The 288,358-nt window shown below is 44.4% G+C and overlaps 1 protein-coding gene and 1 pseudogene across 10 annotated transcripts; both read right to left on the minus strand.

The window, feature by feature from the left end:
- Nucleotides 1–75,957: 75,957 nt before the first annotated feature.
- myocd (myocardin) lies at nt 75,958–220,454 on the minus strand. 10 transcript variants are annotated; one of them, XM_070857551.1, is made up of 15 exons: nt 207,941–207,992; nt 205,641–205,841; nt 199,880–199,939; nt 181,499–181,554; nt 155,359–155,434; nt 153,580–153,741; nt 125,338–125,513; nt 107,347–107,478; nt 97,939–98,195; nt 94,929–95,082; nt 87,234–88,274; nt 85,898–85,993; nt 84,549–84,677; nt 82,692–82,767; nt 75,958–81,505 (listed from the first exon to the last, which is right to left on the minus strand). In XM_070857551.1, exons 3-15 carry the CDS (start codon nt 199,908–199,910, stop codon nt 80,943–80,945), a joined length of 2,949 nt encoding a protein of 982 aa, XP_070713652.1. In that variant the 5' UTR covers nt 199,911–199,939; nt 205,641–205,841; nt 207,941–207,992; the 3' UTR covers nt 75,958–80,942. The 10 variants fall into 10 exon arrangements, with proteins under 10 accessions (XP_070713652.1, XP_070713654.1, XP_070713649.1 ...); XM_070857553.1 differs by lacking the exon at nt 207,941–207,992 and adding an exon at nt 198,919–198,995 and having other exon boundaries at nt 205,641–205,654; XM_070857548.1 differs by lacking the exons at nt 205,641–205,841; nt 207,941–207,992 and adding an exon at nt 220,153–220,454.
- Nucleotides 220,455–264,161: 43,707 nt separating this feature from the next.
- On the minus strand, nt 264,162–264,274 carry LOC139227097 (dolichyl-diphosphooligosaccharide--protein glycosyltransferase subunit 4-like; annotated as a pseudogene).
- Between the last annotated feature and the right edge of the window lie 24,084 nt (nt 264,275–288,358).

The following is a 288,358-nucleotide window of genomic DNA, read 5'->3' on the forward strand; positions in this document are numbered from 1 at the left end:
GAGTGGCCTGCAGCCCGGTTCACGTCCCCTGAAGCTGTCGCTGGCAACGCCCGGCACAGCTTCGGGCAGAGGGCGGGGGGGGGGGGCACTCCCCGATTTTTGTTCCGGTGCGATAATGGAGCGCTGCGCATGGTGATGACATCGACATCGCCGGCGCAGCGGAGTTGGGCGCTACGGTTTACCAATGCCGCTAAAGTCCCACGGAATTCAGTGGGAGTTGTTAGCGGCGCTGTGCCGGGGTGAAAAGTTGTTCACGTCCCGTTAGAGCTGTAATGGTCATCGCGCAGGTCCCCTTTCGATGCAGAATGGAGCAGAAGTTTGTTGTTCATCATCATTCCCCTTAAGTGAGGGAAGCAGCCTCTGATGTCGGTATCATTGCACTCCACGTTGATCAGCGCTCCTCCGCTTCTGCCCCGCTCTCGATCTTTAGCGCCCTAAGAGATGTGGTTGCCACTTGATTTAGCGCTCCTCTTCCTTCTTGGAGTGCTAAAGTTGAATTTCCCAGGAGCAGAAAATGATTATCCCCTGGAAATCTCAGCAGGTCAGGCAGCATCTGTGGAGAGGAAGCAGAGTTAACGTTTTGGGTTGATGACCCTTCATCAGATGCTGCCTGACCTGCTGAGATTGCCAGCATTTTTGGTTTTATTCCGTATCCAGCATCCACAGTGTTTTACTTTTGTATTATCCCCTGGCGATAACTTTTGAAATCTCAGAAAAGTAACGCCCCAAACGGTTCACTATGGACTTCCTAGCCCTAAATATTTAAATTTGTGCAGCCCCAAAGAAAAATAATTCTTTTGAACCATTATAAAAACATTGCTATAAACAATTCCTGCTTATTTTTCCCTCTGATTTACCCTTCCTCTCCTGAAGGCAGGAGGTCATGCTGACCTTTGTTTCCACAGACATTAACAGCTCTTTAACTTGTTGCCCGAAGAGCCATTCCCAAGTATTTGTCTCGGTTTAACGTCTCATACATCTTTCGGATGAGACGTTAAACCGAGGCCCCATCTGCCCTCTCAGGTGGACTTAAAATATCCCACAGCGCTATTTTGAAGAAGAGCAGGGGAGTTATCTCTGGTGTCCTGGCCAATATTTATCCCTCAATCAACATAACAAAAACAGATTATTGCTGTTTGTGGGAGCTTGGTGTGCGCAAAGTTGCTGCTATGTTTCTCACATTACAACAGTGACTACATTCCAAAAATACGTCATTGGCTGTAAAGCACTTTGAGATGTGTGGTTGTCATGAAAGGCGCTATATAAATGCAAGTCTTTCTTTCTTTATATAATAAATATTAACACCCCCCCACCCCCACATTCCACCATTGGTTGCAGATAGTGACACCACTATTCCCGGCTGGTCAGAAGATGATGATTGCATAATCCCCCTGTTAATCACATCTGGAGACTGCACTGCTATAAGTAACTGGGATTCACTTTATACACTTAATTCTCATAGACTTTTTTTAAATAGACTCTGTTTTCTGAGTAATTAGGTTTCATTTGCTTTAGCCTAAGAATTAGGAGCAGTAGTAGGCCATACGGCCGCTCGAGCCTGCTCTGCCTTTTAATAAGATTATGGCTGATCTTCTAACTCAACTCCACTTTCCTGCCCGATCCCCATATCCCTTCATACCCCTTGAGTCCAAAAATCTACCTATCTATCTCAGCCTTGAATATACTCAAAGATTCAGCATCCACAGTCCTTTGGGGCAGAAAATTCCAAAGATTCTCAACTCTGTGAAGAAATTCTTCCTCATCTCAGTCTTAAATGGCCCAACCTTTATCCTGAGACTGTGCCCACTAATTCTAGACTCTCCAGCTAGGGGAAACAGTCTCTCAGCCTCTACCTTGTCAATCCCCCTAAGAATCTTAAATGTTTCAATGAGATCTCCTCTCGTTCTTCTAAGCTCCAAAATGTATAGGCCCAATCTACTCAATCTCTCCTCATAGGCAACGCTCTCATCCCAGGACATAGCCTTGCTGTTTGCTGTCCCGCCCCATCTCCAACTCATTGGCTGACACAGTGGTGTCAATAGACACTCTGCCCACCATCAATCAACTTGCCACTACAGGCAAGCCTACACTGTCCTTGTTAAACATGCATTGGCTAACATAATAATAGACCAAGAATCAGAACTGATATTCTCCTTGTCTGTATGTAATTGTGTGTAATCAATGTCACATTACATGATGCATTTACACACAATTAATAAATATATTTAATTCAAAAAACATACTGTACCATTAAAATTGGGAAAGGAACGATGATCAGTGTCAGCTATGGCACAGTGGGTAGCACACTTGCCTCTGAGTCAGAAGGTCGTGGGTTCAAGTCCCACTCCAGGAACTTGAGCACATAAATCTAGGCTGACACTCCAGTGCAGTGCTGAGGGAATGCTACAATATTGGAAGTGCTGTCTTTCAGATAGGATGTTAAACCCAGGCCCTGTCTGCACTCTCAGGTGGACATAAAAGATCCCATGGCAATATTTCAAAGAAGAGCAGGGGAGTTATCCCTGGTGTCCTGACCAATATTGATCCCTCAATCAACATAACAAAACAGATTATCTGGTCATAATCACATTGCTTACTGTGACAAATTAGCTGCTGCATTTCCTACATTACAACTGTGAGTACACTCCAAAAGTATTTCATTGGCTGTAAAGCACTTTGAGACGCCCAGTGGTCGTGAAAGGCGCTATATAAATCCAAGTCTTTTAACAGTTCAAGAGTTGCAGAGGAATTTCCCAGAATTTGTCTTAAATTGGATGCTGATTTTTATCTCCATTATTTTGCCTCTTCCAGGAGATTGCATGGTTAGGACTGGGGTCAATGTTGTATGAGGTTGCATCATGTCTGGATGGGATCAGCTTGATGGGCATGATGGTCTTTTCTCATTCCTTTCACATGTTTATGTACATCATAACTGCCCGAATACCTCTTGTGTTGTATCTGAGGCTGCATGTTCTCACTCCTACTCTCATCCTTTTCACTGTGTTTTCCTTAACTAAAACTGACTATTGATTCAAGGGCAAGAAAACAGTATTAGAAAACATAATGCCACTAAAAACTGACAAATCCCCAGGGCCTGATCGTTTCCACCTCAGGATTTTAAAGGGAGTAGGTGAGGAAATTGCAGATGCTTTAGCCATAATCTTCCAAAGCTCCCTCAATTCAGGAATTGTCCCTTTAGATTAGAAAATTGCAAATATAACTCCATTAATTAAGAAAAGTTAGAGAGAAACCAGGAAATTATAGCAAAAGCAAATTACTTTGAATGCTGCAAATCCAAAATAAAAACATAACATTCTGGAAATACTCTGCAGGTCAGACAGTATCTATGGAGAGAGAAACAGAGTTACAGACTTGTTAGTCTAACATCTGTTGTGGGGAAGTTATTGGAATCTATAATTAAGGACAGAATGGCTGAGCACTTAGAGAAATTTTAACTGATTAGAGAGCCAACATGGGTTTGTAAAGGATACATCATACCTTATGAACCTATTTGTATTTTTTGAGGAAGTAACTAAAGTAGTAGACAGGGGAATGTCTATGGATGTAGTTTATATGGATTTTCAGAAGGCATTCGAGCTAAAATTAAAGTTAATTGAATTTAAGGCAAATTATTGACCTGGTTAGGAGATAGGTTAAGCAGCAGAAGACAGAGAGTAGAAATAATGGGTATGTACTCGAATTGGAAGAAAGGCTCAACCATCTTCAGCTCTTTCATCAATGACCTTCCCAAGGACAGAAGTGGGGAAGTTTGTTGATGACTGCACAGTTTTCAGTGCCATTCTCAACTCCCCAGATAATGGAGCAGTCCATGCCTGCATGCAGCAAGACCTAGATGACATTTCGACTTGGGCTGATATGTGGCAAGTAACGTTCGCGCCACAGAAGTGCCAGATAATGACTACCGCCAACAAGCGAGAGTGTCCTCCTCTGTTTCCGCTGCCCCCAAAAGTTTGTCACCATCTTGCGCCTGCTCCATGACGACATGCAAGCAGTGATCCTGATCAACGGATCCATCACAGAACCAATCTAAGTGAAGGAAGAGCATCTGGGAGGGCGCTGAGCACTTTGAGTCTTATCGCTGAGAGCATGCAGAAAGCAAGCGCAGGCAGCGGAAGGAGCGTGCGGCAAATCAGGCTCCCCACCCACCCTTTCCTTCAATGACTGTTTGTCCCACCTGTGACAGAGACTGTAATTCCCGTATTGGACTGTTCAGTCACTTTTACAATGGAAGCAAGTCTTCCTCAATTTCAAGAGACTGCCTATGATGAACCACCTCCCCATGACATTCAATGGCATTATCATTACTGAATCCCCCACCATCATCATCCTGGGGGTCAGCATTGATCAGAAACTTAACTGGACCAGCCACATAAATACTGTGGCAACAAGAGCAGGTCAGAGGCTGAGTATTCTGCAATGAGTGTCTCAGCTTCTGACTTCCAAAAGCCTTTCCACCATCTACAATGCACAAGTCAGGAGTGTGATGGAATACTCTCCACTTGCCTGGACAAAACAGACTGCTTGATTGGCACCCCATCTACCACCTTAAACATGCACTCTCTCCATCACTGTGTACCATGGCTGCAGTATGTACCATCTACAAAATGCACTGTGGTAACTCATCAAGGCTTCTTCGGCAGCAATCCCCAAACCCGTGACCTCTACCACTTAGAAGGATAAGGGCATGGGAACACCACCACCTCCAAGTTATTCTCCGTCCTGACTTGGAAGTATATCACCGTTGCTTCATTGTCGTTAGGTCAAAATCTTGGAACTCCCTCCCCATCAGACTGTGGGAGTACCTTCAACACACGGACTGCAGCGGTTCAAGAGGGCGACTCACCACCACTTTCTCAAGGTAATTAAGGATGGGCAATAAATGCTGGCCTTGTCAAAAACACCCACATCCCATGAACGAATAAAAACAGTGACTGGTAGTGTTCCACAAGATATGGGATGCAGCCTCACCTATTCACTATATTTATTAATGACTTCAGTAACACAATAGAGTGTCATATATCCAAGTTTGCCAATGACACAAAGTTTAGTGGCATAGTAAGTAGTGTAAATGAGAGCATAACATTTAAAAGAGACATTGATAGATTGAGAGAATGGGCAAAATTGTAGCAGCTGGATCTTAATACAGTTGAGTGTGAGGTCATCCATTTTTGACCAAAAAAGGATAGATCTGAGTATTTTTGTAAATGCTGAAAATCTAGGTTCAAAGAGATTTAGGGGTCCTTGTACACAGATCACTAAAAGGTAGTAGTCAGGTACAAAAATAATCAAAAATGCTCATAGAATGTTAGCCTTTATAACTAAAGGGCTAGAATATAGGGCCCAAGTTTCGGGCCACGCCTAAAACGGCAACTGTTTTTCGCGCCAGAAAGTGCGCCTAAAAAAAACTTACCTAGTCTCCGGCTCCCTGCAGGTCCTCTGGAGCTCGGCACGGCGCAGCACGAGCTGTAGGGGGCAGAACTAGGTCCCGCGCTGAAAACAGTGCCGGGACCTCTGCACATGCGCGCTACAGTGGGCGCGCATGTGCAGTAGCTCCAGGCGCTCAAAACTGTGGGAGGGGCCCGAAGCACGCAACCCCTAGCCCTGGCCCAATGGCCTCACTGGGACTGCATGGATAAGGCTCCTCCCACCCAACCAGACCCGACCCGACCCCCGCTCTCCCCGCCCCCCCGGTGACCCGACCTGATCCGACCTCCGCGCCCCCCCCCCCAGACCTCCGCGACTCTATTTCTCCCCCCCCCCTGACCTCCGCGACTCTCCCATCCCGACCTCCGCGACTCCCCCCCCGGACCTCCGCGACTCTTCCCCCCACCCCCCGACCTCCGCGACTCCGCCCCCACCCCCGCGACTTTCCCCCCCCCGACCTCCGCGACTCTTCCCCCCCGCCCCCCCGAACCTCCGCGACCCACCCAGAGGCCCGACGCCATCTACCTGTAAATCCAGCCCGAAGTCTTGGGCCCGGCCGTTCAGCCTCCTTCTCACCCTTCCCCCCCTTCTCTTCCTTCCCCCCTTCTCTCCCTTCCCCCCCTCTCTTCCCCCCCTCTCTCCCTTCCCCCCCTCTCTTTTCACCCCCTCTCTTCCCCCCCTCTCCCTTCCCTCCCCCCTCTCTCCTTCCCTCCCTCCTCTCTCCTTCCCTCCCTCCCTCCTCTCTCCTTCCCTCCCTCCCCCCTCTCTCCTTCCCTCCCTCCCTCCTTTCCTCCATCCTCTCCCCCTTCTCCCCCCCTCCCCTTCTCCTTGCCCCTCCTCTCCTCCTCCTCGTCCCTCCTCCTCTCCTCCTCCTCCCCCCACCCCCCCTTCTCGCCCTCCCCCTCCCACCCCCATTCTCCCCCTCCCACCCACTTCTCCCTCTTCCCCTCCCACCCCCCCTTCTCCCTCCCTCCCACCTCCCTTCTCCCCCTCCCACCCCCATTCTCCCCCTCCAACCCCCCTTCTCCCCCTTCTCCCCCTCCTCCTCCCACCCACTTCTCCCCCTCCTCCTCCCACCCACTTCTCCCTCTTCCCCTCCCACCCCCCTTCTCCCCCTCCCCCTCCCCTTCTCCCCCTCCCCTTCCCCCCTCCCCTTCTCCCCCTCCCCCCTTCTCCCCCTCCCCCCTCCCCTTCTCCCTCTCCCCCTCCCACCCCCCTTCTCCCCCTCCCACCCCCCTTCTCCCCCTCCCCCTCTCCCTCCCCTCGCTGTCAGAAACACAGACACTGACAGACAGAGAGTGAGAGACACACACACAGACAGACAGAGAGATAGAGACACACACACAGACAGACAGAGAGACAGAGATACACTCTGTGGGGAGGGGGGCCGTCCCAGCACACTGTTGGAGGACTCCCGGTGCTGCAGTTGGTAAGTAGAAAATGTTGTATTTATTGATTTTTTAAATTATTTTTATTTTTTATTAATTTTTTTGATTGATTTATTGGTTGATTTATTGATGTATTTATCATTTATTATAGATGATGGCTCTTTATTTGTAAAACTGTAGTGTTTAATGTTTGTAAACTTCCCTTTAAACCCCCCCACCCCCCGCCCCCCCATTCCCTACGCCTAATTTGTAACCTACGCCTGATTTTCTAAAGTGTAGACAAGGTTTTTTCGAACGTACAAAAATCTTCACTTACTCCATTCTAAGTTATTTTGGAGTAAGTTTTCACTGCCGAAACTTTGAAAACAGGCGTAAGTGGCCGGATACGCCCCCTTTTGAAAAAAAAATTCTGTTCCAAAGTGAAACTGTTCTAACTGACTCGAACTGGAGCAAACTAACTGCCGAGAATTCAAATTTCTAAGATACTCCATTCTAAACCAGTTGCTCCAAAAAAACAGGAGCAACTCAGACCGAAACTTTGCCCCATAGAGTGAGAAAATTTTGCTACTGCCATACAAAGCCCTGGTTAGACCACATCTGGAGTATTGTGTACATTTCTGGGCCCCACACCTTAGAAAGGATATATTGGCCTTGGAAGGATTGCAGCGCTGATTCACCAGAATGTAACCAGGGCTCCAAGAGTTAAATTATGAGGAGAAATTACATAAAGTAGTCTTGTATTGCCTGGAATATAGAAGGATAAGAGGTAATTTGATTGAAGTTTTTATGATTTTGAAAGAAACTGACAGGGTAGATAAAGAGAAATGTTTTCTTCTGGTGGGGCTGTCTAAAACAAGGGGACACAACTTTAAAATCAGAGCCAGGGCATTCAGGAGAGAAGTTAGGAAACACAAAGGGTAGTCGAAGTGTGGAACTCTCTCCCACAAAAAGGCAGTAGATGGAAGCCCAATTAATAATTTTAAATCTGAGATAGATTTTTGCTAGCCAAGGGTATTGAGTGATATGGAGCCAAGGCAGTGGATGGAATTAGAATACAGATCATCATCTCATTTAATGGCTCGAAACAGGCTCGAGGGACTGAATGGCCGACTCAGGTTCCTATGTTCCTAAGATTTCTATCTTTTGAATTGCTTTGAACAATGCACTTACCATTTCATTTTCTATAATGAACTCAAACATATTAAATATACGTCGCTCTGTCTCCTTAGTCTGGTTTTCCTGGACAATGTTTCTCGGCTGTTATTTTCATTGCCTATCCTAAAAACATCAGGAACAACAGTACATCCTCTCTATATATTTCTGCAGGTTTCTTGTTATGTATGCAATAAAGATACAAACTGAGTACTGTTTAACTGAACAAGGTACACCCTTGGCTCTGCTTTATTATGCCCCAAAGTGCCTGACTCACAAAATGGTTGGCCTTTTATATCAGCGCAGCACCATTTGTGTGCTGCTCAGTGGCCTCCAACAATGGCACCATCTGGTGGCTACAAACCGCATATACATACATGACAATACCCTCCTCTAAGATCTTATCACAGTTTTTCACAGGTTGAGACGGTCCGGTGCTTTACACTCCAGGGTTGACCGTCTCAGTTCGATTCCGGCCTTGGGTGAATGTTCGGAATCTGTTGTGGCTGGCGGCTGGAGCTGGATGGCTGACTTGTTGGGGGTGGCAGTGGCCATGTCAGGAATTGCAAGTCCATTTTTATTGAACAAGTCCATGATGGAAACTGATGACCCTCGAGTCCACTGAAGGCTGCTGGTAGGTTGTTTGGTCATCGACTGTTTCTTCGTCCGACTGTTCTGGTTCATCTGTGTGCCTCAGCTTTGTTTGATCCATGTGTTTCCTGCAAGTTTGCCCATTCTTGAGCTTAATAACAAATAGTCTGTTGCTCTCCTTGGCCATGACTGTACCAGCGATCCATTTGGGACCCTGACCATAATTCAACACATTATACAGGATCAGTAACAGAAATCTCGCGTAACACAGTTACACAATCGTGGTACCCTTGTTGAATCTGTCTTCTGTATTTAACATTATTATTTAAACCTGGGTGTACAAGAGATAACTTGGTCTTAAGACCTCTTTTCATCATGAGTTCAGCAGGTGAGACCCCTGTGAGTGTGTGGGGTCTTGTCCTGTAACTCAGCAGTATGCAAGACAAGCGGGTCTGCAGTCACCCTTGGGTTATTCTCATAGAAACATAGAAACATAGAAGTTAGGTGCAGGAGCAGGCCATTCGGCCCATCGATCCTGCACCAACATTCAATAAGATCATGGCTGATCATTCAACCTCAGGACCCCTTTCCTGCTTTCTCTCCATACCCCTTGATCCCTTTGGCCATAACGGCCATATCTAACTTCCTATTGAATATATCTAACGAACTGGCCTCAACAACTTTCTGCGGTAGAGAATTCCACAGGTTAACCACTCTCTGAGTGAAGAAGTTTCTCCTTTCTCGGTCCTAAATGGCTTACCTCTTTTTCTTAGACTGTGACCTCTGGTTCTGGAACCCCCTAGCAATGGGAACATTCTTTCTGCCTCTAACATGTCCAATCCCATCAGAATTTTATATGTTTCTATGAGAACCCCTCTCATTCTTCTAAACTCCAGTGGATACAAGCCCAGTTTATCCATTCTTTCCTCATATGTCAGTCCTGACATCCCAGGAATCAATCTGGTGAACCTTCGCTGTACTCCCTCAATAGCAAGAATGTCCTTCCTCAGATTAGGAGACCAAAGCTGAACACAATATTCCAGGTGTGGCCTCACCAAGGTTCTGTACAACTGCAGTAAGACCTCCCTGCTCCTATACTCAAATCCTCTAGCTATGAAGGCCAACATGTCATTTGCCTTCTTCACTGCCTGCTGTACCTGCATGCCAAACTTCAATGACTGATGTACCATGACACCCAGGTCTCGTTGCAACTCCCCTTTTCCTAATCTGTCACCATTCAAATAATATTCTGTCTTCCTGTTTTTGCAACCAAAGTGGATAACCTCACATTTATCCACATTATACTGCACCCGCCATGCTTTGCTTGATAATTTCTACTGCACGTTCTGCTTGCCCATTGGATGCAGGCTTGAATGGTGCCGACCTTACATGTTTTATGCTGTTAAGTTTTACAAACTCCTGAAACTCCTGACTGGTGAAGCATGACCCATTGTCGCTCACCACTATGTCAGGCAGACCATGTGTCGCAAACATGACATTGAGATTCTCTATGGTTGCCATGGACGTACTGGATGACATGATTATGCATTCTATCCACTTTGAATAAGCATCCACCACCACTAAAAACATCTTGCCCAGGAAGGGACCTGCAAAATCTACGTGGATCCTGGACCAAGGTTTGGATGGCCATGACCACAGACTCACCAGTGATTCCGCTGGTGCTGTGCTGAGCTGCATGCAGGTGTTGCACTGATGCACGCATGCTTCCAGCTCAGAATCAATTCCTGGCCACCATACATGGGACCTGGCGATGGCCTTCATTAACACTATACCAGGATGTGTGCTGTGTAACTCATGCACAAACTTCTCTCTCCCTTTCTTAGGCATTACAACATGATTATTCAAGCAGATTGCATATTGTGGGGCAGACAGTTCGCCCTTGCGACGAATGTACTGTTTAGCCTCCTCGCACATTTGCTTAGATATGGCAGACCAATCCCCTTTACCACCGATAATATTGGGTCCTGGCTGGTCCAGTCTTAACTTTTTGAGCTGTGATAGGGGGTACCTTCACTCTCAAAAGCATCCATGATTAACATTAAATCTGCCGGTTGTGGCGTTTCCACCTCTAGTGTGGGCAATGGCAACTGGCTCAAAGCATCGGCACAATTCTCTGAGCCAGGTCTGTGGCGAATGACAATCGTAGGCAGATAATGTCAGCGCCCACCTTTGGATGCGGGATGAAGCGTTGGTATTGATACCTTTGCTCTCGGAAAACAACAAAATGAGTGGCTTGTGATCGGTCTCTAATTCGAACCTCAGACTGAACAGGTATTGATGCATCTTTTTAACACCGTACACTCACGCTATAGCTTCTTTTTCTACCATACTGTAGGCTCTTTCTGCTTTAGACAAACTTTTGGATGCATACGCAACAGGTTGAAGTTTCCCTGACTCATTGGCTTGTTGTAACACACAATCAATTCCATATGACGATGCGTCACAGGCCAAAACTAAACATTTACATGGGTCATAATGTACCAGCAGCTTGTTCGAGCAAAGCAGATTGGTGGCTTTCTTGAAAGCTCGGTCTTGCAATACGCCCCACACCCAGTTGTTGCCTTTTCTCAATTGCATGTGCAGTGGTTCAAGTAAGGTGCTCAATTTAGGTAGGAAGTTACCAAAGTAGTTGAGTAGACCTAGGAACGAATGCAGCTCCGTCACATTCTGCGGCTTGGGTACATTCTTAATGACTTTGGTTTTCACGTCAGTAGGTCTGATGCCATCAGTGACGATTTTCCTCCCGAGGAATTCGACCTCCGGTGCCATGAAGATGGACTTCGAGCGTTTAAGTCTGAGTCCCACTCTGTCCAAACACAGTAGAACCTCTTCTAGGTTGTTCAGATGTTCCTTGGAGTTACGACCGGTGATCAGGATGTCATCTTGGAACACGACGGTTCTGGGAACGGACTTCAGTAGACTTTCCATATTCCTCCAGAATATTGCTGCAGCCGAGCGAATTCCAAATGGGCACCTGTGCGTGTTAATGCACGTAAGTCTCTTCGATATCTCGACCAACTCCTGCATCATATAGACCGACGTCAAGTCCAGTTTTGTGAATGACTTCTTTCCGGCTGGCGTCGCAAACAAGTCATCAGCCTTCAGTAACGGGTACTGATCTTGTATCGAAACTCTGTTGATCGTAGCCTTGTAGTCTCCACTGATTCTGACTGTGCCATCACTTTTCAGCACAGGAACAATGAGGCTGGCCCATTCATTAAATTCAACCGGTGATATGATCCCTTCACGCTGGAGTCTGTCCAGTTCAATTTTGACCTTCTCCCTCATCATATACGGCACTGCCCGAGCTTTATGATGGACAGGTCTTACATCTGAGTCCACGTGGATCTGCACCTTGGCTCCCATGAAGTTGCCGGTTCCCGTTCGAACAGCGTGGGGAACTTGCTCAATACTTGGGCACATGTATCTTCCTCCGACGACAACGCCTTTATGTTATTCCAGTCACATTGATTTTCTCCAACCAGCTCCTGCCGAGCAGTGTTGGGCATTGCCTGGAACAATCCGCAGCGGTAACTCGTGAACTGCACTGTTATACGACACATTAATTTGTGCACTGCCAATTACCTTTATCAGTTCTTTGGTGTACGTGCGCAGCTTGGCGTTAACAGGGCTCGGCTCAGCCTGGGCCTCACAGTTTTAGTATCCCACAGCTTATTAAATGCCCTCTCGTTCATGATCGATTGACTCTCCCCTGTGTCCAGTTTCATCGATACTGCTATCCTGTTAACCAAGAATAAACCAATCTTGATTAATGTGAAGTTTATGAAAGAGTACAGTCCATACACCTCCTCCTCCGGCATCTCGGATTGCGTATCCGGATCCGCGCTAGTCTGAATCTCATCCTCCACGTGGTGTATCACAGTTGGCTTGCTCATTTGCGGACTCTTGCACTGGAGATGTCCCACTCTCAGACCGCCTTTGCAACTATATTGCTTAGTGAGCACTGCTGGTGCCGATGATTTCCCCAACAATGCCAATACGGAAAAGTCGGATGCATTCTCACTGACGGACTTTGGGCAGCCACGGGTTTCGCGAATGTAGCCGGATAGGCCCTGCCATGTGCTGCTCTGCTGAACGCCGAATCAGTCGCATTTACAGTACTTGCCGAGGTTCGCTTCTTCACCGATATTTGTTTTAAATTCCTGTCCATCGTCATACATGATTGAGCGATCTTGATGGCCCTTTTTAAATTTAACTCCTCCACCGTCAGAAGTTTGTGCAGGATCACCTCATGGTTGTTATCGAGAGCGAAGAAGTCCCGCAGCATGTCTGCCAACACCGTCACAAACTTGCACGGTCCCGCTAGACGTCTCAGGTCGGCAACAAATTCCGCCATGCTCTGGCCCTTCGATGGAACATGTGTATAAAACCTGTATCTCAAGAGGATGATGCCGTCGACTGGCCTGAGGTTCTCCCGTGCCAATATACACAACTCCTCGTACGTTTTCTCGGTTGGCTCACTCGGCATGAGTAGATTCTTTATCAGACCGTAGATCTTTGAACCGCACACAGTCAGGAACATGGCCCGGCGCCGATCTGCATCGCTGACCTCCTTCATTTTGTTGGCCACGATCTTCTCCCTCCACGAATCGCTCTAAAAATCCAATCGTGCCCATTATACAAACAAAGGTTCTTGTATTCTCGTTGCCAAATGTTATGTATGCAATAAAGGTACAAGCTGAGTACTGTTTAACTGAACAAGGTACACCCTTGGCTCTGCTTTATTACGGCCTAAAGTGCCTGACTCACAAAATGGCTGGCCTTTTATACCAGAGCAGCACCATGTACGTGCTGCTCAGTGGCCTCCAACAATGACACCATCTGGTGGCTACAAACAGCATGTACATACATGACATTTCTGCAGTACTCTTGGCATTGTGCCAATTTATCTGCAATCTCAAATCCACTGAAGTGCTCTTGGAAAGCCCTCACTGACAATAGGACTGCCAGTATTTGTAGTTCAGTGCGAATTGTTGGTTTGCCATTGGCAGCTGCTCTGATTGGGGGGTTGGCAGCAAATACAGGGAGGTCAAAAATACATTTTCATGTATCAGAGTTATGGGTTAATAAACCAGAGTCCCAAATAACTGAATGTTATTGATCCTGAGCTGAGACATAATGGCTCAGAATTTGCTGGAGCAGGGTGCCATTAGTTAGACATGTTCCCTCACCCTTCAGCTCAAAACAAAATTGCACTGCAAGTTTCTGAAAGTGCGAGCTGATAATGGCAACAGGTTATTTGGGACTTTGGTGAATTACCCGACCAACAATCTGTCTCCTTAACTAATGTGATGGAAGGATTTAGAAAGAAACAGAGGAATGATGGAAAAGGAAATAGGGTGAATTAGAGTCAAATCAGGTACAGAAAGAGAAATAAAGAGAGGAAAAGAAAGATTGGAATAAAGGGAGAGAGAGAATAAAAAAATTAAAATGTTACTTTTTCAAAATCTCTATAACAACAATTTACTACCTGTAGGAATGCGACTCCACAGTTTAAATTGACCCTTTTCTGGGTTGGAGGGATTGAATAGAATTGCAGGAACGTAACTCTTACGATTAGCAAAGTACTTATGCTGTTTAGTTCCAACCATAACTTTCTGCGTGAGTTTAATTAGTAATTAATATATGAAAGTGCAGCAATTTCATGAATTTTGCAGGAGGTTGAGGCTAACGGCGGAGCGGCACAAATCGTTCAGTAATATTTTGAAGATTATCGATTTACAGGATATTTCTTCCTCGCCACAAGTTGCTGGATGATTTACACATCAATCACGGTGTGCATCTTAAACTTGCCAATATTTTGTCAGCAAAATCTGGGCCAATATCTCATTGACTGCCAGGATCAACTTGTGGTAATTTCCCTCAGCAAAATGTAACGTGATATTAATGTCTAAAGTCCATAAGAACAATATGTTTATTCAAAAATCAAGAAAATGACACTCAGATATCCAGCTTACTCCTTTTTTGAGGGTCTCAGTCAATCATCTGTATCCTTTCCCCCTCTGTTCTTCGATGAATTGGCAATTGATCTTAATCTCTTTTGCACATTCCAAACAGAGCCACTACATAAAGGTATCAATCTTTAAGGAAAAATCAGCTTTGAGTTCGCTGTTAGTCACCTTTTACTTCAGCTTACATTCTCTGATTCTCTGCAAAATATCTGTCCAAGTCCACATTATCATCATTCCCTTAATTTTAAAAATCTGCATTCTATTCCCGATTTGTTTTAATCCCATGAGAATAGCTCTAACTATAATCACCTTTGAATTCTGCCTACTGGCTCTACCTATTTTCTTTACTCTAATGTCAATTCAATGCCATTGTCTGGTTTCATTTCAGCCTATTTGCCTCGCAAATCCCTAGACTCGACCATTCCAATGCTCTCCACAGCCAGCCTCCCATCCTCCACCCTCTGTTAACTTTAGCTTATGTAAAACTGCACTGCCTGTGGCCTATCCCCACCAAGTCCCACCCACCCATCACCCCTGTGCTCGCTCACCTACATTGGCTCCCAGTGGCCCAAGTGCCTCAATTTTAAAATTCTCATCCTCCTTTTTAAATCCCTTCATGGCCTCATCTCTCCCTATCTCTGTAACCTTTTCTAGCCTGACAACTCTTCCGTGTACTCCTCTGATTTGGCATTTTGTGCCCCCCGCCACCCCCCAACTCTTCAAGCCTTCAGCCGCCTTGGCCTCATGCTCTGTAGCTCCATCCCTAATATCCGCTTCTTTGGAAAAGCGCCCATTTTTTGATTATAATTCCGTGTAGTGCCACAGGATGTTTTTCTACATTAAAGGGCGCTATATAAATCCAGTTGTTATTGACTTTAAAAAAATAGAATATCACTTATTATTTGATGATTCTATTTATTCCTGCAATCTTTATTTCATTCTTCTATTCCCTTTTTCTATCCATCTATCAGTTTTTCATTACACCTACCTCTGTCACGCATGTCCAACATTCATTTGATTTTTTTTTCATCATTTAATGACACTAGTTTTTGCCGATGCTCATTTGTCTATTGAAAACCAATCTCTGTGGGTAGTAATGTTGAATTGAATCAGAGAGACAAAATACTGAACTATCTAAGCTAGGTATGGTGTATGCCAGCCACTATAAAAATGCCCCTGAGGAAGTCAAAATTTGTACACGTTGAACCTCCATTATCCGGAACCCTCGGGACCTGGCCTCTTCTGGATAAGGGATTTTTCCAGATGAGGGGTGGTCACGTTAAATCCCCTTGCTCAGTACAGGTACTGAACAAGGGGATATCAGGGCTGGTGGGCTTAGGGCTGGGAGTGCAGCAGAGAAATCATGGGGGGGGTGGTGGGGTGGGGGGCAGTGGATTGTAGGGTCAGGCCAGTGATTGCGGGAATCGGCAGAGAGGAAAAACTTCAGTTTGTTGATGTCGGAGTTCTGCTCATGTGCCACCCAGTGGCTGGGAATGGTACTGGACGAGTGATGTTATGTATTTAACCCTTTGTAACTTGCATTACACCTGACCACTATAGGGCCCACTTGTTGGAGTCCCAAGGGATCCCAGCATCCCTTGAGAGCACAGTATATAAGCAGGCCACCCACAAGGCACATGCACACTGGAATATAGAAACATAGAAACATAGAAACATAGAAAATAGGTGCAGGAGTAGGCCATTCGGCCCTTCTAGCTTGCACCGCCATTCAATGAGTTCATGGCTGAACATGCAACTTCAGTACCCCATTCCTGCTTTCTCACCATACCCCTTGATTCCCCTAGTAGTAAGGACTTCATCTAACTCCTTTTTGAATATATTTAGTGAATTGGCCTCAACAACTTTCTGTGGTAGAGAATTCCACAGGTTCACCACTCTCTGGGTGAAGACATTCCTCCTCATCTCGGTCCTAAATGGCTTCCCCCTTATCCTTAGACTGTGTCCCCTGGTTCTGGACTTCCCCAACATTGGGAACATTCTTCCTGCATCTAACCTGTCTAACCCCGTCAGAATTTTAAACGTTTCTATGAGGTCCCCTCTCATTCTTCTGAACTCCAGTGAATACAAACCCAGTTGATCCAGTCTTTCTTGATAGGTCAGTCCCGCCATCCCGGGAATCAGTCTGGTGAACCTTCGCTGCACTCCCTCAATAGCAAGAATGTCCTTCCTCAGGTTAGGAGACCAAAAACTGTACACAATACTCCAGGTGTGGCCTCACCAAGGCCCTGTACAATTGTAGCAACACCTCCCTGCCCCTGTACTCAAATCCCCTCGCTATGAAGGCCAACATGCCATTTGCTTTCTTAACCGCCTGCTGTACCTGCATGCCAACCTTCAATGACTGATGTACCATGACACCCAGGTCTCTTTGCACCTCCCCTTTTCCTAATCTGTCACCATTCAGATAATAGTCTGTCTCTCTGTTTTTACCACCAAAGTGGATAACCTCACATTTATCCACATTATACTTCATCTGCCATGCATTTGCCCACTCACCTAACCTATCCAAGTCGCTCTGCAGCCTCATAGCATCCTCCTCGCAGCTCACACTGCCACCCAACTTAGTGTCATCCGCAAATTTGGAGATACTACATTTAATCCCCTCGTCTAAATCATTAATGTACAGTGTAAAGTGCTGGGGCCCCAGCACAGAACCTTGCGGTACCCCACTAGTCACTGCCTGCCATTCTGAAAAGTACCCATTTACTCCTACTCTTTGCTTCCTGTCTGACAACCAGTTCTCAATCCATGTCAGCACACTACCCCCAATCCCATGTGCTTTAACTTTGCACATTAATCTCTTGTGTGGGACCTTGTCGAAAGCCTTCTGAAAGTCCAAATATACCACATCAACTGGTTCTCCCTTGTCCACTCTACTGGAAACATCCTCAAAAAATTCCAGAAGATTTGTCAAGCATGATTTCCCTTTCACAAATCCATGCTGACTTGGACCTATCATATTACCTCTTTCCAAATGCACTGCTATGACATCCTTAATAATTGATTCCATCATTTTACCCACTACCGATGTCAGGCTGACTGGTCTATAATTCCCTGTTTTCTCTCTCCCTCCTTTTTTAAAAAGTGGGGTTACATTGGCTACCCTCCACTCCATAGGAACTGATCCAGAGTCAATGGAATGTTGGAAAATGACTGTCAATGCATCCGCTATTTCCAAGGCCACCTCCTTAAGTACTCTGGAATGCAGTCCATCAGGCCCTGGGGATTTATCGGCCTTCAATCCCATCAATTTCCCCAACACAATTTCCCGACTAATAAGGATTTCCCTCAGTTCCTCCTCCTTACTAGACCCTCCGACCCCTTTTATATCCGGAAGGTTGTTTGTGTCCTCCTTAGTGAATACTGAACCAAAGTACTTGTTCAATTGGTCTGCCATTTCTTTGTTCCCCGTTATGACTTCCCCTGATTCTGACTGCAGGTAACCTACATTTGTCTTTACTAACCTTTTTCTCTTTACATATCTATAGAAACTTTTGCAATCCGTCTTAATGTTCCCTGCAAGCTTCTTCTCGTACTCCATTTTCCCTGCCCTAATCAAACCCTTTGTCCTCCTCTGCTGAGTTCTAAATTTCTCCCAGTTCCCGGGTTCGCTGCTATTTCTGGCCAATTTGTATGCCACTTCCTTGGCTTTAATGCTATCCCTGATTTCCCTTGATCCACCTTCCCTTTTTTATTTTTACGCCAGACAGGAATGTACAATTGTTGTAGTTCATCCATGCGGTCTCTAAATGTCTGCCATTGCCCATCCACAGTCAACCCCTTCAGTATCATTCGCCAATCTATCCTAGCCAATTCGCGCCTCATACCTTCAAAGTTACCCTTCTTTAAGTTCTGGACCATGGTCTCTGAATTAACTGTTTTATTCTCCATCCTAATGCAGAATTCCACCATATTATGGTCACTCTTCCCCAAAGGGCCTCGCACAACGAGATTGCTAATTAATCCTCTCTCATTACACAACACCCAGTCTAAGATGGCCTCCCCCCAGTTGGTTCCTCGACATATTGGTCTAAAAAACCATCCCTTATGCACTCCAGGAAATCCTCCTCCACCGTATTGCTTCCAGTTTGGCTAGCCCAATCTATGTGCATATTAAAGTCACCCATTATAACTGCTGCACCTTTATTGCACGCACCCCTAATTTCATGTTTGATGCCCTCCCCAACATCACTACTACTGTTTGGAGGTCTGTACACAACTCCCACTAACGTTTTTTGCCCTTTGGTATTCTGCAGCTCTACCCATATAGATTCCACATCATCCAAGCTAATGTCCTTCCGAACTATTGCCTTAATTTGCTCCTTAACCAGCAATGCTACCCCACCTCCTTTGCCTTTTATTCTATCTTTCCTGAATGTTGAATACCCCTGGATGTTGAGTTCCCAGCCCTGATCATCCTGGAGCCACGTCTCCGTAATCCCAATCACATCATATTTGTTAACATCTATTTGCACAGTTAATTCATCCACCTTATTGCGGATACTCCTTGCATTAAGACACAAAGCCTTCAGGCTTGTTTTTTTAACACCCTTTGTCCTTTTAGAATTTTGCTGTACAGTGGCCCTTTTTGTTCTTTGCCTTGGGTTTCTCTGCCCTCCACTTTTCCTCATCTCCTTTCTGTCTTTTGCTTTTGCCTCCTTTTTGTTTCCCTCTGTCTCCCTGCATTGGTTCCCATCCCCCTGCCATATTAGTTTAAATCCTCCCCAACAGCACTAGCAAACACTCCCCCTAGGACATTGGTTCCGGTCCTGCCCAGGTGCAGACCGTCCGGTTTGTACTGGTCCCACCTCCCCCAGAACCGGTTCCAATGCCCCAGGAATTTGAATCCCTCCCTGCTGCACCACTGCTCAAGCCACGTATTCATCTGCGCTATCCTGCGATTCCTACTCTGACTATCACGTGGCACTGGTAGCAATCCCGAGATTACTACTTTTGAGGTCCTACTTTTTAATTTAGCTCCTAGCTCCTTAAATTCGTTTTGTAGGACTTCATCCCTTTTTTAACCTATGTCGTTGGTACCAATGTGCACCATGACAACTGGCTGTTCTCCCTCCCTTTTTAGAATCTCCTGCACACACTCCGAGACATCCTTGACCCTTGCACCAGGGAGGCAACATACCATCCTGGAGTCTCGGTTGCGGCCGCAGAAACGCCTATCTATTCCCCTCACTATTGAATCCCCAATCACTATTGCTCTCCCACTCTTTTTCCTGCCCTCCTGTGCAACAGAGCCAGCCATGGTGCTATGAACTTGGCTGCTGCTGCCCTCCCCTGATGAGTCATCCCCCTCAACAGCACCCAAAGCAGTGTATCTGTTTTGCAGGGGGATGACCACAGGGGACTCCTGCAGTACCTTCCTTGCACTGCTCTTCCTGTTGGTCTTAAGGAGCTAAGGTCACACTTGCTCATTACAGACTGTACTCAGTCTCACCATTTATTATGAGTGTAACAATTGGTGACGAGGTAACGAACAACCGCGCGAAAATGCAAAGAACAGTCGGCATCCTGGAGAAGTTCTCAGAAGGGGACGATTGGGAGGCCTTCGTGGAGAGACTCGACCAATACTTTGTGGCCAACGAACTGGAAGGGGACGAGAACGCCACCAAACGAAGGGCGATCCTCCTAACTGTCTGTGGGGCAACATAGAAACATGGAAACATAGAAAATAGGTGCAGGAGCAGGCCATTCGGCCCTTCAAGCCTGCACCACCATTCAATATGATCATGGCTGATGATGCAACTTCAGTACCCCATTCCTGCTTTCTCTCTATACCCTCTGATCCCTTTAGCCGTAAGGACTCCCCTTTGAATATATCCAACGACTCTCTGTGGTAAAGAATTCCACAGGTTCACAATTCTCTGAGTGAAGAAGTTTCTCCTCAACTCGGTCCTAAATGGCTTACCCCTTATCCCTATGGCCTCATGAAGAATCTCCTGGCCCCAGCAAAAAAAAAGAAAAAATCCTACGAAGAATTGTGTACACTGGTCCGGGAGCACCTAAATCCTAAGGAAAGCGTTTTGATGACGAGATATCAGTTCTACACGTCTCAACGATCGGAGCGCCAGGAAGTGGTGAGCTACGTCACCAAACTAAGGCGCCTCGCAGAACATTGTGAGTTTGAGGGATTCCTAGAACAAATGCTCAGAGACTTTTTTGTACTGGGCATCGGACATGAGACAATCCTTCGCAAACTGTTGACTGTAGAAACTCCGAATCTGAGTAAAGCCATAACGATAGCCCAGACATTTATGTTAACCAGCGACAACACCAAACAGATTTCGCAGAACAAAGAAGTTTTGGCCAGTACTGTGCATAAAGTAACGTTGGTTTTGAGCAGAAATATACAGGGCAGAACGTACACGCCGGCTGCTGTGGCCCGACCTCAACTGACCCAGACTCTGCCATCATCTGTTAATGCGAGGCAGTTAACACCCTGTTGGCGCTGTGGAGGTGATCATCGGCCCCATCAATGCCGCTTTAAGCACTCTGTGTGCAATGGTTGCAGAACAATGGGACACCTCCAACAAATGTGCAGGTGAGCTGCAAATCTGCAAATCCTGCAAACCACCATGTTGCAGAGGAAGATCGATCCACAGTGGATCAGACGGAGTTGTAAACTCGTACGGAGGAGGCAGAAGTGTATGGGCTACACATGTTCACGACAAAATGCCCACCAATATTGTTGAAAGTTGAACTCCAGTATCTAGGAGCTGGACACGAGGGCAAGTCAGTCCATAATGAGTAAAAAGGCCTTTGACAGGCTGTGGGGAAAGAAGGCACACAGGCCCAAGCTCAACCCCATTCACACTAAACTAAGGACTTACACCAAGGAACTAATCCCTGTAATTGGCAGTGCAGAAGTCAAAGTCTCCTATGATGGAGCAGTGTACGAATGCCCGCTGTGGATTGTACCAAGGGATGGCCCCAAGTTGTTTGGCAGAAGCTGGCTGGGGGAAATCCACTGGAACTGGGACGACATCCAAGCGCTTTCGTCTGTCGACGATGCCTCATGTACTCAAGTTCTAAGCAAGTTCCCATCGCTATTCAAGCCAGGCATTGGAAGCTTCTCGGGGGCGAAAGTGCAGATCCATTTGATTCCCGGCACGCGACCCATCCACCACAAGGCTCGGGCAGTACCATACATGATGCGTGAAAAAGTGGAAATTGAGCTGGACTGGCTGCAACATGAAGGCACCATCGCGCCGGTGGAATTCAACAACTGGGCCGGTCCTATTGTCCCGGTACTCAAGGAGGATGGTACGGTTAGAATTTGCAGGAACTATAAAGTAACGATTAACCATTTTTGGCTGCAGGACCAGTACCCGCTACCCAAGGCAGATGACCTATTTGCGACCCTGGCTGGAGGGAAGATGTTCACTAAGCTAGACCTGACCTCGGCCTACATGATGCAGGAGCAGGAGGAGTCTTCGAAAGGCCTCACCTGCATCAACATGCACAAAAGTCTGTTTATCTACAACCGGTGCCCGTTCGGGATTCGGTCGGCCGCGCCGATCTTCCAGCGGAACATGGAGAGTCTGCTAAAGTCAGTTCCTTGCACCATGGTTTTCCAGGACAGCATATTGGTTACAAGTCGGGACACCATGGAGCACTTGAATAATCTGGAGGAGATTCTTAGTCGGTTGGATTGCATGGAGCTCAGGTTGAAACGCTTGAAGTGTGTTTTCCTGGCACAGGACATTGAATTCTTAGGAAGGAGAATCGCAGCAGACGGCATCAGACCCACCGACGCCAAGACGGAGGCCATCAAGAACGCGCCGCGACCACAGAACGTGACGGAGCTGCGGTCGTTCCTGGGATTCCTTAACTATTTTGGTAATTTCCTACCTGGATTAAGCATCCTGCTAGAATCCTACATGCGCTACTGCGCAAGGGAGACGACTGGGTATGGGGGAATTCACAAGAGGCTGCCTTTAAGAAAGCCAGAAATTTATTGTGTTCTCACAAACTGCTTGTCCTGTATAATCCATGTAAACGATTAGTGTTAGCTTGTGATGCGTCGTCATACGGGGTCAGGTGTGTGTTACAACGGGCTAATGACTCGAGGATTTTGCAACCGGTTGCGTATGCATCCAGGAGTTTGTCCAAGACTGAAAGGGCCGGCAGCATGTTTGAAAAAGAGGTTCTGGCGTGCGTTTATGGGGTAAAAAAATGCACCAGTAATTAATTGGCCTCAAGTTTGAGCTTGAAACTGACCACAAGCCGCTCATATCGCTGTTCTCTGAGAGCAAAGAGATTAATACCAATGCCTCTGCCCGCATCCAAAGATGGGCGCTCACGCTGTCGGCATACAACTATGTAATCCGCCACAGATCGGGCACAGAGAACTGCGCAGATGCTCTCAGTCGGCTACTACTGCCCACCACCAGGGTGGAAATGGCACAGCCAGCGGACTTGCTCATGGTCATGGAGGCATTTGAGAACGAGAAGTCCCCCGTTACGGCCTGCCAGATCAGGACCTGGACCAGCCACGATCCTTTACTGTCCTTGGTAAAAAACTGTGTCCTCCATGGGAGCTGGTCCAGTGTCCCAGTGGAGATGCAGGAAGCGATTAAGCCATTCCACAGATGCAAAGACGAGTTGTCCCTGCAGGCGGACTGTCTTTTGTGCAGCAATCGTGTGGTCTTGCCCAAGAAAGGCAGAGACACATTTATTTGAGAACTGCACAACACCCACCCAGGCATCGTAATGATGAAAGCCATAGCCAGATCTCACGTGTGGTGGCCTGGCATCGAATCAGTTTTAGAATCATGCGTGCGCCAGTGCAACACTTGTACTCAGTTGAGCAACACACCCAGAGAGGCACCGCTAAGTTTGTGGTCGTGGCCATCCAAACCGTGGTCGAGGATCCATGTAGACTATGTGGGCCCATTCCTAGGCAAAATGTTTTTGGTTGTTGTGGACGCTTACTCAAAATGGATTGTGTTGTGTATCTGTAAAGCATGCACTCCCATGTTCTTCAGCATCTGCCTCCTCTCTCTGAGGCTCGAAATTATTTTGATCCACCATGGACCGATCTTCCTCTGCCATGTGGTGGTTAGCAGGTTTTGCAGAGCTTGCAGCTCGTTTGCAAGCTCGTTGGAGGTGCCCCATTGTTCCTCAGCTCTTGCAAACATACCCTTTGAAGCGGTATGAATAGGCTGAATGGAAGCCTTCACAACGCCAGCAAGATGTGAATTGTCTTGCATTCATCCTTTGTTGGGGACTCTGAGTCATCTGGGTCACCTGAGGCCTGCTGGCAGTTGCAGAGTCGTGGTTTCTGCCCTGTACATTTCTGCTCGCAAACACAGTTCCAGTTAATTTATGAACATTGCTCGCACTTGTGTGCTGAGAGATTTGTTTGGTGTTATCACTGGTGGACATAAACACCTGTGCTATCGCAATGGCCTTACTGAGGGTCGGTGTCTCAACAGTCAAAAGTTTTCGTAGGATGGTCTCATGCCCAATGCCCAGTATAAAAAAGTCTCTGAGCATTTGCTCCAGGTAGCCATCAAACTCACATTGTCCTGTAAGTCGCCTTAGCTCGACGACGTAGCTCGCCACTTCCTAACCTTCAGATCGCTGCCACGTGTAGAACTGATACCTCGCCATCAGCACGCTCTCCCTCGGGTTAAGATGCTCCCGAACCAGTGTACACAGCTTCTCATATGACTTATCTGTGGGTTTCACTGGAGCCAGAAGATTCTTCATGAGGCTGTAGGTCAGTGCCCCGCAGACTTTGAGGAGGACCGCTCTCCTTTTTGCAGCGCTTCCTTCTCTGTCCAGCTCGTTGGCTACAAAGTACTGGTCTAGTCGTTCAACATAGGCTTCCCAGTCCTCACCCTCGGAGAACTTCTCCAGGATGCCCACAGTTTGCTGTATCTTTGCGTTGGATTTTTATTCTCGTTGCCAGTAAAATTGAATGGCTTACCCTTGGCCATGGAACTGGACACTGGCGCTAGCCAATCCATCATGAGTAAAAAGATGTTTGAGAGACTGTGGTGCAACAAGGCACTTAGACCAGCCCTGAGCCCCATCCACACAAAACTGAGAACCTACACCAAAGAGCTTATCACTGTCCTGGGCAGCGCCATGGTCAAGGTAACCTACGAGGGCACGGTGCATGAACTACCACTCTGGATTGTCCCGGGCGATGGCCCCACACTGCTTGGAAGGAACTGGCTGGGCAAAATCCGCTGGAACTGGGATGACATCCAAGCGCTATCACATGTTGATGAGGCGTCATGTACCCATGTTCTTAACAAATTTCCTTCCCTTTTGAGCCAGGCATTGGATACTTTTCCAGGGCGAAGGTGCGGATCCACTTGGTGCCAGAGGCACGACCCATTCACCACAAGGCGTGAGCGGTACCTCACATGATGAGGGAGAGAGTGGAAATTGAGCTGGACAGGCTGCAACGCGAGGGCATCATCTCCCCAGTGGAATTCAGCGAGTGGGCCAGCCCGATTGTTCCAGTACTCAAAAGTGATGGCACGGTCAGGATTTTCAGCGATTATAAAGTAACTATTAATCGTTTCTAGCTACAGGACCAATACCCGCTACCTAAAGCAGATGACCTATTTGCGACGCTGACAGGAGGCAAGACGTTCACCAAGCTCGACCTGACTTCGGCCTACATGACGCAGGAGCTGGAGGAGTCTTCGAAGGGCCTCACCTGCATCAACACGCACAAGGGACTGTTCATTTACAACAGATGCCCGTTTCGAATTCGGTCGGCTGCAGCGATCTTCCAGAGAAACATGGAGAGCCTACTCAAGTTGGTACCACACACGATGGTCCTTCAGGACGACATTTTGGTCACGGGTCGGGACACCGCCGAGCACCTACAAAACCTGGAGGAGGTCCTCCAGCGACTGGATCGCGTAGGGCTGCGGCTGAAGAGGTTGAAATGCGTCTTCATGGCAACAAAACTGGAGTTTTTGGGGAGAAAGATCGCGGCGGACAGCATTCGGCCCACAGATGCCAAGACAGAGGCTATCAGGAACGCGCACAGGCCACAGAACGTCACGGAGCTGTGGTCGTTACTGGGACTCCTCAACTATTTTGGTAACTTCCTACCAGGGTTAAGCACCCTCTTAGAGCCCCTACATGAGTTATTGCGCAAAGTTGAGAAATGGGTATGGGGAAAAAAAACAAGTAATTGCTTTTGAGAAAGCCAGAAACATTTTATGCTCCAACAAGCTGCTTGTATTGTATAAGCCGTGTAAAAGACATGTGCTTGCATGTGACGCATCATCGTACGGAGTCGGGTGTGTATTACAACAAGCTAACGTTGCGGGGAAGTTGCAACCTGTCGCCTATGCTTCCAGGAGCATATCTAAGGCCGAGATGGCCTACAGCATGATTGAGAAAGAGGCATTAGCGTGTGTGTTCGGGGTAAAGAAAATGCATCAGTACCTGTTTGGCCTCAAATTTGAGCTGGAAACCGATCACAAGCCCCTCACATCCCTGTTCGCTGAGAACAAGGAGATAAATACTAATGCCCCAGCCCGCATACAAAGGTGGGCACTCGCGCTATCAGCGTATAACTATACCATCCGCCTCAGGCCAGGCACGGAGAACTGTGCGGATGCTCTCAGTCGGCTACCATTGCCCACCACGGGGATGGAAATGGCGCAGCCTGCAAACTTGTTGATGGTGGTGCAGCCCGCAGACTTGTTGATGGTTATGGAAGCATTTGAAAATGATTAATCACCTGTCACGGCCCGCCAGATTAGGACTTGGACCAGCGAAGATCCTCTGCTGTTCCTAGTAAAAAACTGTGTACTGCATGGGAGTTGGGCCAGCATCCCCGTTGAAATGCAAGAGCTAATCAAGCCATTTCAGCGGCGAAAGGATGATCTGTCCATTCAGGCAGACTGCCTGTTGTGGGGTAACTGCGTAGTACTACCAAAAAAGGGCAGGGAGACGTTCATCTCGGATCTCCACAGCACACACCCAGGTATAGTAATGATGAAAGCGATAGCCAGATCCCACGTGTGGTGGCCCAGTATCGACTCTGACTTAGAGTCCTGTGTACGGCAATGCAGCATATGTGCTCAGTTGAGCAGCGCGCCTAGAGAGGCACCACTAAGTTTGTGGTCCTGACCCTCCAGACCATGGTCGAGGATCCATGTCGACTATGCGGGCCCGTTTCTCTGTAAAATGTTCCTGGTGGTGGTGGATGCTTTTTCAAAATGGATTGAATGTGAAATAATGTCCGGAAGCACCGCCACCACCAGCATTGAAAGCCTGAGGGCCATGTTTGCCACCCACGGCCTGCCTGACATACTGGACAGTGACAACGGGCCATGTTTGACCAGTGCCGAATTTAATGAATTCATGACCCGCAATGGGATCAAACATGCCACCTCGGCCCCGTTTAAACCAGCCTCCAATGGGCAGGCAGAGCGGGCAGTACAAACCATCAAACAGAGCCTTAAACGAGTCACAGAAGGCTCACTCCAAACCCGCCTGTCCCGAGTACTGCTCAGCTACCGCACGAGACCCCACTCGCTCAAAGGGGTGCCCCCGGCTGAGCTACTCATGAAAAGGACACTTAAAACCAGACTCTCGCTTGTTCACCCCAACCTGCATGATCAGGTAGAGAGCAGGCGGCAGCAACAAAATGTAAACGATGGTCGCACCACTTTGTAACGGGAAATTGATCTGAATGACCCTGTGTATGTGCTAAACTATGGACATGGTCCCAAGTGGATCGCAGGCACGGTGATAGCTAAAGAAGGGAGTAGGGTGTTTGTAGTCAAACTAAACAATGGACAAATTTGCAGAAAGCACCTGGACCAAACGAGGCTGCGGTTCACAGACTGCCCTGAACAACCCACAGCAGACACCACCATTTTCAAGCCCACAACATACACCAAAAGGATTAACGACATCACGCCGGACCAGGAAATCGAACCCATCATGCCCAACAGCCCAGCAAGGCCAGGCTCACCCAGCAGCCCTGCAGGGCCAACAACATGCCAGTCCAGCGAGGGCACAGCCAACACATCAGAACAGACATTTGTACCGAGGCGGTCCACCAGGGAAAGAAAGGCTCCCGACCGCCTCACCTTGTAAATAGTTTTCACTTTGACTTTGCAGGGGGGAGTGATGTTGTGTATCTGTAAAGCATGCACTCCCATGTTCTGCCACCAGGGAGCTCATCCCCTGAAGTCCCAAGGGATGCTGGGATCCCTTGGGAGCACTGTATATAAGCCGACCCCTAGGGCCTGTTCCTCACTCTGGAGTGTCTTATTAAAGACTGAGGTCACTGTTACTTTAACCTTCCTGTGTGCCGCCTCATCTGTGTTAGGAACACAATAGATTGAATGTACAATAATGTCTGTAAGCACATCCATGGCCACCATTGAAAGCCTATGAGCCATGTTTGCCATGCACGGCTTGCCTGATGTCCTAGTCAGCGACAATGGGCCATGCTTCACCAGTGCTGAATTCAAGGAATTCATGACCCGCAACGGGATCAAACATGTCACATCTGCCCCGTTCAAGCCCGCATCCAATGGCCAGGCAGAACGGGCAGTTCAGACCATCAAGCAAAGCTTGAAACGTGTGTCGCAAGGCTCCGTGCAGACCCGGTTGTCCCGAGTGCTGCTCAGCTACCGCACCAGACCTCAGTCACTCACCGGGATTCCCCCAGCTGAGCTGCTCATGAAAAGGGCGCTTGAAACAAAGCTCTCTCTTGTCCACCCTGATCTCCATGATCACGTGGAGGGCGGCATCAACAAAGTATGTACCATGACTGCGCAAATTTGTCACACGTTATTGAGATCAATGATCCTGTGTTTTTGCTCAATTATGGACATGGTCCCAAATGGCTCGCTGGCGCGGTCACAGCCAAAGAGGGGAGTAGTGTGTTTCAGGTCAAACTGATCAATGGACAAACGCACAGAAAACATTTGGACCAAATCAAATTGCGGTTCACCAACAGTTACGACCAACCCGAAGAGGACACCACCAACTTTGACCTTCCAACACACACACAAGTGCCAACTGACATCATAGTTGACCACGAAAGCGAACCCATCAGCCCGGCAAGGCTGGCTGCCCAACAGCCCAGTGAAGAACTGACCAACCCACCCGCACCAGCATTTGTACCGAGACGATCGACAAAGGAGCGCAAAGCCCCAGATTGTCTCACCTTGTAAATAAGTGGACTGTTGACTTCACTGGGGAGTGATGTTATGTATTTAACCCTTTGTAATTTGCATTATACCTGACCACCAGAGGGCCCACCTGTTGGAGTCCCAAGGGATCCCAGCATCCCTTGAGAGCACAGTATATTCGCAGACCACCCACGAGGTACCTGCACTCTGGAACCTTAATAAAGGAGCTAAGATCACACTTGCTCATTACACACAGTACTCAGTCTCACCATTTATTATAAGTGTAACACCAGATAAGGGAGTTCTGGATAAGGGAGGTTCAACCTGTACTTTATTTAAGTGTAACTTGTTCTATTCCCCATCACTTGACCGGGGGAAAAAAAAATCATAGAACAGAATAGTTGAAAGTCAGACATAAAAATGAATGTGGCATTACCATCCATCTTCTGCGACAGTGGGAAACAAAGACATTCAAGTTTATGACCCAGCCTTCACAATTAGAACTGACTTATGAGACGTGCGGAATATATTCTGTATCTGAAAGCAACCTGAAAGTATATATTCCATGCATTGTATCAATAAAGGAGGTAATAAGGCATTGTAAAGTTGGTCATTGCTAGCGGGGAAGTGCTATTGGGGTCAAATTGGACACAAGCTTTTGTTTTGGAACCGAGGAACACATTTTTTAGTTTTCAAAGGTAAATGTAAATATTTAAAAATTGTTAAGCCATTGATATTGTTGGCGTACAGCCACTTATACCATTTGTATATGGAAATAAAGTCATGTTTTTATTATAACTCATAAACAGTAAAACATTAGTACCTGTCTATTATTACTAGATCTGTTTTCTTGTAATCGTTACTTGAAGCTATTAATTTGAACCACTTTGGCTTGGACAAGCACTTGGCAAAAATGTTGTATAAATCAGTCTGTAAAAATGCCAGGGAAGGATGGTAAGAGATAAGTGACATAATTCATGTTGTAATAGAAATGGAATTGAGATATTTTCCCAATATTTTATAGATGAAGGAAGCAAGGGCTTAGCCAAACCGAACTGATGTGTGCGGTATAAAATAGGCGAGTCCTTTCTCATGGAACCTTTGACTGCACTGCCATTTTGGTGGTTCCTGCCCACTACTGCTGTCAGACTGTCCAAACCAGTTGAGTCTCACTCCATGTGAAAGTGGACAGTCTCGATGATCAGCCCTCATTGTAGGTTTCTCTGAGAATCAATGACCCTCAAAGCCCAGCCCTTAAAAAGGTGTTATAAGCAAAAGGGTGCACATTGATTGAGCCGAATTTATTGCCTTTGTTGAACCAGATTGGTTGGTTGTTTCTGTCAGTCTCAACCTGAAAACAGTTGGAGGTTCTGGAAGCTTGGCCCTTGGAATAAAGAAGCCAGTGGGAAACAAGTTTCCACTGAACAGCGTATTAATGTAGCCTGGCCCAGAAGGTGCATAATCCCTTCAGTATGGCACAAAATAGAAGAACACACCAGTCTCACAGCTGGAAAAATGAACTGTAGATTCTGGGGCCAAAATCCAGTCTCCTGAAAAGGCCTCTTATCGCCGGAAAGCGGCAGCCAAAAAAAATGGTGGCCAAGCGGTGGAGTCGAGAGCCCGCCGATTTGGAGTCCAATGGTCGCCGCCAGCGAAATTCACCTCGATGCTTTTTCCAGCAGTCCCCACTTCTGCCTCGCTGATGCCGAACCCTCCTAAGTGCATCATCAAAGAGCGCACCACCAATCTCCCGCAACTCCACCAAAATTATTGGGCCGGCGAACGGTGCCCCCGACAGCTTTTTCTGTTGGTGCACTGTGTTTTCAGTGTTTGCGATAAGGCTGTGAGGTGGCCATTCAAGGGGAGGGTCCAATCATCTCAGCCCCAGGACAGCGCTGCAGGATTTCCTCAGGGCAACATCCTAGGCCTAACCATCTTCAGCTGCTTCATCAATGACCTTTTCTCCATCATAAGGTCAGCAATGGGGATGTTTGCTGATGATTGCACAGTGTTCAGTTGCATTTGTAGGTCCTCAGATAATGAAGTAGCCCATGCCCGCATGCAGCAAGACCTGGACAATATTCAGGCTTGGGCTGATAAGTGGCAAGAAACATTCACGCCACACAAGTGCCAGGCAATGTACATCTCCAACAAGAGAAAGTCTAACCACCTCTCCTTGACATTCAATGGCATTACCATCATTGAATCCCCTACCATCAACACCCTGGGAGTCACCATTGACCAGAAACTCAACTGGACCAGCCACATAATTACTGTGGCTAGAAGAACAGGTCAGAGGCTAGGTAGTCTGTGGTGAGTGACTTATCTCCTAACTCTCCAAAGCCTTTCCACCATCTACAAGACACGTCAGGAATGTGATGGAATACTCTCCACTTGCCTGGATGAGTTCAGCTCAAACAACACTCAAAAACTTACCACCATCCAGGATAAAGCAGCCCGCTTGATTGGCACCCCATCCACCACCTTAAACATTCACTGCTTCCACCACCAGTGCACCGTGACTGCAGTATGTACCAGCTACAAGATGCACTGCTGCAACTCGCTAAGGCTTCTTCGACAGCACCTCCCAAACCCGCGACCTCTAGCACCTAGAAGGACAAGGGCAGCAGGTGCAAGGGAACGCCGCCATCTCCATGTTCCCCTCCAAGTCATACACCATCCTTTCCACCATCTAGAAAGCTTGTTAGCCTATTATCCATGCTCAGTCACCCCAAGAAAACCTGTTCCTTTCATAAAATATAAATGCTGAGATTTTCCAGGAAGACATGGATGTAAAAATTCTCAGAACAATTGTGTTCTATGGCAGTGGAAACATCGGGGTACCAAGAGAAGGTTTTCTAAAACACAAATGGCTAAGACTGTGTTAAACCGAACAAAACTCCCTGAGTATTCAAAGATCTTGGACTGAAAGGAAACTCCTGGTATGAAGGAATGGGCGTGGGATTAAATAAACAAAAGTTTCAGCCTTCACTTATCAGTATTGTTTGATGGAAGTGACATTCTCTTCGGTAGGTATATCCTAACCCTTCATAGCTTCTCCTGCCTATTTTTCTTGTTGCTATATTCTTAGCCTGCACTCAATTACTGTCCAAAGTGTTAGAATACAGAGAATAGGAACAGCTTGTCTAGCTTAAATGTAAAGAAACTAAAGACTGTTTTGTTTTTGAATTTTTACACAAGATGAACAGCCAGTGGTCGTGGTCCATATCGGGATGAATGATATAGGTAGAAAGAGGGATGAGATCCTGCAGGCAGAGTTTAGGGAGCTAAGAGAGAGATTAAAAAGCAGGATTTCAAAAGGTAGTAATCTCCGGATTACTCCCGGTGCCATGAGCTAGTGAGTACAGAAATAGGAGGATAGAGCAGATGAATGTGTGGCTGGAGAGATGGTGCAAGAGAGAGGGCTTTAGATTCCTGAGGCATTGGGACTGCTTCAGGGGGAGGTGGAACCTGTACAAGCTGGATGGGTTGCACCTCAACAGAGCCGGGATGGGGGGACGGTTTGCTAGTGCTGTTGGGGAGGGTTTAAACTAGCTTGGCAGGGGGATGGGAACCTGAGATTAAATTCAGTAGGGAGGGGAGTAAAGCTGGAATTAGAAAGCAAAAATGTAGAAAGTGAGTTTGAAGAACAGAGGAAACAAGCAGGAAAAAAGGGTAAAAAGACAAATTTAAAAGCTCTTTGTCTAAATGCATGTAGCATTCGTAACAAAATAGATGAGTTGACGGCACAAATAGATAAAAATGGGTATGATCTGATAGCCATTACAGAGACGTGGTTGCAAGGTGATCAGGACTGGGAACTAAATATTCAAGGGTATTTGACAATTGGGAAGGACAGACAGAAAGGAAAAGGAGGTGGGGTAGCACTGTTAATAAAAAGTGAGAAAAGATTTTGGTTCAGAGGATCAAGATGTTGAATCAGTTTGGGTGGAGGTAAGGAATAATAAAGGGAAAAAGTCACTGGTGGGTGTAGTCTATAGGTCCCCTAACAGTAGCTACACTGTTGGACGGCATATAAATCAAGAAATAATGGAGGCTTGTAATAAAGGAACAGCAATAATCATGGGTGATTTTAACCTTCATATTGATTGGCAAGCAAATTGGCCAGGGTAGCCTTGAGGAGGAGTTCAGAGAGTGTATCCGGGAAACCGAGAAATGACCGTGAGAGATCCAAGCTATGAGCATAACTACATTAGACATGGCAGCAAGTTTGCCAGCCTGAAACTGTGAGTTCTCAAAAGCCTAAAAGATGTATTCCTTTTTTAAAAGGCTACTTATTAGCCAGAGAAGGCTGCAATGGGAAGATCAAAGATCCATTATTGACAGCGTCTTACACACATTCTAAAATGCACTATTGAGATCAGCTGAAAAACTAATTAAATTAAAAGGAACATAACAGAACAATATAACAACAATCTTCGAAAGGGCAGAATAAGATAAGCCATTCAGGAGCTGCAATAATATTTCTCCATTCTTGGAAGTATCCAAATTTGACAGCATAAAGGCTTGTTGTTACAAGGGTAGAAACTCTGATCACTGATTACATACAACCCTTTACATGCTTGCACTGCTTTCCTATGTGAACTATTAACCCATTTAAATAAGCATTCAAATAGCACACCCAAAAATATAGTATGAACGCAATTAGCTATCCATACATAAACTTTGGCGATCAGAATTACTACTCTAATAAGCTCTGTTATTCTGGACAGCCCTAACTAGTTACAACCTCAACAATACAATAGTTCCAACTATTATATCAAGATATTTTTGTTAAAGAGATTTGTGATCTAAACTTGTAATCGAGCATTTTCCGCCCTCCATTTTCTTGCCTGATGATCTTGCAGCAGTTGATTGAGGAGCTAATTAACGCACAGTGCCACTACTGTTCTGCTGAAACTTTCCTTTGATAATAAAGATAAGTCTTTCAAGCTGAAGTTTAATTTCATAGTGTTCTGAGGTGAACTGCAACACGGAGCAGAAGATGATGAATCTACATCCGGAATAAAAAGTGACCTCACGACGGTTCCATTGTTTTCAAGGCATCCTTCCGGCTGATTGATTAAGGAATTGGAGGAGACACAACAAGATACAAATGCTTACTATTTAACATGCCCATCCCACAGCCTGCTGGAAGAAATAGATCTACTTCAACAAGCCATTGAAAACATCTGTCCTCTGGGAAAGTGCCGTTTAGAGCTTCCTTTAATTTTACAAAGTTATTTCCATAGTGGCTCTTAGGCTTGCATGCCATTCTCTCATGGCTAAGATGGTCTCTAATTTAGAGTGCAAACACACAGAGGATCCCACAACGAATGGGTTCCACCAAAGTCCAGCAGTGAGTACTCTGTAGATCTATGACATGTGATGCAATACTGAGAGCATTTGTGGTATGTATTGCAGCACACTGTAATATTGGAGAGCACTGGACAACAATCTTCATGCATCAGTCTGCTATACATACTCCTTTTGTAATGTAAATACTGTCAGATTTACAAAAAAGATTACTTGAGCGGAATGCGTCACATAACTAATCAGAATTTGCAACCTAACCAAAGTTAATTGGATCCTCCTCCAATAATTGACTCAATTGGAGGCTTTTGTCCACCACTGTAAAATATTAGCCACAATGGCAAACCAACATTAGAATTTGGAAACCAACATTCAGGACAAAATAACCTGAACCCCTAGCCTTTCATATTCTTCAGGGCACCAAGTCCAGTAATGCATACTACACCAATCCAGTTCCTGCGGAGATTTACTGTAAGATTTTATATATATATATTATAGTGAGCCATCCACACGTAACATTTATCTTAATGACATAAAACATTGTTTCCACAGTCCTGCGCAAATGTTAAGTTTTATGGATGATTCTCTTTATTGATTTAAGCAGTTGCATTTCTGAATTATAGGTCAGATGAAAATTATGGTTTTGACTTCTTTTTGATTAATAAGTAGGGCTGCTAACTGTATGAAGGAAAACAGATTATAGTCTTATGCTGTATACGAGGCACGGGCTATGTCTCGTTGTGTTATGGTAATATAAACAATATTCTTTCGTAATGTGCTCATTGCAAAACATGACAAAGATTTACTAATCCTGTATAAAACATACCATTGTGGTACGCATATATAGCGATGCAAAATAATACTATCATTTCATAATATGCCCAAGATACACTGTCTTTCAGAGTGTTACAGATGCCGATTCATCCTTAGCTTATCCAGAGGCCCAAAAGGTTTGGGATTGTACTTTTGAACTGATGCATTTGAATCAAAAAAAAGGATGAAATTCAGTCTGATGCTTCTTTTAAGTGATTCTCAGAAAATAATATCAACTAGGAATTGTAGATGGACTTCACACTGTCAATGGATTAACCGAGAGCAACAACTTCAGACTCATCACTTGTCTTGTGTGATTGTCATCTCACATCATCACGCACCCCATGAGAGCTGGCATCTGTAGTGAGGGCTGCTGCTGGCACAAAGCTGAATAAATCCCCACATAATGACCCCAAGTTTCCACACACGGCAAAACAGGCGCCCCTCCGAGCTGGGCGCCTGTTTTTCGCACCGAAAACGGCGCCTGAAAAAAAACGCGCTATGTCTGCTTGGCGCGGCGCACAGTGGGTGGAGCCTACCACTCGCGCCGATTTTGTAAGTAGGAGGGGGCGGGTACAATTTAAATGAGTTTTTTTCTTGCCGGCAACCCTGCGCGTGCGCGTTGGAACGTTCGCGCACGCGCGGTCTGAAGTAAACATTGGCACTCGGCCATTTTAAAAAGTGCTCCGTTCTCCACCAGTTGCTCCTAAAAATCAGGAGCAAATCATGTGGAAACTTGGGGCCAATGTTTGAACATTGTATACCATAAGTGATAACAAACGTGAGGAAGTGATTATCAAGTCTGCAATCTAACTCTGGGGTTCAGATGACAGTTACAAACTGTGAGAGCTTTCCCCCTAAACTGATTTGCATCAGTTCAAAACAACATAAAAGCACAATTCCAGACTTTTTTGGCCTCTGTATAAGCTGAAGATAAACCGATGTCTCAAACATTCCAAAAGTTATTGCATTCTGGGCATATTACAAACTAACACTATGATTTTGCATTGTATATAGGCACCACAATGGTATGCTTTTTTCCGGATTGCTATATCTTGATCATATTTTGAACTAAACAATATGCAAAATTGTGTGTTATCACGTACCGTGGGCTTGTGCTGCAGCATATATTTGTAACAAAATAAATAACTAATAAATCACCCGTCTGCCTATCCATACCGAATACTTTAAAATAAATTAAGTTTGAAATTGTCAAAGTGCAGGGAAAAATAACCTGTTGCTATTAATTTTGGTGATAACCGAAATATTGATTACATACTTAAAGAGTACAACTTAAAATCAACGTAAAGTTTTTACAGTATGATTGTGAAACAGCACCTGTACTGGTAAACTTTCCCAGGGATTTTAGATAAGGCTACTACCTTCAAACACTCAACAGTAAAGATCGAGGGAAGATAGTCTCCTCTGTAGGTATTAAGGCTATTTGGCTGGTAATGTTAGGACTAATTATAACTTGTGCCACCTGACATAAACAGGGTGGTATTCAATGTCCTCAGTAAGCTGCGCCTTGCTCTGCGTGGCTTGTTTCTGTCAATGTACGGTCTCTTTAAATTTCTGCGCATGCACGGCATTTCCAATGTAAAAGCTTGTGAGCATCCAGCACGGGAGCTTGGAGATTACTGTGCGGCCACGCACGCGCGCAGCTCAGAGGGAACATTGGTGGTAGTGGTCCTAAAATGGCATCAGGTCATTCACCATCCCATTTACACTGGAGCTCTGGCTGTCACTATCATCATCATAGGCAGTCCCTCGAAATCGAGGAAGACTTGCTTCCCTCATTCCAAGCATTAGCATCTGCTTGACTGCGTCATTATCCAAGCGAGGGACCGCAAGGACGTGCGCATCACCCGCGCCATGACAGGAGCCGACGACTGCTGGACGGGCCACCGCCTAATCTGCTCCATCATTAACATCAATAAAGCCCCAAAACAGCGATGGCAACAGAAACAATGCTGCAAAAAAATCAACGTTGGGGCACTCAAAGACCCAGTTAAGAAAACCCTATACAGTCAGTGCCTCACTACCAAACTGGCGACCTTGATGACCCCGCGACGCAGCGTGACCACAGTGCCTGGTCTGCCCTCAAGGCCTCCATAACGCGTGCCTGTGAAGAGATGCTCGCTCACTCAACCAGGAAGCACCAAGACTGGTTTGACAAGAGTGACCAGGAGCTAATAAGCCACAAGCGCAAGGCATTTAATATGATATAGAAATAATGACTTACAGACTTCAATGGTGCAAAATCTGCATGACCTATATTCCATTGTCAGTGCACTTGATGTCGCGTACTCAAATATGAGAAAGCTAAAAGGCTTCAAAGATGATTTGCATGATATTTTGGGATACTTTTCAAGGCCTCAGTCTGTTGTGCATACTTGTGCAAATAAAAAGCATGCTGGACAGAACTGCATTTCACTTGTCTTCAAGTGCATGTTATTTATAGGGTTATCAGGCATCCAGATGTAGCTCACACTGTTCTGAATGCTGAGGAGCTATGTGGCAACTCCAAGCTAGATTGCAGGAAGCCTTAGAACCAATGAATGTGCATTCTATTTCAGTGCAAAATAGAATACACAATCTACAAGTTCAAAGAACAGTGCACTGTGTGATTCATATCGATAAATAGATTGTAAGTAACTAAACACATCTTTGTATCTCTGAAGATTACTACATAAGGAACCAAAAGAATCCCACTCTTTATATCATAGAAATTACAGCACAGAAGGAGGCCATTTTGGCCCATTGTGTCCGTGCCGGCCGACAAAGAACTAGCCAGCCTAATCCCACTTTCCAGCTTTTGGTCCGTAGTTTGGCAGGTTATGGCACTTTAAATGCACATCCAATTACTTTTTATATAATGTGGTGAGGGTTTCTGTCTCTACCACCCTTTCAGGCAGTGAATTCCAGACCCCCACAACCTTCTGGGTGAAGAAAGTTCCCCTCAAATCCCCTCTAAACCTTCTACCAATTACTTTAAATCTGTACCCCCTGGTTGTTGACCCCTCTGTTAATGGAAATAGATCCTTCCTATCCACTCTATCTGGGCCTATCATAATATAATACACCTCAATAAGATTTCCCCTCAGCCTCCTCTGTTCCAAAGAAAACAAACCCAACCTTTATTGATGCATCACCATGGCTTTAAAAAAATGAACAAATCTAGAAGCCCTTATTTGTTCTATATCTGCGACCTCTTGGACTATGAAGTGTGAGATGTCTCTATCGTTATCCTGGAGTACTGAAGCACCGGTGATTAAAATATTTGTTTTACTAGTAGCAACATAGAGATTAGAGAAAGGAGATTCTGGATTCCTTTCAGCAAATTCACATTAATCTCCCAAACTTAATTTTGAAGGATGGAATATGCCTGTGCGCGAGTTCTTTTAACGTAGGGTGGCCATTGTACACTGGCTACCACACGGGCTTAGTAGAGCGAGGTCTTGGCCCAGTGGCAAGTGGATCTGGGACAACTGGAGGCCTGGTTCTACTGTATGGGCCTAGTTGCCTACGGTGAGATGTGAACCATATGCTCGGCACTGAGCAGCGCCTTCAGGAGAGGTGGTGAGGGACCCGAGGTGTGGAGAGTGAGGGTGGGAGCCACTAGGGCCCTGTTCGCTTTTGTTGGCTGCACCCCGCTCCATCTTACTTCTTGGTGAGCCGCTGAAGAGGACAGGAAGGCCGCTGCATTTACCCGCATCACGTGCCACGAGTTCCAAATGGACCGAAGGGACGTCGAGCGGGCCGAAGGGAGGGTGGCCATCTTCACTCGTGGCTATCCGAAGCCCTCTCTCCCAGTGGTCTTTGTATGTACAAATATATGTGCACTGACATTCTCCATCAGTCACATGGAATTACTCCCCTTTGATCGCCACTCCATGACCTGCGCAGATCAGCAAAGTCCTGCGATTTCTGGTCTATGATGAATTAGCTATTCTCAATTGGGGTAATACAGTTGACCTCAAAATGTCTGCGAAGGAAGGAGAAAAATTACTGAGAGTTTCCAGTCCTGATCACGATCCAGTGATCATTTCTGGAAAATACAGACATCAGACAATGACAGGGTTGGTTCATGATGACTCTTGACAATATTGCCCAATACTGTAATGTATTTGCTTCATGGGTTCTTTAACAATTCATAGCAACACATTACTATTAAGAACTAGTTGGTTTATTAACAAAGATTTAACAATCACACTACACATTACCAGTTCAGTCACCGGGCTCACAACCACCTACCTCATCGTGGATCCCCTGAACCCAACTGGCTGGGGTTTTATTGAGTCTTGTGAATATCATGTGACTGGCTAAGCCACTCACAACTCAACAGCTCTACAACTATTTTTGTATATACTCACAGGTGCATACATTACAAATACCAATGCACAAAGATGAAGAATGGGTACCTTGACAATGTATTAGAGGCTTGCCAATGCCAGGACCTGTGCACGAGTCACAGTATTGATGGGAAAAGGGAAGCAAATTGGAAAACAAATAGACTGTTCCTTTAAAATTAAGAAACCATTACATTTCCTGAATCTTACTTTGTTTCTCACTCAGTTACTTGTAGTTTACAGAATTTTAATTGGCCCCTTCATTTTTAGAACAGATCTCTTTCATTATTTAATTCTTTTACAGAACCAGTTATAGGGGAAGCACTTTCAAATGAAATAATCTTGTGGCAAAAATTAATTTTCATTTTTTGCATCTGCAAGAAAGTTTTTTCTCCCATTGACTGAGAATGGGCAGAATATCTAGTTGGAGACCAACAATAATGGGTGTTTTAGCTGATATGATTGGTATATGCTGTAGGTCCCTGTGTAAAAGCAGCTTCCATTTTGTTGAGAGAGCGACTCCTGGTTCTATATGGTGATCTTGTTGCTTAATATATGCTAATAAATCTTCCTTCCAGTAACACTTCAGCCATCACACTTTAGCATATCTTCTGAGAGCAAGACCATGGGAGATAGGCTAGTAATATAAGTCTTGAGTATAATGTTCATCACACTTCAAATGTGTCCATAGCACAAAGGAAATCAGTCACCTGTCTCCGAATAGTTTACATTTTCCAGGAGTTAATCCCGCTGATCCAGGGTCCAGGGGCATGGCAACAGCTGAAGTCTGGCTGCCTGATACTGCTTGCTCTCAGGACAGCAGCAGATGCCAGGCCTCTGACCCTCCCCCTCGGAGCACCGTGACAGTGGAATGTGAGAGACAGACAACACCGAGCTGCCCAAAAACAAGCTGCAGAAGTGGAAACAGCAGCGGCCTCCTGCCAGGAGCAAGCGGTCACGAGATGAGGAGCACCTCAATCCCATGACCCTTTTTGTAGACCATGAGCAGCACCACCTCCTGTGAACCTGGTCCTCAGCTTGCACCTGGACTAGAACAGATGAATGAAAGGCGTGTAGATGCTTTGGGGAAGTACTGTGTTAAGAAAGAGTAAGTTGGCTTATATTCACTTTGGACTTTCATTTTGCAGGGCACAGCAGACTAGAAGTATGCCTGATGCACAATCTACAGAGCCCTTTCCAAACTCTGTAGGCAATGAAAATTTGCCTTTAAGATCCCAATGTTCCTCTCAATGGTTGCAGAGGCATGTACATTGTTGTCGCGCTCCTCTGCTGTTGTCCAGGGCACTCTTACTACAACAATAACAACTTTTATTTATAGAGCGCCTTTAATGTAATGAAACGTCCCAAGGTGCTTCACAGGATTATTATGAGATAAAAAATTTGACACTGAGCTGCATAAGGAGAAATTAGCACAGGTTACCAAAAATTTGGTCAAAGAGGTAGGTTTTAAGGAGCGTCTTGAAGGAGGAAAGAGAGGTAGAAAGGCGGAGAGGTTTAGGCAGGGAGTTCCAGAGCTTGGGCCCAGGCAACAGAAGGCACAGCCACCAATGGTTGAGCGATTATAATCAGGGATGCTCAAGAGGGCAGAATTAGAAGGGCACAGACATCTCAGGGGGTTGTGGGGCTGGAGAAGATTGCAGAGATAGGGAGAGGGACTACAGTGCGATGAGGGCAGAGTTGGCTAAAGTAGACTGGGAACACAGACTAAACGGTGGCATAATTGAGGAACAGTGGAGGACTTTTAAGGAGCTCTTTCATAGTGCTCAACAAAAATATATTCCAGTGAAAAAGAAGGGCGGTAAGAGAAGGGATAACCAGCCGTGGATAACCAATGAAATAAAGGAGAGTATCAAATTAAAAACCAATGCGTATAAGGTGGCCAAGGTTAGTGGGAAACTAGAAGATTGAGAACATTTTAAACGACAGCAAAGAATGACTAAGAAAGCAATAAAGAAAGGAAAGATAGATTATGAAAGTAAACTTGCGCAAAACATAAAAACAGATAGTAAAAGCTTTTACCGATATATAAAACGGAAAAGAGTGACTAAAGTAAATGTTGGTCCCTTAGAAGATGAGAAGGGGGATTTAATAATGGGAAATGTGGAAATGGCTGAGACCTTAAACAATTATTTTGCTTTGGTCTTCACAGTGGAAGACACAAAAACCATGCCAAAAATTGCTGGTCACGGGAATGTGGGAAGGGAGGACCTTGAGACAATCACTATCACAAGGGGGGTAGTGCTGGACAGGCTAATGGATCTCAAGGTAGACAAGTCCCTTGGTCCTGATGAAATGCATCCCAGGGTATTAAAAGAGAAGGCGGAAGTTATAGCAGATACATTTGGTTATAATCTACCAAAATTCTCTGGACTCTGGGGAGGTACCATCGGATTGGAAAGCAGCTAATGTAACGCCTCTGTTTAAAAAAGGGGGCAGACAAAAGGCAGGTAACTATAGGCCGGTTAGTTTAACATCTGTAGTGGGGAAAATGCTTGAAGCTATCATTAAGGAAGAAATAGTGGGACATCTAGATAGGAATAGTGCAATCAAGCAGACGCAACATGGATTCATGAAGGGGAAATCATGTTTAACTTATTTACAGGAATTCTATGAGGATATAACGAGCATGGCGGATAGAGGTGTACCGATGGATGTGATGTATTTAGATTTCCAAAAGGCATTCGATAAGGTGCCACACAAAAGGTTACTGCAGAAGATAAAGGTACGCGGAGTCAGAGGAAATGTATTAACATGGATCGAGAATTGGTTAGCTAACAGAAAGCAGAGAGTCGGGATAAATGGGTCCTTTTCAGGTTGGAAATCGGTGGTTAGTGGTGTGCCACAGGGATCGGTGCTGGGACCACAACTGTTTACAATATACATAGATGACCTGGAAGAGGGGACAGAGTGTAGTGTAACAAAATTTGCAGATGACACAAAGATTAGTGGGAAAGCGGGCTGTGTAGAGGACACAGAGAGGCTGCAAAGAGATTTAGATAGGTTAAGCGAATGGGCTAAGGTTTGGCAGATGGAATACAATGTCGGAAAATGTGAGGTCATCCACCTTGGAAAAAAAAAACAGTAAAAGGGAATATTATTTGAATGGGGAGAAATTACAACATGCTGCGGTGCAGAGGGACCTGGGGGTCCTTGTGCATGAATCCCAAAAAGTTAGTTTGCAGGTGCAGCAGGTAATCAGGAAGGCGAATGGAATGTTGGCCTTCATTGCGAGAGGGATGGAGTACAAAAGCAGGGAGGTCCTGCTTCAACTGCACAGGGTATTGGTGAGGCCACACCTGAGTACTGCGTGCAGATTTGGTCACCTTACTTAAGGAAGGATATACTAGCTTTGGAGGGGGTACAGAGACGATTCACTAGGCTGATTCCGGAGATGAGGGGGTTACCTTATGATGATAGATTGAGTAGACTGGGTCTTTACTCGTTGGAGTTCAGAAGGATGAGGGGTGATCTTATAGAAACATTTAAAATAATGAAATGGATAGACAAGATAGAGGCAGAGAGGTTGTTTCCACTGGTCGGGGAGACTAGAACTAGGGGGCACAGCCTCAAAATACGGGGGAGCCAATTTAAAACCGAGTTGAGAAGGAATTTCTTCTCCCAGAGGGTTGTGAATCTGTGGAATTCTCTGCCCAGGGAAGCAGCTGAGGCTGGCTCATTGAATGTATTCAATCACAGATAGATAGATTTTTAACCAATAAGGGAATGAAGGGTTATGGGGAGTGGGCGGGTAAGTGGAGCTGAGTACACGGCCAGATCAGCCATGATCTTGTTGAGTGGCGGAGCAGGCTCGAGGGGCTAGATGGTCTACTCCTGTTCCTAATTCTTATGTACTTATGTTATGTGGGTCATGAAGAGATTTGAAAACAAGGATGACAATTTTGAAATTGAGGCATTGCTTATCCAGGAGCCAATGTAGGTTAGCGAGCACAGGGGTGAAGGATGAGCGGGACTTGGTGTGAGTTAGGACAAGGGCAGCTGAGTTTTGGATCACCTCTAGTTTACGTAGGGTAGAATGTGGGAGGCCAGCCAGGAGTGCGTTGGAGTAGTCAAGTCTTGGTTATTATCCAAAGGAGCAGAGGGTAGGTTTGTCAATCAGAAGCCAGACCTTGAGGTCAGGGAGGACCGAAATTTCACAGTACGGAAGCATTGTGACAATGCCCAGCAAGTCAGCTGCTGACATGGAGGATCCACTGCTCCTTGTCAAAAAGAACCTGCACTTTCAGGGAGTGGAATGCCCTCCTGATGAGATAGTTGAAGAAGTGTTCTGTGGTAGCACACAAAACAACGTTTGTGCAATCAATTGCACACTGAACCTTGGGATGGGAGCAAACTTCTAAAATGATTGACCCTAGCACATTACTACCTCGCTGTGATGCCAAAGGGTGATGAATTTGCCTGCTCTCTCGTAAAGGACGTCAGTGACTTGATGAATGCATGCCCATACTGCTGCTTGGCTGATGTTGGGTGCCTGAAATAAGCCCGTGCCATAAAAGTTGAGGGCAGTGATCCCTTCATACCCACGGAGCTGAGCATGGCTGCAGGTTCTCATGCAGTAGGTGACAGAGTTTTTCTAGTTGATGATTGATTTAAATAAAGCTGGTGGGGGGACTCCTTTGTGCCATTTTACATCATGTTGAGCTGTGTGAGGTTAAGAGGGCGTAGGCCAAGCATGGAGCTCCAGAAATGGCAACGCTAGTCTCAAACCAGTATTGCACACTGATTGACGTCAGGATCTGCCTGCTCAGCATGCTGCTGACAAGCATTAGGTATGCGCGCACTAACCTTTTTACGAAGATGCTGTCCGCTGCACTTCCCATTGGAAGTGTGCAGACGCATTGTGGATGCCATTTTCGTAGTTTAAGAGGTCTCATGGCGCCCCCAAAAAACAGGCCTTATAAAGCCCAATTTCACCCCCAAAGTGTTTCCCAGCTGCAGAAATCTGAATTCAATATTTCCAGCTCTCGTGTGTCAGCAACTCCTCACTTCTGCCCTGATCAGTTGCTCCTGCCAGTTGCTGCACCTTATAGCTCTCAGTCTAACTTACTCAGAGTGTAATAGGAGTATAAAGCCAGGAAACCGGGACCAATTGAGTCACTGGCCCTTCCTTTGACGTATGCAAATGAGGTCCATCGGGACTCAGCGGGCGGATTGCGAGAAAAGAACGCAGGAGAAGCATGTAAATGGTGGAAATGGCTTCCACCCAATTGTCTTGCACCACTCACACATTGCTAATGTGCTGACAATAGTGAGGAAATTCAACACCTTGGTTTCGATGGGCTGGATTTAGGGCTTTTTGGATTTCGGGGCATGAACTGCGGCAGGACATTAAAGTTAGCGCCTGAAAATAATTTGCGCCTCCAACTGCAAGTTTCGGCAAAAGTGCCGAATTTTCCAGGTGTTACCTGGGGCGGGCGTTAAAGCTGAATGTTCCATCTGGGTCACTTGCGCAACGTCGCACGGCGATTTACATCATCACCATGCAAAAAACGGAAGACGGGCCGGTGCAAACCAATAGCTGAATATTCCACCCGGGCTGTAAGTCCACAATGCCCGGCATAACGCCCAAAAACAGCATTTAACACCCCACCGGGGCACTAACTGAGGTGCAAATGATTCAAAAATCCAGCCCTATGTATACTAATCTCACACATTACCCTGCGACTCACCCTCAGCAACTCCATTGGAGCTCCACTAGTATTATTGAATAATCAGCTTGATATGAATGCAGTGCTTGTCTGAGAGACCCAATATTACATATGTCTCCAGACTGCTGCTTTATGAAATTTAAGAGGGGCTGTTTGTACCGAAGTTTGTCCATCCTGCAGCACAATTCCCCTTTTAAGACCAAAACAATTCAATTTTGGAACATAAAATCATTTTTAACCATCACTATCAAAAAACATAAATCAAAAAGTAGGAATGTTAAGCGCAGATTGTGGGATAGAGCCTGGAAATAGAGAACAGAGCTGAGAGATGCAGAGATCAAAGCTGGGAGATAGTAGAGCAATGCTGGGAATAGAGAGATCAAAGCTGGGATAGTGAAGATTTATTTCCAACAAACGGAAACAAAAGAGCATAGGAAAAAGGAGAAACACTATGCAGAACTCATTGGAAAGATGCATGCAGAGCAGAATTTTATTTGTGTGCATTGGCACCAGTGATAACGACTACATACTTTCATGTCTTGTCAATGAGAAAAGTCCATCTCATTCGATGGCACCAAATGCTATTTTCTGCTGACTAAGTGTTCATTATGTAGCTTTAATGAATTTCCACTAAGTTGTTGCACTAGAGTGCGAAAATTATTTGTATCTGGGAGGTGCTAGCCACACACAGTGCCGTAACAAACAAACCCTTTGTTGGAGAAAGAATTTTTAAACCAAATATTAAAAATCGCACCAAATCCAATTGAGAACCTCCAACACATCAGGGTCAAGAGCATGTGAGTAAATTATTAAGATCGGCTAAAAGAAAAGAAAATCATGAATTTGTTGGCCGTTCCTTATTGGTGCAATCAACGTGACCCCAAATTTACATGGCCAGTTTGCACTAATTCAAAGAATATTTGGCTTTGCACCAACAGGAAACTGCTGACCATTGACGTGGCTATTGATGGAGATGAAAATATTTAGCTTGTAGCTCAATGTTGGCGAATGAGTTCCTTACAAGGAAAGGACATCTGGGCAGAGCTCCTTTTTGCCTGGCCAGAGAGTAATTCAAGGGCAGCAGTATAACTCAGATCTGCTGGCTCTCCATTGCTGTAAGCAGATATTGGTGTACTTAGTTTAACAGTGCCACAGATGTAATACGCACTGCTTTAAGTTTACCATCTGAGCTTTATATACCATGGTAAACTGGGCTGGATTGAAACTCAGATCCCACAGATGAAATGCCAGTGTGGTATCTCACTGCAAAACCCTGCTTCTTAGTAATAACATCCTTGTCTCTTTTATGTACAAAGGAAGTGTTTTCAAGGGAAAACAGTTGAATGCCAATGATTAATTCATATATCAATAATATTTAAACTAATTGTGCATCATTCATTGAGTTTCACTTGGAGACTACACAACATTAATGCAAAATGGAACTTGCATGCTTTCTGGCATAAGTTCAAAATCTCCGAGGCCATGCTAATCACCTCAAGCACCATCTTTATAATATATCTTCCAATGCAACATCACGAGTGTTATCCATCATTTCACTCTTCATAGATTCCAGATAGAGAAAAAAACCTGATACTGTTTATGAAAAAACTAGGCATACAGATCCTTGCAGGAGCATTTTTCATAATGTGTTGAGAAAAGTTTTGTGCATTTGAAATATTTAAATGAAATGACCTTTACCATTAAAGTGGAGAACAGTATGTTTGAAGCAACAATGTACCCACACTCACTCATAGACATACCCACACGCACTCAGAAATACCCCTACACTCACTCTCAAACATACCCACACTCACTCTCAAACATACCCACACTCACTCAAGCATACACAGGTGGGCTTCAATGTTATATTCTACTATTTGTTGCTTTTCATTACATTGCACACTTTTAAAGCAATATGAAATATATATGCAATGTTTTGCATTGGATTACACCTAAAAGTAATTGTAAACAATGCTGTTGATAGGGGCATTCTGATGGCTCATTGCTTCAGCACAACACTTCACTCTGACATGCTGTGCAAAGATGAAGTGTAGCACCTCCAATTTCTTCATTGATTTTTGGTCAGTGCTGTGTCGAGAGGACGAGGTATCAGCAGAATTAGAGCGAAAGTGGTGAGTGAGTCATCCCGGGTAACAGTTCCTATTGGCAGTTTAAAAGAAAAATTGGTAAGAGGATCGGCAGCAGCTCATCGATCTATCCTTCCCACTAGAGAATTGAGCGGGATCAAAAATTTCATGATGGGAATGCTAGAAGAAACTGTACTTTGAAGAGAAAGTAGGCCACCGAGTCAAATAAAACTTAATGGGAACACCAACAAATTCATGCTCTGTTTTTATTTATATAATGAAATTCTGATTTCTTTGGTTTACTTGTGTGCCTTGCAGGGGTTAGCATTTAAGTCCCCTATCATTCATCGCAAAAAGGAGGCTCACTTCGCTTTGGAGATAGAAATCAATACAAGTTGCCTGGTAAGTTTTTTTCTACACGGCTGTGTTGTCTGATCATTTGCCAATGGCTTGATTAGCTGAGCCAGATTTGTAGTTTTTCTATTCGGGGGTCAATCAGAAAAGCAAACCAAATCTTTAATTATTTCATATTATTTTCTTTTATCCCGCCATAATTTATGATGCAATGAAAAATTAAGTAAGTCAATGGCAATATAGGTCACACATTTAAACGATAACTGTACTTTAAGTTACAATAAGCTCTTTATCTTGGGCCAAACTGCTATTGAAATTAACAAACTAAAAGTCTGTTGTGCCCAATTTCAATGGCTGGTGGGAAGGGAGGGGAGGGCGAGGGGGGGGATGGGGGAGGGGGGGAGGATAACTCTTGTTTATTATGTCACTGCGCACCATGACAAGTTCTTTTTGAATGCACTTACTAAGCTTTTGCACATAATGGCCGGAGCAATTCTTTCCCTGATGTCAGCAGTATTTTCAATTCATAGTTATTTACCCACTTTTGCTATAATTCTATTTATTGATGATTTGCTTTTTCAAATTAATCCAAGCACGTAAGCCTGGAGCTGACAGCAGATGGAAGCTTAATGCGTTTATAGGAGATTCCTTTGTCAGTTATTTTAACCAGGTGATAGCCAATGTATTTTAAATGGGTTAACTCCTCCACTGAAATAAAAGGCAGAGGAAATGCATTCAGATGCATTAAATGTTGGAAAACTCTAAACAAGATTAAAAGAACAAAAATGATAGATACAATGAACTTCTCAACACTTGGTCTTTGTGCTTGCAGATATGGGCTGACAAGCCACATGTGATATTTGATGTTGAGCAGACACAGCATTCCTTGCTGCTTCCTGACTCACTAAAGAATACACCACGAAGAGTGAATTGCCTAACACCAGTAGCTGAACACAAAACCATGTGGGGCGATTCTCGACTTCCAGCTGCCTCGCCTGGAAATCAGGCCGCCGCCATTTGAGAATCGGAGGGGCCAACCACAGCTGTCTCAAAAACCGGCCTGATGAAATTTTCAGGCGTGTCTGTAAATGGCCGAGCAGCACGCCTGTCAAACTCGGGTGCAAGGCTGCTTAAACGTGCAGATCGGGAACCTACGCCAGTTATCGGACCACGTTTGAAATTTTCAGGTTAAAAATAGGTGGAACATTCGTGCCAGGTGGCGAATGGGCCTGACCAACGGTCCTTCAAGGGGCCACTGGTGGCCGTTACAGAAAAGGTCCAGATATTTTAGAGGGGCTAATTCTTGTGGGGCCAGGACAAGCAGCAGTATTTCTCCTGGCTCCAGAACAATACTGCAGCCCACTGCTGGCCCTTGCTCTACTCCCTCTAGGATTGGCTTCCTCCGCGCCCCCGCCCAGGCCTGACTTGCTAGCCAACTCAGCCTGGGAGTTGGCCTATTTCACACCCTCCCACAAGCAGCGCGTTGCAGTGAAGCACCAGTTTAATGCCCTCAGCAGATGACACGTCCACTCCACTGACTATGGACCCGTTTCAGGTGGAAGTCGAGTATCCCCCATCGAATCTTACAGCACAGGCCATCACAGGCTCTCTGAAAGATCCAACCACTTAGCCGCATTGCCCTCTCCTTTTCAAGTACCTATTCACTTCCCTTTTAAAAAAATTACGGGTTATTTAAAAAAAAAAATTTCAGGATGTAGACAATACTGGCAAGGCTGCCATTCTGAGTTGCCTTTAGAAGGTTGTGACGGCCTTCTTCTTGAACTGGTTCAGTCTGTGTGAGAAAGGTGCTGTTAGAAAGTGGCTTGCTAGGCCACTTCAGAGGACAGTTAAGTGTCAACCACATTGGTGTGGGACTGGAGGCACATATAAGCCAGACCAGGTAAGAATAGCAGGTTTTTCTGCCCTAAAGGACATTAGTGAACCAGTTGCTTTTTTACAACAAGCTTTGTGGTCACTTTCACTGATGATATCAATTTAAAAAAAATTATTTCCAGCTGTAAAAAAAAATTGAATTCAAATTCTCAAACTGGCTTTCTGTACATACAGCGCCTAAAATCTGGAACCCTCAGGACCGAGGCCGTTCCGGACTTAGTGTTTCTCTGGACTTTCGAACATGTTTCTGATGTCCGAAGTCCGGGAACGCCCGAGCCCAGGTTCGGGTATTTCCGGATTTCGGAACGCCAGAAGCACATCCCAAGTCCGGAAATGCCTGGGCCCAGATTCCGATATTTCCAGTTTTTGGACATCATTTTGTAGTTCTTCTCTTTGCAGGCCTTGTAGTCCTCGCTTCTTTGCAACGCATGCTAAGTCTCCCTCTCTTGTTTTTGTACCTGTATGTTTTGGAAGGTAGTCTGAAGCCCTGTACCTGTAGATTGTACAGTACAGTACTTGAATGCAAAGTTTGTAGGAACATCCCCTGGGTTAAAAGAGGCTTCTATTTTTTTTCACCATACTGATGAGCTTCCCAGCCTGTATCGTTTGCTACCATCTTCAAATTTGAAAAGTAATGTACAATACTCAAAGCATGAAATATAATAAAAGTTTTTATTTGTAAAACAGTAAAATTATAAAATATAAAACAGTAAATAAAGGCTTTTATTTGGTAAACAGAATAAAAATAAACAGGTACAGTTACAATTGGCTGGAGGTTGTGCTTGTAGAGGGCTCAGCTATGATGTCTGGGGCTGATGATAGGCCAGCAATAGGATTATCAAATGTGGAAATTACAGGTGCAGTTGCACGCTCTAGCTCTTGGGCCTTTTGTTGTGACATCTTTTGAAAGATATTTAATATTGTTGTTTGTTTAAATAATTCGGGCTTTTCTTCCACTAATTTTTCCCACATTCTATAGACCTGCAGTATTTCTTCTTCACTTATGAAGCTTCGTTGCTCTAAGGAGTTAATTAATTCTTGACAAAGATTGATTGCTTTGTCAATGGGCACTTTTTCGACTTGATCACAGGCATCAACACCATCCTCACTATTTTCATCCTTTTCTTCTGGATGCAAACCCCTCTGCATGATATCTTCAGCTGTCACTGCATGCACATTGGGAGCATCGTGGTTTATGTCCATGACCTCTACGACATCGTCCTCATTCAATTCCTGCGCAGCTTCGCAAGTCAGCCCTCTAGCATAATCTAAAAGTTGAGCAATCATTGCTTTCTCCCTGGACACAGTAAAGCCTTGAAAGTCCTGAGGAGCATCATCAGCATCATCGTCAGCAAACATAGTTGATGGCCAGATGTTATGCCAAGCGTTGACAAGGTGTCTGCAGTTACCAAGTTCCATGCATCCGCAGCTGCCCATATGGCGTCCTTGATGTAGAAAGCTTTTGAGAATGCTTTTATTCCCTTGCCTGTGTTCACAGCATTAATCAAACACCTCAAATTTATTTTTGTACAAATACTTCATCGATCTCAAGATTCCTTGGTCCATTGGCTGTATCAGTGATGTAACATTTGGAGGTAAGTAGATTCCATGGACATTATCCTTTACCAAAATCTCAGCATTGGGATGTGCTGAGCAATTGTCTAGCAGCAAGTATATTTTGTAGTTTTCCTCAAAGCCAGCTTCCGTGCAATGAGCACGCGCCTGAGGGACAAAATGCTTCTCAAACCAGTTCAGAAAGATTACCCTGGTTACCCATGTTTTCTTATTGGCATAATAATGCACTGTTATACTCTCAAATCCTTGAGACTACTTTGATGCTGCATTTGCAGCAGCAAGCACAGTCAATCTATCTTTGGCGTCTTTTACACTTGCTGGCTCCGTTTCTTCTGCTGCTGCTAATGGCTTTCGTGGTGCGTAGTGCCAAAACAGTGCTGTCTCATCAGCATTGTACATTTGCTCAGGTGAAAGGTTTTTATCAGCAATTAATTTGATGAACTCATCAATATAATTTTCAGCTGCCTCATGATCTGCTGAGACTTTCTCACCACATACTTTCAGTTGCCTGATGCCATGACGCCTTTTAAATTTGGCTAGCCAACCAGAAGAGTACTCGCATGGAGTTTCAATCCCCAGTTGTGCATAGAATATTTTAGCTTGTTGCACCAGCATTGGGCCAGACAGAGGAAACTTTTCACTTCGCCTCTGTCGCCACCATTCCATCACTGCTCGATCCAAATCATCACATTTCGGCTTATGCATACTTTTTCTCATACTCATTTCCTTATGAAAATCACTTTGTGCATAAATCTTCGTGAGCTGTTCTTTCCGTTTTCTGATATCATAGATGGTGGAGAGTCCAACACCATACTCCCCACTCAATCTTCTCACTGAAGCACCTCTCTCTGATCTTTGGAGTAACTCAACTTTCTTGGCAATGGAAAGTGAACTATGTTTCTTCTTTCCTTTATCTGAACCCACTGGGGTATCTGTGGCCTTTTTGACATGTTTGCAATGGCACAACACAATCTTTACCTGTGTAGATCTTTAAATTGGGAAAAACACCACAGCAATGGAGTCAGGGTGGGTGGAGTCTGATCATGAGATGTAGGTGGGTCAGATGGGGTAGCCCTATAATGTTTAATGCCACTATTTTTTTTTAATTGCTGAATTAAAAAGTGCATGTACAGTACAGGTAGTATTTTTTATTACATGTACAGATGTGCAAACTTAAAATCGAAATCTGGTCGGGTGAGGTTGGGTCAGCTCCGCTTGGAGTCATGGGGGCGTGGCGATCGGATCACGCGGTTGCTGCTTTGCGGAGCAGCAGTGCATTGTGCAGAGCTTGATTCTGGCCAGGGACTTGCGTGCGGGAGGGGACTTGCGCGCGGCAGTTTGGTTGGTTCTGGCCGGGGACTTGTGTGCTGTGCAGAGTTGGTGCGGACCCAGGAGCAGTGGCACGGTGACTGTGAAGACCTGGTCTGGAACAGGTAGGATTGGCGTTTTTATTCTTGCAATTTTTGTCACTGTACAGTAGTTGGATTTCATTTGTTGACTTTTCACTGGGCCCGGCTGGCGGTGGTCCGGATTCCAGGGTGTCCGGATTCCGGAACAGTTTGCGGATTCTGGACGACACTTCCACGGAACGTCCTGGAGTCCGGAACTCTGGATTTTAGGTGCTGCACCTGTATTATCAGTCCAGTGACATAACCACTATGTTAACTTAACAACTGCTTCGGATTCCACAATTGTTTTGCGGTAGGGAATTCTAGGTCCTAACAATCTTCTGCACATGTATTCAACCAAAGTCCCAGTTGCTCCCTCAGTTCATTTGGTGATGATCTTAAATTTTTGCCCTCGAACTACTGACTCACCATATTTACAATTCACTGCAAGTACCTGTACTGTGCTATCTTATTCACCTCTCCGTCTCTCTAAGCTGAATTGTGTGTGTGATAGAATTCTAACACTTATTGGGTTGAAAATTCTGGCCTCATCGGGTCTGTACGAAGTGCGCACGGACCTAACGAGGCCTCCCAAAAAGCCGGTTTTCGGGGCGTGATGCACATGCGGCAAAAAACGGCTTTTCCAATCGGTCAAGATTTTTGCCCTCTAACTACTGACTCATCAGATCCTCCGCATCCCCAGGAGAAGGACATCCGTGTGGGAGAGATTGGGCTATTTGCCCAACTCATGCACAGCAAATGTCCTTCAAACTTTTACTCCTGGTAAAAGCAGGCGCATAGCTTACTTTTACCAGCGTAATAGTTGTAAAATATAAAAATTTAATTTAAACTCATTTTTATATTAAAAATAAACTTCCCTTAATGGACAGGGATTTTAACAGTATTAAAACACATAAAAAAAAATTACAAAAAATATTTTTTTTTCTAAAACATTTAGGGCCAAAATTTCCAATGGCTTACCGCCCAGTTTCTGGGTGGTATTGGCCATTGTGGGCGATAATCAGATGAGCGAGAAATTCCTTACCCGAGTTACACTGGCGGTTGAGGTACCGCTGGGGAGCAGACAGGTGTGCACTATCCTGAGATCGCCCTGGCACGATGTGTATGTCAGCGGTGACCCGTAGGTAAGTATAAAAAACACGGCGGAGCTGGGCCGTGAGTATCTCTGCAAGAAATAGGTAAGTAATTGTTTTTTTACTCATTATTTTAAAATTCTGTTGTGGTGATTTAGTTTAAAAGGGTCTTGAGAATGTTTTATTGATTTTTTTATATGATGTTTTTTGAAAAATTATTTTGAGTGTTTTTCTGCTGCTAGGCCCAACCTGCAGCTTCGAGGTAAATTTTTAATGATTTTTAAATTTATCGTTCATTTACCTTAGGAACCGTCCAATCGACCCTAAATTCCACTTTTTTGCCCAAATTGGGGGTGCAACGCCCATGTTTTTCGCTTGGCAGATTTTTTGAGGGGGGGGGCGGGGATGATGGGGAGCTTTAGCTGGTGATAATCTTGGGAATCTTAGCGGTCTTTTGGGCGTCAATCGGGCACTGGCAGACTGTTATAAAATTCTAGCCCTAAATTATATTAAATTTGAATTACTTTTAAATATGTTAGGTGTTCTATTTATTTATTATGCTGTGTTTGGGTGTTTTAGGCTTTTTTTTCATTGATAGTAATAGGAGCCCGTACAAATGGAGCTCCCATTTTTATCAATGAGAATACTGCATAGTGATTGGTGCTCCAGGCCCACATGACTCCAGCTCCTACGTACGTACCTGAAAGGCATATTCCCATGTGCTGCGCAGCGAATCTAGGCCTCGGACCGGGATTTTACGTTTCTTCGGGACCAACAGGTAGATTCGTAAATTTTTTTCGGGTTGGAGGCGCTCGTACGAAGGAAGACTCTGACCGTAATTTTCCCCCATTATATATTTTTTTAAGATTGAAAAACTTAGAGTCCAGGGAGCAACTTGCGAAAATAACTAAATAAATGAAATCAGACTGTCCTTCCTCCCCTTTTACAGTTCTCTGCAGGAACTTTGGGGAATAAATTGGCTTCCTTTGTGCCTCCCATTAGCGCCTGCGGGGGGTGCTACTGGCTCTGTGACCGGGCTTGGAGAGAGTACCGATGCCCGCAAACTTCCCTTACAGGTTAGCGGCGTAAACCCTTACACCACTGTCATGTATACTTTTGGGATCACTAGCCACTAAATGACGTCACTGTTGGAGGCCATTGGGCTGCACGCACGTGTGTCCAGCCCAAGTATAAAAGGCCAGCCATTTTGTATATTAGTCACTTTGGGCCTTAATAAAGCAGAGCCAAGGTCTTACCTCTTGGAGTTAAACAGTACTCAGTCTAACAGTTATTGCATACACAACAGCCACAATGTCCTGCGCCCCGGTAATCATGATGTCATCCGGCGCGCAGCGCCCCGGACACGAATTTTGCTTCCGTCCCCTGCAGCATCACTGTATATCAACACCGGCAGCTGCAGGAGGCGTTGTCAGGTAGGCCAGCCGCTTGTGGAGCATTAGTTTAAAGGGATTGCCGGTGCGGTAGGGGAAAATAAATCATTATTCAGCCCTCAGGCCACTTTTAAAACATTTTCTTCTGCTGAGATTGATGAGCCCTACACTCTGTTAGAGAGCTTGGGGCTGATCGTCATGGATTGCAGGTGCTGTCGCCAAGCTTGGGATTCGACTTCTTGCAGAGCTTGCACCAATGGCACCTTCCTTTCAAATGAGGGAAGGAGCCTCTGATCCTGGCAGTGTTATTGTGTTCCCGCAAAAATTCCCTTATGGAGCGCTATGCAATTTCTAGCCCTTTAGATTTTGCTCGGTCACATATGATCCTCGAGCATTTTCTATCAGTGAGGTGCTAGACTTTAGATTGATCTGGTTTTGGCTGCAGGATATGATGGGCCAAGGTCCAGTGTGAGACACCACCAACTTGGGAGAGAGTTGGGAGGTAAGACTCGTTAAATTAGGAGCTTGTGCTTGGATTTCACCATGTTTGGATTTTAAAACTCACAGTAGCAGGCAGCAATCTTAAGGCTTTGAGATTATATGAAGTAGGATTTATATAGTGCCTTTCATGACCTCAGAATGTCCCAAAGCACATTACAGCCAATGAATTACTTTTTAAATGTAGCCATAATGCAGGCAAACAGGCAGCCAATTTGCTCAGAGCAAGGTCCCACAAACAGCAATGAATTATGTTATGTATGTAAACATTATCACTGTGTAAGACTTGCCACCAGGGGGCACACATGTGGGAGACCCAAGGGTCACCTGCACACCCTGGGCAAGCAGGTATAAAAGGCAATCTACTATGCTGCCTTCTCACTCTGCAGTTGCAATAAAGAGACCAAGGTCACAACAGTTTGAGCTTAAGATGTAAAGTCTTGTGGAGTTATTCTAAACGTAACAAATTAAACAACTAGATCATCTGTTTTAGATGTTGGCTGAGAGTTAAGGGGGATTGTGTAAGAATAAGGAAGAGTGTGGGATGGCATATTTGCAGTTTAGGAGGAACATGAGAGGAGATTTCAGACCAGCACTGGCCACAATATTATTGATAGAGAAACAAAAAAATATTCTAACTTTGAGCACTCTCCTCCACAAGATAATTGCAGTCAGTAATGAGAACCAACTTAATCAGTAATTTTTTTTCATTCATGGGATGTGGGCACGCTGACAAGGCCAGCATTTATTGCCCATCCCTAATTGCCCTTGAGAAGGTGGTAGTAAGCCGCTTTCTGGAATCACTGCAGTCCTTATGGTGAAGGGACTCCCACAGTGCTGCTAAGGAGGGAGGTCCAGTATTTGGACCCAGCGATGATGAAGGAATGGCGATATACTTCCTAGTCAGGAAGGTGTGTAACTTGGAGGGGAATTTTCAGGTGATGGTGTTCCCATGCTCCTGCTGCCCTTGTCCTTCGAGGTGGTAGCGGTCGTGGACTTGTGGGGTGCTGTTGAAGAAGCCTTGGCAAGTTGCTGCAGTGCACCTTGTAGATGGTACACACTGCAGCCATGGTGTGCCGTGGTGGAGGGAGTGAATGTTGAAGGTGGTGGATAGGGTGCCAATCAAGCGGATTGCTTTGTCCTGGATGGCATCGAGCTACTTGAGTGTTGTTGGAGCTGCACTCATCCAGGCAAGTGGAGAGTATTCCATCACACTCCTTGTAGATGGTGGAAAGGCTTTTGGGAGTCAGGAGGAGAGACACTCGCTGCAGAATATCTAGTTTCTGACCCAGTATTTGCCACAGTATGCATGTGGCTGGTCCAGTTAAGTTTCTGGTCAATGCAGACCCCCAAGATGTTGATGGTGGGGAATTCAGCGATGGTAATGCCGTTGAATATCAAGGGGAAGTGGTTAGATTCTCACTTGTTGGAAATGGTCATTGCCTGGCACTTGTGTGGCGCGAATGTTACTTGCCACTTATCAGCCCAAGCTTCAATGCCGTCCAAGTCTTGCAGCTTGCGAGCATGGACTGCTCCATTATCTGGGGAGTTGCGAATGGAACTGAATTATACAATTATCAGTGAACATCCCCACTTCTGACCTTATGATAGAAAGGTCATTGATGAAGCAGGTGAAGGTGGTTGGGCCTAGGACACTGCCCTGAGGAACACCTGCAGGTTCTGGGGCTGAGATGATTGACCTCCAACAACCATAACCATCTTCCAGTATGACTCCAGCCAGTGAGGGGATTTCCCCACAACCCCCCCCTCCCTCCCCCCGATTCCCATTGACTTCAATTTTACTCGGGCTCCTTGATGCCATACTCGGTCAAATGCTGCCTTGATGTCAAAGGCAGTGACTCTCACCTCACCTCTGGAATTCAGCTCTTTTGTCCATGTTTGGACCAAGGCTGTAATAAGGTCTGGAGCCGAGTGGTCCTGGCGGAGCTAGAAGTGACAGAAGATCCTTGGATGCCATTACCCATTAAGTATTTGGGTGCTGGTATAATCCCAGTTTCACAACAATGCAAAGAGGTTTTGGATGCTCACAGATATGAAAGGTGATAGTGTAAATTGGGAGTTATGTCCCAATTGAACAACTGAGAACATTATAAACAGTTGATTTTGTGGGGCCCCACTCCAGCCCAGAGCCTTGCTAGTAGTGCAAGGCAATTATAAAATCGAACCAGCAAGCCCGTGCACCCAAGCTGCAACGTGCAGTATTTTGCAATCAAAGAATTTGGAACTTGTCCAGAAGGTGTGTTGTTAGTGAGTGGAAGTCTTGTTAGAGAGACTGTTTCCCCTGGCTGGACAGTCTAGGACTAGGGTTCATAGTCCTAAATTGCCAAACCTTTAACTTGAGACAAAGATAAGGAGAAATGTCTTCACTCAGGGTGGGTGGTGAATCTTTGGAATTCTCTACCCCAAAGGGCTGTGAAGGCTCAGTCGGAACATATTCAAGGCTGAGATTAGTAGATTTTTGGGCACTAATGGAATCAAGGAATATGGGGATAGGGCAGGAAAGTGGAGTTGATGTACAAGTTTAGCCATGATATTGAATGATGGAACAGGCTCAAGGGGCTGTATGGACTACTCCTGCTCCTATTTCTTATGTAGAAGCACAAAAATTAGGCATGTGGTTTCATCATCAGCTTTCACCCTCGGCCTCAAGTCTCTGGCACTTCCAGCGTCTGTGGCTGAGCACTCAGTTCAATGCCCTGTTGAAGCTGGGCCTGTAGTGCCCATTGCTGCCCAGGCTTAAAATAAAATTAACTGACAGGCCAAGAGCTCAGGAGGTACAGTTCCAAATCAGCATTGTCTGGATTTCATCCCACCTATTAGAGGGGTGTCCTGATATTCAGCACTGACTGAGGCTGAGCTGAGTCCCTTCCTGCGAAGCCTGTCTATTGTAAGGCAAGACCGGTCCCCTATGCGTTGAAATGTCAGGTGGAGGAAGAGCTGCCGATGCTCAGAGAGTGGAGTGTTAGTAAAAACTGACAAAGTGAATGGGCTACCCTAATTATGGTAGTGCCCAAAGCAGACAAAACATTATGCTTGTGCGGTGAGTCATCATCATCATCATAGGCAGTCCCTCAGAGTTCTCAGGTAACTGAACAGTCCAATACGAGAGCCACAGTCCCTGCTACAGGTGGGACAAACAGTCGTTGAGGGTAAGGGAGGGTGGGACAGATTTGTCACATGTTCTTTCCGCTGCCTGTGCTTGTTTTCTGCATGCACTCGGTGATGAGTCTCGAGGTGCTCAGCGCCCTCCCGGATGCTCTTCCTCCACTTTGGGCAGTCTTAGGCCAAGGATTCCCAGGTGCCGATGGGGATGTTGCACTTTATCAAGGAGGCTTTGAGGGTGTCCTCGAAATATTTCCTCTGCCCACCTGGGATTCGCTTGCCATGTAGGAGTTCCGAGTAGAGCGCTTGCTTTGGGAGTCTTGTGTCGGGCATGCGAACAATGTGGCCTGCCCAAAGGAGCTGGTCAAGTGAGTTCAGTGCTTCGATGCTGGGGATGTTGGCCTGATCGAGAACACTGGGGATTTTCAGGATCTTGCGGAGACATTGTTGGTGGTATTTCTCCAATGATTTGAGCCTTGTCATTTGAGTGTCTCACCATCAACGCACACAAGGCTGCCGTATGGTATAAAGTCCTCCCCCAAAATCCTCCAGGCTATAGTGGATAATATTTTGCAATGAGTTCCAAATTGCTTATGCAATCAAGATGATGTACTGATCGCAACAAGCAGCAAGGATAAAAATCTAGAGGTTTTAGATTTAATGCTTAAAAGGTTGAATGCCCACAATATCAAATTGAAAAGGAGTAAATGTGCTTTTGTGTAGCCCGAGATTGTATACCTTGGTATGAAAATTGATGCAAACAGCTTGCAATCAGTGAAGGAAAAGGTTGATGCTGTCATCAATGCTTGAAAGCCACAGAACGTGTCTGAGTTAAGATCTTTCCTTGGAATGATTCAGTGCTACGCACATTTCTTACATGAGTTAGAGACCATGTTAGCTCCATTGCACGAGCTCCTCAAGAAGGATGTCCAGTGGAAGTGAACGAAAGCGCAACAGGAAGCTTACGACGCTTGTAAGAGAAGTCTCTTGAATGATGCTCCACTTGTGCACTATAACTTAGGTTAATGTGTGATGCTTGCAGCTCAGTGCATGAGCAGCCATAAGCCACGTAATGGATGGTGGCCAAGAGAAACTAATAGCGTTCGCATTGTGAACGCTGACAAAGAGTGAAAGAAACTACATGCAAACAGAAAATGAAGCATTCGCCATAGTGTTTGCAATCAAGAAATTCCAACTGTTCCTGATCGGCAGAAAATTTACCTTGACAACCGATCACACACTGCTCCTGGCAATATTGGAACCAAAATCTTCCATCCCTGCAATGGCCACATCAAGAATGCAACATTGGCCAGTGTTGTTGTCACAATATGACTACACGATTGAACACAAGAACATAAGAAATAGGAGCAGGAGTAGGCCATTCGGCCCCTCGAGTTTGCTCCGCCATTCAATAAGAACATGGTTGATCTTCTACCTCAATTCCACTGTCCTGTTCTATCCCCATATTTGTTGATTCCCTTAATATTCAATGCTCTACTTGTGCACTATGACACAGAGTGTGTGAGCTTAAGTTAACATATTCTTCCAGCTATGGTGTGGGAGCTGTAGTAAGCCACATAATGGATGATGGCCAAGAGAAACCAATCGATTGAATATTGCACTGCAAAGCAAAACGCAACCGCAGATGCCTTGTCCAGGTTGCCACATGAGGACTCGTGTGTTGGGAATGAAGGTACTATTTTCACGCTAGGTGCAGTTAACAAAACGAGAAAAATTTGTGTGGTCCATGCCACACTTTCATGCCACAAAATGGCACTAAAATGCCGTTGACAGCTGTAACGACAGCTAATGCTAGTTCCAGTGCTGTAGCTATATCGGTGTTGCCGGCAGCACTATTGGTAAACTCGATCGCCAGGGACCTCACCATCATGGAGATCGTGATGTCAGTGAATGTGCAATGCTCACTGGACGGCCGATCTCCCAACTTTGTTACAGCCACTTACCTTAACGGTAACACAGAACAACATCAGGGAGAGCTGGCGTCTACCAGCAGGAAGCAGGCTGTAGCAGTGATATTTAAAGGTACCATTCCCAATCAGCTCCAACTACATGGTTCTGCAGTTTCACTGCCTGTTTGCTGCTTCCAGCAACTGAAACAACTTTCTTTAGTTACTTCAAGTTATTTTAGCGACAAGGTGCATTGATCCAAGTGATTCAAGAAGTCACTCATTATTTGTTAAAGGTTTCTGCTCACAACACTTCCTCACAGTCGGCGGCTGCGGGATTACCTCAGGTGGACGAGGAGGAAGAGGACAAGAAGGAGGACGACAAGAAAGAGGACAAGGAGGAAGAGGAAGAAGTGCACGAGGAAGAGTACAAAGGGTGGAGACAGCAAGACAATCGGTCTTCTGGATGGGCTGTCTGTGGCTGTCTCATCAGATTCCGATTCACATGAATGAATCCCCAGGTCTCCATCATACAATCCCTGTCTCATGGCATATCACAGCATCCTCCTGGACAAAAAGATGAAATGAGAGAGACAACAAAATATTCCAAACACCTATCTATAAACATATCACAAGAATTCTAATAACTAATTGCCCTTGTGCCTGCTATAGTAGAATAGCTGTCATTGTGTGCAAGGTGTGAGATGTGGGTGTGAATGTTGCTGGGTAGAGATTGTTGGTGGGTGAGTGCTGGGGGTGGTGCATTGAGCAGTGTGTGAAGCTTGTGGTAGGTAGCATTTGTTGAAGCCTTCACTCACCCTGACCACCCATGTGAGGTCATAAACTTCTTCCTGCACTGGGTGTAGATCGTAGGAACCAGTGTTGCTCATGTTGTGCCACCTTCCTCCATATGGTTAGTAGACATGTGCTGAGGAACTCCTGCCATTTTGGGGGTGGGGGATGGGGTGGGGAGGGTACAGGACCACCAACCTTCTCTCCCCCGCTAAAACCAATGCCTCCAAAGCTTCATTGAAAAACCTCTGGGCTCTCTCCTTGGGACAGTGATCTACCATCAGAATTTGTAAATAAGTGCCCCATCTCTGTCTGTCTAACAATACGGAGAATGCTGTGCTACAACATCAATGAACCTCCTCTTTAAGCAGTAAAAAAAGCCAGTGGCAACCATTATTTGAGTTTAGACTACATTTGATATTGGCCCATCTTTTCAGTGTAACACCAATTACCTTGGGGTTTTTAGACAAGAATCATGACTGTAATCATTTTAATGAGAGAGAATGAAATTCACCTAGCGCTACTTAACCATTTTTACTCTAAACACTGCCTATTCCTTGGCTATAAATCGAATTTCTAGCCCAAAATCTTTCCTGTGAATGCAACGGAGATTGCAGATGAGACTCAAAAAGACTCAGTACTGAAAAGAGTGCATGAAAACATCTTGAATGGATGTACTGATCAGTGTGTATGGACACAGAATTGAAACCATTCCATAACCATCAGACTGAAATGTCTTGTACGGAAGTGTCTTGTGAGCAAGGTTATATCAAGTGGGGTAACAGCATGGTGGTACCGACTTCTTCGCGAGATAGAATTCTGGCTGAACTTCATATTGAACATCCAGGGATCGTCAGCATGACATCTGTCATGTATTCAACCAGCATTGTAACCCATGTATAATCTGACCCAAGTTGTACACTGTGAGAACAATGACCACTAGGTGGGAGACACTCCTAACCTGGGCCTTCAGGTACAAAAGAGGAAGCTCCACCCACCTTCATCACTTTGAGTGCTAAGGAATAAAGGACAGGTCACAGACTGACCTTTTCTCAAGCATGGGCCTCGTGTGCATTTATACTGTATAGTAAGGACCTATCAATGGTGACGTGAAACTGGGATTTAAACCACGCGAGCATGGCCACTAGCAGAACAGATGTGAGGTACTGTGTTAAGGAATGGTTGGGACAGAGATTCAACATTGTTAAAGCAGCACACAGTTCTCCAGGCAGATAAGGGCAATCGGGCATGCCCCAACATGTAGTCGAACCCAGAGGGGGAGTTCGACAGAGACAATGGCAAGCTGACCGTCGATTCATGCCATTGCAAGGGACAATGCGGCCAGTAATGGGGCCATCAACACCTGTTAATGGCGCACTCAACGACAATAACAGGGGCAGTCAGGGACGATCGACTGGCAAGGGACCTTTTGTTTCCAACTACAGCTCATGTTGGAGGCGTGGAGGCACACACTCAGCCGGAGTTTGCAGAGATGAGCAAAATACCTGCAGAAATTGCAGAAATGAATGCTGGGGGAAATCGCTGGAAGCTGAAGTTCAGCGAGTTCATGTGGAGCACGTATACAGTTCATACACCAGGACGCCACCGATAATGATGAAAGTGCTCCTCAATGGCATCCCAGTATCAATGGAGCTAGACACGGGGGCCAGCCAGTCCCTGATAGGTATCAAACAGTTCGAAAAGTTGTGGGCATCCAAGGCCAGGAGGCCAAAATTATCGGCGATTGACGCACAGCTACGGACTCACACAAAGCAGATCATTCCGGTGCTAGGCAGCGCCACGGTAGTCGTGACCCACAAAGATTCGGAGAACAGACTGCCACTCTGAATTTTCCCAGGGTACGGTCCCGCACTACTGGGGAGGAGTTGGCTTGCTGTCCTGAACTGGAAATGGGGCGATGTCAATGCAATTTCCTCTGTGGAGCGAGTATCATGCTCACAGATCCTGGACAAATTTGACTCATTATTTCAAGCTGGCATTGGCACTTTCATGGGGGCCAAGGTAGTGATTCACATAAACCTGGACGCCAGGCCAGTACACCACAAGGCCAGAGCGGTGCCGTACGTGATGCGGGAAAAGATAGAAGGCGAATTGGACCGCCTGCTGAGGGAAGGCATCATCTCGCCAGTCGAATTCAGTGACTGGGCGAGCCCGATTGTGCCGGTGCTCACGGCGGATGTGTTGGTCAGGATATGTGGCGATTACAAGGCCACCATCAATCGGGTGTCACTCCAAGACTAATAGCCGCTACCGAGAGCGGAGGACCTCTTTGCGACGCTATCCGGTGGCAAACTTTTTTCAAAATTGGGCCTGACCTCAGCTTACATGACCCAGGAGCTGGCAAGTGAGTCAAAGAAGCTGACCACCATCACGACACACAAGGGGTTGTTTGAGTACAACAGATGTCCGTTCGGGATTCACTCGGCCGCCGCGATCTTCCAACGAAATATGGAAAGCCTCCTCAAGTTGATTCCAGGGACGGTGGTTTTTCAGGACGACATCCTCTTCATGGGTTACGATACTGAAAAACACCTCCACAACCTGGAGGAGGTGCTACGCAGACTGGACTCAGCAGATTCCCACTAGCCACCACTGAAGGGGCTACCGAGCATGCTGCTGAGATGGTCATGGCTGTTGAAGCTTTCGGAAGCGAAGGCTCACCCGTGACAGCCCATCAGATTAAAGTCTGGACAAATAGAGACCCGCTATTGTCTCTAGTCAAGAAATGTGTCCTGAATGGGGACTGGGTAGCCACGTACAGGGCATGCCCTGAGGAGTTTGAACCATTTCACAGGCGCAGGGATAAACTCTCGATTCGGGCCGATTGCCTACTGTGGGGAAACCGCGTAGTCATGCCCCAGATGGGAAGAGAGGTATTCATCAGAGAACTCCACAATGAGCACCCGGGCATTGTCATGATGAAGGAAATTGCCAAGTCACACATTTGGTGGCCAGGGATAGACGCAGATCTGGAACTTTGTGTTCGCAGGTGCAACACATGTGCCCTGCTGGGCAATGCGCCCAGGGAAGCCCCCCTAAGCCCTGGCCACGGCCCGCCAAGCCTTGGTCACACATCTATGTGGACTACGCAGGTCCTTTCATGGGAAAAATGTTTTTGGTTGTAGTAGACGCCTACTCCAAATGGATCGAGTGTAACATTTTAAATTCAAGCACATCCTCTGCCACGGTAGAAAGTCTACGGGCAATGTTCGCCACCCATGGTCTACCGGACTTCTTGGTCAGCGACAATGGCCTGTGCTTCACAAGCACTGAATTCCAGGACTTCATGGCAGGCAATGGAATTAACCATGTCAGAACAGCACCGTTCAAGCCGGCCTCAAATGGCCAGGCAGAACGAGCAGTGCAGATAATCAAACAGGGGATGCTCAGAATCCAAGGGGGTTCCGTACAAAGACGCTTATCACGCCTCCTGCTGGCCTATAGATCCCGACCAACTCGTTCACAGGGGTTCCACCCACAGAGCTGCTAATGAAAAGGACGCTCAAAACCCGGTTATCCCTTATACACCCCACCATGAAACAAATTGTCGAGAGCAGGCGCCAGCCACAATATGACTACCATGACAGGAATGCGAGGGCGTGATGCATTGATGTAAATTATCCTGTTTTTGTCCTCAACTACGCTGCAGGGCCCAAATGGCTCACAGGCACTGTGATTGCCAAAGAGGGAAATAGGATTCTGGTAGTTAAACTTACCAATGGACAAATCTGCCGCAAACACGTGGATCAAACAAAAAGGAGTTTCAGCAACCCCATAGAAGAAGCAGAGGAAGAACACGATGTAGAGTTCACTCCGCCACAGGTGACCGAACACCGGAACCAAAGGGAGGAGAGCCCAGTCACTGTGGGCAGTCCGGATAGGCCTGAGGCACCACAAACAGCAGACATTCAGGCCAGCGCTCAACAACCGGAGCCCCAACTCAGGCGCTCTACAAGGGAGCGTAAACCACCAGAGAGACTCAACCTGTGATCCCAATAAGACTTTGGGGGGGCAGGTGATATCATGTATTCAACCAGCATTGTAACCCATGTATAATCTGACCTAAGTTGGACACTGTGAGAACACTGACCACTAGGTGGGAGACACTCCTAACCTGGGCCTTCAGGTACAAAAGGGGATGCTCCACCCACCTTCATCACTTTGAGTGCTAAGGAATAAAGGACAGGTCACAGACTGACCTTCTCTCAAGCATGGGCCTCATGTGCACTTATACTGTATAGTAAGGACCTATCACCATCAACTGCAAGAAGCTTTGTTTACTGGTCTGGATTGGACAGTGATCTTGAACCATTTGATCATGAACACATACAGGAGTTGACTCAGTTCAGATTTCTGTAACTGAAGGATCAGGTCCAAACAAGTCTGAGAAACAGGATCATCTTTGAGTTCAGAACCAAAACAAAAGAGCCCGACAATTGGTTCAACATCAAAACCTTGTGTAAGGAGATCAGGAAAGCACCGCAAACCTGTTATTAAACCGGATTTGTAGCTCATTTAAAAGAAAAGAAGCCAGGAGATTGTTATGTGGTACATGTATTGCTGGGAAAGGTGGGACCATGGTTTAGTTGTATTTGAGGGGGGAATACATACATTTTTTTTTTTTTAAAAGGGAAAGCAGTGTAATGTTGTTGCGTATGCAATAACTCAATAGGCTTAGTACCGTGTACTCAATCAGGTGCAACCTGACTCTACTTTATTAGCTCTCAAAGTGAAGACTAAACATGGAGGCTTTCTTTATATACACACACACACACACACACACAATGGTTGCACATGTGTGTCTGTGGCCCAATGACCTCAGACGGTCGCTCCCCCTGGTGGCAGGTAAACCCAGGCATACATATATTTCAAATGTATTATCACATGGTTTAGTATGAGCATGCTCTGGCCTAATAAAGCAAGCACATGGACGAGCAACTCATTGTGTCTCTGTCCTTCATTTGTTCTACCTACATACACTACAGATGATCTTGAATCAGTATTGTTCTCAAAACTCCTTCGGCAAGAGATTCCGTTGCTACCTGAGGTGGGGACTCAAGTCCCTGCCACTGCCACTAGCTAAGTTACATTTCAAATCTCACTATTACCACCAGCCAAGTACAGGGTCTGAGGCCCAGCCACTATCCAAAGCTCAGGCTGTGAGACCCAGCCACAACCCAAAGCTCAGGCTGTGAGGCCCAGCCACTGCCCAAAGCTCAGGCTGTGAGGCCCAGCTGTAAAGTCCTGTCCCCTCAGTACAGATTCACACGAGGCATGTAGTGAAGTCAAGGTCACTCTGGACCTGCACCTTTTATTTCACAGCTCTGGAATGCTGCACTTGCCTGAGACCTCTGCTTATATACCTGTCTCTTGCAAGTGCACCCCCGGTTGTAAGGTATGCTGGTGGTTACAGGTCATATCTTATTACAGTCACGTATAGCATGTTGGGATACAGTTATATATAATAATGTAAGATACATGACATGACCCTCCCCCAAGGTCTTATTGTCTAATTGTACTACCAGTAGCCTGTTTCCTTCCTTGCCCGTTACTGTCCCTGCAAGCCATTTGGGACCCCTGCCATAGTTTAGTACAAACACTTTGTCCCCTATCTCATTCCATCTCCCCCTCGAATTTCTGTCATGGTACTCAGTCAGCTTATGACGCTTTGCCTCAACGATTTCATGCATGTCTGAGAGGATTAATGAGAGCCTTGTTTTTAAAGTCCTTTTCATCAACAGTTGCGCGGGGGGGGATCCCAGTCAGTGAGTGCGGACGAGATCTGTATGCCAGCAGCAGTCGCGACAGGTGGCCCTGCAGCGTGGGACCTTGGATTTTAAGCATGCCTTGTTTAATGATTTGCACTGCTGTCTCCGCCTGGCCGTTGGAGGCCGGCTTGAACGGTGCTGTCTTGACGTGATTTATGCCGTGGTCAATTATAAAGTCTTGGAATTCTGCGCTGGTGAAGCACGGACTATTGTCACTGACTAATATGTCAGGGATTCCGTGCGTTGCAAACATGGTTGCGAGGCTCTCCATAGTGGTGGAGGTTGTGCTCGAGTTTAAAATGGTGCATTCGATCCACTTTGAAAATGCATCTACAACTACGAGGAACATTTTGCCCATGAATGGGCCCGCATAGTCTACGTGCACCTGCGACCACGGTTTGGTAGGCCAGGGCCAGGGGCTCATTGGAGCCTCCCTGGGGGCATTGCTGAGTTGGGCACAAATGGTGCACCTTCGGACGCAGAGCTCCAAGTCCGCGTCAATACCAGGCCACCAGATGTGGGATCTGGCTATGGCCTTCATGAGAACGATCCCCGGGTGCTCGCAATGGAGCTCCCGGACAAATGCCTCTCTGCCTCGCAGAGGCATGACTTCTCAGCTGCCCCACATCAGGCAGTCTGCTTTTAGTGATAGCTCATGCATGCGCCTGTGTAAGGGTTTTAATTCCTCGGGGCAGGCATCGTAAGCCTCTGCACAGTCACCGGTTAGGACACATCTTTTTACTAAGGATAACGTGGGGTCGCTGGCCGTCGTGGCTCTGATTTGGTGAGCCGTCATGGGCGAACCTGTGGACTCAAAGGCATTGATTGCCATGACTATCTCACAGTCCTGTTCGTCAGACTATTCAGTGGTCGCCAGGGGTAGCCTGCTGAGCGCGTCGGCACAGTTGTCTGTGCCTGGTCTGTGCCTTATGGTATAGTCGTAGGATGCCAGCATGAGTGCCCATCGTTGAATTTGCGCCGAGGCGTTGGCGTTTATTGCCTTGCTCTTGGATAGGAGGGACGTGAGGGGCTTGTGGTCGGTTTCTAACGCGAACTTGGCCCCGAAAAAGGTATTGGTGCATCTTTTTGACACCGTACACGCACGCGAGCGCCTCCTTCTCTACAATTCCGTACCCGCGCTCCGCCCGCGAAAGTGACCTGGAGGCATAAGCTATGGGTTGTAATTTGCCCGCACTATTGACATGTTGCAAAACGCACCCGACCCCATACGCTGACGCATCGCATGTGAGAACTAGCTTTTTACCTGGGTCAAAGAAAGTCAAAACACTGTTGGAACACAGAAGGTTGCGTGCCTTATTGAAGGCGCGTTCCTGGGCGTCCCCCAAAACCAATTGCACCCCTTCCTGAGTAGCACGTGGTGAGGCTCCAGCAGCGTGCTTAAGTTCTGCATAAAGTTCCCAAAGTAATTGAGTAGCCCGAGAAAGGCGCGCAATTCTGAGACATTCCGGGGCCTAGGTGCCAGGCGAATTGCTTCTGTGTTGGACTCTGTTGGGCAGATTCCATCAGCGGCAATCCTTCTGCCCAAAAATTCAACCTCGGGTGCGAGAAACAGGCACTTGGATTTCTTGACTCGTAGGCCTACCCAATCCAACCGCTTTAGTACTTCCTCCAAATTGCGGAGATGGGAGTCGGTGTCCCTGCCCGTGATAAGTACGTCGTCTTGAAATACAACCGTCCCCGGGATGGACTTGAGCAGACTCTCCATGTTGCGCTGGAATATGGCAGCTGCCGACCTGATGCCGAATGGACATCGATTGTACATGAAAAGGCCTCGATATGTGTTGATGGTGATGAGTAGCTTGGATTCCTCGGTCAATTCTTGCGTCATATATGCAGACGTGAGCTCTAATTTTGAGAAAAGTTTACCTCCAGCCAATATGGCAAATAAGTCCTCCGCTCTGGGCAGCGAGTACTGGTCCTGTATGGAGACTCTGTTTATGGTAGATTTGTAGTCCCCACAGATTCGTACGGATCCATCAGGCTTCATGACTGGGACGATGGGACTTGCCCAGTCGCTAAATTCCACAGGTGATATAATGCCTTCCCGCAGAAGCCTGTCTAGTTCGTGTTCAATCTTTTCCCTCATCACATAGGGTACAGCTCTGGCCTTGTGATGGACCGGTCTAGCATCCTGTGTGATGTAGATTTTGACTTTGGCCCCTTTGAAAGTGCCCACACCTGGCTGAAAGAGATGTTCAAATCGCTTTATAACTGTTGAGCAGGAGGTCCGTTCCTCTAATGACATGGCATGAACATCATCCCATTTCCAGTTTAATTTTGCCAGCCAGCTTCTCCCTAGTAGTGCTGAGGGGTCTCCGGGGAAGTCGGTTCACTGTCCCTTTGTGTGTGACACAGAGCATGGCGCTGCCGAGGACTGGTACAATTTCTTTGGTACAGGTCCTTAGTTTGGTGTCGGCCCTTGTGAGTTTTGGTCTGTCTTTTTTATGCGGCCACAGTTATTCAAATTGTTGAGCGCCCATGAGAGATTGACTCGCTCCTGTATCCAGCTCCATGTTGACAGATATCCCGTTGAGTAGGACCCTCATCATTATAGGAGGCGTCCTGTTGTAGGAGCAGCGGCCATTGATCGTGTTGACCCGCTGTACATCGGTGTCCCGGGTACTGTCCCCACCGTCTTCTGGTCCGCTTTCTGACACATCCAATTCGTATACCAGCCGAGCTGCCGTTTTTTTGTACATGCGGGCCAAATGCCCTGTATATTCACAGTTCCTGCAAACAGCCTGCTGAAATCGACATCCCCTTGACGAGTGCCCACCCCCACACCTCCAGCACAGACTGCTTGCAAAGAATGAGCTGCGTCTGGCTGATCTCTCTTGAGCTTCTCTCAGTTTGTAGTTGATTGCTCGCATTGTGGGTTGATGAGGTGTGAACGGCCGTTCCTGTGGTCCTTGATGGCTTCTGTTGCCACTGCCTGCTATCGAAAGCCTGTTCTGCCGGTTTTGTCTGTGTGTGGGGGTAGCAGCTTTTCTAATGCTGTGAACTCCTTGTTCCATTATTTTGTTAGTTGTCGTACCTGTATTGTAAATCAACCTCGTTTCTTCTTCCCCTACCAAGAATGTCTGTCCAACCAGTGCTGCTGCCTCTAAGGTCAGGTTCTTGGTCTCTTTGAGCTTTCGGAATATGCCTGCGTGGCCTATTCCTTCAATGAAAAAGTCTCTCAGCATTTCTCTCCTCAGTTCATCGGCGAACTCACATAAACAAGCCAACCTCCGAAGTTCCACCATAAAGTCGGGTATGCTCTGGCCCACACAGCGTCTGTAGTTGTAGAACCTGTGTCTGGCCATGTGTAGACTGCTCGCTGGCTTCAGGTGGTCTCTTACCAGTGTGCTCAATTCTTCAAACGACTTGCTTGCTGGTTTCTCAGGTGCCATCAGATCCTTCATTAAAGCGTATGTTTTCGAGCCACAGCTGGTCAAGAGATGGGCTCTTCTCTTGTCTGCCATATCATCGCCGAACCAGTCTTTGGTTACAAAGCTTTGCTGGAGCCTTTCTATAAAGTCCTCCCAATTGTCTCCCGCATTGTACTTTTCATCTGATCCGTTGTTCGCCATTCTGTGGATTCTGTAATCCCGTAACCCGTCGCCACTGTAAAGTCCTGTCCCCTCAGAACAGATTCACACGAGGCATGTAGTGAAGTCAAGGTCACTCTGGACCTGCATCTTTTATTTCACAGCTCTGGAATGCTGCACTTGTCTGAGACCTCTGCTTATATACCTGTCTCTTGCAAGTGCACCCCCGGTGGTAAGGTATGCTGGTGGTTACAAGTCATATCTTATTACAGTCATGTATAGCATGTCGGGATACAGTTATATATAATAATGTAAGATACATGACACCAGCCACTACCCAAAGCTCAGGCTGTGAGGCCCAGCCACTACCCAACACCAGGCTTCAAGTTTGTTCCTCTTCCAGTTTAGCCCATAGTACAAAAACCTTTACTTTTTATTTGAGTAACACAGCAGGACATGACTGGGCTTCCATTAGATATATGTGATATTTAATGGAGAAGACATCACATTATATTCAAATAATTTCTCATTTGAAAATTGATAGGAATATGCAAAGTACTAATATCTTAAAGCTGAACTACACAGTATTTCCTATTCACACTGTCTTCAGCTGCAGTGGAACCAAACCACTAAGTTCACCAATAAATCCATCAGGTTAATTCTGCAATATGGTATAAACGGGATACTTAATGAAGACCAAATGATTTATATCTAACTTGTGGTGCTGATGATTATCAGGATATAAATCATATCCCATAAATCTTCATGATATATTCTTTGTTCATATAACATCATAGGCAGTCCCTCGGAATCGAGGAAGACTTGCTTCCACTCCTGAAGTGAGTTCTTTGGTGGCTGAACATCCAATACAAGAGCCACAGACTCTGTCACAGGTGGGACAGATAATCGTTGAGGGAAGAGGTGGGTGGGACTGGTTTGTCACACGCTCCTTCCGCTGTCTGCACTTGATTTCTGCATGCTCTCGGCGTTGAGACGCGAGGTGCTCAGCGCCCTCTCGGATGCACTTCCTCCACTTAGAGCGGCCTTGGGCCAGGGACTCCCAGATGTCAGTGGGGATGTCACACTTTATCAGGGAGGCTTTGAGGGTGTCCTTGTAACGTTTCTTCTGCCCACCTTTGGCTCGTTTGCTGTGAAGGAGCTCTGAGTAGAGCACTTGCTTTGAGAGTCTCGTGTCTGGCATGAGAACTATGTGGCCTGCCCAGCGGAGCTGATCGAGTGTGGTCAGTGCTTCAATGCTGGGGATGTTACCCTGAATGAGGACACTGATGTTGGTGTGCTTGTCCTTCCAGGGAATTTGTAGGATGTTTAGCATAAGGTCCATGCTTTTGTAAGCCTCAGTAAATACGTTGACTATGTCCTGGAGTGCAGCCTCTGTATGTGCTCAGACGCAGGCATCGTCCGCGTACTGTAGCTCGACGACAGAAGTTGGGGTGGTCTTGGATCTGGCCTGGAGACATTGTTGGTGATATTTCTCCAGCAACTTGGTGTCTACTGTACATGGTCCATGTCTCTGAGCCATACAGGAGGGCAGCTATTACTACAGCCCTATAGACCATGAGCTTGGTGGCAGTTTTGAGGGCTTGGTCTTCAAACACTCTTTTCCTCAGGTGGCCAAAGTCTGCAGTGGCGCACTGGAGGCGGTGTTGGATATCGTCGTCGATGCCTGCTCTTGTTGATAGGAGGCTCCTGAGATATGGGAAATGGTCCACAGTGTCCAGGGCCGCACCGTGGATCTTGTTGACTGGGGGGCGCAGTGCTGTGCGGTGAGGACAGGCTGGTGGAGGACCTTTGTCTTATGGATGTTTAGCATAAGGCCTATGCTTTCGTACGTCTCAGTAAATACATTGACTATGTCCTGGAGTTCAGCCTCTGTATGTGCGCAGATGCAGGCGTCATCCACGTACTGTAGCTCGACGACAGAGATTGGGGTGGTCTTGGATCTGACCTGAAGACAGCCCAGGTTCCCACTGGTTCTGTAGTTTAGTTCCATTCCAGCTGGGAGCTTGTTGACTGTGAGGTGGAGCATGGCAGCAAGAAAGATTCATATAACATAGGAGTTGTAAAATCACAAAATGCAGTATTTCCATCCATATGTCAGAATTAAATGCTGCTTACTTTCCAAAACAGTGAGTACCCGGAAAGTGTTGATTAGCTTAAAACACAGTACTCATCACACAACAAAAGCTGGGGGCTGTGGTCTTCTTGTTCAGTAGGATGTGGATGTCCTGAACCACTTTCCTTTCTTCAACTAACAACACTTTTTTTGTCCTGCTCTTACATCTCAATCCATTTTGGTCCATCTTCCCTCTTGCAGTTAATTTTAACTTCAACATCCTCACTCAGCATCTCTTACGTTTTTGGACAATTTATTTTTGACCATTTCTTGCCCAGGTTTCACAATGCCAGGTTGGCCTTTCCTACAACTCATGATTATATGTTTTTGTCTCATGAATCCCTTTTACGCTATAACATCCCGAATAGGCAATTTTCTTCTTAAGCCATTTTTCCAAAATTAATGTTCCAAGCATTTCATAAAGGTGAATGCTCATTTATAGCAATATTGGTCATTAATTTGCATTATTTTTGCTAATATTCCAGTTAGGTAGATCAACTTATCACAGAGGATGCTGCTGCTTCACTGGGAAGTTGTATGTTACCTATTGGGTATGATCCAGCGCCCCTTGCATCAGGATGGCCAGCACTTCGTGTTCTTGACACCAATTCAACCAAAGGCAGTTCAGCACTCCTGTGCACTTTTATTGTTAGGTTCACAAAGACAAACCTACACTTACCACAGACTCGTGTTGCTCCTCCCTCTCGGCCTGCTCCTGATCTGAAACATTGGGTTTTATAACTTTCTTGCTTGTTGACTTAATCGGGGACACCTGTGATGACTCATTGGGAGCCCAGTGACTGCCACCATCCACTCTTGATTGTGCTCATGCCCTGTAGCTTTGGGAGTGGCTATACACTTCATCACAGGGGACACCACCTCATTTATTACTCAGCTTTGGAATTCGCAAGCACAGAGAGCTATGGATGCTCAGTTGCTGAGTATATTCAAGACAGAGATTGATAGATTTTTGGACTCTAGGGGAATCAAGGGATATGGGGATTGGGCGGGAAAGTGGAGTTGACGTAGAAGATCAGCCATGATCTTGTGGAATGGCGAAGCAGGCTCGAGTGGCCTACTCCTGCAACAATTTCTTATGCTCATATACTCTTGACCCCATGCACGCAGTAAAATATAGTTCTCCGTCTTGCTTTTCTTCCTCATTCTTTTTGCACGTCACCAAGTCTCCTTACTTTCACCATCCTAAGCAATTTCTCACTTCCCACCAGGGTGATACCAACTGGATCTTCATTTTCAGCTGTGTTACATACATGGTGCACAAGAAGCAGACATATTCCATGAAGCACGTGCTCCTGCTGTGATGAGGTACTTTATCTGAGTTGTCAACACCTTTTAAACCAAAGTTTGTTGAATCTGCTGCTTCTCTGAATGCATTAAAGGTGTCTGCCATGACAACTATTTTGATCGCAACTGCTGCTGCCATTTTGGAATATCAGGAATTCCTGCCATGGTAATAATGTAATAATACTACTTGCATTTGTATAATATCAATCACGTTGAAATATCTCCAATTGCTTCACATAATTCAGGAAAGCAGCAGAGACAGCAAATTTTAGTTTAAAAAGGTGTTGGCAATTCAAAGCACCTGAATCACAGCAGCAGTGTGTGCTTTATGGAGTATGTCTGGTTCTTACATGAAGCAATAAGGGTGGTTGAGGCAGAAATCGTCATCGCATTTAAAACGTACTTGGATGTGCACTCGAAGTGCCGTAACCTACAGAGCTACGGACTAGGAGCTGGAAAGTGATTTATCGGCTGGATAACTCTTTTTCGCCTGGCATAGAGACAATGGGCCGAATGGCCTCCTTCTGTGCTGTAAATTTCTCTGATAATTACTTTGAAGTGCGTAATGTGATGTAGGCAAAACAGCATTCTGCGTCAGCGGTGTCCCACAGACAGCAGTGAGTTAAATGGCCATTTAATATTTTTTGGGTGATATTTATTGAGGGAGGACTGTTGGGCAGCACAGCAGAAGAATTCTCTGCTATTATTTGAACGGTGCAATGGATTTTTTAACACCCACCTTAACCAGTGGAACAAGCAGACAGAGCCCAGGTTAAAGTCTCATCTGAAGGACTACACTTCCAATGAATCATTCTTCCAGTGCTGTGTATGCATTAGGAGCTCAAACCCGTGTGTCGGGCTTAACTCACAATCTTCTCCCCAAAGGTGAGAGTGCTACTAACTGAGTCAAGCAGACACTTGGAGGAGCAAAAAAAAGGAAATCATATGGAATGCTGTGTTTTAGGATCTTCTATGTGGTTTCAATAAATATAGAAATCACAGTGGAGATAAAAGGGGCCCAAAATTCCACATGGACTTTTTTTTTTTGAGCAGATATAGAGGTATGTCTAATTTTTTTTAGTGGCCTGACAGCGCAAAAAAAAAGTTCCAAGTTTTGCCGGCGTAACCTTTTATTTTGGAGTGGCGCAGATTGTCCTTAAGCTATGTGGGTGGAGCTTAAGGTCTGCGCTGAAAAACTGAGGTTGCTAGGGTAACGAGGGACACACTGAAGGGCTGAGGCACAAGTAAAGCATTTCCCCTTTGTAAAATAGATCACTAAGTGAGACTAGGGACACCAGACTGAAATCTCAATATATGAAACCAGGAGCCTATGAACGATATGTCGAGAAATGTTGCGCAAACATTATCAATTCTCCTTCCAGATGCAACACTCAAAAATTATCATAAATTCAGAACCAGGGTTCTGTGAACAATGTCTCCAGTCCTTCGAGTTTTTTTTTTAACAGCAGTTAATATCATTTATCGATTTTTTTTCACCTCTACAGTGCCGGTGCTACTCCAATCCCGGGCCGATAGGCCCCCCGCCCCCAGTGCCGTGTCTTCAGCTGGCGTCTTCTCTGTGCCGATTTTCTTAAGTGTAGGTAAGGTTTTTCAGAACGGTGCAGTGTGCCATTTTTGAAAAAAATCCTACTTGGCCAAACTCACTTAAATGGCCAGAAATGGCGCACCCGGCAGTTTCAATCCCCAGTGACATCAAAAAATCAAGAATTTAAAAAAAAATTGGACACAAGTACTTTAGAATGGCGCAGAAACTTTGGCAAAATGTGCAGATTTTAGTCTGCTCCAAAAAAAAACAGCGTATGCCAAAAGAACGGCGCAGAATGGTAGGGAAAATTCAGCCCAAGGATTGTAGTTTAGACTTCCCTGAAATAAAACCGGCCCAGTGATAGTTTTATTGCAGCTTTGAGTCTCAATGATGTCGTTTACACTATTCCAGGTTTCAGTTGGCCAGATTTTGCCAATCAGATGATCATGAAGTTGTTTAGAATAAATTCACATTCAGGTCCATTTTTCTTACAGTTTATTTTAATGAAATAAGAGCAGATACCTGACTCACTATTTTGTTGTCAAGGTAGGACCATTGATTAGCCTCGGTCGAAAAGGGATCTCGGAAAAAAATATAAGTGAAACCAACACGAGCTGTATCATGATAATCGATTTATTAAGAACACCCAGTTCCAAAAAATTTTTTTTCTTTTAATGTTTATGTAGCTTTTTTCTTTAATACTTTGGCTTCTACACTATTGCCGTTATATATACAAAGCAAAATTTCCATTGTGTTAAATGATACACCGTAAGAAAATAAAGAGTATTTACAAAGTGCAAAAATAAGGCATATATGAATATAGAAAGAATTTAGCCCACAGGATTGGTCGAAGAACAATGACTCTTTTGAGGCAGTTTGATATGGCAGTCATTTCATACAAATGGGTTGTTTGCTCCCTACATTTCACTTGATTGTCAGCATGGAACACTGTTCTCTTGGTGGCTATTTAGCAGTGAGAATTTGATAACCTGACCATATTTATTGAAGGCAGATGCTGTTGCTGGATTATGAATCAGTCATTTGAATATCTTAATAATACCCACGAGGTCTAATTGCTCGTGGAATTTTTTACATGAATGCTGCACCTCAAGAGGCAGCAGCACCACTTATGCACTCTGTTAAATAAATATGACCGGATGAAAATTATTCATTTTGTTCAAAACATGTTGTGAATTAAGATACTGTATACTTTGATGGGGATGGCCCAGGTGCAAGGTTCTTTGGTGTACTGCATTGCAGTGCTAGAATATAGGTTCCACCAAGCCCTGTAACTTCCTGATGTCATAAGTTCCCAGGTATATATGAACAGTGGCTTACAGAGGTGAAACACTTTCTCAGAGGGTGGCAGTGAAACTGGAGGCGAGCACAAGACGTTCAAAGAGACGGAAGAGCCATTAATGGTACAAGCTGAGGACTTGGTCGTTCAATCTTAAAGTTAATCAGTCTATTTAAAATGCAATGCTGTTTTTGAGAATATGCTCAGTTTTGAACTACTTGGATGTATACAACAAATACTGGTCAGGACTTATAAGGGCAGATTTTGTGATCTTTTAGTGCACACATTACGACTTTAGACTTGAATTAGCTGTGTAAAACATTAGTGAAGAATTTCACAGATAAAATTTTAGATGCATCAAAAAATTGAAATTCTGATCATGACTCTCCACCCTGATGCATTCAAGAGTGTTGCAATATTGCCACACTGTACTATTATTGCCAATTTTGAATGAGTAACACTGATGATATGTATGCATAGACTACATGGAGAATTCCTGATCTCAGCCAGGCTATCCAGGAAATAAGGAAGAAACAATATCAGAGAACAAGTTAACCAATGCTGCTCCAAAGCACCTCCTACAGCTGGTTTGTAGTGGCATTAACCTGAACACAGGTTGTCTTTTCCTGGAATGGTGCATGGGTAACCAAAGGAGACAGAGAAAATATCTTTTGAAATGGGTGGCTGGGTAACTCATTTCCAATTCAAGGACCATAACTTAACCATGTGAAGTCTGAAAATGAAGTTCAGTGTCATTGGAAAATTATTGCATCTTCTTGCCTTTTATGGAGTGGTGCTGGATTAAGAGACCAGAGCTGTAACAGGAAGACTAGACACCAAGATTATTTTTGAGGTTCAAATCTATTGAGGTCTTCTTACACTGTTGTGCTTCCAATAGACTTATGCAGCTTGAACTGGGGAGCAGAGAAAGAGAGTGTCGTGGGCAGGGTGGAGGGAGAGATAAGTGGTAGTCTTGGTAACGTGATACCTGAGCCAGGCAGGTCTATAGTATACCAAAATGCTGCAGCTGCTTTACCAGTCAGTCTGGCTCATTGAGGTGATCGCAAAGGGTAGACCTGTCAGTAGTGCCCAGGACTCTACTCAATCGGCTCGAGCTGACTTTGCAATGAAATACCCAGTTAGTGTGATTGGACCAGCAGGTTAGCTGTTTCAAATTGGTTTTAACTCGAGCAGTACCTCTAAACAGATTTGGCTTAGCTCAACCTCCATCTCGGTTTTATGAGCTTAGATAAATGGAAGAGGATGCCCTTACAGGGCTGGATTGTGCACTCGCAGGGCAATGGAAAGTAATTATGTGAACTTCTCAGTAATTTGGTTTGAAGACTCTTAATTATGATGTGAGATATCTGCCTGGCCAAAAATATTGCAGCTGTGGCAAACATGTTGCTTTAAAGAATCAGTACTGTTGTCTGCCTTTTGCTATCAATTATGCTGCTTTAAATATTCTTAGCAGTGTGTCAAGCCACTCTTGTTTCAACTGTTTCTAAGCATTTTCCTTAAATATGTATTTTGTGATTTTTGCTGCAGCAAATTTGGCCAGTCTGATAGTTAACGAATTTGGCTCCACTTGCTGAATGAAACAAAAATTTCGATTTTGATATTTTAGGATTTGATTGTATGGATCAATAGCAGAGGGGCTGTCTCTTTAAAATGATGCTACAAAAAATGAGTTGGTCAATGTATTTGCAAACCCTGAAAAGCATCATAATATTATTGTACATATTGCCTGACTTTTGATTGTTGTATTTTTAACGAGGATTTTGGAGGAGAAGGTGATGATGTCTCCAGTCCTGCTGCTCAAGCCAAGAACTCGCTTCCTTTCAATCCTTTCACCAGCCCATTAGGTTCTTAGCTTGTCATATATCAAGGGATCAGCTGTGCGGACTTTCAAACAGGGCAATGATCCTGGTGATAGCTAAAGAAAAATGCCTTAACCCTTCTTTAAAAATAGAAAACAACCTTTTTCCCTCTGAACATTGTGCCATTTTGGATTTATGCACCCATATCTTCAGAACATTACCCCATGAGAAGCAGGGCTGTGGAAAAGTGAGCTTGAGAAACTCAGGATTAAATGAAACCTGATGTCCTGCTGTAGTGCAGTAGATGCTGAAAAGTTCCACACGGTTTGCTCCTGCAGGTTGCTACATTTGAATGACCATCGTCATTGATGCACATAAATCAGCATCTGCTTCACAAATCTGTTGTACACGGGATGCGACATCAATGGGAAATCTCTTCAGCCATGCAGAGTAAGAACGACTGCCAGGCACGGATGGACTGGTAGGTATGTTGCTCAAAACACTGATACAGATTAAGCTGTTTAAGTGTCAAACATGTACTGTAGTGCCAGCATGCATGGGTTGCCAAAGCCTGTGTACCTCATCCAGTCTGCAAGCAACCACGATCATATAATGGCTCACACAAGGAGGTGTGCTAGCACTGGAATGGGATATACTCAATATGGTTCAGAATGATCATTTAGACCTACTAGGTATGATTTAACTCAAAGACATTGAACAAAATACATTCATTGATTCAGAGGGAGTAGAAATAAGGAACTTGGACCATAAAATGCTGCTTTTGGATGGATTTGCCTGCAAGATGATTATTCATCACTTTCAATCATTACGATTCCTGTCAGCAGCAAGTGATCTGTGAATTTTACTGATTGTTTGGAGGAGTCCATGTTTTGCTAGGAAGCAAGCGAGACAATAAGGAACCAAAAGGACAAACAGCGAGTATTAAATATTAATTAACTGCACAGTACCTTTCAGATATGTTTTATACTTTTGAAAGTAATAAGTAGGGGAATAGGACAATATTAATTTATACCACATACTATTACTTTATAGTATAGCAAGAACATCCTTTGACAGAGATCTCCCACACACTCCTGAATATGAATTGTCCAGAAATTTCAGAATAGTAAGCAGTTTCAAAGGAGCAGTGTAAAGTACCTTTTCTTTAAATAACATTGCAGAAAGGGATAATATAAAATACAAAACGGTATGAAAATATTTTTTTCCGAGCTCTTCCTTGCTTTGAATAAAAATTACCAAAAATAAACTATGTTCTTTACACTAAGACAAGGGTTGAAACTGGTGTCACCTATTTTTATTTCGCTGTTGTTCCCTTTTAAATCAGTATTTCATTTATTTATTTTCTTTTTAAATGTGGGCCTATGGGTTACATGCTGAAAATATAAAAATGTCGCATTGGTCAATACCCAAGTTAGTTGTAAAACAACTGAATATAATGCCAAGCCTGGTGCTGGCTTGCGACTGCAATTGAATTCAAGTTTAACATTTTGCTATGTTTTTAGGGAGTCTCAACTTCAGGATAAGCAATGAAGGCTTCTCTTTTTTTGTTTTCTTTATATATAAAAAAGCGATTGCATAATTTATTGCTTTTTGCAAAGTGGCACCTGTTTTTTTTTTGGGAGGGGGTGGAAATGTTTCTTCATCAAATACCAAGCAAAACAATTACTCCCCATTCCCCCCCCCACCACAACCCCCTCAAACACGACCAAGTCTGTTCAAAAGCATCAGCAACGCGAAGCAGTACACTGCATAATTTCATATTCTTACTATTCTTTGAAAACACTACCAAACATTTGCATGGAATGGCTTCTAACATTTTAACACCGAGCAGACATCTAGATAAACAGGCAAACTGTGACAAACTCCTCTAACTTTTAATTGTGCAAAGTGAACAATAAAATATATTCACAATACAAAGAATCAAATACTTGCATAAAGTAGGGTGACTTTGCAATTGTGGTTCAGAAAAGATGCAAGTATTGTAATACTTTCCATTATTCAGAATAGCAAATATTGCTTGACTAGTAAAGAATCTATTTTTGATAAAAATTATAAAAAAGTCTTGCAAAAGTTTTGAGCAAATTTAAGCTATATACAAAAGATATAATGCAGGTTGTGCACACAGGGCCAATATGAGAGTTGGGCGGTATATCTGTCCTTTATGCTCTACCTGCTAATTCAGTCGGATTTAGACTTAAAGCAGGTGCCTCTCTTTGGCAATGGACTTCAGGTTCACTTTGCTTCCAGTAAAACACAACTTTATAAAGCTTTTAACTTGTTTAGCAACCATGATATTACTACATGCAACAACCACAGAGTAATCATCTTATTGTTGATCACTTGAATTTTCCACTGACTTTACCTTTACCAACATGACTTCTTTGGCTGGTATACCCTAGCAGTATGCTTCCTTTATTGAACACCACAATTCAAATGGCTTTAAATCTACCTATAGTTTGTAGTCCACCGAGCATATTACCATTGCAAGTTCATGGTCGTATTTAAGTTCAGGTCTGTAACGTCCAGGAAGTCTGCAGAGAAGATGCTCGGGGTGGATGAGCCAGCAGATCCAAAGCCTGCTGCTGAGCTGGGTGGTGTGAGGTCCAGCCAGTCCATGTTCTCCAACGGAGTTTCTGTAAGACCGAGGTTCATAACATGGCCATGTGTCGGGGACGGTGACATTTGAGTTTGCATCGGTGATAGAGGGTTCTCCAGAATGTCTCGAGTGTTGAGCATGTCCTCCCGTGAGTTGCCACAAAAGCCCTCAGCCATGTTGTCTAGCTGGGAATCTTCACTGCCGATTTTAAGCAGTGCAAGATCACTGCCCCGACTCAAGGAGCTGCGAGAATTCAGCAGGGCTTCAAGCTGATTGTCACTGTTGCTTGCACAATGGTCAAACGAGAGCTGGGGAGGTGACATGTGGTTAAACGGACTTGATGAAGACCTAGGCACTGTCACAGTAGAAGCTCCTGAGGATACTGCGATTTGAGGCACTGATTTCTGAGCACAATGATCATTTTTGGCATTTGGTGGCATTTCTGGAAAGAGAAAATTTCTAATAAGAAAATACATCATGAAATAAGCTTATTGTTTATTGCTTATTCTATAAAAAAAGGGAACACCGGGAAGAATAATTTAATTTGCCATAAAATTTGTCTATTAGAAGAATGATCTTGGAAGGGTGAAACTACATAAATAGTTGATTTTGTAAACAACACAACTGCATAAGAGATGGTCTTAAACAGTTTAAAAGATTAAAGTTTGCAGTGTTAAAATATTAGATATTTCTTAAATTAGATATTTCTTAAGTACAATTTCTATAACTAACTCATCGCTCGTGACACCATTCACACATGGTCTGGAGCCTGGAGGCTGACAGTGATATTTAACGACAGAGATGGACCAGTGTTTAACTTGGCCTGTGCCTTTAAAGTAATTGGGCTGGAGTTTCGGCTCCTCTCCGATCCGTTTTTCACCACGGAGTGGCGGCAATGACGGCGGTGAGGTGTTTTGGCCGGGCGGTCAGCCTCCAGCGCCCCGCAGCAATCTTCGGATACGGCTTTGTGGCGGCGCGGAGCAGTACCACCCACAAGAGCTGCGCCGGTGTAAATGCCACTGGTTGTGACACCGGCACGAGTTTGAACTCCTGCTCGATCTGTCCACGCCTTGCACCGACCGTCTGGGAAATCAAGGCGGTCCAACCATCCTGTCAGCGGAGAGGTAGGAAATGGACTCCTGCGGTAAGAGGGATTGTTTTTCCTTTAAATTTTTTTTGCGATTTGTGTTGTGGTGACGTTGGCAATGTTTTGGGAATGTTTTGTGGTTTTTTTTGTTATGTCCCCCCCTCTGGGCATTTCTCAGAGTGCTCCCAGCCTGACTCTTTAGCTCAGGAGTTTCCCATTCTAGCGCCAAGAGAGGTGTACAACGCCTCCCTTAGCGGTGCGCCCCCTGACGCAGGGCCCAGCTGCCCAAACGAGACCTACTGAGTCGCAAACTATTCCTGGGCGCAAACTTTACTGCCCCGCCGCCATTGTCGCCCCAAAAATAACAAAGCCGAAAATCCAACCCATTGTCTGATACTGTTAGAGTTATTAAACTGGTCGCCTATTATCCAATCAGAAACTGCTAGCTTTTTAAACACGAAATGGAAAACAATTACAAGGCTGTTCATGCTCAGTGACTTTATAATTTTTGAGGACGCATTGTGGACATAACAAGTCTCACCTCCACTCTCAATGAGCACGTCCAGTAGGTCATCCATCTGGCTTCTAGACATTTGCTGCAGATATACAAGATTAAACTACATAAAGTAAGTTTTAGCCAATAGGAATGCTTAAAAACAGTCAGCTGACAGTCATGTATTGACCACACTACAGAACTGACCAATCAATTTTAAAAGAAACTCGTGGCCATAAACTTCTCAACCTATTAAAATCAAGGATCTCTGACCTTTCTGAAGGCAGCATGAGTTATAAAACTTAAAAAGCAACATCAGAGTAACACAAATGTTCTAAAAATAGTTGCATCAATACTTTCATATTGATCACATCATTAGTCAGAATGTTACAATGATCATTTCCACATCAGGGATTGATAGAAATACCAGTCCACAGATCAAAAGAATTTTAAAAATAGAGCTCCCTCCAAAATGCTCGACTGTGATAGTAATCCAAGTTTGTCCAGGAGTTGCTCTGTTTTTTTTTTGGAGCAACTAGATTTTTTTGGAGTATTTTAAAAATCGCAATTCTGCCCATTTAATTTGCTCCAGTGTAAGTGAGTGAGTTAGGTTTTTCTTAGCTTAGTTTTTTTTTCCCAAAAAGGGGCGTTAACAGCCACTTGCGACTGTTTTGGCCATTTAAGCACGTTTAGACAGCTAAAAGTTACTCCAAACTAACTTAGGCCAGCGTATGTGGCCACTTGTGGCCTCACAGAAAAACCTTGCAGTGAGCTAAGAAATCAGCGCAGGTAAGTACATTTAAAGTACCAAGCACTAAAGAAAGCACAAAAATAAGCATTCAATAACAAATAAAAACACAAGGAAAGCACCAAGACTTACAAAGCACTAAAGAAAGCACAAAAAGTAATAAGCAATTAATTAACAAATAAAAAATAGAAGGAACCCTGCACCTAAAGCACCAACTGAGAGATGTGTTAGCGATAAGTTCCCTCTTCTTTCCTTACGAAAGAGCAGCAGAAACTAAGGTCTGTAGAGACTGACCAGGGCTGCCGCCCCACCCACTTACAACTCTTTTCGGGCGGGAATTTTTTCCCTTTTTGCCCATTTTTCGGGTTTTTGGTCAGGCTTTAAAAACGGCAGCCTGAAACCTGGCAGAGGCATGAGGCTTCGGTTCCCTCACGTGAGGGACCGCAGACGACTCCATTTAGCTTTGAAAGGAGTTCGGAGATCGTCTGACACACCCGAGTTCAGCCCTGGGAAGTTACAATACCCCCCGCGATCAAAACTCAGTCTCCCCGTAGCAACCTGTTACTTGCAGCCCTCAGCGGCCGGCCTGTGTGGCAGGCCATTCGGCCCGGGATAGGGGCGGGACGCGTTCTGCAAGCATCATCATTACAATCATGGGAGTAGCTATTGCGTATGCGCAATCGCTCTACTGCGCATGCACGCAACTGTCGGTACTGTTTTCGGTGCAGGGCTGTAGCTCCGACCCCCACTCCACGAGGAGTGCTGCGCCAGGACCCGGGACACACAGCAGAGCGGTGAGAATACCAAGATAAGTTTTCGACAGCGTTTTTAGTGTAGAAAGTCGGCGCACCTCCCAGGGGGCAAACTTGGGTCCACTGAAACTACTGTTAAAAAACTCGATTAAAACTAGTTAGAAAATAATTGAAAGAATCATTCACAAAGCAGAAGAGAAACATGCAGTTTAAAACTACACACATTCAATGCCTCCTACAGAGTCACAAACGATTTGGCACATGCTTCAGCCACTTAGTGAGCATGCAGGAATGGTTCACTGACATAAATCCTGTAAAGTCTGTACTTTATTTAAACAAAACAAGTTTAGTTTATTAAAAGTAAATAATCATACTGACTAATGATGAAGTACAATTATTTCTTACCTGTTTCACTGCATCTTCATAAGATGGAGGCTGTTTAATCTTGCTCAGGGTTGGGTTTGAACTGCAGAATGGAGTAGGACTGAGGACAAATTTTGGACCAGTTTGATTTGCAGAATTAGGAACATTCATCTAAACAAAAAGACCCAACAGAAATGGACAGCGATTGTTAACAAATATTATTGGTCACTTATACTTAAAACTGTTTTTAACAAGCTTACACTTTGCTGAGGCCACATTATATAATCTTATAGGACGAGGACTGATCAGGACACCTTGCTTTCCACCGTACAACAGATATCCATTTCACCAAGGTGCAGTTTGTCTACTTAGTACACTGCCCATCCATCAGTTACTGCCCCAGAGTCAGTGGAAATCAATACCCTGAATTCACAAATTGCTCACCTTTCGAAAAGTGGTATTCCCAGAAAGTCAAGTATTGGAAAAAGGAAGAATTTAACAGCTAGAGGGTGGAGGTAGGAAGAGAGGAAATTAGATTTGGGAGAGATGGAGGTGGGAGGGGCAGAGGTGGGATTTGGGAGGGGCGGAGGTGGGAGGGGTGAAGATGGGAGGAGAGGAGATGGGATTTGGGAGGGGTGGCGGTGGGAGGTGGGAGGGGAAGGAGGTGGGATATGGGAGGGGAAGGAGGTGGGAGGGGAAGGAGGTGGGAGGGGAAGGAGGTGGGAGGGGAAGGAGGTGGGTGGTGGGAGGGGAAGGAGGTGGGATTTGAGAGGGATGGAAATGGGAGGGATGGAGGTGTGAGGGGAGTAGGTGGGATTTGGGAGGCGTGGAATTGGGAGGGGAGGAAGTGGGATGAGTGGAGATGAAAGGGGGCAGTTCGTTGAGGTCTGGAGATTATGTTTAACTCCGCCAGCCCCAACTGTACAAGTAGGCAGGTGCTCAGTTGGACCAATGAGATGAGTTGCCAAAACCTACTGGCACATCGTCCAATGCAGAATGTAAAATTTACCACCTAACGCTTGACAAAGCATAGTCCTGGTGATCCACTGCAGCTTCTTATTTGTAACTGCAATGACACTGGGCCTTTTTAAACTGGCCACAGATAATAGAGACATCTTCCATGGCCACATATCGACATATCGAATAATTCTGTGTTCATATTGCAGAGATACGAGTGGAGAATGGATGAAGAAGTGGAAGGCCACTATTCCTCCCTTTCCACCACCGTTATGATGGGGGGGGCTCTCTCCACCCCCCCTCCCCCAATCCATGTGTTCAGTTTAGCCCAGGCAGCATTGATTATTAATGATACACCTAAGTTAACATTACAGTTGGTTTGGAAAGTGTTCTGAAGTGGTTTCCTGGATCAGTAAGCCTTTAATTTTAAATACCTTTCTGAGTATCTGCTGCCGTATTATATGTTGTTGGAGCTGCTGCTGGAATTGCGGGCTGCCATTTTGGTGCTGAGACTCCTGTCCCTTTGGGGCCTGTAGCAACAAGAACAGTGAGGATATATAAGGCTATTCAAAAATGATTTATTAACAACACAGATTTTCCAAAATAATTAAAAAATATATTTATGCTCATTAAATATTAATACTTGCAATATTTATTACTAGTTAACAAGCAGTTTGTAAGAAGGTAACGTCAGTTCTTTCAGCTGTTTCTCTGGTATTCCTCCCCCTTTTACAATAATTTATTGATATTAATATATGTGCTTTATATACAAATTTACTGATTCAATATAATCTAACCTCAAGCACCAGCATTCTAACATGTACTTTATTTTTCATCCAAATGATGAAAGGTACAAAGAACAGCTAGCTCACTGATATTACAGTGCCCGCCCTTTATTGCAGGCACCTTAATGTTGAACCGGTTTCACCCGTAATATGAGGGGGACGGTAAAAGGAGTGGTGCTTCTCAAATTTCATCCTCTTATTTAGAGTACCATCACATGACTTGTTTGTTGCTACAGATATTGCTGATTAGTGCAAGTTGTAATCTGACACTATTTAGAGGGGTTAGAGGCAGAGTAAAACTCCCTCTACACGGTCCCATCAAACACTCCTAGGGTAGGTACAGCATGGGGTTAGATACAAAGTAAAGCTTCCTCTACACTGTCCCATCAAACGCTGCCAGGACAGGTACAGCACGGGTTAGATACAGAGTAAAGCTCCCTCTATACTGTCCCATCAAACACTCCAAGGAGTGGTACAGCATGGGTTTGATATAGAGTAAAGCTCCCTCTATACTGTCCCATCAAACACTCCCAGGACAGGTACAGCACGGGTTAGATCAGAGTAAAGCTCCCTCTATACTGTCCCATCAAACACTCCAAGGAGTGGTACAGCATTGGTTAGCTATAGAGTAAAGCTCGACACTGTCCTATCAAACAGTCCCAAGGCAGGTCCAGCACATGTTAGGTAGAGTAAAGCTCCCTCTACAGTGTCACATCAAACACGCTCACTATTTAGAGAGGGTTTTAGTATCTGGAGTGCAAATTTTCGATTGAACAGCTGAACCTGCTTGAAATAGCTGGTGCACTTGATGTGTTAGAAGCGGTACCTTTGTAATTGACATCTATGGTAAAAGCAAATGGTTAGCAATAATTGACCAGTACAGAAGGATGCCTGCCATAACCGTGGGTGGTATAAGGGACAGGGATGGTGCTTACATTTCAAAAATACAAAATTCTCTGCGATTCAGAACAGGTTTGATCTTTACCTGTATCTTGAGTTGACTGTTACAAGACGGAATGGACTGAAGCTGATGGGGTGAAACACTACGCCCATCTCCATTTTGGGGGGCGGGTGACACCGGCAAGAGGAAATGATTGTTGGGGGATGGAGGAAGGCTGGCATGCTGAGGACTGCTGGTTAGACCTCCCAATGGAGAATGTTGTGGTGAACACTGTGGACTCAGGAATGGTGGTGACCTCACTGCGTTGTGCTCTGCAGTTTCCCTACACACCTGACTGTTCACAGTGCCCGATTTCTGTGGTGTACTGCATCTGTTCAAACTGTCTGTCGAACTGTTGCTCGACGTGGAAGAGATCATTGGTGTTGCACTTCTATCATTCATCTGTTGTGCTGCAAATGGACAACTAGACATCAGGTTTTCCTGCTTGATAGACACACCAAAGAGCGGCTGTGAGGGAGCCTGCGGGTCATGTTGATTATTACTTTTCTGTTTCTGAAGCTGTATCTTCAGCTCTTCCACCTGCTTTTGCTCCATGTGGAGCTTCCAGGTCAGCTCGTCGATAACCTTCTGCTTTTCCATGAGCATTTTGTCCTTCTGAGTGTCAAAGCCTTCCAGCTCTGCCTGTCTGCTGCCTCCATTCATGCTGCCCATCATGCTGTCTTCGGCGCTAAGCTGAACCGGGGAAGGCTGCAGGCCAAGCTGCGGGGAAGGCACGGGCACATCGCTGAAGGTGTCAGGCAAGCCACTCAAGTCTGATCCGGTCACCGAGAGATCAGACGACGCCGGAGAGATGGGAGGGGTTGAACTGGTGCTGCCGAACTGATAAAATCCATTGGGTAGCACAGTGGTGGCAGTCTGGAAGCTTGATAGAGTGGTCGCAGGGGGCATTGGGAATGTCACAGTCGTCATCTCACTGACTGAACTGGACAGGCTAGTGCTGGTACTGCTGGTTGGCATACTGTTGCTGTTGGAGTCCTGGAAAGGTTTCAGCCTCTTCATGAGGGCCGTTTTGGTACCAGACACAGGAAGGCCTCGTATTCTCAGCTGCTGCCTCAACTCCGATACCTGTATGGTGGAAAAAAAACCCGAATCACACAGACTTAGTTTCAGACAGTATCCGGTCACCCTGGTGATTTAGAAAATATATGTTTCTGTGTTTCTTGTGTAGGAAAGAAAGAAAGGAAGCATTGTATTTATATAGCGCCTTTCACAGCCTCAAGACATCCCCAAGCGCTTTACAGCCAATGAAGTACTTTTGAAGTGTAGTCACTGTTGTAATATAGTTTGTGTATATAACAGCGAGAGATTGCAGAGCGATGTGATCGGGGCCCAGGAGAGGCGTGAGTTCGGGGCCCAGAAGAGGCGTGGGCCCAGGGGTAGCACGGGCCAGCCTACACTGCGATATGTGTGCGCACTAGGTCCGTGCAGCAGAGCAGGTCTCCAGTCATCTTGGTCAACCCTTGCCACTGGACCAAGACCCAGCTCTGCCAAGCCCGTGTGGTGGCTGGTGTGCAGCGGCCACCACACGTTAAAAAAATCCACGCACAGGCAATTTCCTCCCTTCAATATGTAGTTCGGGACCTGGAATATTAGGTCTTTCATTGAAACACCTGTGAACTCATCCTTTTTTGGCGTGGAAGCAAGTCATCCTCGTTTCGAGGGATTGCCTATGATGATGATAGTTTGTGTAGTACTGAAAGAAAGAAATGCACTTATATAGTGGTTTAACCTGGCTTTGGGAAACTTCTCAAACCACTTCGCACAAACTACTTTTGAAGTGCAATCACTGTTATTATGTAGGAAAAGATGGCAGATGACAGGCAATCTGTTCACAGCAGGTGTCCTACAAACAGCAATGAGGCAATAACCAACCAATCTGTTTTTTTGCAGTGAGAACCCTCTTCTTTGAAAATATTTTGGGAATTTTAACATTCACCTGAGTGGTCCGATAGAGCCTCTGTTTAAAGTCTCTAAAGAATTAGATGGTACCTGGATTCTCACAAGAAGCTAGACTCATGGAAATTGCATGCCTTCCTCACATTTTAATGAACAAAAACACCTTTATTTCTTTTTGGTAGGACACTCAGCTTTTGCTCTGCAGTTGTCCCTTTTCATAGAATTTGGAGTCATAAGTAAAATTTATATTTATTACTTTTTGCAAATCGCAATTATATTGTACTTTTATGAATGTCGATATACAACTGAGGATGCAACACAGAAGGATAAACAACAACAACCCCTGATGGTGAATAAAGGTGCACTGGATTCTTCAATAACAGATACAGCAACACCTGTAGTTTGTTCAACGTCAGTACAATGACAATTGTATTTTGTTTCGGTAGAGGTCCCAGTTAAAGGGACATTCCACCAGAAATAGAATTATTCTAAAACTAAAAATTCACTTGCAATTATACTGGGATTTGTTTCACTGATCAAATCTATTGATGTAATAAACTGCAATTCTTTTAAATTAGGCTTTCATAATTGGGGAACACTTTGTTTTGCTGGGCCCGAGGTTGCATTAATTTTTATTTTGGGTACAGCACAGCAGTTGGGACACTTTGCATTTCTGAATTTAGTTAACTTTGTTTCACGTACATGAGAAGTGCATGATTGGAGAGATGTGCTTGCACAGATCCCATAGCTCAGTGGGTAAGTGCAGCGCCCAGAGTATAAATGAGCCATTTGGATCAGGAAGCCAGGATTAATCCTTGTATAACACAGAGTAGGTCTCTCGGCTTCTTCACAGAAGAATTTGCAATTTTTTTTCTGTACTGTGCAATTTCGACGTAGGTTGCAATCCAGTATTAGTATCCAGAGTGCTAATGTGCAGTGAGGTGTGGGGCCTGCAGAGAGAGCTCTTTCAGGAAATATAGGGGGAGAAATTCACAACCGCCCCATTTGGGGTGTTAATTTGTAAAAGTTTGAAAAGTTAGCGCCAGGCGCTAACGATTTCAAACTTTAAAAAAAATTACCGTTTGCACTCCAAGAAGGAAGTGGAGTGCTAAATCAAAACAGGCAGGTGTTGCATCTCTTGCACTTGTACGGGAAGGTGCCGTGGGAAGGGGAGGGGTGTTGGGAATTACTGAGGAGTGGACTAGGGTGTCGAGGAAGGAGCGGTCCCTTCGGAACGCTGAAAGGGGAGGGGTGAAAAAGATGTGTTTGGTGGTGGGATCATGCTGGAGGATGATCCGTTGAATGAAGAGGCAATTTCAACAATTTCAGACCATAACCTCTGCCCTTTTTTTCACATGTCAGCTGTTGATGATTCTGCCATTCCCATTTACACCTCTTCTAGACTTATCTTTTGTTTCTTTACATCTCCCATTACCATCCCCTTTTGATTTGTACTATCATCCCTTTTGTCATTTAACCACTCCTGCCTTCCACCCTATCACAGACCTTCCCTTTTGTTCTTTTACCCTCCACACTTTTTCTGCCCCTGCACTTGCTTAAAAACGGCTACATCTCTAACTTTTTCCAGCTCTGATGAAAGGTCATCGACCTGAAACAATGGGCCCAAATTTGGCCCACCCTTTTTTCGACGCACTCACCGGAGATGCGCCGACTTCCTAGGGTGAAAACGGCGCCGAAAAGATCTCCCTGGATTCTGGCCTCTCCCATGGCTTGGCGCGGTGTGGTCTGTCTATTAGGGTGGAGCTAGGGCCCTGTGCGAAAAACAGTGCTGGCAGCTCAACGCATGTGCACTGGAGGTTTTGCACATATGCAGTAGCTCCTGTCCCCAGTTGTGCTGCAGTGTGGGACTCGATGCATCCCGCCTCTATCCCCGGCCGAATGGCCTCATGACGCGCGCCAGGCTAGCTGCTGGAATAGTCAGATCACTGGAATAGAGAGAGTCAGATCGCTGGAATAGAGAGAGTCAGAGAGAGTCAATCAGAGAGAGAGTCAGTTCCCTGTGCTCTCCTGCCCAGTCGTCCTGCCCGCACCTGTCCCCAGCCGAGTGGCCTCTCGCACCAGCCGTCCGGCCTGCTGACTTCCCAGGCCTGAGTTAGGAAGGTAGGACTTAAGTTTTATTTTTTATTTCTTCTTGATGGTTTTTATGCTTCTTGAATGTTGTTATGCTTTGTTTAATGCTTTGTAAGGTCCTCTCCACTTCCCTTCCCGCCCTTATCTCTGGCTACCTGCGCTGATTTCTTAACTCTCCGCAGAGGTTTTCTGTGCGGAAACAAGTGGCCACATACGCTGGCCTAAGTTAGTTTGAAGCAACTATTAGCTGTCCAAAGTGGCTTAAATGGCCAAAACTGGCATAGGTGGCTGGTAACGCCCCCTTTTGGAAAAAAAACTAAATTTAAAAATTCCTAACTAACTCACTTACACTGGCGCAAATTGAATGTGCAAAATGGAGATTTTTAGATACTCCAGAAAAATCAAGTTGCTTCAAAAAAAATGGAGCAACTCCTGGCCAATTTTGGGCTCTTTAAATCTTGTTTCTCTCTCCACAGATGCTGCCTGACCTGCTGAGTATTTCCAGCATTTTCTGTTTTTATTTCAGATTTCCAGCATCCGCACTATTTTGCTTTTGCACAGTTCAGTCCAGTTCTATTAGTTGAGAGCTGCAAATTAAAAGAATAATTAATTGGATGCCAAAGGTTAAATTGATTGTTGTGTTCATGAGAATTGTAGTAATTTATTTATTTATTGTGAGGTCAGAGCTATGATCAATTTATAATCACTATCATGGTTGAGTGGGTCGGACGGAAATGGCTGCCTAAGTACCTGTATTGCTGAAATGCCTTCTGCCTTCTTAGTGTGTGAAATGCCAGCAAAAACGTTGCAAACTGCCCATTAAGAACACTCATCAAGACAGCCTACTATGTTCTGTTCAGTGTGGCCAAGAGTAACTTTAGCAATGTTGCAGCAGATGCCAAGGTCGTCAGTTAGGTGTAGACAAAAACATTGTTGAAATAGCTCATATTAATCAAGTTGTGTCACTAGGTTATGCTATTCCTGTTCCCATTTTGTTCTGGCCTCAACAGTTAATACAAAGGCCGCTAGTCCTGGCCAGTTAACCAGCTATATAGCTGGTAGAACATCTAACTGGTTCTACATTTGATATCTAGTGTAATATATACATAGCATGTGATGAGCCTGCAACTTGCAGTGAAATAGAACACAATCTCACTGCAGCTCAAATTCTTTGCTCCAACAGCACTTTCGCTTTTGTCATTCATTTGTGGGAGCTTGCCATGCAACCACCATCTGCCATGACTCCTAACACTGCCAAAACAAAGTTTGTTAAAAGTGGAGTAAGATGACTCCAGTGCTCCACTTATCTATATATATATGCACACATAAATGCCCATGTGTGTATACAGCAAGTGTTTATATATATGAATATATATCATATATATATATATATATATATGATATATATATCTATACACATACATTTGATGTATATACACTTGGGCATTTATCTGTGTGTGTATATATATATATGTATTAGAGAGAGAGAGACAGACAAGTGCAGCAATGACTATCTGTCCCACCTGTGACAGAGACTGTGGTTTTCGTATTGGACTATTCAGACACCTAAGAATTTATGTTAAGAGTGGAAGCAAACCTTCCTCGATTCTGAGGGACTGCCTATGATGATATATATACACGAGATATAGATACATAGATTCATAGAAAATAGGTGCAGGAGTAAGCCATTCGGCCCTTCGAGCCTGCACCGCCATTCAATGAGTTCATGGCTGAACATGCAACTTCAGTACCCCATTCCTGCTTTCTTGCCACACCCCTTGATCCCCCTAGTAGTAAGGACTACATCTAACTCCTTTTTGAATATATTTAGTGAATTGGCCTCAACAACTTTCTGTGGTAGAGAATTCCACAGGTTCACCACTCTCTGGGTGAAGAAGTTTCTCTTCATCTCGGTCCAAAATGGCTTACCCCTTATCCTTAGACTGTGACCCCTGGTTCTGGACTTCCCAACATTGGGAACATTCTTCCTGCATCTAACCTGTCCAAACCCATCAGAATTTTAAACGTTTCTATGAGATCCCCTCTCATTCTTGTGAACTCCAGTGAATACAAGCCCAGTTGATCCAGTCTTTCTTGATATGTCAGTCCCACCATCCCAGGAATCAGTCTGGTGAACCTTTGCTGCATTCCCTCAATAGCAAGAATGTCCTTCCTCAGGTTAGGAGACCAAAACTGTACACCATACTCCAGGTGTGGCCTCACCAATGCCCTGTACAACTGTAATAACACCTCCCTGCCCCTGTACTCAAATCCCCTCGCTATGAAGGCCAACATGCCATTTGCTTTCTTAACCGCCTGCTGTACCTGCATGCCAACCTTCAATGACTGATGTACCATGACACCCAGGTCTCGTTGCACCTCCCCTTTTCCTAATCTGTCACCATTCAGATAATAGTCTGTCTCTCTGTTTTTACCACCAAAGTGGATAACCTCACATTTATCCATTAGTTAATCTCTTGTGGTACTGCTTACAGTGAATCAGAGGAAATGGTTTGACTTTTAGTTGTGTTTGTCATGTAGAGGAATACATGGAGGAAGTGAGGAAAACAAGGTGGCATAAATATAGGATAGGCACTAACAGATCAAATAAAGAAATTAGGAGGAGTTTTCTCAGACAGAGAGTGGCGTGAATGTGGTACAGGTACTTGCTGCCATGTGGACTGATTGAAGCAGATAGCATTGAAGCATTCAAAGGGAGGCTTAAAGGGACACAGCTGCCCCTTAACAGCAGAATAATACACGATGCGTTGCCTGGTCTGTTGGTCCTTATCAAATAGTATATCCTCTGACTTACTGTGAGCAACACCAGAGGAGATCTGCTAGTTGTACAAGGAAAAAACCTCTGGAAATCTCCATGCAGAGAAAGAAAACAATGCATCTGGATTCCCAAATTCTTAGATATAGTCCTGGAAGTAGTGGCGTTGTTGGAGCATAGTAATTAAGTCCCTCACCCCTTTCCTTGCACAAAAACACTTAACTCACTGGCCTTGAGATTCCACTGGGTTCCTCCAGTCCCCTAATGTAACTTCAGTGGGAAATTGGCACAAACCCCAGAAAAATGGTGCAGAGTGTCAGCTCTAAGTTAAAAGGTTGTGGGTTCAAGTCCCACCCCAGAGACTAGAGCACAAAATTCTAGACTGACACTCCAGTGCAGTAGCGAAGGAGTGCTGCACTGTCGGGAGGTGTCATCGTTCAGATGAGACTTTAAAAACAGAGGCCTCGTCTTCCCTCTCAGGTGGACGTAAAAGATATCTCAGCACTGTTTTGAAGAAGAGCAGGTAAACTAGCCCTGGTCTCAACCAACATCAATAAAAAAAATTAGCGAGTCAATATCACATTGCTGGTTGTGGGACAATGCTGAGTGCAAATTGGCTGCCGCGTTTCCTACATTGCAACTGTGACTACACTCCATTTGGCTGTAAAGTGCTTTGGGACATCCTGAGGTTGTGAAAAGTGCTATATAAATGCAAGTCTTATTTCTTTTCAGTTGTTTACCACATTCCACTGCCCCCACCCAATGGAGAACTCCCCGCAAGGTTCCCCGGCAACTATCTTTAACAACAAGTAGCTGAGTGCCTGGGCATTATCTGAGCACCTTTTTGGAATCACAAGAAAATAAATTGCCACCTTAACCTATTTAAAATACATTTCATGTAAAATCTTAATTGCAAACAATCCATTATTGAACATAGTATAAGGGGTTGAACGTACTTTTAAGTCATCCAGATTGGACGGAAGAGGTCCCGGTTTCAAAGGAGAGCCAGTGGTTTGACCTGACAATGTGGACCTCACTGGAGACTGATTGCTGCCTGGGACTGGAGTGGTTGAATTGCATGTGTTTCTGGAAAGTTGCTCACCAGGCTGCCTGTAAAAAGCATTCAAAGCATTTATTATATCTAGATAAACACTTTTTGATATTGCAGTGCTTTTCACTTCTAGCAATGTCGCATTTTGTATGATTTACATTGCTGAACAAGGGTCACACTTGAAACATTAACCTATGTTTCCCTTCAGATAGTGATCAGCCCGCTGTGCATTTCCAACATTGGCTCTTTTTCTTTTTGAAGTATTATTGAGTTGGACGCGATTCATTATTAATTGGGTAATCAGCATAACAGTTTGAAAAAATATACGTAGTTGTTTTCAATTACTTTATTGGAATTTGTCTCAAATGTCATTTGTCTTCTGATTTCTCCAATGCTTCAGAGCAAATAAAACCGAGTATCAAGTTTAGAACTCTATATGTGACTGGGGTATATATAGAAGCTTCTTTTGTGGTAACTGTGGCAAGCTGAGGCCTGTCCTGCTCCAAACAATAACGTTTCTATATCCTTTTCATATGATATATTTGATCAACTAATATATTGTGAATTTAAAATGGAGTTTCTGAAAAGAATTCTCCTGTCTTTATGTGAGGGAAGTGAGTCAATACACAAATCTGTCTAGAAATAGCCAAGGGGTTTAAGAGGCGGCCAGTTGCTGCCTCACAGTGCTGTTACTAACCTATACTTACAAGTTAATTACATCAGCTATTGCCTCATGTTTGTGAAACGTTAATACTTTTCACGACAGTTTGAGGGCCACCAAGCTATTTGAAATGCAAGTCAGGTGTGAAAATCAAACAAAAGCTAAAAATTGTAGAAGACTGCAGGTATCGCTCCATCTACCTGAACGGTAAAATTGATTAATAATATATTTACACTTCTCCTGTGCAAGGACTACTTTGATCTGGGTTTGAAAAACCTCTATGGAATAGTGCAAGGGATGCCAAATTTCCCTGGCATCAGCTGCTTGTTGTACATCGGCCTTGAATTTGTGGTCGGTACGATGGCGAACTGTCAGAGTACGCCATCATACTGCCTTTGAAACTGACCACAACTTCAGGATACGGCGCATGCGCAGATGAAAATCCCGAAGTTGCAGTCTGACAATGACAGCTCCAAAACTGGCCGCACTGTGAGTCACTCCCACCCACCCCTCCCGCCCCCAAACCCAACAGAGCCGCAATCTGTGAAATCTCGTAAATCATTGAAACCGATGAAAACTTCAGCTCTTCCGCAGTAATTACGCTGTTAAATTCCTCACTAAATGTTAGATGCAAAGAGATTCAATGTAACTGGGGTTTAAACAGGTTTATTACTAAACAAAGGTTAACGGACTGGAATATTAATTTAAATTTTGTGCAGTGTGAAATTTGTCCATTTTAATAAAAGTTAAAATGTTTAAGAAACTTTTCCAAAAATCGTTTTACTTTTTTTTTTAAAGAATGTCCATCTTTATTTCAGGTTTGCCTTTTCCCCATGTGAGAACCCCAATCTTTCGTTTGCTCTCACTAACTATTTTAAAAAGTTAGAATTTTAAGGGCTTACCGACTTCATTGTTCGCTGTCTCTGAGAACTTTGCCTTTTGATTGGCTGCTTAGACAGCCTGTTGATGTCACAGCAGTTCACACAAGGGTATTTCCATTAAGTTCCGTTGAATTGAATTCAAGGTCGGAAATCCCGAAGTTCTTGCGCAGGGATACGGAGTGTACTTCCGGGCCAGGAGCGAACGCATTTCGCTTCCCTGCTGACCGCAAATTCAGGGCCTTTATGACGGTGAGATGGGACTCAATGGAGTGAAGATGCAGCCATATCAAGTTCATCAAAGACTCAACTGATGTTTCAGAACCTAACACAGTTTAGACACATTGTGGTAGATTTTTAACTTGCTGCCGAGGCATAAAACTGTCATTGTGGATGGCACTGAAAATCGAGAACTTGCTACAATGACCGATCATAATTTTTATGTCTGGGCAGCAAGTTGAAAATCTACCACAATGTGTCTAAACTATTAGAGCCCTTTTCAGAACCTATCAGTTGAGTCTTTGATGAAATTACCATGGCTGCATCTTCACTCCATTGAATCCCATCTCACCATCATAATGGCCCTGAATTTGTGGTCAGCAATGAAGCGAAGGTAGTCGCCGCTGGCCCTGAAGTACACTCCGCGCACAAGGATCTCAGGTATTTTGGCCAGTCATTGTAGCAAACGCTCAACGTTCAGTGCCATCCACAATGACAGTTTTATGCCTGGCTAATATCTGAGCAGCAAGTTGAAAATCTACCCTGTTATTTTTAACTTACATATTTAAAATGTTATGTATTGAAAATGATCTCTTGTATTCTTTCTTATTTTGTGTAACTAAATGTCATGTAAATGAATTTGACCATTGGTTTTAGCCTCAACTGATGTGGTTTGATGTCATGGTCGTTTCCACCTTTCACAGCTGACAGGACTGCATTATCGGCAGCTCTGCTCCAAAATATCACAATAAACGAGTAATTGTAAATACTGTAGCATGCGACTCCTATTCACTGTATGCATAAAGATGAGAGTTTCGGGTCACATTACATCGGGATCGACCTATGAAAACTGCAAAGAAAGGGAGAGCCTGTCCATCACAATAAAACTGGCCAAGATCTTTGAACAAGAATCACACAGAGACCAAATGCAGACTATCTCTTTATCTTTCCCTTTATTTAATACCTCTTTGCCAAAGAGCAGGAAAGGCATTACGGATGGAGACATCACAGCTGAGCCTGGTCTCACCCTCACCTGACATCCACCAGTATGCCCTTTCCTGCAGGAGTCACTGATAAGTGATCAGGATAGAGAAGATAACTGCTTAAAGAACATTCATTGATTTCTTCACAAACAGACAAGGCTTTAGTCTACTCACTTCAGAGTGCTGGGGTGAATGTTCTGATAGTTGTAATGATGCTGTTGGTGATGTTGTTGCTGGCTTAATATCTGCAGCTGGAGGAAGAGCTGTTGCTGCTGGAGCAGCCTGGCATAGGCCGAATCCATTGGAGGTGGGGACTTCTCTGGTTTTTGATCCGGTGGAATGTACTGGTGATATTTTAGTTTCTTCACCTTCGGTTTTGTGTCCTTTGGCTTCTTGTGGCGCTGGTTCTTTCCATCTGCAGATGGTTTGGTCTAATTTTAATGGAAAAGATAAAAGGGAATATTTATACTCCTTGTAATCATTGCACCATTTAATAGAAATATTCAAGTATAAAAAGTGATGATTCATTTTATTTGCTAATGTATTTTCAGACTATCGCAAAAGAATATAGATTGTATATAAATAAAATATAGATAGTCTATAAGAGATATCTGGGAATCCAATTTGATATTTGACACAGCCATCTCTTTTAAGGTGATAATAGGTTGAGGCCTGAGATGGACAGGTAAACGACTGTAGGTATGGCAGTAGTACATTTGAGACTGTAACACAGGTGGTTTGGGCTAAATGGGATGTCCCAAGCAATGCTGCATCTGAATCTGGAGAAACTCGTTGGTAAATTTAAGTATGCAGTCACATTATCAGCAATGGTACAGAGTTGTTCTGGCTTCACACCCAAGCTAAACTTGTGTCGAGTAAACTGGGTTCCAAGGCCCAAACTGGCTCCAAAGTGAAGCAGAGTGATTCTCATTTATCAGACAATCGACAGCCTTTTAAGTTAGAAGCCTGGTGTCACTAACTTCTGATTCACCAAATCTTCTCTTCGATGCTTTTCATCCCTCACTGTGTCCTGGCCCTTCATGTTTCTTAATAACTTCAATACAGATTCCTGATACTTTAACAAATCCTATTTTCTTCCAGACCTTGCATTGCAAAAGTAATTTTTATTTTACAGACAGACAGCTTCTCTTTGCCAGTCCTGACTATGCACAGATGTAATTTGTGATAATTTTTGAAATGAAAACGATGTAGGTCAATTGAAAAGAATATCTATTAAACCTTCAGTTCTGATAATTATTCTTGACAATGCAGTAATATGGTAGTTATAACCGGCTCAAACGTCATTGTGAAGGGATTGAACGGAATGAAGTAACGGATGTGTGCCAACCCCGCAGGAGGTTTTAAAGAATAAAAGAAATCTGGTTATTATTAATAAATTTGAACCTATTCTTCAGCATTCCAACCCCAGCATGCAAAAGAATCCTCAAAGAATCAGAAACTGTATCAGAGGTGACCTTCAAAGCACAACATCCTCAATCATTTTACACACACTGAAAAGATACAAGGCAGCCAATAATCAGATCTGATATATGAAAGTGCTGCCGGGTGGAAAATATGAAAATGTAGCAGCATTATTTTTTGGAAAACAACAGATCACACCTTTCAATTATCATATGATAAAAAATACTTTACAAAATAAACATTGCTGAATTTTATTCTCAACCGAAAGACACTTGCAGTTCAATAATGTTGCATCTCAGTTCAATAATGCAGTCAAATACATGGTATTGTACATCTTTTTGTATACACAATCATTTATTGCATAGTATTTATAGCACAGAAACTGGCTATTCAGCGCAACTGGTCTGTGCCGGTGTTTATGCTCCACACAAGCCTCGTCCCAGCCTTCTTTATCTAGCCCCATCAACGTATCATTCTATTCCTTTCTCCCTCATGTACTTATCTAGCTTCCCCCTTAAATGCATCTATTCTAGTCACCTTAACTAGTCCTTGTGGTAGCGAGATTCACATTCTCTGGGTACAGAAATTTTTCTTGAATTTCTTATTGGATTTATTAGTGACTATCTTATATTTATGGCCTCTGGTTCTGCTCTCCCCCACAACTGGAAATATCTTCTCTACGTCTACCCTATCAAATCCTTTCATAATCTTAAAGACCTCTATCTGCTCACCAGTCAGTCTTGTCTTTTCTAAAGAAAGGAGCCCTAGCCTGTTCAAACTTTCCTGATAGGTATAACCTCTCAGTTTTGTTATCACTCTAGTAAGTCTTTTTGGCACCTTCCCCAGTGCCTCTATATCCATTTTATAATATGGAGACCAGAACTGTTTATAGTACTCCAAAATATGGTCTAACCAATGTTCTATACAAGTTTAAGATAACTTCTCGGCTTTTCAATTCTATCCCTCTAGAAATGAACCCCAATGGTTTGTTTGCTTTTTTATGGCCTTATTAACTTGTGTCGTTACTTTTAGTGATTTGTGTATCTGTACCCCGAAATCGCTCTGCTACTTTAATGCAAATTGTGAGGACACAAAAAATCAGCAAAGGGACATAGACAGGCTAAGTGAGTCGACAAAAATTTGGCAGATGGAGTACAATGTGGGAAAATGTGAGGTTATCCACTTTGGCAAAAATAATAGAAAAACAAATTACAATTTAAATGGAGAAAAATTGCAAAGTGCTGCAGTACAGAGACCTGGGGGTCCTTGTGCATGAAACACAAAATGTTAGTATGCAGGTACAGCAAGTAATCAGGAAGGCAAATGGAATGTTGGCCTTTATTGCAAGGGGGATAGAGTATAAAAGCAGAGAAGTCCTGCTACAACTGTACAGGGTATTGGTGAGGCCACACCTGGAGTACTGCATACAGTTTTGGTCTCCGTATTTATAGGAGGATATTCTTGCATTGGAGGCTGTTCAGAGAAGGTTCACTAAGTTGATTCCGGAGATGAGGGGGTTGACTTATGAAGATAGGTTGAGTAGGTTGGGCCTATACTCATTGGAGTTCAGAAGAATGAGAGGTGATCTTATCGAAACATATAAGATAATGAGGGGGCTCGACAACGTGGATGCAGAGAGGATATTTCCACTCATAGGGGAAACTAAAATGAGGGGACATAGTCTTAGAATAAGGGGCTGCCGATTTAAAACTGAGATGAGGAGAAATTTTTTCTCTCAGAGGTTTATAAATCTGTGGAATTCTCTGTCCCAGAGAGCTGTGGAGGCTGGGTCATTGAATATATTTAAGACGGAGATAGATAGATTTTTGAGCGATAAGGGAGTAAAGAATTATGGGGAGCAGGCAGGGAAGTGGAGCTGAGTCCATGATCAGATCAGACATGACTTTATTGAATGGCGGAGCAGGCTCGAGGAGCCAAATGGCCTACTCCAGCTCCTATTTCTATGTTCTTATGTTCACCCCATTTAGACTCTTATTTTCAAGGAGCATTGCAAAGGGGATGGAGTATAAAAGCAGGGCAGTCTTGCTACAGCTATACAGAGTATTGGTGAGGCTACACCTGGAATACTGCGTGCAGTTTTGGTTTCCATATTTACGAAAGGATATACTTGCTTTGGAGGCAGTTCAGAAAAGGTTCACTAGGTTGATTCCGGGGATGAGGGGGTTGACTTATGAGGAAAGGTTGAGTAGGTTGGGCCTCTACTCATTGGAATTCAGAAGAATGTATCAAAATGTATAAGATTATGAGGGGGCTTGACAAGATGGATGCAGAGAGGATGTTTCCACTGATGGGGGAGACTAGAACTAGAGGGCATGATCTTAGAATAAGGGGCCACCCATTTAAAACAGAGATGAGGAGAAATTTCTTCTCTGAGGGTTGTAAATCTGTGGAATTTACCGCCTCAGAGAGCTGTGGAAGCTGGGACATTGAATAATTAAGACAGAAATAGACAGTTTCTTAAACAATAAGGGGATAAGGGGTTATGGGGAGCGGGCAGGGAAGTGGAGCTGAGTCCATGATCAGACCAGCCATGATCTTATTGAATGGTGGAGCAGGCTCGAGGGGCCATAGGACCTACTCCTGTTCCTATTTCTTATGTTCTTATGTGGCCTCCTTATTATTCCTACAAAAATGTACCACCTCACAGTTATCTATATTGAAGCTCATTTGCCAATTATGTGCCCAGTCTACAAGTTTATTAATATCTTCCTGTATTTTGTTCGAATCCTCCTCTGTATTAGCTACATCCCCAATTTGGTGTTGTCCACAAATTTTAAAATTATACTTCTGATCCCGAGTTCAAATCATTTATGTAAATGGCGAACAACAGTGGTCCCAGGACCGATCTTTATGGAACACGATTTCCCACCTTTTGCCAGTCTGAGTAACTACCTTTAACCCCTACTCTCTGTTTTGTTTTGTAGCCAGCTTGCTATCTATTCTGCTTCTTGTTCTCTGACTCCACATGTTCTGACCTTAGTCATGAGTCGACTATCTGGTACCTTATCAAAGGCCTTTTGAAAATCCAAATACATTACATCTACCACATTACCCATATCTACCTTTTCTGTTATTTCTTCAGAAAATTCAGAGAATAAGGTTGTTGAAGCATGACCTTCCCTTTTGAAATCCATGAAATTTATAATATTTTCGGTTTCTAGGGGCTCAATTTTCCCCAGTGATTTTTGGCCTAAGTTAAAAATCCAGTTTCCCCGATCAATTTGCACCAGCGTAACTCAGTTAGTTACGATTTTTTTAGGTTAGTTTTTTTTTCAGCCAAAGGGGGCATAACCTGCCACCTGCGCCAATTCTGGCCGTTTAGGCAAGTCAGTTACTCCAGTTCTGCTTAGGCCAGCGTATGTGCCTCTGCAGAAAAACCTTCTGGAAAGTTAAAGAAATCGCCGCAGTTAAGAAATCAGTGCAGGTAAGTGCAGCAAATGCCCAGACAGCAGCAGCAGGAAAGGTAAGAGAGAGGGGGAGAGAGTGGTGTGGGGAGGGGGGGAGGAGAGGGATGAGAGGGGGTTTTTCAGGGTGGGGGGGGAAGCCTTTCAGGTGTAGTTAGGTGCGGGGACTGGGAGGGAGGAGGCCTTTTGGCCTGGGATAGAGGCGGGGGAGCGGACTGGCAAGCCCTTCGGCCTGGGCGTGGAGCGGCGCTGGCTTTAATAATTGGAGGAAAGTTGCTGAAATATATTTAATGTGTTTATAAGTTGATGCAATGAGTTTTAATGTTGATGCAATATGTTTTAATGTGTTTTTAAGTTAATGTAATATATTTTAATGTGTTGGGAACCGGCTGTATATTTTCACTTTGCAGCCTCAGCTCGCATTGTGTCCCTGGTTACTGTGGCAACCCTATCTTTTTGGCGCAGATAAAGGCTCCACTCTCAAAACTAAAGGACAGGTTCGGCGGCGCCAAAATGAAGAAATCCAACGGGGAAACGAAGAACATTTTTTTTTGGCGTACTTGGGCCGCCAAAAAACGGACGTAACTCTTCAAGTACACCAAAAAAAAGCTTTGGGGAAAATTGACCCCTTGATTTTTTTTCTATTACATCTTTGAGTAAGGATTCCATTATCTTTCCTACCACCAATGTTAAGCTAATTGGTCTATAGTTCACTAGACTTGTTCTATCTCTCTTTTTAAATGTAGGAATCACATTAGTTGTCCACCAGTCCTCTGGCATTATTCTGTTTTCTCATGAATTGTTTATAAATATGCAATAGTGCCTCTGCTATCTCTTTCTTAACTTCTTTTAATATGCACGAAAGCAATCCATCTGGAACAGGGGTTTTTATAGAAACATAGAAAATAGGTGCAGGAGTAGACCATACGGCCCTTCGAACCTGCACTGCCATTCAATAAGATCATGGCTGATCATTGCCTCAGTATCCCTTTCCTGCTTTCTCTCCATACCCCTTGATCCCCTTAGCCGTAAGGGCCATATCTAACTCCCTCTTGAATATATCCAATGAACTGGCATCAACAACTTTCTGCGGCAGGGAAATCCACAGGTTAACAACTCTCTGAGTGAAGAAGTTTCTCCTCATCTCAGTCCTAAATGACTTACCCCTTATCCTAAGACTATGTCCCCTGGTTCTGGACTTCCCTAACATCAGGAACATTCTTCCTGCATCTAACTTGTCCAGTCCCGTCAGAATCTTATACATTTCTATGAGATCCCCTCTCATCCTTCTAAACTCCAGTGAATAAAGACCCAGTTGATCCAGTTTCTCCTCATTTGACAGTCCAGCCATCCCTGGAATTAGTCTGGTGAACCTTCGCTGCACTCCCTCAATAGCAAGAACGTCCTTCCTCAGATTAGGAGACCAAAACTGAATACAATATTCCAGGTGAGGCCTCACTAAGGCCCTGTGCAACTGCAGTAAGACCTCCCTGCTCCTATACTGAAATCTCCTAGCTATGAAGGCCAACATACCATTTGCCTTCTTCACCGCCTGTTGTACCTGCATGCCAACCTTCAATGACTGATGAACCATGATACCCAGGTCGCATTGCACCTCCCCTTTTCCTAATTTGCCGCCATTCAGATAATATTCTGCCTTCATGTTTTTGCCCCCAAAATGGATAACCTCACATTTATCCACATTATACTGCATCTGCCATGCATTTGCCCACTCACCTAACCTGTCCAAGTCACCCTACAGCCTCTTAGCGTCCCCCTCACAGCTCACACTGCCACCCAGTTTAGTGTCATCTGCAAACTTGGAGATGTTACACTCAATTCCTTCATCCAAATTGTTAATGTATATTGTAAAGAGCTGGGGTCCCAGCACTGAGCCCTGCGGCACTCCACTAGTCACTGCCTGCCATTCTGAAAAGGACCGGTTTATCCAGGCTCTCTGCTTCCTGTCTGCCAACCAGTTCTCTATCCACGTCAGTACATTACCCCCAATACCATGCGCTTTGACTTTGCACACCAATATCTTGTGCAGGACCTTGTCAAAAGCCTTTTGAAAGTCCAAATACACCACATTCACTGGTGCTCCTTTGTCCACTCTGCTAGTTACATCCTCAAAAAATTCCAGAAGATTTGTCAAGCATGATTTCCCTTTCATAAATCCACGATGACTTGGACCGATCCTGTCACTGCTTTCCAAATGCACTGCTATTTCATCCTTAATGATTGATTCCAACATTTTCCCCACTACTGATGTCAGGCTAACCGGTCTATAATTACCCGTTTTCTCTCTCCCTCCTTTTTTAAAAAGTGGTGTTACATTACCTACCCTCCAGTCCATAGGAACTGATCCAGAGTCGATAGACTGTTGGAAAATGATCACCAATGCATCCACTATTTCTAGGGCCACTTCCTTAAGTACTCTGGGATGCAGACTATCAGGCCCCGGGGATTTATCGGCCTTCAATCCCATCAATTTCCCTAACACAATTTCCCATCTAATAAGGATATCCTTCAGTTCCTCCTTCTCACTAGACCCACTGTCCCCTAGTACATTCGGAAGGTTATTCGTGTCTTCCTTTGTGAAGTCAGAACCAAAGTATTTGTTCAATTGGTCTGCCATTTCTTTGTTCCCCATTATAAATTCACCTGAATCTGACTGCAAGGGACCTACATTTGTCTTCACTAATCTTTTTCTCTTCACATATTTATAGAAGCTTTTGCAGTCAGTTTTTATGTTCCCTGCAAGCTTCCTCTCGTACTCTATTTTCCCCCTCTTAATCCTTAGTCCTCCTCTGTTGAATTCTAAATTTCTCCCAGTCCTCAGGTTTGTTACTTTTTCTCGCCAATTTATATGCCTCTTCCTTGGTTTTAACACTATCCTTAATTTCCCTTGTTAGCCACGGTTGAGCCACCTTCCCCGTTTTATTTTTTCTCCAGACAGGGATGTATAATTGCTGAAGTTCATCCATGTGATCTTTAAATGTTTGCCACTGCTATCCACCGTCAACCCTTTAAGTATCCTTTGGCAGTCTATTCTAGCCAATTCACACCTCATACCCGTGGAAGTTACCTTTCCTTAAGTTCAGGACCCTAGTTTCTGAATTAAACGTGTCACTCTCCATCTTAATAAAGAATTCTACCATATTATGGTCACTCTTCCCCAAGGGACCTCGCACAACTAGATTGCTAATTAGTCCCTTCTCATTACACATCACCCAGTCTAGGATGGCCAGCTCTCTAGTTGGTTCCTTGACATATTGGTCGAGAAAACCATCCCTAATACACTCCAGGAAATCCTCCTCCACCGCATTACTACCAGTTTGGTTAGCCCAATCAATATCATCTCTAAGTTTAATTAGTTTATCAATTATCTCCCACTACTTTCTATCTTAAGTATCTTTATATCTTTTTTGATCACTTCTTCTAATGGCATGTCCACCATATTAGTCTCCATGGTAAATACCGAGGCAAAGTAATTATTTAATATTTCTGCCAGTTCGCTGTCATTATCTGTGAGTTTGTCATGTGTATCCCTTAGTGGCCCTTTTCCTATCCTGATTTTTCTTTTGTTATTTATGTGTCTGTAGAATATTTTACTATTTATTTTTATATTCCACAATTTAATTTCATAGTTTCTCTTTGCCCTCCAAATTGTTTTTTTTTACTTCTTTCCTAATCTTTTTAATATCCCCTTTGCCATCCTCTTCTTTTTTGTCTATATACTTAGTGTATGTCTTTTTTCTTTGTTTAAATTTTGCCCTTATGTCTTTATTCTTCTTACGGTGTGTCATTACTGGCTAGTTTGTTCTTGTTTTTTCGTGGGATATATTTCTCCTGGACTCCATGGATCACGTTTTAAAATGTCTTCCACTGCTGTTCTATCTCTTTGTTTGTTAGTAAACTTTTCCAGATTGCTTTTCCTAGTTTCATTCTCATTCCCTTAAAATGATTTTTTTTCCCAATTGATTACTTTGGTATTTGGTTTACTTATATCCTTCTCAATCTTTACTTAAACCTTATCATGTTGTGATTGTGATTGCCTAGATGTTCTCCAATGCTTTAATTTTATTATTCATGGCAAAACCTATCTAGTAAAGATTCTGGGAAAACATGAAATGATGCAGAATGGATGAGCTCAAGTTTATGGAGGGTGTAAGATGGGAAGCCGGCTAGGAGATCATTGGAATAGACAAGGCCAGAGATAACAAAGGTATGGATAAGGGTTTCAGCAGCAGACGATACTGACCAATACTGGCTTCATATCAATGTGGAAGCCAGGCTACTGGCTATACAATTGGTGTAAGATGCATCTGATTTTAAAGGGGAGTCAGTCTTTGACCTCTCCGAAATGCTCAAGAAACCAAGACTGAATTTGAAAGGTCAAACGCGTGTAGCACTGTAAACCACAGCAGATCCTTTGACAACAGAAATAGATGGCAAAAGCTGTTAAAAACTTTAACGATTTAAACCCTCACCTGAAGAGGAGGGAAAAAATCTTCAAATTATCCTGATGCTAAAATGTGAAAATGACTTCTTTGACACTTTACTGAGAAAACAAGAGTCTTTTAAGGACTAATACACATTTTTGCTTCAGTTAATTTATTACAACAATATTTTGCTTTCAATTTCCCATTGCAGTGTCTCATTATAAAATGTTCAATAGCTTTCTCTGTTGTGGTCTGATGATCAGTCTAATTAGAAAGCAATTCAGGCTTACTTTAACTATAGCCGGCACTGGTATTGGCATGGTAATCTGGCCATTTAGCTGGTTTTGGCTTCCTGGGTGGCTGATGTGCTTATTAGGCGTAGGCCTGTTGAGGTCACACTGCTGGGAAAGGTGAGGAAGATACTGTTAAAAAAAAAAACAATGGAAAAAGTTAGTTTGTCTGTGTGCTTCAGCATTATTCCTCCATTTTCATATTTGACTCCTCTCCTTGCTGGCTGTTCACCTCCACATAACCCTCCACCACTAGGAGTAATTGTGGTGAACAAGCCATAGGCTCAACAGCTTATGACAACGCACCATTTTAGACAAATATGATCTGATGGATCAAGTGACATGCATGAGTTCCATTGGATATCTTAGTAACAGCTTGATACATTTCTACCTACTAATACACAGAGGTGTGAACCTGCCAATATCTTTATTTAGTACCTATACACCCATGTCTAAAACACTTTGAAGAGTCAGACTACACTAATATTGAATTCACAGTTTAACAATGGAGCTGTTAAAAAAACATCTCTGCTGTCTCTCTCTTTTATCTGGTCTTTCCTGAGTGAGTATAGTCAATCCCACAAAACCTCCTCCATAGCCAGCATCAACTGTGCACCAAACCTGCTGCCAAAAGACATGCTTTGTAATGATGGCACCAGGGCTCTTGTTCAGTTTTACTCTTGGCCCACAAGATAAAGCATTCCTGCTGTTGCAAGGTATTCTCACAGATTGCCGGGTGAGCAGAGCAGAGCTCAAATCTAAATAGAGTTTGGAATTAAGAACCCTAAGACCCAAATCTACATTGCTATAGCATCTTACATGATTGCAGGATGTCCTAAAGGACTTTACAAAGTACTTTTGATGTCCAAGCACTGTTGTACTATAAAGAGCAAACAACAGGGAGATAAATGATCAGATAATCTGTTTCAATGGTGCTGGTTAAGGGCTAAATGTTGGCGAGGACGCTGGGGTCTGAGATTCACCGTACCCGAAGGGACGGCTACCACGGAGTTTGGGCGGTCGACCGATCGGCCACCGGAGTCGGGTACTTTTCCCTCCCCAAGCCATATTCAGCTCGGTGGGGAGGGGGTTCAGCGGTGCTCACTTGTGCCGGAAACGGCGCGGTGAAACCGGAGTAAAGGAGGATTTTCGTGCGGTGAGGGAAGCAGCGGCCGGGCCACTGGAGAATGGTCACCACCCGGATTTTCACCGATAAAAAGATAATAGTTCTTCAGGCAGTGTCCTCGCCAGGTATTCAAGTCGGTGCTCGAATGCGACACCACTGGAGTATTGTCGCGATCGGGGCCCTTTGCCAAGAAAATATAGTTTCATTAAGTTTTGATTTGAATGTAAAGTGCAATAAGTTGTAGTAATTGTTTTGCTGAGTGCTGCTCAGAGGTTTTGACAGACTTTTGTAGAACTTTCACTTCTGTGTTTAGTGGAGGCCTGTAGGCCTAATTGTGGGCTGCAGAGACCTGCTTGGCAGGGTGCACCTGAGGATGGGAGGAGTGTTGGGAGGGCGACACCTTGTACACCTGGTGAGAAGCAGGGCGGCACACGCAGGAGAAAGCATCGCCGTCAGCACCGTGCAGACAGGCAGCGGGCAAGGGAGGCAGCAGCCATGGCTGCACAACCGAGAGAAGGGTGTGCAGATGAGCGCAGACCTGCAGCTAGAGAGGGTGATCAGGAGGGAAATGGCATCAGGAGGAGGGTGAGGGATGCTGCCCCCTACTCCAAATACTGGGAGGGGAGTCTTTCCAGCAAGAGCCTCCAGAGGAGCCAGAGAATGAGGAGGACCAGGGAGATGGCCAGCAGGCAGCTGCCAGGGAAGGTGGCCACCGCAGATGTGGGAGAAGGAGGCCATACCTTCAAAGGCTCTGCAGACCTCAGTTCTCCTTCCGCCAGCTCACTGATGAGCAATGCCTGCGAAGGCTACGATTTCGGACAGAAGTACTGAGGGAGCTCGGCACTGTCCTGCGAGAAGTTCTGCAGCCTCAGACACGCCACAGGACAGCCCTCACCTTGGAGACCAAGGTCACCATCGCCTTGAATTTTTACGCGACAGGGTCTTTCCAGTCTGCCACTGCAGACATTGGCAACATCTCCCAAGTCTCGGCATTTCGCTGCATCCGGCAGGTCACAGATGCACTGTACAGGAGAAGGGTCCAGTACATCTCCTTCCCGATGACAAGGGACAAACAGATGGAGCGTCAGGCCGGATTTTCCCGAATGGCAGGCTTCCCGAGGGTGCAAGGTGCCATTGACTACACACACGTTGGGCTGAGGGCGCCACAACATCACCCTATGATCTTTGTGAACCACAAAGGCTTCCACTCGCTGAATGTGCAGCTCATGTGTGACCACTAGCGTTGGATCCTGGCAGTTGATGCGAGGTACCCAGGCAGCAGGCATGATTCATTCAGTCTGCATCAGACCAGTCTGCCCGCCATCTTCACTGGCCTGAATCAGGAATGCGGTTGGCTGCTTGGGAACAAGGACTATCCCCTGTCCACTTGGCTGCTCACTCCACTGCGGAACCCCAGGACAGCACCAGAGCATGCATACAATGCCACTCATTTTGCCACCAGGTGCATCATCATGCAGTGCATCGGCTTCCTCAAGCAGAGGTTCCGGTGCCTGGACAGCTCTGGTGGCACCTTGCAGTACTCTCCTCAATGGGGCTCCATAATTGTTGTGGTCTGCTGCATGCTGCACAACCTGGCCATCATGAGGGGACAGCCGCTGGAGGTTAAGCCAGCAGTACCACCTAAGGAGAAGGAGGAGGAGGAGGAGGAGGAGTAGGAGGAGGAGGAGGAGGATCCCCATCGCCCCAGAGCTAGGAGGCGTCATTGCAACCCTGGAAGGGAGGTGCAGCTGTGTCTCATAGCTGCTCACTTCAGATAATCCCATCCACACACGACTCTTCAGCTCCCACTTTCAACGGCCATCGCAATTAGTGCCTTAACACAGAATTGCCCACGCCCAGATGAAACACCTGGCCAGATATATGTGCCAAAAATAAAGATTTATCCAATTATCCAAATCACAGCAAAAACAGACCATAAAGAACAATATAATAATGTTATCATTTTTTTACCCACGTATCTCACTATAACACTTGTTACACGTGACTAACCTAACACTACGCCTAACTGTCATCTCTGTGGCTGCATCATGGGTCCGGGAAGGCTGCTTGGTTGTTGTCTGGGACCTACAGCTGTCATTCTAGGATGCCCTGGAACACCTCTGGGCCTGGAAGGGCTGGGTGCAAACTGGTCAGCACCCTCTTGGGAGAGTGCGTCCTCACATATATGGAGGTGCCTGACACCTCCCCTGCAATCTCCCTCCATGCATTATGTACTGCCTGTCTGCCAGGTTAGGAAACTGTATTCTTCTTTTGTCCTCCACACCGTCCATCAGTGTCTCCAGCTCCATATCAGTGAACCTGTTGGCTTTCCTTGCACCTCTTACACCAACCATCCTTCCAACCTCTTTCCCCCCTCAGGGCCTTGCTGTAAACCTTGGCCCTTTAAAAAGGCCAGGAAGCAGCTGGCTCCTTAGAAACCCTTACCTGCAGCTGAATTTCTCAGTGGTGATAATGCTCAAATGAAGACAGCCATACCGCTGAAAACTCCACTTTGGAAGGGTTCATTAGCACTGGAACCCATTTGTTCACTTTTGGAGCTGAATATGGGTTGGCCCAGCCACGAAAAAATTTCAGCGCAAATGGTCCCAAAAAGGTCGGGGGAGCACCAGCTTTCCAGCGATACTGAATTTTGGGCCCTGGGAGAACTCAACCTGCTCTTCGTCAAACAGCGTCCTGGGATCTTTTACATCTACTTGCAGACAGGGTCTCAGTTAAATGCCTCAGCCAAAATACAGCACCTCCAACTGTGCAGCACACTCCCTAAGTACTGCACTGAAATATCAGCTTAGGTTAAGTCCCTGGAGTCAGCCCACAGCCTTCTGACTCAGAGGCGAAAGTGCTACCACTGAGCCATTGATGACTTTACAGTCCAAGGCAAATGATGATGTTTTGGTGCTGAATCCTTTTCTAACTTACATTATTTTATCCTCACAAATTTAGATCTAGTCCTCAGCTAACTTGTGATAACAAAAATGAAAAGATCTTGAACAATTTTTAAAAAGCATTTTCAATCGGCATTCCATGACATTAATAGAAACCCTGGGAGCCGAAATTGCCTCCCTCCATAAGATCCATTACCGCCTCTAATAGGGGGGAATGGAGTAGAGAGGCCTTACCGACCGGGGACAGACCCGTCCAAAATTGCCCCCAGGTCGAAAGCGGCAGGAACGGGTTACCGTAAAGTCCGTTTTCCCACTGCGGCAGCCACGCGCCAACCCCGTACCGATCAGCGGCGACCCCCCTTTCTGGCCCCACGCGCGGAGCTGTCTGTGGCTGGACTACAGGAGAAGTCGCGCTGCCGGCGACTCCATGTTATTTTTTATTGTCGGCTGACTGCCAGGTCGGGCTGACAATTATGCCCACGGGTTCGGCCAGGCCACCAACAGGCAGCCGCTCTTGGGTGCCAGGCCACTGGTCCGGCCGAGACCCTCCCTGGTAGCATAGTGTTTCCCACTAGAGTGGCTGCAGCGTTTGCAGCGGCCCTCCCCTTTAAGTGAATTGTGACGAGTCAGCGCGGTGCGGCATATCTGCGTCGCGCTGACGTCATCGGCGATGCACTGACATCATCAGCATGGCACTGATGACTTGGAGCGACGGCCGCTCTGATCCACCCAAACTTCGCCCCGCTGACAACTGCAACACCGCTTTAAGTTAGGCTGAGAATTTTGAAACGTTGTTCATTCTATATATAATGTTTAGATATCCACATAGAGATTACATCAAATATTTCCTCATCTCAAACTACATCTTGCCTTTGTTACACTCACGTAAAATACTTAAAGAAAATGTAAATTATAGAACTAAGCCTAAAATCCATTGAAAGATCCAATTAGCTTTTCTAAATATTTCTATCACTAATAATGCAATTTGAAAGGTACGGGTGGTATCAAGTGCCACATTTAAGTTTTCAAAATTCCAATTCTCCTAACTGAGCTGGCAACTGACCGCTGATAAATGAAGACAGCATCTCCAGCTGTGCAATTAAATGTGTAATAGTTATTAAAGAGGCATATAACAAATATGCAAATATACATTTACAAAGTTTAGAAAGCTACATATGTTTAAAAACAATTTATTATTCTAACACATTGTTATTCGATTGGCCTTTCCCTCTTGTTCTGTAGGTTTTGGCGTGCAAAAGGGTTGTGAGGAAGAGTGAATGTCAGAAAGGATGAGCAGTTTAAAGATAAATAATAAATTAAAATAAAGGCAGTAATAACAAAATACAATGGAAGGAAATGCAAAACAGCACGACATTTAGCAAATTTGCACATTTTGGATTTAAATTTGGATTCTTATATTGCTGGCATGCGAGTCAGATGGATCTTGAATCCTGGGTGCACACACAAGCTCACACACATATATATATATATATATATATATAAAAATACACACACACAAACATATACAAGTATACACATACACCACAAACACACATATACATATGCACACACAAGCATATATATATATAAACACACACACACACGCAAGCATATACAAATATACATACACCACAAACACACATATACAAACACACACACATATATACAAACACACACACACATATATACAAACACACACACATATACAAATACAAACAAACACACATATATACAAACACACACACACACATATATACAAACACACACACACATATACAAACACACAAACACACACACACATACAAACACACACACACATACAAACACACACACACATACAAACACACACACACACACATACAAACACACACACACACACACACATACATACAAACACACACACACACACACATACAAACACACACACACACACATATACAAACACACACACACACATACAAACACACACACACACACACATACAAACACACACACACACACACACACATATATATATACAAACACACACACACACAAACATACGTGAAAAATTTATATTGGCAAACAATGTGCAGCTGAAAGGCTTGTTGTTATTTTTGTCAAAGCTTCAGTTGTATAGTGCAGCTCTATTAAAGGCCATTTGGAGGAGTTTACAAACCCTGAACTGAGCTTCATCAGTAACACACCTGTCTCAAATCTAGGCGGCCATTTTGGACCGTCACCAAAGCCCTTCAAGTGATCTCCCTTCAGCCTTGATGACCGATGGCGAAATGCTTGGAAGAACTGTGACATAAGGAATGGATTCCTTATTGAGGACCTCACAGTGCAACCTGAAGGATCAAACCTTCCCCGCAAACAGTGGACAAGCATCAACCGCCTCAGAACCAATCATGGTCGATGCTGCCACCTTCTCCACAGGTAAAAGATTAAACATCCCCATCATGCAACTGTGGAGCTGCTAACCAGACCCTGGAGCATATCATTGAGCACTGCCCTCAGAGGAAATTTGCAGGCAGCCGACAAGATATCCATGCTGTTACACCGGAAGCTTTGGCCTGGGTATCTGACTTAGATATTGATATTTGATTTGCTTTGCTGCTACCATATGAAAGAAGAAGTAGTAACCCATCTAATGCTGCCAATGTGAAAAGTGTATTGTTTTCAACATACTTATAATACAGGCATGAAAACAGTTGTTCTGCTTTTCCTACACTTCATTTTATTATTACTGCCTTTATTCCCATTTACTGTCTATTTCTTTTTCGACCTGCTCATTCCTTTCTGACATTCGTTCTTCCACACCCCTTTGTGCCCAACTCAACATGCAGAGGGGATCTGAGAAGGTGAGAAGCAGGAGGCACATCAGAGACATCAACACCATCGAAGACTTTAGAAAGCAAACCTTTTGAAAACCTCCTTCCAAAAACTCCCAAACACAAAAGTGGGTTTCTAAACAAGTAGCCCCTGCACACAAACTTAAAAATAAAGTTTCCTCTACAGCATCATGATAATCTTATGCTGTCAGAAGGATTGAGAAGCAACCACTCTTGGGAGATCTAGATGGCAAAAGGCTGGAAAATGGGGACATTGATAAGCTGTCCAGTGATCCATTTCTAAGACCTCTGCTCAAGCAGTGTGCTGTAAATCCCTGGCAATTACACAGTATGACAGTTTGACGGACACTACCAGCTGAAAACCTTTGTAACAAAACCGTGAGCTACAAATGATCTTTTGACCGTGCAGATATTTTGAAAATTGTCTTGCATTTGCCAAACTTAGCACATGTAATTGGATTTTTCAGCTACATGGTGATATCCATCAGATCAGATGGCTTTACTTAGATGTTCAGACACGTGAAACCAATAATAGTTTATTAGTCTCATGCCACAAAATACAATTGTTGGCACATTGTCAATTGTACCTGGAAAATCATCATGTCCACTGCCAAGTGCACCAGATAGCGGTATGAGGAGCCGAAGCTGCAGCCAAGAAACCGCCACTTCCAGTTCAGCAATCACTCACGAAACAACACAGGGCACCCACCTGGGACATAATGCTAATTTATCAAACATAAAGTATGTGGCGACAAAGGGGTCGAACTTGGTGGACTCACCACTTGCCGCTGCCGACTGCTGCCAAGTTTTTTGGGCAATCTCCCCTCCAAGCGAGTTTGGTGGAAGCCTCCCACCGGTGGGGAGGGAAGACCGCTGGGGACCGCCTGCTGACGCACAGCTCACTCAAGTGTCCTCTCGCCCGCCGAGCTGACAGTTTGGTCCTGGCGGGAGTCCGCTGCAGCGGGGGAAGGACCGCCGTGTGGAGGCAGGTCTAACCCCAACGGTAAAGTAAGAAGACCTGCAAGATAAGGTTAGTAAACCTGTTTTCTTTATTTGTTTTCCAGCGTTTCAGGTGGATGGGGTCCCCTAAAGGATTTGCAGTGTTTTATTTTGTTGAACGTTTGAAGTTTTAAATGATTGCCTCCTCCCTGGGTCCGACTCAATCCTCGACAGTACTTTGCCGAGGATTGCATTTGGCGCGAGATTGGGAGGTCCCGTTCGCTGCCACCCAGATTCATGGCGCAAGTTGTTTTTTTGCCGCTGGGCGTCCTTCCCGGACTTTTCCACAAATTTCCTGCCTAAAGTACTGTCAGGTATCTCAGCAGTCCTTTGGGTGTCACTTGGGTGGAACTTAGCTTCCACCAAGTTCAGGGCCAAAGCCACAGAGTTGATAACTCAAAACCCATTGGATACAGATTTTACACATGTCTTGTGAAATGCCTAGGTTTCTGGGCAATACACAAACAAATATAACTTGTATATGTATATATCAGCAGGGGAAGTTATATTCATGTAAAATATATGCACACAGTATTTACAAATGCTGTACATAAATATTATGTCCCCAGCTGTTGTGTACCAATATCCTGGCTTGGACGCAAATGTTCAAATTCTGGCCTCGTTTGCATAACCTCTACTAATCCTTCACAGTATATTTTATATTGCTCTCCTTTGGAATATGTAACAATACCACGTTTTGCATTAATTGGTCCAGATTCATCATGTAGTCTCAATCTATGGAATCTATTCAGTGATTAGTGGACAGATCAATACCCTATACCAATGCTTTCTAAGGTCATGAAAGCAAAGACACATAGGGGCCGAAATTGGCCCTTTCCTTAAGGCCTGTTACCACCACAAATCGGTGGCCACGCTGCAGAGTGGAGTGGCTGCCGACTTTTCGTGGAATGGCCGCTGATAGCCCAATTGCCCTCCCGAGTTTTCCTGGCGGTGCCCCGATCTCTCCCCACCGCTCCACTGCTGCTGATCTGTGGCAAGTGCGTCATCACCGTGCGCACCGCCGATCTACCTCCCCCACCCCCGACAGCAACATTCCCCTCTGAAAATCTTTGGCCCGCCCGGTGGTCCAGTGAGGCTATGGCCTTCTGCAATGGCGGTGCGGCTTCCCTTAAAGGGGAGAGCGCACTGCCGCTGTGTTTTTTTTTGTCGGCCGACTGTCATGTCGGTCCGACAATTATGCCCCCCAGGTTCGGCCGGGCCGCCAATAGGCAACCTGGAACCTCCTCTTGGGTGCCAGGCCGCTGGCCCAGCCGAAACCCTCCCTGGTGGCCCAGTGGGCCGAAGTTTTAAAATCGCGGAGGCTCTCCCCTTTAAGTGAAGGGGAAAGCCATGGTGATGCGGCGCGTGATGACGTCATCGCGGCAGTCACTCCGCACCTCCCCCAACTTCCGCCCGAGGTGTTGCCACCACCGTGTACCTGCTCCTCAAGTGTTGCCACCGTCCCGAAATTGAGAGCGACTTCCAGATCCAAGGAAAAAAAAACAGCAAAGAGCAGAATATCGCTCAAGAGGCGACCTGAACCGCTAATGCGGTAAAAACCATTCAAACGTGGTGGGAGCGCCCCGTTTCTGGCGGGGGAAATTTCTACACCATAATGTTATTACCTTGTCACAGATAATATTTCAACTAAAACAAAGATCTTGGAAGTTTGAAAAGCTCTTAAACTATAAATTAATGAAAATATCACAATGTTTTAATCTATAATCTTGGAAAGTTAACACCAATCAAACCTCACAATGAGTGAGACAATATAAACTATTGCTTGACAACAAGACCTTTTAATGGTAGTTGATGTGCATTAATGATAATGGCCCAGAATATGTTGGTAATGATGATGATGATCATCATCATCAATGAATCATCAAAGGCGGTCCCTTGAAACGAGGATGACTTGCTTCCACGCCAAAAAAGGATGAGTTCACAGGCGTTTCAATGAAGGATCCGAACTACATCCTCAAGAGTGGAAGATGCCTGTGCATGGATTTTTTTTAACATGTGGTGGCCGTTGCACACCAGCCACTACACGGGCTTGACAGAGCTAGGTCTTGGTCCAGTGGCAAGGATTACCCAAGACGACTGGAGACCAGCTTTGCTGCATGGACCTAGTGCGCACACATATTGCTGTGTGGACTGGCCCGTGCTGCCCCTGGGCCCCGAACTCATGCCTCCCCTGGGCTATGATCACGTCCCTCTACACTCTCACTGCTCCTTCACCCCGATCTCGCCGCTCCTGCTGTATCCGCCCACGCTCAAGAAACAGCGAGTTGAATGGCACTTATCTTTATTAGTGCATAAATAACCCAGCATTTTTTGGTGAGGCAACCCCATGAGTTGCAAATCGCACAAATTGCTGAACAATTTGCACCACTCCGCTGTTCGCCTCACGAAACTGACATCTCGCTGTGAACCTCCCTGTAGGGTTCAAGAAATTGCTGCACTTGTTAAAATTAGTTAATTTCACCGCAGAAAGTTAGGGCTGGTACTTAAGGATGTAAGGACTCTTTTAATGATGAGTTTTCTCTTCTTGCATTGCCATTTAACCTCTCTGGCCCAGAAAAGGAACATCTGAAACTATGAAATCTCATTCCTTCAGTTTGTAAATTGTTCCGAGAGGTTCTTAAAATATCAAATTTTTTGTCTTACTTTTCCTTTCTGTCTTTATTCTCTCTTAATCCAATCTTTCTTTCCTTCTCATATTTCTCTTTCTGTATCTAATATGACTCTAATTCACCCTATTTCCTTGTCCATTGTTCCTATGTTACTTTCTTTATCCTTTAATCTCATTGGTTAAAGAGATCGACTGTTGGTCCTGTCATTCACCAAGATCCCAGATGGCCCGTTGACCTTGCACTTCCAGCAGTTTGGGCCACAATAAGAGTGCGCTGTTGGGGGGGGGATGAAAAAAAATCTAAAATAAAAACAAACAGGGCACCTCGAAAGATGCCCCGCTCCAGCACATTCTTAGCCCATATCTAAATATTTTACAGAGATATATCTACCCCACTTTCAGAATTTCATTTCAACATAAGGTTTTAAGTAATACATTATTCATACATTCTCGCATACAGGGGCTGAAATTCCCCTGTTCTGCACCTCCCATTAGCGTCTCCGGGGGACATGAATAGGGCGCAAAATTGTTTTCGCCGGGAGAGGATAGGGCGCTACCGGCTCCCGAGAAATTGCGCGGAAGTTAGCGGATCCATGAACATGGTAGCACCATGCCCCCCTGGTAGTGCCCCGGGCGTCTGTGCCTCTGGCAGTGACTTAATCGCCGTGTGAGCCGACCGCTTTTCACCCATGGCGACCCCTTTCTGCCCCGCGGCAGAAATTGCCAGGCGCCCCGCGAGGCCGCTGTGGGCATTGCCCGCGCCAGCCTCGCGAGTCTCACGCCGGGCCGGTCACCCTTTGCGGGGCGAACCTTAAAGGGGAGGTCTTGTGGTGCCTTCTACTGTAGCTGAATGGAAATTCTGCAAATACGATCATCAGAATGACAGGACAAGTATCTGATAACGAAGTGTATATGTTTTGTGTGGACATTTTGGTGCAACAATAAAAAAGTGACACCTGTGATACTGGCAGGGTTACTTATTGCTAGTTGCCCCAACAACTGAGTGGCTTGCTTGGCCACTTCAGAGGAATCATGAGTCGACCCTGTATTGTGGGCTAGAATCCCGTGTAGACCAGATCAGACAGGGGCTGCATGTTCCATTCATTAGTGAATCAGTTGGGTTTTTCTGACAAGCTGCCAGTTTTCATGGCTATTTTCTTCTGGCAATGGCCATTCATTACTAGATGTATTGAATTCAATTCCATAACTTGCCACAGTGCAATTTTAGCATAACCTCTGAGTTGCTAGTCTAGTGCCAATTCAATGACCACCACACCGCCATACCTGTTTGAAAAAGCAACCTGGATATTGAACAGAATAAGAAGGAAATTACAAATAAAGCGATGGCCCAGTTAGAGAAGATCATTGATTTGCTCAACTTGAATTGTGCTGCTCTCTTGCTGGCACAGCAGTAAGCTGTTGGACAAGAATCATCACCCAACACCCAAGAGCAACACACGACCATTCCTTCACACTCCACGTCCAACCAACGAGTACCTCCCTTACTACCTACCCCACTCCCAACCCACCTGTGTACTGTCATGGTGCTTCTGTTCAACTACCATGTAACATTTTGCTGTAAAATGCCTGTGGTTTATGAATTGCTATTCATGTACAAAACCAAGAATTAAACAGCTTTTAAAAAACGTGACAAAACAAATGGAATTTACAGTACTGAGACCTGTTTATTTTCCCTCACTGGACTTTACTATTCTGAAATCAAGGGCCCAAGTTTCCACAAGAAAAAAAACGGGCGCCACTCCGAGCTGGGCGCCCATTTTTCGCGCCTAAAATGGCGCCTAAAAAAATCCTCAGTATTCTCCACCTACTTACAGGTCCTCTGGCCCTCAGCGCAGCCAGCACGAGCTGTGGGGGGGGGCGGAGCCAGGTCCCGGCGCTGAAAACAGTGCCGGGACCTCTGCACATGCGCGCTACAGTCGGCACGCAAGTGCAGTAGCTCCAGGCGCCGAACTGTGTGGGAGGGGCCCGAAGCATGCAGCCCCTAGCCCTGGCCGAATGGCCTCACTGGGGCTGCGTCGATAAGGCTCCACCCACGGCCAGTTCCTGCTCCCCGCCCCCGACAACCGCACCCCCCCCACCCCCTGCCGACCCGACCCCCCCCCCCCACCGCCGACCAGACCCGGCCCGACACCCGCTCCTCCCCGCCCCCCCCCCTCCCGCCGCCGACCCGATACCTGCTCCCCCCGCTGACCCGACAGCCCCCCCCCACCTCGGACCGGACCCGACACGCGCTCTCTCTCCTCCCCCCCCACCCCCCCCCGCCGAGACCCGACACCCGCTTCCCCCCGCCCCCCCCCGACTGACCCGACCCACGCTCCTGTTCCCCGACCCGCCCCCCCCCCCGGCGCAATGGACCCAACTCCCGGACTAGATCCGATCCGACCTGACCTCTCCCTTCCCCACCCCCCACCCCCCGCTCTCTCTCTCTCTCTCTCCCTCCCCTCTCTCTCCCTCCCCCCCTCTCTCTCCCTCCCTCCCTTCTCTCTCTCTCTCTCTCTCTCCCTCCCTCTCTCCCTCCCTCCCCTCTCTCCCTCCCTCCCTCCCCCCTCTCTCTCCCTCCCTCCCCCCCTCTCTCTCCCTCTCCCTCCCTCCCCCCTCTCTCTCCCTCCCCCCCCTCTCTCTCTCTCCCTCCCTCTCCCCCTCTCTCTCCCTCCCTCTCCCCCTCTCTCTCCCTCCCTCTCCCCCTCTCTCTCCCTCCCCCCCTCTCTCTCCCTCCCCCCTCTCTCTCTCTCCCTCCCTCCCTCCCCCCCTCTCTCTCTCTCCCTCCCTCCCCCCCTCTCTCTCTCTCCCTCCCTCCCCCCCTCTCTCTCTCTCCCTCCCTCCCCCCTCTCTCTCTCTCTCCCTCCACCCCTCTCTCTCCCTCCCTCCCTCCCTCCCTCCCTCCCCCCCTCTCTCTCTCCCTCCCTCCCCCCCTCTCTCTCTCTCTCTCCCTCCCCCCCCCCTCTCTCTCTCTCTCTCTCTCCCCCCCCCCCCAGCGACACGAACGGCTTTCTCCCCCCACCCCTCCCGCTCAGCAGCACGAAGGGCTGCAGAATTCTCCCTGGCTGAAGCACTTTCACACAGGTAGGAAGATGGTTTATTTAATCTTTTCTTGGCTTATAAATGTTTATTCAGGTTGGATTTATTTGTATAATATTTGTAGAAATATAAATAAGGATTTATTATAGAATTTAATGAGTTCCCTTCCCCCCCCTCCCCCCCCCCCACCTCGTTCTGGACGCCTAATTTGTAACCTGCGCCTGGTTTTTTAATGTGTAGAACAGGTTCTTTCAGTTCTACAAAAATCTTCACTGGCTCCATTCTACTTTAGTTTGGAGTACATTTTCACTGTGGAAACTTTCAAATCAGGCGTCAGTGGCCGGACACGCCCCCTTTTGAAGAAAAAATTCTGTTCTAAACTAGAACTGTTCTGCCTGACTAGAACTGCAGAAAAAAAAATGTGGAGAATTGCGATTTCTAAAATAGTCCGTTCTCCACCAGTTGCTCCTAAAAATCAGGCGCGAATCATGTGGAAACTTGGGCCCCAAGTGTCAGGATTCTAATGAAATTATCTAATAAACTTATGAAAGATGTTGTAAATTTTTAAAAATAATGAATTGCTACAAAATGCACCACTCTACAGTCAAGAAGGAGGGCGTATGACCTGGTAACAGTGGTGGCTGGCAGGAACTACATGATGCCAACATGGATTAACGACTCATGCCAATTTGGCTCCTCTCTCTGGAAGTGTCTCCATTAAGTTCAGCTCCTCTCTCCCAATGGTCAAGTTAGGACTGGGAACGCAGCATGCAGACAGTTATGGGGAATGAGCTCACAGGGCACCTGCTCTGGACAGTGTGACCTGTAAAAATCCCCTTTCAAAGAATATGTGACGCTTTCAGGTTTTAAACCAGCCATTCAAATGAATCCTTTAGCCTTAACTTGGAATGCACAGTAACTTTCCTTGGAGTTATTCAAATGACCAACAAAAAACAAATCTACAGTCTAGGAATGTTGTCTAATTTTTTTAGGTTTGTTTCTTAACTTGCGAATGGCACTGATGTTGACTGTGATGCCTCTTTGTTTAATATGATCTCGGAATCATTTTTCCATTGTTATTTTTCTTAAATAAATCATTGGATATATTCAAGAGGGAGTTAGATATGGCCCTAAGGGTTCAAGGGGTATGGAGAGAAAGCAGGAAAGGGGTACTGAGGGAATGATCAGCCATGATCTTATCGAATGGTGGTGCAGGCTCGAAAGGCCGAATGGCCTACTCCTGCACCTAGTTTCTATGGGCCCAAGTTTCTACACGATAAAAAACGGGTGCCCTTCCGAGCTGGGCGCCCGTTTTTCGCGCCTAAAACGGCGGTGGGAAAAAACGCGCGATTCTGGAGCGCCCTGCAGCTCCTTGTCTGTTAGGCGCGGCGCCCAGGGGGGCAGAGCCGACACTCGCGCCGATTTTGTAAGTGGGAGGGGGCGGGTACTATTTAAATTAGTTTTTTTCCTGCCGGCAACGCTGCGCGTGCGCGTTGGAGCGTTCGCGCACGCGCAGTGTGAAGGAAACATTGGCACTCGGCCATTTTTGTAGTTCTTTGTAGCTGTTTAATTTTTGAACATTTTTTAATAAAAGCACATTGCCATCAGCACATCAGCACTGAGAAGGCTGCAGGAAGCCTCAAAGTTGAGGCAGCCATTTCTCTCCCCCTTCCCGCCCGCCGTCGGGAACGAACGGCTTTCTTCCCCCCCCCCCCCCCCCCCCGCGGGAACGAACGCCTGCAGCATTCTCCCTGGCTGAAGCACTTTCACACAGGTAGGAAGATGGTTTATTTAATCTTTTCTTTGCTTATAAATGTTTATTCAGGTTGGATTTATTTGTATAATATTTGTATAAGTATAAATAAGGATTTATTATAGAATTTAATGAGTTCCCTTCCCCCCCCCCCCTTCCCCCCCCACCTCGTTCTGACGCCTAATTTGTAACCTGCGCCTGATTTTTTAATGTGTAGAACAGGTTTTTTCAGTTCTACAAAAATCTTCACTTGCTCCATTCTAAGTTAGCTTGGAGTACTTTTTCACTGTGGAAACTTTGAAATCAGGCGTCAGTGGCCGGACACGCCCCCTATTGAAGAAAAAATTCTGTTCCAAAGTGGAACTGTTTTACCTGACTAGAACTGCAGAAAAAAAAATGTGGAGAATTGCGATTTCTAAGATAGTCCATTCTCCACCAGTTGCTCCTAAAAATCAGGCGCAAATCATGTGGAAACTTGGGCACTATGTGTCTATGCAATGTTGTTGAAGAAGTAACCCTTCTCCTGGACGCGCCTAGAGCCCTGTTTTGTCAAGGCAACACTCCTATCTGTGTGTTTAAATCATAGGCGGTCTCGCGAAACGAGGATGACTTGCTTCCACGTCAAAGAAAAAGGATGAATTCACAGGTGTTTCGAAAGAAGAACCCGAACTACATTCTCAAGGGTTTAAATAACATCGAGATGAATGGATGAAGTGCGAAAAAAATACAATTTTCTGTGTCATGGCAACTCAGAAGGCTGCTCCACTTTCTCCTATTTGTCCATGGGTACATTTCTGCTGCCTGAGTATTTTCAAGATGCGGTTATATTACAGTAGGCTGACCATATGTCCCCGAAAACCCCTGGATTAGTTACTGTGTCCCGGAAGAGTTCCCGGTTCAGGAAACTCGTCCCCGAATAGAGCCACAGTCATTGGTCTGCTGCTCGGCAGGAGTTGGAATTTAACTTTACTTTTGGATAATCTGGAAAGATTCAATCTTTGTGTTTTTAAACACGAGCCCCAGAGGGAGCTCCTTGTCCTGTTCGCACCCGGTTTGAGCTCAGGAACGGACTCCAGGAGCCGGTTGAACAGAGGAAACGATGGTGGCCCTGCCTTCCCACAATGCAGTGCAACAGAGGAAAGGCCCCATCGATAGCTCGGGTTGCACTGCACTCTGGGTGATTGAGTCACATGGCCCCGTGTTTCGGCCAATTGTGACTTGCCAGAGGGCAGAACCTTTAAAAATGCGCGGGAGAAGCCGAGGTGCCTTGAGAGCTGGTGAGTGAGTGGATTTACTTTACCTCAGAGATCAGTATGGTACAGCGTGTTTTTTTTAATGAATAAGGCAAGATCTAAATCCTTCCACTGGGAAAAGGTTTTTGGAACATTCTGAGATAGAGGGTTTTCACACCTTGGGCTAGATTTTCGGTTTTCGTCAAAAACTACTGTTTTTAGGCCTAACTTTTGGCCTTTTGGTAAAGTTGTACGAGGATTCGCGGCGCAAACTGCGAGTTTCAGCAACTTCAGTCCGGGGCCAGTAGCGCTGCGAGAGGGGCCTTGGGAGGAGGGATAAACAAAAAAAAAATTGCAAAAAACATTCAAAAAAACATTTTAAAAACCCTTACCTACTAAATTGGTGAAAAATAATTTAAAAATAAAAACTTTAACTTACCTTTTCGCAGGTCTTCATACTTACCGTTGCTGGCAGGGCTGCACCGACAGGTTTGACCCTGTCGGTATTCTGAGCGTGGTGTAAGGGTGGGGAGAGTCTCGAAAGTGCGACGGAAATGCAATCTGCGTCGTTGCACGTCGGCGCACCGCTCCCTGGCGGTACGTGAATGCGCCACCGCAAAGAGGTAACCAAGAATCCCGCCAACTGGGTTTTCGCCGCGGAGAGTCAAGTTGCAGCGAAAACCTGGTCGTAAAGTCGGCGAAAATCCTGCCCTTAATATGGAAACTCTCAGTCTGTTTGGAACAGACTTAAAATTGGGAAATTAAAAGTTAGGTTTCGGGACTGAGTATAGATGTTACCGCACTATTGCCAGAACACATGCAAGATTCGAGATTTGGTGAAAATGACGTTGTCTCTACGTGTATTCCACTAGCAGAAGCGACCAAGCTATCGTGGTGGTTTTCTTGAAACGCGTCCTGGTACTTTGCTGCACTCCCACCCTACGTGTTCCCGGATTCGGTTTAGAAAATTTGGTCACCCTATCATACAGGTACTGATCTCAAACTGGTACTTGCTTAGGGCAACACAGGCTCCTGATGATGGAACCTGGAGCACTGTGTGTGCATGCAGGTGCAGGGCTCTGTTCGTGGGCATCCAAAAGTTGGTTAACTTTTGAAGTTAATAGAGAGCCGATGGGATAATTGGCTCTTTGATGACACCAATAAAAAAAATGAAGAGCAAAATTTAAAAATGCTCTCAGGCAGTCAGTTAGAACTTTAAAATTTTGCTTCGCTGCTGTTGCGGTTACAATACATTAGTTGCTTAAATTCGATCTGAGTGACTTCACACCCAAGTTACGCCGGACAGTTTGTGATAATGCAAAACCAAAATCCCTTTGCATCGACATGAAATGTGCGTTACAACTAGCTTATTAAATTGCCCATAGTGCAAAAGACACCAAACAGTTAGCAGGTGGATTTGCTGTCAACAGAGAAATATTTCGGAACACCTCTTCAGGTAAAGCAGCAGCAACATACCTGTATTGTAGTGGTTGCTAGAGGTGATGACGATTCTGTGAACTTTGGTTCTGATGGCGAATTCTCTGATCCCTGGGATTCATGACTTCTGGGTTGTTCTGGAGACAGAGCATCATTGCTACTGTCTTCCTCAAAGGAAAATGTGTCGGGGGCTTTAGGGAAATTAACTTGGCCAACTGTTGACAAAAGGAAAACCACAATGTAAGCAACGCATTTGCTGAAATGTCAGGAATAAAAAGGCAGGGTTTGGCTTTTGACAATGATTCAAACAATGGCTCCTGAGGCCATTGTAACTGAGATACCCTGAAATATGGATTAAATGTGCCATTGAATTGCATTGACATTAAAGGCAAATACAATATCAAAACTGAAAGGCCAATTCTAAATAGTTGTTGCAAGAGAATTGTTAAAACAGTTCTCTTCTAATATGTGCTATCCAATTATTACATAAAACATATTGGACACCTAGCAACAGTGTCAAGGTACTAATGTCGCAGATCATAATCTTATTGGAACCACATGATTAGATTATTGCCTCAAGATCACTCCTTCATGCATCTGTTTCAAACATACAGGAAATTTTCATTTTAATTTTCTGGTTCACTATGTGGGTTATTCTGATACTGACAGAGACTCACAGTGTATTCAATATGTGGGTTATTCTGTTGCAGACAAAGGGGCTGAAATTCAGGGTCTGAAGAAGGCTTGTTACAGCCGTTTTGCGGCGGTCACATGGCAGAATCGAGTGGCCACCATGTTGCAGTCGATGGGCCACCCCGATCCAAATTTAGCTCAGGGATTTTTCGGCCTGTCCCCACTTCCGCCCGCATATGTCGACCACCGCAAGCAATTCTTCAAAGCGTGCCGCCATTCTCCCGCACCTCCAGATGTAGAATTTACCAATATCTCGCAAAGATTCCAGGTACCTTTCCCCTGCAGAGGAGAAGAATCCTTTTCTGGACTTTTAAAATGAGTTTAAAGGGGCAGACGAAGCCTGCAGGTGATAAAAGGGGATGCATTCATGGAGAACCGCCCCCCAGTGTTTGGACTCATAGGAAAGGGAATTCAAAATAGATCTAAATTACAGAAGCTTGAGATCCCCTAAACATCTATGGGAAGGAGCATATCAATTTTAAGATTCTACAACATTTTGGCTGCGAAAAAGAGTTACCAAATACAGGAGGTGGGGCCAACCTCTGAAGCAAATTCGTGTATTAAGGATCCCAGGCTATTCACCCCCTAAGAGATAATCGAATTACCCAATCAAGCACAATGGAAATCATGGTCAGGAAACTGGACAATCCTAAAACAATGCAAAACCAGTGATAGACATTCTCACACCCTAATGGAGTTACTGTTGACAAAGGAGACATTTGAAAATCAATGGACAGAACAGTTTAAACAGAGCCCAAGAGATTTGATGGGAGATAACGGAGCCTTTTTTTGGGATATATCTATCCCCCAGTTTTACAAGGAAAAACTAGCAGAACACAGACTGGAACTCGCACAAACTCTAGCAGAACACAGATTGGAACTCGCAGACTCGAACAGAACACAGACTGGAACTCGCACAGACTCGAACAAGGACACAGACTGGAACACAGACACAGACACAAGCAGCCTGCTTCCTCTACAATGAAGAAATGGAATAGTGAAGGAAACTACCAGAATTCATCAGGAACTGACCGAGCACGGGGCCCATGAAACAGAAGGTTGTCAGCAACCAAATTGACAACCACTCTACAATCTACTTCTGAATGACCCAACGGGGGAGAAATTACCAAAAGGGACTAACTAAAACTATTCCTAACCAAAGAAAGTGTCTACTTACCACCCCATACATCCAAAACGCAACTTAGCGCATCAACTGACGCACCCTAACCGAAGACTACGCAGTCCGAAGTCCTCTCCTCCGTCTGGGGTGCGGCTCGCCTAGAAGGCCAAGTGCAGCGAACCTCGAAACCATGATTCACCGGCAACTGTCTAAAGGGATTGGTGAGCATAGCCCCTGAACCCCCAGAGCTATAACTTAGTTAGTTAGGGGAATTGGGAGGGGGAGGCTGGGATAACTTGTGTAAGTGCATCTGCATTCTCCTCTTTACCCCATTTCGAGTTTAAGCTTTATTCTTTTCCCCACAGGCTGTAATTTGACAATTTATTCAATGTGTATTGGTCTGTGTGTGTTATTAAAAGTGTGCCTTTTACTTCTTTTTAAACACAATAAAGCCATACCTGCTTCCTACCTTGAAACCGATTGTCTGTCCAAGTCTGTCACAGTCCCTTCATAATTCCAGTGTCTAGAACCAAGGGTGTGGGAGCGATTCGGAACCACTCATAAGGTCAGAAGGGAAAGCTGACCCCTCTGCAAACCACCCCTTACATATGGCGACCCAGATGGGACACTGGTACAAGGGAAGTGATAAGAGAGAGACTTGTTTCAGGAAACAAAGCAAAATGGAAGAGGGGATTTCCTCGTATGTGTTTAAGAGGGTAAATGTGGCTAAGGAGTGGGTACTCGATCTATTGTATGCTGAGCGTCCAGAAGATGCTGCAGCTCAATGGACCGAGAGCAAGGACCATAAAAAGTCGATAGAGAAGGCCATTTGGCTAATTTGCCTTCAGCAACAGATCCGGCTTCGAGATGAGGAGAATGAGAAATTAAAGGGAGTATTGAAACAGGCGGAAGAGAGGTCCAGCGCAAGAGCCATAGTTGGGGAAAGGCTGTGGACAGAGGTGGGACAGTTAAAGGAAAGTAGAGAGCTAACTAAAGAAAGGTACAAAACCCAACTGGACCTTTTACAGTGTCAGATTATTGAAGCCAAGAATAGCGAATGGGCGTTGCGGGAAGAGAATTCCTGCCTCGCCAAGAAAGTTAAAGAGTACGGGGAGAGGGTCAGAGACATTCAGGTAGCCTATAAGGTAGCCAGTACCAGGGAATTTGAGGCAGGAGACCATGGTCCCTGCCAGCAGCAGATCCAAAGCTTGAACCTTGCTCTGTCCCGAGCTAAAGGCATGGTGTGCCTGGTAAACCCGGATTTATCCCAGGAACACCTGGTTGGGCAAGGAGAAACCTTCCCAGTCACCGCCTGTAGCTCCCGGGAACGGCCCAGAGCAGCAGGGATGTCAGCCAGAGTGCGGGGCAGCAAGGATTGCGAACTGCCAACATTGGCAGCCCCGAGTTTTAACTCGGCTTGGCAGCACGGGGAAGAGGGCGAGCCAATACAAGAAGGGCCGGAACCAGGGCCAATGCACCTGGTCCGGCAGCAGAAGTTTGGCCCGCCTGATGCCAATAGGGCAGCAGGACCCCTAGAAAGCAACTTCATAGTTCCCCATGACACCCAAAAATTGAGGGCTATGATAGGCCACCTAAGTAAGCTCATGCAACAGGGGGATCCCTCGGTACACTTCCTGGAAGTGGAACACAAAGGGGATATTAACGGGTGCGATGATTCGGAGCAAGATAAGCTGTTGCTCTTCTCGCTAGACACCAAGCTGTGCCATTCCCTCTCTGCAGACAGCAGAAAGGGGCAAAACACGTATGCTACGGTTAAGGAAGAGGTTCTAGAGGCCAGCTGAGGCCGGTGGTTTACTCCTCCAGGATCCTCACAGATGTGGAGAAGGGGTACTCCAACTGTGAGAGACACCTCCTAGCCACACATTGGGCAGTGTAAAGATCCTTGATCTTCACGGAAGGGTCTCCTCTAACACTCCTAACCCACCACACACCTACTCAGATGCTCCTAGATAGGAGGATTAAGGACGGGACGGTGAGCAGTGCCCGCATTGCTCGCTGGACCCTGCTCCTCTCGCAGATGAACCTCAGAGTAGAAGGCCCCTGCGAGCCAAGGCTCGCAGCCAACCTAATCTATCCAGGGAAAGCCCACAGGTGCTCCATAGAAGGGGTATGGGAGGTGAACATTGGCCTTCGGGCTGGGTTACACCCTACAGGCCGGGATATCTATGTGGACGGGTCCAGCACAGTATTTGCTGGCGAGCGACTCACTGGGTGCGGAGTCTACGACCCAAGAGCAGGTATTGCCCTGGCAATCAAGCTCCCCAGCACCATGAGCGCCCAGCATGCTGAACTGTCCACTGTAATGTATGTGGTGACCCACCCCGAGGAATTTCCTACCCCGTACATGATTTGCTCGGAGAGTATGTTCACCTGCAATTCATGTACGGAGTACCTGGCTATCTGGTCCCGTCGCGGATACACGTCCACTGATGGGAGACCCCCGGCAATCAAGCCCCTGCTAGAGAAAATCATGACAGCGGTGGGGGAAGAAGGAAAGGTCTACATACATAAGGTGAAGGCCCATTCAAAAACCGAACCCTGTGCAGAGGGAAACCAACAGGCTGACAAACTGGCCAAAGAAGGTGCCCGCACGGGAAAGTTCTGGGACCCCTATGACACCGGCCGCATAGCAGCGGTCAAGAATAAGAACAGGGCAGCAGAGAGTACAGGGATAGCTTTGGCCCTGGACTTAAAAACAGTTCAGGCACAGGACCCAGTCCTGAAAGCTGTCCTGAACGCGCTAGCTAGAGGAGAGAGAGTAGAAGGCCCGTACGGCACAGCAGCCATTACCATTAAGGAAGGCATGCTGTTTAAAGAGGGACAATGGGTCGTGCTGCAGCAGCACCAGAGGGAATTCCTAAAACTGGCCCATGAGGGTCCAGGAGCGGGACACCCCAGGCCTGAGACCACCTGGCAACGGGTGGAACAGGCAGGATGGTGGCTGGGACTCAGGGAGGACGTCCGCGAGTTCTGTGCGAACTGCCTGGTGTGTGCTGCGAACAACCCTGACCCCCAGAAAAGGAAGGTGTCCCTGGGACACGTCAGGAGGGTAGAGGGACCATGGCAATCAATCCAAATTGACTACATCGGGCCCCTACCCACCGTCCAGGGAGGCTACAAATACTGCCTAGTCCTGGTGGACGTGTTCTCAAAATGGGTTGAAGCCTTCCCCTGCTGAACAGCCACCGCACTAGGGACAGCTAAGATTCTAGTGAGGAAAGTGTTCTCCCAGTGCGGACTCCCACAGTATGTGGAGTCGGACCAGGGGAGCCATTTCACCGGGCAGGTAATGCAGGCAACCCATAAGGTGCTTGGCATTGAGGGGAAATGGCACGTTGCCCACAATCCACAGTCATCGGGTATTGTGGAGCGTTTAAACCGCACCATTAAAGAAAGGCTGCGGAAGGAAACGGGAGACTCACTCCAAAAGTGGGTGGAGGTCTTACCGTTGGTCCTAATGGGAATCCGAGCCAGCCAGTCAAAGACAACCGGGTATTCCCTATATGAGCTCATGACTGGCCGGATCATGCGGACCCCCACTCATGTCCTAGCCCCGGTGCTCACAGAAAGTCAGCTCAGAGAGGTGAACCAGGACCGGTTTGTCAGGAACCTGTTTGAACACCTTAAACAGATTCACTGGCAGGTTGCTAGTAACATGGGCAGACAGCATCAGAGTAACCGATTGCTGCTAGAAGCCAGCAAACACCACAAATGGGAGATAGGGGACCAGGTCATGGTGAGGAACTATGCTCGGGTCGGGGTTTTTGAAGCATTATATATGGGGCCATACAGCATTGTCGACAAGGCAAGCCATAAAGCTGCCACGCCGTACTAAGTGGTCCCACATCAACCAGTGCAAGCTGTACAACCCAGGGTCAGCCAAGCACAGAGGGCAGCCGGGAGGTGTGAACCGTCCTCAGGACAGGGATCTTCCGTTGGCCGCCCCCGACGGTGGAGGGCCCACAGGGAATGTGGCAGGCTCAGAAACCGTCCTATAGGGGCGGTGAATTGCAATACTGGAGGGGCTATCCCACCCATCGTTTGGGATTCGGACGCACCCCCAGTGACCCAAACCCTGAGAAGGACCCTCCGTACACCACGGCCAAAGATACCGTGGTCACCGGCATGTGAGCCTCAGCGATTCTACCCTAGGAGAAGGGCAGCCCGACAGGAAAGGCCGAAGGTCAGAAGTACAGAGGCCACTCAGAGTAGGGACCACCAGCCAGCCGCCTCCAGTGGTGAGGGTCTCACAGGAGCAGTAGCAACAAGCTCTCCCAGAGACAAGGGTCTCCAGCTCACCGGCTGCGGGGAAACCCCAGCATCCAGGCGGCTATCAGGCCACACAAGACATGGACCTGACAGGGACTGACCAGGCCACCCGGAGACCGGTGGCGGTTGTACATAGCTCTCATTTTTAGTTTAAGGCAGCTGACTGCATCATTTTACATTTTAAGGTTTAGTTTAGAATTGAGGGTAATGTTGCAGTAATGTTTAAGTGATTGTTTGAGTTTGTCTTGTGTGTCAGCCAGCCTGAGAGCAGTTCTCAAGGGCAGGATCCAGACATTACCGGGTGATAGACAAACCTCAGGAGACCAATTGATGTTGTTTAATTTTAATCTAGGTTTTTTCCTTCTGTAATGTGGTCGTACGTTGCCTATATGCTGGTGAATATAATGTAACTGAAATGAAATGTAACTGTGCTGAAATGCAATTGTAGTGATTGAACCCCCTCCAAGCTGGGAGGGTGTAAATGTAAAAAGTTTGTAACTGTAAAGGGAAAAGTGTGCATCTATGGTGATGTTGCATAAGTGTAATGTATTTTGGGTATTAGTTTAGCTAAATTAAGGGGAAGGTTATCTCTTGGGAGTCAGGAACTTTGCTCACCTCGAAGATGATACCATAAGTGATATGGTATCACAGGGGGTAATGTAGAATTTACCAATATCTCACAAAGATTCCAGATACCTTTCCCCTGCAGAGGAGAATAATCCCTTTCTGGGCTTCAAAAATGAGTTTAAAGGGGCAGACGAAGCCTACGGGGGATAAAAGGGGATTCATTCATGGAGACCCCCACCCCCCCCCAGTGTTTGGACTCATAGGAAAGGGAATTCAAAATGGACCTAAATTACAGAAGCTTGAGATCCCCTAAACATCTATGGGAAGGAGCATATCAATTTTAAGATTCTACAACATTTTGGCTGCGAAAAGGGGTTACCAAATACAGGAGGTGGGGCCAACCTCTGAAGCAAATTCGTGTATTAAGGATCCCAGGCTATTCACCCACTAAGAGATAATCGAATTACCCAATTAAGCACAATGGAAATCATGGTCAGGAAACTGGACAATCCTAAAACAATGCAAAACCAGTGATAGACATTCTCACACCCTAATCGAGCTACTGCTGACAAAGGAGACATTTGAAAATCAATGGACAGAACAGTTTAAACAGAGCCCAAGAGATTTGATGGGAGATAACGGAGCCTTTTTTTGGGATATATCTATCCCCCAGTTTTACAAGGAAAAACTAGCAGAACACAGATTGGAACTCGCACAGACTCGAACAGAACACCGACTGGAACTCGCACAGACTCGAACAAGGACACAGACTGGAACACAGACACAGACAAAAGCAGCCTGCTTCCTCTACAGTGAAGAAATGGAATAGTGAAGGAAACTACCAGAACTCATCAGGAACTGACCGAGCACGAGGCCCACGAAACGGAAGTTTGTCAGCAACCAAATTGACAACCACTCTACAATCTATTTCTGAACGACCCAACAGGGGAGAAATTACCAAAAGGGACTAACTAAAACTATTCCTAACCAAAGAAAGTGGGTACTTACCCCATACATCCAAAACGCAACTTAGCGCATCAACGGACGCACCCCAACCGAAGACTACGCAGTCCGAAGTCCTCTCCTCCGTCCGGGGTGCGGCTCGCCTAGAAGGCCAAGTGCAGCGAACCCCGAAACCACGATTCACCGGCAACTGTCTAAAGGGATTGGTGAGCATAGCCCCCGAACCCCCAGAGCTATAACTTAGTTAGTTAGGGGAATTGGGAGGGGGAGGCTGGGATAACTTGTGTAAATGTATCTGCATTCTCCTCTTTACCCCATTTCGAGTTTAAGCTGTATTCTTTTCCCCACAGGCTGTAATTTGACAATTTATTCAATGTGTTGTACCCCTCAGTGTGTATTGGTCTGTGTGTGTTATTAAAGGTGTGCCTTTTACTTCTTTTTAAACACAATAAAGCCATACCTGCTTCTTACCTTGAAACCGATTGTCTTGTCCAAGTCTTTCACAGTCCCTTCATAATTCCAGTGTCTAGAACCAAGGATGTGGGAGCGATTCGGAACCGCTCATATAAAGGTCAGAAGGGAAAGCTGACCCCCTGCAAACCAGCCCTTACACAGAAGACACCGACCCAAATTTAGTTTAAAAAGTCGTTGCCCTGTCAGCTTTCTCTTTTGGTGCACCTTCTCCTGACTGTATGCAGCCTGGCAGCGCGACGGCCCTTCAAGAGGTGGGATGCACTGCTGCGGCCGCCATGTTTTTATTTTTGCTGGCCAACTTCCCGATCGGCCGGCAAAATATTGCCTACGAGTTCGGCCGGGATGCCAACAGGCAGCCTGGCACCCCATCTTGGGTGCCAAGCCGTTGGCTCGGCCGAAACCCTCCCTGGTGGCCCAGTGATCGAAGTTAAAAAATGTCCGATTCTCTTCCCTTTAACTGAGTGACTGCGGTGGAGACTCGATCTCGTCCCAATTTCTGCCCCTCAGCAGGACTTACCGCCGCACTTCCGCCCCCACTATGACAGACTTCCGGTCTGACGACAAAAAAAGTACTAAGTGCCCAAAAGTGCCACCTCATCACTCCCGGCGGATAAACCAGGTAGGAAATCTTTGGTGGGCCAGCTTTCTCAGTATATTCAGTATGTGGGTTATTCTGATACCGACAGTCACCAGTCACTCCAGTCATTCAATATCACTAATAGGTGATGACATTTATACCATCTGCAGCAATATTGCTGGCAGTTTATTGAGAAATAATTCTTAGTTGATTACTGAAAAATTCGACAACCAGTAAGTATTTTAATTGGAAAACGTAGTTTTTTAACCCCGTCATCAGCAGATGTCTGCACTCATTTTTAAAGACTCCCGGGTTGGCATTAACCTGTATTTGGGATCTCAAAGCTGCTTTCCATCTCTTGACTGCAGCTGTATAGCATTCTTTGGAAAATGAACACGGCAATTTATTTCACTGAAAACGCTCACGGAGTTATTTAGAGAAGTCAGCCAATAATGAGCAAAAGCATATACGAGGCATATTTTTGTACAAGTCAAAAGTCAATTGCCCACGAACTCTTTGTTCGCTTGCTAGGATTAATATGGTGGTGTACAGTGAGCGCTGACAGCTTCTACACCCTGTGTAATGTGCAGTCTCGTACAGAGGAACTGGGGCGGGATTTTCGGCTTTTAAAATTTCGGAGCATTAATGATGCCGGGGCAGTCCTAATACTGCCTGGGAAACATTTGCACCTCAGTCAGCAAGATTGGGCAGCTGGGCCCTGAGTGTGAGATGGAGTGCTAAGGGAGGCATTGCACACCTCTCTCTTAGGACACTAGGCCGGCTTAGCATGTGAAATCCTGAGCTAACCAGCCGGCCTGGGAGCACTCCAAGATTGATCTTGGGCGAAAAAAAATAACCTGAGAAAACCCTCACCAAAAACATTCCCAAAAAATACCTCACGCCACCACAATGCAAATCTCCAAAAAAATAAAAAATAAAAAACAAAAAACAGTCACATTTACCTGAAGTCGACATTACTGACCTCTCTGCTGCCGCTACAGGTCGGACCGCCCGTTTTCACAGGCGGTCTCAGCACACCGCTCTATGCAGTGCAACGGGTCGGCCGGGAGGCAAAAATCGAACTGTGTCACAACCAGGGGCGTAGCACATCGGCTCGCCTTTTCCGGGGGGTAATTCTCTGTGCCCCGTCAAAACCGGCCCCGAAAACCCCAGCGGGCCGCAGGAAACTGGCCGTCCGCCCAGAAGAGCTCGCCCCCGCGGAGCAAAAACAGAGGTGACCAGGAGCGGAAAATCCAGCCCGATATCAGAAAGCGCATCTCTCTATGCTTGGGGTATTGCCGCTGCTCCAGCAGTCACACAAGTATTCCAAGTGGCCTGAGGGACTGCATTGGCCTGTTTTACTGCAATACTGGGAGGGTTGTTTTTTCCAAAATACAAAGGAATGTTCCAACCAAATTTATCATTTTACAATAATTTATAACAGATTTGAAACCAAATCAATGCTCCTGTGCACAGCAAGAAAGCTCAAATTGAAACAGAAACTTATTATAAATTATTTATCTGCATGAAAATCTGATACTAGCAAATTTTGGATTACAAAGTACATAAGAAATAGGAGCAGGAGTAGGCATTTGGCCCCTCGAGCCTACTCCGCCATTCAATATCATGGCTGATCTGATCCTGGCCTCAGCTCCACTTCCCGCCCCCTGCCCATAACCCTCGACTCCTTTTTACATATATTTGTTCCTAAGCCCGCGACTTCAATTCTTCTGATTTTAATTAATTCCTCAGTCTACTCTCTACTTAGATCAAATTTGGTACATCCCAATTAGTCGGGACTCTGTGTTAATGGGAGCATTCATTCGAAAGTCCTCTGGCACTCGTTCAATGAACAACAGTCGCTGAATAGAATCTATAAAGTGGTCCATGAACCACGAGGCGATATCCTTTAAGAGGCTGTTACTGGAAGTGGATTTCACTGTATTTTGTAGACCAGATAAAGTTTGGTATTAAAAAATTAAATCCATTATAAAATAAAAAAACGCCACATTCATAAGGCAACAGAATATGTGTTTTCATAACAGAGAGTTTTTAAAGCTTTCTAAAATATCTTGGATCTTTGTGGAGACTAAGGAATGTGAAGTGCTGTAATGGGACATCATCATTTTTAAGATAGAAATATACAAGAGTGAACTCTTGAAATGACTCACAGTGTTATTATGCCCTGCTTGTTGTCATTCACTCGCCCAGACAGCAGAGAATGGTCATGTCTATGTAGACTTGACAAAATGTGGTCACTACAGAAAGAACACAATGTTCTCGTGGCAAAGCTGAATCATAGAATGAAATCATTAGAAGGCTTCCATTAGCCATTCTCTGTTATTATCAAAGCGCACAAATTGCTCGGAAGTTTTCCAGGATTATGGGATTGCACTGACAACAGCTCTTGACCCCAGAGGTCTCCTGATAACTGAAGTGTTGAGAAATAGGACTATCTTGACAAAGTCAACTGTAGTTGCTGATGGCAGAACACTAGGTAATGGAATGGATATTGTAACCTGCCATGTGATCTGCCAAACAGCAATCCTGGCATTTATCATTCAGTCACACACTTAGTTGGATACAGCAAAGGGAAAGCAACAGCACTTCAGGGAAGGTAGGAGGAGGTTTTACTTCTGCCACCAATCCATCTGTCTGGAGGTACATTATGACCAAAATGATATTCGACAGCTAATCATCTCATTGTGTCACATTGTACCATCCACAGATCTTCAGAAAGTAGCTAATTCTGACAGTTGTCGTTGTTGCAATAGTAGCATTTTATTTTCTTGTTTTGATAATATTGGGGCTGAATTTGCACTCCCCACGGGCACGTACGAGGTGCGCATGTGCTCTGTGGGGTCCCCGCAATTTCCGGGTTTAGGTACGCGAAGCGCATGTGCCTAAAACCGGAACTTGCGATCTGTCAAGAATTCTCTTGACAAATCCACTGCATCCGAAACTAGAGGGCCTCCCCGGGCGGAGAGTTGGGCGATTTTCTCAACTCCTGCCCAGCAAATGTCCTTCAAATTCTGATGACTGATAAAGCATGCCTTATACCTGCTTTTATCAGCACAAGATTTTTAAAGTCCAGAAAAAAAAGTTTTTAAATTATTTAAAATCCTGTTAAATAAGGCAAGTCTATTTTTAGACATTTTAAAATATGTCAATTTATTTTTCAAAAAATAAATTTTTTGTTTTAAATAATTAATTCAATTACATTTTTATTAATTTGAAATATGTGATGGTTTTTGTTGTTATTTTTAGCATTACTGTGTTTTTGGAGGTATTTCCATTCATACTTAAGTGATTCCATATATACGGGACTCAACACAGGTATGAATGGGGATCCCCCGATGCTCCTGAGATACGTGTGCCCCTATGCAGGCCTTCCCATTGAGGCTCAGGACTGCAAGTCTCCAAACCTCCGGGACCATCAGGTACTTTCATAGAAATGTTTGTGTTCGGAGGCATCCGCCCGCGGGAAGCCTCCGACCGCAATTTTTGGGCCTTTATATTGAACCAACCTGCAGCCATTTGCAACCAGCAAAAACATTTCTTGAGTGAACGGAAAAGGGAGGTTGTTATCTCAGTAAAGTGTGATGCAAGGCACTTTGCGAGCTTTGTAAAAACAAGTGCAAGAACTCTACGGCACCACTGGTCAGCTGTATTCAATTTAAAATTCTTTTTTAGAACAAAGTATTATAAAAAAAATAATTTGCAACAGAGCCTGGAAGGTGCACTGCGTCAGACAATGGTCTTGTGCTGATAGGATCTTGATTCAAATCTAACCCAGACTAATGGATGAACTGTCTAGTGGTGGGGTTGCCAACCCTCCAGGATTGTCCTGAATTAATGACTGAAATCCTGAATAATGCAGCGCAGGAGAAGGCTAATAGGAGCAGCGGTAAAGAAATAGTTTTAAAAAATTATTTCTTTGAACACTTTTGTTTCTAAGTTATAAAAATATTGTAAATGGGCTGGGTGGTTGGAAGCAGGAGATCATGGCCTGGAAATTGTGGTCGGAGGCTTGCCTCCTGCGTACGCCTCCGAACCGAAAGAAAACTCCGTACTTACCTGCTGCCTCCGGAGCTTCAGACTCTTGCGGTCCTGGGCTTGCAGGAGTATGCCTGCGTAAAGGCCCACGGATCCCAGCTGCATATGCGGTTCGCAAGCATCCCTGGAATCACGTGGGCCAGCCCAACCAATGGCAAAGGGAGATTCCTATTATGCTTATGGGCATTCCATTTACGTGCGGAATTCCTGCAAGCATAATAGAAATCACCTATAAAATACAATTTCACAACATTGAAATAAAAATAAATGATCACAGGTTCAAAATTAATTAAAATACCATTTAATTAAACATTTAAAATAAAAATTTAATTTTTTGAATTTTGTTTTTAAATGTAGGTGAATGTTTTATTTTAACATTTATTTTAACCCTTATGCCAATGAAAGAAGGCCTTATGCCTGCTTTTACCAGGCATAAAGATTTGAAGGTATTTGCTGGGCCGTAGTTGCAAGTAGCCCAACTCTGCGTCAGCAAAAGTGAATCTACAATGGATGCGGACGATCTGTCAAGGGGAAACTGGACAGATTGCAAGTTCCGGGTTTTCGCGCATGCGGAAACCCAGAACCTGCGGGGCCATTCACACCACTTACAATCGCGTCATAGGCCCCGTAAATTCCGGGCCCATGTGATGAAACCTCCACGAATACGTCCAACCACAGTTGCCAGCTATGTATAGTGGCTGGTGGAATCCTACATTGGATGAGTTTGGCCAGTCTCAGTCCAATTCCTCGTAGATATGGATGCAGACTGGACTCTAATGTGGTTCTCAACCAGCGCTAAGTTAGCAATCTCACTCAGTGTCCATAGGATGGATGGGGTGGGAAATGGAGATTTGCATATTAGCTCAGAAGTGACTGAGTTGCAGTAGAAGGAGCTGACCTTGGAGTCCTTGGTAACAGCCAGTGGATGTCTGAAATGGGCAGTAGTCCATTCCCCGTCACTAATGTCCCTTGATGCTATGAGCACAAGATTCATGTTAAAAAACAAAACTTGAGAAATAAAGTTCAGACTGCTGCAGATGCCTCAATGGCAGCAGGCACTGTAGAGGAGTGCAGGATCTTCTTGGCTTTTCTAGGATTTGTGATCACCTGAAGCCCCTCTCCTCCCCTCAAGCTCATTCCAGGAATTTATAAATAAACTGGAGTACGTTGTCCCAATGCACAAGAGTGTGTGGCCTGTGACGGTATCTCCCAAAATCACCTCATTCCAATGACACAAAGGAAACAGCTTGGCAGGTGCTCCACAGGGCTAGGCATTACAAATGCGTAGGCACATATGCAATTGGTTTGTCACTGTCACTCTCATTTAAAGATGTCCTTTCACATGATTTATCGAGACTGCTGCATTACACGTCGCAGAAAATATCAGAGCGAGAGAGAGCAGTATTTATGGACTGATAACATAAAACAGAGAGCTCTCATTACAGACACCGACATCGAGAGGCTTGCAGGCATACTTTAAGAGGCAAAAGGTCAAAGCTGTTAACTGCTAGACAACTGTGAGCCCCCCACCCCCTCCCCCCCAGACTCCTCCAGTAATATTCCAGCAGCTACACCAACGTTCGGAATACTTACATCTTTGCAGGAAGATCTTCCACTTTAACATCAACCTATTAGTTCCCCATATCTGATATTTTGACCCACTTTTACCCATTAACTCTCACTTTCCTAATGAGATGAAGCTTTCTACAGAAACTAGGGCCAACTGTATCAGAACTGAGGTACATGAATGGAAGGAATTCCCCTTTTTGCACCACAATTTATTCCTCTTGAATAAAATTCCTATTTTTTTTTAAACAAAGTATGAGCCATGGGTGTAGGCAGCTCTCTGGTGCCTCTCTCACATGCAAGTCTAGGCAGTGAATGTTGGCGAGCTAGTTTACCTTGGGGACCTTCGCATTCAAGCTCAGTCTGTCCCCATCCAACGTGCACGCAAATATACTTTTCAGCAGGGATCACTGCATCGGTATTATTGAATGGTAATCTTTGCTGATGTTTCCTTTTATAGTCCAGTTAACCCTGTAGTAAGCACAGGGGTGATCAAATCTGAAACCTATATTTATTGGTATGAGCCAATACTACTCCAAGGAATTAACTTATTCACTGAGTCATTAGGAGAGTTTCAGGATTATGTTTAACTTTGAGAAGGAAGCACTGTTTGACTTGAAATATTCTTTATATCAGCTAACATAAACATTGACAATGATTATTATTACAGGTATTTCTTAACTCACGTACCAACATTCCATCTTTAAATATGAACACCACCAATTCAATGATTATCAATTAATCTTTGGCTCATTAAAACAGGAACCAAACCAAATGGAATAAGTTAAAATGTTTTTGTTAAATCAAATTATTATCTGATAAACTAAATGGGTTTGAAAACATCTCAATTGCCTATCACAGCTTTTTCCAGAAACAATCATCGATATGATGTGAAGGTGATGGGTACCATACTTTGCCTATCTTCAGCTGAGCGAGTGCATGAAACGATTTTGCTTCAGGAGCCCATGAGTCTGTGGTAATCTCTAAGCATAATGGATTGAGCCTCCGTGCTGGATTTTATCCCCCCAGGCTCTGCACTGAAGGTGCTGACAAGGACCTGGGTATAAACAGCTTCTGATTCACCCTTCAGCTATGCACTGGATGTCAGCAGATAGCCAGCTCCACATCCATCTGCCACCTCAAATTACAGTTCAACTCGCACATCATTCCTCATAAACTTGGTCGTGCTATGGACATTAGTTGCGGTTAAACTCTGCATATTGTTAGTCCTTTTTCATTTTAGCTCAAGGACTAAGCCAGCGTAATTAATTCAGTCTCTTGGTGATTCATTGTAATCACACTTCACATAAACTGCACAGCAGGCACTGGAATACAAATGGTTTCATTAGTCCCAGGTACTGTGTCACACTGACCAACAGTGTAACTAATATTTTGAAGAGGTATCTACAAGAGGCCTTTTCCATCTACCACAGTCTCCCTCCTTCACTTAAAGAAACAGAAACACAAAGAAATCGCTCAAAGCAAAACTGATCATCAATTGTACTTCTCAAAAGGTCACATTTCAGTGCTATTTGATTTCCTCAAGAAAGTCATCAAAACGATCACCTTCGAAGACTACATAATAAATAAACATATATTTATATTCGCGACATGCGTAAAACATTTGTATGGCCCTCTATCTAAGTATCAGCCTGAGCACATCAAGAGTGTGGTTTAAAATGAGTGCACCATTCTGTGTGTATAAAAGTGTAAGCGGGTCAGTAACAGGCTTGTGATGATGATGGGGAAATTGCAACTGCATGAGGTAATATAAAGGGTGATTCTGGAATCATGTTCCCCCACTGGGGACCTGATAATCAGGGCTACAACGTTACAGCCCTATCTCCAACCCTCAGTCCCTGCAAGCATTTCCTGCTAGGAGTGCTGGATCACAGAATCACCCCTTGCATGTCCTCCGAAGGTTACATTTCCCCCTTTGCCATCACAACAACTTGTATTTATATAGCATCCTTAAGGTAACTGCGCTTCACAGGAGTATTATGAGATTAAAAAAAGTAAAAATTAGCACGTGACCAAAAGCTTGGTCAAAGAGGTGTGTTTTAAGGAGCATCTTGAAGGAGGAAAGAGAGGTAGAGAGGCAGAGAGGTTTAGGTAGAGAGTTCCAGAGCTTGGGGCCTAGACAACTGGCGGCACGGCCACCAATGGTTGAGTGATTATAATCAGGGATGCTCAAGAGGACAGAATTAGAGGAGTGCAGACATCTCGGAGGGTTGTGGGGATGGAGAAGATTACAGATTTAGGGAGGGGCGAGGCCATGGACCGATTACAGGCCTATTATTACGCACATGCAATGGTACATTCATTTTAAGCCACACTCTGAGGCTGCTACTTTATTTAACGAGGGGCCATAACAATGTTTTTTTATGAATGTCAAGAATACAAAATATGTATTTATTATGCAGACTTCAAAAGTGGCCATTTTGATGACTTGATCGAGGAAATCAAAATAATATGCATCCGAGAATACTAACGACACAAGACAGCGAACAAAATAGAAAACTACTTTTGCTTAACAAATGAACCACTGCACAACCCAATGCACAATGCAGGTAACATACACTGAACTAACCAGCAAAGATCTGCACTTTTTAATTGTCAAAGAATGGAAACTTCAGGGAGTGGGGAGCCCGATGAGCACTGCAGCTAAACTTTGCTCCAAAAGTATTCAATTGGAAATGCACTAGATACAATAAAATATACAACAAATACTTCAAAGCAAATGCCTATTAGATAAAGTAATGTGTAATGTATCAAAACGGAACAGTGACATGCTTGAATAAAGCTGCAGGAAAGGTCCTCCATCCAGCACAATCAAACATGAACTGAAATCAGGGGAAGAAATCCACATCAAAACACACAACAGGAAAGCCACATGTTAATAATACATCCAGCAACCCCAAAGACCAATCTATTGTGGGGAAATCTAGAACTAGGGGGCATAGTTTCAGAATAAGGGGTCACCCACTTAAAACGGAGATGAGGAGAAATTTCTTCTCTCAGAGGGTTGTGAATCTTTGGAGCGGGCAGGGAAATGGAGTTGAGGCCAAGATCAGATTAGCCATGATCTTACTGAAGGGCGGAGCAGACTTTAGGGGCCAAATGACCTTCCTGCTCCTATTTCTTATGTTCTTATGTTCTAAAACTGATGAAAGAGACACAAGATGGAATTTTCCAAGGCACTGGTGGGGGCGTTACATGTGGTGTGAGTCCTATCAGGATGCATCGTCAGCAATCTTCCATCCGTTGAGTTCAAAAAACAGACAATCCAATGGGACGATAGATGCACCCATGTCAGTGTTCTCGCTCAGGCCAACATCCCCAGCATCGAAGCACTGCTCATGCTTGACCAACTCTGTTGGGCGGGCCACATCATCCGCATGCCCGACAAGAGACTCCCGAAGCAAGCGCTCTACATGGAGCTCCGACACGGCAAGCGAGCCTTAGGTGGGCAGAGGAAACATTTCAAGGACAACCTCAAAGCCTCCTTGATAAAATGCAACATCCTCACCAGAACCTGGAAATCCCTGGCCCAAGACCGCCCAAAGTGAACAAAATGTTGAATCATTGTGGGCGGAGATTAGAGATAGTAAGGGGAAAAAGTCACTGGTGGGCGTAGTTTATAGGCCCCCAAATAATACCTTCACGGTGGGGCGGGCAATAATCAAGGGAATAAGGGAGGCATGTGAAAAAGGAACGGCAGTAATCATGGGGGATTTTAACCTACATATCGATTGGTCAAACCAAATCGCATGGGGTAGCCTTGAGGAGGAATTCATAGAATGCATACGGGATTGTTTCTTAGAACAGTATGTTACAGAACTTACAAGGGAGCAAGCTATCTTAAATCTGGTCCTGTGTAATAAGACAGGAATAATAAACTATCTCCTAGTAAAAGATCCTGTCGGAATGAGTGATCACAGTATGGTTGAATTTGTAATACAGATTGAGGGTGAGGAAGTAGTGTCTCAAACAAGCGTACTATGCTTAAACAAAGGGGACTACAGTGGGATGAGGGCAGAGTTGGCTAAAGTAGACTGGAAACACAGACTAAACGGTGGCACAATTGAGGAACAGTCGAGGACTTTTAAGGAGCTCTTTCATAGTGCTCAACAAAAATATATTCCAGTGAAAAAGAAGGGCGGTAAGAGAAGGGATAACCAGCCATGGCTAACCAAGGAAATAAAGGAGAGTATCAAATTAAAAACCAATGCGTATAAGGTGGCCAAGGTTATTGGGAAACTAGCAGATTGGGAAAATTTTAAACAACAGCAAAGAATGACTAAAAAAGCAATAAAGAAAGGAAAGATAGATTACGAAGGTAAACTTGCGCAAAACATAAAAACAGATAGTAAAAGCTTTTACCAATATATAAAACGGAAAGGAGTGACTAAAATAAATGTTGGTCCCTTAGAAGATGAGAAGGGAGATTTAATAATGGGAAATGTGGAAATGGCTGAGACCTTAAACAATTATTTTGCTTTAGTCTTCACAGTGGAAGACACAAAAACCATGCCAAAAATTGCTGGTCACGGGAATGTGGGAAGGGAGGACTTTGAGACAATCACTATCACTAGGGAGGTAGTGCTGGACAGGCTAATGGGACTCAAGGTAGACAAGTCCCCTGGTCCTGATGAAATGCATCCCAGGGTATTAAAAGAGAAGATGGAAGTTATAGCAGATGCATTGGTTATAATCTACCAAAATTCTCTGGACTCTGGGGAGGTGCCATTGGATTGGAAAGCAGCTAATGTAACGCCTCTGTTTAAAAAGGGGGCAGACAAACAGCAGGTAACTATAGGCCGGTTAGTTTAACATCTGTAGTGGGGAAAATGCTTGAAGCTATCATTAAAGAAGAAATAGTGGGACATCTAGATAGAAATAGTGCAATCAAGCAGACGTAACATGGATTCATGAAGGGGAAATCATGTTTAATTAATTTACTGGAATTCTTTGAGGATATAACGAGCATGGTGGATAGAGGTGTACCGATGGATGTGGTGTATTTGGATTTCCAAAAGGCATTCGATAAGGTGCCACACAAAAGGTTACTGCAGAAGATAAAGGTACGCGGAGTCAGAGGAAATGTATTAGCATGGATAGAGAATTGGCTAACTAACAGAAAGCAGAGAGTCGGGATAAATGGGTCCTTTTCAGGTTGGAAATCGGTGGTTAGTGGTGTGCCACAGGGATCGGTGTTGGGACCACAACTGTTTACAATATACATAGATGACCTGGAAGAGGGAACAGAGTGTAGTGTAACAAAATTTGCAGATGACACAAAGATTAGTGGAAAAGCGGGTTGTGTAGAGGACACAGAGAGGCTGCAAAGAGATTTAGATAGGTTAAGCGAATGGGCTAAGGTTTGGCAGATGGAATACAATGTCGGAAAATGTGAGGTCATCCACCTTGGAAAAAAAAACAGTAAAAGGGAATATTATTTGAATGGGGAGAAATTACAACATGCTGCGGTGCAGAGGGACCTGGGGGCTCCTTGTGCATGAAACTCTTTTTGGAGTTCACCTGCAAAAACATAAAACATTAAACCGTGCCACCCGACCTGGGTGACACACCAGATATTTACAAGGCCCTTTTTTCCTTTTTTTGGTTTTTTTTTGGTGTTTTTCATTTTTTTTTTTGGGCGCTAAAATCACATTTTTCCAGTGCCCCCTATAAAAGGGAAGGGGACACTAAAAGCACCGGCAATTAAAACAAATTAAACTTTAAAACGTAAAATCAAATTAAAATTTGGTTGCCGGGCGTGATGATGCACTCCAGTCCCTCCGGTACCCACCTCTCGCGGAAGGCCGCGAGCGTACCGGTGGACACCGCGTGCTCCATCTCCAAGGACACCCTGGACTGGATGCAAGTCCTTGTGCATGAATCCCAAAAAGTTAGTTTGCAGGTGCAGCAGGTAATCAGGAAGGCAAATGGAATGTTGGCCTTCATTGCGAGAGGGATGGAGTATAAAAGCAGGGAGGTCCTGCTGCAACTGTACAGGGTATTAGTGAGGCCGCACCTGGAGTATTGCATGCAGTTTTGGTTACCTTACTTAAGGAAGGATATACTAGCTTTGGAGGCGGTACAGAGACGATTCACTAGGCTGATTCCGGAGATGAGGGGGTTACCTTATGATGATAGATTGAGTAGACTGGGTCTTTACTCGTTAGAGTTCAGAAGGATGAGGGGTGATCTAACAGAAACATTTAAAATAATGAAAGGGATAGACAAGATAGAGGCAGAGAGGTTGTTTCCACTGGTTGGGGAGTCTGGAACTAGGGGGCACAGCCTCAAAATACAGCCTTAAAACCGAGTTGAGAAGGAATTTCTTCTCCCAGAGGGATGTGAATCTGTGGAATTCTCTGCCCAAGGAAGCAGTTGAGGCTAGCTCATTGAATGTATTCAAATCACAGATAGATAGATTTTTAACCAATAAGGGAATTAAGGGTTACGGGGAGCGGGCGGGTAAGTGGAGCTGAGTCCAAGGCCAGATCAGCCATGATCTTGTTGAATGGCGGAGCAGGCTCGATGGCCTACTCCTGTTCCTAATTCTTATGTTCTTATGTTCTTATGTAAAGTGAAGGAAGAGCATTCGGGAGGGTGCTGAGCACCTCGAGGCTCGTCGCTGAGAGCATGCAGAAAACAAGCGCAGACAGTGGAAGGAGCGTACGGCAAACCCACCCTTTCCTTCAACCACTGTCTGCCCTACCTGTGACAGAGACTGTATTTCCCGCATTGGACTGTACAGCCACCTGAGAACTCACTTTTAGAGTGGAAGCAGGTCTTGATTTCGAGGGATTGTTTATGATGATGATGATGATGAAGAATTGCGGGAAATGCATCTGTGATTTTCCGATAATCCGCTGCTGCGGGCAAGGCTCTACCAACGACATTGGATCACCGAAAATCTCGGCCACTATGTGACGATTGGATGTGAAATACATAACTGAATATTAAGGCTTAGTTTATACTGTAGGCCTGCCCCTAGTGTCACTGCTGTAATATAGACTAGGCAACACCAGTGCCTCTGCTGGCACAGAGAAAATCCTCAGGAGGTATCTTCTCCTCTTCACTGCTGGTGGCAAAATTAAATAGCCCATTGGTGTGGGGAGGCTGTAGGTGGCTGGCCCAGTCACACATGGTAGCAATACAATTATGGTTTGTACCGATCAAACCCTGACATTAGGGAAGGTCCTCAGACAGATAATTTGATACTACAAACTGTTTATGTTGCTGTTTGTGCGCTGAATTCTGCCCCGCAATATTATTTGGGATAAATTTAGAACACCAGCGCCCTTAATTCATTGTGGGTCCATTTCTGGTGAAGGTACTGCCCTACAAACAGTAAGAGTTGCACAGGTGCACCAGCTCAGACAGTAACTTCCCCAGCTCAGGAGCTGCAAGGCTCACTTCCCCAAGCATGTGGTGAAAGAAACAGGACACGAGATGTAACTTGAGAATGCAAATCTGTTAAAATAAGAACAAAGGAAAGCATTAGCCAGCTCCCTCACAAAGAGTTATCAGCATCATCATAGGCAGTCCCTCGGAATTGAGGAAGACTTGCTTCCACTTCTGAAGTGAGTCCTTTGGTGGCTGAACAGTCCAATACGAGAGCCACAGATTCTGTCACAGGTGGGACAGACAGTCGGTGAGGGAAAGGATGGGTGGGACTGATTTGCCGCACGCTCTTTCCGCTGCCTGCGCTTGATTTCTGCATGTTCTCGGCGTTGAGACCCGAGGTGCTCAGCGCCCTCCCGGATACACTTTCGCCATTTAGGGCGGTCTTTGGCCAGGGACTCACAGGTGTTAGTGGGATGTCGCACTTTTATCAGGGAGGCATTGAGGGTGTCCTTGTAACGTTTCCGCTGCCCACCTTTGGCTCATTTGCCGTGAAGGAGCTACGTCTAGAGCACTTGCTTTGGGAGTCACGTGTCTGGCATGCAAACTATATGGCCTGCCCAGCAGAGCTGATCGAGTGTGGTCAGTGCTTCAATGCTGGGAATGTTAGCCTGGACGAGGATGCTGATGTTGGTGCGCCTGTCCTCCCAGGGAGTTGTAGGATCTTGCGGAGACATTGTAAGTGATATATCTCCAGTGACTTGAGATGTCTACTGTATATTGTCCATGCCTCTGAGCCATACAGGAGGGTGGATATTACTACAGCCTTGTAGACCATGAGCTTGGTGGTAGATTTGAGGGCCTGGTCTTCGAACACCCTTTTCCTCAGGTGGCCGAAGGCTGCACTGGCACACTGGAGGCGGTGTTGAGTCTCCTCATCAATGTCTGCTTTTGTTGATAAGAGGCTCCCGAGGTATGGGAAATTGTCCACGTTGTCGAGGGCCATGCCGTGGATCTTGATGACTGGGGGGTAGTGCTGTGCAGTGAGGAAAGGCTGGTGGAGGACCTTTGTATTACGGATGTTTAGCGTAAGGCCCATGCTTTCGTATGCCTCAGTAAATACGTCGACTATGTCCTGGAGTTCAACCTCAGAATGTGCGCAGACACAGGCGTCGTCCGCGTACTGTAGTTGGGGTGGTCTTGAGCCTGGCCTGGAGGTGGCGAAGGTTAAACAGCTTCCCACTGGGTCTGTAGTTTAGTTCCACTTCAACGGGAAGCTTGTTGACAGTGAGGTGGAGCATGGCGACGAGGAAGTTTGAGAAGAGGGTTGGAGCGATGATGCAGCCCTGTTTGACCCCGGTCCGGATGTGGATTGGGTCTGTAATGGATCCGTTGGTAAGGATCACGGTCTGCATGTCGTCGTGGAACAGGCAAAGGATGTTGACGAACTTTTGGGGGCATCCGAAGCGGAAGAGGACGCTCCATAGACCCTCGCGGTTGACCGTGTCAAAGGCCTTTGTAAGGTTGAAGGCGGCCATGTATAAGGGCTGGTGCTGCTCCCTGTATTTTTCCTGCAGCTATCGCGCTGCAACGATCATGTCCATTGTGCCCCATAGGGGACGAAACCTACACTGTGACTCTGGGAGGAGCTCCTCAGCCACAGGGAGAAGATGGTTGAGGAGGACTCTAGCGACAACTTTCCCAGTGGCTGATAGCAGGGAGATTCCTCTGTAATTGCCGCAGTTGGACTTCTCCCCATTTTTAAAGATGGTCACAATCACTGCATCTCTGAGATCACCCAGCATGCTCTCCTTCTTCCAGATGAGAGAGATGAGGTCATGTATCTGCGCCAACAGCGCCTCTCTGCCATACTTTAGCGCCTCAGCAGCGATTCCATCCGCACCCGTAGTCTTATTGTTCTTGAGCTGTCTTAAGGCTTTTCCTACCACGTGCAACGTTGGGGTTTCACTGAGGTGGTGGTGGGTCGCATGCTGCGGGATGGAGTCGAGAACACTCGAGTCAAAGGCAGAGTCTCGATTGAGGAGATCTGCAAAGTGCTCCTTCCAGCGGGCCCTGACTGCCTCGGTGTCCTTGATGAGCGTTTCCCCGTTCGTGGCCAGCAATGGGGTGGGGCCTTGGGAGTTTGGACCGTAGGTGGCCTTGACTGTGATGAAGAAAACTCACACATCATGGCTGTCGGCCAGTTGTTGTATCTCCTGTGCTTTCTCCATCCACCACCTGTTCTTTAAGTTCCGGGTTTTTTGTTGGACCTCAGCCTTGAGCCACCTGTAATGTTGCTTTGCTGCTCCAGAGTTGGGTTGGTTGCTTGAGACTCAGAAATGCTCTGCGCTTGCGATCTATTAGTTCTTGGATCTCCTGATCATTCTCATCAAACCAATCCTGGTGTTTTCTGGTTGAGTGACCAAATGTCTCTTCGCAGGCACTGGTTATGGAGGCCTGGAGGGCAGACCAAGCGCTGTGGGCATTCAGCATCTCAGGGTCATCAAGGCACGCCAGGTTAGCTGTGAGGCGCTGGCTATATAGGGCTCTCTTAGCTGGGTCTTTAAGTACCCCGGCATTGACTTTTTTACGGCACTGCTTCTGCTGTCCCCTTCGCTTTGGGGCTATGTTAATGTCGATGATGGATCGGATTAGGTGGTTGTCCGTCCAGCAGTCGTCAGTTCCTGTCATGGCATGGGTGATGCGCACATCCTTGCGATCCCTGGCTCGGACGATGACATAGTCGAGCAGGTGCCAGTGTTTGGAGTGAGGGTGTTGCCACGATGCCTTGTATTTGTCCCTCTCATGGAACAAGGTTTTGGTGATGACAAGTTCATGTTCTAGACATTTTGTCAGGAGTAGGGTACCGCTGGAGTTGGCTTTCCCTACCCCCCTCTGCCAATCACGTCTCCCCAGAGGTCTGTGTCCTTGCCGACCCTGGCGTTGAAGTCACTTAGGAGGATCAGTTTGTCGCCCGCGGGGACGCGGGATAGGGATGTTTCAAGGTTGGAATAAAAACCCTCTTTGGTCTCATCCATTGCATCGCGTGTTGGGGCATACGCACTGATGACTGTGGCACATTGGTTCCGGGATAGGATGAGTCGGAGAGTCATGAGGCATTCGTTAACCCCGCACGGGGAGTCTTTGAGGCGGTTGACCAGCTCATTTTTGATGGTGAAGGCGGTGTTCTTCCTCTGGTTTCCCTTTCAAGAAAAAGGTGTAACCTCCACCTTGTTCCTCGAGCTGGCCTTCCCCTGCCCGCCAGGTCTCGCTTAGGGCGGCGATGTCGATGTCAAAGATTCTAAGTTCCTGGGCAACTATGGCGGTGTGGCGTTTCGGCCTGTCATTGTTGGAGTTGTCCATGAGGATCCTGACGTTCCAGGTCCCGAACTTCATATTAATGGAGTGGAACATGCCTGTGCGTGAGTTCTTTTAACGTGGGGTGGCTGTTTCACACCGGCCACCACACGGGCTTAGCTGAGCAATGTCTTGGTCCAGTGGCAAGGGGGTCCAAGACGACTGGAGAGCAGGCACTGCTGTATGAGCCTAATTGCCTACAGCGAGATGGTGGCCGCAAGCTCAGCGCTGAGTGGCGCCCTTGATGGTAGGTGGCCCGAGGCTTGGTTGGGGGCAGACATTCGGAATGTCAGTTGTCCGCTGGAGTTCCGAGTGGAAGGTCAGTAAGGAGTCAGAGGGTGGAAGAGTCATAGCCGTGATGCTCACCAGTAGAAGAGGCCAGGTCACCAGTGGGGAAGGAGAGGTCCAGCCGTCGACGAGGAGAGGCCCGATCGCCTCACAAAGAGTAAGAGCACTCCACAAGTGCCTCAAATCACACACCTGTAACAATGGCCGGATTTTGCACTAATAATAAGAGCAAGGCTTTCAACGCTCACCGTTATTAAGGAGTAAATCAGACAGCAACTTCCAGCGTGCGTACATGCACAGTTAAACGCGGTAATCAGGAAGCTGCTGTCTGATTTACTCTGCTCCTCGACAAGCTTCACTGTACCTGTACCTTGCCGAGAATTTCGGCATTGAAATACATGAAGGGTGCAAAGTTGCAGTACACACCCACAGGATAATCATCAAATACGCCAAAAAAAGTTAGCGCTTGATCATTCAAGTAGAATTGAATTTTTAACGGCGTGACAAGTCTTAATTACTGCCAAACAACCTCTCTAGCAGTAAAAATTTACTTTTACTGGTGCGGAGTTTGATTCCTTCGGATTTTAATTAAGTATTGTTGGAAATTTAAAAAAAAAATTAAACATTTTTTACTTTTTCTTTCTCTCTTTTATCTCTCTCGCTTAATCCCATCTTTCTTTTCATCTCTTTATTTCATTTTCTCAACATGATTTTACATTGAATTCAATATTCTAACTTGCACTTCCTGGTTTAGACTCTGTGTGGCTCTGTAAGGATTCTTCAATCGGATTGGTTGAAGAGACACGCTGTTAAGGGGCGTTTGATCGCCGCTGACCGTGAAATCTGGGCCAATGTGTTGATCACTCTTTACGTGGGATGAACTTCCTTACTTCAGTCCTACATTTTAGTAGATTGAGATCATGTCCCCTTGCAATTTAGATTGAAATAACTTATTAGTTTGAGCTTTTCCATTTACTATCTTACAATCCTCTATCAGGGCACTTCTTAAGTCACCTCCTTTTCAGTCTTCACTCAGAACTGAGTCCTCTGGTGCTAGCTAACAGTCTTGTGGCTACCCTCCAAGGCTTCAAAAGTTTGTTTTGTAAATTGGTGACTGGAGTCCACAATTCATAAAGTTACAAAAGTACTCTCTCATAAATGGAATAAATTAAACAATGAGTGCTCCCCAATATGTATTTTCTCTAAATGTTAATTTTAAGATCTTGCTGGGCTGGTGATTACTGTAAGCAAGGAGTGCCCTATTTTGTTATTTTCCTTTCTTCTTCCTTCTTCTCGTGAAGGTGCTGACTCTCCCCTCCACTCCTCAAGCCGTTGGTTCTCCAATCCTCCCCTGAAGATGCTGACTCTCCCCACATCTCCTTAAGCTGTTGACTCTTGCTGGGGCATGGTTCCACTAACTCTCACTCAAAGTGGTCAATCATCATTATATTTAAGTGTTTTTAGACCATTTAATCGTGGGAACCATCACAGTGAAATCAATACTCGCTGAACACCCAGACAGTAGGTCATGAGATATCAATCAGTAGCAGGAACTATGATTTTTCTCCCTTTCTAGCCTGGGGCACTGAGACCAATTCCAATGCCTTCCTTGATTCCCTGGCTGACTTTGGCTAACTCATTCCAGACTGGAGATCAAATCTAGCACCTACCTTCAATTTATGGCTTAGTACCAATTGGTATATTTACCACTAAGCCATCAGGGAGCTATGACTGGTCCTTTAACATTCTGTGATTTGCTTATACATGTATTTTGGTATTTTCCAGATCTTAGTTGACATGAACTATGAAATTCAGGAGGATATTTTCGTCACAAATAGTACTTTTTTTTTTTAAGAAGTGGGGATAGTACGAATATCTAGCTCCAAGATTCCATGCATAGGTAAAATGTTGGAACTGATTGTCAAATTTATCATGAGACAATGGAAAGAAACAAATTTTGCCAATTTACCTCATTGCAATAGCCTGCACATGTGATTCAACTGGCATAAAATTCCTGAATACACTAGATTAATGACAGTAAAACGAATGTGGTTTAAGTGACTATTTTCCACCATGTGATCAATTTCATATCAGTAATGAGCAAAATGATCAAATATTGTCTTTCATATAACATTATAAGTTGCAAATTACAGGGGTTCCAGGAAAAGTACCTGTGTGAATTTGATGACGGCCAAAGATAATGGTGAAAATTGTGCTTCCACAGTGCTGATGGCAAAATAAAAACCCCTTTAGTCGGGATCAGTGTTTTAAAAAAAACCTTGTATACCACATACATTCTTAAAAAAAAATTACAGAAAATTAAGAATTGCTAATATTCCCAGGTGCTTATTACGGATGGAAATTGGAGGCAATGATGCTGCTGAACATCCCTGATTTTAAATGCTCCACCATGGGCAGTTGTGCCTTCAGCTGCCAAGGTCCTAAGCTCCCGAATACCCTCCCTCAACCTTTCTGCCTCTCCACTTCTCTTTCCTCCTTTAAGAAGCTGCTTAAAATGTACGTCTTCGACCAAGCTACCCCAATATCTCCTTATATGGCTTGGTGTCAAGACATTTTTTGATAACAAAAAAATGATGAGAAGCACCTTGGGACTTTCCATTACATTAAAGGCACTATATAAATATAAGTTGTTGTTGTTGTTGAACTGTTACCATGTAACTCCCTGCAAGTGGCTGAAAAGCAGTATTAGTAGAAACCTAGCAACATCCTTCTCACCTTCCCTCTTGGCTGTTGGTTTCTATCTTGCTGACAGTGCAGGTGAAAAAGTGAGATAAAAATCTCAGAGAGTTGAAAAGAAACATATGAATTCTTATTGCATTTCTGCAGATAGCAGTAAACACACCTGTTTGCTTTCGTATGAATCATTCTGAATTTAGAGGATGCCAATGTATAAAACGCCAGGGATAGTAACTACAAATCCCAAACCCGGATCAAAGGTGAGCTTAGTAATTACCATCAATTGCCTCCTTCACAGCTGAATCTACTGGAATTATATTCTTCTTCACCAGCTCCAAAGGTCCAGGTCTTTGGGCTATCTTCTCATTGAGGTCATCAGCCAGCCTCGCTCTCTTGAGCTTCATTTGCGTTGCTTGAAGTGTACCCTCTGCAGCTGTATCTTTTGGACCAGAAACACATACTTAGTGACTATTCTTTGTTACACTGACTTTAGGAAACTATCACACCAGTCATCAAGCTGAATATATTGCAATGTTACCCGTGATTTAAATTGCTTGGATGAGTTCAGTTATACAACTGTGTGAGAAAGATGACTCCAGTGCAGTTGCTGCACCCCAACTTCTTCTTGGTGCAGCTTTCACACCCACCCATTGTATCCAATCTTCTGACAGTCCAACACCAAGGCTGCTAACCCTCTTGGATTGTCCTGGAGTTTCCAGGAATTGAAGAGTAATATCCTGGACGCTGGTGCAAGCAACCAGAGAGAAACATCATTGGGATGTTTAAAAAGGTACGTCTTTTTTCCCCCCACTTTTTTTGAACACTTTCATTTAATGGTTATAAAAATTATTGGAGATGGGAGAAAAGGCTGTTTGTCTGGGCGAGGCGGTTGGAGGTGGGAGGTCATGTGGTGAAACCTCCTGGAATACGTCCAAACTGAGTTGGCAACTCTTATCAACACATCATCAATGTCACCTTTCAGTGAATTCAACTGGAGCACTGCTTGGATGGTAAACCACCTGCTCTTTGGATAATTTTCATTTCTTTGACTCCTAAAGAAAGACTTGCATTTATATTGTGCCTTTCATGACCACTGGACATCTCAACGCGCTTTACAGCCAATTAAGTACTTTTGGAGTGTAGTCACTGTTGTAATGTCGGAAATGCGGCAGCTAATTTGTGCACAGCAAGCTCCCACAATCAGCAATGTGATAATGAACAGATAATCAGTTTTTTTGATATATTGATTGAGGGATAAATATTGGCCAGGACACTGGGGATAACTCCACTACTCTTCTTCCAAATAATGCCATGGGATCTTTTACATTCGCCCGAGAAGGCAGGAGGACACGTTCGGTTTAACGTCTCATCCGAAAGACAGCACCTTCGACAGTGCAGCACTCCCTCAGCACTGCACTGGAATGCCAGCCTAGATTTGTGTGCTCAAGTTCCTGGAGCGGGACTTGAACCGACAACTTTCTGACTCAGAGGTGCTTGTGCTACCCACTGAGCCACAGCTAGACGATTCAGTTAACATTCCTCTTGGAAAGAAAACCAAAGAGCAAGCCGCGTATAATATGGTAAACTTACAGTGCCATATTATCTAAGTTTTTCCTGAATTTTAGCAAAAGATTATTCCTGGAACATTACGCACTTTGCAAGAGAAATTTTTACATACAGAACCTTTGCATCTAGGGCATGTCTGTCACAATACAGACATCGCACTTTGTAACAGATGTAAATTAATCTTAAAAAGAAAAAGAAAGCAAGGGCATTTCATCGTGGGTTCTTCTGCCTTGTTGCCTGGAGTTGACAAGCAATTTACTGACATGTAATTGACCTGCAATTTACAAGAACCCATGATTATCTGGAATCCCACAAGGAGTACTTTGAGAAATGGTCCTAAAAGGACCAAGTTAGCAAGGATGCTCCAGACCCCATAACTAGCTGTGAGCAATGCCGTAGGAGATAAGTTCATTGGCATTTAAAATACTGGAGTTATATTAATATGGAGACTATTACAAGACCTACAATGTTACAGAAAACTAGTATTTACCTTGTAGGATATGCATACTAACGAGGTCTGCTTTCTCAGGCCTGCTTCTAATCTTGTGCTTTAAGTAGTCTTCCGTCTGCAAGGTGCAAAGAAAGTAATCAATTGTCAACAGGTTCAAAACTGCATGCTCATTAAGACATCAAAAGTATATTTTTCAGCAGGAACGACTGGTGAACTTCTCATCTGAGGCTACTAATTTCACAAGGCAGCATGGGATGTAGAATAGTCCAATCCTAAAATGCCTCCAGAATTCTAAGTGCATGTTTTGTTGAATAGTTATGGGCGCCCTTCTGCATAAAAAATCAAGGCAAAACTTTTTAAAAGTTTGCAATTTAACATTACAAACAGCTGAACGGCTGACTATATGTAATTCTACATGTGTTCTTTTGAAGTGTACAATCATTTATACCGTTATCACCTGACAGGATATCTATGAACAAGCATGTGATTTAATGAAATACAGATTTCTTGGACTCACGTTCAAATATTAAGTTACTTGCTAGTGAGCTGTTTGGCAAGCATGAAATCTTACAGTTTGGGGTGCGGCAAATGGAACTTCAAAAAAAAACGCAACTTGTACGATTAATTTGAAATGACAAAGCCTTTCATCATGTAAAAAGCAACCATTTTTGTTGCTTGGGCAGAGTTGAGAGGTTTCTGTCAATACAACAGGCATGAATGACACAAAAATGTGTCCTCAGCTTCATCCACTTATGCTCCCACCTCAATGAATTTCGAGTTTGGCACGATGCTGATCTCTTCTTCCATCGCCTTGGCCTCGGCGCCCACATCTTTGGCCTGGAGATGTCTCCCTACACAGCTGGCCCTTTCTCCTGTCTTCAGAATACTCATTCCATCTGGACCCCTCCCTCTGGGCACTGACCCGCGATAAATCTTTTCATTCGGAGCTGCCAGTGTGACATCGGCCGTCTCAATTATTCCACTCTGTTCACTCGCTCTAACATACCTCCCTCTGAACTTGCAGCACTCCGTTCTCTCAGGTCCAACCCTAACATTGTCATTAAACCTGCTGACAAGTTTTGGCTCTGTTGTTGTTTGGCAACCAGACCACTACCTTGCAGAGGCTGAACATCAATTCTCCGACACTTCCTCCTACCTCCCCCTGGACCATGACTCCACCATCGAACATCAAGCCATCCTTTCCCAGGTTGTTACTGACTTCATCTCCTCTGGAGATCTTCCCTCCATGGTCTCCAATCTCGCAGTCCCCCAACCCCGCACAGCCCACCCGGACTCCTTCCCAAGATCCACAAATAGGATTGCCCTGGTAGACCCATCATTTCAGCCTGCTCTTGCCCCATGGAACTGATTTCTTCCTATCTTCACTCTATTTTTTCTCCCCATGTCCAGTATCTTCCCACCTTCATCTGCGACTCTTCCAACGCCCTGCGCCACTTTAACATTTCCCAGTTTCCTAAGTGTAACTGTCTCCCTTTCACAATGGACCTCCAATCCCTCTACACCTCCATTCCCCAGCAGGATGGCCTGAGGGCCCTCCACTTCTCCCTGGAACCTGTCCCCATCTACCATACCCTCCTCCGCCTGGCTGAACTTGTTCTTGCATTGAACAACTTTCTCCTTTGACTCCACACACAACCTCCAAATAAAAAATGTTGCTATGAGAACCCGCACGAGTCCTAGCTAGGCCTGCTTTTTCATGGAATACATGGAACATTTTTTTGTTCCAGTCCTGCTCAGATCCCCTCCCTCACCTCTTTTTCCAGTACATTGATGATTGTATTGGTGCCATTTCCTGCTCTCACCCTGAACTGGAAAATGTCATCAGGTTGGCTTCCAATTTCAAGCCTGCCCTCACCTTCACATGGTCCATTTCTGACTCTTCCCTTCCCTTCCTTGACTTCTCTATCTCCATTTCTGGGGATAGGCTGTCGACCAATATCTACTATAAGTCCACTGCCTCCCACAGCTACCTTGACTACACTTCCTCCCACCCCACTTCCTGTAAGGATCTATTCCATTCTCCCACTTTCTCTACCTCTGCTGCATCTGCTCTGACGATGCCATCTTCCATAACCGTGCCGATATGTCTCCCTTTGTCCTCAACCGCAGATTACCTTTCACCGTTTCCTCCTTTAAGACGCTCCTTAAAACCTATATCTTTGACCAAGCTTTTGGCCACCTGACCTAATTTCTCCTTATGTGGCTTGGTGTCAAATTTTTTATCTCATAATATTCCTGTGAAGCGCCTTGGGACGTTTCACAACATTAGAGGCGCTATATAAATATATGTTGATGTTGTTGTTGACATGGCACTCGACTGTGTCGGTCCCATTTCCTGCACTTCCGTTCTCATCCTTCTCCCACCCCTCCTTCCCAGAACCACCACAGGGTGCCTCTTGTCCTCAACCTTCCACCACACCAGCCTCCACATTTAACGGATAATCCTCCGCCATTTCCGCCACCTACAGCATGATCCCACCAGCAAACACATCTTCCGATCCCACCAGCAAACACATCTTCCCCTCCCCTCACCTTTCAGCATTGCAAAGGCAACACCCTGGTCCACTTCTCAATCATGCCCAGCACCCACTCCCCTTCCCACTGCACATTCCGTACAAGTACAGGAGATGCAACACCTGCCCTTTTACCTCCTCCCTTTCCACCAGCCAGGGCCCCAAACACTGCTTTCAGGTGAAACAGTGATTTACTTGTCCTTCTTTCAATTTAGTATACTGTATACGCTGCTCACGATGTGGTCTCCTCTAAACTGAGGAGAACAAACACAGATTGGGTGATCGCTTTGCAGAATATCTCCGTTCAGTCCGCAAGCATCCAGACTAAGTTTACAGTCGCCTGTCACTTTAATTCTCCACCCCACTCCCACTCTACCTATTTGTCCTAGGCCTCCTACATCAGCATCATCATAGGCATCTCTCAGGGTCGAGGATGACTTGCTTCCACACTAAAAATGAGTACTCAGATGACTGATGAACTCATTTTAAACAGGCCTCCTACACTGTTATAATGAAGCTTATTGGAAGCTCAAGGAACAGTACCTCATCTTTTGATTAGACACTTTACAGCCTTCTGGACTCAACATTGAGTTCAACAATTTCAGATCATAACTACTGCTCCCATTTTTTGGGGCAGCAGGTGCTGGAAATAATTTTGCTCTTGCCATTTATATTCCTCTAGGCCCATCTTTTGTTTCTTTACTTGTCCCATGACCATCTCCTTTTGCCTTTCACCATCATCCCTTTTGTCATTTAACCTCCCCTGTCTTCTACCCTATTACAGATGTTCCCTTTTATCCTTTCCTCCCCTCCCCCTTTCCCTCCCTTTGCACATGCAGTAAAATCTGCTACATGCCTAACTTTTGCCAGTTCTGATGAAAGGTCATCGTCCTGAAACATTAACTCTGTTTCTCTTGCCACAGGTGTTGCCTGGCCTGCTGAATATTTCCAGCATTTTCTGATTTTATTTCAGATTTCCAGCATCTGCAGTATTTTGTTTTTTTGCAGTAATGTGTCTTGTTGTAAATTACATCAATGTGTGGTATATCAGTAAATAATGTAAGGGTGAATGATAGGATAAGTATCCACCTGCCACTCCACTTGCAGTAAGTTCCTGGTAATAGGGGTATCATCAGCAGAGGCAGTAAGCATGTCACCTCGCACCAACCTGTTGAATGTCTGTTCTAGTAGCCAATTACAGAGCAGCATTGGCAGAGGCCTAGGATTAAATCACCTGTCTATTCTGCTTCTCTTCTATTTCCCTCAGTTGTACAATGTGAATCAGGTGGTAGTCAGCAAACTGTTGTGGGCCGTCCCCTACAACACCCATCCTGAACAAGTTGCTAAAAACCAAAAGATGTCTCCCTGCAATTTTTCTACTTACTGGTGGGTAACTGGCTTTCATTTCAACGGGGTTGTCTTATGAAGAAAGGTTGAGCAGGTTGGGCCTATACTCGTTGGATTTTGGAAGAATGAGAGGTGATCTTATTGAAACGTATATGATTCTGAGGAGGCTGGACAGGGTAGATGCAGAGAGGATGGTTCACCTCGTGGGGGAACCTAGAACTAGCAGGCATAGTTTCTGAATAAGGGGGTCACCCATTTAAAACGGAAATGAGGAGGATTCGGCGGCTGGGTCATTGAATATATTTAAGGTGGAGATAGACAGATTTTTGAATGATAAAGGAGTCAAGGTTATGGGGAGCGAGCAGGGAAGTGGAATTGAGGCCAAGATCAGATCAGCCATGATCTTATTGAATGACGGAGCAGGCTCGAGGGGCTAAATGGCCTACTCCTGCTCCTATTGCTTATGTTTGTTATTCTGTATTTCTTCCCAGACACATGGCTGAAAGGGGAATTTAGCGGCAAGGGAGAGTGTTGGTGAGAATACCCCTACGATGCAATGTTGTCAGTAAAACAGAACTTATGAATTGATAGAAAACATTCAAGAACACAATATATACATAACGGATGCTTTTTTAGAATCAGTTTAAACTGAAAGATATAATAAAGTTACACCAAAATAATTGTAGAATCTTACAGCACAGAAGGCAGCCATTCGGCCCATCATGTCTGTGCTGGCTCTATGAAAGAGCTATCCAATTAGTCCCATTCCGTGGCTCTCTCTCCATAGCTCTGCTATTTTGTAATATTGTGCTTTGGCTGATTTCTCATTGGATTTATCCATAGATAGATAACTGTTTTTCATTCGGACTGCACCATACTGTAGAAGAAAATAACTCAAGGAGTCATGCATGAGTTGCAGTCGAGGATTATTTTTTTTTTGGGTGGGGGATGTAGGGGACTTTAGTAAGATTGTCTGAAGGAAATTTATCCTCATTAGGAATGAGTCAGATCCAAAATTTGAGTCAGATAGCTGCTGCCAACAAGTGCTGTGGAAATATAATGACAACATCCAGTGGTCTTGGCACTTGCCACTTGTATGAGGAATCTGCAGATTTACTGTGAAGTCAAATTCCGGAGTTTTTCTGTGTGTTGACAACTGTGATTTAATTATGACACAAATGAAACCCTACATAAAGGACCGTGGACCTCATTCATTCACACAGGCAGTATTTTTCTTCTACCAAGTTTATTTGCTCTGTAAACAATAATGTGGTGTTTTATACAGCCAGCACTACCAGTAAAGCGTCACGTATCCTTTTGAAGTTCACCTCACTGGGACTAATACTTGCAATGTTATATCTTGTTTAAAAAGAGAGACACGAATCACAACCAACAGTCATGGCTCATGCATTGATGTTTTTTGAAGATTACACCACCACTGCATTTCCAGCGGCATTTGCTAGCTTTACATAAAAATGTAAGATTAGAAGTTACAGTTTTGTTCATAAAATCATTATGTAAAAAAATGTGCAGAGGCAGATAGGGTGTCTCTACATTAGCAGTCTCATATCAACTCCTGAGAGAATATGGTGCCTTTCCGTCGCAGGTTGGCCCTTGAGTTATGACCCCATGGATCTCCTCCGCTAAATAATAACCGTCCTCACGCTAAGTACTCGGTCGTGGAGGTAAGGTTGAAAAGGTATTTATTCATAATTTGTAATTACCATATTGTGCACAAATTATGGGGTGCTACTAATTTACAGTCAAAGCTTCTGGACTCAAAATCGAGTTCAACAATAACCTCTGCCCATCTTTGGGTCCCTTCCCACCAGGCCCCCCCCCCCCCGCGCCCCCCCCCCCCCCCCACCCTGAGCTTATGTTATTTTTTTCTTTGTCTTCAATGGCAGCTGGTCATTATTCCGCCATTCACACCTTATCTCGACTAATCTTTTTCTAACTCCGGCCATTACCATTTTAATCCGGCCCATTATCCCTTTTGTCTCTCTAATCTCTTCTGCCTTCCACCCTATCACAGACTTTCCCTTTTGTTCTTTCTTCCCCTCCCCATTTCAGTGCTTCTTAAGAATGTGTTCTTTTCAAACATTCACCAGTTCTGACGAAGGGTTGTCGACCCAAAACGTTAACTCGATTTTTTTCTCTCCACAGATGCTGCTTGACCCATGAGATTTCCAGCATTTTCTGTTTTTATTTCAGATTCCAGCATCCGCAATGTTTTGCTTTTGTACAGTCAAAGCTTGCTTGACTGGAAAATGGTAGCATCCCATAATAAAATAGGTCAACGTCCCATAATAGATCCATGATCTGGAATCCACAGTCTGAAAGGGTGGTGGAAGCAGTTTCAATAATAACTTTCAAAATTGAGATATACTTGAAGGACTATGGGGAAAGAGCTGGGGAGAGGAACTAATTTGATAGATCTTTCAAAGAGCCAGCACAGGCACAATGGGACAAATGGCCTTCTTCTGTGCTGTGTGATTCCATGATTCTACGTATAGGGAATAGAATTTGAGGTCCTATTAATCATGGCCAATAATATGGAGTGTCTGTATGACTCAGATATCAGATAATGTTGCCAGGTACCAAGAGCGCTGGAGGTCCTATTATGTTATTAGAAAAAAACAAACACATCATACATAAAAATATAAAATAGTTCCTGTCAAACCAGTACACACAGGTGAATACAATGATACACAGAAATAATTGACCTATTTTCCTCATTACATTCTTACTTTTTCATCAACATCAAATCACTATTCAAATGATTAATCAAGGCAGGAAATTAAAATGCTCGGCTCTTCCAAAGAACTGCTAGTACTTCTACGTTTCACACATGATATTTATTACGATGATGTGAGTAGGACTTATGATATGGGTTCAAGTATCTATTTTTCCATTGCTTCTTAAAAGGATTAATTTTAAAATGTGCAACACATTTATAATTCTATCAAGATGTATTTTCCCCTCACTATGATATTGTGTGGTTTAAGTCATTATACCAAATCACTCGATCAGAACATAATTACATACTGGGACTACAGTTTTGCCTGGAATTCATTAAAACAATTTTTAATATGATTTATGAAATTGGTTCCCTTCCCTTCTGCTTGTACAGACTACTGTTTTTCCACATTGACAAAAGGCTGGAACATTCCATCAATTTTAGTACAGTGTAATTTTTATTTGCGTAACAGCTCGGTTTAGTTTGTGATTTTCTTTGCTGTTGCAATATTTTTCATAATCTACTGGAGAAAAGCAATAAATAAAAGTAAGGATTCATCAGCACTGCTGTTGTCGTCGAACGAAATAAGAGGGAAAAATGGCAAGCTGTTCGATATTACATTTTTAAAAATTAAGATATTGTGTTTATTTCAGTTCGTCAAGATGAAGGATGCACCTGGTACAGAAAATGCCACACACTAACCAATGTTACCTGTAAACTGCTCAAGTGCTCGGTCGTGCAGCAATCTGTGAAGGTACCACGCAGGCCGCTCACAAGCTGTCCCGTTGAAGATATTGAGCGTGTGTGGCCACTACAAATTTAAAGGTACCGCGCATTTAAATAAACAGGCTGCGCTCCCACGGTAATATTTATAAGGGGAGCATTGGTGCTAACTGAAGTTCCCACTACACAACCCGAACAATGAGCATTAAATACAGCCTCAGAAGAGTGCGTCCTCTGCACAAATAAGCTATTTTCATACCAACCAACCTTGTGGTCGCTCCACAATTGAGTGCAGTTTGTGACAAATTACATTTTTGTGCTGTGATCCATTCTGACACCAGACAAAACTGGCAAAACCCATTTTAGTTAGTACCCTTACAGCTGGCAATGAATGAGGAATTTCACCCCATAGAAATCTGGAATGGATTTAAACACAGATCTCAGACGTGAAAGGACAATGTTCCAAGCACGGAGCCACCTCATCCCTAGCTATGCTGCAACATGTGCAATTTTGGGTGCTCTGCCTTCAAAAGGATACTCATATGCTAGAAGGAATCAGAGAAGAGAGCCAAGGGCTTAGCGCTCTAATTTGAGGAGAGACTCACAGAGCTAGCGTTGTTTTTATTGGAGAAAACGAGACTGAGAGGGGCTTGATCCAGTCTTTAAAAGGCTGAGAGGCTTGGATCATGTAGACATTAACAGGTAAATTGTTGAAAACAGAATTGGAGGATGCAGATTTTAAGTTAACAGGCTCCAAGTGAGACTACAGATTAGAAGAAAATTTCTTCCCTATGATCAGTGGAACAGAATGTCAATAAAATAACTTGATATCAAGTCAATTAGTTCCCCCAAAAGAACTGTGGCAGTATCTATTTGGGAATGGAATTGAAGGTTATAGGTGTACATACAGATTGAGATGATGTACTATGCTATGACACATAGGGGGAGAAATTCAGCATGTTAGCACCCCCAGTTAGTGCCTGGCGGGGGCACTGACAGGGCGCTTAGGCAGTAGCGCCAGGGCGGGGCGAATCCCATGCTGCACGGCAAATTCACCGGCTCCATAGCGCCGGCGATAACAGTTAGTGCCTCGGCACCTATCGCCATGCAAATCGTGACGTTAGCGAGCGCGCTCGGCACCCGATCTGCAAACTTCAGTAGCGTCCTCCTCCTTACGGCCTCGTGCCGACAGCGCCAGGGAACGGAACACTCTGGCTGGCGGGGCACTACTTAAAAGGATGTGCCCCAGCTGTCAATGATCTTCGTTCTAAAGGTCAGTTATGAGGGCAGAGAGTGCATGATGTATCTGCAGCCAAACAAAGGCTGATTAGTCCCCGGAGTGTTGCGGGCCATCAAAAGACTTTGCATTTCATCCCACAGCATATCACCATTCTGCACTCCCCGAATCAGTGGGGCAAGTGTGCAGACTCCATTGACCCTCCCCTTTAATGGCTCAAAGGTGCCTTCGCTCCCGATTACACAACACCTCATATTCGTTAGCGCTTGGAGCCTATCGCCACTCACCTATAGCATTAGCGCCTGATTTAGTGCTCCCCTACATTTTTTGAGCAGAGACTGAATTTAGCGGGCAGCAAGATTGATTTGTGCCTGACGCTAAACTTCCAACTTCTCAAACGTTAACGCCCCAATCGGGGCGATACCAAATTTCTCGCCCCAGGTTTCCTATGCTACTCACAGAACTAGAGAGGGGAGAAGGGTGGATTACTATCTGTAGAAGGCAGCAGGCTAGGGTTAAATAGTGGAAGTTTGGGGATTGGTGAATGTTGTGGAGTTTAGTTTGACTTAAAAGGGAATCAAAAATTAGGAAATAAAAAACACCATTGGTGCAGAATAATTGCCTAATGGAGCACATCGAGAAATGCTATCACTAGACTAGCCAACACATGGCACAAGAAAAGGATGGAAGAAACTATCACTGACAGATGTCTCAAAATTTCTAGTGTAAAGACTGAACTTGGCATGAAATAGACCATCTTCATCTGATCTGCATGATTTTGCCCTGTGCCGAGCCCAAGAGTAAGTGTTTTTTCCCTGCAGCCTGTCAACCAAATAAATAATAACATTTCGCTGGATGAATTAACACTAGTATTGCTCCTGGTGAGAAATAGGGGCAAGCTCACATGAAGCTTCTACCTTCTGTGTAAATCAGTAGTGATTACCTAGTCAAGCAACTTAATAGAGTTTGCAATTCTACGTAGTGATGGATTAGGCAACACGGTGTTTAAAATTTTTTAAGTTATTAGTTGGTCTCACTACAGACATCCATCATTTGTCCACCCATTGTCCAATTCTATCCTCTCAATGAGTATCCTGCTGAATGCTCTCTAAAACTCAAGGAAAACTACCCTAACTTTATGCTCGACATCAAGGGAATTACTCCATTTCCAGACCTTGAGACTCATGGAATTAATAATCAACCACTTTGCTCTAAAGCCAGTTAGCAGGTTGTTGAGTTTAGATGTTCCAACAGCTTGTCATCACTATAATTTTCAAGAATATCAGAATTAGCACTAAGAATACTGATGTGTAATTACCTGCATCCGAGTTGATCCCGTTCTGGAAATGATTGCTACTTTCCAATCTGATGGGAGAACTAGTAGATGATTTCTTGAATAGAGCTTTCAGAACTTGACCAGTTACTTTGTTATGGGGATCAAATTTTTGAAGGGAATATTTAATTTTATTAGGTTATATTTTTTCCATTTGCTAATTTTAGTTTAAAAAAAAGATTTGAGTTTAAGGCAAGGAAGGCAATTTTAAAATTCCAATCTATTGTTTCACCACGTCTGGCAAAGTTCCTGCAATGATGTTCACAGGGTAGCCTGGGGCCTGGAGTTCAACGTGATTTTATCACAGCCCTGCTCTGAAATCTTGGAAGGCCTGATCCCTCTCTGAAGTCTTTTACCCCCAAGCTCACATAGATTTAGATGCCAGCAACATTCCCTAAATGGAGAAGAGAAAAACTAATGAAGAAGAAATGAACTGACGTTGAAAGAGAAAAACTGACAGATGTTCACAATAGTCACGGAGTGGAGGTATGATGCACGTGATGCGTTGCCCAAGCAGTGTGATTTGGGCTTCTTGAGGGAGTTTCACACCACTTGATTTTGGTGCACTTGGAAGTCAGATTGGGACCAGAGATTGGTGTTTTATTGCCACTTTCACATGAATGCACACCCCAAATTACTTGACATCAATGCAAAAGTGGCAACAGAAGTGCAGCTCTTATATTCAAAATTTAGGACCGAGATGAGGAGAAATTTTTTCACTCAGAGGGTGGTGAACCTGTGGAATTCTCTACCACAGAGGGCTGTGGAGGCCAAGTCACTGAATATATTTAAGAGGGAGACAGATAGATTTCTAGAAACAAAAGGCATCAAGGGGTATGGGGAAAAAGCGGGAATATGGTGTTGAGATAGAGGATCAGCCATGATCATATTGAATGGGGGTGCAGGCTCGAAGGGCCGAATGGCCTACTACTGCTCCTATTTTCTATGTTACTAGATTTCTCTGACTGTTCCTTAATGCTTTCATTTCCCTTTCGGTCATTGCTTTGCTGATGTGTGGCTCTGCTATTCTCAGCGCTGTATTTTTCACTGTTTTCCTTTAGTTCCTTTTAAATCTTTGATTTTGCATTTTGGAATTCTGTCCCTCTTATGTTCGGTATGGGCTTTCCTCCTTTGCCTTTTTTTCTTTACTTTCTCTCTTTGCTCTTGTTGGTTCTGCCAGTTCTTTAGTCTGTGACATGACTGCGCTCTGCACCTTAGAATGCATCACCAAAGTGCCAGTGATAGCACAGGGGGACAAAAGCCAACGCAGTTTGTTGTAGTTTGTTATAGTCTACGAAAACTGTATATGAGCGCAGCAACAAAAGATTCTGCCTGCACAATGGTCACATTGTGAAAGATAGGTTAGGACAAGTCTAAATGAAAGACCAATGCTAGCTAGAGAGGCTCATGACAGGGGAATGGGGATGGGTTGGGGAGGCAATATTACCATGCAGACTCCCTGATATTGCAAAGGGGGTTGGAGGAAGAAAAAGAGAAAATAAGAAAATGTAAAACTGTCATGAAATACAAAAGCTTTATCACAGTTTTGAACACATTCCCAGGCCCTCAGACACATGCCAGACAGGAATCTTTAAATTATACAGCAAGCTGGATTAGTAAACAGAGGAAAATATACCATCTTGTACAATATTCTTGATTTGGCTGATGGGGTTGCTACACCTTGTAGTTAAATGGCAATCAGCCCCAACAACCTTGTTCATTTTTTAAACCCATTTATACTGTCTGCTCTAATGGCCTTCCTTGGTAACTCTATCCTTTGTGTAAAAGCAAACGTTCTGTCTGAATTTCTTTCTTACTTCTAATTTCCCAACTTTCATCAATAAAAACAAATAACTTGAAATGCAAAGCAGCTCAATCAGTATCTGAAAAGAGATAGATTAAGGTTTGGGGTCTAGACCTGATGTCAGGAATGAGGAACTCGGTTCTGATAGTCTCTTCTAGAAGCTGATGATTCTGCTGTATACTGCTAGCATTTTCTGCTTTTATTTCAGCTTCCCTTCTTTTTATTTCTTTCTCATTTTCCAACTTGTGGCCCTTGGCTGTTGGCCACTTCACCATCCCCTCCACAAAATGTGTCTTACCCGCAGAGGGGTGCAACTCGACTCCATTTTTCTCAAGAGGGCAGAAGCACAAGATTGATCAATTCAGGAAAAAAAATACAATCCTGCCCATCGCAGCACTCAGCCGTTTCTGAAGTGACTTCAAGATTTTTTGCCCTCAGAGCCCTACTCGAAAGTCCATTGAGCATTTTGCTCAGTCTGTGTTCAGAGGATTCGGTATTGTGGGGACGAGCCTAATACTGGAAATAGATCTGCCTATTTTTCATCATCCTTTGATTATGGATGATTGGCCAGAATCTCCACTTAAGTATAACCAAACTCCTTAAGAAAAAACTCCTTGCAATTTGTATGACAATTAAATCAGTTACAGTATTTTGGCCCCGTCACGCGAGTCAATTTTGCTAAAAATATATTTAAGTAAAATACCTATGCAGCAAACGTTGCTGAAAAACCAAAGCTATCTCAATGATATTTATAATGGAATCTTTAATCCACTAAGGCATAAATATTAGATATAGATTTAGTGCTAAGCATTCTTGCCTGTTTGGGGAAAAACATGATTCAATCATACTTAAACATGGCAAATCTGCCAGAAATAGTTTTGATATTCAATGCCATTCCCAAATTATTTTAAATGTAAATGTAACTTCCGTCCAATCGTAGATCCACATCAAGATTTCACATTTATTTTTAAAATTATTTCTACAGAGAGGAAGTTGAACTAAATCAGAATGGGTAAAGGGCACAATCACAATGTGAGGGACGCGTCCCACTAAATTGTTTTCTTTCCGTGGGTTATAAAATTCTTCCACCCAGCTCCTCATCCCACAATCATTCCCTATGCCAACCCCCGACCCACACTCACCACAGTTCTCTATATATGCCTCAGCAATAGCTTACTTAAAAAAAACCAAAATGACCTGGATTTTGCGGTCAGTGGCAAAAGAACGGTGCTAGTCATTCATTAAGCTTACAGCTGCCCACAGACATTTTGCGGGCTTTTGAGCGGCAACTTGCAGTAGATAGAGAGCTTTCCCAGCACAGCGCCTCCTTCAGGGGATCTGCGGCGTGTGCGAGCAGGTCAAACAGCAGCGTGTCTCTCTAACCAATCAGATTAAAGAATCCTTACTGAGGCACGCAGGCCTGGATATTAACAGGAGCGGATTATGTAGGCAGGGATAGTGAGCGGAGTTTCAGACAGGAAACCTGAGAGTGCGGGTTTCCCTGCACTCTATGCAGTGCCTAACTCCACAGCAAGCGTCTTTTGGCCCTGACATGTTTCCCGCCTGGGAGTCAGCCTGATTGAAAGACTTGGCCTCCAGTCAGGTGGGGAGGACTCAGGAGCAGGCCACAAGACCAGGTAGGTCCCATCCATGATCCCATGGGGTCTGATCCTGGGGGGCCTTTGAACAGGGGAGGGGGTGTGGGGGGCTTGGCGGGCAGGGGTAACACTCCTTCTCCTCCTCCTCCTGGCACACAAGCAGTGCTGTAATCCTTGTCCCCAAAGCTGTCCTCAACTCACTTCGGCTGTCAGGTTTCCCGAGGCCTGGGAAACCCGTCTGCCCACTGCAAAGCAGGTTAAATCAGAGGCTGCCAGCCTCATTAAAATATTAAAATTTTGAACCCGTCTCCTGAGGGCGGGTTGGCTGACCGCTCATTGTCCTGGAAGTGGGTGGGTCGGTGGTGGTTTTGGAATCGGGTTGAGAGTTTTTAAAATTTTAACATATGGCGCAAACCGAATCCCTCCATTTCTGTGTGCTAAAATCCGCCCCCCCCCCCACCCTCCCCGCCCCTGCCCCCGCAGAGTCTAAAACTGGAAGTATAGAAACAGAGAAACATAGAAAATAGGTGCAGGAGCAGGCCATTCAGCCCTTCGAGCCTGCACCGCCATTCAGTAAGATCATGGCTGATCATTCCCTCAGTACCCCTTTCCTGCTTTCTCTCCATACCCCTTGATCCCCTTAGCCATAAGGGCCATATCTAACTCCCTCTTGAATATATCCAACGAACTGGCATTAACAACTCTCTGCGGCAGGGAATTCCATAGGTTAACAACTCTCTGAGTGAAGAAGTTTCTCCTCATCTCGGTCCTAAATGGCCTACCCCTTATCCTTAGACTATGTCCCCTGGTTCTGGACTTCCCCAACATCGGGAACATTCTTCCCACATCTAACCTGTCCAGTCCCGTCAGAATCTTGTAAGTTTCTATGAGATCCCCTCTCATCCTTCTAAACTCCAGTGAATAAAGGCCCAGTTGATCCAGTCTCTCCTCAGATGACAGTCCCGCCATCTCCAGGATCAGTCTGGTGAACCTTTGTTGCACTCCCTCAATAGCAAGAACGTCCTTCCACAGATTAGGAGACCAAAACTGTACACAATATTCCAGGTGAGGCCTCTCGAAGGCCCTGTACAACTGCAGTAAGACCTCCCTGTTCCTATACTCAAATCCCCTAGCTATGAAGGCCAACATACCATTTGCCTTCTTCACCGCTTGCTGTACCTGCATGCCCACTTTCAGTGACTGATGAACCATGACACCCAGGTCTCATTGCACCTCCCTTTTTCCTAATCTGCCGCCATCCAAATAATATTCTGTCTTCGTGTTTTTGCCCCAAAATGGATAACCTCACATTTATCCCCATTATACTGCATCTGCCATGCATTTTCCCACTCACCTAACCTATCCAAGTCACCCTGCTGTAAGATTGTAATACAGCCACTGGTTGTGAAATTGAAACAAGTAGTATTAATTAGATTTAATATATTGTAAAATCATGTACAGAAAGACACAATGGGCCCAAGTTTCCACGTGATTTGCGCCTGATTTTTAGGAGCAACTGGTGGAGAACGGACTATCTTAGAAATCGCAATTCTCCACATTTTTTTTTCTGCAGTTCTAGTCAGGTAGAACAGTTCTACTTTGGAACAGAATTTTTTCTTCAAAAGGGGGCGTGTCCGGCCACTGACGCCTGATTTGAAAGTTTCCACAGTGAAAACGTATTCTAAACTAAAGTAGAATGGAGCCAGTGAAGATTTTTGTAGAACTGAAAAAACCTGTTCTACACATTAAAAAATCAGGCGCAGGTTACAAATTAGGCGTCCAGAACGAGGTGGGGGGGAGGGGGGAGGGGGGGGAAGGGAACTCATTAAATTCTACAATAAATCCTTATTTATACTTCTACAAATATTATACAAATAAATCCAACCTGAATAAACATTTATAAGCCAAGAAAAGATTAAATAAACCATCTTCCTACCTGTGTGAAAGTGCTTCAGCCAGGGAGAATTCTGCAGCCGTTCGTGCTGCTGAGCGGGAGCGGGGGGGGGGTGGGAGAGAGGGAGGGAGGGAGAGAGGGGGGAAGCGGGTGTCGGGTCGGGTCTGGTCGGCGGGGGGTGGAGCGGGTGTCGGGTCGGGTCTGGTCGGCGGGGGGTGGGGGGGGGAGAGAGCGCGAGTGTCGGGTCTGGTCCGGAGGCAGGGGGGAGCGGGTGTCGGGTCCGGTTGGGGGCCGGGGGGGGGGGGGGGAGCAGGAGCTGGCCGTGGGAGGAGCCTTATTCACGCAGCCCCAGTGAGGCCATTCAGCCAGGGCCAGGGGCTGCGTGCTTCGGGCCCCTCCCACACAGCTCGGCGCCTGGAGCTACTGCACTTGCGTGCCCACTGTAGCGCACATGTGCAGAGGTCCCGGCACTGTTTTCAGCGCAGGGACCTGGCTCCGCCCCCCCACAGCTCGTGCTGGCTGTGACGAGGGCCAGAGGACCTGTAAGTAGGTGGAGAATACCGAGGATTTTTTTAGGCGCCGTTTTAGGCGCGAAAAACGGGCGTCCAGCTCGGAGGGGCGCCCGTTTTTTTTCTTGTGGAAACTTGGGCCCATAGAGAGGGAAAGAAACATCGGGTTAAGAGAGAGATATAAAGAGACAGAAACAAAAAAGGAAAAATAATTATTTTAAATTTAATTTTTTTTTAAATCTCCAACACAAATTCAATTCTTAAGGAATGAGGCTCTACAAGTGTAAAATTAATTTTTCAAAGCCAGAGAGGTTGTTGGCAGTAATTAAGACTTATCGGGGCGAAATTCAGCTCCCAAAAAGGCTGCTTACTGCCGGAAATCGGCGGCCAGGAGTCGAGCAGCCGCCGACTTTCGGTCCAATGGCTGCCGCCAGCGAAATTCAGCTCGGGGATTTTTCTGCCGGTTCTCACTTCCACCCCGCTGCTGCTGACTGGTGTTAAGTGTGTAATCAAAGCATGCACCGCCGATCTCCCGCATCACCAGCAAAATTCAGTCTTAAAAATCTTCCACCCGCCGAGCTTTTTCGGTCGGTGCACCTTGTTTTCTGTGTGTGGGACTTGGCTGCATGGCGGCCATTAAAGAGGGCTCACTGCCTTGGCCACCATTTTATTTCTTTTGTCAGTCAACTTCCAGATCAGCTGGACATATATGCACTCGGGTTCAGCCGGGCTGCCAACAGGCAGCCTGGCACCCCCTCTTGGGTGCCCGGCCACTGGTCCAGCTGAAACGCTCCTTGGTGGCCCGGTGGACTTACCCTAATAAATGGTAGCGTCTCTCCCCTTTAAGTGAAGGGGAGAGACATGGTGTCGCACACGTGTCATGGCATTGTCACTGCTCCGCATTAATTTTTGGGGTCAAGAAGTTCCACAAATACTTGTATGGTCGTAAGTTTACCATAGTTACGGACCATAAGCCCCTGACAGCAATCCTCCATCCAAAGTCCCCTGTTCCAACATTAGCTGCAGCCCGAATGCAGAGATGGGCTTTGATTTTGTCAGCATATACATATGATATTGAATACAGACGATCAGCTGATCACAGTAATGTTGATGCTATGTCTAGATTGCCTTCCCCATCACAAGTTACACCCGATAGGGAAGAAGTTTTTCTATTTTTCATACACTGATGAACTGCCAGTCACAGCTTAAGAGATTGGTAGAGCATCCAAACGTGACCCAGTTATGTCAAAGGTGTATGATTATATTGCAAATGGCTGGCCAAATCAGGTATCAAAGAAAGATATTCGTCCATTCTTCATTCGTAGGAATGAATTATCAGTCGATTAAAATTGTATCAATCGGGGTGCAAGAGTGGTAATACCAAATAAATTCAGGTCCAAATTATTAGGGGATCTTCATGACCAGCACCTGGGAATGTGCTTGACCAAGAGTTTTGCACGCAGTTACTTATGGTGGCCAGGTCTAGATAAATATATAGAGGACATCGTTAGTCAGTGTACAGCATGTCAATCAGTAAGCAAGAAACCACCATCAGTACCGTTACAGCCATGGAAATGGTCTCCCAGGGTGTGGCAAAGGTTGCATATAGATTTTGCTGAGGTAGAAGGACAGCAATTGTTCATTGTGATTGATAGCCATTCAAAGTGGGTCGAGGTGTTTCCAATGTAGAAAATACAAGTAAAACATTAGACATTTTACGAAGATTATTTTCTTCATACAGCCTTCCAGAAGAAATTGTGTCTGATAATAGATCACAATTTTGTTCAGAAGAATTTGCACAGTTCACGAGCAAAAATGGTGTGAAACATCCAAAGGTTCCACCGTAACACCCTGCTTCAAATGGTGCAGCAGAGCGCACAGTACAAACTGTAAAACGTACTCTCATCCAAATCCAAAGAAATGACAATTATCATTGGACCACAAATTGGCTAATTTTCTAATTACATATCGTAATACTCCTCATACAACTCCAGCAGAGTTGTTTCTCAAACGACGACAAACCAGATTCTCGTTGTTAAAACCAAACTTGGCACAGTCCTTAGAAGAGAAACAATTAAGACAAAAAGAAAATCAGGATAGAGGTAGCGTAAAAGACAGAAGTGTGAAATTAAATCAGAAGGTGGAAGTGAAGAACCATCACCATAAATGGTTAAAGTGGCTAGCAGGAAGAGTGGTGAAGATATGTGGTCCTCACACATATTTGGTCAAGATGTTTGATTATGGATAGGTTAGGTTTGTTCACATTGATCATATTTAACCTACACATGTGGAAGGAGTTGAAAGTTGGAAAGATTTGATTATTTCTGACTCATCAGGTAATCTTATTACAAGTATAGTACCAGTAGTATATCCTACATCAAATGTACTAGACATAAGTCCAAGAGAAAATCAGAATTTAAGTCTGAGTCCGAGTCAGACAGATAAACAGTCTGAAGTTGTAGAGAGTTCAAATGTAAATCAAGGGCACCCCTTGGAGGAAAACTTTCCTCAGGGATCAGCCTAGAATGAGTCTAAGTTTGACATCATGTTTGGGAAGTTCTGTTCATAAGAACATAAGAAATAGGAGCAGGAGTAGGCCATACGGCCCCTCGAGCCTGCTCCGCCATTTAATAAGATCATGGCTGATCTGATCATGGACTCCGCTCCACTTCCCCGCCCGCTCCCCATAACCCCTTATACCTTTTTCGTTTTAGAAACTGTCTATTTCTGTCTTAAATTTATTCAATGTCCCAGTTTCCACATCTCTATGAGGCAGCGAATTCCACAGATTAACAACCCTCTGAGAGAAGGAATTTCTCCTCATATCGTTTTAAATGGGCAGCCCCTTATTCTAAGATCATGCCCTCTAATTCTAGTCTCTCCCATCAGTGGAAACATTCTCTCTGCATCCACCTTGTCAAGTCCCCTCATAATCTTATACATTTCGATAAGATCACACCTCATTCTTCTGAATTCCAATGAGTAGAGGCACAACCTACTCAACCTTTCCTCAAATGTCAACCCCCTCATCCCTGGAATCAACCTAGTGAACCTTCTCTGAACTGCCTCCAAAGCAAGTATATCCTTTCGTAAATATGGAAACCAAAACTGCACGCAGTATTCCAGGTGTGGCCTCACCAATACCTTATATAGCTGTAGCAAGACTTCCCTGCTTTTATACTCCATCCCCTTTGCAATAAAGGCCAAGATACCATTGGCCTTCCTGATCACTTGCTGTACCTGCATACTATTCTTTTGTGTTTTGTGCACAAGTACCCCCAGGTCCCACTGTACTGCAGCACTTTGCAATTTTTTTCCATTTAAATAATAACTTGCTCTTTGATTTTTTTCTGCCAAAGTGCATGACCTCGCACTTTCCAACATTATACTCCATCTGCCAAATTTTTGCTGACTCACTTTGCCTATGTCCTTTTGCAGATTTTTTGTGTCCTCCTCACACAATGCTTTTTCTCCCATCTTTGTATCATCAGCAAACTTGGCTACGTTACACTCAGTCCCTTCTTCCAAGTTGTTTATATAGATTGTAAATAGTTCGAGTCCCAGCACCGATCCCTGCGGCACCCCACTAGTGACTGGTTGTCAACTAGAGAATGAACCATTTATCCCGACTCTCTGTTTTCTATTAGCCAATCCTCTATCCATGCTAATATATTACCCCCAACCCCATGAATTTTTATCTTGTGCAGTAACTTTTTATGTGGCACCTTGTCAAATGCCTTCTGGAAGTCCAGATACACCACATCCGCTGGTTCCCCTTTATCCACCCTGTTCGTTACATCTTCAAAGAACTCCAGCAAATTTGTCAAACATGACTTCCCTTTCATAAATCCATGCTGACTCTGCCTGACCGAATTTTGCTTTTCCAAATGTCCTGCTACTGCTTCTTTAATAATGGATTCCAACATTTTCCTAACCACAGATGTTAGAGCTAACTGGTCTATCGTTTCCTGCTTTTTGACTGCTTTCTTTTTTAAATAGGGGCATTACATTTGCAGTTTTCCAATCTGCTGGGTCTCCCCAGAATCCAGGGAATTTTGGTAAATTACAACCAATGCATCCCTGCTGCTATTTCTCTTAAGATCCTAGCCATCAGGTCCAGGGGATTTATCTGTCTTTAGTCCCATTATCTTACTGAGTACCACCTCCTTAGTGATTGTGATTGTGTTAAGTTCCCCGCCCCCTCCCCCCCCCCCCCCCCATAGCCCCTAGACTATCCACTGTCGGAATATTGTTAGTGTCCTCTACCGTAAAGACTGATACAAAATATTTGTTCAGAGTTTCTGCCATCTCCATGTGCCCCATTACTAATTCCCCGGTCTCGTCCTCTAAGGGACCAACATTTACTTTAGCCACCCTTTTCCTTTTTATATACCTATAGAAACTCTTGCTATCTGTTTTTATATTTTGTGCTAGTTTGCTTTCATAGTCTAACTTCCCTTTCTTAATCATTTTTTTAGTCGTTCTTTACTGGCTTTTAAAAGCTTCCGAGTCTTCTGTCCTCCCACTAGTTTTGGCCATTTTGTATGCCCTTGTTTTTAATTGGATACCGTCCTTTATTTCTTTAGTTAGCCACGGATATCTTTTCTCTTACACCCTTTCCTCCTCACTAGAATATATGATCACTCATTCCGAGAGGATCCTTTATTCGGAGATTGTTTATTAAACCTGTCTCATTACACAGGACCAGATCTAAGATAGCTTGCCCCCTGGTTGGTTCCGTTGCATACTGCTCAGGGAACCCGTCCCTTACGCACTCTATGAACTCCTCCTCAAGGCTACCCTGACCAATTTGATTTGTCCAATCAATATGGAGGTTAAAATCACCCATGATTATTGCTGTTTGAGAGCGTAGGTATCCACTTCGAAACAGAAAACAAGCTTGATTTGTAAATATGGCAAAATAAGTCCATATCTTTTGTAATGCATAATCATGCAAGTTACGTATGATAATTGTTTATTATAATTACTTCTTCATTAAGGAGGGAGAAGTATAATATATATAGCTCCACCCAGTGGACTACTGTGGTAATGCAGCCATTATTGTTTACAACAATAAAGAGGAAACAGGTCACCTGACTGTTTCTTGTGTGTTTGTGAGGTCGTACAGAAGATATCACAGTAAGGACAGCCTTATAACTCTCAGACTTTCTTGCGGTCTTTAGTTCTCTGTTTTGCCATAGGTAAGCGAGGAATAATAGAGATTTTGTGCCAAGTTATCCCACGCAATTTAACATCACAAAATATATTTCCAAGAATTTGATGAGAAAAATTTCAAGGATTTTAGACTTCAATTTTCTCACCTTTGAAAAGACAGACCAGTCCATATATTTTTTTAAGGTTAGTCTTTATGTTGCATTTCTGTATCTTTTTTTATACATTATTGAATTTGTAAATGGATCTAAAAGTAGAGCCTGTATGATTTATTTGGTAGTGCACTGGTTCCTGACTTTGGAGGTGATGGGAATACCTGGCATGGATCCCACATATTGGATATCAGGGGTTTATGGTTAAACTTGGTATCAGGGAATAATAATGTCAGTTTCAGGTCATAAGGACACTCAGTCTGCTCATGGAAGTCTTGCTGTGAACACAAAAATAGTGCTGGAAACAACAGTACAGGGGTACTATAATGTACTGTGTTTCAGTCCAAGGGATTTTCCATCTCACTTCTTATAGTTTCAAAAGTGGGGTTGATGGCAGTATTGCCATCTGAGGAATTCCCAACCCTCTGCCTGCATTGCTGTCAAGAAGGTTGCACTGTTGCTATGGAGATGGCAAAATTGGGCTTGGTCCTTGCTCCCAGCTCTTGGACATGGCCCTCACACTCATAATTGAAGAAACCGGAGTAAAAAGCTGGTCTCATCACTGCATAAAACAAAAATAGCCTTATACATATATAAATATCTAAATCATATCATGAGAAGGCAGGAATTGACAATTACATTTTTGTGAAGAACTTAAAGCATCTTTAGTTGTGTTCGGCAATCAAAGTATCAGTGCCCACTGTTAAAAACAAAAGCTGCCGAAGTGAGTGAGTAAAGGAAGCATGCATGGGCATAAAGTTCCCTTGTCTGTGCACTTTTCAGTGAAGGGAAGAAGGATTTGTTTGCACTACAATGAATATGTGATAAATGTAAATGGCATGAGCACCAGTCAATGGAACATCAAGCCACAGAGAATATGTGCTACTGACACTGTGAGCATGAAATGGCTCCATTGACTAAATTAAGGAACAATTAGCTTTATGGCATGGAAAATTGCTGTAGTAGATCTGCATGTTTTTAAAAAATCATTTTGTACAAGTTTTCACAGGTCCGGAATACCGAATACATGCGGGGAGAAATTCGGAATTGCCCTGTTTGGGTACTTAATTTTTCCCAGATTTTAAAAAATTAACGGCAGGCGCTAATGATTCTCAGCTTTCTCTAAATGGGTGTCAGTGCTCCAGGAAGGAAGTGGAGCGCTAAATTAAGCGCGACCACTTTCTTTGGAATGCTAAATCACGCAGGAGGGCTGGTAACGGTGCAGCGCTGCTGGGATCCAAGGCGCCTTCCCTCCCTTAAAGGGAAGGGCCATTGCTGAAGACTCGGCATTGGAAGGGTACCTCATTACCAATGGCAGCCGTGATCCTGCCCGATCAGCCCCAAGCACTCTAACAGAGTGCAGGGCTAATCGATTGCGGGCGAAGGAAAGTCTCAATAATGGACCTTTGGCATTAGCAAAAAAATGGTTTCCATGCACCAACATCCCCAAGCCTCCCTAACAACGCCTCCTGTAGCTGTCGGTGTTTTCGCCCGGCAATGCTGCAGGTGGCGGAACCGGGTGTGGGGCGCTACCGGGGCGATGATGTCACAATCTCCGGGCACTAGGGCTTACTACCACCGCAAACATCCAGATCAATTTAGCGTGCGTCGTTATCTCTTTAGGTAGAGATGTTCAGCGTCAGGAGGGTTATGGGGTTGGAGGAGGTTGGGGGTGGGGGGCGCGGAATGCAGCCATGGAGGGATTTAAAAACAAGGATGAGAAGGCATTGCTGAACAGGGAGCCAACGTAGGTCAGCTAGCACAGGGGTGCTGGGTGAAAGTGACTTGGTGTGAGTTAGGACAGGCAGCGGAGTTCTGGATGAGCTTACGTTTACGGAGGGTGTAAGATGGGAGTCTGGCCAGGAGTGCATTGGAATAGTCAAGTCGGGTGCATTCCTAGATAAGCTTCCACATTTCTCCGCTCTCTTTCCCCCCGACCCCATCATGTCTTTTATATTTGGATGTTTTCCAAAAAAAAGGAAAACAATGTAAATCCACTTCATATTTAACTGAACATAAAATCTAGTAAAGTTTGCACTGCCCGGTTACCATCTTCAGCTATACAGATGAGATGAATTGATCTAAAGTGAGCTAATTAAGTATCACAATCGATGGGTTAACTATTCTCTTTCCAATCAAATTGTTTTCTGGTGCTGACTCCCATCTCCTGGTGCCTTGTAGGCATTGTTTAGCTGCTTTTTGGCTTTTTGTGCTGCTTTTAGAATCTTACAGAACAGACATAGGCCATTCGGCCCATCGAGTTCTGTGCCAAGTTAGTGCCATGATGCCCGACAGATGGGTCTGACTCTGCTGGCGGCGACCTCAAGGTAACCTTGGTGGATTTGGCATGGCTAGTGAACAGAAGGCCCTGCTCACAAATGGGTCTTCTAAGTTGCTGCCCTTAGAAAATATGGCAAGTTTATTGTGGCTAGGTCACCGGCCGTATAAAACCTGTGCATTGGGTGAAGGCGTCACCAACATGGCAGAAAAACAATATAACAGCAGTGTTTAACATTTTTATATAGAGTGTAGCTAACTGCAGACATACACGCCTGTTGGTTGCACTCCGTTGCATGAAAATGAATCATAATTCTGTGAAAATGTGGATTCACGATTCTGCCACGGAGAATAGAGTTGGTTTCAATGATGTAAATATGGAGGATCTGGTCCCATCTATGTGATCTCTGTATAAAAACAGAGGCCAGCTCACCTCTGGGGCCCGGCTCCCCAGTCCGAGGTTAAAAGTGGGAGAACAGCACAAGGTGGTCACTTTGCCAAAATTGAGTGCATTTATAGCGCATGTGTAAAACTGCCTCAACAATTCAGACAATGCAGGTGCTTCATTTTAGCTTTAGGCTTGTGTCAGGAGGCTATTTAACGGCTGGAAGTATCACAGCCTAGTCTAGCCAGTCATCATACTGCTGGATACAATGGGAACAATAACCAATTCTATCCCCCATAGCGCAGACTGGATGCCCGTGAGTTGAATTTCTCCTCCTCCGAGTCCTTGCCAGCAAATATCGGAAAGTAATGGGCTCAATGAAATCAATGGACCATAAATTGCAGGTAATACACCCGTGATTTTTGAATACACACTATATAGAATGACATTAAATTTACAGGTCAGAAATAGGCCATTTGTTCCAACTGGTCTATGCTGGTGTCACACAAGCCTCCTCTCATCTTACTTCATCTAACCCTATCAGCATATCCTTCCATTCCTTTCTCCATGTACATATCTAGCCTCCCCTTAACTGCATCTAATCTATTCGCCTTAACCATTCCATGCGGTAGCAAGTTCCACGTTCTAACCACTCTCTCGGTAAATAAACTTCTGCTGAATTTCTTATTGGATTTATTAGTGACTATCTTATATTTATGACCCCTAGTTTTGAACTCCTCTACAAGCGTAAACATCTTCGCCGTGTCCACCCTATCAAACCCCTTCATAATTTAAAAACCCTCTTTCAGTCACCCCTCAGCCTTTTTGTTCCAGAGAAAAGAGCCCCAACTTGTTCAGTCTATCCTGATAGTGAAAACCTCTTAGATCTGGCTTAATTCTTGTAAATCTTTTTTGCACCTTCCCCAATGCCTCCATATCCTTTTTAGCAACAGCAACAAGTGAGCACTCAGACAATCTACCGTACATTTTTGGGTAAAAGCAGCACACCAGGTTACAACAGTAAGAGCCAATTCTCTGGAAGCCAAGTTAAATCATTTTTCTTTTAATTCATTAGCAGTTTTCTCAATAATATCTCAAAATTTTAGCACTACCTATGCTAATCTGTTAGAACTAAACAAATAGATAAGCAACTACATTTTTCCAAGTAATCCTAAACCATTTCATACATTTGAAACTCAAAAATAAGTCCTGCAAAAGCTGCCTCAACTCTTACCTTAATTGCTTGCACCACTGACAATATAGCTCAAAAAGATAACTATTTATACATTTTCCCCCATATCTCATCTTTTATATTTGAATGTAAAAAAAGAGAAACAAAATATCAATCCACTTCCTATTTAACTGAACGCAAAAGCTAGTAAAGTTTGTAGCTTCAACTATTTATTTGAGATGAATCAATCCTCAAGTGTGCTAATTAAGGATCACTATCAATGGATTAACTATTCTCTTTCCAATCAAATTGTTTCCTGGTGCTGACTCCTATCTCCTGCAGTCTTGCAGGCAACCGTTTAGCTGCTTTTTGTGCTGGTTTTCTGCCATATTAGTGCCGTGACTCCTGACTAGTGGGTCTTACACAGCTGGCGGAAATCCCAAAGTAAACTTGGTGGATTTGGTACGGTCAGTCATAAATCTGAGATAATCCCAGTCACATTGTCACAACCTGGAAGGCCAGCACTTTCAACAAGGACAAGCACTAATCCTTCTGAATATTGCACCTCCAAGGAATTAGGTTGACACAATATCTATGCAAATACCATTCCCGCTGCAAAAGAACAACATCCGTATCACCCAGAAACAATTGTGGAAGTGAGGAGTGAGGTGGAGGAAGCCTTGTGGCGGGAGAGTGTTCAAGTTGTTGAAAGCACAAATGCCAATCTGAACACCGTAAGCTTAGTTTTCTTGTGTGTGAAATGGAGCCCAGAAAAAAAAACAGTGGACTACCAGAAACAGGAGGGAAACACCATCATCACCACAATGCATGATTTTAAAAATAGGAAAATATTTCAGTGCTCCTTACAGCAACATGCAGCTGCCGAGGGGAAAACGTTACAATGCTTAAGGATGCAACTTTGGACAATGTTACAAAATAATAATTTCCGGCACACTCAATCACTGTGGCATAAATATTACACTATAGCTCCACCAATTGAAGGTAGCCTATAATCACAAGAACATTGCAAAATCACTTCAGATCAAAATGTTTTGCGAATGGATGTGGAAATGTTCTGAAGTGGCCATTAAATAAAAGCATACAACATACTCAGATTGGGAACGAATTGCTCTATTGACAGAAACATATTAGGAGAATACACACAGTCCAGATTGCTGGCAGATTGCAAGATTGAAATTCTCGGGCTGATAAGGAGCAGGTCGTTCAATTCAATTGTCTGAATAACTGTTTGAATTATTACAACTATTATTAATCTTGCCATTTATGTATTTGCAGTCCATACCTTAGCTCTTTCCAGATTTTTCCTTTGCTCGTGGAATGCAGCTGGACTCTTTAGAGCTGGAAAAATAAACAAAACAAATCCAACCCGATTAGCAGGAAGATCAATAACTCTAATTCCAGTTTGTAAAATTCCCCTTAATTACACATAAATATATGCTTGCTGCAGTCAATCTCACAGGATGCTGTGTTCAATTCCATGATGCCACAACTTGTTTCATTGACAGAAGCTGAAATTAGACCTCTTCCTAGACATAATATAATAATTATATATAGTCAGTGCTAAATTATACTTGTAATCACAATGATATCGTGCCATTGCGACAAAATCCATCCATGGATACATGGTGCACACTATGACGGCATTAATGATTGTATCCTTTACTTATTCTAAAGTGCATTCTGCCATGTTTAATCAAAGTCTGGGAATGAGCAACATACATTCGATTTCCTACTCCTTCACAACTTACCTGCTGAAATTCATCCTGCAATATTTAACAAATATAACTTCAGGTAATTAAGGCACTGTGTTTTAAGTGAAAAACAAGTGCGTGTGCTTGTTTCAGATATTGAATTATTAAAATGAGAAAACAGTTTTCTAATCTGGGACATTCAATTTACAGTCAAATTCTGGAGGGGGAAATCACTGCGGAAAAATGCACCGATTCATTTATGCTGCACTTAATGTGAACAGCAGCACTTTGCATGCACACTCCAAGGGATAATCTACTCCAAACATTGCTCTTGAAGAATTGGCTGTTCTTAACTTATGGGCTGAAGGGTGAGGTCGAGGTCAAGTCGATGTCACATCCCGGCCCACTTAATTGAAATCAGGCCGGTTACTCAAAAACAACCATAGTACACATCAGAGAAGCTTGCTGTGTAATTAAACGATGTGATCAGTGATCTTGGCTTGCGGTAACACAGAGGTTAAATTGTATTTAGAAATTCCCCTTCCAGCATTTAATCACATTTTAACACTAAGAAAGTGCCTGTTCTTTACTAAGCAGAGTGAATTGTATCCTTCTGCAATGATACTGAGAGCACGTCCAGTGTATATGGCTCCAAACACGCAAAGAAAGGCACCTCCTCCAAACAGAATGGTTACTTTTAATGTAAGAGTCCTTTGCTGATGTGATCCTTATCCTTTCACCTGTCAGCTGTGAAATCGCACAAACTGAGCTACAAGGATTTAACTGCAGCAAAATTATCTCTGCTGTCTTTTTTTGTTACTGATGGCTATCTTTCAATTTTGATAATTTTTTTATGAAGCTGCACCTGGTTTATGTATAGCTCATCCGCGTACAGTGTCACAAATGTCAATTGTGATCATTTAAAGTGAAAATAAAGACGGCAATGCAAACAAAACTGTCGTGGGACATTAGTCTATATTGCGAATCAGGGGCATGAGGCCTCGTTTGTTTATTACTGGCCAGCTGCAGGCGTCGGGCGTGGCCCCGAGCGGCAGCTCGACAGGCCCGGGAAGCAGGAAGATTGGATGGCCGAGGTGGTCAGCAGAGTCTGGGGGTGGAAGAGGTAATCGGGAGGGGGAGAAGGGTGGCCGGCAACTATCTGCTGATTTAGTGTGGAGCTGGGAGGCGCAGGAGTAATCCTCACGGCTCCACAGCACGAGAAGTAAAATAGTAACAACGTATCTTTTGGGAGGCAGCTTCCCTTTAAGGACCACTGGTTTGACTGCCAAATGCCTGAGAATACTGCACATCGCAGGCTGTTATCAGTCTCTGAGGAATCTTGCAAAGGGGGCTTTAAAGAGGCAATAGGCCTTCTATTTTCATATGCAGAGTGATTAACACCCGTTTCAGGCACGGGCCCTAGACGCCTGTGTAGGTGCCATTACCAATAGGCTGGTCAGCCCGATGTCTGCTGCTTTCCTCCTGCAGTTGCTCACTTCTGATCAGTCCTATGCGCACTGATCTCATCCTGCACGTTCCCACTGGTAGAGTCAACAACAACTTGCATTTATATAGCGCCTTTAACATAATAAAGCATCCCAAGGCGCTTTACAGGAGCATAATCAAACAAGCTTTGACACCTAGCCATATAAGGAGATAGTAGGGCAGGTGGCCAACATTTTTAGGGAGCATCTTAAAGGAGGAGGAGGAAGTGAAGAGGCAGAGGTGTTTCAGGAAGGAATTCCAAGCCACAACCATATAATGTTACTCCATTATAACTGTACAATGGTACTACTGTGTGACGTCCAAAATCTGCAAACCTCAGGACCGAGGCCGTTCCGGATATTTCCGGATTTCGGAACGTCTTTTCCTGGGCCGAGGGGGAGGCAAGGTCGGACCGCCGAGGTAAGAGGGCGAGGTTGAGCTGCCAAAATCCGGGGCGAGGTCGAGCCGCCGAGGTAAGGGGGGTGGGGGGGGGTAGGCGAAGTCAGGCCGCCGAGGTAAAGGGGGGCGGGGGGGGGGGGGGGGGGAAAGGAGGCCGAGCCACCGAGGTAAGGCGGGGGTGGGGGTGGGGGAAAAGAGCTCAGGTTGTCAAGGCCGAGCCGCTAAGGCAAAGGAGTCGGGATTTCGGAACATTTTTCGATTTCCGGACGGCCCCGCCACAGATCAGCCCAGTGTCCGGATTCCAGAACATTCCGAATTTCGGAACTCCGGATTTTGGACACTCAACCTGTATATTATAGGCATACAATGTTACTGTATTAGTATATAAAACCATCCGGCATCACTATATAGCAAGTATATAATGTTGCTATACAACCATTCAATATGACAACCATACTATGATAGTATAGTAAAGCCACAGAATATTAATATATTACAAGGTATTCCATTATAACCATATAATATTGTTATATTACAATCATATATTATTACCATAAAATATTATATTGTAACTATACATTGCTATTTTGTTACCAAATAATATCACTATATTATATTACATTGGTACAATATTGCAAACCATACAAGATCTGCAGATCTGCGTATGTTTTGTGCACAGGTGTTAGTGAACAAGATGGGAGATTTTCCACTTTGGCACTCCTGATGCACACTGGAAGTGCTATCAGGAACTTTTACGCTCCCAATCTATGGTTTTCCACCCATTAATTTTAATGGGAAGAAATAGCGCAGTTTCCCTATACTTGTTCCTGCCATGTAACGAAAGCACCACAATGGAAAATCGTCGACTGTGTAATGTAATCTATCACTGCATTATGCAGCAAAGTCACAATGATAGAAACAGTGGTAATTGTCCATAATTGATAGATAAGTCAGGAGAAAATTGGGACTTAGCATCAATTTACTTAAATTTAGAACTTGCTTGTAGTAGATTTTCATACACTGGCATAGATCTTGACTTTGTCAAGAGAAGTCGATGGAAATAAAAATTGGGAAAAATCAGGAGAGATGTAAAACTGGTTGCCGACTAGCTATCACCATTTTCCATACCTTGGGAGCCTACTGTCCCACAAGGGCAGACATCAATGATGAGGTCCAACACCGGCTTCAATGTCCCAGTGCAGCCTTTGGTTGCCTGAGGAAGAGAGTGTTTGAAGATCAGGACCTCAAACCCGGCACCAAGCTCATGGTCTACAGAGCAGTGGTGATACCCGCCCGCCTATATGGCTCAGAGACATGGACTATGTACAGCAGAAGCACCACCAATGCTGCCTCCGCAAGATCCTGCAAATCCATGGGCAAGGTAGGTGCACCAACGTCAGTGTCCTCGCTCAGGCCAATATCCCCAGCATCGAAGCACTGACCACGCTCAATCCGCTGGATAGGCCACATCACCCACATGCCTGACACAAGACTCCCAAAACAAGCGCTCTACTCGGAGCTCCGACGCAGCAAGCGAGCCCCAGGTGGGCAGAGGAAACGCTTCAAGGATACCCTCAAAGCCTCCTTGAAAAAATATAACATCCCCACCAATACCTGGGAATCTCTGGCCCATGACCATCCAAAGTGAAGGAAAAGCTTCCGGGAAGGCGCTGAGTACCTTGAGTCTCTTCGCCGAGAGCAGGCTGAAGCCAAGCGTCGACAGCGGAAGGAGCGCGCGGCAACCCAGGCACCCTACCCACCTGTTCCTTCAACAACCATCTGCCCCACCTATAACAGAGAGTGTAGGTCCCGCATTGAACTCTTCTGTCACCTGCGAACTCATTTCTCGTGTGGAAGCAAGTCATCCTCGACTCCAAGAGGTTGCCTATGATGATGACCCGTTTTACACATCATATAAAGTCAAGAACTGTCCATTTGTCTGTGGCATCTGAGCACATTACTTTTCTGACTAGATCCTGTTTGTTTTACTTTCTGCACTGGAAACGAAGTGTCCACCATTTATCCGGATCCTTAGAAACATCCCATAGCACGTCAAACAGAAGAATTATATTTTTGTTTGAAGTTCAGTGACTGTTGTTATGCAGGAGCCATTTTGCACACAGCAAGATAGTACAAACAGCACTGAGATGAATGACCGGTTATTTATTTTAGAGGTGTTGATTGAGGGAGGAAGGTTGGTCAGTTCAGCATGAGTGCTCCCAGTTCTTTTTTGAATAGTGCCAGGAGATTTTTAATGTCCAATGTCCACTTGAACCCCCAGAATTGGTAGATGGGGCCTATGTTTAACTATACAGTGCTGCCTTAGTACCACACATGAGTGTCAGTTGCAATGACGTACAGTGGTGGCATGAGAAGCCACAAACTTCAGACTCAGGGATGACACTTACTGAGCCATGCTGACACTGCCTCACTGAGAAGAGGTGGCACAACAGTATACAGTTAATGAAAATGTTCATAACAGAAGTTATATGTAGATAAAAGTTCAAACAGAGCTATCTCTAGGTTCATTGGGCTCAATTTTTCCCAACGCCGTTTCTTGGCGTATTGTCAGAGTTATGCCCGTTTTTTTTGGCCGCAACTATTCCCCCCCAAAAAAGTAGCAAGTTTCTCCGTTCTATTTTATGGTGCTGCGCAACCTGTCCTTTAGCTTCAGGGGGTGGAGCCTAATGTCAGCGTAAAAAAAAACAATGCCTCCCCCTTCTGCACACGCACAAAAGAAAAGACATTTTTGATGTGATTGCTATGGGCGCACATGCCCAGTACAGCTCCCTGTTTGCATTCGGAAATTTTTAAAGAGCCAGTTGTGTGTGAGAACTTTAATTCTCATTGGAAAAATCGGAGCTGCAATACAAGGTGCAACGCGGCTCAAGGACCAAGAATTTCTTACAGGATGAAGTGGAAGCACTAGTTAATTGAGGCCAGATGGCACGAGCTGGACACCAGCAGAGGTCACATAAAAGTTTCACCAAAAGAAATAAAGAAATGTTGGAACCAACTTGCAGAAGATTACTGTGCAATGGTGACCACCCCGAGGTCTGGAGGCCAGTGCAAAAAGTGGCAGGACCTTGGTCAAGTAGTTAGTGTAAGTAATATTTTCATTTAGTCAATGGAATTGCAATTATAAATGTAACCAGCTGTATATGTCCCACCCAGCAGAAAGACACCCGCTCTAAAAAGTTATGTTTTCATCTTTGCAGAGGAAGGTGGCACACAACACATGGGAAAGAACTGGAACAGGAGGAGGCCCGGCAAATCTGCACCCACTTACATCCTTGCTTTGATGGGTCCTGCCTGGAGAAAAGCAACCACTACTGCACAAGCTGGACCCACACTCGAAGGAGAGGGTAAGTTCTGAAAATTACACAGTCTGGCTTTGCTAAATGTTAAGCACGGCGCGGGCTAGTCATGCTTCAGTTCATGGGGATGTCTCCATCAGCTACGCTTCAGTTGATGCAATGTGCTATCATTCATCGTGGTCCTTCAAATCAGCCTGCTGCCTGCGCTGTGTGAGCCTACTCATGCCACTCTGCCCCCTTCTCTGCTGCTAACCATTTGTCTGTTCTATTATATTTTGTAGAATTTGAAGCCACTCCTGAGGATGCCGAAGAAAATTCAGACACGGATGAGCCTGAAGAGGAGAACATCTTCCAATCTCACCTTCCAGACCAAGAGCATGGGGGTGAGGGTTAGGGGGAAGGGGAGGTGATGGATAAAGCCCCCACTGTTGTACTTACTTTGGAGGAGGTGCAGGTGCCACCCATTGGGCTTCCAGCCCCTTTTCCTGAGTGGTACGAGTGTTGCTGGGACATTCCATGGTTTCCCACAGTCCGCGGTTGTGGGTCCCAGTGGGATGCAGCGTGCCACACCCAGCGTGAGGAGGGGAAGGAGAGCTCGACAGCACTCTCCTAAGGTGCAGGATCTAACAGATGTGGTTCACATGATGGCAATGAGTGCGGAGAGCATTGACTTTACACGATCACTCCTGGACATCATCTGAGGTGGGTGATGAAATATCGGGATTGTCGGGAGAAGTGACAACACTCTCACGAGAAATGGGAACACTGTCCGGGCACATGAGGGAGGGAATGTCAGAGTTAGCTGTTGCAATAAGCAAACACTCCCAGACCCCGCGCCCAATGACAGAATCAACTGCCACCCCCATTCCAATCCCCAGACCAGCCTCTGAAGAGGCCCAAGTCAGGCCTTCCACATTACCACTTGCGCCCACCCCCCCCGCAATCAAGAAGTGCGCATTACCCAAGATGTTGGAAAGAATAAGCTTGGTAGCAACCCGAGAAATTCTGCGCCACTGCCTGCAGGCAGGGGTGGAGTCACCAAGAACAAGCGCAGCGGGCAGTCTTAGAATAAGGTTGAGGACAGTTGGGTGCAGCCTTTCTTTGCTGCTGCTGCTGTTGTTATTATTATTTTTGCTGTTACTGTTGTAACTGTTCTCAAATTAAAAATTTTTTGTAAGTTATGTAAATTTACAAGTTTAAAAGCTTGTAATTGATCTTAAAGTTTTTAAGTGATCTTAACTGGAAACTTTAATGTTTGATACAAGAATATTTTTATTAAAGTTAAGTACAAACAAATGATTGTTAAACTTTTGAATAAAATATATTTTACATTATAACTGAATCATTTACATTATTAACACAACTTTTTGAAGTAAGCAAGAATCATTTCCATCATTTGTTCCATTACCGTAACACATTACGGGCCCGAATTTGATGAAGGCCCCTGCCCGCCCAAGTGCCGCCGAGGTCCCTGACAGTTCTTTGGGCGGTGTTTTCATCACCCAGGTCCCTTGAAGGCCGGCGGACGGCAAGTCTGTGACATATATCGCCAATCTGGGTGGCAGCAGGCGGAAGCTCTCATTCTCGGCGGCAAAGCGGTTGCTGCCCAAGTGCCGCTGAGGATGGGGTCGGCCCACGGAAGGTCGAAGACCTGAAAATTAAAATCATCCGATGGATTTTTTTTTGCTGATGATCTTCAGGGGACATCATTGAGGTAAGTCGCTGTGAAAAAAAATGTTTAAAAAAGTTTACTAACCTTTTTTTCAGGATCTTCATATGTAGCGTCAGGGACAGACCAGCCTCCAACCAGCGGTCCACCCCGTTCTGGAGCCGACTCCTGCCCACACCAATCTGGCATCTCGATGGGTGGGAGTCCACTTATGCCATTTGGCCGTCCGCTGGCACATCCTAGTGGCTCTCCCCTCCTGCATGCTCGAGCCCAATTTGAAAGTGGCACTGGGCAGAACTTCACGAGAAATGTCGGTAGCAGTGGGTGGCAGTCGCCGGTGAGTCCATCAAATTCGGGTCCAATGAACAGGTCCAAACAGTAAACATGGTCCATTAGGAATAGTTGCCACTTAGCCTTCCTCCGCCGTCGTGCTCCAGGTTCAGGTAGTTGCATGGCTTCCTCGTCCTCCTCCTCCTCGTCATCTGCATCTTCCTCATCATTATCATCAGCCACTCTCACCTCAGGTGGGTCTTCTACTACCAGCTGCTGCTGCCTCATGATGGCTAAGTTATGCAGCATGCAGCGTACAGCAATGAACTGACCAACAATCTCAGGGGAGTATTGCAAGTAGCCTCCAGAATGGTCCAGGCATCGGAAACGCTGTTTCAAGATGTCAATGGTCCTCTCTATTATGCTGCGCATTGCAATGTGCAACATATTGTATTCCCGGTCAGCTCTGCCCTTCTGGCTGCTGCTGAAACATGGCAGATATAGTGCTCTCGCGTAACATGAATGAATCATGGATGTTCCCAGGGTATCTTGCATCAACTGACATAGTATGATGCATGTCGTCACACACAAGCTGCACATTAATGGAGTGGAAGCCTTTTCTGTTCCTGTACATCTTGGAATCCTCCAAATGTGCTCGCAAGGCTATGTGGGTAAAATCAATGCAGCTCTGTACATTTGGGAATCCAGCAATCCTGGAGAAGCTCATAGCCCAGTCACACATTGCCTGGCCGGTCATGGGGAGTTTTATGTAGTCATTCCTCCGGGCATATAGTGCAGCAGTCACCTGCCAAATGCAGATCTGTGTTGCATGTTGAGAAATGGCGCACACATCCCCAGATGTGGCCTGGAACGATCCAGCTGCATGGAATGAAAGTGCAGCTGTAACCTTCACTTCTCCTGATGGTTCTAGGTTGCAGGTCTGCTTTTACTAACTCACAGATCTCAGTTACAACTTCTTTGTGGAAACGCAGCCTTCTGACACAGTCTGCATCACTCAGGTGGCAGGTACGAACGGCTGTCTCGATATACCTGACATGGATAAGGCCTCCTGCCCGTCATCCTACGTGCTCGGAGGTTCCTCATGCGATGATGTCGAATCAATTGTCTCCTCCGCAGCACCATCATGCAGAAGACTTGCACAAGATATGGCATTGTCAGTATTGTCCCCATGATTAAATTGTACCTTTGCGTGAAGCTCAAAATGGCAGGCAGGACAAAGTTCTTTGTTCTCGCTCTCCCCAAGGCCAATGCCCTATTATGGACCACACCCAGGTCTGAGCAGGCGCAATGATCGGGAAACCCCCGCTCCACCACCCCCTCGGGCTTGATTTGATTCATAGTGTAAGGCTTCTCGTGCCTTCCACAGGCCCCCACCCGACGCCGGCTTCTTTTCAAGCCGAGACCCGAGCCCGTGTCTGGGTGAGGGACCGATTCTGCCGGCTGACGCTCCGACCCTCGAGCCCGGTTTGGAGACTTTCAGTGGTGGCGTGTCAGTTTAAAAAAAAATCAAACTTAAAGAATCCATTAAAGTTCCATTTCCTGCATTTTAAGTTTTAAAAATTTAAGCTTATTTATGCATATTTATGTGTTCTTGACTCCCTCCAAAACTTTGCATAAAAACAATGCCAATTTTTTAATGTGCACTGGTTTTCTTTAAGTGCCCAGAAGGTTTTTTGGGAGTGGCCACATACGCCATCCTCGGAGAAATTTAAATTGGCCAAACTTGCATAAATGTGAAAAACTGGCGCACACATCAGGTTACACGCCCTAGGACGCAAAAAATAACGAACCAAAAAAATTGTAACTAACTGAGTTATGCTGGTGCACAAAGATTGGGGAAACTTGGATTTTTAAATTTAGGCCAAAAAAAGCGGTGGGCGCCAGAAAAACGCCGCAAATCACTGGGGAAAATTGAGCCCTATAATTTGGCCATTTGATATTATCCGTTGAAGAGAAGTGAAATAGCTACTGGGTAGCCTGATCCACTGACCTTTCAGGTTAAGGCTCGATAGAGAGTATCATTCCTTTAATATTTAACAATCACTGCAATCACATGCTCAAACTCCTGTTATCCTATACGGTGTGAGCACAAAGTGGCCAATGCCATACCGTACCCTGTCAGTTTCTAGCACAGCTGCAATCTTCTGTCAATGTTAACCGAGTAGTTTACTCTTTGTATAGTTCTGATCGGTACAAGGTTTTTAAATCTAAAAACCTCTACCTTAGGATTCAATAAGAAAACACACAAATTAGATGCTTAGGCTGTTGAAAGTGACGTCACCTCAGGTATTTAAAACTGTACTGTCCTTCTTACACATTTATATCATCAACAGTTGGATACCTAATGAAAATCATGGTACACCTTAAGTACACAGGAGGACTTTGCAGCCCTGAATTTGCAGTCAGTATGTCGGCGTACTCTCAGAATACACTGTCGTACCGCCTTTGAAATTGACCGCAAGTTTGGGATTTCCAAGCACCTGCACTAAATCCCAAACTTGCGATGTCACGTTCCGAATAGAAAGATGATCCGCTGCGACTTTCAAATCCTTGATGCTGGCGAAAAGTTGGGCTAATTGCCCACCATCATCATCATAGGCAGCCCCTCGGAATCGAGGAAGACTTGCTTCCAGTCTAAAAATGAATCCTTAGGTGGCTGAATAGTGTAATTCGAGAACCACAATCCCTGTCACAGATGGGACAGATAGTCGTTGAGGGTAAGGGAGGGTGGGACAGATTTGCCACACGCTCTTTCCGCTGTCTGCGCTTGATTTCTGCATGCTCTCGGCGATGAGACTCGAGGTGCTCAGCGCCCTCCCAGATGCACTTCCTCCACTTAGGGCGGTCTTTGGCCAGGGACTCCCAGGTGTCAGTGGGGATGTTGAACTTTATCAGGGAGGCTTTGAGGGTGTCCTTGTAACATTTCCTCTGCCCACCTTTGGCTCATTTGCCGTGAAGGAGCTCCGAGTAGAGCACTTGCTTTGGGAGTCTCGTGTCTGGCATGCGAACAATGTGGCTTGCCCAGCGGAGCTGATCGAGTGTGGTCAGTGCTTCAATGCTGGGGATGTTGGCTTGGTCGAGGACACTAACGTTGGTGCCTTTGTCCTCCCAGGGGATTTGTCGGATCTTGCGGAGACATCGTTGGTGGTATTTCTCCAGCGACTTGAGGTAACTGCCCACCAACTGTGCATCAATTACACGAGAAAATTTTACGACTGGAGCCTTTTTGCACAGCGTAAGTGGGGGTGGGGGCAGTGAAAATTGCAATTTCAGGTTTATGGAAATGTGTTGGTGTAAGCTTGCAAGAAAACATTTGTTGGAAGAAAAATAAATCTAAGAGTGAAAACCAGCCAGTATTTATAGTGAGGCTGTCAGGTTGCTACGCTTAACTCTGCTGTCGGCTGCATTCCAATTGACCTGTATCTTCCTTTAATCAAACAGGGCTGTCTATGCTTCCTGATTGGCTAGTGAAAGTAGCACCACCGCACGTGATCCCAGGTACACTTACGCTCAATGGTGTGATCTGGAGATCCATGGGCCACTTTGCTGCGCACAACCCTGCAGCGTTTCCAAGCACATTTTCGTTTGGGGCTTTACACCGGCTAAGTGCGGATTTTGAGCGGAGTTCAGCGGAGCGCTCCTTCGCCACGCTGCTAACCACAACTTCAGGGCCTTCTGATTCCTTGCAAGCACCTCTTGTGTTGGACTTGCATGTCTGGCATTGTCATCGATATTGTGAATTAAAGACCTTTCTTTCAAAAAGGTTACAGGTGTTTTGTTGCACATCAGTTCACTCCTCTGCTTTTGCAGGATCACTTTGCTATTTTGGACTGCCTGTGACTGAAATTTCGAAGACATCCCCTCACGATACAGAACAGGAATTGACAATATACTATGGTGGATTTATAGTTTGCAAAAAGGACCTTTGCAATGTTATAACATCAGTCCCAGCTGATACCTTTCCAAGTGCTCACTTATATCTGTCCCTGATGATGGATTCTAGCTATTTTTATCACCACTAAATTTAAACATACAGGCTTGCAGTTACATGGTTTATCCCTACCTCCTTTTTTGAATAAAAGTGTAATATTTCCTCCTTTCTGGCACTATTCTCAAACCCAGTGAGCATTGGAAGATTATAACCAATTTCTTTAAATACATTTGGGTGAAACCATCTGGACCTGGAATTTGTCTGGCTTCAATTCCATCAATTTATCCAATATTATTTTGCTTTCTTCGTTGATCTCTAAGTTTCTGCCCTTCACTAATCTCTACTCTTTCATGTACCTCTGATACTGTATCTTCCTTCTCCACTTTAAAGGCCGATGTGAAATATTCATTTAGAATTTCCATTGTGTCGGTTTCCTCTATTTGGCAAGTTTCATTTGACTCAATGGTAGCACACGCTTCCCCATCAGAAGGACATGAGCTTCAATGCAGTACTGAGATCCCATTCGCTGCTTTAGATTTAAAAGATTCCATAGCTCTTTTTAGAAAAAAAGGAGTAGGGAAGTGTCTCAGTGTCCTGGCCAATAATCCCATTAATTTTTTTCCGGCTGCGTGGCCCACTTAGAATACCGTGCACGTGCGGTTTTTCCTACGTAAAGGCCAGTGAACTGGCTGCGTGGGAGCTGCAGAGCGATGCAGCTTAAAAGGAACATTGGTGCTGGCCAGCACTGATCTCTCAACCAGACTGGGGCTGAATTTGCAGTCGGAGGCTTCCCGTGGGCGGATGCCTCCGACCAGCCAAAAATCTACGCACTTTCCTCCTGCCTCAGGATTCAAAGACTTGTGCTCCTGGGCCCCTCAGCCCAACCAATCAAAGACAGGAATCCACATTCATGCTTATGGGGGTTCCATATGTACGGAAAGCCCATAAGCATAAATGGGGATCACATAAAAATCATCTAGACATCAAATAATTTGTTTTTAAATTTCTATTTTAAATTAATTAAAAACAAAAATGTAATTTTTTGAAAAATAAAATTTACATGTTTTAACGGGGCTAAAAAAATAACCGTACCTTAATGCACAGGGTTCTTAATGTATAAATAATTGATAAAATTTTATTTTTATGTTTTTGTAAACTTTTACCAGGCGTAAGGATTTCACGGGCATTCGCTGGGCAGAATAGCCCATGTCCGCGCACAGAGGCCCTTTTCTCGAGATGCGGATGATCTGTCAAAAGAATTCTTGACAGATCGTAAGTTCTGGGCGCATGCCTAAACCCAGAACTTGCACGGCCCCTATGGCCCAATAACTAATCATTTATCTCATTGCTGCTTGAAAGACTTTGCTGTCTGCAAACTGGATGTCAAGTTTACCTATGTATCAGTACTGCACTTTAATAGTAATTTACTGACTATGAAGCATTTCGGGATGTCGTGAGACTGTGCAAGGCACTCTATAAATAGAAGTTTGTCTTGCTTTCAGTCATATCTAAATCTGTTTTAATGCATCCATCTCCTTCTTTGCCCCTCTCCTTTTCTTGCTGTAATTATAACATAAATGCTATTACAAATATTCTGGATTCTGGGGAGATCCCAGCGGATTGGAAAACCACAAATGTTTAAAAAAGGAGGCAGACAGAAAGCAGGAAACTATTAGCCTAACATCTGTCATTAAGGAAGCAGTAGCGGGACATTTGGAAAAGCATAATTCAATCAAGCAGATTCAGCATGGTTTTATGAAAGGGAAATCATGTTTGACAAATTTGCTGAACTTCTTTGAGGATGTAACGAGCAGGGTGGATAAGGGGGAACCAGTGGATGTGGTGTATTTGGATTTCCAAAAGGCATTTGATAAAGTGCCACATAAGAGGTTACTGCACAAGATAAAAGCTCACGGGGTTCGGGGTAATATACTAATATGGATAGAGGATTGGCTAACTAACAGAAAACAGAGAGTTGGGATAAACAGGTCACTTTTTGATTGGCAAACAGTGACTAGTGGGGTGCCACAGGGATCGGTGCTGGGGCCTCAACTATTTACAATCTATATTAATGACTTGGATGAAGGGACGAGTGTAATGTAGCCAAGTTTGCTGATGACACAAAGATGGGTGGAAAAGCAGATTGTGAGGAGTCAAGAAATCTGCAAAGGGATATAGACAGGCGAAGTGAGTGGGCAAAAACTTGGCAGATGGAGTATAATGTGGGAAAATGTGAGGCTAGCCACTTTGGCAGAAAAAATAGAAAATCAGATTATAATTAAAATGGAGAAAAATTGCAAAGTGCTTCAGTACAGAGGGACCTGGGGATACTTGTGCATGAAACACAAAAAGTTAGTATGCAGGTACAGCAAGTAGTCAGGAAGGCAAATGGAATGTTGATCTTTATTGCACGGGGATAGAGTATAAAAGCAGAGAAGTCCTGCTACAACTGTACAGGTTATTGGTGAGGCCACACCTGGAGTACTGCATGCAGTTTTGGTCTCCGTATTTAAGTAAGGATATACTTGCATTGGAGGCTGTTCAGAGAAGGTTCACTAAGTTGATTCCGGAGATGAAAAGGTTGACTTATGAATAGGTTGGGTCTCTACTCATTGGAGATCGGAAGAATGAGAGGTGATCTTATCGAAATGTACAAGATAATGAGAGGGCTGGACAAGATGGATGCAGAGAGTATATTTCCACTCATGGGGAAACTAAAACCAGGGGGCATAGTCTCAGAATAAGGGGCCGCCCATTTAAAATTGAAGTGAGGAGGAATTTCTTTGCTCAGAGGGTTGTAAATCTGTGGCATTCACTGCCCCATAGAGCTGTGGAGGCTGGGTCTTTGAATATATTTAAGACAGAGATAGATAGATTTTTGAGTGATAAGGGAATAAAGGGTTATAGGGAACAGGCAGGGAAGTGGAACTGAGTCCATGATCAGATCAGCCATGATCTTATTAAATGGCGGAGCAGGCTCAAGGGGTTAAATGGCCTACTCCTGCTCCTAGTTCTTGTGTATCATTAAGGCCATGTCGAAACTTTTTTTTTTAAAGCATGCTTCTTTTTGCTTTTCTTATTATTTTCTAGGTCTCCTTTCGAAGAGCCTTTGCCACTGAGATTGGGAGCTCCCGCCTTCTCCCGCCCAGTTTGATGGTGTACATTGCTTGTTTGCCACCGGCCCAACTTTTAAATTATTTTTCATCAATTTCCCGCCCAAAGTGCCGCCTGGTGTCTCGGTGGCCATCGGCAGCCTTTTGGGCGGCACTTGCCCGTCACCAAGTTCAGCCCCCAGGTATTGTCTGCTCCTCTGTTTGAGTAAAGACACACTGCTTTAGCAAGCTTGAATGCATACAATAAATCTACGCTCTTTCTTTTTGGTGGGTGTATATCTTTCCCAATCTATAGGAGGGTAAAATCTTCCAATTATTACAATTTTTTCTTCTTACAGGCCTCTCTCATCTGCATACACATTCATTTTCTTCCCTTAAGTCATTACAGTCAAAAGGTCTGTAATATATTCCAACCAGCATTTTGTATCCTTAGCTCTTCCTATAGTAATTTCATCTGCTGATTACACTCGTTTCGATCCCTTCTTTATACTGCCATGATGGAGCAATGTTATTAATACTACTACCCCTCCCCTCGTTTCCCATTTTCATTAGCCAGTACTTTTAACCTGTAATTGTACAGTTCAAATAGAATGGTTTCATGAGAATGGAGGCATGAAATGTAATCCATTTGCTCTGCCAAGGTTCATTTCAAGGCTTCCGTGAGCAATTCTGCAATGAAAGCTGTCACGAGGCGAGAATGGTTCATAAAGTGTGATGCCTGTCTGGTCTTGTCTCTCATTGAAAGGGGTTTTGAACTTGCTGAGCCTTTTTAATGTTAACACTTGCCATCTGTTGGGTTGCTTAATGCAATGCTTGTTAACCCAAAAAAAGTGCAGATTGTTGGGCATATTTTCAAATGTTCATGCAATTATAGAATGCTGCAGCACAGAAACAGCTCACCTGTCCCATCAAGTCTGCCCTCATGGATTTTTTCACCTGAGCCACTTCGTGTAATCCCACTCTCCTGCTGGCTCCCTACATTTAATACTCCCCCTTTTAACGCGATTAATTCCTTTCTAAAATAACTCATGAACTCTGCTTCAGTAGCATCTGATGCTCCGACAAGTCAGGTCACCCTGAACAGTTTTACTGCAGACATATGTTCAATCCACTTGAATAATCTTTTGGTATTTTGGTATCGTTTACTGCAGGACAGCTGAGCATGGTACTTGGAGCTTTTACTCAAAACTCTTTAGTACTCAATCTTTTTGGAGATTGCAGCTCAGCAAAGTGTTCCACACAGCAGCATGTAACTGAAATTATTTGCTTATCACTCATCATTACAAAAGTCAACAAACAGCCAATAGGGAACAGAAGAGTGTCCCTGTGAATCCTAGTGGAGCGAATAGAATGAAATTGTGGCTCCAGACCTTGGTCCATTAAAAACAACATTTGTAAAAGTCCCAATCTCACAAAATTGTCCTATTTCTATTAATCTTATTTCAAAAATATCTTCTGTGCATCAAAACGCGAGAGTTCTATATTGACCCTTAAGAGTCAGGACAAAGTGGAATGGAAGGCGGATAGGTGGGCCACTGTGTTGATTACTCGCATAATGAGGTCTTCATCTTGGACATGCTTTCAGGGAGGTAGTAAGCAAAGGCTTGTCCTTTCCCACAAGGAGAGAAAGTCTTTGAGCTGACAAGTAGCCTTGTTGTTACTGTACATCTCCAACCGGTGGCTTATGAGTCAAAAAAAAAGCTCAAGTTGCCCCTATTGGCTGAGAAATAGTGCAGGGCATGGGAAAAACACAAAAGGTAGAACAAATGTCAAACATGTGTGGAAGAGGAAGAAAGGAAAAAGAATGTAGCTCAACGAAGAATGAGCCAGCTTCCTCTGAGTTGACTTTCAGTTTCTTTTTGTTAATCCCTAATAACCTACAAAATTATTAAGAAGAGGAAGCTTTTACAAATGCAGTAAGTAACTCTGCAAGGAGATACCGATGCTCCTATATTGCTGCAAACCCATATCCCAAAATTCCTTGGCTTGTGATTCTGGCTGGTTATGCGGGGATTGTGTCCAACAGCGCCCTCCCGCACTGGCCCTGCTAGAGTTTGTGAAGTCAGGTGGTTGGCATCTCATTGGCATGAGGCATTGGGACAAAGCCACTACATTGGGTCCATCTCTGGAGACCACCTGCCTCAAGCCATTGGAAATGTAAATGTCGGCCTCTGTCTGCCCTGGGGGGGGGGGGGGGGGAAATGGTGTGCCCAGGCACCCCCACCCATAGCTTATATTCACCCAGAAGTTACTAATAATCATTAAAATTCAAAATTGAGGAAAAGAATATAAACAATTTATTCATTCTTGTTCTATTGACCTTTTCCTGACTTTTTCCTCTCTATCCTAATTATTTATTTTAATGTAATGATATCACAGTCTATTCAGTCCTATCCATGTTAACCTTAATTTCATTACTTTAAAATCTATTACAGAGGATATACAGCACAGAAACACATTCTGCCCAACCAGTCCATGCCGGTGTTTATGCTCCACTCGAGTCTCATCCTGTCTTTCCTCATCTAAATCGAACAGCATAACCCTTCTCCCTCATATGCTTTTAATATACTTTAAAATCTTTTTCAGTATTTGTTTCTTCTACTTTATTGTCGTTACCATCCATTTTGGATGTTGGCACAACTTCGGAAACACTCGCATTTGACTGGCTCAACACCAGCTCCAAATGCTCTTCATTTCAGTCAAACAATTGGCAAAACAATCCAAGATAGACAGGATCATGATACTGTCAAATCTTAAGACACATTTTTCCGTTTTGAGCAGAAAATAGCTGCTGGTCAAAGAGTACCTTTCTTGGCAGTCCCAGAACATCATGTCTGGATGAGGAAACTTGCCCAAAGCGTGCAAAGTGCTATAGAAATCCACCTAGATGAAGAGTTAACAGATAAGTATTTTCTCCTTGCAGGAAAGGTCCTTGCTTAAAAAAAGCAACTCTAATAAATATTTACCTCAATGAAAGCAAATAGACTAATGTGTTTGCACTTTGATTTCAGACTCAAAATGCTACTATTGAAGAACAGGCTGCTTTACTACGAACCACCAATTCAAAAATGTACTGACAATGTAATATCACGTATCCACTGCTGTCCATACCTTCCTCTCATATCCCTGTCCTGCTATTAAGCGTGCATTGGCATTTTACACCATTATTTTAATGAAAATGAGCTAAGTTGTGAAGATATTTTGGATGTTTAAGCAGTCCTTCACTTTGGAAAAAAAAATGCATAGTCACTTTGACCTCATCAGCTGTCTATGCTTGATCTGGACAGATCTTCAGCGTTGCACTGTAGCGTTTCAGGAAGCACTGTTGAGACACAGTAAACATTTGTGAATGGATGTCTCTGCTGCCCTGCATTTGTGCGGGGTCACATTGCTTTAGTAAACAAACTGCAGGATTAACAGTTGATTTCAGGCAATTGATATGGAATCATCAACTGAATTGCCCTGTAAACATGACAGCCACAGCGATGGCCTGTTTTCTCTTTCTAATTTATTATTTTTTAGCTTTGCTTCCCAATTTCCACTTTGCCCAAGTCATGTAGCTTCCCTGACTGAGTACGAAGTAGGGATTGACTTGCAGATGCCCCTCTCCTGCCTGGGACTGTTTTACTATGTTAAAGGCGCTATATAAATAAAAGTTATTATTATAACTCGGCCTCTGATATTCTCCATGTCTGTGCAGGCCTCTTACCTTTTCGACGTGCTCGAACTGGAAACTCACCGCGTGGCACTGTCTCACCTGAACCTACCTCTTGGTGCAGCCTGTTGCTCTCCCAACATCCGTGAAGGTTTAAAACCTGGGCTCGGATCTTGAAAACACCACCAGAAATTTACACGGTTAAGGATCAGTTGCAAGTTAGGTGGCTTTGAATTACTGACAGACATCTCAAATAGGTCACTGGAGCGCCAAAATTGACAAAATTTAGAATGAAACTACTATAAGGGATCTGTCATACATCTGAGGTTACAAGATTCACGAGAATAGGAAGCCGCATCTCCATCCACTTCCTGCTATGAAAAACTTGTAGTTGAGGGTGTAATCTCACAATGACTCTAAAGTGAGAAACACTACAAGGTTATTTGGATGATTTGTAAATAGCAATTCTAAAAATTGATTTAATGCTGCAATATCATTTAAAGGGATATAAATAATGCAATTTAATTTATCCGATGGCTGAGTGGGTAAAGGCAAGATCTGATATGAAGCTATACAGACCAGAAGGTCCTAGCTACAATAGTTTGCATGCGCCGAATTTGTGATCTCAGTGGGGTTCTCGGGGTATACATCAGTCTGCTTTCCCACATCCGATTGCTATACAGCGCTTGCTATGGGAAAGTGTGCATGTAGTTTCTTTTGTGATTCTCTCCACAATCAAATATCTGTTTTCATTCACACATGAAGAACAGTTGGCTGTGTGAGGTTGTGGAGGGCTGAAGGGGCCTGTGGAATCATATCCTAGCATGAATCAGAGCCTTCAGAGAGGAGCCAAGAAAAAGGGAGACAATTGGGGAAAAGTTTCAATTCAATTTCATACATAATTAATGTCCAACATTACAACAGTGACACCACTTCAAAATGTACTTCATTGGCTGTAAAGCGTTTTGGGATGACCTGAAGTCATGAAAGGTGCTATATAAATGCAAGTCTATCTTTCTTTGTAATGTAGTCTGGACTTTTCATTGAAGTATATATTTTGTGACTGCTCTATACAGTACATGTCCTGGTAGTTTAACGGGGAATTATATATCAGTCTAGGGAAGAATATTTATCAGATACTGTTAATCTAAGGGAGATTTTCAGCTCACCTATTGATGGGCATGTATCCGATTCCCCAGTGATCTAGCAGCAAGCATCCAATATAGTGAGGAGTGAGCTAATGATAGGCATGAATCTAATTACCCAGTAACCTTGTAGTGGGTTTTACTAACTCCCTTGAGATCCAGTGGAAATTACTACCAACTCCCCAGTGGCTGGGAGTTGGGAATGTAACAGGCATGTATGGAAGTCCATTGATGAGCATGTAACAGTTTGAAGTGTGGTGCTGGGAGCAGAGGTGCTTTCTAACCCATTCCTGGATTGTCCAGTAATTACTTTCCCCGGGATGTTTATTTCGATTTCAGATTTGGAACCTTTGAATTTCATAAGGTGTGATTGGAATTTAAAAGACCCTTGTATATAGTCAGAAATATTGTAACTTTTGGAGATTTGCAACGCAACAAGTGCTCTTCAAGATGCCAGTTAGATACTTTAAATTAATGACTCACTGCAAATGCTCACCCTTGTTTACATTATAATTCTTAAATAGAAAGCCATTCAGTGACTTTGTTCCATCTGCAGTCATTATATTCACAAAGTGAATTGGTGTTTAAGTTACTTGCTGTTTGACTTTCAAATGATATTTTGCTCTCGTTTATTGCTATTTAATTAGGTCAAGTGTTGTGCAAAATCTTGTTCAGTTCACACATACGCATTTCTTCTTAAATAAAGCTCTTTGGATAAACACCCGGCTGAGGGTTCTGACAGTCCTTTCACACCCTGCCATGTTCATCAAAGGTCAGATAATGGCCTTGCAGTTGTTTATTTGGCGACTGATCTAAATATAACGCAACTACTGTTGGATCTCAGTGCAGAGGGAATTCCTTGCATTACATGGATCAGTTCATTCGCTTCCCTGAACTTAGGTATACATTTTAACATGCTAGATACTGCTCCATTGTACTCAAAGCTCAATACCCTTAGAAATATTAGATTCAAAATTATAAACATGGCAAAGGTACGCACTGTAGATCTCTACAAAAGAGATTATAGTTCAGTATTTCTTTTTAGCACAGACACTGACACCGTGATGTTATAAAGCAAGCTCTTCCCTATTGTTTATCAACATGTCCTGTGAGGACACAAGTCAAACCACAAGCATCCTCTTTGTGTTGGTTTAGGTGAAACTAGAGCAACATCACTTTGGAAAATCTAAAATCTCATGATTATTTAATGATATTTATTTTAGAAAAATGGTGCTCCAATCTGAAACATTTTGAATGAAAATAATCCTGTTCAGATTTTGATACCTCTGTGAATCTAGTCATGCCAATCAGAGAGAGAAACAGTTAACGTTTCAGGCTGATGACCTTTCCTCAGATCGACTTGAAACATTAACTCTGCATCTCCACTGATGCTGCCTGACCTGTTGAGTATTTCCAGCATTTTCTGTTTTTATCTCAGAATTCCAGTAGCCACAGTATTTTGCTTTTGTATCAATGCTCTTCATTGTGACTAATTGACTCAGGGGCCTAGAAATTGGTTCGTGTTGCACCCGTTTTATATGCATAAAACAGGCACCTAAAGGCCCAATATGGTGGGCGGTGTGCGCATGCTCATTCTGGGCCAGGAGCATACCGGCCGTATTGGTTAGGGCTCCCCTGTAGGCGTCCAGGATGTGTGCATCAACCAGGTGCCAAGCCTTATTCAAATGCAAATTGGAAGCCTAACATGTCCTTCAGGCCCCCTTTGCAAAATCTGATTTGCCGCAGTCAATTACCAGTCGATTTAAAAGCTATTGGACTAGAAGTTTCAAAAAATTACCGCGGGCGAAAAATTCTACAAAAAAAGGAAAAAATTCCACCCGGTGGGAAAAAATGCACCTTGCACCCCGATTCTCAGTGGAAAACACTATCCTGGACTAATTGGGCGGAACTTACTAAAATTTAGACCGAGGCTGCGGGTTGGGCCTAGGGAGGGAGGAAAACACTAAAAATATTTTTTTCGAAATACAAAAAATAAATAATAATACATTCTCAGGACCCTTTTACACATAATCGCTGAAAAAGAAAGTAAAAGGAAACTTTAACTTACCTTTTTTTGCAGGGCTTCATACTCACCACCCAGCTGGTTTCTCGTGGACGTTTTTTAAAAACTTACCTACAGGTCATCGCTGGGATAAAACTCCGGCGGTCTGCTCCCGAAATTGCCGGCGGAACTGTTTTCCGAAATTTCCGCCGGGTGGTTTTCCGCCCAAACCGATTAATACCGCCGAGAAACTGGGCGGAGATGCCGTGGAAAATCCAGCCCTTTGAATGTAATTTTTTTTTCAATTTACTGAGAAATTGACTACAGTACCACAATATAACTACCAAACGATTCTGTATATATATATTTTTAAAGAAATTGTCAATCATTTAAAATTGGGTTACTCACAGGTGGTGGATTGACACTGTGATTAAAAATGCTTATTTTTTATTGATAAGCCCATTTTCAGCTGTATTAATCAAACTGCACCTAGTTATCACTCTTAAATATATCAAGGAATATTTTTAGGAATTGTTTTTAATTACGTTTTCAAACGCTGCCTTATTGCACTGGTTCATGGCAGATTTTGCATTTAGCGATATGCAAATGAGTCTGAGCAGAAACCTGGGAGAAGAAAAACTTTCAAAAGGGGGTGCAATTTTGAACACAGTGTGTGCTCGGATCACCAATTGCCCCCAAAGTGGAAACTCTACCCCCTGGAAATTAAAAAGATTGCTTGAGATTTTAGTTCTAATTTAATTAAGGTAAAGTTGTGAGAAAGAAAAAAAAGAATTGCATTTATATAGCGCCTTTCTTGACCACCAGATGTCCCAAAGTGCCTTACAACCAATTAAGTACTTTTGAAGTGTAGTCACTGTTGTAATGTAGGAAACACAGCAGCCAATCTGCGCATAGCAAGTTCCCACAAACAGCAGTGTGATAATGATCGGATAATCTGTTTTTTTTAGTAATGTTGATTGAGGGAAAATATTGGCTGGGACACTACTCATCTTCAAACTAGTGCTATAGGATCTTTTACATCCACCTGAAAGAGCAGGCAGGGCCTCGGTTAAAGTCTTATCCGAAAGACAGCACCTCTGAGTGCCGCACTCCCTCAGCACTGCACTGGAGGGTCAGCCTAGATTTTTGTGCGCAAGCCTCTGGAGTGGGACTTGAACTCACAACCTTCTGACTCTATTATGTTTGTACTGTACCTATGAATGACTCCACGAGGCAATGTGTTGTACTCAAACTGTAGTGACCTTGGTCCTTTATTCCTAACTCCAGAGTGAGGCACAAGCATGGTGTGCAGCCTTTTATACAGCCCCTGCCACCAGGGCAGGAAACCCCGGTCTCCACCAGTTGCACCCTCTAGTGGTGCCAGCATATATATGCACAGTGTCTACACAGAGAGTACATCTATAGTCTATATACACAACAGACTCAGAGGTGAGAGTGCTACCCATTGAGCCTCTGATGCATGACATCGTCAAATGGTAACACGTATGAGGTGTAGATTATTCCCTGAAAAAGGAAAAATGGCTAGAAACGAGATGAAACAAACTTCCATATATCAATGGACTTTTCCACAGGTAATTGTTATTAAGTAATCTCTGTTCGGGTGAACCTTAATTGTTGTTTGATGAGGGGACTTTGCAGATTGGCAAGTTGAACCCAGCATTAAGTCTTCCATTTAAAAAAACATGGTTTTGTATTTGTTATGTTGTAGAGTGTGATGTATGGAGTTGATGGAGCTTACAGACATACGGGCTCCCCTGCCAATCTCCCACCTTCCACCCTCCGCAAATTTCAGCTCACCCAAAACACTGCTGCCCATGTCCTAACTCACACTAAGTCCCGTTCATTCATCACCCCGGTGCTCTCTGATCTACATTAACTCCCGGTGTGGCAACTCCTCGAATTTAAAATTCGCATCTGGTTTTCAAATCCTCCATGGCCTTGCCCCTCTCTAGCTTGTAACCTCCCTCAGCCCTACAACCCTCCGAGATCTCCGCACTCCTCCAATTCTAGCCTCTTGAGCATTTCCATCGCCCCAGCATTGCTACCCGTGCCTTCAGCTGCCTCGACCCTAAGCTCTGCAATTCCCGCCCATAAACCTCTCCCTTCTCTCTCCTCCTTTAAGACACTCCTTTAAAACCTACCTCTTTGACCAAGCTTTTGCTCACCTATGTGGCTCAGTGTCAGATTGTGTCTGAGAACACTCATGTGAAGTGCCTCAGGAGACGATGTTAAAGGTGCTATTTGTGCAATTTGTTGTTGTTGAATGAGATCAAACTTTGATTGCCCTTCACTCTCCAGGCCAGAATAATGGCTTTGATTTTTTTTTTATGTAATTGCCAAAATCAGACAGAGGTACAGACATTCTGGCTTTGGCTATAACGCTGATGGTAACTCATTAATTTTAACAGATTACCATCAGTATTATGACTGATAAATTTAGTCCTCCAGTTCCTGTACCAATTAGGGTACTGAGAGATTTTCTCTGCATTCCAAATGACTAGCTTTGTTTATATATGCTTTTTCTGAAGTGTTGTATGGAAATTTGATAACGATATTGCATCCGACATGCCACAATTCCCATGTCAAAAGTTGGCCCTCACACTTCTTGATTTACAAATATGACCAATGAGTCAGAACTCTGTGAGCAATAACAAAAATCAATCAATTAAAAAAAAATCAGAAATTGAATGACTCAAATTTCTAACCTTTAGGTCCGACGCCAAGTCACACACCATCTGGACTTGGAATTAAATCACTGTGCTTTCATTGTTGTTGAGCCAAAGTCACGGAATGTCCGACCTAACACCGTTGCAGTTCAAGGACAAGACCCAGATCCACTTTCTCAAGCCAAGTAGGGACAGGCAGTAAATATGACCATGTGACCAGCACCGACCACATATTGAAAACTAAAAAGTGACAAAAATCACTTAAAAATCTTAAATTTTTTTTTAAAAGCAGACATAGAAACGATGTTTACAAAAACGTTTGTCCGCCATTTTTCTCTTTCACAGCCTCATATTTCCAGGCCAGTAAGATTTCTAACATGGTAAAAGCAGAAAAATTACAAATTTCACAACATAATTAAACAGATCATAAAATTGTTTTTTTTGTCTGGGAGTATCTTCATTAACATTTTTACTTGGAAATCTGAGCCTCCCTCCAAAGCTGGGTTTGCAGTTGACATTCTTTCCACAGCTACAATTTGGACAACTGAAGGAAGTTACCAATTAAAGCCATGCCAGCAATTTTCAGGATACCACAAGCTGAGTGTGCAATGTGGAGGGTGTTTAGCGAAAGAGAGTCTTAGGCTACAGCCCTATGTGTGTGTTCGTTTCTCCAAATGATTTGAAAAAAAGCTGGAAGATTAACACTAGAATATTTTTGAGGAAGACTTATCCAGTGTTTAGCTTTTATTTCAGAGAAGAGATGGGGGAGCAATATGATTAGAGGACATGTACTTTTTTTTTTTTACACACTGAAAACTCAGAACCAATCTGTTTACATAAAGATGTGTTGATGCAGATGCAGTGGGTAAGAAAACATTAATTATATATTTTCCTCAAATCAATCAAAACCCATTTGCTTCGATCTGTGAACAGAGACCTTAGACACTACTTTTCAAATTCTTTCAATAGAAATATGCACATCCTCCCCTATTTCCATACAGCAACACTCCCACCGTACAACTTTCTCACAGCAGCACAAGCTCAGACTTGCTGCGAGCATCGCCACAGCAGATCCATCAGTATTGGTGTTAGGATGTGTCTATCACGCATGTATATATATATTTTTTTAAAAGAGACAGAAAGCAATTAGCCTCCAATTGACTTCAACATGCACCTACTCACAGTAATTAGACTATGTGGGCCTAAACAAGCAGGCAAGATCGAACAGAGCTCCATCTTAGCAGCAGAATAATACAGGGTTTGTTACATGGTCAAATGCCTCTGTTCCAAAAAAGTCTCTGACTCAATGTGAGCAATGCTGTGTGAAATCCGCTGGTAAGATATCTTAAAACTCTACCTAGGTATGAACCTCATTAATTATTTGCAGTTTTACAGAACAAACTGTGAAACTTTGAAGTCCACATACGATCACAGTCGACTTTTAACTGATTGAAATATTTTGATTGTGAATAAATGTTGATTGCAATGAACTTATTTATTTTAAAAACTCATTCTCAGGATGTAAGCCGCTGGCAAGGCCGGCATTTATTGCCCATCCTTGGTTGCCCCGAGAAGGTGGCGATACAACTGAACTGCTTGCTAGGCTACTTCAGGGGGCAGTTCAAAGTCCAGCCCTCCAGACTGCTGGTCCAATAACATAAGCGCTACGCTACCATAGCCCATATACCACAAACAAGTGACACAGTGGTTCTAAATGCTCGAGTTATTTTTCCACAAATGTATCCCTTATGTCCAGTGTAAGGAGTCTGCACGATTAATTATTTAATTGCTGAGAATATCAAGAAACTCCATTGTTTTTAGTAGTTCCTGGCAGGTCAGTTGAGCCATAATTTGTCAGTAACTCTGGCTTCTTCAGCAGACACACAGCAACTGTGCCTTGAGAATTCAGAGAAAAGCACCACATGCTCCAGAATAGCACTGTAATCTGCTGGCATAAGTGCAAGATAATGTTGGGCAAGATATGGCTCTTAAACAGAACATACCAGAGTACCAAACATGTGTCTCTCTCTTTAATTTTCAAATGGAATTTACTTTCCCCCTCCCTTCAAAGCAATTAGTTTGATTTAGTACATATTTTGTGCAGAAGTGCAGCTGAAGGGACTTAAAATGGCTAAAGAATATTTTTTTTGGTTCATCAGTTACATCTATGTTGCACTGAGTTCAAAGAGGTTACTTTGAGCTCAACTCTATTTACAGTATAACCAATGGTTAACAGTAGCTCCCTACTCGTTTTTTTTTAAGCATTTAACATAATTACATGTACATACATATATTATTTTGAAATGATGAAAGAGAAAGGAGGACCCATGTGTACTTACGTGGCATGATGCCTTGGTCTGCTAGCTGTTCGCGGGTTCGCCGTTGCTGGAGTCGGAGCTGGAGAACTGTGACAAAAACAAAATTTGCAGAGATCAGGAACCAAGCCCTCCATTATCACCATGAAGTGTGTTTGGTGCAAGTAGCAAGGGCCATTGGACTATGACACCAGAAGCTTGGGTTTGATTCCAATCAGGAGGTCATCCATGGTACCTGCTTGAGGTCAGCCACAGAGGCAGCGTGACACTTCAGGAAATGCATTGAAAGGCAAACAACAACTGCCATACCTACCGCTACTGAAAGGCCCCCCCCCCCGCCCCCCCACCCCCCCCCCCGCGTCAGTGTCGGAGGTTTTTCCAAAAATATGTTAATCTTTTGAGATTTTAATTCACATTTGCTGTACTTTTTGAAAAGCAACAATGTGTTCTGTCAGAACCTTATCTTCATAGCAATTTCTTTGACTATAACCTCTTGTTTCGATAGCAGGCCTATAGAAAATATATTTTATATTGTAGTCGCTGTATATCTGGCTTTTGCACGGAATAATACAGTATTAGTGTGTTAACAAGGCAGCAACACACCTTGGGGTTTAGGCAGCAAAAATAAACTGCAACAAAGCAACGATCAAACAGTTTTTAAATGTCATCTCAACCCCGAGAAAAGTTACTGCCTTGGAATACAGGCCAGTATATTATTTGATGAAGTATAGAGAGAGTCAACTCCCATTCTAGTTGTTGGTGAGCCAGCCGAGAATTGTGGAGAAAAGCATAGTCAGCAGCCTAATGCAACAACGTTGTGTGATTGGACAAATCATTTTACAGCACTGTTATGATTTTCACAAAAAAATTATTCCACTTCATGATTTGGCAACCAGGTAAATTAAGATTTATTTTACTGTCTTGAGTGGTGGAATGCACAATTTAGCAATAACTGCATATAAAACATGAACTCAAAACTTTAACGTAATAAAGGGAAAGCAAATCTGGTTAAAAATACAAGTTGACCAAGATTCTTTGCACTTTCCAATTCAGGCATATTCTCCCTTTACTTCCTCTTTGCCAAAAAGTTTCCATTGAGGAAAGGGCAATCAGGGTCATGGGTCGCCACAATTACCATCAATGATTGGCTAACAGGAGGTGCATTTGCAATGAAGCAAACCAGCTACTTGCTTCGTCAGCTAGTTCTTCATCGATGTTTTGGGCTGCGACCAGTCGGCACAGCACCATTCCTTGTGCACTTCAGTTGTTGCTGAAAGGCAATATGAATGTGCATACAAGTGGTTGGACATCGAGAAAGAATGCTACTGCTGCTGCCCGTGTTTGACCTGACGGTGCTGGTGGATTGGCAGAAAGAAGCGGATATCAAGACTTGTACATTTAAAAAACAAAAAATGCATTAAACACCTGAGATTAATACAACTTAAATATATGGACAATAAGATTCAATACTGGTCTGACTGGCCTCCAGGAAGTACAAACAGGGCACAATTTCTAGCAAGGCTAGTCTGGAAATCAACCTTTGAGGTCAGAGAGGCACAGTATTGCCCAACCTTCTTAAAGGCCACATAGTCATTGAATTTTATAGCCTGGGGGTCATTTCAGACACTAGCAAGGGATACAGTAGGCGTTTTGTGTACAGCTGCATTTATTCAGCAAGGGCCCCCTCATAGTCTGGGCATTTCTGTGGTTCAGGAATGCAACCACAGGTTTTATGTAGGATATATGTGGGTGTGTATTGTCTTTCACTTATTTGTAGAAAATGCATGACAGTAAACCCATAAAGTCTTTGTGAAGAGAAGTGTAGATCATGTTTTTTGTGGGAGAATGAACACTATTTCAATTAAGTTGAACATAAAATATTTAGGCTTATAATACTGTACTGAGGAAGTGCAGAATTATCCATTTGGATGAAACGTTAAACTGACACTCTGCCTGTTATATGGAATTATAAATCGCACAGCGCTATTCAAAGAATAACGGAGTTCTTGGATGTCCTGGCTGTAATGTATGCACCTGTGAATATGCTCACAGGTTATTGTTTAACTGTTTCTACAAAATAGTTGTAGAGCTGTTGAATTGTGAGTGGCTTAGCTCATCATGTGATGTTCACAAGATTCAATAAAATCCCAGTCAGTTGGGTCTATGTCATCCACAATGAGGCATGCAGTTGTGAGCCTAGTGGATGAACTGGTAACGTGTAGTGTGATTGTTAAACCTTTGTTAATAAACCAACTAGTTCTTAATAGCAATGTGTTGCTATGAATTCTTAAGCAAAGAACCCATGAAGCAAATACATTACACTGGCCATGATTTCTCCCTCAACCGATACCACCATTCATCTCACCGTTCTTTGTGGGAGCTTGTCAGATGCAAAAATGGCTGCTGTGCTTGCCAGCTTTGCAACAGTGGCGAAACTTCAAAAATAATTCCTTTTATGTGAAGTGCTTTGGGACTCCTGGGAAATGTGATAAGGCACTAAACTAATGCAAGTTATTTAGTTAACTAGATGGCCATGTCTTTGCAATAGTGTGATATGCCCTCTAGTGGGCTGGCCAAGAACCAACAAAACACTCATATGGCAGACAAGGTTCAAAGGTTAGATCGAGATGGTCTGTGACCGGGCCACTTCAGAATTTAAAAAAATGATAGTAAATTAACTTACAAAAAGATCAATTTTAATATTCCTCATTTCACTTTTTTTCTGATTTTGTCACGTTAACTGAAAAGTGTGTAATGTAATTACTGTTAAAATCTGACACTTGAATCAAACTTCCCCCCACCCCAAAAAAAATCAAAAGGACCATTAAAGTATTTAAGAACCAACCTTACTATCCACGACAACAGCTGCGTACAAATTTGAAGAAATGTGCTTTTTTTGAAGACAAACAAAAAGCACACCCTTGCAATATATCGTTAAAAACAGGATGCGCAATTATAAACACGTATTTTAAACAGAATCACGACAGTGTGTGGTCCCAGCAGAGAATGTGAAGTAGAACAAAAAAAAATGAACACCGAGAGGTCAAACACTGTCACATCGCAAAGATAATTCCCAGTCGTGCTATGCAGCATCTGTATTCCAATATTAAACTCTTGTAAGAACCTGTTTAGCTTTTATTTGCCTCCCTCTTCAACGGCCATTCAGAAATGCTAATGCCAACGCACTATGTCTATCTCATTCAGGTAGCTAGTGTGCACTTAATACAGATGTTGCTTTACTGCTGTCGAACAGTTAATTGCCTCCAGTGGGCACAGAATGTGTCACAAATTTTAGAATTAGTGACTTTTATTTTTAAAGATGGTACAAGTTTTGCATAAACAAATCTAAATGGTGAATTCAAAGGAAGCATACAGCCTGGATCCTATCTGTTACTGAACCACCAACGCCCAATAATAGAAGCCATAACTTGTTGGGAGACTAACGACTAGAAGCAGTACAAGCATTTAGTAGCAACCCGGAGTGCACGTCAATTCAGTTCAACTGCAAAAAAAATGAGAAGCCGCTAAGCTTAAAAAAAAAGCCAAGTAAAAATAATAAATTCAATACCTCCTTTTAACCCATGAGAGATGAAATAGGAGTGAATATGACAGCTACCATCCTGGTCTCCGTGCATTTTGTAAGGTATGATCCCTGAAAGGTTGTCTTGCCTCTCTGCGGCATAAACCATGCTTAATTTCATGAAGGGTCAAAGCCCTACAAGAGCCCGATTGTAGCCAAGTGTTGTCGGAAGCCCCAGGTCCCCATACTTCCGAGTGTTTCCTTTAGAAACCAAAATGAATGGGCAGGGAATCTCCGATCAGACTGTGAGCTCATTCCCAGCACACCCTCCAGCACTGTGGACCTGTAATAAAGCTTTTAGCATTCATGTTGGAACCTGTGTGAAATATTTCCTCACAAGTCCCGGCTGTTCCTTTGGCCACAGGGCTGAACTGATGAAATGAAGTCTTTGGGAAATTGCATTAAAAATTAAACCCTTTAGACGACAGGCTGCAAGTTAAACTTTAGAGTGAAGTGCTGTGGCCCCTGGATCTGACCAGATGATTTATACACAACTGATCAAATTAAGCTGATAAAAATAGGACCACCAGTTGTATGCTGTGAATATATCTGCCAAGCAGTTGCACCCTGGGTGAAAGTGAGCAACTTGGTCACCCAGCTGAAAACTGTGCACAAATGATACCCTGTTGTTGCTTTTGCCACTGGTGCTATATTACTGTTACTCCTGTGACAGATGTTTGCCAGAAAGAAAAAAGGCAGTATATTCAGTTCTACTGCAGTCATTGGAATTGACAATCAGGTAGGGCATATAGCGGGTGGTCGATGTGATACCCCCTTTGTTAGCACCATTGATCAAGACGAATCTCTACCCCTTTAAGTTTTTAAAATAACATTTTTGCCCTGCACAAATTTGCATTAATCCTGCCTATGACTTTTTAATAAACAAAACTACTATTTGGAGTAATTGATACAAAGCATAATTTAGCAATGACTATGTAAAGAGCTTTTATACGCACTTGTTAATGAGCACTGCGTAAAGGCTATGTGCTTAATCCTGTGATGTCACAATTCTGGGATTTATATGAACAATAATAGTTGTGGTTAAAACCCTTTAAAACTAGTCCCGATCCTCTAAAAAATCAAATGTCTGGATTTATTAATGTTTGACTTGTCTTGATGTTTCCACTCTCCATCGTTTTTAAAGTTAATTTTCTTATTTTTAAGTTTCCTCAAGCCCATCTGAAATGCTGCGCAGGTGACCTGCTCTCAGGTCTCCGTCAACGTCACAACAACGTGGATGTAAGTAGCCTTGGCTGACATGTGTCCTTGTTTCCACCTCCCTGTGTGAAAGCTTTCTCTCACCTCTAGACCTTGATTAGGATTCAGCAGACATAAAAGGAATGGAAATTGTTCTCTTGCGTATCGAAGATTGAGGGGTGATCTGATCAAGGTGTTTAAAATGTTAAAAGGATTTGATAGGGTAGAACATAAGAATTAAGAGCAAGAATGGGACATTCAGCCCTCGAGCCTGCTCCGCCATTTAATAAGATCATGGCTGATCTTCTACCTCAACTCCACTTTCCTGCACTATACCCATATCCCTTGATTCCTTAATATCCAAAAATCTATTGCTCCCTGTCTTGAATATACGCAATGACTGAGCATCCACAGCCCTCTGGGGTGGAGAATTCCAAAGATTCACCAAATTTTGAATGAAGAAATTTCTCCTCATCTCAGTCCGAAATGGCCAACCCCTTATTCTGAGACTGTGACCCCTGGTTCTAGGCTCCCCAGCCAGGGAAACATCCTCACTGCATCTACTCTGTCAAGCCCTGTAAGAATTTTGTACGTTTCAATTAGATCACCTCTCATTCTTCTAAACTCTAGAGAATATAGGCCTAGTCTACTCAATATCTCCTCATAGGACAATCCCTATAGATAGAAAAACTATTTCCTCTAGTGGGGCAATCAAGAACGGGGAGATTTTATCTTAAACTTAGAGCTAGCCCATTTAGGTTTGAAATTAGGAAGCACTTTTTCCACACAAAAAGTAGTAGAAATCTGGATGGGCTTGGTGGAACAATTAGAGCTTTCAAGACTGAAATCGATAGATTTTTGTTAGGGAAGGGTATCAAGGGCGATGGAGCAAAGGTGAATAAATAGAGTTGAGGTACAGATCAGCCGTGATCTAATTGAAGGGTGAAGCAGGGTCGAGGGGATGAATGGCCTCCTCCTATTCCTATATGTTACAGATCCTACAGTAAATGAGTTATATAAATACACAAATCAACACAGAAAGGTTGTGTTTTGAAAACTGCAAAATAAAACTGAAAGTTTCCGAGATGGAAATACTGTGCCAGCCCCACACTTAGGATGCTCTCCTAAACTGGAGGCTCAGTCACATTACTAAAACAGTCTCTCTCTTGCGAGAAAGAGACAGAGTTTTATTCCGCATCCTACTCATTAAAGTAACTGACACGAAAGCACTTCATGCTGACAGTGGATGCATAGTGAAAGGATGTTCCAATCCCATCGCTCACTTCAATAAGCATGAATATACCAGAAAATTTAAAAAGAACTCTGAAAACTTCCAATCCTGCACCTATCCCACAATGTGGTGGTCGTATGAATCAATCGTTATCACAGCTGGAGTGTAAATCCCAGCGACTCCAGAACCAGCACAAGACATCAGCAGTCCTTTCCACCAACAGTAATTGCACAGAATGCTAACTAATGGTGCAAGGCCACTATGATGGATCTTGAGCGCAACATTGAGATAAGATTTTGGCACATTTGATACACAGCCAATGTAGTCACAATTGGGACGGTGCTTTTCAACAGTGATGGTGCTTTTCAAACACTTACTGTATTTCGAATCACAGGTTTGTTGGCAGTAAATAATTAGCGATCTTATTCTAAGAACATAAGAAATAGGAGCAGGAGTAGGCCATACGGCCCCTCGAGCCTGCTCCACCATTTAATACGATCATGGCTGATCCAATCATGGACTCAGGTCCACTTCCCTGCCCGCTCCCGATAACCCCTTAATCCCTTATTGGTTAAGAAGCTGTCTATCTCTGTCTTAAATTTATTCAATGTCTTGGCTTCCAAGTTTTTAGAGTTCTTTTTAAATTTTCTGGTATATTCATGCTTATTGAAGTGAGGCAGAGAATTCCACAGATTTACAACCCTCAGAGAAGAAATTCCTCCTCATCTCAGTTTTAAATGGGCGGCCCCTTATTCTAAGACAAGGGGCATCAACTGGCTACAAGTAGAAAGAAAAGTAAAATGGTGCCTTTGACAATTAAAGAGATGCTTTCTAAAGCTAGATTGCATGTATCATTTTTTTTGCACCATTAGCATTTTCAGTAAGAACGTTATTCTGTACCTCGACAGATGGCTGGGATGTGGAATCATTCAAGAGGAGTACAGGCGTGGTTGTTTAATTAAAACCAAGCAGCTGCCAAGAAATCTTGTTGTTACAGCTCACCCTGATTGTTACCTTTCAAACCTTCCTGTGCATCACCCCTTCTTTTTAAATTAACATTTTGTGCTGTTTATTAATGTAGTAGGTTGTATATATAACTGTAGTTACAATTATGTTATCTACAACTGCATTGGCGACAGAGTATACCACAGTACGGTGTGATGTACTATAACTTGCTCACCTCTTAAGCTATGGGTTTCCATTCTATTCCTTATTATGAAGCCTTTTCTTTTCCCTTTTTACTTTCCCATTTTGTTCATACGTGCCTGAACTGCTCCCAGCCATACCTCATCTGAGAGGGTGAGTCAGTCACAGAAGCTTTAGGAATTCCATTTTTTGGCTTTGCCAATTGCAAATGCAGATCCATGGAAAGCCCTGCCTTGCTACCAGATTTCTATTGCTAGTCGGGGTGCTGCATAGTCACCAATTTTTTTGTTTTGTCAGGTGTCAGCCATGGCTCAGTTGGTAGCACTCGCGCCTTCTTTATATTCTCCTCCACATGCATAGTTCGCTCTATGTTTGGAAGGTTGGGAGAGCCCAGCTCCTACATTCAGCATAGTTTCTGTATTGTTAGGTAAAGCAATTTCTTTGCGCAACAAGGCAGTTTTGCTTGCAATCCCATGATATCACGCTCAAATCTCACCAGAATTTGCCATTTAAAGTGCACGAAGCCAGCATCTCCTGACCACTTTCCAACAATCCCTGCAGGAAGTGTGTGGATACTGGGTGACGATATGACCCAGCATAGCTCTGCTGTCATCCTGACTCATGCAGGAAAATCTGGCAATACTCATTTCTAGGGCCCCCACGTAAATAACAGCCACTTGGGTGAGGTACTGGGAGGGAGTCCAGTACCCACGGAATGTATCCCAGCAAAATGGAAATAGGGAGAGAAAATTAGGGAAAGAACATACATTAAGCATGCTTCATTCGCTTTTGGTGCCAATCTCAGCCTTGTACCTTTCAGTATAAAAGCCCTAAAGAGCTGCTCCATGCTCAACATGCCAGGAACCCAGCTTTAATTCTGTAGGAAAGGACTGACCCATACAGTTATTTGTTTATGGCTTGTAAAACTAGTCCCCTTCCCAATGACAGAAGTAAGTGATTTAAAAAATTTTTTATTGACCCTTGATTCCTTTCTTTTTTTTTAAAAACAGAAGTAAAATATACATTGCATCAATATCTTTAAATGCATACACATGAGATTCTGAGTGACAGGTTGGCACAATGGGTTACCCCATTGTGCTTTCATCTCGGTGATCTGGATTCAAATCCAAGAGGACTGATGGGCCAAAAGGAACCAACAAACGAGTTTGGGCAGTTTCAGCCAAGCGTCTGATGGGCACGGGGTCCCGTGTAAAATGTTTAACCTGTCTTTCTCGTTCAAATACTGACTGACGTGCAGTGAGTTTCCAACACTTTGTTTTTAAGCTGCCATATGCTTGGATTTCAGGGGTTTAATGAACCGAGACAAATTTTGGTTCCTCTCATAACAACAATGGCATTGACCAATTATTTTTCTTATTGTTGATGCAAAACTGGTTAAGTTGCCACGCGGGTTGGTGAATAGTTATAACCATTATCCATTAACCTGCACACGGATGTGCAGGGATGTATGAGCTTCCAATAATTCCATTTGGCACCTAGCGATTCAGCAAAATTCAAATTACGTCAACTTAATTTTTTTTTTAAAGCATACATGTCATTCCACTTGTCTCAGTTCTTTAAACCACTGGGATTGAAGTGAGCTTTGATTTGGGGCTGGCTTTTAGGTTCCTTGCAACACAAGGACATCCTCATTTTCAGTCCCAAGAGCTGTCACCACTTGCCGCTAACCATAGTTCTGCACAGAAACATTGATTAAAGTGGGGTTAAGGCTATGAATGTAAAATTTTCTACCAAGCTCGAATCACAGCCAAAAATAGAGTGAAAATGCAGAATGATCTGAAAATTCAGGCACAGAAGGGGAGTTAATTAAAAAAACACAGATACCAACCACATTTAAATTGATACTTGGATAAATTCCAGTTTTGTTCACCTTGTGTGCCATTGGGATAACAGGCTGACTATTTGGGTCTTAGTCAAACTACATTTAAAGTGGGCAGTTCAACAAAATATATATACTGGATCAGGGTGCGTATTAGTGCAGTAAAGCTTAGTTTGTAGACATATACCAACAGGTTGATGTCAGATGTTTTAGATGTCACCATGTCAGCATCAGTGCTGGCTGGAAACAATAAAGATAATAGGAAGTTACTGTGGAGATTCACACTAGCGCATTCTGATGTTACACTGGTAAATTCTAGACGTGGGATTGTACTTGAGACTAACGTCGCAAACGGGATGATGTTTTCAGAGTATATTGGACTGAAAAAGATTTTCTATAAAAACACAACAAAAATAAGCATAAATGAGCTGGCGAGTTACAGGGCATCAAACTGTTCAAGTTAAGCTTATGTTCTGAGAAAAAAAAAACTTTGCAAAACTTATACTGTCAAATTGAAACTAAATTCTAATCCCTATGTTATAGTTCAGAAGTTGTATTTTTCCAATCCCGTCACATATACAACAGTTATATACACAACTTGACATTTCATACCTGAAATGAGTTAAAGATTATAACCTCACTATTTAATTATATGGATCAATGATTATTAATTGTCCATAGCCAGTGTGATGAGAAAGATAAATCAATTATCATAATAAAATAAGTGGGTAGAGAACAAATAAGTAATTCTGAGATGTATGAACTAAAGTCCAACTCTGCTGATCAAAAATGTATAGCATATTTTATGAAATAATATATTTTGATTTTGTTCAAAGCATTTTAAGAGGTTACTGCCAGAATGCTGCTGGCATATACTGCAGGAACCCTGATTAAAATAATCTTGGAACTGCACAAATCAGTCAATAAAATAACCCAATTAGTCCATAACTATAATGACCAGTTTTAGTGCTATTTATTCAAATTGGGTCAATTGATCATATAATCAATTAATTATGAAAGAGACTAATATTCTAAGAAAGATTTGTCCTGAGACAGAGTAAAGGTGGCAATGATTAATTTGTTTTCTGGTACAAAGTCTATCCTATTACCATCCAATAACTAAAGGGCATGAGCACTAACTCCTGTTGTAAACACACAATCTGACAGCTGACAGCCCCACATTCAGTTCAATGATGCAGAACTGTGTAGCACAGATCATAGAAATATGCGGTTAAAGACAAGTCAGTCGCACAGCAAGATAAACCAGCATTTGGAGCTTTTTTTAAAAAAAGGCACATATGTGACTTTTACTGTTCTATGAATCAAAGTCGAAATGATAAAACCTATTTAATCGACCGGCCACATAGATACTTTAAGCTGTAATGTTTTGTTGTGTCATCCCACAGTTTACTCTTAACCCATGTGCTGCTGCTGGATGCACTGTAGTGGTGGCACTTGTAGTGTTTTGATAGTCTTACCAAAATATGAGAAAGCTGCATTAATATACTTTAAAGTAGTGCATGTTTTCATTTTAAGAACAATTGTACATCATGAATGTTTGTGCAGAACATAAATATTTAATAGAAATCCCTTATTCGGCAAAAACTCCTATATGATGGCAGCTTTCTGGTTCACAAGTATTCACGGAGCAGTATTGTGCCATTATCTACATGCCTTGCTCACTGTGAGGGTTGTTACCCATGCAGGGTTGATCTTCATAATTTTATATCTTTTTTAAAAAGCAACACAAAGAAAATCAAAACCTGCATTATTTTGAAATGCAGGAAAAAAATGAAACATTCTTGCTGAAAGCAGAATCATGAATGAAATATGCAACGTCAAATTCAATTATAATTTGTTTCAGGAAGGTGGCAGTGTTGTCACAATGTTGAAGAGCTACACTGTTACAATTTTCATACAAACAGACAACAAACAAATGCTGGCAACATTAATTAAACACATGTACAAACTAGTAATTCCTGAAGATAATCTATTGGCATTTTTGTTTTTGACGAAAGACAATGGAAGTACACAAAACGTTACACTTTAGTTAATTAAATAGGTCACGGTTCGCAAACACACAAATAAGTTTTAAGCAAACTAAATAATGATCCATTTGCTTAAATTACATGATTTTAATTGATCAACTCTCAGGACAACACAAGTACATTTTGATATGCATAATTTTGTCTCACATTTATAACCACTGAATGTCTAACAAGTGCACAAACCCATTTACCTCCAATGTAATGTTTGAAACAGAGCTAAATTGTGACATTTATATGAAGGTTAAAGCCTAAAAGTGTCCAATGGGCTTTGCACGTCCACTTGTGCAAATATCTGCTACCAAAAGGAAAAACCTTGAAATGCTGGTACTGTGAGATGGTTTTTATTACTGAGTGAAGGTCAGTCAAAACCAAAGACACAATGCGATGGTTTTCCACTGTTTGCCAGCAATTGTAAATTGGTTTTCAAGGACACATTAACAGTGTTGCTGATTTTATTCTGTTCTACTCCGGCACTGTCAACAGGCACATTAGGAGAATCTCTTGTGCTAGCTGAAAACATCTCAGAGGCTTTAGGTTCAGAATCAGCCTCAATCAAACAAACAGCAATAATTACCAAGCAAATAAGCGCGAGAAGGTCAGAAAGAGATTAATTCTCTAGTTACACCATGGTAAATATATAAATGATTGATTTTCATCTTTTTTTTACAGCTAGCTTTGGACAGCAGGTAAGTAAATACGTATTGTTGTAGAAAAGGTGACAATTATAAATAACTTACAGACCATGAACAGTCACCTTTTTATTGCAGTTTGGGAAAGACCCACACAACATCAGCACCTAATATTACAACCAGAAGTAGATTGGTATCAAAATGTTACGTTTTGAATTCCCTACAGGTTGGATGTAGCTATTGCTGTGAATGGTCTGTTCTGCAAAATCCAAGAGACTAAACGAAAACTGAAATAAGTAACAAGCAAATGAGAAAAAGCAAACAGAAAATTAAGAGAATACAACTGCACATAAACTTTGCTGGAAAGTAATGCAATCCAGAATGAAGCTCACTTGACATCAGACTGAAAGTATTTAAAAGAATGCAGTCACTATATAAACTAATGTATCATGTCTTCATTCTAATGGAGTGCTGGAGTCAAAACTAGGGTTTAAAAATAACGTATGTACACTTTCAAATTTACAGCAAAAGTACTTGTAATGCAGCAAGTTATATTCTGCCTTACCTGATCTGAACTTGCTTCGGATCAGCAGAGAATGTTCTGAGCCCAAAAGTGTCATGTTGATAGTTAAGACACAACAGACAATTCCAGTAAAATCGGCCAAGACCAGTAGAAGCTGTCCTCTTTGACCATAAATTGCCTCAGATCAAAAAAAAAGTAACTGGCCACTGCAAGTGAGAAATAAGAATTCGTCCAAAAAAAAGTTTCTCTCTCTCACACACACACACACACAGATACGCTACTTGGTTGCTGTGCTCTTGCAGCAGGGGTAGCTGTGTGCAGCGAGAAACTTGTGAAAGGCTTTTGGTCCCATGCACCCCCCCCCCCCCCCTCCCCCGTCTAGCAGGCAGCAACGGATTACACTGCACGGCGCTGCACTGGGAAGGACTAATTAACGTGCAGCCAGCCGGGACCCTCCTACCACGGAGGGTTTTACTATCATCATCATCACCACCACCACCACCACAGCGTTCTTGGCTCCTCGCAAGCCTGTGCGAGGGACTATCAGTTTAAAGACTTTGGAGCTGATGATATCTGATCCTGGAAAGTGCCCGTGGCAGCTCGTCAAGTCGAGGAGGGGAAGGCCGGCCCTGGACCGTCTCGTACTGTTGACTTCCAACGCTCAGCAGCAGTTGTCACAGGACTTCTGTTCCTTTAGTCCCCCCTCGGGGGGGGGGGGGGGGGGGGGCATCGGAGTTGCTCTTTGTCGGTGGAACACCGCAACTCCCGGAGAATGACTAAACTAAGAAGGCAGTCACTTGAATATGGTCACATTCAGTAACTGTGCTGGTTCCGATTGCTGGACAAGGATAACCAGTTGTTTGTGGCTTTAGAATGTGGAATATTGACAGTCTTTAATTGAACGGGGTCTGTAACTTTTAATCAACTACAGAAGGGGTATTAAGGGGCCCTTAGACACAAACTTTTCACCGTGAATATCTCCATTATTGATACAAAAAGCAATTTAAATGCACCACCAACTTTCTGATGCATTTAAAAAAAATGTAATTTAGTCCAATTAAACAGCTTCATTAAGCGCAGGGTGAATTACCGTTAAAAAACGTTTTATCTATACTTTGGTCACATTAAACTATGTATGTTACCGTTTTCGATTAATTAAAATATATAATTTTTAAAAAAGCACACGGCAGACTGAACGCGAGGTGGCGTCCTATTTTGGCTATTTTCTTTCGTTTTCCACCCAGGTCCCTGAAGGCTGTGTTTGGGAGAGAGGACAGCTGGGAGTGCACCAAACCACTGACTCTCCGGCTTTACATACACATGGACAGAGAGATAGATGGACCCAGCGAGATGTGAAGCCATTCATCAAACAGACGCCTGCTGGGTCCTGCACTGTACACCACATCACACATTCATTCCCAGCACAGGGCGCGGCGCAATGATATGAAATCCTGCCCCGGAGTGGGGTTCACGGAGAACCGAAAGACAATGTACAAAGAATTTGTCACCTCGGCACTGTCAGGCTGTTGAGGGATTTAAGCATGTTTTTGAAAAATTACCAGCACGGAGGCAGCCGGAGATTAATAGTACAGCGGAAATGTAATTTGTGGGTTCACAGTTAAGATTAAATATATATACACATATATATGTTTCTAAACATATTAATGTATATATTTGCAATTATGTACACATAGACATGTATGAATAGATATATAATATACATAGATATGAATATATATAGACTATATATTATATATATATATATATATATATATATAGAGAGAGAGAGAGAGAGAGAGAGCTTTTATGCTTAAACCCGAATGAATTCAGTCTACAATTGCAGTCTTAATGCACATCGGGTTCGATTCGCACCATTGCTGTAGTTACCATTACAGCCTGAATTCGATGTTGATAACAGGGTAAAGTGAAGTGAGATTCCCTGGAGGAGGGAGCCTCGCTCTGCATTGCTCCGGAATCACTCCAGATCTTTACACCCCGATTTACACTCTGGCTGCAATGCAACAAAAAAAACCCTCTTTTGGCTTTGGACCAACATGTAGAATGTCAGTGCACCGTTAGACTGAAACTACCCATCTGACAATACAAACTGCAGCAGGGGGAATTTGAGTGCTGGCCTCAATTTAAGCGCCAGCTCTACAATTCATTTTATGCCTCTGAGGAAAGCAATGTTTGGCTTTACATCAATGTAAAATAGTGGTATTATTTAGGTGTAAAGTTGCTCAACTGATGATGGGTCGGCATGTTAGCGCTTGGTGAGAGACCAGCTGAAGGAACTGCCCTCACCGCACTTCAGCGCTCGGGTTGAAGTAAAATGTGCAAACGGGGGTCACCGCCTAAGTTACGGCGGCAGAGCAGAAGACCCAAGAAATTCACTCCTTGGAGTTGTTAGCCCCACAATGATCTGAGCGGCTCCCCCGTTTCAAAGCGGTATCTGCAATGTAACTGTGCCCTTTATTGTGATTTCAACTTTTAAAATCCTTGAATCAATCCCCATTTCAACATCCACACACCTTGCACCACAACTGTAGAGAAAGCAGGTTCATACCATCATTTGTCCCGAGGATGGTATAAAATGGAAAACCTGCCCCGCAACTCTCAGACCTATCTGCCTGCTCATAAAAACAGATGCACAGCACTGTTCAGCCACTGTGCTCACTGACGTACATTGGCTCCTCGTTAAGCAACACCGAGGGAGCGAAATTGCTCTGCACCAGGATTGGGGGCGGTAACCATCTGGAGTCGGGACGGTCTGGGTCCCACCCCCGAATTCGGCTTACCGCCCCTCAAAGGAAGCGAAGCGCAATCTCACGCGCTCCACTTCCTTTGGGGGCAGTTACTGGGGGCAGTGGGGGAAAGTGCGACGCAGATGCTCCACGTAGTGCTGACATGCTTCAATGCCCCTCCCCTTTGCTTAAAGGAGGGTGGCCGCTGTGCACTCTATAAGGCCTCTGATCACCTCCACTAGGCCAACAGGGCCGCATGCGACCGGGCCTGCAGCCCAGCACCCAAAACGGAGTGCGGTGCTGCACGATGGCGGCCCGGACCTCACTAGAGCCGCAGTCCTAGAGTCAACCCGAGAGTCAGCAATCAAAAAATGATGGCGACCTGGAGTATTGGCGCCCACCCCTTTAATGAACGCCCCGAGAACGGATCTCCGCCAGTTTCTCGACCCACGGGGCAATTTCCTCCATGGGGCGCTGAGGGGTCGCTGCGCATGGTGATGACATCATCGTTGGTGTTGCGCGGCACTCTAACGCGGGGGGGGGGGGGCGGAGGCACGGTGCTGCTGTGACAGTGCCTCCACAAACTCCTGGGCAATTTCGCAGGAGGTGGTAGCACCCCGCTTCCCTGGGCGAAAAGTCTCCTCACTTTAGCACCTTAACCCCCGTAAACTTTTAAATTCTCAACCTTGTTTACAAATCCCTCCATGGCCTCGCCCCTCCCCATCTCTGTAATCTCCTCCAGCCTTACGATCCTCCGAGATATCTGCGCTCCTCCAATTCTGGCCTCTTGCATATCCTCGATTTTAATCGCTCCACCATTAGTGGCCGTGTCTTCAGCTGCTGAGGCGCTAAAATCTGGAATTCCCTCCCTAAACCTCTGCCTCTCTTTCCTCCTTCAAGACGCACCTTAAAACTTATCTCTCATCTGCCCATATATCTCCTTGTGTGGCTTGATATGAAACTTTGTTTGGTAACATTCCTGTGAAGCGCCTGGGGGCATTTTACTACGTTAAAGGCATGGAAAAATGCAAATTGTTGTTGTCAAGAAATACTACTTAGGATCAAACAATGTCTCTTTCCTGACCGGATTTCCAGGGCAAATAAATTAGGGTTGCCAACTCTCTAGGATTGTCCTGGAGTCTTCAGGAATTAACGATTAATCTCTCGGACACTGGAGAAAAGTCATAGGAGCATTAAAAAATGTGTTTTTTTTTCATTTTCTTTAAACACTTGGATGTATTATTCTAAAAATATTGCAGAAGGTTAAATAAGACTGTTTGACTGACAGTCACGAAGAATCCAATATGGACACAAAGAGCCTGTTCACTTTCCAATCATGTGGGAAGGCGATGCTTCATGAGGATGGACATGTCGGGTGACCAATGGCGGGAGTGTGAGGGGTGGGGCGGTTGGAGGCAGGAGGTCATGTGATTTAAAAACTCCAGGAATATGTCCAGAGTTCCCTTTAAACTGCGTGGCTGCGCAGCGCTTGGAAAGACCTGCTCAGCCGGCTCATCTGTTTTTAAACGCAAACATTATTGAATGGCTGTGCAGCCTGTTAAAGGAGCCACGTGGTCCCAAAAATTACAGGGATCATTGATTAGTAATCCTAAAATGAATGGACATTAGGCTCTCGGAAAATATTAAGTGACCCTCTACTGAAGAGGTAAGAATTCGATGAGGTGGGAGCTGGGGTGGCGTTATGCCATTGGAAATGGGTGCTGGAGGTGAAGGAGGCCAAAATAATTACCTTGGGATGTGCTATCTCTGATACTATGGTCATTGTGATTACTCCATTTTTGACCAACAATTAATTATCCTGTTTTGTTTCCATGAAATGTTTGCTAACGACATCAAAACCTCAACAGATGGAAAGGAACAAATGATGGCCACAATCTATTTCAGAAATAGACACCAATGTATAGTGATATAAAGGCGCTATGAATGGCTAAGCCAAGATAAAATATTGCCCTACTCAGCCCCTGATACCTCGGAGTAGATATACCACACTGTGTAGTATAGACAGACCAGAAAAGTGAGAGTCTGATCTCCACTGGGTTGGCAACGGACTAATGATAACTGAACTCAGTACATTTGGATGAGTGCGGTTTCCAATTCCAGATTGTTATCCAGCCTTGAAGTAGACCCCATAAAGACAGGATTGGGCTTTACTGTGTTGGCCCTTTCCTCACAATTATACAGCGTGCCAACACTGTCTAGACTCAAGTATGAATAATGGTCACTTGTTTTAAACACGTGAGGGTCACTGCTGCTTGAGGGACCATACTCCATGCATGAGTCATTGGCTTCAAAAAAAAGAGGAAGGGAGGGCAGAAAAGTGATGAGAAAATTGGATGAGGAAAAACGATCTTGCTACAAGCTATTCTTAAAGGAACACATGAAGTAATGAAGTACTTAAAGAACAGCGTGTGATAAAGATATATGTGAAAGTTACGAATATGCAATTAGCGTCAATGTGAAGTGAAGCACACTAGACGGTTCATTTTGATGCCAATACAAATTAAATCAGATGTGAAATATTTTCTTTTAAATAGGTTAATGTTTATGTATTAGTCTGTTTAAGACCTGAACATGTATGTAACCTGAGATGCAGTGCAGTTTCATACTCTTCTGCTCAGTGTCAAATGTTTCTATCCATCCCATGATCTCTGACTGAGCTTGCAAAGTTACTGCCAGTAACCTATCAGCACTAGGAACTGGGTTGAGGCTCTTCAAACTCATGTCGGATCCACAAAGCAGTCAAGAGGAGATTCTGATCCCATCAGTGTAAGCTGGATTTGCACCCAGATATGAAAGACCAGTGTCTAAACCACTGCACTGACTATGTCCCTGACTCATGCTTTATTTTTAAGAGAAACATACATAGAGAAATTCACCATGGCGGCAGTGTGTAGCATCTACAAGATGCACTGCAGCAACTCGCCAAGGCCTCTTCGACAGCACCTCCCAAACCCACGACTTCTACCACCTAGAAGGACAAGGGTAGCAAGCGCATGGGAACACCATCAAGTTTCCCTTCAAGTCACACAATCCTGACTTGGAAATATATAATCATTCTTTCACAGTCGCTGGGTCAAAATCCTGGAACTCCCTCTCTGACAGCACTGTGGGAGTACCTTCACCACCAGGACTGCAGCAGTTGAAGGTGGTGGCTGACCACCACTTTCTCAAGGACACTTAAGGATGGGTAATAAATGCTGGCCTTGCCAGCGACGCCCACATCCCAGGAATCAATATAAAAAAAAATATAGATTTCATTTGAAAATAAAGTATGTGACATTTGGTGCTCCTTCTTGGAGTACTGCAGATGCTTGGTAAATCACTGACTATTTGCTGAGTTAGCACAAATACTTGGGAGTTTTACCTCTGCATAAATGAAACCATATAAACTAAAACCCATAGCCAGAATTGGTGTACCAGATTAGAACTGAGAAAATCCTGTGTATTTCTTCACTAGCAATTGCTGTGCTTTCAGATGAGCCATGTAGTAGACGCGCTCAATGCTTTCAATCACACACAGTAGGCACTGGACAGGAGCCAACGAAGAGCTGAATTTGAGCCAGAGGAGACAGTTAATCTGTGACAACAGCTGCCACCAGTGTGAGACATTTTCAACAAGAAGAATGCAAGTAATGCTCCAATATGTGTATACTTAACTGTGTTTTACAGCAGAAATGGACACCAGAAAGAAGACAATAAAAGTGACATTTTGGAACGTAATCTACTCCATTCCAAAGTGGACAAAATACAATGTATTTTTATAGTGTAAATTGGTCCGTGAATGATCAGTTACTCACAGCACACACTAACCTGCTCATCACTTTCACTAACTATGTGCTATGTCACAGGAGCTTTAAAATTAAGTTCAGATTGCTGTAAATGTCTTCCTGCTCATTCATGTTGCGTGATGTTTCAGTGGCAGGGAGGACATCGATGATAGTTCTGTATTCGTATACAGAAAATACCACCTCAGAACAGTTGCCTGTGCCTTTTCGTATTGAATTCTGAAATGGAATCAGAATTTTACTGGGGCATGAAGGGGGTGGGGAAGGTGGGGGGAAGGTGGGGGGAGGGGGGGGGGAGGTGGCGAGAAAGTCAGTCCTGCAATTTAAAATATTTTTTCCAATCTTGTTATGTTGAAATTAAAAACAAATGATAAAAGAGCGAGTTTATTTTGGTGTTCATTAACGCTGAGGAACAGATCAGATATGATCTAATTGAATGGCAGAAGAGGCTCGAGGGGCTGAATGGCCTACTCCTGTTCCTGACATTCTTCCATTTTTGGCAGTGTCAGCATTGTGTGACTGAAGGTTGGGTGTAACATAATATAAATGCAGTTAAACACCCTCTCCTTTTGAAATAAATTCCTTTACTAGTCAGTGACATGTGACATTGCCCATGCTTGGGAGAGTCCTCAGAAATTCGGACCACAGAGCCAGAGCCTGCCGCCACACTGTGACAATTAACATTGGAAAGCTGAATGGGAAATGTTGACAAAGCAAGTTTTAATGTTAAATGCTGACAGAAAAAAAATCGTGACCAAAAACTGTGATAACAGGAAATAAGGGCAGGAAGTTCGGTCACTGGGCAAGAGTTTCAATAAAATATTTAGATCTGGACGAAAAGCAGATGGTGCAGTGGGCTAGGGACTGCCCTTTCACCTCCGACAACTGGATTTGTATCCAATCCAGGCTGATAGCAGGAAATTCTCGGCTCTCTGCGAGGTGCAAGGGTTCAATGTGGAATGAACTTGTGGGCATAAGTACCAAGTACAAAAATAATCATAACATGGGGCTAATTAGCATTAAGTTGTCAATCTTGTTCAAACATGCTATGACAATATCTGGGGCTGGGCAAGTGGAAAAACTCATCTGATGCCATAGGTGGTGCTCTTTTGAGGAGGAGGTAAGAAGAAGTCTAGTGATCTAGTGTAGCAGTTGCAGCGAGTGGCATCTGGTGTAGAATGCGGCTCCATTAGCTGGAGCTTTGAATTTGTCCTTGAGTGGCTCTGAGGTGCTGTAGTGCTGCTACTTCCATCAGGCTTCAGTTCAGCAACAACGCTACAATGGAAACGAGTCATACTGCTGCAGAGCACTACCATCCTCAATGGCAGTAAAGGTAAATGACTGTTGCCTATAGACATGTATTTGCTTCATGGTTTCTTTGCTTAAGAATTCATCGCAACATATTGCTAGAACTAATTGGTTTAATAAAAAGGTTTAACAATCACACTACACTTTACCAGTCCATCCACTAGGCTCACAACTGCATACCTCATCGTGGATGACCTAGACCCAAGTGACTGGGATTTTATTGAGTCTTGTGAACATCACATGACTGGCTAAGCCACTCACAATGCAACAGTTCGACCACTATTTTTGTTGTAATCTGTTAAAACATAAATTGTTAACTCAAATGCCCGCTGATTAAAGAAGGGGAGGGGGCACTAAAACAGAAACTTTCAAACAAGTGCCCCCTTGTTTTTTTGGGGGGGCACCAACACACAAATTATACAAGTGCCCCCTGGCTAAAAGGGGGGGGGCACTAAAACCGGCACAATAAACAAATTAAACTTTAGACAAAACATCAAATTAAAATTTGATTGCTGGGGTGATGATGCACTCTAGTCCCTCCGGCGCCCACCTCTCGTGGAAGGCTGCGAGCGTACCAGTGGACACCACGTGCTCCATCTCCAAGGACACCCTGGCTCGGATGTAACCACGGAAGAGAGGCAGGCAGTCATGCTGAACGACCCCCTCGACCGCCCGCTGCCTGGACCGGCTGATCGCCCCCTTTGTCGTGCCCAAGAGCAGTCCTACGAGGTGGCCTTCCGATCTGCCCATCCCCTCCGCACATGGTGCCCAAAGATCAGGAGTGTGGGACTGAAGTGCACCAGAATTTGAGGAGCAGCCCCTTCAAATAATGGAATAGGAGCTGCAAACTCACACATCCAATAAAAACATGGAACACGGAGTCTTCCAGACCGCAGAAATTGCAGGCGGCCTGGGAGCCCGTGAACTGACTTAAAAACTTATTGCATGGGACTGCTCCGGCAACAGTTCTACAACTCTTTTAAACCTGTGAGCATACTCACAGGTGCACACATTACACGGGCAGTGCATCCTGCTGTTTTTGTCCAACTGCACTTCTGCCTTTATGCCCCTTAAGAGGTCGGAAGCTCCGGTGACCAGAAGGGAAAGCCAAAGTAACAAGCTTCAGGCAACTGTATGCATGTAGCAGGGTGGGTTCAACAGCACCTGTAGTCCCAGCACATCACAGAATGTATTCTACTTGAAGCAGTTTAGCAATATGAAGGGGCATTAGAGTAGCAAGCTATTACACTAAAGCCACACACTGCTCCACATCTAAGGCACCCATCAAGGAGAGCCAATTTGCATTGCTAAAAGTCTTTCCTGAATTGTCAGCCATAACATAATGATTTATAATAGGAGACTGTTTTCCTAAATATATATTCAGATGGTAAAATTAAGAAGATATGATCTCCATAGTGTGACATGCATCATTCAGTGATAATAAATACTTCAAGGCAGATAATATTAATAGTATTTCAAGTTTTGCAGATTCCAATAAACTTTTAAGGCATGTTGTGCCGAAGCATGATGTAGTCCAAAAAATATAAATGCCAAATGTAAATGTTGTGTAATTATCTATGGCATTGCATATTTGTCTTCTCTTTGTCTGTTCTAAAAGAACTTTAATGAGAAGCAGACACACACACAACATGTATGCAAGGAAAGGCCAGCTGTAGACTGAAATTTTTAAATTCTGTGCCAATAAAGCACAGTTTGTTGAGTTAGGTAATCTATACTAATGAAATCCTCAGTGGATCTGAATTGAATAAAGTGTTAAACTACCTTCTTAATTTAATTTGTATTTAATCCAAATTAAACAACTTTGAGCTATCTTACACAATTTAATTCAGATCAGATTAAATTTAAGCAGCGCAGAATCATTAAGATTAATAATGAATTAAGTGGATTCCCCCTGTGTGTTAGTATGCAGGTACAGCAAGTAATCAGAAGGCAAATGGAATGTTGGCCTTTATTGCAAGGGGGAGAGAGTATAAATGCAGAGAAGTCCTGCTACAACTGTACAGGGTATTAGTGAGGTCACACCTAGAGTACTGCATACAGTTTTGGTCTCCGTATTTAAGGAAGGATATATTTGCATTGGAGGCTGTTCAAAGAAGGTTCACTAGGTTGATTCGTGAGATGAGGGGGTTGACTTACTAAGATAGGTTGAGTAGGTTGGGCCTCTACTCATTGGAGTTCAGCAGAATGAGAGCTGATCTTATTGAAACATATAAGATAATGAGGGGGCTCGACAAGGTGGATGTAGAGAGGATATTTCCACTCATAGGGGAAATTAAAACTAGGGGACATAGTCTCAGAATAAGGGGCCGCCCATTTGAAACTGAGATGAGGAGGAATTTCTTCTCTCAGAGGGTTGTAAATCTATGGAATTCTCTGCCTCAAAGAGCTGTGGAGGCTGGGTCATTGAATATATTTAAGGCGGAGATATACAGAATTTTGAGCGATAAGGGAATAAAAGGTTCTGGGGAGCAGGCAGGGAAGTGAAGCTGAGTCCATGATCAGAACAGCCTCCAATGCAAATATATCCTTCCTTAAATACGGAGACCAAAACTGTATGCAGTACTCTAGGTGTGACCTGATCTTATTAAATGGCGGAGCAGACACGAGGGGCCAGGTGGCCTACTCCTGCTCCTATTTCTTATATTCTTATGTTGTTCTTATGTGTTGTGGAAATATCTAGTTAACAAAACATACATAACATATATTGACTGCAATTATTGCTTTAATGCTAATATAAATCTTTGGCTAGATGAATATAACATATTTCTGCCTACTTTCTTTCAGTTTTAGTCAGGGTTTGTATTAAAGGGAACATTCTATTATGAACCATAGGCTTTGCACTTTCCTTTAAAAAAAACAAATGTTTTCAATATTTGATGTCCTGCATAATAGCGTATATTTTTAATCACCGCAGTAAATTAAGTCTTGCGACCCATGCAATATGACTAATGAGTTAATGCAGCAGTGCTCTGAAGCTGGTGACTTTTATAAACTGAGCTTGGTCCTTCTCCAGTGCCTTCGTTTAACGTCTTTCAAAAGTGGCTCTGGGCTTTTAGGGATTTGATCCTTTGCTGATGCACCAACCTTCTGTGGCTGATGCACCAATCTTGTGTGAAAGCAGCAAAGAAGACCTAGTTCCTCGGGCTCCACTAGGTAACACTGACACTCCCCTTATTACCTGTAATGCATTACCAATAAGATCGGTTTCCAGCCTTAATCTTCTCTCTGTCACTGTTGTTGAGATCAAGATTCATCCGCGCAGTCTCCTACTCCTAATTAATTTTTTTGCCACAACTATTGAATACTCCAACCACCTCAATCCTCTATGTTCCACAGACATGGTTTATGGCCCATACTTTTAACAGCAAACTGCTTTGAGTGGAGTTTTAATTTAAACCAGGTAATTTGTGCAGTAATGGAAGTGCAAGGAGCGATGATACAATATAAATGCAGCACGATGGAAGCTTTTAACAATTTTTTATCTCTTACACCCATCTCACATCTGTACTGATTGAAAACATGATGATTAATTCCATCCAGCCACAGTGTGCTGGGGGTGCAAAAACACACAAAAAATAAATCCACAGGTGCAATGTACATGACACAGTCACTCTCTTGACTGAATGTTGGCTGCTTGAGGCAGGCAGTTTACAAACACTGGGGGGGAGTTTAAACATTTCACATTTTTACCACACAGTTTATGGAGATGGGATTTGCTTAAACTGGCAGCAGCGGCACGCTGGCAATAAATCTGGCACAGCACCCAGTCTAAATAAATCCCTGCACACACCCAAGTCCCTTATTCCCACTCAACGGGAATGGTGCAGTTTATCCGTAAGAGAAAATGAAACTCAGACCCACAAGGAAGCCTCTCAGGTCTGCCTGTTGGCAGTGCCCTCTGGGGTGATATAACTGGCAGCAATTCTGCATTTCAGAGCATTAATCTCTCAGAATAGTTGTACAGTGGTTTGCTCTTAATTAAGAGCAGCATTCAAATAGATGCTGGAAAACATTTGTTTTATTGTTAAGGGAATCACATACCAGGTACATTTAGAGAATGGGCAGAAAGCATATTCAAAACAATTTGAAACCAAGGTTCAGCAGAATATGCAGTGCTACCAAACCACAATTTGTTCCTGTAATTCATTATTAACAATTGGTAGCACTCTTGTCTCTAAGTCAAAAGGATGTGGGTTCAAGTCCCACTTCAGAGACTTGATCTCAAAATCTAGGTTGACACTCTAATACATTACATTACTGAGGGAGCGCTGCACTGTCAGATGTGCCGTCCTTCGGATGAGGTGTTAAACCGAGGCCCCGTCTTCCCTCTCAGGTAGACGTAAAAGATCTCATGGCACTATTTCAAGGAAAGGCAGTGGAGTTCTCCCCAGTGTCCTGGCCAATATTTATCCCTCAACCAACATCACTAAAAAAGGAACTTCTGGGTCATTATCACATTACTGTTTGTGGGAGCTTGCTGGGCGCAAATTGGCTGCTGCGTTTCCTGCACTTCAAAATTTCTTTGTTGGCTGTAAAGCGCCTTGGGACATCTTGAGGTCGTGAAAGATGCTAAATAAATGGCAATCTTTTTTAAATTATATATACAAGTTTGCAAGAGAGCTTCTTGAATAAAATTATATATAATTTCTACATTGGGGAAATTCAACACTCCTGCACTCCCAGTGGGGATTCAAGTCAGGACACAGATAAAGCTTCAATACTGCTGCCTATTTTCTGCTGAAATTATCGGTAATTGTATCTGGAATTGGAATGGATAGTTAAAATTTCAAAATTTGCGTCAATTCTTATGTGTCATTGGAAGATGAGGTAATTACGGAAGAGATTGTCCAATTCAGCGCTCCTGGTGTACACCAGAAGTGGATATCAGGAAGTTGCACACAACTGGATGGAAATTCTGGGCTGGGGAGAGCGTGATTTCCAATATGCATTTAGTTGCATGCACCAGGAGAGCTGAAACAGAACATCTCCTTTTAAATGAGCCAACTTAAATTTTTAAATTCCCCTCTTATATTTTTCTCTTTTATTTAGTGTGCCCCAAAAGCAATGAATAATTTCTCTTCTCCTCCACTGGCGGTGGTCATCAACCACCCATTAAGAGTATGACAAGTGCATTCAATTAATTTGCCCTCCAATTTTCTTTCATTACATCAAGGGGTAGAAATTAGAGCTCGTTGCACAGGCATAAAACGGCACAACGAGGGCCAATTTCTGGAACTAACATCGTGCGCCCTGACGACACCCGAAAGAAAAAATGTCCGACCTGAAATTGGGTCAGATCATTTTTCAGGTGGCTGAGATGGCCACCTAAAGCTGGCATTAGGCCCCTTGTAAATGCTAATGAGGGCCCTAAATCCTGTTTAGGAACACCTCATGGAAATTGGGAGCAAGTGTCGGGCCCGCTCTGCCCAGCTTTTCCTGACATGGATGCAGCCTAGCCACCGAAAAGGTAATGTTTTAAAATTGATGTGGAGCCAGGAGGAGCACGAGTGCCAGCTCCAGCTGTGATGCTACCTCTCCTCTGGCCCCCATGCCCTGTCACTTACCTGAGGTTGCTGCCGGCGACTCAGGTGGCTCGAAATTCTTTGGCTGGACGAGCTGCTGATGGAGGTGTGACAGGTGCCGGCAGCTCACCACAATCATTGTGGAGGCCCAAAGTCATGTATGTATGCTTGGGTTTACTAGCCACCAGGTGGCGCCACTGTCTGAAGTCATTGGGCTGTGCGCACATGTGTGTGGCCCAGGTATAAAAGGCCAGCCATCTTGTAATGTAATTATTTTGGGCCCAAATAAAGTAAGATCCAGGTTTATACCTGTTCGGAGTTTATAGTATTCAGTCTATTGAGTTATTGCATGTACAACATTTGGCGACGAGGTAACAAGAACTTTCGCATGCAAAAATGAGCACAATTGGAATTCTGGAGCAATTTGTGGAGGGAGATGATTGCGCAGACTTTGTAGCCCACTTGAACCAGTACTTCGTGGCCAACAAAATGGAGAAAGAGGCAGATGCAGTTTGGCGCTGAGCGGTCCTCTTCATGGTTTTTGGTCCAAAAATCTATGGACTTAAAGAATCTCCTCTCGCCCTCAAGTCCAACGGACAAGGACTATGAAACATTGTGTGCTCTGGTACGTGACCAAATCAAACCAGATGAAGGCATCACCATCGCAAGATATCGATTCTATATGCATGATCATTCTGAGGGCCAGGATGTATCGGAATTCGTTGCCGATCTGAGAAGTCTAGCTAGACCGTGTAAGTTCAAAACTGCATTGGCAGACATGCTGCGGGACTTCTTTGTAATCGGCATTAACCATGAGGTGATCCTGCGTAAGCTACTGGATTTGAGCAAGGCCATCACAATTGCCCAATTATGCACGACGACGGACAAAAGCTTAAAGCAGATATCATTGAAAAATCGGAACTCGGCAAGTACTGTAAACAAGATAGTATCGTCGTTTGGCAGAGCTGCATATGGCAGGGCCGACTTGACTGCGTACGCAAAATCTGTGGCTGCTCAATGTCCGCTAACGGGAATTAATCCGATATCACCATTTTGGAGGAAATCATTGGCATCATCAGTGTCTGTTTAAACAGTATATTTGTAAAGGCTGTTCGAGAGTGGGGCATCTCCAGCGCATGTGTCCGCAACTGAGCAAGCGTGCTGCGACACACTATGTCGAGGATGATGACCAGTCGAGCACGGATCCGAATATGCAATCCGAGATACCAGAGGAGGAAGTGTATGGACTGTATTCGTTCCTAACAAAGAGCCAACCGATAATGATTAATGTAAAACTTAATGGTATGCCGGTATCGATGGAATTAGACACGGGTGCGAGTCAATCAATAATGAGCCAGAGGACATTCGACAGGCTGTGGGATACTAAGGCTGTGAGGCCCAAGCTGAGTCCAGTCAATGCCAAGCTGCGTACGTACACTAAAGAACTCATAGCGGTGATTGGCAGTGCAGTAATCAAGGTATCGTATGATGGTGCGGTTCAGGATATAACGTTATGGATTGTTCCAGGCAATGGACCAATGCTGTTCAGCAGGAACTGGTTAGAAAAAAATCTAATGGAACTGGAACGAGATCAAAGCACTGTCGAAGGAGGATACTCCATGTGCTCAAGTGCTGAGCAAGTTCCCCTCGCTGTTTGAACCAGGCATTGGCAATTTCATGGGAGCCAAGGTGCAGATCCACGTGGACTTGGATGCAAGACCCGTCCATCATAAAGCTCGGGCAGTTCCGTACATGATGAGGGAGAAGGTCGAAATCGAACTGGACAGACTCCAGCGTGAGGGGATCATATCACCGGTCGAATTTAACGAATGGGTCAGCCCCATTGTTCCCGTGTTAAAAAGTGATGGCACTGTCAGGATTTGTGGAGACTACAAGGTCACGATCAACCAAGTTTCGGAACAGGATCAATACCTGTTACCAAAGGCTGATGACCTGTTTGCAATACGGGGAAAGTCGTTCACAAAACTGGATCTGACATCAGCCTATATGACACAGGAGCTGGTCGACATGTTGAAGAAATGTACGTGCATCAACACTCATAAAGGACTGTTTATCTACAAAAAGTGCCCTTTTGGAATTCGCTTGGCTGCAGCCATATTTCAGAGGAACATAGAGAATCTACTGAAGTCCGTCCCCAGAACCGTCGTGTTCCAAGATGGCATACTGGTCACAGGTTGTGACTCCTCTGAACATCTGAACAACCTGGAAGAGATTTTACATTGTCTGGACAAAGTGGGACTCAGACTGAAATGCTCAAAGTGCGTCTTCATGGCACCGGAAATTGAATTTCTTGGGTGGAAAATTGCTGCTGACGTTATCAGGCCTACGGACTCGAAAACCAAGACGTTCAAAAATGCACCCAAGCCTCAGAATGTGACGCAGCTGCGGTCGTTCCTTGGTCTACTCAACTACTTTGGCAATTTCTTACGTAGATTGAGTACCTTATTAGAACCAGTGCACATGCTGCTAAGAAAAGGCGACAACTGGGTTTGGGGTGCGTCTCAAGATAGAGCTTTTGAGAAAGCTACTAATCTGCTTTGCTCTATTAAGCTGCTGGTACATTATGATCTATGTAAGCGTCTAGTATTGGCCTGTGATGCTTCGTCATATGGAGTTGATTGCGTGCTTCAACAAGCTAATGAGTTGTGCAAATTACAACCTGTTGCATATCCTTCAAAAAGTTTATCAAAGGCGGAAAGGGCCTACAGCATGGTAGAGAAAGAAGCACTAGCCTGTGTATATGGGGTTAAAAAGATGCATCAGTACCTGTTTGGTCTTCGGTTTGAACTGGAAAGAGATCACAAGCCACTCATTTAATTAAATTTTCCGAAAACAAAGGTATCAATACCAATGCATTGTCCCACATCCAGAGGTGGGCACTGACATTATCTACCTATGATTATGTCATTCGCCATAGATCTGGCACTGAGAATTGTGCCGATGCATTGAGCCGTCTGCCGTTGCCCACCGGAGGTGGAAACGCCACAACCGGCAGACCTACTGTTAGTCATGGATGCTTTGAAAGTGAAGGAACCCCTGTCACGACCCAACAAGTTAAGACCTGGATCAGCCAGGACCTGGTATTATCGGTTGCGAAATGTTGTATCCTTAGTGATGATTGGTTTACCATACCTAAGCAAATGTGTGAGGAGACCAAGCCTTACATCCGTCGCATAGATGAACTATCCATTCAATCAGATTGTATACTGTGGGGTAATCATTTTGTTATGCTCAAGAAAGGCAGTGAGAAATTTGTGCATGATCTACATAGCACGCATCCCGGTATTGTCATGATGAAAGCCATTGCCAGGTCTCATGTATGGTGGCCTAGAATTGACTCTGATCTGGAATCATGTGTGCATCAGTGCAACACTTGCATGCAGCTTAGTAAAGCACCAGTGGAATCGCCACTGAGTCTGTGGTCGTGGCCATCTAAATCATGGTCCAGGATCCACATCGACTTTGCAGGTCCCTTCCTGGGAAAGATGTTCTTAGTTGTGGTGGATGCTTATTCCAAGTGGATAGAGTGTACAATCATGTCATCCAGCACATCCACAGCTACCATTGAGAGCCTTCGTGTCATGTTTGATATGCATGGTCTGCATGACATCGTTGTAAGCGACAACGGATCTTGCTTCGCCAGTAGTAAGTTTCAAGAGTTCATGAAACTCAATGGTATCAAACATGTGAGGTCAGCACCATTCAAACCTGCATCCGATGGACAAGCAAAGCATGCTGTCCAAACCATATGAAACGTGTAACTCAAGGTTCACTGCAAACTCGCTTGTCATGCATATTACTTAGTTACAGGACAAGACCCTATACGCTTACCGGGATTCTCCTCTGCTGAACTATTGATGAAGCGAGGTCTCAAGACCAGGCTCTCTCTTGTCCACCCTGACTTGAATAATCATGTCGAATACAGACGTCACAGTCAGCAAGGGTATCATGATCGCGCTACTGTGTCACGCGACATTTCTATCAATAATCCTGTGTATGTACTGAATTATGGTCAAGGTCCCAAATGGATCGCCGGTACTGTTACGGCCAAGGAGGGAACAGAGTGTTTATCATTAAGCTCAAGAATGGGCAGACATGCAAGAATCATGTCGATCAGATAAAGCTGCGGTACACGGATGAATCAGAACAGTCTGAGGAAGACACAATCAGTGACCAACTAATCTACCCTCAGTCATCAGAGGACTCCATTGTCATCAATGAATCTGAACTTTCAATCCCTGACGCGGTCATTGCCACTCCCATCCGATTGGCTACCCGGCCCCCAGTCATAACAGACCCAGAACGCTCGGCCAAGGCTGGAGTTGAACTGAGACGTTCAACTCAGGAGCGGAAAGCCCTGGGCCATCTCAATTTGTAAAAAGACCGTTACATGACAATATTCCCCTTTAAGATATTAGTTTGTATGCTTGGTTTACTAGCCACCAGGTGGCGCCACTGTCTGAGGTCATTGGGCTGTGCGCACATGTGTGCGGCCCAGGTATAAAAGGTCAGCCATCTTGTAACGTAATCACTTTGGGTCCGAATAAAGTAGAGACAGGTTTGTACCTGTTCAAAGTTTACAGTATTCAGTCTATTGAGTTACTGCATGCACAACACCCAAGAACCAATTTCATTCGATCCATGGGCCTCCATCTTCAGGAGCAGGGATCCCTCCTCCCATTTGACACCTGAAAAAAAAAGGCTTAAATGAATTTCTAGGCCCAAAACACGACCTGATGGAGTGGGCGAAATAGCGCACTCACTGATTGATGAACAGTCGGAGCCGTCTTGCAATTCAACTATTCCTGTGATAGCGTACAATAGATGGTGCCACCAAGCATTTGAACATGTTAATTCAGAAAGCGCAGAATACATTGTTTTGGGAGGAGTTACTGAGGTAGACAGTGTGAGGGAGTTTAATTAACAGACACATTTGAAATTAAATTGTTGGAATACTTTGGGTTAATATTGGAGGCATTTTTGTGATACTGGTGGCGAACTATAAATATAAAGGGGCTAAAGTCTGCACCTCTGGTGCCATCTTTGATCTGACTTTTCCTGGGTCCCACATACGTGGTGAGTTGATGGGGGTCTTTATGTAGGCCCTTCAGTGGTCCCACTAAGGACTAGCAATATGCCAGCAAACTAAAGAACCCACACAGTGTTGCTGAGGCATCAGGAGAGTAACACAAAAGCAGAAGCCCAAAGTAAATGCACTTTATGGGCCCAAGTTTCCACAAGAAAAAAAACGGGCGCCCCTCCGAGCTGGGCGCCCGTTTTTCGCGCCTAAAACGGCGCCTAAAAAAATCCTCGGTAGTCTCCACCGACTTACAGGTCCTGTGGCACTCGGCGCAGCCGGCACGAGCTGTGGGGGGGGGGGGGCGGAGCCAGGTCCCTGCGCTGAAAACAGTGCAGGGACCTCTGCACATGCGCGCTACAGTCGGCACGCAAGTGCAGTAGCTCCAGGCGCCGAACTGTGTGGGAGGGGCCCGAAGCACGCAGCCCCTAGCCCTGGCTGAATGGCCTCACTGGGGCTGCGTGAATGAGGCTCCTCCCACAGCCAGCTCCTGCTCCCCGCCCGACCAGACCCGACACTCGCTCCCCCCCCCCCCCCGACCAGACACCCGCTCCCCCCTGCCCCGACTGAGACCCGCTCTCCCCGCCCCCCGCCCGCCCCGACCCGACCCGACACCCGCTCTCCCCCCCCGCCCCGACCCGAGACCCGCTCCCCCCCCCGCCCCGACCCGACACCCGAGACCCGCCCCCCCCGCCCCGACAGAGAGCCGAGACCCACTCCCCGACCCGACACCCGCTCCCCCCCCCCCGACCCGACACCCGCTCCCCCGACCCCCCCCCTCCCTCTCTCTTCCCCCCCTCCCCTCTCTCCCTCCCTCCCTCCCTCTCTCTCTCGCTCAGCGGCACGAACAGCTGCAGAATTCTTCCTGGCTGAAGCACTTTCACACAGGTAAGAAGATGGTTTATTTAATCTTTTCTTGGCTTATAAATGTTTATTCAGGTTGGATTTATTTGTATAATATTTGTAGAAGTATAAATAAGGATTTATTGTCAAATTTAATGTGTTCCCTTCCCCCCCCCCTCCCCCTCCACCTCGTTCTGGGCGCCTAATTTGTAACCTGCGCCTGATTTTTTAATGTGTAGAACAGGTTTTTTCAGTTCTACAAAAATCTTCACTGGCGCCGTTCTACTTTAGTTTGGAGTACATTTTCACTGTGGAAACTTTCAAATCAGGCGTCAGTGGCCGGACACGCCCCCTTTTGAAGAAAAAATTCTGTTCTAAATTAGAACTGTTCTACCTGACTAGAACTGCAGAAAAAAAAATGTGGAGAATTGCGATTTCTAAAATAGTCCGTTCTCCACCAGTTGCTCCTAAAAATCAGGCGCAAATCATGTGGAAACTTGGGCCCTATATCTCTACTGGTATTGAACCAGCTATTGTGAACTGTCAGCTTCCTCAGCTGCTCCCAGCAAGCTCATTGACAGAGCTAACAGCAGCCAACAATTAAACAAAAACCTTGCAATGAATAAAAAGCAAAAGGAAGTTAATCTTAATCATCCTTTTCCCTAGTTTCATCAACTCGTCTTCTGAACCACTGCAGTACGGTTCCATAGGAGATTTTGGTACCTCCTGCACAGGGTCATTTCTTCATGTCTGCACTTAGATGTGAATATTGAAGAAGAAGAAGACGAACTTGCATTTATATAGCGCCTTTCATGACCACCGGACATCCCAAAGCTCTTTACAACCAATGAAGTACTTTTTGAAGTGTAATTATTGTTGTAATGTAGCAGCTAATGTGCATGCAGCAAGGTCCCACAAACAGCAATGTGATAACGACTCGATGATTTGTTGTTTTTTTAGTGATATTGATTGTGGGATAAATATGTCAGGACACCAGGTAGAACTCCCCTGCTTCTAATTGGATTAGTGCCATGGGATCTTCTGTGTTCACCTGAGAGGTCTAGCGTCTCAGCCAAAAGCTGGCAGCTCTAACAGTGCAGCACTCCCTCAGTATTGCAGTGAAGTTTCAGCCTATTGGTACAGTTCAACATTTGAAAAGAGTCCTTTGGGTAAAACATCGATGACTGCTTAACGCAGGTGATCATCACCATCTGAACTGTATTTGCTATCTTGAAGCGACGGTCCAAACCTCTCTGTGAACTCAGTTGATGACCTTTGAAATAGTAGACAAGTCAGGCCACTAATGAATAAACACTCTCCTCTCCACCTGTTGAAATGATCCAGGCAGTCCTCAGTAGAACAGCAAGAGCTGAAAGTTAAATTCCTCTAAGTTTTTTTCAAGTGCGACTGTCTCGAGAGCGAGACATGATTCATTTGTTGTTTTGTTGTTTGCAGTACAGGGGCATCAGGGATTTGCTTGGTATTGCGTTTTTGGAAGTCAAAATGACCTTGGTGTGAAAAAGCAGTTGGGATTGAAGTGAGGTCTTAAACATGTTGTTTATTAGCAGCAGCTGCTGTGCCAGTGATGAGCGCAGAAATGAAGAAAATGTTGAAGCACGAGTTTGATTTCTGTGTATCAGTGTTATTTGGAACATCAGATAAACCCATAAATTTGGCCTGTACTGCGGAATCATGGCATTTTTTATTCCATCTCATTCGTAGGCTACAATTAAGTAATTTAAAGTTGCGTAATTCAAATTGTCTGCGAATTCAATCTCTTTAAGCACTTAATTCCCACTTTGCTGTGCTATTGGCTTAATTTAACTTATTCGATCATTTAATGCAAGGCATGACCTTCACTATCGATGTGACTGAATGCAAAAGGTGATCAGTCTGACTGATGTTATTGTTCTGTCGCACGGTGTCCAGCACAAAACTAGAAATATTCATCTTAATTTTATATGCTGCAAGAGTCACTTTTTTTGATGGATTGTAATTACGAGCTGTATAATATCAGCTGCACTCAGTGGGAGCAGTCTCACCCGGTGCAGTTCGAGCCCCACTGCAGGACTTGACAGCACATTATCTGGGCTGGCACTTCGGTGCAGTAGAGAGGGAGAGCTGCATTGCCACAAGTGCCAACTTTCAGACAAGGTGTCAAGTCTACTTGGCCAGGTGGACATAAAGCATCCACTGGTTCTATTGTGTCCTGGTCACATTTATCTCACAACTAACACCGCCAAAACAGATTAACTGGCCATTTATCTCATTGCCTGTAAGTGGGACTTCTTGTTATATTTGTAAACCTGTATATATACCTTGTGTAGCCACCGGGGGGGCTCATCCCCTGGAGTCCCAAGGGATCCCACAATCCCTTGGGAGCACAGGTACTTAAGGAGGCCTCACAGGCTGGCGAGGCACTCTGGAGACCTGCAATAAAAGACTAAGGTCACACTTTACTTTGAGCTCACAATATCCAGTCAGACTCTTTATTCATACATAACAACTGGCGACGAGATACAGATGACGAACCCAACGATACAGAGAACAGTGGGCATCCTGGAGAAATTTTCGGAGGGAGATGATTGGGAAACTTTCGTGGGGCGACTCGACCAAAACTTCGTGTCCAACAAGCCGGAAGGAGAAGCAAACGCTGCCAAACGAAGGGCGATTCTCCTCACCATCTGTGGGGCACCAACATATGGCCTCATGAAAAATCTGCTTGCTCAGCAAAACCCACAGAGAAATCGTACGATGATTTGTGCACACTGTTCCGGGAGCATCTGAACCCGAAGGAAAGCATTCTGATGGCTGGGTACCGGTTCTACACCTACAAAAAGTCTGAAGGCCAGGAAGTGGTGAGTTATGTCGCCGAGCTAAGATGCCTTGCAGGATATTGCGAATTTAAAGGACATTTGGAGCACATGCTCAGAGACATTTTTGTACTTGGCACTGGTCATGAAGTGATACTTCGCAAACTTTTGACTGTAGAGACCCCAACCTTGAGTAAAGCCATAGCGATAGCCCAGGTATTCATTGCCACCAGTGACAATACTAAGCAACTCTCCCAGCACATAAGTGCTGCTGCAAGTACTGTGAACAAAGTGATGATGTTTTCAAATCGCAACGTACAGAGCAGGCCCCACATGCCTGCAGCTGCACATCCGCAGATGTCTGAGTCCACCATCAAGGGTGATGAATGCAAGGCCATTAACACCTTATTGGCGCTGCGGCGGTGATCATCATTTCTATTCATGCCACTTCAAAGGGTATGTTTGCAAGGGCTGTGGAACAATGGGACACCTCCAATGTATGTGCAGGTGAGCTGCAAACCCTGTTAATCCTGCAAACCACCATGTTGCAGAGGAGGACAGATCCACGGCGGAAGATGACGAAGCAGAGCCTCAGACGAGGAGGCAAAGGTATATGGGGTGCATACTTTTACCACAAAGTGTCTCCCTATAATGCTGAAGGTTGAATTGAATGGACTCCCAGTGTTAATGGAGCTGGACATGGGCGTGAGCCAGTCCATTATGAGCAAAAAGACTTTCGATAAATTGTGGTGCAGCAAGGCCTCAACGCCAGTCTTGACTCCCATTCACATGAAACTGAGAACTTACACAAAGAAACTGATTCCTGTGCTACTGTAAAGGTCTCCTACAATGGAGCGGTGAACAAGCTACCACTCTGGGTGGTACTGGGCGATGGTCCCACACTGCTCAGCAGGAGCTGGCTGGGAAAGATACGCTGGAACTGGGACGATGTCCGAGCGCTCTCATCCGCTGACGACAGTTCATGTGCCCAGGTCTTAAACAAGTTCCCTTCGCTGTTCGAACCAGGCATCGGGAAGTTCCAAGGAGCAAAAGTGCAGATCCACCTAATTCCGGGGGCTCGACCCATCCATCACAAGGTGAGAGCAGTACTGTACATGATGAGAGAAAGGGTAGAGATCGAGCTAGACCAGCTGCAATGAGAAGGCATCATTTCGCCGTTTGAATTCAACGAGTCCGATTGTCCCAGTCCTCAAGGGAGACGGCACCATCAGAATCTGTGATGATTACAAAGTAACTATCAATCGTTTCTCCCTGCAGGATCAATATCCACTACCAAAGGCTGACGACCTTCTTGCTACGCTGGCGGGAGGAAAGACGTTCACGAAGCTGGATTTGACCTCGGCCTACATGATGCAGGAGCTGGAGGAATCATCGAAGGGCCTCACCAGCATCAACACGCACAAAGGTTTCTTCATCTACAACAGATGCCTGTTTGGAATTCGATCAGCTACGGCTATATTCCAGAGAAACATGGAAAGCTTACTGAAGTCGGTCCTGTGCAAGGTGGTCTTCCAGGACGACATCTTGGTTACAGGTCAGGACACAGTTGAGCGTCTGCAGAACCTGGAGGAGGTTCTTAGTCAACTCAACCGCTTGGGGTTCAGGTTAAAACGCTCGAAGTGTGTTTTCCTGGCGCCTGAAGTGGAGTTCCTGGGGAGAAGAATCGCGGCGGACGGCATCAGGCCCACCGATTCGAAGACGGAGGCAATCGAGAATGCACTGAGGCCACAGAACGTGACGGAGCTGCGGTCATTCCTAGGACTCCTGAACTACTTTGGTAACTTCTTACCGGGTGTCAGCACACTGTTAGAACCACTGCACGCCTTACTGCATAAAGGAGATGAATGGGTATGGGGCAAAAGCCAAGAAAATGCCTTTTTAAAAGCTAGAAAATTGTTATGCTCAAACAAATTGTTTCTGTTGTAGGATCCATGTAAACGTTTGGTACTGGCATGTGATGCGTCATCGTATGGCGTCAGGTGTGTATTACAACAAGCTAATGAATCTGGGAAATTGCAACCGGTTGCTTATGTATCCAGAAATCTGTCTAAGGCTGAGAGAGCCTACAGCATGATTGAAAAAGAAACATTAGCGTGTGTTTATGGGGTAAAGAAAATGCATCAATATTTGTTTGGGCTAAAATTTGAATTGGAAACTGACCATAAGCCACTGATATCCCTTTTCTCTGAAAGTAAGGGAATAAATACGAATGCATTGGCCCGCATCCAGAGATGGGCGCTCACATTGTCCGCATACAGCTACGCCATCTGCCACAGGCCAGGCACAGAAAGCTGTGCCGATGTTCTTAGTAGGCTGCCATTGCCCATCATTGGGGTGGAAATGGCACAGCCCGCAGATTTAGTCATGGTTATCGAAGCATTCGAGAGTGAGCAATCACCAGTCACAGCCCGACAGATTAGGACGAGCCAGGACCACTTACTCTCCCTAGTAAAAAATTGTGTGCTTCACGGGAGCTGGTCCAGTGTCCCAGTGGAAATGCAGGAAGAGATAAAGACGTAACAGCGGCGCAAAAATGAAATGTCTATACAGGCAGACTGCCTCCTTTGGGGTAACTGGGTAGTGGTCCCCAAGAAGGGCAGGAACACTTTCATCAGTGACCTCCACAGTACTCACCCAGGCATCGTAATGATGAAAGCGATAGACAGATCCCACGTGTGGTGGCCCGGTATCGATGCAGACTTGGAGTCCTGCGTGCACAAATGTAACATATGCTCGCAGTTAAGCAATGTACCCAGGGAGGCGCCACTAAGTTTATGGTCGTGGTCCTCCAAACCATGATCAGGGTCCATGTCAACTATGCAGGCCCGTTTTTGGGTAAAATGTTCCTTGTGGTTGTAGATGCGGACTCCAAATGGATTGAATGTGAGATAATGTCGGCAAGCACATCTGTTGCCATCACTGAAAGCCTGCGGGCCATGTTTGCCACGCACGGACTGTCTGATGTCCTTGTGAGCGACAAAGGGCCATGTCTCACCAGTGCCGAGTTCAAAGAGTTCATGACCCGTAATGGGATCAAACATATTACATCTGCCCCGTTTAAGCCAGCGTCCAATGGTCAGGCAGAATGAGCAGTTCAAACAATCAAGCAGGGCTTGAAAAGGGTAACTGAAAGCTCACTGCAGACTCGCCTATCCTAAGTCCTGGTTAGCTACTGCACGAGACCCCACTCGCTCACTGAGAGTCCACCTGCTGAACTGCTCATGAAAGGGCACTTAAGACAAGGCTCTCGTTAGTTCACCCTGATCTACATGAACAGGTAGAGAGCAGGCGGCTTCAACAAAGTGCATATCATGATAGTGCAAAAGTGTTATGCAAAATTTAAATCAATGATCCTGTATTTGTATTGAATTATGGACAAGGTCCCAAGTGGCTCCCCTGCACTATTGTGGCCAAAGAGGGGAGCAGAGTGTTTCGGGTCAAACTTTCAAATGGACTCATTCACTGGAAACACTTGGACCAAATCAAACTCAGATTCATGGACTTCCTGAGCAACCCACTTTGGAGCTACCTTCTTTGACCCCCCACATACACACCAGTGGCAACTGACACCGCGGTTGGCCACGAAGCAGAACCTATCACCCGCAGCAGCCCAGCAAGGCCAGCTGCACAGCAGCCCAGCAAGGGCCCAACAAACGACTCACCAAAACCAGCATGTGCACCGAGTCGATCAACCAGGGAAAGAAAGGCCCTAGATCGACTCACCTTGTAAATAGTTACATTGTTGAATTTGGCGGGGGGGCGGGTGAGTGTTGTTTCTATGTAAACCTGTATATATACCTTGTGTAGCCACCAGAGGGCTCATCCCTTGGAGTCCCAAGGGATCCCACAATCTCTTGGGAGCACAGGTACTTAAGGAGGCGTCACAGCCTGGAGAGGCACTCTGGAGACCTACAATAAAAGACTAAGGTCACACTTTATTTTGAGCTCACAGTATCCAGTCAGACTCTTTATTCATACATAACACTTGTTATGCACAAAGTGGCCGGCATGTTTGTCTATGTAACAACAGTGCTTAAACTTCAAGGGTAATTCATTTAATAAAAGCTATAACTTGCAATTATGAAAAAAGAAAACTTGCATTTATATAGCGCTTGTCACAATGTCAGGATGTCCCAAGGTGCTTTCGAAACATAGAAACTAAGTGCAGGAGTCGGCCATTCGGCCCTTCGAGCCTGCACCACCACTCAATATGATCATGGCTGATCATGCCATTCCTGCTTTCTCTCGATACCCCTTGATCCCTTTAGCCGTAAAGGCCACATCTAACTCCCTTTTGAATATATCTAACGAACTGGCCTGAACAACTTTCAGTGGTAGAGAATTCCACAGGTTCACAACTCTCTGAGTAAAGACGTTTCTCCTCATCTCGGTCCTAAATGGCTTACCCAATACCCTTAGAATGTGACCCCTGTTTCTGGACTTCCCCAACATCGGGAACATTCTTCCTGCATCCAACCTGTCCAATCCCATCAGAATTTTATATGTTTCTATGAGATTCCCTCTCATTCTTCTAAATTCCAGTAAATATAAGCCTCGTCGATCCAGTCTTTCTTCATATGTCAGTCCTGCCGTCCCGGGAATCAGTCTGGTGAACCTTCACTGCACTCCCTCAATAGCAAGAATGTCCTTCCTCAGATTAGGAAACCAAAACTGTACACAATATTCAAGGCCCTGTACAACTGCAGTAAGACCTCCCTGCTCCTATATTCAAATCCTCTCGCTATGAAGGCCAACATGCCATTTGCCTTCTTCACGGCCTGCTGTACCTGCATGCCAACTTTCAAAGACTGATGTACCATGACACCCAGGTCTCATTGCACCTCCCCTTTTCCTAATCTGTCATCATTCAGATAATATTCTGCCTCCCTGTTGTTGCCACCAAAGTCGATAACCTCACATTTATCTACATTATATTGCATCTGCCATGCATTTGCCCACTCACCCAACCTGTCCAAGTCACCCTGCAGCCTCTTAGCATCCTCCTCAAAGCTCACACTGTCACCCAGCTTAGTGTCATCTGCAAACTTAGAGATATTACATTCAATTCTTTCATCCAAAGCATTAATGTATATTGTAAATAGCTGGTGTCCCAGCACAGAACCTTGCGGTACCCCACTGAAAAGGACCCGTTTATTCCTACATTTTGCTTCCTGTCTGCCAACCAGTTCTCTATCCACGTCAATACATTACCCCTAATACAATGTGCTTTAATTTTGCACACTAATCTCTTGTGTGGGACCTTGTCAAAAGCCCTTTGAAAGTCCAAATACACCACATCCACTGGTTCTCCCTTGTCCATTCGACTAGTTATATCCTCAAAAAATTCAATTAAGCACATAAAAAAAAGTGTAGTCACTATTGTAATCTATAGAACACTTTTAAATGTCGTGAAACATCCCAGGATGCTTTATTGCGAGGGAAGGGTGGAAAATCAAACACAGCAGAAAATGGGAGGTGTTAGGAGATGTGACTGAAGTCAAAGTCGAAGAGCTCGGATTGGAGAGATGCTCGAAAATGGGGAGATATGTGCTGCGGTGAAGGAGTCCATATGATATTAAGAAATGGCTCAGCACACTGGATACAGCAAAGACTATGGGCCTCGACTTTCGTGCTGAAGACTTGCGCTCCAGAACAAGCCATGTCTCTAGTTCCAGTACAGTTACAACACTGGCATCTACCCGACAATATGGAAAACTGCCCAGGTATGTCCTGTCCACAAAAAGCAGGATAAATCCAATCCAGCCAATTACCGCCCCATCAGTCTACTCTCAATCATCAGCAAAGTGATGGAAGGTGTTGTTCACAGTGCTATCCAGCGGCACTTACTCACCAATAACCTGCTCACTGATGCTCAGTTTGGATTACGCCAGGACCACTCGGCTCCAGACCTCATTACAGCCTTGGTCCAAACATGGACAAAAGAGCTGAATTTCAGGGGTGAGGTGAGAGTGACTGCCCTTGACATCAAGACAGCATTTGATCGAGTGTGGCATCAAGGAGCCCTAGTAAAACTGAAGTCAATGGGAATCGGGGGAAAACTCTCCACTGGCTGGAGTCATACCTTGCACAATAGAAGATGGTTGTCATTGTTGGAGGTCAATCATCTCAGCGCCAGGACATTGTTGCAGGAGTTCCACAGTCCAGTGTCTTCGGTCCAACCATCTTCAGCTGCTTCATCAATGACCTTCCCTCTATCATAAGGTCAGAATGGGGATGTTCGCTAATGATTTCACAGTGTTCAGTTCCATTCACAACTCCCCAAATAATGAAGCAGTCCATGCTCGCATGCAGAAAGACCTGGACAACATTTAGGCTTTGGCTGATAAGTGCAAAGTAACATTAGCGCCACACAAGTGCCAGCCAAAGACCATCACCAACAAGAGAGTGTCTAACCACTGACCCTTGATATTCAACAGCATTACCATCGCCGAATCCCCCACCATCAACATCTTGGGGGTAACCATTGACCAGAAACTTAACTGGGCCAGCCATATAAATACTGTGGCAACAAGAGCGGGTCAGAGGCTGGATAATTCTTCAGCGAGTGTCTCATCTCCTGATTCCCCAAAGCTTTTCCACCATCTACAAGGCACAAGTCAAGAGTATGATGGAATACTCTCCAGTTGCTTGGATGAGTGCAGCTCCAACAACACACAAGAAGCTCAACACCATCCAGGACAAAGCAGCCCGCTGGATTGGCATCCTATCCACCACCTTAAACATTCACTCCCTCCAGCACCAATGCAACGTGGCTGCAGTATGTAACATCCACAAAATGCACTGCAGCAACTCGCCAAGGTTTCTTCGACAGCACCTCCCAAACCTGTGACCTCAACCATCTAGAAGGACAAGGGCAGCAGGCGCATGGGAATACCATCAGCTGCAAGTTTGCCTCCAAGTTACACACCATCCTGATTTGGAAATATATCGCCGTTTCTTCATGATTGCTGGGTCAAAATCCTGGAACTCCCTCTCTAACAGCACTGTGGGAGTACCTTCACCACACAGACTGCAGCGGTTCAAAAAGGCGGCTCACCACCACCTTCTCAAGGGCAATTAAGGATGGGCAATAAATGCTGGCCTTGCCAGTAACATCCACATTCCAGGAACAAATGTTACAAAAGGTGAATGTGGAGGTGTGATATCTGAACTCTGCAACTGGCCGAGGAGAGGCTGGAGAGGGGGTGCATAGCAGGCTGGAGTCTGAAGAGAAGAGGGTGTAGTGATGGAGCTTCTCAGTCAAAAGAGGATTGCAATATTTGTAGACTGTGTGAACATTTTCTGTGTAATGAGACAGGAATAATAAATGATCTCCTAGTAAAAGATCCTCATGGAATGAATGATCACAGTATGGTTGAATTTGTAATACAGATTGAGGATGAGGAAGTAGTGTCTCAAACAAGCGTACTATGCTTAAACAAAGGGGACTACAGTGGGATGAGGGCAGAGTTGGCTAAAGTAGACTGGGAACACAGACTAAACGGTGGCACAATTGAGGAACAGTGGAGGACTTTTAAGGAGCTCTTTCATAGTGCTCAACAAAAATATATTCCAGTGAAAAAGAAGGGTGGTAAGAGAAGGGATAATCAGCTGTGGATAACCAAGGAAATAAAGGAGAGTATCAAATTAAAAACCAATGCGAATAAGGTGGCCAAGGTTAGTGGGAAACTAGAAGATTGGGAAAATTTTAAACGACAGCAAAGAATGACTAAGAAAGCAATAAAGAAAGGAAAGATAGATTACGAAAGTAAACTTGCGCAAAACATAAAAACAGACAGTAAAAGCTTTTACCAATATATAAAATGGAAAAGAGTGACTAAAGTAAATGTTGGTCCCTTGGAAGATGAGAAGGGGGATTTAATAATGGGAAATGTGGAAATGGCTGCGACCTTAAACAATTATTTTGCTTCGGTCTTCACAGTGGAAGACACAAATACCATGCCAAAAATTGCTGGTCACGGGAATGTGGGAAGAGAGGACTTTGAGACAATCACTATCATTAGGGAGGTAGTGCTGGACAGGCTAATGGGACTCAAGGTAGACAGGTCCCCTGGTCCTGATGAAATGCATCCCAGGATATTAAAAGAGATGGCGGAAGTTATAGCAGATGCATTCATTATAATCTACCAAAATTCTCTGGACTCTGGGGAGGTGCCATCGGATTGGAAAGCAGCTAATGTAACGCCTCTGTTAAAAAAGTGGGAGCAGACAAACGTCAGGTAACTATAGGTCGGTTAGTTTAACATCTGTAGTGGGGAAAATGCTTGAAGCTATCATTAAGGAAGAAATAGCGGGACATCTAGATAGAAATAGTGCAATCAAGCAGACGCAACATGGATTCATGAAGGGGAAATCATGTTTTACTAATTTACTGGAATTCTTTCAGGATATAACGAGCATGGTGGATAGAGGTGTACCGATGGATGTGGTGTATTTAGATTTCCAAAAGGCATTCGAAAAGGTGCCACACAAAAGGTTACTGCAGAAGATAAAGGTACACGGAGTCAGAGGAAATGTATTAGCATGGATAGAGAATTGGCTAACTAACAGAAAGCAGAGAGTCGGGATAAATGGGTCCTTTTCAGATTGGAAATTGGTGGTTAGTGGTGTGCCACAGGGATTGGTGCTGGGACCACAACTGTTTACAATATACATAGATGACCTGGAAGAGGGGACAGAGTGTAGTGTAACAAAATTTGCAAATGACACAAAGATTAGTGGAAAAGCGGGTTGTGTAGAGGACACAGAGAGGCTGCAAAGAGATTTGGATCGGTTAAGCGAATGGGCTAAGGTTTGGCAGATGGAATACAATGTCGGAAAATATGAGGTCATCCACCTTGGAAAAAAAAACAGTAAAAGGGAATATTATTTGAATGGGGAGAAATTACAACATGCTGCGGTGCAGATGAACCTGGGGGCTCCTTGTGCATGAATCCCAAAAAGTTAGTTTGCAGGTGCAGCAGGTAATCAGGAAGGCAAATGGAATGTTGTCCTTCATTGCGAGAGGGATGGAGTACAAAAGCAGGGAGGTCCTGCTGTAACTAAACAGGGTATTGGTGAGGCCGCACCTGGAGTACTGCGTGTAGTTTTGGTTACCTTACTTAAGGAAGGATATACTAGCTTTGGAGGGGGTACAGAGATGATTCACTAGGCTGATTCCAGAGATGAGGGGGTTACCTTATGATGATAGATTGAGTAGACTGGGTCTTTAATCGTTGGAGTTCAGAAGGATGAGGGGTGATCTAACAGAAACATTTAAAATAATGAAAGGGATAGACAAGATAGAGGCAGAGAGGTTGTTTCCACTGGTCGAGGAGACTAGAACTAGGGGGCACAGCCTCAAAATACGGGGGAGCCAATTTAAAACCGAGTTGAGAAGGAATTTCTTCTCCCAGAGGGTTGTGAATCTGTGGAATTCTCTGTCCAAGGAAGCAGTTGAGGCTAGCTCATTGAATGTATTCAAATCACAGATAGATAGATTTTTAACCAATAAGGGAATTAAGGGTTATGGGGAGCGGGCGGGTAAGTGGAGCTGAGTCCACGGCCAGATCAGCCATGATCTTGTTGAATGGCGGAGCAGGCTCGAGGGGCTAGATGGTCTACTCCTGTTCCTAATTCTTATGTTCTTAAATTTTGCCATAGTTAAAAAAGTGTGCTTTACAATATCAGAGTTACAGATAAATGATCATGTTGCCAAGTTGTGGTTTGTCTTGGATGATCTTAATTTTCAAAGTTGTTTTGTGTGAGGAACTGAAGGGACTGTACCCCATCATGAATCTTCTTCAGGGAAGGGAAGGAAAGAGGAGATATTTCTTAGAGCTTCAAGATGAGACCACTGTAGAACGTGATCCATGTGAAGTCTTTTAGAATAGAAGTCACACCTTTCAGCAACCAACACGATTTAACCTCTTTGATTCCAAAGCATGCCATACAGACTGCCAATGCCTGATATTTGTAGGGCATAGGTAACAGCTTAAAACATTAGTGGCAAATACAAAATAAATAATCTGAAAGGATTGGCGATTACTGTAGTGGAGAGCTGTTGGTTAGGCTCAGATCCTGGAATACTCTGGTGCAGCCGGCTCCAAAAGTCCAACCACAACATTGACATGTCGACCACTGCAACTAGTTAGACCCGTCATTTTTCAAATGAGCTTTTCGTAAAACTATGCTAAAAATGATAAAATGCTCATGTTGTCAAGCACCATCACCGCACTGACCTCTGAATAAAAATAAAGTGTCTTAGAAGATTCTTTGGGTGGAATTTTCTGAGGCCCCACTCCTCTGGTAGGGCCTTACTACAACCTGGAAAATCGGCAGCAACTGACCCACAATTTTCCTGTAAACCATCGACTGCATGCGAGGGCTTGGAAAACTCAGCTCCTTGTATTCATTCATCAGCTGACTTTTAAAGTTTATGGCCTAGATTTTTAGATTGGCATTACATTAAAGCAGATGGTAATCCATTAATTTTTAAATAATGGCAATCGGAAAATCTAAGCTTCTGAGGTTACTTTTTCTGTTCCAATCAATGTTCTGTTCGAATTGTTGAATCACACGAAGTGTCAGAGTACTGAAGGAATGCTCATGTTATATCTGAATGAATTAAAATAAATTGCTTGAGAGACTAACAATATGCAGCATCTAACAGTAGGTTGAGGTATTGCTTGAAGTACTGTACCTCATACTGATTTAATTAACATAAATCAGAACCACTCCCAAATGTTTTCGACATTGATTTCAACACCTCTCCATGCAGCCAGTGCAACATTCAGTCAGCGTGACATCTGCCTGTGATAATCTCATTTGTGTTTTAAACAAAATCATCTGTTGCGGCACAATGCACGCCAGAGTCGGACTCACCACTGTGGGCTCTGCGTGGCCTTCAATTCTGCAGCACATCAGGAACGAATAGCTCAGCTAGATTTGTTTATACCAGTGGCACGTTCCATCAGTTTCCACCCCGCAGTTTTCCGGAGTCTTTTTTTTTTAAACCACAGCACCTGTGCATTTCACCCAATTTACAGCATTTCTTTTGTTTTAAATTGTCCCCTCTCTCTATTTCCTCCTCCTCCCCTGAAGGCAGCAGCTCATTTTTGCAGAATTACTGGCATCCCCTTTGATACCTTGCCCGAGTGCCCATTCTTCATGTGCGAACCCAAATGGTGAGTGCTGGCAGTCTATCAACTACGGAGTGCATCACCTGATGTCCACATATCCACTCGTTCTCAGAGCGGTCACAGAACAGCAGTTAGGGGCTGATTTTTCCCTTTCCAAGCACTGGGGCAGCACATTTACTGGTATCCAGCTGAGAACAATTAGTTGTTTACAACTTGGGAATTGAACCTGGAATCTTACCAATCCGTGTGACTCAATACCACACCAAACACTACACTTACTCCATGAGTCATTGAGGGAGATTCGTGCAATCCTTCAAAAGTTGATAGTATTTATTAGGCAAGTCAAATCAGGATATGATCAAAATATTTCAGATTTCCAGCATCCGCAGTATTTTGCTTTTGTATACTCCAAATGTTATGTTCCATCATTCGGACAAGACGTTAAACACTCTCAGGTGGACATAAAAGATCCTTTGGCACTATTCAAAGAGCAGGGGAGTTCTCCCTGGTGTCCTGGCAAATATTTATCACTCAACCTACATCACTAAGAAACAAATTATCTGGCCAGTATCACATTGCTGTTTGTGGGACCTTGCTCGTGTTTCCTACATTACAACAATGAATGCAATTCACATGTACTTCATCGGCTGTAAAGCATTTTGGGACATCCTGGGGTCGTGAAAGGCGCTGTCATGTATTCAACTATCATTGTAACCCATGTATTAGCTGACCTAAGTTGTACACCTTGAGAACATTGACCACAAGGGGGTGAACTTGTGGGAGACACTCCTAACCTGGACTTTCAGGTATAAAAGGGGAAGCTCCACCCACCTTCATCACTTGTGGTCTTGGTAATAAAGGTAACTGGTCACAGAGTGACCTTCTCTCAAGTATGGGCCTCGTGTGCATTTATACTGTATAGTAAGAACATATCAATGGCGACGAGAAACTGGGGTTTCAACCATGTGAGCATGGCCACTAGCAGCACGAAGAGAGGTACTGTGTTGGTGATGATTGGGTCGACTTTATTGAGAGACCACAGCAAAGTTTTGTCACTAAGGAATGGTTGGGACAGGATTCGGCCGACAAACGCAGGGCTCATCTCCTGACGGTTTGTGGATCCAGAACGTACTCCCTGATGAAGGACCTTCTAGCGTCAGAGAAGCCGGCGGACAAGACGTTCGAAGAGCTCAGTAAGTGGATCGGGGAACACCTTAAACCAGTGAGCAGCATGCACATGGCGAGACACTGGTTTTACACGCACCGGCGGCGAGAAGGGCAAAGCGTTCCTGACTTCGTGGCAGATCTCCGGCGACTGGCGAGCCTATGTAAGTTCACAGATGCATGCAGAGCAGAGATGCTGCGAGACTTTTTTATTGAGGGCATCGGGCACGCTGGGGTTTTCAGGAAACTGATTGAGACCAAAAACTTGACCTTGGAAGTGGCGGCTCTGATAGCCCAGACATTTATCTCAGGGGAGGAAGAGACCAGAATGATGTATGACAAAAATCTTGGCTCAAATGCGGCAATCGACCAGCGAGTCAACATTGTTAACGCAGCACACAGTTCTCTAGGCAGACAAGGGCAATCGGACATGCTCCAGCATGTAGCCGAACCCAAAGGGGGAATTCAACAGAGACAATGGCTAGCTGAACGGCGATTCATGGACAATGCGGCCAGTAATGGGGCCATCAACACCTGTTAATGGTGCACTTAAGGACAGTTACAGAGACAGTCAGAGACGATTAACTGGTAATGGACCTTTTGTTTCCAACAATGGGGCCTCCAGCTCATGCTGGAGGTGTGGAGGCAAACACCCAGCCAGAGCTTACAGGTATCAGCAATATACCTGCAGAAACTGCAACGTCAGCGGTCACTTGGCACGAATGTGCAGGAAGCCTGCAACCAGGTTGATGTACAAGGAGGACGGGCCCGATGTAAGCCCTACAAGGCCAAATGAATACTGGGGGAAATTGCTGGAAGCTGAAGTTCAGCGAGTTCATGTGGAGCACATATACAGTTCATATATCAGGACGCCACTGATAATGATGAAAGTGCTCCTCAATGGCATCCCAGTATTAATGGAGCTAGACACGGGGGCCAGCCAGTCCCTGATGAGTATCAAATAGTTCGAAAGGTTGTGGGTGTCCAAGGCCAGGAGGCCAAAATTATTGCGGATTGACGCACTGCTACGGACATATACAAAGGAGATCATTCCGGTGCTAGGCAGCGCCACGGTAGTCGTGACCCACAAAGATTCGGAGAACAGGTTACCGCTCTGGATTGTCCCGGGGGATGGTCCCGCACTACTGGGGAGGAGTTGGCTTGCTGTCATGAACTGGAAATGGGGTGATGTCAATGCAATTTCTTCTGTGGAGTGAGTATCATGCTTACAGGCCCTGGACAAATTTGACTCACTATTTGAACCCGGCTTAACCTGTGATCCCAATAAGACTTTGGGGGGGAGGTGATGTCATGTATTCAACTATCATTGTCACCCATGTATAAGCTGACCTAAGTTGTACACCTTGAGAACATTGACCACAAGGGGGTGAACTTGTGGGAGACACTCCTAACCTGGACTTTCAGGTATAAAAGGGGAAGCTCCACCCACCTTCATCACTTGAGGTCTTGGTAATAAAGGTAACTGGTCACAGAGTGACCTTCTCTCAAGTATGGGCCTTGTGTGCATTTATACTGTATGGTAAAGACATATCATTGGCGCCATATAAATGCAAATTCTCTCTTTACAAGATACACACCATGCTATTACAATGAAAAATGCTACTTGGAAAGTACTAACGGTGCAAAGGTGACAAAAAGGAATTCAATAAACTGTGAAAGCTTTCCACTGCACCTCCCCCGTCAATACTAAGTTCAACATTCACAAGATAAAATGACAGCAGTTATGGTTCATGCTTCTTGCAACGTGGAAACCACTGCATAAAGTTACCTAAGGGACTCACCTATATTATCAGACATTGATAAAAACTGGTGTCCTTTTCACTTTCAATGAGACATCTCTTGGTGTAAGTGTAATCAAAGTGTCTGTGTAGGGTTTGGGACAGGCACATCCCCATGATGAGACAGGAATTTTCTCTTCTCACTGGAAATGAAGAATTGTTTGTTTACATCACCACCACCAGGCTATATATTGCCCACCCACCACCAGGGATCAAAGTGATAAACAATGACCAGAAAGCTTCATATCTCCTCCTCACAGGTATCACATGGAAAGGTGATCACAAAACTGCATGTTGTCCTCCAAACTACCAAGGATTAGAAGGATCACCCCCGTCCTATTACAGGTATACACAATGATCCATATTATCATTAATTCAGTAGGAAAGACTAAAGTTTGCCTACAAGTTAATGCATCTTTTCTTTTGCCACTGTTAGGTCTCCTGTCATATGGTCATCCTACACTATAACATAATCCTCTTCCATAGAACCATTAAAGTTTATAGCATAGAAGGTGGTCACTTGTCTTATGGTATCCGTGCTGCCTCTTTGCAACTGCAATCCTGAAGTAATCCCTCTGTCGTGCTTTCCTCCGACATTGATTAATTCCATACACACGTTTTTTGCATAGTACATCTTGGGATAGAAATTCTTGCATGTGTGTCATTCTGATGCGAGAGAGCCCAACAACTTTTAGCACATAGCTGTTCCTGCCAGAAATCCGGGATTTAATTAAGTTTTCTAGTTAGGGGATCTCTTGTCCATAGAGCAGATTGTTATGGAAGCTCGCACGCAATCATCAGGAATTTGTGAGCACTATTTATAGGGCAATGGCACCTATTTTATGGGAATTTATCTTTAAAGATTTTTCACAAGGCAGACTGATAAGTACCATTGATCATGACCCTGTACTGTTACTTTTCACAACCACCTTTTGTTAAAAAAAAGTACCATTCCATTAAATGCTCAGCTTTGCAAGTGACTTGTTCTCATAGACTGACTTCCTTTCATGTACAGTCATCATAGGTAGCATTTGTACATATGAATGCTGACTTAAACCTCAGTAATTGGATATTATTTGAAGTTCATAAATCTGTGTTAACTAACACTGCGTTTCATTCACAAATGGGAATACTGTGCATGAGTGTGCCCATAAATACCAATGTTATCACCTCAACCACTTGGATTAAAATCCTATAAATTTGTACAAAGCTTCAGAAATAACTCGCCTTATTCAGGTGCTGAGCTTCTTTCACAATTAGAAATGCTGTGTTATTGTGATGTCTGAATTTTTTCTTTGTTGAAAGAAGATTTGAAGGTCTAATGAATTAAGGTTTTACCAAAGTTCACCGTCTGAGGTGCTTGAATTTCTGGTTATTTACAAATGAGTTTCTCACCAAGCTAAACTAAAAGATCAGTCCAAAGGAGGATAATTTTGCTGGCTTCCAACACCCATTTTAAGTGGGCACGCTAAGAACTGGGCAGGAACAGAGTGAGAAAGTGGTAAAATCGAAGGCTGCCTCATTACATCCTCATTTGAGGAAAATGTGGCTGCCCAACTTAGTTCTAATATGTACACCTGGAATTTCCATGGGGATTCTCCTGATCTATTGCCATGACTTTGGCAGAACCCCCAGAGAAAATCGCTCAAAATGGCCATTTCTGTCATTTCTCCCAACAGTTTCCACCAATCTTCCACTGAAGTTCTGGCAGATCAGAAGTAACCTGTGGATATTCTGCCCCAACTGTACAAGAGTGAGAAATGGTAGTAGACAATCAGGCAGGAATTTCTGCCCTCATACTGTAACCTTGGAACTTGGTGAAATCTTCGTTTGTTTCTCAGTTGCCAGCTATGAAGATAAAGTGGGCCCATACATGTATGACAGAGAGAGGCCAGAATATGTCACTGTTAGCACTGCCTAGCTCTTTAATAGCAAGAGGGAGAACAGTAAACCAAGATTTTCTTCCTGCAGAAGGTCGTGAATCTTTGGAATTCTCTATCCCGGAGAGCTGTGGAGGCTGGGTCATTGAATATATTTAAGGTGGAGATAGACAGATTTCTGAGTTATAAGGGAGTCAAGTGTTATGGGGAGTGGGCAGGGAAGTGGAGTTGAGGCCAAGGTCAGATCAGCCATGATGCTATTGAATGGCGGAGCAGGCTTGTGGGGCCAGATGGCTTACTCCTGCTCCTAAGCCATCTCTCCTGCTCCTAAGAAGTAAGGAGCAGGAGTAAGCATCTTACATAAGATCTTTTGTAAGATCAATACTCTAGTTCCTACTCTTCTGTAGTACCATAAAGGATAATACATGGATTTTGGGAAAACTTCCAATTTCTAGGTAATGGAGCCCATTACAATCCTGCGGTTTTCTTAGACTATGTTTCCAATCATTGAACCTTGTGCTTTAAAGCTATGTCTATTTTAAAATATTTATTCATCAGCAATACTTTTTAGTTCTTTAGAAGCCAGGCACAGTGTTTTATTCTCAAAACAAATCTGTTGACTCGATGAAGACACTGTGAGGCTGATTCTCCAAATATACACCCTACCAAAGAGCAGTGTGTGCAGAGCATGCTGGTCAGGAAATCATGGGGCTGCTGCAGCCCCCTAATTTACTGTCAGTTCATTTAATGGGGTGGAAAATTAGGGACTGCCAACCTGTAATTTCCACACCAGCACTCTTTGAGTACTGCTCCTTGTCAGGAGTGCTTGATTGAGGAATCAGCCTTTATAGTGTTTATTTGGTGATCCTACGCTCCCAGGACAGAACCACATTGAAGGTTGGAGAATCATTGCTATTGGTCTAAAATTAAGCCTTCTGTATTGTGTCCCACACACTGTCCTCATGCCTACACTGGCTCGCTGCGTCCCAAGGCACTAAAGTTAAAACCTTTGTCATGCCTTCAAATCCATTCATGGCCTTACTCCACCCTATCTCTGCAACCTCCTTCGCCATGTGCATTTTGTGCATTCCACTATTGATAGGATAGCCTTCACCTACTTCTGCCCCTGCATCGCCTTTCCTAAATCTCTACTTTTCTCTCCTTCTTCTTAAAAGCCATATTTTCGATGGAGCTTTTGGCTATCCCTCCTAGTTTCTCCCCCAGGACCCGCTGTCCATTCTGTTTATCTGTTTTCTGCAGTAAAGGCACTATGTAAATACAAGTTATGATTACAGTGCTGGAGCCTATTTTCCGACCTGCGTTCTTAGTTTGCGTGACTGTACTGGGATTCCAGGATTATGGAATTTGACCTTAAAAAAAAAATGTTTCAGAAACTATAGTTTCTTAAGTATTTTTCAAAAATGTCTTCACCTATGCAAAATCACCTGAATTGGGTGCAAACCTCATGAATAGTTTACTGGGAAATGTTTAATTTACTCACTGATTCAATTGTTCTCCCTCTTTCAATAGCACAATCCTTTAATAAGGTAGGTGAAAGGAAGAGCATTCAACTGGGAGGAAGCACACATGTACCTGAAGATTGATACAGATGTGCTGAACATCTGTATTTATTTAGCTGCCCCTGCCTCCCCTCCACAAGTGGACCACTTGAGCAGCAGACAAGTCGGAGTCTTGCCATCCACCAGGACCTTGAGCTCTGACTGCAGTTACATAAAACCTAGCTTTTCTTCAATAGCTTCCAGGCTGTTACAAGCAAACAATTTCCAACAAACAGAGTTTATAGCAGTGCCATTAAATTTAGATGGGATTATGCTGGAAAAAGACAGTGCCAGCATATTTTCAAACATCATTTCAAAGGACATCATTTAAATGTAGAGAGTCTGCCAAACAACCTCTTGTTCATTGTAAACACGATTATTACAGCCACATATAATTAAAAGCCTAAATATGAAATTTTGGATTTAAAATTCCTTTTCTCACTGTTTTTAACATCCTATTGCAAAGATATTTATGAACTACTGCATTCATGAGCTGTTTCAATTGCTCAAAATTTCTATGGTCATTATTTATGCAATAATTAGTGCTACGTACCTTCTCAGTATAAAACCCAGAAGAAAGAAAATAATGATACAAGTTTCACTTTCAGTGTATATTTTTAAATGAGCAACGAAGAGGTACAAATAATTACAGTAAATAAACTTGAGGCTAGTGTGAACTTGGGGTGCATTCCTACTGGCGCAGTTCCCACCTAAATAATGAAAGCACTCATACTCAGTTACTCTGTGTGCTTTTCAATTCAGAGATTAAAGGGCCAAAATTCAGTTGCTTATCGCCACCCATTAGCGCCCCAGAGGGACGCTAACGGGCCGCTAAGCACCTCCTGCCCGAGCGCTGCGTTGTCAGCGCCTGCCACGAACTTCAGTGAAAATGAAATTTCTTCCCATTAATGCATCTCTCCTTGATGCTGGACACTGGGGTTTAGCTGTCTTGGCTTTTCTTTAACTTATCGGGTGGTCAAGCTGACCTCCCCTTTAGACGCTAGGAGGCTGGTTTCCCAGCGCCAGAATTTCAGCAGCGTTCCCGCAATAGCGCCCCAGGAATCAGGGTTAGCGCCCCAAGACTTCCCTTAGCGCCCCTCTTGGGGCGCTAAAAGTGACTATCTCGGTTGGGGGCGGTGAACGTCGCCTGCCGCCAAATTTAATGACCAAACGGTGTTACCGCCTCAAATCGGGCTCTACCAAATTTCCACCCCTAAGTCATTTAAAATGAACAGGTTGGGGTAGATCTTGACTTTATATGATAGAGTAAAATGGGTGATTTCCATTGACTATGATCGAGAGAGATGTAAAACAGGCTGCCAACTCGTTATTACCCATTTTACCCTATTGTGCAAGATCTACCCTGTTAACTCTGCTGTTAAAAAGCAGAGAGTAGTTTAGAATGTGCACGTCATGTTCATTATGCAATGGCACTAAATAACCCCTTTTTTTTTAGCATCTTAGGAGCTTTTCCATCCTCACTTGCATGCTGAAGGTGCTATTGTCAGATTCCATGGTACCAACAGCCCTCGGGCACCTTGCTCAGGCGGCTATTCTTCATGCGAGTCCATTTGCATCACTTTATTTCGATAGAGATTTGTGTGTTCATGCCTGACAAAGGGGTTTACTTCGTCGTGCTAAATTCCTGAAGGTGAATAGTTATCTTAAAAAGGATGCAGCATGGTTAACTGCTGGGCCAATACAGTCCACAACTGGGTCTTTGTACATTCTGAGAACAGCATCATCTGGTGCACATATTGAGCAATTACCTGCACCAATTAAATATATAGCTCCAGTGCTCAAAGGAGCTACATGCATTGCCAAAGTCATTCTAAGCAGAACTACTTCTTTGGAAATGTAGTCGCTCATGCTTCCTTCTCGCTCTGCTCTACACGGGCTGTTGCCTGTTTCTGCATAACAACTCACCTTATCATACAACCTGAATGTCAGCCTGCCTGAGATTTACTAACTCAGCACAGGTGGCATAACTGAACCTGGGACCTTGTATGATCGTGTATTTACCCATTAAGCCACTGCAGTGTACTGTCAGGTTTACTCAATAGATAGCTTTTGCGACTTTAGGTTTGTCAAATAGATGTGCTCAAGTTTTGACTGACAGTCACTTGCTGCAGACGGAGGAGAGTTCCAGGCAATGTCCAGCAGACTTACAGGGCAGAACTAAAAGGTGCTGTGTTTACATTGATGCCTACAACTCCAGTTAGCAGTCGCAGATACTTTTACAGCTCAGAGATATCAGAAAATGTTTCACATTTTGCTGCATTATTAAAACAAAGCAAAGTGTAATTAAGACAGTAGGTGGAGCTGAGGACAGCAACTTGATTGAAGAATGAGATTGCATGCTTCCTGTTCTCGGTTGTAACCTTCCACACTCCCACGTGCCCACCGTTACTTAAATAGATCTCATTGCCAAATGATGGCATGTTTGAAATATTCAATGTTAATCCTAAAATATAACTCTACAGATTGTTCTGGCTCTACAAAAAAACAGACTGGATTATTTTTCACTTAATTCTTGAAATAACTTCCAAATTAATTCTTCGTAGAGACCTTGCAAACAGATGCACTACCAGGTCTCCTGTGGTGCTGCTCATGGTGAGTCAGGATTCTGTGTCTGCCCTGCAGGGGCTAACTTCAGTGCCACTAACGTACGGAGACTAAATAAGTCACATTCCATTCTTATTAAATGGCATTCTGAGATTCTTATTGGTGCTTGGGGTGGAATTGCACAACTGTGTCTATCATTCTATGAATGAATGGCCTTTGCTTTTAATGTATTCCTTTACCTATGTATCTAATGTTTATTTCGTGTCATTTTTAAAGCTTAGGATACACAGCAATACAAGGTACACCAAAGTGGGGGTAGTTATCTGGTATTTAGCAGTGATGGGGAGGACAAATGGGGTTTACTGCAGATGGTGGAGGTGGGGGGGGGGGGGGGGCATTCCTGCACTTTGGTAGCACTGCGGAATAGTGCTGGGGAGTGGCAGAAATGGGCTGGTAGTCCTCGGGGCCGAAATAGTCCCATTCCGAAAGGCACATTAGAATTTCCCGGAGGCGCTAACGGGGCAGTAAGGACTTTTCGCCCAGGGGCAGATGGCGGAAGCAACCCGCCCGGAATTGGCCCTGGGATGCAGTGGCGAAAACAGCTTTACAGCATGCCCCGTAGTTTTCAGCCCAGGCGGTGGCGCACAAGGCAATGACATTATCGGCAATTGCCCCGTGGGAGCGAGTTTGGTGCTGGGCAATGCCACCATCAGCCTTGCGGGTCACAAAGCTGTGGTGGCTGGGGCGCCCCATCCGCCATTAAAGGGGAGGGCCTTGCGCTGCGGCCGTCATTTTTTTTTTTGCAGTACGCACGACAATGGCGGCCGCTGGTTCGGCCGGACCTCCAACAGGCAGCCTGGCACCCCATCTTGGGTGCTGGGCCACTGGTCCGGCCGAAACCCTCCCTGGTGACCCAGTGGGTATCACAGAAGTGGTTGCAAAGTTTGCAGCGGCCATCCCCTTTAAGAGGAGAGCGACGTTGTGACCCGTCAGCACAACATGGCACGTCCGCATCGTACTGACATCATCGACGTGCTACCGCCCCCCCCGCCCCGCCCGCCCCCCGCCCCCCCAGAGCGATTCCACTTCCGCCTGGTTGCTTTTTCATGCACCAAGATCCCAATTCCAGGTCATTCAGGTTCCGCTTATGCCAGGCGATAAATTTTTATTTATACGAATTGCGCGCCGCAAACGTACTGCGGGGCAATTTCTCCCCCCTAGAGTCTGACAGTGGAGAAGTCCTTTAATCTGACAGTATTGTGGACAGGGAATCCGGGGTTAAACACAACTGAAATGTAAGGTTTGTCACTCGAGTAGGTTTGTGGTGTCTATCAGCAGTGAGGGAGAGACAACGAATGTGCCTGGCAGCACTGGTTTGTGATTTTCTAAGGGCTCTATGCAGACATTGAAATTAGTGTTTTGTGAGTGGCTCCTGGACATGTCTCTCTGTGTCTCTCTCACAGCTATGAAAAAGTACAAATTCAACTCATTCTTTAATTTAAAGAAAAGCTCCAATTAAGATCAGAAAAGACACTCTCTGTATGTCCTTTTTTTTGTTGCAATTTTAACAAGACAAATATTTATTGACAAGCCACATTTCTTCAGTATAAAAACATACTTATTGCAGTTGTTCTTTATTGTGGTATTTGCGAAGTCCAATGTGCATCGTGTTTCATCTGCTAAGCTAGCTTCCATCTTTCAAGTAATCGATTTGTTATTGGTCCAAATCTTCACACTGTCACAGTATTATGCTCGTGTGCTATTCCATTACTCCACTTTTTTGGGGTTGTTAACAGTAACAAAGTGATACAGGACAACAAGGAGGAAAAGGGATACCCCAGCATGTTGGCAAAGATTGCCAACTGTACATCTGTGATCATCCCGACGGAGGGGCCTGTAAACTGCACTCCACCCCAACCTGGACTTCTCAGCCTTTTCTCTGTTTCTGTGTCTAAAGTGGTTATCAATTAAAATATTTACACAATTTAACATAAGTGATAATCAGTTGATAATTAACGGCTTCTTGATTCAAGTGTCAATTATATTTTGTCATGCAATGATTCCATTCTGTCCCCAGGGGAGGTGCTGGATTACAACTGCAGGAGGGTGTAATTACAGTGCGATAAGTTTACCTGGACAAATACCATTGTTAATCTGGACATAGAAATGCATAAAGGAAATATAAAAATAAGAACTGAAAATAGGACTTCAAACTGGAGATTGAAATACATGTGCATATCCTGATTCAATTATTCCCCTGCCTTTTAACATTCACTTCCTCTGAAACTCATACTTGCTTTTCATTCCCTGCATACGATGCCACAGAAAAATAAATATGTATATTATTTTTTATATTTTATGTGGGGTGAGTGCTAAATGTCTGCATAGTTTTACTCGCAGTTGGTCCTGCCGACTCACCCAGCTCCGACTGGTGGCTCCAAGTTGCACACCCCGGGAACTTGACTCAGTTGGCATGCTAAACACTAGTGAGAGTCATCGTCATCATCACCGGGATCGAGGAAGACTTACTTCCACTCTAAAAATGAGTTCTTAGGTGACTGAACAGTCCAATACAAGAACCTCAGTCCCTGTCACAGGTGGGACAGACAGTCGCTGAGGGAAGGGGTGGGTGGAACTGGTTTGCCGCAGGCTCCTTCTGCTGCCTGCACTTGATTTCTGCACACTCTTGGCGACGAGACGCGAGGTGTTCAGCGCCCTCCGGATGCACTTCCTCCACTTTGGTCAGGGACTCCCAGGTGTCAGTGGGGATGTTGCACTTTATCAAGGAGGCCTTGAGGGTGTCCTTGAAATATTTCCTCTGCCCACCTTTGGCTTGTTTGCCGTGAAGGAGTTCCGAGTAGAACGCTTGCTTTGGGAGTAACCAAACAGTAATGGTCGAACACTTGGCGAATTCCAGAGCCCTGAAACTGAAGGTGGTCCCCATCGTTGCTGTTAAGCTGATGGATTGGAATTTAGCAGAAGTAGTGTGCACACACAACACACTGTACAATAAACTGTGCATTGCTTCAGTGGCACAGAATTCTATTCATTAATAGCATTGCCTGTTACCTCTCCAATCCACCTTGAAGGCGCTGACTTTTACTGGGGTATGAATCCACAAGCACCATTGACCTTCTAGTACCTCAGCCATTTGTTCCCTGAGTGAACCTACAAACTGAGTGTTGGCAGGCTGTCTGGTCTTGGAGTCAAATCGAAAACTGTCCTCATCCAATAGCCACATCTGTGCACTTTTCAGCAGAAGTCATGGGATAACAATCAGGAATGGGGAGACACCCACGGCACCCCTATTGTCGCTGCAGCTAAAGTGGGCTAACCCAGCACACACTAGGGATCAAAGCCCTATACGTCAATAATTAGGGGTGCTTTTCCTCTCCCCTGCACCAGGCACCAGACAGGTACAGCGCATCCGAAGTGTGTTGCGACTGTGAAGACACCACATTGCCTGAAAATGCTGTTCTAGACCAGTAGCATGGCCGGTGTGCCTCCATCACAGGTCAGCTCGCACTGACAGGGCCTCTTGGTGGAAACCGGAGGCGGAAGGGTGGAGAAACAAGACTCGAAGAATCCTAGTGGGAAAAAAGACATGATTCACCTGATGATTCATTCCTCTTTGGGTTGTTCCGAAGCCTCCCCCTCAATCCTCCCGGTCTGTAGAAGCTCTCGGCACCAGCCCCGCTGGCAGCTTTTTGACCCATTTTGGACACAGGAAGGTTGGGAACGCCTCCTTTCTACTTGTTTCCAGAGGAATGCTGGGCCTGCATCTCTTGCAGGCACTTACCCAGGTATGCCCATTTGAGATGCCACCAAGAGATCGTGGAGCAGTGTAGTGAGAATGGAGACCAGCTCCCTGTGCCTCTCTTTAGCACCGGGGAACTGAATGTTTTCCCAAGCATTGTGATGAGGAGAATCATTCCTCATAATTCTCCGTCCTCAAAGAATTAACAGTAACGAGAATACAAAGTAAGTTTCGTTGCAGTTTACAATGGAAAGGTTTTGTATGCTTTGTTTTATTGCACAGTAACAAACTAGTAGTTGTGTGTGTAATCACACAATGTGGCAACTGTCAGGTAGAATTTGGGCCTCAACTTAATAATAGAGGTGAGCAAATTCGAATCCTGAAATCAGGCGGACTGGACCGGCCATGCTGCCGGTGCAAATCAGGGAAGGACCTCATGCCCAGAAATAGGTAAACATTGCGACCATTTTATGCCCGAAAAATGGGCAAAACGCATCCCAATTTCTATTTCTTTTCGTGGACCAGCTGGGATTGGAATTTAACATTTATTCTTTTTAATCTATTCTTTTTAAATCAATCTTTACCAGTATAAAGGCTACAAATATATTTTTTCAGTGTTAAATATAACCATCAGTTTGAATGTCTTCAAAAGGGTAAATTAATGTTCCCTCACGGGACTTTGTGAAACCATACCAGAAGAAGTGAAAAATACTACTGTTCCAATTTTTAACTTCACTTAACAAGCCTCTTAAATTAACAGCAACATATTTTCTCTGTAGTAAAAGTCCCCAGCTTGTATGTGACTGCTGGGCTTTCTGTTTGCACAGCAGTACTGAGAATAATGAGAACACACAGCTCGTTTGACACCTGCCTGACACAATCCAACTTTACCTAGAGTGTTAAACAAAAAGTTTTTCTCTGGTGCTCACATTATCACTTTGAATTCATCGATCAGATATTGATTTTTTTTTACATTTCCTTGGTGTGCGTTTGAGGGCAATTTACAGGCAAATGGCGTTCGCCAGTTAAACTCCAGATGAAAGCTGAGAATGGAAACACTTGGCACGTTTTAACAATAAGTTAGCATTGTCCATTAGGATCACTTCATTTCAACTCATTTTGTTTTTTATACAACCGGGACTAATATGCCTGCATTTACTTTCTTTATGACCACATGAGTCAAACAGGACCAAAACAGTGTGGGGTCCAGACAGAAGAAAACAGAGAGAGAAGCCAGATGAATTCACCATAAAGGACCAACCTTCAGAATCAATCGTGGACAATCTTGTGCTGAAGGAATAAAGCCTTGATTCTGTGCATAATCCCGCAGTCTGTTGCTGTGCGGTCCTATGTTCTATTCACTTGACAGGAAGTCACAATTAAATATTGTTCAAAAGTATTTTTTCACTTAATATAAATGACACCGGAAACCTGTCCAAAAATGTAAACTATTTTACGCTGTTGTTACTTTTAACTTGGTGGATAGCTGGAATAACAGAAGTCATGAGCAAACTTTGCAGAATACTACTGCATTTCCAACTATAAACATCTGGGGAGAACTCAAGCTAGTGCAACTGTTCCATTACCAAGGGACTGAAAAGGGGGTTTTAATCTCTAAAAATGAGTTTATACTGCAACATCAGCATTGCTGCAGAAGAGTTTTGCTTTGAAATGCTGCAAATGTTACAGCTCCCGACTTGACCTCAGTTATCCACAGAACCAACTGTTCATTCAACTATTTCAAGGACTAACTATCCATTGGAACTCTTTCCCCTTCTCATTATTCTGCTTACTTTTCTTTTAATCCATGTTGTCCTCATCATTAGGTAACATCAGATAGCACGCTCCAGTTTCTTGTTTAGTTTGCTCCTGGGCAACAGACCATCAACACAATAGAATGATGCCTCTCCGAAGGCAGCCATTCGGCCAATCGTGCCTGTGCCGGATTAAATGACCAGTGCTCTCCCAGCGCATGATGCTTTCCCACTGGGAATTCAAATCTGTCAATCCTACTTTTACATTTAATCCAGTAAGATTACTGAAGTAAGCACACAATTGTTAATGCAGAGTCAGAGAAAGAAAGACTTGAATTTATATAGCGCCTTCCACAACCACTAGATGTCTCAAAACGCTTTACAGCCAATGAAGTACTTTTGAAATGTAAACACTGTTGTAATGTTGGAATCGCGGCAGCCAATTTGTGTACAGCAAGCTTCCACAAACAGCAATGTGATAATGACCAGATAATCTGTTTTTGTTATGTTGATTGAGGGATAAATAATAATAAATAAAGATAAATAATCTGCAGAGGACAGATCACCTTGGAAGTCTTCTCCTCTGTGTAGCTCAGTCTACCTTTGACACCACAGTATGTATGATCCTGTGAGGAACCATCTGCAGCAGGTCAGGGCCATAAAAGGAGAGGAGGTGCGGCGGTCTGGCCCGCAGTGAGGCCCTGACCTGCGAGGAACCATCTGCGGCAGGTCGGGGCCATAAAATGAGCATGCCACTGCAAAGTACAGCGTGAGCTGGTCTGGGAGGACAACAGCTGTGAAGAGGGCGACTGCATTAGATGTCACCAAAATCCAGGTCCCTGATTGGAGCATGGGCAGGTACAGTGGGAGTGGAGACGTTGGGGCGAAGGAGCAGCGAGAGATTGTAGAGCAACATGATCAGGGCCCAGGAGGGATGCGAGTTCGGGGCCCAGAAGAGGCAATAGGCTCAGGGGCAGCATGGGCCAGCCCACACTGCGATATGTGTGCACACTAGATCCGTGCAGCACAGCTGGTCTCCGTCTTGGTTAATCCTTGCCACTAGACCAAGACCTAGCTCTGCCAGGCTCGTGTGGTGGCTGGTGTGCAACGGCCACCACACGTTAAAAAAAGCCACGCACAGGCATCTTCCACCCTTCAACATGTAGTTTGGGACTTGGAATATTAGGACCCTTCACTGAAACACCTGTGAACTCATCCCTTTTTGGTGGCAAGTCATCCTCGATATGAGGAACAGCCTGAGAGAGAAATATTGGCCAGGACACTGGGGATAAACTCCCCTGCTCTTTTTTGAAATAGTGCCATGGGATCTTTTATATCCACCTGAGAGAGTAGACGGCCTCGATTTAATGTCTCATCTGAAAGATGGCAGCTCCGACAGTGCAGCACTCCCTCTACACTGATACTGGAGTATCAGCCTAGATTTATGTGCTCAAGCGGGAGTCCTGTTCCTGGAGCGGGACTTGAACCCACAACCACAATAGTACAATATATAAATCAAAGGGAGATTAGACCAGAAAATATACTAGAGTAGTACAGGAAGGGGCGATCTCTCTCATGATTCCCTCCTCCTGCACTATCACCTTGCTCGAGTCTGGCTTTTCCATCCTTCTCCAGGGCAATCCCACCGAGACAATGTTTGGGCTGCTGTGATTGGCATTGTGGTACTGAATGCTGGAGATTAGATCTACAGGTTAGATGCCATCATAGAATGAAACGGCATAGACAGAGGCCATTTGGCCCATTGTGCATGTGCCATAATCCACTTGGGTTCCGATCTGAGCCCCACTGCTGAGGGAGCTGCCAGGCAGACGAACTCTGGACTGCATGAGTCATCCACGGCAGCTATGTGGAACATGATATAAGTAGTTTATTTCCCAGCATTCACAATTATATTATTGTATGCGATATTTAAACAGCTCATATGTTTACTTTTCAAACTTTCTATAAAAAGAAATTGATAAACGTAGGTGGAATCAGAGTTGCTGATAGCTGGGAGCCTCTGATTAATTTGCTGTAGTAAAGTGTTTTTACTGGACTGTTAGACCCAATTGAGTGTTGTTTCACTCTTGCTGCTTGGTATTTCAGTCAGGAGCCAACCTATACAGAGTGCTGGCAGTATTTGTGTGAAACTTGTTTGGGGCCTTTAATCTCACATATTCTTGGAAAGTTCAACAAGGTATATTACCCCCATAATTATTCTGCCATTTTGGGCTATTTATCCTTTCTCTTCTCTCCCCTGTCCCCCACCCCAACATTTCACAGCTAACAGTCTGGGCAGAAAGTCGACTAACTACCTTCTCTCAATGCTACTCGGTCATTGGCAATTGGTGGGCATGAAAGAATGGGTCAGACCGACACACGCTCCTCAGCTTTGCTCATCTTTCCTTCTTGAGATTGGGAATCGAATGCAAAGAATCAGCAGTCCATTTATTCAGTTTGCATTTTTACTTAAGAAAGAAAGACTTGCATTTATATAGTACCTTTCATGACCACCGAACGTCCCAAAGCACTGTTACAGCCAATTAAGTACTTTTTGAAGTGTGGTCACTGTTGTAATGTGGGAAATGCAGCAGCCAATTTGCCCACAGCAAGCTCCCACAAACAGCAATGTGATAATGACCGGATAATCTGTTGTTAGTGATATTGATTGAGGGATAAATATTGGCCAGTTCACCGGGGATAACTCCCCTGCTCTTCTTCAAAATAGTGCCACGGGATCGTTTACATCCACCTGAGAGAGCAGACGGGGCCTCGGTTTAATGTCTCATCCGAAGGATTTATGGACTCCACAGATGCTGCCTGACGGGCTGAGTATTTCCAGCATTTTTTTTTCCAGCATTTCTTTTCAGATTTCCAGCAACCACAGTATTTTGCTTCTGCAAAGGTTTACAGAGGTTGTAAGAAGTTGTAAAAGACATTTTTCAAAACAGGATATATTTGTACATTCTTTAAAATGTTTCTACGTGCCATAAACATATTTTGTTTTCTTAATTGGTTTTTTTGAAGTTGCCAGACCTATTTGTCAAAACACAAACTATTTGAGTCTTTACATTGGATCGAGCTGCTCAAGTTATCTCCATTTGGCAGTTCAAACTGCTGTGTGTGCTCTGCAAATGATCTTGCAACATGATCTTTGGGAAAACAGCTCGAGCAGTGGCTCAACAGGAGGCATAAATCCAAAGACTGTAAACCAGTGCTGGTAGCCCCATGCATGCAGTAAAAGGAAAAACAGGCCCGAGCAGTTACAGAGTCAAGCACTGCTGACAAATCTCATCAGTTTAAGACTGTATTGGTGGACACAGAACTCCAGATGTAGACTTCGTGGGTACTGCATGCATCACCTCCTGCTATTGCTCAAACATTATGTTTTTATTTTGTAACGCATTTTGTATTGCATATTCTCACTTAATCTGCTAGATGTAGAAAGAAAACTGGAGCAACAGCAGTACAGGTCACTTGGTGCCACGCACCTACCGCACTTAGATTGCCGTCATCTTGGTTTCCCTTTAACCTGTAGCAGTGTGCTTCTATCACACTCTGAGACCACAACACAGTTAAGAAGCAAACGTCAATTACATGTGCATTAAACAGTAATAATTGGCAGTGAGTTTAATAATTCAATACCAGTAGTCAGTGAACATATTAACTTCAGTCTTTAATGAATCAATCAACTGAATCAATGCCTTGCCGCCATGTATTACCCTATATCATCGCTCTCAATCTAGCTTTTAGACATGCACGGTTTAGCACTGCTGATGATGAAAATTAATTGTGTGCAGGGGGCAGCAGGCACAGACTTCAAACTCTATTTATTGCATATGTTGTGCCTTTAACACAGCAGCCAACTATTGCCTTCTGTATATTCAGTGTGATTAAATGAATAACGCAGGTTGTGTGATGGGCATGTCTTTGTAGGCAAACCTGGATTCCCATCTGGAGTTTGCTGCCTTGGAAATTCTGGAACCAGTTGTTGTTTTTGGCCTTGCACTGAATTTAGATAAGGGTCAAAATCAAATCAGAGGATAAGATGCTACTAAAATGTACTGCAGGTTAGCCAATTTCAGGCTTCATTATAGTCTCAAGATGTACAGGAAACAAACAGAAAACAAACAGAAAACAAACAGAAAATCCAGGGCTGTGTATAGGAATAACACTGTGCTTTATAAAATAAAGTTTATTAAATAAGAGTGGTTAGAGGCAACCCAGATGCTTCAGTTGTCTAAAGGGAACATTTTTTGCTGTTTGGTATCTGAACAGCACGCATGCATAGTGAACATGTCAGACTTGGAAATAGCACAAGTTTACTGAAAATGGAAAAATGTTATGCAGATTCACTAAAATCCACTGTGCTGCAGTGCAAATCTCTATAACCCGATCTCCTCAATGGTTATACGTGATTGTCGTACAATCTTTACACTTTCATTTACAGATGTTCATCGCCCTGCAGTGCATTTTCAGCAGGTTCAGTATTTTGTTTTGCAGGTTTCCAGCAATTTTTATTTCACTTAAAAATTGTCTTGGTTGAAACACTAATTGGTTTGGGAAGAGAGTGGGAACATTTCCCCAATTTATTTTGAAACACCAAAGTCTAAAAGTGACAGTACGAGTTTAGGAAGCAAAAGGTAGAAAGGAGATAAGGAAAAGTGGAGGGCAGAGAAATCAAAGGCAAAAATCAAAAAGGGCCACATTACAAAAGGACAGAGTGTCAAAAAAAACAAGCCTGAAGGCTCTGTGTCTCAATGCGAGGAGCATTCGTAATAAGGTGGATGAATTAACTGCGCAGATAGCTGTTAATGGATATGATGTAATTGGGATTACGGAGACATGGCTCCAAGACTGGGAACTCAACATCCAGGGGTATTCAATATTCATGAAGGATAGACAGAAAGGAAAAGGAGGTGGGGTAGCGTTGCTGGTTAAAGAGGAGATTAACGCCATAGTAAGGAAGAACATTAGTTTGGATGATGTGGAATCTCTATGAATAGAGCTGCGGAACATTAAAGGGCAGAAAACACTAGTGGGAGTTGCGTACAGACCACCAAACAGTGAGGTCGGGGATGGTATCAAAAAGGAAATTAGGAGTGCGTGCAATAAAGGTACAGCAGTTATCATGGGTGACTTTAATCTACATATAGATTGGGCTAACCAAACTGGTAGCAATACGGTGGAGGAGGATTTCCTGGCGTGTATAAGGGATGGTTTTCTAGACAAATATGTCGAGGAAACAATTGGAGAGCTGGCTATCCTAGACTGGGTGATGTGTAATGAGAGAGGATTAATTAGCAATCTTGTTGTGCGAGGCCCCTTGGGGAACAGTGACCGTAATATGGTAGAATTCTTCATTAAGATGGAGAGTGACACAGTTAATTCAGAGACTAGGGTCCTGAACTTAAACAAAGGTAACTTCGATGGTATGAGACGTGAATTGGCTAGGATAGACTGGCGAATGATACTTAAAGGGTTGACGGTGGATAGGCAATAGCAGACATTTAAAGATCACATGGATGAACTTCAACAATTGTACATCCCTGTCCGGAGTAAAAATAAAACGTGGAAGGTGGCTCAACTGTGGCTAACAAGGGAAATTAGGGATAGTGCTAAATCCATGGAATAGGCATATAAATTGGCCAGAAAAAGCAGCAAACCTGAGGACTGGGAGAAATTTAGAATTCAGCAGAGGAGGACAAAGGGTTTAATTAGGAGGGGGAAAATAGAGTATGAGAGTAAGCTTGCAGGGAACATAAAAACTGACTGCAAAAGCTTCTATAGATATATGAAGAGAAAAAGATTAGTGAAGACAAATGTAGGTCCTTTGCAGTCAGAATCAGGTGAATTTATAATGGGGAACAAAGAAATGGCAGACCATTTGAACAAATACTTTGGTTCTGTTTTCACGAAGGAAGACACAAATAACCTTCTGGAAATACTAGGGGACTGAGGGTCTAGCGAGATGGAGGAACTGAAGGAAATCCTTATTAGTCAGGAAATTGTGTAAGGAAAATTGATGGGATTGAAGGCCGATAAATCCCCAGGGCCTGATAGTCTGCATCCCAGAGTACTTAAGGAAGTGGCCCTAGAAATAATGGATGCATTGGTGGTCATTTTCCAACAGTCTATCGACTCTGGATCAGTTCCTATGGATTGGAGGATAGCTAATGTAACCCCACTTTTTAAAAAAGGAGGGAGAGAGAAAACAGGGAATTATAGACCGGTTAGCTTGACATCGGTAGTGGAGAAAATGTTGGAATTAATTATTAAAGATGTAATAGCAGCACAATTGGAAAGCAGTGACAGGATCGGTCCAAGTCAGCATGGATTTATGAAAGGGAAATCATGCTTGACAAATCTTCTAGAATTTTTTGAGGATATAACTAGTAAAGTGGACAAGGGAGAACCAGTGGATGTAGTGTGGTTGGACTTTCAAAAGGTTTTTGACAAGGTCCCGCACAAGAGATTAGTGTGCAAAATTAAAGCACATGGTATTGGGGGTAATGTATTGACATGGATAGAGAACTGGTTGGTAGACAGGAAGAAAAGAGTAGGAATAAATGGGTCCTTTTCAGAATGGCAGGCAGTGACTAGTGGGGTACCACAAGGTTCAGTGCTGGGACCCCAGCTATTTACAATATACATTAATGATTTAGACGAAGGAATTGAATGTAATATCTCCAAGTTTGCAGATGACACTAAGCTGTGTGGCAGTGTGAGCTGTGAGGAGGATGCTAAGAGGCTGCGGGGTGACTTGGACAGGTTAGGTGAGTGGGCAAATGCATGGCAGATGCAGTATAATGTAGATAAATGTGAGGTTATCCACTTTGGTGGCAAAAACAGGAAGGCAGAATATTATCTGAATGGTGACAGATTAGGAAAAGGGGAGGTGCAACGAGACCTGGATATCATGGTGCATCAGTCACTGAAAGTTGGCATGCAGGTGCAGCAGGTGGTGAAGGCAGCAAATGGCATGTTGGCCTTCATAGCGAGAGGATTTGAGTATAGGAGCAGGGAGGCCTTGGTGAGGCCACACCTTGAATATTGTGTACAGTTTTGGTCTCCTAATCTGAGGAAGGACATTCCTGCTATTGAGGGAGTATAGCGAAGGTTCATCAGACTGATTCCCAGGATGGCAGGACTGACATATGAAGAAAGATTGGATCGACTAGGCTTATATTCACTGGAATTTAGAAGAATAAGAGGGGATCTCATAGAAACATATAAAATTCTGACAGGACTGGACAGGTTAGATGCAGGAAGAATGTTCCCGATGTTGGGGAAGTCCAGAACCAGGGGATACAGTCTAAGGATAAGGGGTAAGCCATTTAGGACCGAGATAAGGAGAAGCTTCTTCACTCAGAGAGTTGTTAACCTGTGGAATTCTCTGCCACAGAAAGTTGTTGAGGCCAGTTCGTTAGATATATTCAAAAGCGAGTTAAATGTTGCCCTTATGGCTAAAGGGATCAAGGGGTATGGAGAGAAAACAGGAATGGGGTACTGAAGTTGCATGATCAGCCATGATCATATTGAATGGTGGTGCAGGCTCAAAGGGCCGAATGGCCTACTCCTGCACCTATTTTCTATGTATGTTTCTTCTTAGGCAGTCCCCCTGGAGTCGAAGATGACTTGCTTCCGCACAAATACGAGTTCTAAGGTGACTAATAAGTCCAATGCGGGATCTACAGACTCTGTCACAGATGGTGGTTTGAGGGACGGGTGGGTGGGGTGCTTGGTTTGTCGTATGCTCCTTCCGCTGTTTGTGTTTGGCTTCTGCGTGCTCCCGACGAAGAGACTCGAAGTGTTCGGCGCCTTCTCAAATGCTTCTCCTCCACTTTGAACGGTCTTGGGCCAGGGATTGCCAAGAGTCGGTGAGGATGTTACATTTTGTCAAGGACGCTTTGTGGGTGAACTTGAAGTGTTTTCTCTGCCAGGAAACCACTCCCATGTTTTACCAGCCCTTCACACTCTCTTCCAAAGCTATTTCAACCAAGACATTGTTTGCAGGTGGAAGATATCAGAAATAAAAACAGAAAATGCTGGAGTTGCACAGCAGAGTGACTGACATTGAATGAGAAAGAAATGAGAAAGTGTGACATTTTCTCAGAAGATCAGAACTCTGATGTGTCATTGAAGTCTCACACCTCAATGTTAATCTTTCCTCCTCCTGCAGATGCTGATTAACCTGCTGTGTAATTCCTGCATTTTATGTTCATATTTGGTTATTTTCATCAGACATTTATCCCTCTATCTCAACTTCATTTTAATAAAATGACTGAAGTCAGATTTGTGAAGATATAGGAGTTGAATTTCCACAAAGGTTCTCCGGACTGCCCGCCATAATTCTGCCAGAAGATCTGCAGAAATGATGTAAGTGGCATTTATGCCATTATCTGGGATTTCCATGGATCTTCCGTCGAAGTTATGGTGGATGATCAAGAGAACTCCCACGGAAATTCAAGCCCATCTAATTTTCTCATGTATTATCTGCAGGTATCACAAGTTGATTGAAGCCCACCAATATCTCTTGATTTAATGCAGATAACAAAAGCCCAGGATAGATTGTCCTGACAGGACAAGCCTTATAAAGATATTTTGTCGACTGCAATAATTTTCCGATGCCCAAAGAGCTGACAGAGTTTGTGTTATGGGCCACAATGCTTAATCCATGTATTTGCTTTTATGCTGATGTTTTAAGCTTTGCACTTTAGAAACTAATGACATATCGCATAGCAGGGCGAGTAAGACAGAAAAAATAAATTAATCCATTTTAATGTAAACTAGTGCAGCTCACTCATGTATAAGACACAGACTAAAAGACAAGTCAGCACATTCTACAGACAATGTCCCGTTTTCCTTTCCTAGGTGTACTATAAACTAATCAAAAATGAAATCTACAGACTAGATTTTATAAACATACTGCACAATTCTAATAAAATCTTGTTTAGATTCCATGAAAATTTTGATGTTTTTACAAGCTCTCCTTGTTACTGTTATAATCTTTATCATTCTAATTAAAGTTACCAAAATAACTAAGAATCAGAAGAAGAATGAGACAGTACATCAAAGCAACTGCAACCTGTTATTGAGTTTAGACAAGCGTTCCCTTCTGGATTTAAACACGTGATCGTTCACGAGTACACAAAGTCTCCAAAGAAAACTGACACTCCAGAGAAAGCTAACTCAACTGATAGCTTGCATAAAGAGCATCTTGCGGCTAACTCGAGTCTTGACTGTCGATCTCAATGATGGATAAAGGGTAGATTCCTAGCAGATTACCTGAATGATCTTGGACCCTGGGAATATCGGAAATGGCCACTGTAAAACAAGAGCACCTACAACACAATACTTACAAGGTATAAATAACAGAATTTCAGACGTTTGCAGTACACCAATAACAACAAGGTTTTGGTATTATAGGCCGAAAGAAAATAGGAAGTTTGTTTTGCTTTATTCTTTTTTGTTGAATTTTCTGGTAGGCGGGGAGACTGTTGGGTAAAAGTAGATCCAGGTTTACTGTAGTTTGTTGCAAATTGCTGGGGTCAGAGCAATTTTTAGCTGCTTGTTGATTTCAGGCTGCAGGTCTAAGACTGGCTTTCCTTCTACTTTAAAATAAAGATTGTTTTGCATCGACAGCAAAGTGTGACATCTGGAGTATGCTGTAATGTATTTGCTTCATGGGTTCTTTGCTTAAGAATTCATAGCAACACATTGCTATTAAGAACTAGTTGTTTTATTAACAAAGGTTTAGCAATCACACTACACATTACCAGTTCATCCACTCGGCTCACAACTGCATACCTCACCGTGGATGACTTAGGCACAAATGACGGGGGTTTTATTGAGTCTTGTAAACATCATGCGACTGGCTAAGCCACTCACAATGCAACAGCTCTACAAACCTGTGAGCATACATTACACGTGCCATCCGAAATATGGTGGGCATGAGTTAGATATATTTTTTTAATTATAGGTAGATACATGTGTGCTTGAGCTGTGAGCAGGGCTCAGTGTGTTGACTATTGTAATCTGGTAACATAATCTTTAATTTCTATCTCTCTTTTTGTTAAAGAAGGTAACACTCCCTTTTTGGTCTTTGCATACTATGTATCATCTGTAGGCAGATGACATCCACATATCTACCAGTGCAGCTGTCAATTTGATTCGAAGAATTAGACAGAAATGTTCCAGAGATTATACTTCATCCTTTAGGGGAAAAAAGAAAAAAAATAACATGGAAGGTTATTTTTGACTCGCCAAGTGAGATAACTTCACCAGAGCACTGTTTTGATTCACCTTCCGTTGTTTAGTCCCCATATGGTACTGAACCTCTGTCTTGTGTTCAGATGTCTGGGTTTACATGTAGAAGAAGGAAGAATTCTGATGCTCTATTCAATGTTAGCCCGCAGGATTTGGGCCTACCTGACACATTGCTAGAGTAGGTGGTTTGCAGTTAGGAATCCTATCAGGGCACCATTTGAGACTAGGAAAACAAAGACTATCTTCTATCTCAGAAGTGATAGTGTGTGTGTTTTTTCCTTTCAGTCTTTCTTTTGAAAAGTACTTTGCAAAGTACTTCCCAAGGGTAATGTTTCCCTTGGACTTTGTAAAATAATTAAGTATAGTTTTTTTGAATGAACAAGAGCATAATGCGGCAGAAATTCCAGTCTCCCGGGTCCATACGGAGTGTGTACGGACCCGGGAAGGCATCGCAAAAGCTGGTTTTCAGTGCACAATTGTGGGAGTTCTATCATCACAAGAATGGCAGCAGTTCAAGGAGAAGTTCCAGCAACACGATCTCAGGGCAAGTAGGGTAATAAGTGAGGTCTTGACAGTATTGCCCATATCTCAAAAATAGAACAGACAGAATAGAAATGAAGATATAACAGGTAAAGTGATGCATTCATTTTGCAAAATTGTATTTTCATTTTGTTTTAAGTCATTTAAGGTTACTATCCTATTAATAAAACTACTCAAACACTGGGAATGTCTCAATGACTACATTACCAGTGTTATTATTCAGCATCTCCATGTGAATTGAAGACTTAACCCTAAAACTGCTCTCAACTCAGGAAGATGGGCGTTTTTCCAAATTGACTGGCAGTCTAAGAGTTAAAATCAACATTTTAGTAAATTACCACACATGTTTACAACTTTAGGGTAAATAAGGCTTTAGGCTATTTTTCAACTCAGTAGCTAATTGCCTTTCTGTCTGACAGTTGATAAGATAAAACAGCCTCTTACACCTTTAGCTAACTATCTACCCAAGCCCCCCTTTGATAAAAGATAATTTACTCCATTTGCTCAGTTACATTTTAGATTTTCAAGTGGCTCCCAGCCTGGGACCCAGCTTCTGATATCCCTTTGACAGGTGTCAGCTGTTTCTAGACATTCCACCAGAAGGTAATGTAGATTAGGGCCCAGCCATGTAAAGCATCTGAATGATTACTCAGAGAAAATTCCAAATCTACTGGATAAACACAGGTTAGCATAACTTTACAATGTAAAGGAAACAGTACAATTATCCAGCATCTACCTAACAGGAAAGATCTTTCAGAGTCGCCCGATCACAGGATAATCTCAGATGAGGAAGCAAATCATTAATTTAGAATGATCCTAAAGGCCCCTCATTGCTGCATCTAATTGTTCCTTAAATGATTGCAGGGTTTTTGCCTCCACTACTTTATCTGGAAACCCATTCCATGTGTTGATGTGTAAAGAACGAACTTCCTGATATCATTCTGAAATTTTCCTTCTATTAATCCTGCAATTGAATTTAAAGTCATATTCCAGTTTACCTTTTCCACTCCCGTGACTATTTTATTACACCTCTTAAAGATCACTTCTCAGACATCTTCCTTCAAGGCTGAAAAGCCCAAGGGTTGGGTTTTCTGCTGCTGTCTGTCTCTGTTTTTGCCCGGGAGTGACGGCAATGGCAGCGGTGAGTTCTTCTAGGCGGGCGGCCAGCTTCCAGCGCCCCGCCGGGGTTTTGCAGAGTCGGTTTCGGTGGGGCGCAGAGCATCATCGCCCGGAAGAGGCGAGCCAGTGTGCCAGGCCCCTGGTTGGGACACCACCTCAATTTTTGACTCCCGTCTGACCCGTAGCGCACCCTGATGCGAATGTCTGTGAAAGCGGGCGTACCGAGCTGTAGCGGCTGCAGTGAGGGAAGTAATGCCGACCTCGGGTAAGTGTGATTGTTTCTACTTTTTTTTTGCAATTTATGTTGTGGTGGCGAGGGCTATGTATTGGGTGGGTTTTTTTCAGGTTTCTTTTTCTTCTCCCCAGACCTCTCTGAGCACTCCCAGACCATCTGTTTAACTCGGGATTTTCACATGCTCAGCCGGCCTAGTGCCCTAAGAGAGGTGTTTAACGCCTCCCTTACCACTCCACCCCACACTCAGGGCCCAGCTGCCCAATCTTGCTGACTGAGGCGCAAATCTTTTCCAGGCGGTATCAGGACTGGCCCACCATCATTAACGCCCCAAAATCTAAAAGCCGAAAATCCATTGTCTCTTCAGTATTTCCTCATTACGCAGACACTCGACATTCGGGATCTTTGCTGCACTGCTCCGAGCACCTGAATGTCTCTTTTGTTTCTCAAAGATCAGAACTGGACACAGTTATTGAATTGCCATCTCATCAAAGCACTGTACAGTTTGACTCCAACTTCCTCTGACTTTCATTCTACTCTTTTGGCCAAAGTAGATGACCATTCCATAGGTTTTGTTGATTGCTGCTCTGCATTGGTTGGACATGTTGACCAATAAGTCTACTGAGACTAATGTAAAAACAGAAAATGCTGCAAAACTCAGCAGGTCAGGCAGCATCTGTGGAGAGAAAGCAGAGTTAACGTTTGGGTCGACGACCCTTCATCAGAACTGGAGAGTGATCGGAAAGAACAGATTCTTAACAAGAACTGAAAGGGGGAGGGGAAGAAAGAACAAAAGGGAAGGTGGAAGACAGGAGAAATTAGAGAGACAAAAGGGATGATCGGCTGAATTGAAATGGTAATGCCAGGAGTTAGAAAAACATTAATCAAGATGGGGTGTGAATGGCGGAATAATGACCAGCTGCCATTAGAAACAAGGAGAAAAAAAAACAGGCTTGGGGAGGGGTGGGGGTGAGGGGTGGGGGTGGGGAGGGGTGGGAAGGGGGCAAAATATTGGCAGCGGTTATGCTCTGAAATTGTTGAACTCGATGTTACGTCCAGAAGGCTGTAAAGTGCCCAAATGAAAGATGAGGTGCTGTTCCTCGAGCTTGCATTGAGCTTCAATGGAACAATATAGGAGACCGAGGACAGAGAGGTCAGAGTGGGAATGCAGTGGAGAATTAAAGTGACAGGCGACTGGAAGCTCAGGGTCACACTTGCGGACTGAACGGAGGTGCTCCGCAAAGTGGTCACCCAATCTACGCTTGGTCTCCCCAATGTAGAGGAAATCGCATTGTGAGCAGCGAATGCAGTATACTAAATTGAAAGATGTATAAGTAAATCGCTGTTTCACCTGGAAGGAATATTTGGGGCCCTGGATAGTGGGAAAGGAGGAGGTAAAAGGACAGGTGTTGCATCTCCTGCGCTTGCACGGTAAGGTGCCGTGGGAAGGGGGAGGGGGTGCTGGGGGTGACTGCGGAATGGACCAGGGTGTTGCGGAGGGAGTGGTTCCTTCAGAATGCTAAGAGGGACGGGGAGGGGAAGATGTGATTGATGTTGGAAGTCTACTAAGATTTCAAGGCCTTTTTCAATTTCTTTCTTAACTATTTCAACAACATTTGTGGAGTAAGTGTGTTGCCTATTTTCCTTTTCTGTACATAGTATTTTACGCTTGCCTGCTTTAAATTAAATTTGTCATTGTTCTGCCCACATACAAAGAGTTTCCCAATTTGCGCAAAATTGGCCAAACCAGCTTAAAAGATCATGGAATTTCAAGCACAATATCCACCCGGCGTAAATTGAGTTTCTGCGATCTTTTATGAAAGTTGAAAAATCATTGCGTTAGAAGCCTTTGATGAGATTGGAAAATATGGGGAATTCTAAATGGTTTCATTTTCATCTGGATTTTTAAACTTCTTGTAGTTTTATACATCCTAAAAGTTAAAATAACTTACTTAACGTGGCACAGAGGGCCACTGTGTGCAATTTGGATGATAAATGCACAGATGTATATTTTATTGATTTACATTTAAATTTTAACATGAACAGCTGAAAAGCATTGTAAAAACTGTAGAGGTGAAATTGTCCCTTTGGGAAAGGCTCGGGGAGGCACTAACAAGGTGCTAATTTTTTTAAACGCCCGGGCGTGGCAGCCATGCAATTGCCCCCAGGATTCTGCGGGCGAAAAATGGGTTTAAGCCGCGCCCCGTACTTTTTGCCCCGCGCGGGGGCACACATGGCAATGACGTCATCGTCGTGCACTCCGACCCCTTTGCGCCCCACGCCGACCCCTTTGTGCCCCGCGGAGGAAATTGGCGAGGGGCAATGCCAACAACAGCGCCAAGCTGTCGTGGCTTGGGCACCCCGGCCACCCTTAAAGGAGAGGGTCTTGTGCTGTGGCTACCATTTTTTTTGTCGGCTGACAATGGTGGCTGCTGGCTCGGCCGGGTCGTCAACATGCAGCCCGCCACCCCCCTCTTGGCAATTTAGCCCCCTGCATGTTTGACGCAAATATTTCTTGGGGGTGTCACAATGCATTGCAGCTACAGCACGTGCTATTATTGGAAAGGAGTTGATGTAATCCAAGTGCTTCCCCTCAGGACACGAAGAAAACCGGAGAGCCAGCCATAGGTGCTTTTCGCACATACTCTTAGCAGGAACAGAATGAGACTGGCGGAATACGGAGAGCAGGTATCTAGCCCATCCGCATTGGGAGTATGGATTGTGGAAAAGAGAAGCTCAGAAAGAAAACTGGAGGAGAATAAAATAAATTACAAATAAGAAAGAGAAATACATCTTGTTGCAAAGTGTCATACTGAGCATGAGAGGTGTGGTGAGGTTTCACATGGGCCACAACATGGGCACACATTCATTTTCTCCAGCAGTTCTGCTTTCAGAACCATTACCAAATTAGAAATCATGTTTGAGGCCGCAGTCATACACGATTCATGTGTACCTTTGATTGGCAGGATCAGTACAGGGATAGATGGAACAATCTTTCTAGATGCCATTTTTAATCAGTGTAGCTAGTGTTGAAATATACCTCAAATATGAAATGGGATGAATGCTTGTATACTTGTTAAACCCAATACCATATTCCAGTTGTCTGGTACTTCCGCTTCGATTCATAATCAAATATTAGTAATATTCACATATTAACTGCTCACTTAAGCCTGGCAAGCTATTGGTTACCACATTAATTTACATCAAAAAAGCCTTGTATTGTGCACTCACTGACATCACAGTGATGTGAGGCAGATCTGAATACCAGCAAGTCACCAGAAATTTACAACATTCATGAATAATATCAAAATTATATACATAGTCTAAAAAAAATACACAGTTAGGAGACAATTGAGACATTAAGCTGCAGCTCTGGTCGAATTTTGAGACACTTTTGTGCTGTGGAATGTGTCCACTGGGAGAAAAAGGTTGAGACAGCTCAAAGTTACAACTTCCAACAGCTGTCAAAAATCACTACCTCCCCACTGTCTGGGCTAAATGGGCGGGATTGTTTCCAGAGGTGAAACAAGTGTATTGTAAACACAGATAGCTGCCCCTACTCCTCCTCTCTGACAACTGCAGTGCTGATGTTGGTTTACTCGAGCTTACATTTCCTAGTGTTACAATGTAGCCTTTGGATATGGTTTCCTCTGGTGTTTAATTGTGTGTATGTTCCATCATTGCATGTCCACATTGATGGTACGATCAGCATGTGACTTTATGATCTCATGGGGGGGGGGGGTGAATTTGGGTTTGGGCGGCAGTGCAGAATGAGCGATAGTAACTCGGCAGCCCACTGAAGTCAATGGAACAGAAAATAGGGCAGGGTGTAAAACAGGCAGCTGATTCACTGTCATCTGTTTCACACGACTGCCCCAATTCCACCCTCACAATATGCTTCTGTGCATTGCATAGTTAAAGAAGGCTTGCTTTTCCCATGTTTCCAATTTTCTTATTGTGGCTAAGGATATATTGGGGCCGATTTTCAGCTCCCTGCTGCGTCGTCTTTCGGTATGAATGGGGAGGTAGCGAGTCGGAAATCATGAAACCAATCTACGATTCAGCATCTGATGTGATTTTCGAGCGGGCCTCTATTTAGGAGGCCAGCAACCCCGCCGGAAACAGGGTAAGCATAAAAAACCTTTTAAAATTAAGATCTTATGACACAGTTAGGACCCAGACGGCATGTGACTCAGTGCTGCCTCTGCTGCTTCCTAAACCCACCCACAAATCATGGGTGCTACAGGGCGGGAAACAACCATTTCCAGCAACAGTTAAAGGCGCATCCACTTACTCTAATTTAAATTGCTGTAAATGTTTGGCGGATTTCTTGCTTGCATTTCCCAGTCGTGTTTGGGTGCAGATTCACTGTGTTTTTGCTTGCAATGGCTGCTCCACCATCATGAGGTTTAAGGGGGTGCTGCCAATGCTCTCTTTCTGAAAATGGCAATCCTTTCTGCGATTTCATTCTGGAAGAGGAGCAACAACAGGTGGAATGACCACATGCAACCACAGCAGCAGGAACAACCAGAGAGGAGGATGAGAGCTTGCAGGAACTCATACTCTCCCAACAGGATGTACAGGCCCAGGGTTACATACCTGCACTTCTCAGAAAAGGAGTGCGTCCCAAGAGATACTGTCACAGATCCGTGATATCTCCTGCACCCAGTGCCACAGCTGGCACTGTATTGTCCATTGCTGTCAAGGTTACTATGCCGCACAATTTATTTCGATGTGCCAAGCTGACTCCACTCTGTCTACAAATTAACTTTGTCCCTCTACAGGACCTCCGACTTTAACTTTGGACTTTTTAGTATAATTTCCTCCCTGTCCTCTGTTTATAGCCAGGATGTGACTCTCATCCTCCATACCTATCCTGCTGAATTCTCCCAGTGTCCATTCACTTGCGCATTTTAGCTACCAGTCCGGACCCGAACCCATTACTTCTATCTCACTCTGTTCCCTCGATTCCTCTCCTCCCTTTCCTATCGGCCAATCAGACAACTTTTCATTTCTCCTCTTTCAGATACTTTGACACCCCCCAATCCTTACCCCAACACATCACTACTCCTCTGCCTTCCTCCTCCTCTGCCGTTGTTCCGAAGTTTGAACTCAGCCCCCAGTTAGGCGCTGGTCGCTGTTTCCTTACAAGGGAAAGGTTCAGCAGTCGCAGATAAGTGGCAGCTCAATGCAGCTCCAGGGAGCCATGGTGTGTGCGCATTTGTGCATGCTGGAAACTGAAAAAATGGCCAAACACCCTGCTGTGCTTCAGCCTCATCATCTCCAATGCTGCATGTCCTCTGTCCACCAATGATGTTGATAGCAGCGTCCTCCAGTGCAGTGATAGTTTGTAACTTGGCTGCACCTTCCTCAGTTCTTCATGTCTTCCTTCTGTGGTGTGCAAGCCGTGATGTCCTGCAAGAAGCATCTGGGAGCGGGGAGGCCTGTGTGGCCTGTGATAGGGCCGTGAAGATGTGTGAAGCAGCTTAGCATAGTGTGTACGCAAAGGAAGAACCATGAAGTATGTCAAAGGGAGAAGTCATTGGATGAGAGAAGGTGCTTACAATGTGAAGTATCAAAGAATTTAATTGAAATGGGAGAATTAATCCAAGTCCAAACAAACTGAAGGCAGCATGTTGTTTGAGTCAGTTTTGAGGGCAGTAGCGGATGTACCGTGCGAGGGTAAAAGCAGAAGAGAGTGTAGTGAAGTGCCCATTGTGATTCAAGGAGTTGCTCGTGCAACAAGGGAGGTAAGGATTAGTAGCGCTGGGGTGGTGTTGCAGTGCTGTATTCAAAGAGATGTGAAGAGTCTTATTTTGGCAGTCCTGGTAAGGTCAATAACTTTTTTGCGGCAGTGTCTTGGGAATGATGCTGCTGGCACTGACCCACTGAGATATCTTCCTCCATGAATGCTGATTTTGTGGCATGGTGTCCCTCTTCCATCTGAGGGAAACAAGTCTTCTTTCCTGTGTCTTGACTTGTTCAATAAGCACCTTCACAAGAGTATCTGAAAATTGGGCTGCCCTGGCCCGAATGAAAGCTCCCCTACCCCTTTAAGAGAGGCAGGCTGACTTTAAGAAATATCAGGCCCAATGGATATCCTGAACTCCCAAATGGCAAACTACCGACAAGTAGTGTGTTTAGTGCTGGCAGCTCGCCACTCAAATCTAAATCAGGCCGGATGGCAACAATGAATTGGGCCTCTTGTTGACATTATCCGGTGGGCGAAGTGGATGGCCCACCCACTGCCTGTCCAATAAATGCTACATGTGAAAGTTGACCTACTGTCTGCGCAGGTTAGATCAGCAGGAAAAATCAGAACTACATCTGGGAAAAATAGGCTTTTGACCACATCAAATCAGAAACTCTGCCACCGACCCGGATGGATGTAGTTTTTTTTTCAATACGATTTATTAGATGATGTTATCTTGTAGGGACATCATCTGTAGGCTGTATATTTTCCAAACCATTTGCTGCATTGCTATAAATATTACAATCTCCCCATAAATAGCCAAGGATGCACAGGGAGGGAGATTGGAGCCTTTCATCCTTCAATGTTCTCTTCAACACCATCAGCAATTTCACTCTTTACTTTTGAATTTTTTTCAGATAATCAAAGAATATGAGAAAGACAGAGGAAAGACAGTTGCATTTATGTTGCGCCTTATCACATCTCTGAGGACTTCCTAAAGCACTTCACTTACAATGAATTACTTTTTGAAATGTTATGTCTGAAGATATAAAAGCTGTCTACATTGTACAAGTATGATGTAAATGCATCACTGTATTTGCTACGGTCTTTCTGAACATTCTCAGAAGAGCAGGCTCTACATTAATTAGTCAGTTAGTACACTTTGTGATGAATGTTTCCCTTGGATTTTGCAACGGCTCACATGTAGCTTCCCTAGGAACCCATTGGCACACAGGCCAGGGCTCACACTGGTGGGATTAGAACAGCTTCTTTTATAGACAGAGTGCGATAGAAGCTCTGGATAACTTCCAGGATTTGGGTCATGGCACATCACAACACAGGTTCTGTGATCTGCATTCAAAATTAATAGAAACGCAAAAGGCTGCTGGGCTCAATTTGCCAGCGACGCACGAAGGCAGCATGAAACCCAGGGCTGAGCAAGCTATTCTTCTCCTGCTTTCATCTGCATAGCTACCATAACGTACTTAGCAACCAGCTTGACCCCTTCAAAGGAAATATAAGATTCATTTGGACATCAAGGGGACTAAATTGAATAGCCCCTGAAACCGGATGTGGCAATAGCAATGCGCGATGAACCTGCGCCCGTTCAATGTAATGTAGGCAGCACGGCATTTTCGTTCTGCCAGCTCGTTTACATGATTTCTGCATGCAGCCAGCGCTAACCCCAGTGTTGATTGGCAGCACGCATCAGCAGGGGTCCCAAAATTGATACTTGCTGGCCTTACTTAAAGCTAGCCTGCGCTGCTTAATGCTAGCCCGTACCTCTTAAAGGAAAGGTGCATTGTGACTGCTGGAGGTGCTGACTTTATCCGGATTATGGTTGTGGAACAAAGAACAATGGTTGACCTTGGGAGAGAGCGTGCACCAAGGTTTTCCGACGCTGCGCTGGAGGTCTTGGTGAAGGAGGTATAAAGGAGGCGAGATATCCTGAATCCGCAGGGGGCCAGGAGGCCCTCCAGACACACAGTGAGAAGGCAGTGGGAGCAGATAGCCGTGGAGGTCAATGCCAGGGGTTTAGCTCCGAGGACCTGGATGCAGTGCCGCAAGGGGTTTAATGACCTCACATGAGTGGTCAAATTCAGTGACTGCATCTTCAAATGCCATATCCCACCAAATGCATCCCGAGCCTCAGCCACTGCTCAATTTACACCCCCCCCATCACTCACCTACCAACAATCTCTACCAATCAGGACACATAGCTAACATTCATATGCTTCACTTCACCCTCACACACTTCACACTGTTGCAAGCCTCACACCCACATCTCACTGCTTCTACACACTGGCAGTTATTCAACCGTGACAGCCAAACAGATTGCACGACACTCACTGACAAACTTCTCTCTCTCTTGCAGGAGAAGATGGCGCACAACCAGAGGCAGCAGGAACTAACCGGAGGGGGAGAGACATAGCTGAATGCTCTAACCTCCATGGAGGAGACGATGCTGAACATTATCGAAAGTGCCATTGCTGAGGCCGTGGCCAGTTGCGGGGCTGAAAACAGAGAAGGTGACGGTATCCTCATACCTAATCCTCCTCCTTATCCATAATATCTTCTATTTTACAAGCTGCAGATAGTGTA

This window comes from Pristiophorus japonicus, chromosome 16, assembly GCF_044704955.1.
Source record: "Pristiophorus japonicus isolate sPriJap1 chromosome 16, sPriJap1.hap1, whole genome shotgun sequence".
NCBI lineage: Eukaryota > Metazoa > Chordata > Chondrichthyes > Pristiophoridae > Pristiophorus > Pristiophorus japonicus.

What these genes read in the sequence shown, in the direction of transcription:
- myocd (XM_070857547.1), bottom strand. Translation starts at nt 220,207, where the DNA reads ATGACACTTTTGGGCTCAGAACATTCTCTGCTGATCCGAAGCAAGTTC. An exon ending in TAGCAACCACTACAATACAG is followed by an intron (nt 107,479 to 125,337) that starts GTATGTTGCTGC and finishes TTTTTTTAACAG; the next exon opens with TATCTTCCTCACCTTTCCCA. An exon ending in CAGTGCCGGCTATAGTTAAA is followed by an intron (nt 98,196 to 107,346) that starts GTAAGCCTGAAT and finishes CATTAAAATTAG; the next exon opens with ACCAAACCATCTGCAGATGG.